Genomic DNA, 287154 nt, shown 5'->3' on the forward strand with positions numbered 1-287154 from the left:
TACCTTAAATGTAAAATTGAGTAAAACCTCATTTTTATCTTCCATTCTTGGCTTTCTCTTCCAGATTGTATTTTGTATCTGTCCCTTATTAAGAATCACATAAAAAACCCACAAAAAACCTCACCTAAGTAAAGAGCACTTTCCTAAGAAAGTAGCTGTTGGTACAATATTGCCTTTGTGTTAGTATTCAAGGACTTCCAGAATATGATTTAAATATTACAAGCCACTTTTATGAGAGCTGAATTTATGTAAGGAGATTTATATAGGCCATTGCAAACTTCCTATCAACTGTAACTTTGCTTGAGGCTACTGTTTATGCTTTCAGAAAATATTGGAGATATCTAAGGTCTAAGGCACCAGAAAAAAAGGAAAGAGAGACAAGCATCTGTCACAGTACCTAGAAAATGAATTCTTCTGGCAACTCCTGCCCAGCCCTAGATTAATATGGATTTATAATTAACATCATCAGTGAATCAAGCAGCATTGTAATTGTTTTTGCAGCTATTCCAAAACTTTCTTCTGCACAGACATAACCTAATTCTAACTTAGTGAGACAGAACAGCTTGACACATTTGTTATCTAAAGACCACTCCAGCCAAAGAACATAATGAAAAAGCATGGGAACTTGACTCAGGAGCAAAGGCTCTTCTTTAATATTTGTTCCAAAAATAAAAAAGCCTCTCCCCTCTACATCTCTCATTATTTCTTATTCTTGAAGCTCTAATTTTGCCCCAAGGACTGCTTCAAAAGTACATTCTCTTTGATAGGATTGCTTAATACTGCTCAGTCAAGTGGGATTAGAGCCTTCTGAGCGAAAGGACATATTTCTTACTCATTTTCTTGACTAATTAGTAAAAATTACTTTGGGAAACCTTAGTTGTAGAAGTATCACTCACCTCTTCCTCACAGCAGGGATTAAGAAGCGGGTGCGTGCTCTCACTGACGGCCGGGTGCTACAGCTGCAGTGACTCAGGTCTCATGCATGCCAGGAGCAGACCTGTTATTCCCTCCCACAGGCACACTCTTACTGACTTCATCACTATGGTATCCAAGGGCTGCTACAAAGGGGGACTAGCCAAGTGTAACAATGTTCTGGAGTCATTCCTCCAACTAGTCTTTAGGGAGAATTAAGTGAATGCTCTGCCTGTGTACCAGCTGAGAGTGGGCAATATACCTGTGTCCCAGCTTCTGGAAGTGACAGGAAGATGAGCTGAAAAAGACCAGATATGATGATGGAATCACTTTCATGTCCTTCCCTCTCCATTCTGTGGTCAGACATAGCCAGTATTTGAAGAGAATTAATTGGCTAAATATTCCTCCAAAAGCCTGTAAGATTCTTTCTTTAAACGCAATGAACTTGTAGAGACACAAATAGTAAATAAACACAATGTACCTGAATCAGGCAAACATCAAAAATTTACTTCCATAGCTTGTTCAGACATGAAGTTTAAGAAGACAAGACTCTGACCATGTGTGGTACTATGTTTTCACTGTGTATTACACTGTTAATACACTAAGGTATTGACATCTGAAACCCTTTTCAGTAAGGCTGGGACAAGACAAAATCAAATCCAATGATCTATATCTACAGATTGTAGATTCAAGATTGGTGTTGACATGTACACAAAGTAATGACTCAGATATTTAAAATACATGGTGTTGACTAATATTTCTGATTTTTATTTATTTTCTTTAACATACAAGACTGTATTTAGAGTTCTTTACACGGCCCAAGAATATGGCCTGGCCATTGCATTTTCTACAGTTGATTTACTGAAGTGGTTTTGTAGTCTGGTACCTAAAACTGTCAGTGTGATGCAGAAAAACAGGCTCTATGAAAGAGCACGAGACCAAATTGAAATGAACTTCCCAGCAAAGGGAGAAAGGGGTTTTTCTTGTTCCTCAGTACCACTGCTCATCAGCTGAGCTCAGCGGGAATGGCTGCACTACAAACAGCCACCTCAGATGTTTGGTTGAGCCATGAGGCCACAAAAGGTCTCCTGACTTCCTTGGAAAGCTGTAGCTCTAAGCATTTCTCTCTGGCTTTCTATACTAACTGTGGATGTCAGAGCAATGCTTAGAGTTAATAAGAGAACTGCAAGAGAAAAGTATTCTATAACAAAACCCCCATGCTTTGGCACACACCTTCCACTCTGCAGTTGCTAAAGAAAGAAGGATATCTTTCTTTGCCTAAGTGTCCAGCCATTAGTAACACACTGAAAAGCGGTCTTTTTTTTTGTGTATGTAGAACCATATGCACCATTCTAGGTGATGCCAGGGTAACATGGTGGAATTGTCAATTTCTCATGCCTAACCAGAATGTTTCACTTGCCATCACAAGTCAATAGATTAAAAAAGCCAAACCAAACCAAGAAAAAAAACAAGAACCCAATAACATAATTCTAAAAGTGCTGCCAGAGCCTCCACTGAGACAAGAGCAGCTGAGCCTATGACAGTAGGTAATGAAATCCACTTCTCTGGGACAAAATGGGACCTGATCTTATGCTTTTATTGCTTGCTTCTCTTTTCTGGAAAAGTTCTGTCCTCAAAAACGGTCTCTGAGCTTGACAATATTAATAATATCGATTTTACTTGACAACATTTCAGGACTTTTGCAAAGCCCCCTCAACTAGAGCTGAGCTTTTAAAAAATCCTACTTTTTTCAAAATGTAGCAGAATATGCTGTGTTGTCATGTCCACCAACTGTAAACAGGACTTTTCATCAGCTACAAGGATTGATCTAATACAGCTCTAATCATGAGGCTTCTGAAAAGCCAATAGGACCTCTGGGACTTGGCAAGCCTCCCTGACACTTTGAGAGACACATTCTATGTCCAGATTTCTCACTCAGGACTAAACCCATCATATCAGGCAAAAAGAAACCTGCAACAACTTCAGGGGAATTCTGTTTCTGAATAGAAGTGCTGGCTCAGGGAAGGTGAGAGTGGGAACCCCAGAGAAAAAGGGGCCAGGAGTTACTCCCTTTCTTTAACAGTGCACAGCAGTGACAACATCTGCAGAGCAAGCATAGGGTGGAGTGCTGAGCATAGGCACTATATATATCCCACATGCCCAACAGAAGAGTCACTTCACTTTCATCTTGTTTCACCAGTGCTTTGGAACAGCTATGAGGAGGGAAAGACTGAACCTAAGGGAGAGGTGGCTTTAGGGACATTTCTGGGCAGGCCTTCAAAGCTCGTTCCTTAGATATATTTCCACAGGTGACCATGAAGACTACAGCGAATAGTCATCTTGGTCCTTCCCCAAACACAGTAGATCCCAGGGAGAAGGGACTCAGTTCCAGATTCTTTTTAGAGCTAATGGTATCTCACAGTTTTATTCCTCATACCCTGGCAACATGTGTTTGGGAAACATATGGCATTGAGGGCCTCTCTTACTCTCCATATCATGACAAGCCTGAAGGGATCAAGAGTCAGTCTGGGGTGGGAGTCAGTAACAGTGATTCTAGGAGATGAGCTATCTGCCTCTCTGTGTAGGACACACCATAAAGCTGCCAATCAGGGAGTGACTCTTCTGTTTCTGTGGGTACAGCAGCTACTCACCTGTAGCTTGCTTAGCCCAGCAAACTAATTCTGAGCATGCTGGGGATGGAGGAACAAGGATCCTACAGGCTGCACAAGTCTGACAGATACAGGTATGGACACAGTTCACCATCTGTGCTACCTCCAAGTCTGAAAGATTCCAATGCAGCATTTTACCATCCTCCAAAATACCAGAGCTACTCTGAACAGGCTGCTACATAAATCATTTGCAAATACACAGCGCAAACTAACATCCATCAGGGCTCATATTAGAAATATCATACCACAGGGCCATCTCTGAAAGAGCCAGCACCAATGGAAATATGACATGTTTTACTCTGGTTGCACTCTCACTATGGATCATACAAATGCCTCTGAGTTTACTGCTGTGGGAGCACAACGGGCACCTTTGAAGCCTGCTGCTCAGCTCCTCTGTATTGAGGAAGAGGGAAGCTCTTTTTCTTGACAGATACCCTGTTGGCATGAAGCTGCTGTGGTACAGGCTAGTCATGCTATTTTGCAGGCTGTTGGCAGCCTCCAGCTCTCCATATGTGTATCAGCCAGGCTAACACTGATGCATCGATAAGAGTGATGAAAGGGCAAAGTTTTTCCTGAACATCTTATGAACTTATGAGAAGTCAAATCTTAGAATGTGCAGATATTCATAGAGTTTGACCTCCAAAGATGCTAAAGTGAAAACTTAGAGGGCTATGAAAGAAGAAAAACCTAATTCTTTACATCTAAATCCTGTCCTTTGAGGATGTAGGACAGTAGTTCAGATTGATTTAGATGTGCCCACCACAGTCCCAGTACTTCAAGCTCCTGGTTGACTAGGCCTTCCAGCAAGAGTAAAAAATGCTTGATGTGGGCAGCAAGGTGCACGTATATGACAAGTCCAAGTAAATTAGCCATGCTCATGGTGAAAACATAGTACCAGAATAAAGAAAGGAAATAATCTCATTGTCAGAGACATAGTTTACTTACTAAACTACTGTACTGTGCTTCATTTCAGAAGTCAGAAGGAGCCCTAACTGAAGAATTAAGCCAATCTAATTCTCAGAATATTTCACAGATAATAATGTAATTGGGTGGTTGGTTGCTACATCAAAATACATCTAAATAAGAATAATAACATGATGAATTGATGGGTACAAAATAAAGTTACAACAGTAATTAAACACAGAACTCCATTTAGTAATGCAGATTTGGCTATTCATCTTGCTGGGCTAACATTTTGACAAGGAGGTAGTGAAAAGTTTTGTATTTTGAATTTGATCTTGTTTCATCAAAGAATGAAATTCAAAGTTTGTTAGGTGGTATCTATAAAAAAACTTCCAGTCTGAACCACATGATTAGCACCGGACGTTCTACATTGATATGCATTTGAGATCACATCAAAGATTTTCCTTAAATCAAGACACTTCAGTACCCTCATGCTCTCTATCTAGCCACTGGGAAGCAAGTCCTCTGGGCTATTTCATAGCAAAACAGTTAATCTCATCACACCAGTCTCGCTTTAGGAAAAAGCCGTTCTACCACGGTGTAGAGTTCAGAATTACAGACGGGCCTCAAATGGGCTCCACAGATGTCAACTCACCAGCAGCCTGATTCACATATCCCATCTGTCCAAAAGTCTAATGCATTCCTTCAGATCTTTGGGTATATTAAAAAAAGTACTTTTTCCTGCTTCTCTTCTTCCTCTCACCCTCTTCCTCTTCCTGTGCTGACTCACCACAGAAAGAACAGTCCTCTCCCCTCCTCACACAACTGAGTGCACTCTTAATTCTGTAATGAAAAAGCCCTGAACCAAATCCATCCCTAACGTAACTCTACTGAAGTCAATGAAATGACTCCAAGAACTAGTTCGTCTCTTGGCTTTAACACCAGAAAAGTGCCTCATCCAGCATAAAAGTAGAAACTTAATAGACACTTTGGTGTGTCAGACAGCCTCATCACCACAGCACTGTGTTTGCTTTTGGATAGGCTTCTTATCCATATCTGAGTTCCTCCTAAATTCTAAATTGAGTTTTGTTACACAAAGAAAATTAGTTTTACTACTTGAGACTGAAACTGCTGAGACAGATGAGTTTCAGCATATGTTAATAGTACAACCGTCCTCATTTAAAGAGATATTCAAACCTCTAATAAAGGATTCGTTTTTAAAGATTTCCTCTACTAAAGTACATGTAACTACCATGTACCATTGCCATCTAGTGGAAAGGTAAGTAAGAACACAGGTTTCCTTCACTTCAATAGCTACCCATGATGATCATTGACGATTATTTTAGCCAATTTGGAAAGCCTCTAAAAAGCGTACTGTAAAGTCCATACATCTCTCAATGCCTGCTGTGCTCTCAGGGAAATCGACAGCTCCCCGTTTCACTTATCTTTTGGCATGATAAAAAGTGTTTGACTGCTGTTAGCAATCTTACTGATAAAGAGTTTTTCTTCTGAAACTGAGGAAACTAAACTTGTTTCCTTATCTTTGGTTAAATGTAACATCTACTAACTTAATTGAAATACAGCATGTAAGTGGATATGTATGGTCAATAAGGATGTATTTCAGAGACAAGAGCTGTGAAAGCGGAGGTGGCTGCACAGCAGAAATAGAAATAAAGCTACAGTAATGCAGCTTCTCATTGCCTTGTCTAAAAGAATGACATTAGCACAGCTTTTTGCAATTAAAAGCACATGCAAGTTTCAGACAGACTGGCAGATTAAGCATTAAGTCGAGGAGCTTCTACACAAAAACTCTGGTCAGGCTAAAAGACATTTCTCATAGCCATTTGTTTGAGAAGTTTACATCTGCTGTAATATTCAAAAAAGTCAGCAGAGCTCAAGTGGTTGACAGCTGCTTTTAAAAAACACCCAAAGAGGATGCATTTTGCTCATCTTCCTCACAGACTTTAGATAAGGATGAGAAATGTTACGTAGATCCACTGGAAAGCCTCAAAGGCAAAATACATTACATCTAGTTTTACTAGATTCTTGATCATTTACAGTTCCCCCTAAAACTCCCACACATTTGTTTCTTAATGTCCCTCATGCTCCGTTAAACCTCACTGCAGCAATGTTCCCATAGGAATGTGGCCACTTGCCAGACTCTCTCATGAACATTTCATTAATCTTCTTGGCTCTCATACAAACTACAAAACATTATTTGTTAGCAATTTAACTGTTTTGCTCCCAAATGTGCCAGAAATGTGATCTTTGCTATGCTTTCATTCAAGAATACATGAGGATAATTACATAGCGAACGAAATGAGGCTTTTTACACTTAGCAAGATACAATGCCAAGAAAGGTAAACTGATTATGCCTTGTTTCTGGAATTAATTCTCATGCTATCCTAAACCCCAAACCATTCTCAAATGTTCAGGTAGAACATATTTAGCAAAATACATCTTTAGGTACACTTTTATTTCACTATATTACACAATGATCTCTGACTTTTTTAATAATTCAGACCATACCATATAACCTATCCACTTCAGAGGATAACTTCACAGAAAACATTGACTATTTCTGTTTTCTGGATGTCTTTCCTGACCCATGTCCAATGATGGTACAAAAAGACTATCACTGGCTTTGCAATAAATCTGAAGAGTCTGTTAGCATGCAAAGCTTTAGAAGCACATGTGACTTGCTAGGGAGAAAGAAAATGATTTAGAGAAAAGAAACTTCATCCTCTGCACAGCAGGGAGGACTTAATTCTATACAGATACACAACATTTATTTAATAAAGTGGGAAGCTCCAGAGTGGTATCAGTGGATAAAGCTGTCCTCAGGTGCATATAACACTAATAATATAGAAGCAGGTTTACCACTTAATTTCATCTGGGCTTTAAAACCCAACAGTATCACATAGACTGGAACAGGCTGCCCAGGAAGGGTGTGGAATTTCCTTCCTTGGAGGTCTTCAAGACCCTCTGGACACGTTCCTATGTGACCTGATCTAGGTGGACCTGCTTCTTCAGGGGGGTTGGACTAGATGATCTCTAAAGGTCCCTTCCAACCTCTACCACTCTGTGATTCTATGACACATACGTAGATGCAACTCAGCCTCACATGAGAAGTGCAACCTCTCCAGCTTCTAACTTTGTACATTTCAAGTAATAACCTTATGTCTCAGCTTAACTAGCTTTTTTTTTGTAACTAGTCTGTAAGAAGTTCAATTAATTCTTCAAATCCTGTTTTCACTTTGCAACACGCTGTATGTACAGTGGTATGCATCTGCAACCTGGTATGCATCTGCAACCCAGAGATGAAGTGAAGAGTAAAGAGAGAATGAAGACTGTAGCCATTTAAAAGGACAGGATCAGAGAACTAAAGGGAGGGGAATGAACAATAGCACCTTTATAAGTCTTTTTTTCCTTCCGATTTCTCTAAGTGCACACAAGAAACTGTTTGGGATGTAACCAAACTCAGGCATTTTTGAGGTTTTCCCAGTACCTTTCTGGCTTAAGATTGTCCTGCAGTGTAATGGGCAGAGACATGCAGCCATACCCTCCATGTTGTGCAGACACTAAATTGCAGCCTGTGTGAATAGACATGTATTTGACCAGCTATGAATGAAGCAACAGTCACAGGTTGTTTTTGCTGGGTCAGAATTTGGCTTCTTTTCTTAGAATAATTCTTAAGGGAGAAGAAGAAGGTGTGGCAGAATGTGACTGATACATGCTCTTTCAGTCCTACCTTTTAAAATTCTAGCAGGGGGGTGAGTGGTGGGATGTGTTACACACAGCAAGATAAAGAAACCATGACTGTTTTAAGCTTTTTATGTTGCTTGGAGAAAAAGAACAGGAATGACACAATGCTTAAGCCCAGTTTGGGGGAAAAAAAGTTTTTGGTGAGACAATAGCATGATGAACTGTGTTATTTTGATTGACTGGATGCTTGCTTGACCACCTTAACCAGGGAAAAGGGACATCTAGAAGATGAGGTAAGCCTTACGATACGGTCAAATGAAGTGGGGTTTAGGAGCTGGGAATTTTTGAAGGGTTAAAGTAGGTTGAAAAAAAATGGTAGAAAGGTTCATATAAGATCAAGGAGAAAATAACCAATGAGGGGTGAAGACACCCAGGAAAGTATCTGTTGTGCTTAGATGATGATGATGAGAGAACTGATGTAGCTCTTTTAGTACTAGATGAGAACACTCACCTGCAGTGCTGCAAGGGTTAAAACCAGTCCAGAGACAAGCACATATATAATTTGCCATTTGGAAAGAGCATTCCCAATTTAGCTTTCAGCCAGTGGCAAAGCCTGGTCAGAGCAGTGACATGCCAAACAGTAATTTTGGCAAAGCTATGCTGCTACATACTCCTGGAGGCTGTATGGTCAGAAGTCAATAGAGTATAACTGACTCAATTTCTTATTTCATAACTAAAAGCAACTCAAGGGAACCCTGAGCACAGAAACTTGCTCAACCCACACCATAACTGGACTGGCTGATTGAACTAGCTGGTTGGCTAAAATTGTGTTCTCATTAAATTGTAAGACCTTTTTTTTTTTCCAAATGGCAAAGCTCTCCCTGTGATTCCTGAGAGCCTCATCCAAGAACTACAGCGTAAAGAGAGAGTGCACAGTGTCAGACAGCCTCTGTTGTTCCCCCAACAAGTTATAAATAAATACAGGATACTTACAGTGCTCTGTACTAGAGAAAGTCAAGATCAAGGGCCAAGTGTCACAGTCCTGAAAATAATTGCAGCATGCAATATAATCCTACATACTCTAGCAATATGCAGTCTAAATAGAAATGAATAGGATAGCACTGGATTGTGGGTGGTGGAATTGTACCAGACCCTGGGAATTTTATGTTAATTAAGAAATGCTGATTAATAGAGAATGGTAAGTTTTAATAAGCCAGTAATAAAAGAGAAATTGTGTTTAAATAACAGGCGTGTCTTGATTCTCTGGAACAAATCTTCTGATTTTTAATTGGGGGAATTCACCTAGTGGAAAATTTTGCCTGACTTAAGACAGCAGAATTTTTTTATTGGTGTTACTCACTGTGGTTTAACTCCCTATCCCAGAGGTCTGCCTGGGTAACTGAGCCATTGGGAAAGCAGAAGTTAGTCCCGATACCAAACTTACTGAGTGAGGCTGTGTCATACTAGTGGAAAGAACAGAGAGACTTAAGGGGTTGAAATATTAAGATACATGCAAAAGACCCAGCAACACAAGATAGTTCAGCTTATTTCCTGTAAGTGCTCAAAATGCAAGTTACAGGTCTGCTGAGAAAGAGATTAAGAAAGGTGCTGGAACTGTGCTACCCCAGCAAGATACATCCTCTATCTGACATCATGGTACAACTGCTTTTTGACCATCCTAGTAGTACAACTAAATATAACTTCCTTAACCACAAAGTGAGGGAGAGCCCTAGATCTTTTCTGTTCCTGAAAACACATGGGAACGGAGTCATCCTGAGGTTTGATGTAGGTTTCCTTGTATATGTATCCCAAAAGGAGGCAGAGCTGACTCAGAGAAACTTGCCCATTAGTATCCTACCTTCACGTCATGCTCTGCAGCCGAGTGGATCATACAGTACTTGCAAGATTAGATAAAGGGGCTCTGTTCAATGGAAGGACATTATTGTAGGCATAAAAGAGGAATACAGGCAGTTTTGGTAATCCAATCTCAAACAATGTGGACACAGAAAATCTACTGTGGCTGATGAAGAGTGAAAAGCAGAGACTCCTTGCATGGGAAGACAATATCCCTCCAAGACAGAAAAATCCCTGAAACTGGACATGGAACACTGGCTAAATGAAGCTGAGTCTGCTACGTGCCTCTAATTTCTTTGCTTTGATGAAAGTCTTAATGTCACCACTTAGGCGATGAGAAGGTGAGTTAGGGCTTTATCAGGACTAACTGGCAGCAGGCAGAGTTGAAGGCAGACCTTGATTAAGTGCTCTAAGCAACTGGAATTAAACTCTGGGACTGTAGAGTCTGGTAAGTAGTGGTCCACCAGCAAGTTTTCATTTCAGAGGCCTTCAAACTATGCCCTTTTTAAAACCTGACCTTTTTCTTCCAGGTCTCCTCTTCATACTACAAGTAAACTCATGGAACCTGCAAAAGTAGAAAACTAAGTTATTAGTCACAGGACAGTTGGTGGCACACACAGAATACTCCTGATTAATTTATTAGCCTAGGTTATTTTACAGCCAGCTGGCCCACCCTCATTGTGCTATATGAGCATGTTGCAAATAATAAGTGTTCACACACAGATACATTTCTTTCTCTCCTCCTCCCCCTCTGCTTTTATTCTGTGCTTGTTTCTTTAGGGATCACGGTGTTGTGGGAAGGCTCCACAAAGTATCTGTATGCCTGCTTCTCATTTGCATTAGAGTCCCTAAGGTGCCACAAAGAAAGTTTAGTGTTAAATACGATTCAGGCCTTGATTTTTGTGAGGGTAAGAAAAAGGTGGTTTTGCTTTCTTGGTTTCAAGTTTTTCACAACTGTGTAAATACAATTAGTATTGCTTCTGATTTGACAGGTTAAATTCAGTAGTGGCTCAGATTACCCTCTCTGCAATTTCTATTTGAGAAGTTTCTTTGATTTTGATATTACTTTACTAAGAGAAGGCACAGTGACCCAATCAGAAATACTGACAGGGAGGAGGGCAGGAAGGAGGGTGGGAAGGAGGGAGGGAGGGAGGGATGGAAGGAGAAAGGAAAAAGAAAAGTTCTCAGATAGTAAAGTTATAAAAAATACAAAGAGAAGTGTCACCTAAGACTGTACTATCAAAAAAGTAACCACCACACACTTGTGTTCTACTCATTTGAATCAAGACTGGAACTAATTTCCTAATGTGTCAGAATTGCACATTTCTTTTTTGGTTTTGTCCCTTTACAGTTTGCAAGACAAATAAACAAGATTAATTACAATACTTTAACAGTTTGTCAAATAAGGCAATCCTGTTGCTTACTTTTTAAGCTAGTGCATGCATGGGGACATTTTTTTTGTAGCATTATCCCATAAAAATACACATGCAATTTTAGTACAAACCATAAAAACGTATTGTAGACTTCAGCTGATCTAGTATCTTTCATTTGTAAGGAGGATTTGGGTGGAGGCCAAGTTAATTAAAACCAGAATAGAAATGTGTTCTATTCATGAGTCATACCTCTGACTCACAATAGAGGCCGTGCACCTAATGGGTTAATTTGTCCTGCTAACATAGAAAAAATGAAGCCAGAGGTTATGACACTGTTTGAACTGACTGCTGGTTTCAGATCGTAGGTGTACAAGGGTTTTATGCAATTAAGAATACAGATCTGCTCTAATGATGTCCTCTCTGTCTGTTCAAGTGCCATTACAAACAGTTCAGAAAGATCTGAACCAGTCCTGTAACCAGGACTGACACTTTCAGTACTCTGTTATTGTAGCAAGATGTACATGAAAGTGTTTAAGCTACTGTCACATACAGAAAAGTCTAAATCACATGATTAAAACTTGCAGTGCTGGCAATCTCCTCCTACCTGATGGTCTTGCTGCACTTCAATGGAAAAAAACTCCTTCCCAAGCAACTCCACACACTTACTTGTCTTTGTGGCCTGATGCTGAGCACCTACATCTTTACCACAAGATGGGTGGCAATCTTCAAACTAGCAGCCTTCCTTAACTCCCCTGGTCCCTTTTCCCCTAGGAACTGGCATTCCACACAAGTCTCACAGGTAACTTTCTAGCTCCTTGTTTTATACCACAACTTCAAGGCACAGACAGGATACAGAAAGGGGAACTTGGTTCCTAATCCATACATAACACAAGTTCACTTGCAGCTTTCCTCCTCTCACATTCCTGCAAGACTCTGAGTAGACTGAGGACTGTATCATATCATGCTTTCATGGAACTGCTAGTGCAAGCAGCCTTGTAGGCACAGATATAACACCAAACAGCAATAATAAGCACACCTGAGCTACATCTGCCTAAAACCTGGCACCAAAGTCAAAACCAGACAGCAGCATTCTGTTATTCTGTAGTTGATTTAGTTATCTGATCTCCAAAGCCCTCACTAAAGAAGACTTAAATTATCCTGTTTTTTCAACCTTCATACAGGTGAAACTCTCAATGAATACAGGAGTGGACAAGAAGTATGTATCTTTTACAATTTACACAGCAGCTATAAGGGATCCTTTGAAGAAAACAGGCCTTGAAAGTAATGGTTTTGTAGATCTAAGTACATAGGATTGTCCTAGGATGTAAAGACAATACAATACAGGCCTCAGTATAAATGTGACAGAAGCTCTCCATGGTGTATTTGTCCATTTCTAGGTAAAATAGACTCAAAGAAACCACAAGGACTTTTCTCACATATTTAAAGTTAATTCAGTATTTTGCTGAACTGAGGCTACAGTCCTCAGCACCTTATAGGTTTCAGACTGCACACAGGAATACAAGTACTGCTCCCTTACCTAAGTTATCCAACAACAAAAAAAACAGTTCTGGTCACAGTGAATTCTCCCCACCCCCTTGTATGTAATTTAATAACCCTCATCTGTTCATCTAATATAACAGTTATAAATTTGGCATGTGATCCAATGTTCTAATCATTCAAGAGATATGACTACAGTCAGCACCATTCCTTCCTACCAGCATCAAAAGCCCTAAGCAGTGGATGGTGCTGATTAGTCACAGCTGACAACTTTAGAGCCTCAACATGCTACTTCAGTATTAATTTTCACCTAACTGGAACAGTGAAAACATCCAGGAGAGGGACAAATAGTTAAAGCATGTTTTCAGGCTTATTCCCAATAAAATCAAACTGAGCCAAGAAGGAAACAGTCTGTGCTGACTGACACAACACTGAAATCTCAGAGGGGAAACAGAAGATGCTCTTCCTGTTTCCCCTCCCCAGCCCATGCGAGGGGCATAGCCCCAGGTAGATTCTCTGTTCTTCAGACAGAATATAGGAACCAAGGTTGCAATCCTAGAAAACCTACTTGAGCACCACCTCCCCCTGAAGTGGTCTACACCTCACCCTTGATTTTCAGTTGAAAAAATCCTTGGCATTTTATACCTGCACGTGTTTTATGCTGACCCTGTCTTAATGGGATTGAGTAGTTGTAGTTTTCATCTGTCTGGGATCCAAAATGAGATGTAGCACTCAGTCCGGTGCTTGGGCTCAGAGAGGGCCCAAGCAGCCTTAACTGGCTTTGCAGACAAAATGCAGTTGTGTCTCCCATTTTCCTAAAACACAGCTTGTAGATGATGTGGTGCTCACCTTCCCATGAGAGCTCACCTAATGGCTACAGAACAGGTAGGAAACAGGAGATGAAGCTATTATTTGCTTTGCCTAAGAAAATGCAAACCTAATCTGGGTGCAGGCTGTGTGGGTAAGAATACCTTCTTTTGGGGCTGTTTTGACAGAAAAGCCCTGGAAGAGAGGAGTGAGAGTGACCAAAGCTCAGTAAGAACTTTGCATTGAAACAGATGTGATGTTAGTTTTGGTTCCTCTTGAAAATGTGTTTTGATATTTTCTCGCTCTTTAGTCAACAGGAGTAGGCCTTATAGGAGGCCCAGAAGACAAGTTCTCCTAAATCTTTTTTCTCCTTTTCAATAACCTAACCACCAGTTATGCTCCCTCTTCTCCCCTCTTTCTCTGTCAGTTGATGTGGAATTTATATACAGAGTTGCAGCTTCAACTTATGAGTCAACAGTGCTCCTCCAGCAACACTAAAAAATATATTACTTTAAATTTGTGTCACTAGTTATGGCACTTTTCTAGGGAGGAGATATAACTCTATTAATAAACTCAGATCTTTTACTTTCTGGGTCAACAGCAAAGAAGAAATTGAGGTAGCCAGACTGGGACCATTTTGTTGTACTGCAATGTTTGAAGAACAGTAAGTCTACTTGCTCTTCAGGACAAAATCCATCAAATTCAGGACAAAAGCAATAAGTGCATATGGTGGGGCTTAGACAGTGGATGCTAAGCAAAGATACTTCTTTCAGACCCTGAATAAAGAGGAGCGAAGAATGGCATTAAAACTCACCCTGTCCTTAGTGTTCCCTGTTGATTAGGCAGCTCTGCTTGCTGGTTTCAGCTTTACCAGCAGACATAAAGATCAAACACCTGCTTCTGGATTCATTCCAGTAATTCAATGGCTAAAAATGGTGACCTGTAGCACTTTAGATGCCTATATTTTTTACTGGTTCCAAGCTCTGCATTGAAGCTCCTGCATTCAAGGGTCACAACAAAAACAAGTTTATAAAAAAATAGATATTACCTGCAGTAATTTTCTGAAATGGACAGTTTAATTTCAAGCATTTTAACATATCACTAACATTTTGTTAAATTTCAAATTAACAAAATTACTCTGCAGAAAATTGCATTACACCCAGTTGCAATATCACCACTAAAGTGTTCACCGCAATAATATTCAGGCAAAGGTATCCTTTGCTGTTTTGAGTCAAATATGGCATTTTCCTGACCTGCTACTGTTAATCATTTCAAGCATATGCTTACATGTCTGTTTGTGCCATCCTACTTTCAGCTGTCAGCAATCTCCACAGAAAATAGTAACAAACAACTAGTACTCCCACAAAGAGGTAACTGAAAATGGATTAGATGCATAGAGAGGTCTGAAAGCTCCAAGAACATAAAACCATACAGCCTTCCTATTTTTTTCCCATACATCCCATACGCTGACCCAACAACAACATACAGTGTTGATTTTCAGGTGGAAATTTTATTGTGGATCATAACAAAGGTTTCAGAAAAAGCACAGGAAAAAAATCAGCAACAGTGTCTCTTACTTACAAAATACATAAAATATATCTGTGAAAACTATCAACTCTGCAGTTTATGGCAGGGCAGCTTAAACAAAGTATTATTTTCAGATACACATGTTAAGAAGCAAATTTTGCAAAAATTATTTTTCTCAACTAGTCTGACATTGAAATTGGGAATGAAATATTTCTGTGACATGAACATCACAGGGTGTACAGGACCAAACTGTTGGGCAGAAAATAAAATCTCACTGCAAAAAAAACCAGTCACACAGAAAATACTGTCAAAATACATAAAATTAGCCCTAGTAAATGTTAAATTACTCAAAACCTCTTTGGAAAAATCTGCAGATGCTGAGGCACGCACAGTTTTGGAATTTTGGTGCTATCTCCATTTTTCATGGGATACATCAAAACAAAATATCTTACTTGAGTTATACCTTTCTACAAAGGCTTTCTTCAGCCTTTAATTGTACTTGAACTGTAAAGAGAAAACCCACACTAATTCTTTTAGTAAAATGACAAAAGCCTATTAGGTAACAGTGTAGAAAAATCTTGTAAGAGGTCTTCAAGGCACTGTTCTTTCTTTGGGTGCTGGCACAGGCCATTCACAAAGGCTGTTTTGACAGAAAGACAAGAATAAACTAGACCTAAAACTAATATCTACTATATTAAATATAATATATATATATCTTTATCTAATGAAATAAACCCCATTACTTTAAAAGCCATTCTCCTTTCAACACTGGCTTACAGTAAGGTGTCTGCTCAATTAATCTGAAACATTAATTTGAGAACATACTTTAAGAAAATAATTAAGAACAAAAGCCAATCAAGTATCATTTACCTCAAACAATATAGTCTGCCTGGACACAAACCATTCCCAAGTACTGTAACCCTCTGTTAAACAGAAAGGACTAAATGCTCCATTGCATTAATACCATTGGTTTACATGGAGATAGATATGCCAGTCAGCAAATTGGTCCACAGTCAAACAAAATGGATTAGAACCTTATCCAGCACTCAGTGGTCCATTTGAATTCCTGAACTATGGAGCTGCAAGGGCTGCTGCCCCCCTATAACAGGAAGACATCTACTAAGAAATGTAAAGGACTAGACATCCTGCAGTCAGCTCATTTAGTAAGAAACTCAGTGTGACTGTACTCCATCAGAAATAAAGAGCAATCCAATTCTGGACTTTATGTGTGTCTTAGGTAAAATTATGCTAAGATTCATTCAATACCTTTTTTTTTTTCGCCTGTTCTTTAAGGCAAGTAAATGCCAGTCAGGTGAGAAAGAAATCTGAAAGGAGGTAACCTCAAGATTTTAGATCATTATTTTGACAACACCTTTTTGATGTATTATTAAGAATTTGTAACTCTTCTTTGAAAAGAAAAGTTTTATGTGCTTGACAGAGCATGCCAAGATCAATCAATAGGGCAGGATGCCTATCTCCAACCACAAAACAAATCTGGATAACCATATTGCTGGATGAAATGGATGGATTACAAGTCAGAGAAGCCCAGAAAGCTCTGTTCTTTTGGCAGTTTCACAATGTCCCAGCAGCAGAAATGTTTACTACTTGTTTGTTACACAAGGCAGACTAATAATCTGCCAGTGTGTGGTGGACTCAGCTACTTCTGGGCCTTCAAGTAACAGAGCACAACAGACAAGCACATTGGTTTGGTGGAAGAGATACAAATACTGCCATGAGATCTTAAGGCAGCAGCCTTGATTCATATGGCCTGGCTTTATAAACCTAGACAAAGCACTGCGATAGCAGCCTCAAGGCTCCCTCTGGGACCAAGAGAGAAAAAGGGCTCTCCAGGTGACTGTGTTTTACATGGGCTAAATCCATTGATTGGAATATATTTAATCATCTAAAGTAATTATAAATAAAACCAGACTGACCTAAAACTTAAACAACTTCTATCTTAATATAAACAGTGAGGAAAACCCTGCACATCAGTATACACTACCGTGTATCACGAACAAAAGCATTGTGGGTGTCAGCAGAATTTGGTCCAGCTAATATTTCACTTTCCCGAAGAAGGTGCTGGCCTACACTCATGGCTGATGAGCAATCTTTCTACAGTAGTATTCTAAATTTCTATAATACTCTGTATCAAAGCAATAAATATTAGATATAATCTGTATATTAGATTTCATTTTTATCTGAGAGTTATTTAAATCTACACTGTCAAAAATACAAGCAGTGACCCACTTCTAAATGGCAGCATATGCTATTTGTGTGAATGTGTTAAAACTATCAATGAGTCTATACTTATATAGAACATTCTTGCTTATATAGCAGATTTTTATTTATATAAATTCTTACCATAGGATAGATAATTGTGTGAAGGTTGGATATTGTTTAAACATTTCAATGGTTCTGCAAAATTGTATTTCAGCATGAGGATTTCATCATTCTCTCTCAATTTTATGTTTTTAAGGATGGAAAATGGAGTCTGACAGACTTCAAAATCTCTAATAATGTTATACCAATATAGCATAGGAAATACTTATTTTCAAGTCCAGGCAAAAACCAGTTTCATTGTTCCTAACCTTTTTCCTTTACATATATAAATTTCTTCTTTAAAGAAAATGCACTCCTGAAAATAAGGACAAACAAACTGTTTTGGCATTGTTGAGAAGTAAAAGAGTGTTTCAGATGAGCACAACCTGCAGAAAAAATATCACATATATTTTTAATTAACTGTTACAACTACTACAAATCTAGGTGTGCAAATGAAAAACTTACATGTTAAACATTAACATAAATTGAAACTGCTACTGGTATATACATGAGAAGTTCTGTCTCAGTTTGCTCACGAAATGCTTGGTTAATTCCTATCTTTTGGCTTCAAAGATATTAAAAATACACACAAAAAAGTTCATTTTCACTGGGGTCAAAATGTCCAGTTATTTCCCTCTGTAAAAGGCAAATAATTGTTACGTTCTGTACCTCTAATTTCAGAAACTCGGTTAAAAATACAGAGGTAATAAAATGTTTTATAAAGATATTTGGAATGCTTATAACAATCAGATGACAATTTCTGAGTTCAGAGAGCATCCAGGTATTGTCCTTTGAATGAAATACTTTCTTTTGCAAAAGTTGATACTTCCTTCTCAGAAGAATAATTTCTGTAGCTCCCCCAGCAGAAGTTCGTATCGTCTTGTTAACGTTAGTGTTCAAAGTTAGTGTTCAAAGACAGAAAGTAATTGCTTGTGTTCCCTTTATGCCAATGTTGCACTGGTAAGCTCTACACTTTTTTAAAAAAAAGAGCCCTGGAAAATTGAAAAATATGTAATGCTTTACATAATAAGTAACAGCTAGATCTTATTGACTGTTCTTGCCAGCACTGCATTTCTTAAGATGAACAGACTCCAGAGCTGGCAGATTGCTTTCCCTTTTACCTATATCAATCAGTTCTGTCATAATCAGATGACTGTTAACAAGTCTCCTTCCTGCACTAAGCAGTCCAAGTATTTCTGAACAGTCACCCAGTAATTTCTGCCTAAAGATTTTTTTCCTTACTGTGTAATCCAGGATCACAAAAACCCGTGGGTGCATTGGAATGCTTCATTTAGAAAGGTATCTAATACTAACATTAAGACCTTCAGCAAATGATTAATTTACTCTTCAGCTTATGCCAGTGCAGCTTTTGACAATTCAGGCAGGGTCTATCAGTTTCTTTTTTTGCTATTGGTCAAAGGGAAAAAAATCAACTCCTATTTCTCTTTTGTGTCTTTGTTAAAGCTAAAAACAAACAGATCTAACAGCTTATACTTGGTGATGATTTGACAGCAGTATTATTTATAGCCATGGAAAATGACCAAAGAACCTTCTACTGTTACGGAGTCTTTGCAGTTGGGAGTAGTTTTGACCAAATGATAGTGCTTTTGTGTCTGAAAGGCTACAGGGATGTTTTTAGAAATTATTTGCTGCATCATAGATTCCACCAAAAGAACAAACTCTAAATCTTATTTAGCAATAAATCTAAATTTGCTACCTGGTAATCCCATGTTTAAGCTACTAAAAGAAAAACAAGCCATTATTTTACTTTCTAACACTATATAACAATACAAATATTATAAGGAAACTGTATTATACAGGTATGTTTTCCTGAAACAGGTACTTTGCAAAGAAGATCTCTTCCCTGAAGAAAACCAAGTGACAAGCTGCAAAGTGTGCTCATGTGGGATGCTCAATACACATATTTAAAAAGTAGAGTATCACATTATAGTAAGCCTGAAGGAATGAGTAGCCGCTTCAATCTGTACCCATAAAATTCAAGCCTAATAGCACTGGAAATATAAATTAATCAGGTTAAGTGCTTGAGAAAGTCTCTCCTTTTTAGCTGTGATGTGAACAAGAGTATTAGCTGTTTCTCATTTTTCATAATTAGAATGCAACCATCTTATTGTGGATAGAAAATATTCTTCCACTCCCATGTTAGAAAATATATACATAAAAAACATTAAAATATATAACTGGTACAGAATCTTCCTATGACTGGCCTCAAAGGCCAATTTGAATTAGTTACTAAATCTTTCTTCCATTGTTGCTCCACCTACTACAAAACAGTGTGAAGATAGTTACTACTGAGACATTAATTCTTCCAGAATATACCCAAATACCTTCCTCCAAACTTTTTTTTCTTCATAAATTATATTAATTTCAACTCTACTATGAATATAATAGTGCAAGAATAATTAAAAACTCTTCAGATAAAGGGTTAAGATCCTTTTAGGATGAAGATGCAGAGGAATACTCAAGAACAACATGTTAGTTATGATGCTTTCTTTGTTAACATTCCTTTATGACTCAAATCAATTCTTCATTCCACATTCCTGTATTTGGTAAACAAATTGTACAGTACTCTCAGTGTAGACTTCAAGTCACAATTTACAATATCTAGAAAAAAGACAAGGGAAAAACAATTAGTAACTTTATTAGCTTAAAACATTTTTCAGAATAACTGCCTCTTCTCTACTCCCTTTTCTTGCTCAGATCCATACTCGTGAACGTTAGAACCCCAAGGATAGTAAGAAAGCAGAAATGTAAATAAGGCACAATTTTTAAACAGGCATCTCAGAAATCAGCATTTCAACCACTTTCAGTTAGGGATACAAGTGGCTAATGGTGCTGATGTAGAAATGCAACCAAGGTTTAGATGCCCATGAGACAAATTGTGCCTAGGATTACATATATTTATATGACCAAATCTTCAGTCAGCTGTGGCTGAGAAGTCATTTTTTTTGAAAAATATCATTGTGCAGGAATCAATGGAACTCATCTCTAACATAAGAATTGCAGGACTTGACCCATTCTGGGCTGCAACAACTTTTATTAGGCCTAACTTCAGCAAGATGGCTAGAGGCAAGTCTAAATGTTCTAAAGAATCTAAAGAAGATGGGTATACAAGTGCCCCTTGAAGACACTTCTGCAAATGCTTTGGGTTAGCTGATGTACATGGGTGAATTAGACCTTAGAAACAACATCTGAAGTAAAGGATTTAGACGAAACAAAAAGCTAATGAATACCTTCTGTTTCTAAGAGAAGGTCTTGACAAAATCAATATAATTTCACAAGAAATCTATAGAACAAACTGACAAGTACTACTGCAGCAGACTCCACTAGCGCTTCAAGGAATATTCTATCTCAACTTAGAGTTGCCCTCAGAAAGAATAAAATCACAATTGTCCTATCTCTTCCTGCTGTCTGCATAGAAACTCAATCTCCTAACTCTGGTTCTTGGAATTGGCAATGACGGTGTAAAGCAGATGGTATGCATACTCACATTACCTTTAAAACCTCCAAATAAGCCTAGTGAATCATGTATGTAACATCAGATCGTTTTGCCACTACATTTATCTGCACTGAGGTTTGTCACAGATTGTGAAGGGGTTATATTTTGAAGAATGAATCCAATCAAACCTATGAATGGTGTCGCAAAGCATGCAAACTTTGAAGGGCTAATGAGATCAGCTACCTGGCAAGTTGACATCCACGGACAAAAAGTGAAAAGGCTCAAACCTGGATTGTATGCTGAACCTATGGATTTGTCATGAAGTCATGGCTACATAGTTTTGTAGCTCTTAATAAATCAGATAAAAAATGATTTGTATAAAATGAAGAGAAAATGCCAAAAAGCTCCAGGAAGGGCACATTGCTCCCACAATAGCATGTTATACTCTGCAATACTGTCAGTATTGCAAACTCAGGAAGTTTCCTCTTTCAGGCCAGCAGCAAGCTGTGTAACACCTTCCTTTCCTAATCCAAAAGTTCAAGTGAGCAGAGGTAACTTTGACAGGTTTTGCAAAGTTACCAGAAGACTCCACCACCACCACAGAAAGAGAAGCATGCTTGCAGAGAAAGAAGAGTTAGTTGCACTGCTACATGTGTTTGACTAACACGCATAAAATTTTACTGGTTGCAATTTTCAAAAAGAGAAATTTCAGTTTGGCTTTAATGGACACATTTCAAGAAGTAATCTGAAAAAGCTCAAACTGCAAATGAATTCGTTATAGACTCGGTAGATTAATGTTGTGGCTACTTTTACAACAAAAGGTCATGGAAAGCTTTTTAATGCCTTTTCAATTATAATGCAAATAACCCAAATAAACTGTTGACCCCATAAAAATCATTGCTTTTCATACTCATTTAACTGCATTCTTTTTTCCACTAAATATGTTTTTCATATTCTAAAGCACTTTTCAGCATATTTTTTCCTCGAGAACCTCAAAGAAACAGTGTAGGAATTTAGTATACACATTTAGGGTAAGATCCTTTTCAATATTCTTTTGCTCACTGGAAATTTTAAGTATGGGCATTGTGCCCAATGTAACAACACATAAAACAGATGTGTTTTTCCATTCACATTGGGCAGGAAGTTTCATATTAAGCATTTCAATAATTGCACAAGAAATGTCTTATATATGCTGAAATATCCTTATGGCTTGATTTATACTGGAAAAATTAGCTGTCCCCTAGAGCAATAAATACCTGAAAAATTAAATGCCATAAGAATTTTAAACCTCCATGGGGAGTAAGGGATCACAGATACTCTCTGTTTCACTTGGATTTCTAGATTTCACTATTTCCCCCTTCTCTCTTTGACTATTTCAAACATAAAAGCTTGTGATACAGTCACTGCTGGTTTAGTACTGTGGGTAAGAGTTCAAGCAATCAAAAGAAGTGAAAAAAAAAAAATAGCCTGGGTAAGTCCAGATTAAATGCATAGGCAGTATTAGTATGTCCCAAGATACAATTGTGTGTGTATGTGTGTGTGTGAACTTGGAGCCCTTACTATTAGAAGCATTAGCTTATATCAACTCCTCAGGGAATTACAATCCAACATTATTATCAGGAAAAGACTGTGTGAACCACAGAATATGAATTTGCAATAGGTCTTAAAAACTTGTATGTATTGATTATTATGGTAGGCAGAAAGCAGAAGTCCAGTTACCAGCCCTGTTGCAAAGAGTGGAGCAGTTGCTGCATATCCAGCTCCTACACCGTAAGAAGTGGCAGCTTCTCATGGCATGAACCATAAGAGTACTGTATAATATGGTGAACAGATTAACAGCTGGATTTAAGCCCTGTATTTATTGAGGAAAGAGGAGGGGAATCCTGGCCATATTAAAGTCAGCAGCAAAACCTTCATCTTCCCTGAAAATACATTTTCATCTCAGTCTCCAGCTCTAAATCTCAATACACATGATTAGGTCATGAATTCAAAGGCAGTTATGTGAACATATGAAATCCCTCCTCTACAACATCTACCTCTTTTGTTGAAAGTCTTGTAAATTACACTGGAGTACTTGAAGTCTACTATGAGGATGTGGGATGGGGGGATATGGAGCAACTGGAGCAATTCGTATCTGCCAGTGACACCATTCATGATTGCATTCTTTTTCACTCAGTGAATATTTTCACTCAGTGAATATCTGAGTATTACTGCAGATGTTTGGCCACACAAAGGCCAAACCTTCTTTGGCAAGGAAGCCTTGCAAGACTTGAAAAAAAGCATATCTATTAGCCATTTAAAAGACAGAGTTATCTGAGCACTTCAAAACATATCTTGCCTTCTGCTCTTGGATTAACATTTTAACCTTCATTTAGCTAGATGAGAATCCTATGAGAGAAGATCTCGATGCAATGCAAATTTTTAAGGAGATACAAAAAGAATAAAGGTAGATACCTTCTGGTCTTGGCTTTGGTTTTTCCAATCCACCATCTTGCATTAGCTCAAATGCAAAGGATACATTAAGGACCTAGTAATATAATGAAGGTAGTCACCATTGTGAACTATATACAGCAAAAAAAAAAAAAAAGTTCAAACTGAGGTGTATTTAAAGCTGTAGACTCAGATGCTTGGAAGGCAACAAAAAAACCCCCTCATGGCTCAATATATCAGTGGAAGATCTGTCCCATGGAATTCAGACAATCCATTGTTCTGGATTTTATTGTGTGGTGATGCTGGTTTCAGAAATATAAGAGTAACTGAAAAACAACATGTGAACTAATTTTACCCACAGAAAAATTACTTACAAGCAAGGACAGCTCATCTCCTGCAGTTTAAAATAGTTTAAAAAACTGGGTGGCCCATGAAGTGTTCTTGTCTTGAACAGATACATGAATTGCTTGGATAGCAAGAGACACTGAGGTAATGGTCTTAAAATGACAGATCATATGCATATGCCTTTATGCTTCAAAAAAAATTGAAACCTTTCAAACATCAAATCCCTGGATTTTGGATGCAAAAAAATCAGTTCCATCCTCAATTCATGCACATAATTCTTTACATGCTTAAAAAACAGTAAGTCTCGTTCAATGACAGCATCACACAGCTGCTGCCAAAATCAGTTAATATTTGTTAACCACCCCATCATTAATACAATTTTCCCCTTCATTCCAGATAATCATTAATACTGTGATCTTAAAAATGCTTGGAAATGGTTACCAGTACAAGCCTCTCCTGATTTCAGCTATTTACACCAAATTAATGCAGAAAAGATTGTGTCATCCTTGTACTACTAGACATGTTTACATGTTTGTTTTTAACAGGAAAATGAAATCTACTTACCTTTTGTTCAAAACTATCGGGAGTCAAGAAAAAGCTGTGCAGAGGAACAAAGTAGCCTTCTAGGAGACCCATTAGCAGGACTAAATACACACCATCTGCAAACTGTAAAGAAGACACCTCTGAGTACATTTTCTGAAGAATAACTCATTGCTTTGCTTAAGATGTATACTGTCTACGGCAAAACTGTCATATTAACGTCTTCTGCAAAACTGACCTAATGTTAAAACATACATGCAGAATAAAGTCCCTGGAAAAAGAAGTAATAAGTGGCTTTGATCTATGCCTTTTTCTATTCTACTAGTTGTGGGCAATCAGAACAGCCACCTTTCAGGCTCTCAAATGGCATGCATTCCCTGAGCAGTGAAAAGCAGAATAAAGGTGCAATCTCATGACTGCACTGAAATTCAATATCCTGGAGAAAATAAAGGAGCAAAGCATCATGTTCATCCACATTCTGCAAGTCTGTGTCAATCTAATCGTTAAGTGTATGTAATTACAGATGGAAGATATCTAATTGCCATGACATATGTCCACTTCTATCAAAACAAAATAGCAACATCCATAAGATTTTGTTAAAGGCCTCTCAGTCTTGCCCCTGTGGCATCAGGTCTATCAGTGCACTGAGATATCCTCACAACCAAACTGAGTTATCTGAAGTAACCCATTACCTTCCTGAGGTAGGTAATTTTCTTCCAACTGATAGAAATACAGTCTCTCATCTTAGGGAATACTGTTTCAGTTAAATACTTAAGGAGTTTCTAGGTACATTTGAATAATAATGTTTTTTTCCAAAAGTAAACAATGCAATAAGCAGGCATTTGGAACACCACTCTGAAAGCTCTTACACGTGATTTCCATCTAAATTTTAAAGATTCCTTTTAAAGATCTCTGTCAGGCTGATAGCTATTTAAATAAAGCCTGTCCTGAAGACAACTGGGATTTTTTGGTAGTGCAGATATCATCCTTCCTGCCAGACCTTGTAATTTTCTTATGATAACTGCTGCAATTGTTCACACGGGGTGTTATTAATACAGCAGATAAGCTCTTCTTTTAGCTTCTTTTCATCCAATTTAGCAGCTGAGAGCATGTATCACATTATTTTTGTGGTGCAATCAAGAAAGAAGACCATGTATCATATTATTTTGTGGTGCAATCAAGCCTGCAGCCCCACTGTACAGCTGCCTATACATTTGAGTAGGTTTACTATTCAGAATGTATCTCACTCAGTAGAGTCACTGTAATCCCATGCGACTGTGTGCTTGTGTGAAAGTAGACAGGAAGCAACTGCTCAGCTTGACGTTGGATCAAACCAAGTGCTCAGAGTTCTTTCCTGACCAAAACAAGTACAGGTTCTACTTACAGCACTTGGCAGCGACAAAGAGATAGTATCTGTTCATTACTTGTTATTCTGATGGAACTTCTACAGAAATTTATTGCCCTTGTGATTTCCTGGCTTAATTGGTGAGGGTCTTCTTCACACAAATAGATTTAGTAACATCTAAGAGCTTATCAATAATAATGCAATGAAATTTCTGGATCAAGTTGGGAGCATAGGACATAACATAGTGCCAACTACTCCTACCTTTTAAGAAAGACCATAAAATCTTTACCTGGGTCTCCAGTTCAGTGACTTCCAAATTCAGTTTATTAAGATGCTTGTTCACAAAGGTGATGAGGGTCTGAAACAAGAAAACAATGCAGTGAGTTAAGGCCTACGCAGCAGTGTGGCAGTTCAATGTATACAGTATGAACTCCACAGAGAAGAAAACCTACGTAAGTGTAGAGACTGTAACAGTTTTTAAGGTCTAAAACTGAAATGTGACATGAAAAAAAAAAACCTTTCTTTTTTTTTCAAGAGTGAAGAACAGAAGTAAAATGAATGTGATGTACAGTAATAAATACACCGTTAAAACACAACCATTCTTTTAAAAAAAAAAATCTTTGTAGCAGACTTTAGAGAAGTGGGTAATTGGGCTCCACCAAGATTGACTGCAGCCAGAATACTCTAGGTCAGGCCCCTGTCAGTTGTAAACTGGATACCTCTTTGGCATCAGTACACTCAACCTACTAGTTGAGTTCTACTCAACATAGGCTTTGTGAGAACTTCTTTTTGATGGCAACTTTGACAACTACATTTTGTTTTGTGTTCCAAAGGTAAGTTCATGTTGCTATATATTAATAAAAAGTAACATTAGAATCATGAATTTGTATATTTCAGCATAAAGCTTAGTTGTAATTAACACATGCAAACTATGCCAATTATATATTATACATATACACACTCTCTACAGATGTACAGACACACAGAAACATGCAAACACACACATCATGTCTTTTAAAAATAAAAGCCTTCCAACCTTTTTCACTACATTGAGCTTGTCTGGAGCATGGTCAAACAAAGTGTCAAAAGCATCTCTTTCTGAAAAACATTTAGAGATGTTAATATACTGAGCAGCAACTGTCCAAATGCAGAATAAACACTCACTTAGGTACACTCTTGTTTGAGACAACACTCAGCAAAAGGTTGCAATATAGTCTCTTTGTATTGTAAGTACCATGTATTTTGCATACTACTCTCCTCGTAGAAGCTGGTAGTAACTTATTCTCTATAATTTATAAAAACATCATTTTCAGGTAGGATTTGGATTACCTAATAACCCCGTTTCTAAAAAAATTTAAAAAGAATGGCATCCTCATGCATAAAACCTTAAACAGATAGATATAGGAAGCTGAGTAACTAAATAATTCCATGTAGAAGAATGTGAGTTTATATCTAGAGTCACTACGTCTACAGAGGAAAATTTTTCCCCACAGGCCACTGATTGCATTGTGGTGTACTATATTATTAACCACCTCGAGTAAGATTATGACTACATAGCTGCAATACAATCCTTTGTACTGATGTTTATTTAACCATTCTGCTACACAATTTAAGATAGCATTCACCTTCTGAAGAGAACAGGGGAAAAAAAATAAAAACACCAGAGCCTCTTCTGAGCAATTTCAACAAACATCTGAATGACTCCACAAAAAACTACACTCATATTTCTCAATCAAAAATGCTACAGTAGAGCCAAAGGCATTTGTAGAAGGCAGACTTTGTGTAAAGTAAAACTGCTCAGGGATATCATTGGGAAAGGAAGTCATACACGTAGCCTTTTAAATCAGCCATAAGGCAGCCACCGAAACAATAAAAGAAGCAAATGCTAAATTCTTGGTGGGACTCCATCTAAGCTCCTCAGATGAGTGTTTTCTGTTGGCCAGGCATTTGGCCAGTCTCAATATGCACAGTGGGACCTACTAGGCACAGAAACCTGTATGATGTTCAGGCCTGCTGAATAATTACTCAAAGTCATTACAGCATTAGGTAGGTAACGTCTGCAAGAATGCCAACAAGTTCACCATCTGGCTTCTGATAAGACATAATTTCATATTATGCTGGGAACTTAGGACCATTAATATTATTATAGCAATGTTCTAGAAGTTAAACCACAAAGCACCTGCAAATTAACACATGTTGAAAAGCAATGAAATGTATTTTAAAGATGGTCAGACTGATTTTAATGCTTTTTTCCTTTTGTTAACTGACAATAGCGTGTGCTGCCATCTAGTTATATGTTTACTTGGGCAACTTGAAATACTTTCCTTCCTTGCAGTTTGAGCAAAGTGACCACTCCATGCTGAACTACTGTATACTTTGACTGTCCCAAGAAAAAGATAATGAACAAATGAACTTACCATGCCTTCCTGATAATGCCCTGTGGAAAAAAAATTAAACACAAACAACAAAAAGAACAAAACACATATGTCATTCACCTGCATACATTGTGCTGCAAAAGAAAACAACATACATGGCCAGATCTTCAGCTTGGTGAATAATGGAGTAGATCCATGGAATTAAGGAAACCTTCACCAGGTTACTCCAACTGAGAATCTGATTAGTACGGAGTCCATCAGTATATCATCTCCTGGCTTCACTAAAGCCTCATGGGAGAATTTCTATTATTGAACCAAATCAGCACACTTTGCCTGAGTGGAGAAGACTTTTTCATGCTGATTTTGTGAAAATTTTTCCCTTTGCTTTGAAGATGCATTTACCACACCAACTACAATACAATTCCAGGCAAAACAATGCCTGGTCTGGGTTCTTAAGGACTGCAGCACTTTGGTCAAGTTGATCCCTCGTAGAATCATAGAATGGTAGGGGTTGGAAGGGACTTTTAGAGATCATCTAGTCCAATTCCCCTGCAGAAGCAGATTCACCTAGATCAGGTCACGTAGGAACACGTCCAGGTGGGTCTTGAAGACCTCCAAGGAAGGAGACTGCTGAAGAGCAGCTCTGCAGAGAGAGACCTGGGAATCCTGATTGATAATAAGCTAAATATGAGCCAGCAATGTGCCCTCGTGGCCAAGAAGGCCAATGGCATCCTGGGATGCATCAAGAAGAGTGTGGCTAGCAGGTCAAGGGAAGTTCTTCTCCCTCTCTACTCTGCCCTGGTGAGGCCTCATCTGGAGTCCTGTGTCCAGTTCTGGGCTCCTCAGCTCAAGAGGGACAGGGAAGTGCTGGAGAGAATCCAGCACAGGGCTACCAAGATGATCAGGGGAATGGAACATCTTTCATATGAGGGAAGGCTGCAGGAACTGGGACTGTTTAGTCTGGAGAAGAGGAGACTGAGGGGAGATCTTATTAACATTTATAGATATCTAAAAGGTGGGTGTCAGGAGGTTGGGACATCCCTTTTTTCTATAGTAGCTAGCAACAGGACAAGGGGTAATGGGATGAAGCTGGGACACAAAAAGTTCCACTTAAGAAAAAACTATTTCACTGTGAGGGTGATGATGTCATGGAACAGGCTGCCCAGGGTGTTGTGGAGTCTCCATATAGCTATTACACATTGACAAATCCATGATTAATAATAAGTCAATGATTTGTTTGCCTTCTCTCCATTCTGTCAGAAACAAGGATATTCAACTATTGTTTTCTGTTTGTTTGGAGTAACTTTTCTGTAATAAATTGTTTGGTGATATGACAAGTATAGGACATGCTACAATGTCCCACATCTCCAAAAGTCCAGATACCTACAAAGAGTCACATCACCTTCCTTTTTTAAAGAATCTAGTTCTCTATCAATTAAATACCAACATGAAAGAATGAGGCATAACTTTCTTGTTCAAATGACTTTTGAATAAAATAATTGGAAATGTAATAAATACAGGAAAAAATATTAGATAAATATAAAATAGAGATTTTGTATATTTTCACTCTGTCTTCTCTTTTATCCTCGTCTCCTGCTTTTAATTCCCTAGCTCTGTATTTCTTCATCCTTTTATATTTTTAGATGCATGTTTGCAGCTCCTGAAAAGGCTAAAATACAGTCACTGGCTGATGCATCATCTTCCCTGGAACCCCAATACCGAAATCTAAATATCAGCAAATGTTTGAATTTGAGACGCATCTGTGTTCAATTACTGAACTGCTGGCGAAAGTGGTGTTGACATACTCAGTGTTACCAGTTATTTCCTCTTGGATTTGTCGAGACTGGAGGATTCCTTCTCGTTTCTGGAAAAAAATTAAAAAGGTGACATTTTTCAAAGTAAAGTTTAATGCATAAAGTAAAAATGTATTTGTGATCCACAAACATAACAAGTAGCCTGCAAAATAAGAATTTTTTTAAAACAAACTTACAGTATTATTCACCTTGCAAGTATTTCAGAAAACTCTTTTGTACATTAACAAGAACCTTGGAACTCCACCTGTAAAAAAGTATTTCTTTTTCCTTTCTCCATTGTTCTTAATTCCCTTTTCTTTTAAAGGTCCCAATTCAGCCAGACATTTGAAACACCTAAACACATATGTAAGTATTTTAGTATATGTATGCCTAGGTGAATGGAATAAACATTGTGTTTCAATGAACAGCTTGGCAGATGGTGCCCATGTTTTTATTGTGCAAAAATCTTGCTCCCAAGGAATCTGTTTTTTCTGCCCCGTTCACACACACACTTTTGCTTCAGTGTTTTCCTTTTCTTACTGCACAAAAAGTTCTCTAAATCAAAGTGAAGGACAATCCATTTATGGCCTGCTCCAGACCCTAGTCATCTTGGTGTTGACTTCTTCAGATTCTAGAAACCCTTTGTACATGGTGGTGAGTAGCCTGTATCTAGAAGCTGTACATAAAATGGCAGAAGCCAACTCAAATGGTTGCTATTTGAGTCAGCTGGATAACGAAGGAGTTTAAAAATTTGACATTGTTTCCAGGATGCTGGAAACAGCCACAGTCATCTGGTAGTGGTGTAAATACTGCACATATGTTTTGCCTCTCTTTGTGTTCTCTGTTAATTCTATTCACTGGAATTAGTAAAATCTTGCAATACAGAAAGAAAAGTCAGGCAAATGCTGACGACTGCATGTAAAGTCTAGACATTAGGCAATTATTCATGATTCTTCACTCCCTGTCATACAAGGAAATGAGAAAAATAAATTTATGCTGGTCCTAGTCTTTCCTTCTATGTTGAAAAGAGAAAAGGAGAATAATCTTTTGGAAAAATCCTTCATGGCAAGAGAACTGGGACTGCTGCTCTTCATTGCCTTGGAGAAGACAGCACATCCTTACCCAAGACAGTCTTCAGGGTATGTAGAATGTGTTGAGGATTTGGCCAGGCTTGAGCCTATTATTTCTCTAGTGCATTACTAAAATACATGAGAATCAAACTTACTTTCTGCAAGAAAGTCATACATGGCACCCTCTGGGTCACTCCAAACTGGCACTTGGAGTAATCTGTACTGTCCTTTCAGACAGATTATAGTTTCAGGGGGGTCTGTTATTTTTTTTGAAGTCTGGTTACTAATTATTATGCACACAGTCAAAAACGTATCTTTGAATCTTTAAAAGACAGGATTAAGTCCAGTGCTTTACATACTGAAACAGAGGGCACAGAAAAGCTGCTGAGACATCTTCTGTCATATACCTTTAAAGTCTGAAGAATAACTAACTAATTTAGGGCTATCTTCATTTCCAGTTTGTGCAGATAGCAGTAAGTACTTGCACCTGAAATTTCAATCCAGTTCATTCTAGCTCAGGTTAGAATTAAACTCTGTTTGAGATTTTTGTTTATTTTACCCTTTGCTGCAGGGTGAAAAGGAAGCTTTTATTTCCTTCTGATGATGACTCTGACATGCCAATGATGCCTTCTGGAGCAGAAGCCCTATCACTCTTGCCTCTTGAGGAGCTGAGCATCACAGCAACGGCAACTGTACTTCTCAGTGCCCAGTCCAGTGACATGAGAAAAGATAAGGGCTCATCATACTCTACTCTCCCTCTTCAAAAAAGAGCCTAATACATACTACTCTGTCAATAAAAAACACAGTTTCCTTTTTGATAAACTGTAGTTAATATAAATAGTACTTTTGCACCTTAATCCCATAGTTGACCAAAACAACAAAAAAGACAAGATACTAAGCCCTAGTTCCCTAGCTTTGTGCTTGGCACTTGATCACTCCCGTTAATAGAATTTCCACACTGCCGAAGTAAGACATGCATCTGCTGGCCACTTTTTTGACCAGCACATATTAAGATAAACTTTCCTATGTTTTTGGTTTATAAGAAAGACTGGTGAAAAAATCCCAATGGCAACAATCGGAATGGACCTTAGAAACACTAGTCTAAGTACCTTCTCTGTGACAGTTGCTTCCCATACATATTTTGCACTTTACAAACTCCACCTCAAAACTGACCCTAACACTGATTACACCAGTTCTAAAATTTGTTTTATATTAGGCAGAAAATGAGACAATATTCCTAAAAATAAAAGAAGTGCTACCAAGGTCTGAAAGACTGTCCAGCATGTTCCTTAAAGACAACAGTGTCTCTAACTGAAACAACAGATGATATAAATTGACGTCTACTATTTGAAAGTCATGGAGAAATGAGGAATGAATTAAGATTCTCCATTAAAAAGAAAAAGCTGGAAGCACATTCAAGTAACCGCAGAAGATTTTATTTGGACAGGTTTGACATTTTCTTCCCTCACAGCTGAAAGACTCCACTAAAGGCCATGAAAAATCTTCCTAATCACTTGTCATTTTCAACTGGTGACTACCTTCAGAGAAAACAACAAAAAAATCTGAAATTTGTTTAATATGTCTGTAAATGGAAAGGGTTTCTTCTTCATTTTTCTTCATGTCAGCTATATGTCAACGGTTTAAGTAACTGAGGGCCAACTGCTTCATTTCCCACTTAATGTCCCACTCTGAAAATTTTCCCCCTATTTGAATGGGTTTTGCCTATGTATTATTGGCTGTCCATTTCACCTGGAGGACAGTGGTTTATAACTGTTCCAACAAAATGAAATGCAGAACTATTCTGGAGGTTGAAAGAACAAATGCATCTGTCATAGGTTCAAAAAAAAAGACCTCTTAGGAACCTGCAGGCAATGCTGCTCAGAAACATTTCAGACCTTCCCAGGCAGCGGGACCAATGATCTCAGATTAGGCTTCCAACATACATCTCCTTCTAATTTCATTTCCTAGCTTTGCATAACAGTAGTTTACATGCTGAAGAATTTTTGTCCCAGTGCTCAGAACATGCTGAAGCCACTCTGGCTGCTCTGCCAACACAATCGTATATCCTCTGATTTAACGTGTCTTGTACACAAACAATGTGTCATTTAACTATTTGTGGATGGCGGAAATAAATAATTTTTTAAAAGAGGAAAAATGATGGCAAGATCCAGCTCTTCACAAAAACTCTCCCTTGTTTCAGTAGAAATGATCAAATAAAGCCCGGTCTTTGTTCAAAGTTATTCAGTCTATTAGTATGGAAGGAAAAGAAAATACAAAAGCTACAGAAGATCCAACTATCACATTTTTTCCCAAATCAGCTAATAACCCACATTCATATTACTTTCATTGCTAATAGCTTTTGTACAAAACAGCCAAAGGAAACAAACTTTCATAAGAAATGTGCTGACTACCTGTTGGGCACAAGCACAATTTTTGTTTTGGGAGTATCTTTGTTTCTATTTCAATGAACTACATTCAGCCAACACAGCAACTCCCACATTTTCTGTGCATCTAAATCAATATCATGAAATTAATTAATTGTATAGGGTAAAATTTAAAACCAGCTACCACATAGTCTGTTAAGTTTCCCTAGGCATCACCTTACTTTATAGAATATATGAGGGTTTAGAATATGAGGCATGCTAGCTTGAATGCTAAATTAGGTGTTAGGATCTGCTAATTGTTGTTTAAAACTTTCATTGAGTTCAGAGGGTATGTGAAGAATTCTATAGAACCAATCCCACAGAACACAGATTTAAAAGATAAAAAGGAAAAGCCTACCCTCCATAAAATAAAAATGTCTCAAACACAAACTACACTAAGAATACTGGGCCCCACCCTCTATTAATACGAATCAGCATAGCCATGGAGTTCCACTGATGGGCTTTCACCGAGGACTCAGTCTGCAGGATGAAATCTTCTGCGATATTATTCAGATTTCATTCTGGTGCAACTGCTTTCTCTGCAATTCACTGGCGTCTGAGTTACAGCTGTGTAGCTAAGAGGCAAAGCAGTAAGCCAGATTCTTTTACTACTTATTGTTTTTAAATTGGTTTATCTGCACTGACTTCAGTGGATTTGCTGCTGAACTACATTAGCCTATTAAACAAGAGGACAATTACGTCCATCGATTTCAACAGGAATTTTGTCTGGACGTAGGGAGCAACAGCAGAATGCAAGATCCAGTTCTTTATTTTAGGAGTGTGCTCTTTTTCTGGTTTAGTTTCTCATCCCAAAGATGCCTTGACTGCCACACTCCTGATTTCTTCAGCTGGTTTTGGTAGAACTTTGAGATAAACCAACATAATTAATGTATTTATAATAGCCAAAGGAAATTGCTTGAAAATGATGCTGCTTCTGAAGCCTTAAGACACACAAATGCAGATTTGCTAGGGTTCTCTTTCACTGTCAGCAGAGAAACACATGACACAGAATCTGAGAGTCACTGAGTCATTATCAGGCATCATTGATACATTTACCAGAGACTCTCCTTCAGATTTCTCCCAAATTACAAAACTTGTCTGATTTGAATGCTGGAAAAAGGAGTGGTTACTTTCTCAGATCTGTCCCACAGACTTTTAGTTACACCAAACTCAAGCAACAGCACTTTGCGCCAGATTCTTCAGCATAACATGAGTTAAAACACATAAATAGAGTTACAGTGTGAAAAATAAAGGCTATGTTAATTGGAGTGAAAGAAAAGCAGATTAAATGGGAAGATGCCAAATAAGATAGGGCGAGCACAAGTCCAACAAAGAAAAATGATGAACAGAATAACATGAAGGGTTGGATGGATGAGGCTGTAATAAGGAGACTGACACAAAAGATTTAGTTGATGGGGTTTCTTTTGCATGCTTATGAGAAAGCCAACACTGTAATCAGACTAAATTAGCATGCACAAGGCTGAAAAAGAATATTTAGTCACCTAACATGAATCTGAATGTAATAAACAGTGACAATTCATCATTCTGTGCCAAGAATGACTTGAATCTCTACACAAGTAAGCAGACCATCAAAAATGGGAAAAATAATAATTCTACAGATCATATTGGGTGATAAACACATTCCAACAATAATAATACTTCATATATTTTTAATGTCAGAGTCTGGCCACTTCACAATCAAAATAAGATATTCTGAGCCATAGCTCAATCTGGGAAAGCACTTCTGCCTTTTTCTGGTTGAAGCTGTGTCAGCAGGGAAGAGGCACGTGTGTTTCTCTTCAGCCAGAGACACACACATGCTCGCCCAAATAGAAACTAGATGTATTTTTCAAGAAACCCCTCAGTCAACACTACCAAGAGCTGTTTAACACCTCTCTTACCTGTACGACAACCACCTGAATGGACACATGATCTGGGAGTCTGATTGGTGCTCTAAAATACTGTGACAATGCCACCAGAAGATGAAGTATTGCTACGAGACTTTTACCATGAACAGCTGAAATAAATATTAAAAGTAAAAGTTACAAACTGCAAAGTAAATAGGGTGCATATTTTTACTTTTTAGGATGTAGGGATTATGGGACTCTTTCCTCTTTGCACCTGGAGCCAAGGGGCATTTTTAAGGCACCTCGCTTTTACTGGTCTCATCCTGCTCAACAGGTCACCCAAAAGCAGCCCAATCAGTAATACGTGTCAACACCAAAGTGTTACTTTTTGCAACATGTCTGGATGCCATAGGCTTGTGCAGATGGAAATCTAAAACTAATCCGAACGCCAGATTTCATGTACAGCAGTTTAAGTGCTGTTTCTGCATTCTCCTTGTCCTTCCTTTATTCCCTTTATTTCAATAAGGATTTATGGACTATCAGAAAGATATTTTTGTACTCATAACATGCACTTATTCATTTTTAAGTGTCACAATGTCTGCAGGATGATAAACGAGCCTATTTTGGCAGAAGCCTTAAGCAATAACTTACTAAACTCAATGACTCAAACATTCCTCATGAACTCGTTACGGTTCTTGTTATTGAAAATTTTTCACAGCAGGTTTCATATGGGTAGTTAACACTAACATGACTTACAAGATATCAAAAGCCATACTATAGGAAATCCTTAATCAAGGATCAAGCCACTGGCACGAAAGTGAATAATTTCTAATTCTTATTATTGCCTTTCTTCTACTATTTTGTTTTTTCATTTATAGTCTTTCCCAGAGTACTGTTCCTAGATGATCTTTCACAACTACAGTGAAGTGCACTGACATTTTTTGTACTTGACTAATGAATAACTAGTACCCAACTCCATTGGTAAAGTGGGATCAGATTCACAAAAACATCCTTCACTATCTTCCAATGAGAGTCTCAACTATGCCGCGGAGATATTCCTTCATACAAAATGCAGTATTGTTTTCAGATTGTGCTGGGGTGCCAAAATCTTAAATGACCAGAAATATTATTCATATCATGTTGCAAATTTTACACAAAGTGTCCTAGGACCTAAGTCTCCTTCTGTCTGTCTACTACATTTGTGCAGGTACTTGTCCATTACAATAAGCCAATTTAGTAAACAGAGAACTTTAGCTGGAACGCATATGGGCTTAGAAGCTAAAATACCACACTTCAACAGACTTTGAAAGATAGTTTATTTAAACTGGAGGTTGAGCACCAGTAAAGAGGGCAGAGTGTATCACATCTGGAAGTGCCCTGCAGAGCAGCTCCTACCATAAATACCAGGTTTCAGCCTTCACTTATCATTAGATATTTCAGAACTCCAGATAGCAGCTATAAACTCTCGTCTGCCAACAAATGAGAACAGCATAGGAAACATACAACTTACAGTCAACGTTCCATTTAATGCTTCTTGGAGGGAGTTTAAGGGTTTCATTGATCTTTTCAAGCACTGTCTGTAGCTTCTGTTTCTGAGCAATTTCAGACTGAGTAACTTCAGCAACATTCAGTTTCTCACTTTCAAGTTTCTCTGAAGTGATAACAGAAGAAAAACACAAAGAAAAACCATTATCAACTCCATGAAGAACACAAAGATCTTCTATACACCCACATGTACATTCAAGAGACATGAGACTTCTTAGTCTTAAAATTGCCTGGTTTTCCTTCCAGATCCACTTTCCCCCACACTTCTGCTTAAGATTCACATTTTCCCTTTGTTTACCCATTCCCAAGGGGAAGGCCAAGTATTAATGAAAGCCACACTACGGGCTAAGAAATATTTGCTGCAACTCCCTTTAGGAAACATCAGACTCAGAGGTAGGGCTAGTTACTTCTATTGCTACTGGATAAAGGGTATTCTGCATGCTTGTGGCTTGTACAGCAGGCCGTCACACCTAAGAAACAGATATCAATTTTAAGATTTGTTTCATCGGTCTCAGCCTCCCAACTTTTCCCTCAGGCTCAGGAGATTTTAAAATTTTACTTGGACCATTTTTGATAAAAGTAAAGTGACACCATATTCACAGAGGTGGAGGATGCACCCAAGAAATACAAACAAGTATTTCTGGAGAAATCAAAACAATTAAAACCTTTAGCAATTTATTTCTATGAAAGCACAACCATTTTCCACACTCAAAATTGGCAACAGATTTTTAAATATTTTATGAATTGGTTTGTGTAATTGTTTACTGCAGACTGGTAGGTATATATGTACACAACTTAGTGTTTACCATAAACAAAGACAATTCTGCAGTACAAGCTCCTTGATAACAATAACAGAAACAAAATGCTTGGTTGCCTATCAATTTACTTCTCTGAAAGAATATCTTATTACTTACTTATTTGGTAACAGCTGATCCTGTTCTCATGAAAGCCAAGTGAATATTTTCCCAAAGAGCCTGAGCTACCAGTCTATGAATCTTGCTTATCAAGAAGGACAAGGAATTGCTGGAGAGAGTTCAGTTCAGGGCCACCAAGATGATGAATGGAGTGAAGCATCTCCCTTACGATGAAAGGCTGAGGGAGCTGGGGCTCTTCACCTTGGAGTAGACTGAGGGGTGACCTCATTAATATTTACAAATATGTAAAGGGTGGGTGGCAGGAGGATGGAGCCAGGCTGTTCTCAGTGACGTCCAATGATAGGACAAGGGGCAATGGGTACAAGCTGGAATATGAGAGGTTCCAAAGAAACACAAGGATAAACTTCTTCCCTGTGAGGGTGACAGAGCACTGGAACAGGCTGCCCAGATGGGTTGTGGAGACTCCTCTGGAGACATTCAAAACCCACTTGGACAAGTTCCTGTGTGACCTACTCTAGGTGATCCTGCTCTGGCAGGGGAGTTGGACTAGATGATCTTTTGAGGTCCCTTCCAACCCTTAAGATTCTGTGGTTCTGTAAGACTGCTATCTCCATGGGTTTCTTGTGCCTCCACAGAAACCAGTCTGTGCATAATCTCACAATGAGACCAAAGTCTTTAGTTAACATACATTTGATCCATGAAGAATTATGGCTAATGGAAAAGATTTCACTGAAATCAGTAAGTGCTGGATCAGTATATACATATTTAGGGTCAGGTTGTATCTGATAGGCATTTTTTGGCGTTTGCATGAAGTCACTGGAGATCTGCCCATAAGAATCAAATTGCTCAGTCTGAAGCATATCCAGTCCATCACAATATATTCAATAGCTTAACCATTCATAGAAGGGAATAGTCTGTGTAGTCTTTATTAGAAGTGCTCACATGATGTTTCAAGATTCATTTAAGATACTGAAAATAAATTTACTGGAGACTTTATGAGCTGTAATAACTAAGAAAATGGCTTCCAAGCCGACAGTTAAAAAAAGCACATGTCAGCCCTGCATGAGCAGTTTCTTTTCCCTGTTTCTCAGCTGAAGCTCAGTTTGCAGTCTACTGGGCACCATTACTTCAGTAATGCTAAAAGCCAAATATCAAATCAGAAAGAAATTCCAGCTTTCCAGAGGAACTTCACAATGTGAATACACTATGGTATGGAACCAGCAGAGATTAAAAACATCCACTGTTGTACTGAAAATACCCATGCCTTCAAACATACTTTCCACTTGTAACACAGTAAGGCTTGTACAGCACATATGCAGACAGTAAATTTAGTTGGAGTGTATACTGTTGCCAAGACAAGAACCCTCCCTCTCTAGCACCCCAGGTAGGCTTTATGCTGTTCTCATCAACTACAGAGCACCACACGTTGCACTGGAGGATTGTGCATACAGCCTATTGCTCAAAGGTCTCATAATATAATGCTATTTTTATATCAGTTAGTGGCATAAATGTAAGATGATACCAAGGCTCCTAAGTAGGAACAAGTGATCCACTTACTGACAAAGTGCCCCAACAGCATGCACATATATTATTTCTTACCAAATAATTTCTGCAGCACTTGTCCATCATACAGGTCTTCAGCCAAGTCTTTCACAATGATCCTTTCTCCTACCAGCACATCATTAATCCAGTCAATTAATACCTTTATGGGAAACACAAATTTGGCAGTATTGCACACTATTCATTTGCAATTTAAAACACATGTCATTTTGTACAATGATGAAAATATTTAGCAGAAAGAATACGAAAGCTGAAATGGCTCAAAACACAGTCAGTCTAAGACATCACCAGAAGAAAATAGGAAGGACTTAAAAAGGACTCTTCTGAGGTAGCTGTGTCAATACCCCACAAAGTCTAAACAAATATCAGATTAATGCAGTGCCATATGGAGTGAAATCTGTCCTTTGATTTCAGTAGGACTTCAAAATTTTACTGTGAAGTAAAAGGTGTTGAAGTTGATTCTAATGAAGCTTCCTGCTAAAGTTCTAGCTTCACAAAAACTATGAAGGAAGTCAGTACGATCTTAGATTGGGAGTGGAACAGGACTAAGAATCTAGATTTAGGATTTTAATCCAAATTTTTAAAGTCTCTCTGTGCCATATCTAGAGAAAGAAAGACCTGCCCATTTCACGGGGATGTATAGACCATATAGTTTCATTTAACTAACATTTAAACAGTATTTTGAAGTGTGGAGATGAAAGAGACATTAAAAAACAGTTTCACTTTCCTGAAAGTGTTTATATGCTTTTCATTACCTTCATTAGTTCTTGTAATTTTGGGTCATTTCTTGAATTTGGATCAACCATTGTTCGAACTTCATTTTCTTCTGCCAGGTTTAAAAGAAAGGTATTAGAAACTATTACAGGCATGACACTTTATTTTACATCAAGCTTTTATGTTGAGATGTAAAATTATTCTGAATTACCTAGCATAGTGTCCTCAGGGTCTAGTTCGAATGGAATCGGACTAAGAGGTAAGTTAATGGCATTTATTCCTTCTTCCTGTAATTCAGATACTAGGAAATAAAAAAAGAAGAGCTTGGTCAAATTTCAATTCAATTTTACTTACTATTTCAGTGTTGCTAAAAGTAGCATTAATTGTCTTAATTTCTTTATAAGAACACAAGTCCATTAGATAAGCCACTAGGTTTAATTACAGCAATAAGATAGAGCTAACAAAAATGGGAGACCTAGACAACAAATCTCATGGATAATGGTACTGGAATCAATGCAATTTCTTCAAAACTCTTCCAGGATAAGGCCCATTGTGCTCAAATTTGCATTTTAATGGTTCTGACATTTTAACATTAATGAATCATTCTAGCTGAGGGAAATGATTATTGCTCTCAGCTATGTCACCCTTGCTTTCGAGATGCTTCAAATTCTGCTACGTGAGAAGAGCCTATATATCCACATGGGAGCTGCCAGACTGATAAACTATTTAGGACTGAAGGTGCAGTCACAGCACACAGCTGCCTCTGTTGTTCAGGTCAGAGACCAGCTACGGCAGACTGTGGGATGCTTCTGGCCCATGTTCCTGGCCTCTCTTAGCAGAAACCACAGCAGGTGAATACAGATGTAAGATGATGAACTCCCAAAAATACTGCCTTAAGTGTGGAGTCCAGACGGAAGTTGAGAAAGAACTTGGACACGGTAGTGGGGAAGTAATCCAAGATCCCATAGTTTGGAGATGCCCACAGTTGTCAGGCAATACAGACAAGTTCTTACTCACACAATGTCTACTAATGCCACAAAAAAAACCATGTTCTTCTAACGCATGTTATGAGAACACAGGAACAGAAAGATCCAGAAGACTGTAAAAGCAGTTCTGCCATTAGTATTGTACTGTATAGGTTCTGTCCCTGGTACCATTCAGAGCAACTTCATTCATTCCTCTGGATGCCACAACTTTAACAGGTTACAAAGACAAAACCCTTTCTTCACTGCCCAATAAGAGAATCAATACAAACAAGTCAAGACAGTAATGCTACCGCCACAGAAGAACACACAGCACTGTGTGGGGAGGTTACCCACTTGGGTGAGCAGACAAGTTTGTACCTTGCTTTGTAGCCAAGAAATCGGTGCAAATCTGCTTTACCAAAGCAGGAAAGAGGCTCTCTATTTTACGAATGACAAGCAAGTAGTGTTGTTTTGACCAATATTTTCCAGTATATAGACCATTACTAGAAACAGTTGTTAGCACAACTGTTCCAAGTCAGAGTTTAAAGTTAAATAACTTAATTCAAGAATCAAATATGCATACTAAAGATTCAGGTAGCTGCATACATCTTCTGACATGAATTAAATACATGATCTATGTGTAGATATAGATTCACCACATAACATTTCAAATTTACTATTTGAAACTTTCCTTGGTTTACTTTGAAAATTACAGGAACAGTTTAGGTTTGGAGAAAACAGAAAAGTACAAAGTGAGAGTAGAGATCTTGTGTTTTGTTCCTGGCCTCATGACTGTCTTGTAAGTTAGTTTTTGGAAAACAGCTTTGCCTCTCTGCCTAAACTAAGTTTCACATAAACACTGTGACACGTAGTCACTTGGTGTGATAACTATACTTAAAGCTTTCCAGATCTCTTCGATGCTTTGTGAAATGTTTTGTGCTCTGCCAGATGAAATGTCTGTGCAAGTTTCAAGAGTCTGTGTAGGGGTATTCAGGCATCTATGTAAGAGTCATAGTATTAACAGCAGTTAGAAAGCTTATTACTTTTAATTGTACAAAAACAACTATGAAAAATCAGCTATCTTTAGTACAGAAACACTAACTTCACACACTCACCCTGCTTGTATATCTGTAAAATACAAATACTGAGCAACTTTAAAGAGTCATAAAACAATGTTGACAATAATAGTTCCCTCGATTGTTGTATATCCTCTCAAACTGATGGCTGAGAGCAATGGACCAAATTAATCCCTCATGTAACTCCATTGAGCTCCAAGGAGTTACAGCAAGAATAAATTTGCTCTGGTGTGTACAGTCTCAGGAACTGTTTACACTTAATGGCAGTTTTTTGAACTGTTAGCACTCCTCAGAGATAATCATTGTTGGTTTTATTAACTTCTTTATTTTTTTTTTCATTTTTGTTCAAAATGGTTATAGGCAAAAAATCATCAGCAGACGGAAAACTTCCATGTGCAAGTCGTTCTGTTCTGAAATGTTTAGTTCACAGAGGACTTCTGCACAAAGGTTCCTAAGCAGAAAATTTTCTTTTCCCATAAATCCCAACAAGGTGTATAGTAAACAAAATCTGTTCAAGACAAGCAGCTCCACTGAGATCTCCTGTCCCAAAGGACAGCACAAAAAGCTTGTTGCTCCTCTCTCCAGAGTGACCCACTGGCAGAGCTCACTGGCACTTCTCCAAGGAGACTGAGTGGACCTGCAGAGGCTGAATATTTAGTAAGGCATTCTTTTATAAGGTTCACTGAACCTCCCCGTATTTGTCCTCCAACCTGCACAACTATTACTTGTAATAACATGACCATCATTTTCTCAGAGTTTCTGAAAATAAGAGAAAGCAAACAAAAAAACCCAGCATATCTTTGCATGGAAAGAGAACATGGAATACAAATAATGATGACTATAGAGGAGAAACTGATGTAATGCCCTCTTCTAGAATCCCATTTCAAGTGTTACATTTATTGTATAGCAGGGGCTAATTCCTGCTCTGCTGTATGCAGGTAGACATGGGAGATGGTCTTGTTCCCCCCCCAAGCAGCGCACCAAAATCACATAGATTTTTCACACCTGCCTGAGCCACCTGCAGAACCTACCCAACACATCTCCAGATGATACAATACCCCAGATAGATCCAGCTTGCCAGAAAGGACAGCTGCTCCTCAGCCACTGCATTCTGCAGCACACAACCAATATGCAAGGTTAATAATACTACTACTAAAAGGTGCGGGTAAGAACACATGCAATGTATCAAGTCGTATGCAAAGTGAGAGAAGATGTATTGTTTAGTACAGCATCACTTTCTAAGAATTTCCATCAAAAAAGTTCCATGACAAACCACCATTGTACACTCAGGTGTTTATAAAGGAACCACAGAAATGTGACTGAGGTTAAAAGTTTGCATACTACAGTTCCAGCAGAGGAATCAATTTTTCATCTGCTTTTAATTAATTTCCATGAAAATCACCAATTCGGCATTTAATTAAAACACACAGGTTTTGGACAATATTTCAGCAGCTGAAACTAAAATAAAACCATCTAATTTCATTAAGTACTTTGAGGAAAGACTTGAAGCATCAGCAAGATCTCCACTCTGAGTCTTATGTGTAAAGACATGGGAAGTGAGTAGATGACATAGCTGTAGTAGTTCATCTACACCACACCAGTTGCCAGAGTAGTGTGCTGTGACTGGTGGCAGTTCCTCTGATGGACAGTATCCACAGAGTTGTCTGCTTGACATTTGGCATGTATGGCCACTGGGTGACTCCAGCAATTAGAGCTAAGAGCACCTTTCTGTTCCCAGCTGCTGCTGCGGTCCAGTGTGTCAGTTACCAGGGGCCTTGTTCTTGTGCTTATATTGGCATGATTAGGGACTTAATCCTTTTGGACGCAAGAGGAAAATTCAGGCCTTAATGTTCTTTTTAGAGTCACCATGCCAAATGGAACTGCGGGTTAAATGTACTTTTAAAGCAAGACCCTTAAAAACAACAGTTATACATCAGCCAGACAAATCTCTGTGGATTGGCAATGTAAAAATCCCAGATTTAACTCTGAATAAGGAATGGACACCCCTGCTCAGATTTCTGATTCAGCTCCACATGCTGAATTTATTATGATGTAATCAAGTGCAACTCCACTGCTATCAGCTGTCAACAGACTTCCTCCTATCATGCCAGCATCAAATTTGGCCCCAGAGCCTGAGAGCCCACAAGCTTGTATCAACAGCAACTACAGCAGCTATTTTAAGCTAGATAGAGTTCTTACTGGTTTAGATGCTCTAGGATTACAAGGTCATAAACCTACGCTATCAAACCCATGGGCACTCTGAGCCAGACTTTGCCCTTTGATGCGTGCATGCGACGGCCATTGAAAACGCTGGACGCCAAGCACATCTGAAAGTGGAGTACTGCCCATACGGTTTAAATTGGCTTAATTCCTCTAGTACATGCAGCCTGTTGCTCCACATTGTATTTATTAGACAGTTTCATTTGGGTTTTTTTACTTGTTTATTTTGTGTGCTGAAGGCTTTTTGCTGCCCTGTTTAGTATTCAGAGTTTACTGTTATTCTGATTTGAATAAAACACATCTTATTATTTAACTGAGCTCAGAAATGCCATATCATTCAATGCACTCTGTGCTTCAGATGTATTTTAGCATATCTATCCAAAGAATCATAAAATAAATACAGCAAGATGTAGTGTGAAATGGTCTCTCCTCTGAGTTCCACAGCCATAACTTTCCATATATTTGATTCCATAGTTAGAAAACTAAAATTACTCAAGGGCTACAACACTAACACATTAATTCCAAAAGTTTGTGATTAACTAGAACTGAACCCTAAATTGAGAGGAGCAGAGTGGCACAATGCTTCTAACCTCAATCTTTCAAAACCAGGAATTTTATGTAGGTGTATACGCATATATTTAAATACACACACACACACACACACACTTCTGCAGTTTCTTTAACTTCCATTCTTTAACGTAAGGTTTTTCCATTCCAGGTATTTGCCATTTTCAAGGTTGCATTTACCTGGGGGCAGGTGTGTTTGGGGGTGTGCGTATGTGTTTGGGTTTTAGGATGGGGCTTTTTTGTGAAAGCTGAGATTTGTTGACATTCACGTGACTTCAGGAGTTTTTTATTAAATGTGAAAAGTCAAACTACCTGATATCATGGATTATTATGGTAGATAGTAGATTTATGTGCTGCATCTCTATCTTAAGCTACTCTTTCCTGAAACAAGCACAACTCAGAAGGCTATTGTGTTGTATTGCCAGAATAATACTGGGTATTCATATATACCATTCAAACATGCATGCTATGCTTACGTATGTTTCTGTATGTAGCCAGAAATTACACAGTTTTTAGAAATGCTGATTTTCAGTAAGAAATGTTTTTACTGTTCTCATATAAGACAGACATATTAATTTAACTATAGCTGAGTCAAATTGAGATCAATAATTTTTGGTTTCATATTCTCTTTATTGGTTGCAAATTTCTGATAGATGCTCATGAACTTGCTGGCTTGATTTTGTAACCATGTAAGCACAAGAACAGCTTTACTTCTCCTTTTGACCTGATAGTCTGCAAGGCAGACTTGATTGTAAATTACTGTATCTGCACAGATTTCAGTGGATTTATACTGATGTATACCACCTCACCAGCTCAGTGTGATTCCTATTCCTCCTGACATACTCCAGTTTTACACCCCAATATAATTCCAGTGAATTAATTCTAAATTTGTACCAGCAAATGTGAATAAAGATCCAAATTGCCTAAGATGGTCAGAGAATGGGAGAAAAAACAGCAAGGGCATTTTCAAAAACTTCTAGTTTGAGCTTTTACAAAATGACACTGTTTAGTCAAGCAAACTTATGCAATCGCTTTCTGGGCCATCCATCAAAAATGTTATTTTCTAATGCTTGTGTGTGTGCATCTTATAAGTTCACAAAGGGAAAAGAAAATATTAATCTAAAATGGTACTGCCTAATTTTCTTGAATAGCTAATTCATCCAATATGATTCTGGCAGCTCAACTTTAACTCTGAAACAAAAGAAATCCACACAAAAGACAATAAATCTGCATTACACACGGTACTAAAATGATTCAATGGATTTATAGATGTTTACAAGTTTGCAGAATGTGACACAGCATCCACCAGAAATTTGATATTCACAGCACAAAACATCATAAACATATGTCTGCAACTACAAAGGGGACTTTTTATGTGGGGATCATTGTTAAAATTGTCTTCAGAACATAAACCTTAAGTTGTAAATGCTACTCCCCATTTATTCTCCAAGACATAACAAATGAGGAAAGAAAAGCAGAGATATGTTTGTAATTGAAAATGTTTCTCAGGAAATGATCTGTACAGGAACATCATTCTCATTCCATTAACTGCTGACTCCCAGCCAACCATTTGTAAAAGTAAATAAATATGCAAACTGGCTGACAACAATGTGCCTGCCTTTAATGTTACTGCATTAGAACCCAGCCTCCAAAAAAGAATCTATTTTCTTTTCTCATTTCTCTGTTAAACCAAACATGGCATACACACAAAAAGAACGGGTGAAATGCTATTCGTAAAATAGAATGGGAAAAACGCTCTAATTAAATTTCCCTGTATGCAATACAAATGAAATGCTTATTACCATGAACTTTCTTTAAAGTCCAAAGTCACTGCAAAGTACCTCAGTGACAAGCTTGCTGTTTGGTTCTTTTTATTTTTGCAATGAGCAGGGAAAAAATCCTCCATGGATCACCAGATCTCTTGTCTGAGTAGGTAAAAATCAAAAACAAAACACGGAGCAAGCAATCCTCTAAAGAGTAAATGTGATTTTCTTCACCATGTCACAAGTAGCTTCATTATACACTCTCACATTTCATATAGATGAAGGTCATTTCTCAGAATCTCCCTGTAGTTTCTAAGAGGTAACAAGCAGTGCAGTGTCAAGCTAACACAGATGCCAGTCATACCATTCATTCCTTCCACACATCCCCTCAACACGTCTTTTGAAATATATAAGCAGTATTTGCAGATGTTTTGAAAAAGCCTGTCACTCTATAGGTGTGCTTAAAATATCACTGAAAAAAAACCCCCAAAAGACAGTATTGGGAAAAAAAACACAGACAGGAGTTCAAATTATACTGATTTTTTTTTTCGTAACTGAAGAACAAATCATGTATATGAGAAATGCTATGACCATTCCAAGTCATTATCAAAATGTACTGCACTGTATCTGATCCCAGCTTGAAAACTCCTCAAATACCCTACCAACAAATCTGAGGGTATTTATGCAGATGACATCTACAAGTTGCTAGCTGGTCTGCACATGGTATCTTTAAATGCAAAAGTATTTTATTGAAACAAATCCTTAGACAGCTAAGATTCCAAATTTATTGAGATATTGAAATATCTCAGAACTATATGTACAGTGTTTGGGGCTATATGCAGGCAGAAGGAAGAGCATTTTTAATCTCCTCACCAATGCTTTGATATTTCTCAAGTTATAACAAATCTGCAGGTAGCAACATCCAGAAGAAAGTCGGAGGCCTCTTGGTATAGTCCTAAACCAAAGCAAGCAGAGGCAATTGTTCATCCTATATCTTCATGAGCTTACTGCAACATTTTTTTCCAAAGATTGTGTAGTGGAGAAGCTGATTTTATAGGATTGCCTTGCCTCATTTTCTGAATCACCAACCAGCTAACAGTAGTTATTTCAACATCAACAAGAGGCGCTCACGCAGAAGACAAAACCAAAGATCCGTTCCAAGAAGCCTTTCCCAGCTCAACAAGTTCTAGCTATTCCTAAGAGAAAGCCCAAAAATAGTTCTTAGGAATGTGAGGGCACACTAGTAGCAAGCTGAGGATTTCCTGAATTTCTTGTTCTTTTCTTCTTGTATATATAAGCCTTGTTTTTAAAGAAGAAAGAATTAAGTGTCAGGCCCACTGCATCTCAATAATCTAGGTGATTACTTCTTGGAAGAATTAGAAAAAATACTATGTGTACTAGAAAGTTACAAATTCCTTTTCAGGGACTGCAAGTTGTTTCATGTATCCCACATGGCCGCTATTTTCAAACTGTATTTCCTAGAGTTGCTTGTGTTTTAATATAAGCATCTGGTCATCTTCAATAAATGACTTTGTGATACAGGAAACAAAATCAAAACCACCTTACTATCTTTGAAGAGTTCCTCATGCTTCAAGATCTTTCTTTGCTATCAAAGTCAACCAAGATAAACTCTAGGGGCAACACCAAGGCCAGACGAGTGGCAAACACAAGAAGATGGTATAAGGGTGATATGAAGAAATTCAAATAATAGATACAAATATGCAGGTGCATTACTTATTTGCATGACTGTCAGTTTGCAGTCCATGCTTTGTTACCTTCTGCATCAATCCTGAGCATCTAACCATGGTTATCACATCCAGCACAACAAATGAGAACCAACTTGCAACATCTAATTCTTTTTTCTCTCCCTCCATTTTAAAGCTCTTCAGTGTCTTGCTACATTTAATATTGTACATATTGGTACATTTAACATTTGTACCTAACACAAAGATAGTTCCTAAAAGTGTCTGCAACATGTCCAATGGAACCAAAGTTTCTTGTCAAGGGCAGAATTAGGATCTAATTTGGGAATTGGGATCTAAAGACAGGCCTTCAAAATAGAAAAACTAGGCTGTGGCTTTGGCTGGATCAACAGAAACTCAGCGACATTGCTAAAGAAAATGAGCTGGATTTGGGCAAGGGCAGGAAAATGAAACAAAATGGTAGAACTGTATCTTCTAGCATACTGAAGAGTGAACCACTATTTGGGGTTCTCTTGACTGATGTGGATTTTGACAGCAGAAAAACTTCAGGCTTGGACTGTAACAGAAAGAACCATAGAAAAGGCAAATTTGTTTCCTCATCCTCATTTTGTATGAGTGTGGATCAAGAAGCACTCATGATGTGTGGAAGCTCTCCTGTCCTAACCCGGCCTTACAGCAAGAAAGGTCATTTCAGGGACAGGGAGGATATATTAGGGCTGTGGCAACCCCTGACTAGAGGCAAGACTTCAGTAAGCTGGCATAAATGATGGTGCGGTATGATCAATAGTATGGCTGTGGTACTCTCCTAAAACACATTTACATAAAAGTATAAGATATTACAAGACAAGACTTTGATAACATAAACTGGAAACTTAAAAATACAGCCTTAAAAACCTGTCTGTATTGTTGCACTTAGCCTGACACAGAATGGTCAGAAATACTCATACCTCTTGCTTTCCAAACCCATATCACAGCAAAGAGAACACTCTTCAGATAATGATTTTCATGCAGCCCTGTGCCTTGCCTTTAATGGGCACTGCCAGGTACCCTCCTGTGCATTCCTGATCTTGTTCATTTCTTTATCAAACTCAAACAGTTGCCTCAACTTTAAAATGCCATGTCTCAAAAAAATTATCTTATTGTTCATCTGATTATGGTGTTCACATGTTTCTTACAAGGACCAAGCTGCAAGCAACCTAAGCACCAGCACTGTATGGGTAAATCCACAGCTCTGAATGGCACATGCATTGCAACAACATTCATTGTCTTTTATGAGCAAGCTGTACCTACGGAGCAGCACCTGCTACCACCTGTCAGGAGCTGCCAGACAAGGGAAACATCTCTGTGTAAACTCCTACATGTTAAATGCATTTCATGGGTAGCTGTCATTACTAATATATTAATTTCAGCGTGGAAAATATTCATTCTAATGGTAGGTGTGGCTGTATTTCTTACTTCACAGGTGAACACACCAAAAACAGCAATATAATCACCCAAGTAAAGAGGCTTAAAAGGGTTTTGCTTCTTAACACTAACACCCTCAGTTTCCCAGAAATAATCTGCAGCCCTTAGTTGCTGATGTCAAAAATGAGTTTATGTTTATATTCCTATGAGAAAGTGTTCAGTACTACAGAATTTTTGTTTTAGTAAGAGTGAATATTAAAACTTACCTACTGCATGGCACATAGCAATTTTCTAACAAGCTATCTCAAGTATGCTTTTGACTACAAATACCAACTTTCCCTGAGTGAAAATTCAGCTGATAAAAATCACTATTTTCACATTGAATCCAGTATTATTTAAGGACTGAATGTGTATCAAACTGAAGATAGTAGAAAAACATACTCTTAGGAAATACCACTAGGATGAAACTGCTATTTCTACCTCAATCATATTGCAGAAACATTTTCATGGAATAGCATTCAAAATTAACAAACTACTGTATTTTCTTCCTCTTCTACCCAGGAAAAACAAAGTCTTACAAGGGCAAGCAGAAAATAAACTCCCATTCTAACCTTCAAAACCAAAAAACAAAGAAAACCTACTATTGCAAAAATAGGTTGTCAGAAAACAATATCCTTAAAGTATCACAGAAGATAAAAAACAACTGAGTTGGTCTGATCTCCTACCTTTAGGGCAAAATGCTCCACAGCCCATCGTAGGGTCTCTGGGCCACCCTCATAGTGCATCACAGGGAGAAGTGTAGTCTTTAAGGTGTATGAAGCCCCCTGCTCTGCAGGCCCCTTTCCTGCTGCTCTTCAGAGAAGCTGTATTAGCTTTAGAGCCTGTTTTCCAACAGAACAGTCCAAACACATCACAACTCTCAGCTCTGAGCACTGCTTCAGAACAAGTGACTGACTGCCTATATAATTTAATATGATGCCACATGAGACTCATAGACCATCTGCAAAAGAAACTAAATCTGCTTTTTGCAGCCTGGTAAGTTGCATTCTGAATGCAGTTTGACTGTGTGCTTTTGTTATCAGTCATATAACTGAACAAAATGCTCAAAAAGCAAGTGTAAAACACATGTCTTTACCAGCCACAGCTCCTTTCTGCTGTAGTAACTTGTACCTTTTTACCTTACCACTGAATGAAGTCACAATTCCCCTCAAAGTACAGGAAAGGTCTAGGCACAGACATGGCAATATTGGAAGTGAAATTTCCTTGTTTTTTTCGTTTGTGAACACATGTGATATCACCAATATTCACTGAAATAATCAGCAAAACTCACATGGAAGGAGGATTAAGCTCTAAAACAGTCAAAAGCACAGAAAAAGCTAAAAAGTAGAGGAAAAGAGAGGTATAATCATGAAAAGAGTAACAAACTACAGGTAAGAAATTAACTAGCTTTATGGGCTATGGGTACTTTCAGAGAGTGAAGGCAATGAAAAGATCATCTAAAGCAACTACCTACTTGGGCTAAAAATCAAAGTGCTATGAAGTTTTCTACAGACTAGAACTTTTCAGAAGCTGTAAAAAGTTTACGTATCTGTTTCAACTTGGAGCAGGACGAGGGAAGTGACACATCTCTGGCACATCCATAAGTCAGGGAAAGTGGTCACCTTTCTAGTTTCCAACTGAACTTCATTTAAAACACAAGTGCCTAAAGGCAAGTATGGAGAACTAAGAGGTATTTATTGTGTAGGGTTATTCAGCTGTGCTATGCAACATTCCTCCCCCAGGTTTCTTATCAGATATGACCCCTTGCAGAAAAAGACACAGAGCTCTCATCACTGTTCTAAAACCACACTCTGCCAGTTCTAAGGAGTTTCTGATACACATTGGTCTGTTGCTACTGGGTCCCTCCTAAAAGCATCTTTCCCCTGCGAACAATTCTACTTCATGCTGTCCTCATGCAATAGGGCTCCCCGTTCTGACTCCTGCAGTCCAGATTGCTGAACTGCTGAATAACAGCATTCAATGAAAAGATAATACTGAACTGGCAGTTCTTTACCAAGCTTTCCTTTTCTTAATTTCTGAATAGAACTATAAGTGTCTCAGATACTCTATTATGGCAATCCTGTTTGGAAGGTAAGTACAGCTAAAGGAAAACCATGCTCCATTTTGAAACATCAAGGAGGATGCTGAAGGTGATTATATGTTAAGAAAAGTCACAAAGTCTGAAGCCACAGAAAACTGCATGATCAGGTCAACCTATTCAATAGATGATTATTTATACCTATTTATAAACTGGCACACTTTTGCATGCACAAAACCAGTTATTTTACAAAAAAAAGTAAATGAAAGTTGTTTTATTTTTTTTTTTTTTACAGTGAGTCTTTGGACTACAGCAGTAGACAAAAGATCATGTTCTAATAGGTGTAATTCCAGTAGAGAAACAAAGCTGCAAATAAGCTAAAGCAGAGCTGCTTTCTCAGAGGGCATAAGAAGCTCATAATAGCAGGTCTGAAGTGCATAGCCTGGGGACCAAGTAGAGGAATTTCTAATCATATTCTCTGTAATCCATTTGCACTTGGCAGAAACATAAATTGAAGCGGGACCATTTTTAATTCTTGTAATCTAACAACAAGATCATCATTCAAAAAGCCTGTGCTTCTCTTCCTTTTCTCCCTTCTCTTAGCAGAGATCACTACAGGGAAAACCTGGCACATTGGTAAGGTGCTCTAGGCCTAGCACTTCCCAAACTGTTCCTTAGGGTTCACTTTCAACCTCACAATTTTCAGCTTTGTAAAAGTATAGCTTTTACAAAGTATATACAGAAGTATAGCCAGGGAGGACTAAAATCTTTTTCAAGTGGTTTTGGCCATCGATACAGGAAACAATTCGAAGGCAACATGACACTGATAGCTTAATTTGTGAAAATGGATAAATACCGTATCTGCCACATAGCACATTAACCCATGTAACACATAAATACAGAAATAGCACTGCAATACTTGCTTAAAAGGTTTTGGTTCACAGAGGAGGAAATTTAATTAAAGCATGTAATGTCAATTACTGTCATTTGTAATTTTATTTTGCTTCCCTAGAAACAATACAGATGCAGGATTCTAAAGTTACCTGCATGTTTGATGCAAATGGGATAAAAATTATCAAGGTTCTGACAAAATCCAGATAGTAGTAGGGAAAAAAATGCATTTTTACCTAACCTTGTCCATGGATCTTCTTCAAAGCGTTGATTACATGAGGACTGACATGCCTCCAATTTAAATATATAACCCAACAACCCAGACCTGAAACAAGGCTTTTATGTTTAAGAAATTGTGTTAAGTCAATAGAAAGCCACTGAAAATGGGCACAGACTTACTAAAGACAACAGAAGAGCATTGACTGATATCAGAAGAGAATTTGGCTTACTCTTTATACTGACAGATTTCAATTGGAAAATTACAGGTCAGGTCCTTAATGTTTATGTCTCCTTTACTCTGCTGTGTGTGAGAGACCTAGAAACCACGTAGAAGACTCCAAGTATCTCACCACTGCAGTAATAAACATTGCCAAATCTTGTCAGTTCTTCTTCTCCTTTGCCATATGCAATGCACTGCAGCATCACCACCCATTTCTGCTTTTAAACAAAATGCTTTTCAGCAGTGGAACTCAGTGCTGCACAGAAGTATCCTACCCATAGTATATTCTGTTGAAGTCAGGAAATAACAACAGAGACGGGTGAATTAAATTTACTGTTGGTGACATATGAGTCAGATATCTTGCAAACTATGATCTGAGCTACCACGAGAATCAGCAAGAGAAAATCTGCTGTAAAGACCTTTGAGCCATTTTCCTTTAAGTACCACTACTTCTAAATATGGCAAGCATGCTACCTTTGAAGAATCTTTCTTTCCTCAATAGTGTAATGCTACAGTAAAATGGGGATTAGAATTGTGAGAAAGAGCTAACAAAAGAAAGACAAACCCAATCAGATGCTTTCTTACGTCTCTAAATGATACACATAAATCATGCTTATCAGGTTCCCCCCAGCTACTTCAGGAGTATGCAGAACACAAACCAATGCAGATTCGTTACAAAAAGTCTAAATCCAATCTACTTGAATTTAAAATGCCAGGAATCACATAAATGGAAGATGAGAAAGCAGAACTCATACATAAGCAGAAACAAGAGTTATACAAACCACAGTTACCAAAAAATTGTAGGTCAGATTTCTGGCACTGCCAAAGTTGATTGGTATATAATTGCAGCAAGGAAAGAGGTGTCTCTAAACTGCCTTTGTGCCTTCCTTCGTTCTCAAGAGGAAAACATGAGGCTACTACCTGGGATTTCAATGGTGGTTTTGGGGGTATGAGCGACACTTAACCTCCCCTCCATATTCACGAGGGCTATAATACCAAAGTGAGGAATTCCAAAACAGAGTGTGTAATGAAAAGGAAGTAGATACAAGATTTATGGTTTTAGACATGCTAACTATCAAACTGTATCCTTCCCAAATAATGCAAGTAAATGTTGTGTTGACAAATGTAATTCAAAGTGGGCAATTCAAACTAGACCTGGGTAGCAAACGAGAAAAAATAGATGCTTAACAAATTGATACGACATAGCTCACCCTGACAAACGGCTAAAAATGATGTTGACAAAATCTTAAGGGATTACAGCTCCTTCAGCATGCTACTATTGTTTGTAGTGTACCTTGCAAGGTCCAAGTGTTACTAAACACGTGAAGGCCCAGTACTTTACTCCCTACAGGCAGAGGAGGAAAAGAATGATGTTATAGCCATAGATAAGACACACATTTTTATGTTTTACCTCATATGCAAGATCTTTAGTACAACAATACATGTACACAAAATCAGATCATTTGGAACATCCATACAGTCTCCCTCTTTACTAACAAAGCAAGTCTCATTCCCTGCCATTAAATTAAGACACACTGAGGTCTAAAATTTCACCTGGAGCCCAGCTTCTTGACTTGTTAGGTATTGACATTTTAAACTGAATGCAGGAATTACTCTCCTCTCATTTTGCAAGTTGTGCTGGAAGCAATGCTACTGAAAATATACAAACAACCTCAAAGTCACCAGAATCTCAGCAGCATAAAACTAGCACAGATCAGATCTAAAAGATAACTCCTGATGATTCTCTTGTGGCACAAAAATATTACTCAGCAAGAGTAAAGACAGCACAATTGGTTACCAAATAGCCTACTCAGTGTTATGATATTGTTTCTCAAGTGAAAAACTGTACTTACAAGGATAGTCAAAATAGGCTCAAAGTTTGTCCTGCAGTAAGGAGAAAAACCTCTTGATTTATAGACCTGTGCATTTAACAAGCCCCTCTTTCTTGTTACTCTCTCTGTCTCTGATTTCCATTTAGTTTTCACATTACAAGTAGAGTTGTATTTCCTTTGGACCTGGGTCTTATTCACTAAACTGCATTAATATACCAATTCCATCTTGAGATCTCCTTTCCAGAATACTGCCAAGCTGCCAATGCGGTTCCTGAGAGACTACTTTCTCTGACATGCAGTAAGCTATTTAGTGACACACCACTGCTCCCATGCAGTTTTGCACCTAAGCAGTGAACTGGATAGCGGTTCCATATGTTGGAGCTGTTACACTTTTCTGGAAAATTGTATTACTTTGGGTAAATAAAAAGCTAAGAGCAGCAGGAAAAATATCATAAAAATGTAGCCGAATTTGTCTCATCCAGCTTCCATCAGCAAATTTGGTCTATGACATCTGTGTATGAGTCATGCAAGTGCCTTAAAACTTGCAGTGATTTATACTTTTAGGATAGGAAGTTCAAGGCTTATATTTCTATTCCCCAACCATACATTACTTTTCTCCATACACAATTTCTTGATAATTATCTATGAACTAAAATATATGGGCATCTTTTTTTTCTACTTTGTGGTGCATATTAACCAAAACCATTCATCTCAATAACCAATCTCTGTGTTCTTGGCAGATTATAGCTGATGTGTAGGTTATTCCTGGAACCACACTAGGCTGATGCTCTCATCATAGTTTTAGTCATGGAAACAGGCTTCTCCTAAGACAGGCACTGTTTGCAAAAAAGAAAATTCCCAGCATATCTGTCAGGAATAAGAAGTAGTAGGGTACACTAAAAACAAAAGCATCCAATATTTACATAGTGATGTTCATCAGAAGACGTTAGTCTGTTCTACAAATCAAGAAATGCCTGTTGGAGCTTAGGGCTCAGGTCCCACTGAGAAAGCATTCTCTCTATTTATGGTCCCTCTACAACACAGCTTCACTCTGTGAATCCTATATTTATAAACAGATGAAAAGCAACCAGTCAAAATACCACACAGGCACTAGAAAAACAGAGAGATCTTTTTGTCCATCACATATACAACAGACTATTTCCAACTCCACATTCAGTAACCTAATTTTCAATTAGATTTTCAGATAAAGACACTAGTCTACATGCTACTGTGTTGCCGCCATTCTTCTGAGGCAATTCCAATTCCTAACTCCCACTGAGGCAATTTCAAACCAAACAGAATTATTCCTGGACTTTGGTAGGCTGCTACCGAATTGTACTAAAGTTTCAGTGAACTGGGCAGAGTTTACAGCACTTCTATTATGTGTGTGCACTCCAGAATGGTGAGATAAAAGATAACTCTATTAACTCACTCGGTAAAGCTGATACTCTACCTCTTTGAGATCTGGATTTAAATCCCCAAAATGGTAGTGCCATGATTCAAAGCACACGGACTGTTCAAGACACAATCTGATGGTCAGTATCTGGGTGACATAACCCTTCCTTGCTTGTCTTACAGGGCTCTACTCGATTTCACGGTCTGTTTTGAAGACAGCTAGCAGAAGAGGCTACTTTTCTGTTTTTATAAACATCACTGGTTAGGTTTTGGGGTCCACAAACTTGTGTTTTCTATGGTCTATTTTGACCTGTATCATAACACTTAAAAGATTACAGAGAAAGGTCTCACTGACTTGAAAGAGATCATGTTTCCTTTGTGATGCAGGCCTGTAAGAACCACAGTACAGAACTAGATAAGGATATGTCAACCCTACCCTCTAGGGACCAGGTCAGGAACTACTGTATTGGTTAGCTGTAACTGATTAAGCGCTCTTTGCTTTCTTCCTGTAACATTTTACAAGTAATACCTTCATTGACTAAAAGTGGAAAAATCTGTCACCACAGATAAATTCAATAGAGCCCTGTATCTTCAGCACATGCCCCTCTGATATTTTTTGACAGCAAAAGCAATGTTTCACAAGGAAGAGTCTTGACTGTGTTATGTGGCATTGCTGTTCTTCCTGAGTACTCCCTTGAACAGGTTCTGCTCAGATAGCAACACTTCTCCGTCTTGTTTCTCCAGAGTTCTAACAGCAATCAATAATTCTGCTTTATCTAATGGGCAATCTCTGGTGTCTTGTGAATCACGTATTGAAAGCTTAATCTCGATTGACATAGGTGTTTATTCTTAGAAAGGCTTGCCTTAAAACTATTTTCTGAAACATTCTGACTTTAATTGATCTTAGTATTTACTTCTAGTCTGAATGAGTTAAAACGCAGGTGAGGCTCTTAATTATCAGCTCAAGCATAAAACGTGATCTCTCCAAGAGATCTGGATCACTTTTAAACTCTCCTATGAAATGTTACATTTGTGAACAAGTTAATCCTAGTTTTTCTGTCAGGTCTCCAGATATAACCAGGGACCTCAAAGCTTCTGGTTTTCTTCAAATGTTTCCATTTTCATTAGCACTACAGGACACGTCAGGCAAATCCTGCCCTTTATTATTTGTGCAGCCCAATTGCAGTTAACAAGTCTGTCATAGCAGCTAGGATGGTGTTCAAACCCTTTTCATAGCCATGGTTGCTGCTCTGTTGTGTTAACAGGAAAAAGCAAAACCTTAATTTGTCAATGATGTAAGCATCTATCAATCGTGGACACAAACAAAGGTCAACACATCTCTGCTGTTTAAGAACTACAGAGGCACTTCAAACCTCAAGATATCAGTTTGATGCAGACAGTGATCATGATCACTGTTTTAAGACAGACAAAAAAAATGAGAATTTGTATGCAGCCTTAGAACAGAACCAGGATTAGCCAGTGCTCAAGGGCTGCTGGCTTGGTCCACTTCAGCAGCAGTCCCCTACCTTCTCTAAGCTTCACCAGCTCATCACAGCATCACTTTTCTCTCACTCATTTTATTCTGACTCAAACTGTTCACCTCCTGAACACTCCAACACTCCTGGCACCTTGTCCATCTCCTCTGCAAGGTGATTGTTTGTTGTCACCTTTCCACTCTTCCACTCTGGTGCTGCTGCTGCCATTTCCTCCCCATCTGTGCTTTCATGGCTTCCCCCGTCTCCACCCTACTACTGCAGGCACAGAGCCAAAGCTGGTATATGCAATAGATCTTGTTTTCCAGATCTTGCAGGGAGCAGAATCACAAGCTACTAAAAAGTGCTCCTTGCTGCTAATCCTATTTATTATATTTTGAATGCAGATATGAAAAATTTGAAAAAGACCATTAACACTCTCATCCCATTTATAGGCACCTTAAATTGACTGTTCGAACTTTGCCTTATAAGTCTGTTTCCAGTGTTAACTGCTGATTCTACATTACATGCTAGATTATGCTGAGAAGTACACTATCTCCAGCCTCCTGTGATTCCTGTATAACACTTTTTCCTGACAATTTTTTTAAAAGTCTGTAAAATATATCAGAAAGAGAATCTGACAGTCTATGCTTCTATAAACCAATGCTGTCCAAATGAAATTTAAAAGCACTGCATAGGCAAAGGAAAATGTTTCCTGGATCAATCAAGGCTCAGCATAATGAAGGGAAGATGTTGCCTTTAATAGTCAAACGAATCTACCACCCTATTAAAAGAGTACCAGGCAGCCAATCCACTTCAATGAACATACAGGAGATTTTCAGTTTCTGGACCCTCACATGGTAAACCTGTTGGTTTGCGATTTCAGCCCTCTTTGGTTTGCCAGGGCAGGCAAGAGGCTGTACTCCACCACAGTAGCACCTGCATGCAAATGCAGCAATATCAGCATAGGGGCTCCAAAGGGAACCACTTGCCATAAGCAGATGCAGTTTGACAGCAGCTTCTAATAAGAGGAAGGAAATGAGGGAAGAGACAGAAAAGTGATAGGAGACAAAAGGACTTTATAAAATGGTTTTATTGCTTTCATTTGTAGCATTTTCTTTTTGTTTTGTTTAAGCACCGAGCCTTCCAACTCCAGATACTGCACAAGAGATACTTGTCTAAAAAAAAGTTTATTTCAATCTGGAACCATCTTGCAAGATGCTTCACAAACTCAGCAGTCCATTATTAGCAGTAACAATGAGCTACCTCTTAATTAATCTGGCACAGCCTTTGCTTCTGATAGCAATCAAATCAATATTAATGGAGAGTCTGTGCTCTCTCATTACAGCACAAAATGGGTACCAATCTTCTCATGAAGATTTTTGGACTGTAAAGCGTGTTTGAGGCCAGTGTAGTTGGCTTCTTCCCACCTCTGTTTTTTCAACCAGGATGGAAAAAATATATAATGATGTGCTATTTAGTACCTGGATAAAAATCTACATTCATGCTGCCTACACTGAGAGACTGAAACTAATTCAATATGAAGAAATCTCAGTCTAAGAAAATAAAGATTTTAGTAGCTCACAGAGCTCAAATTAAACACTTAAATAGGTAACACTAGATATTTCTCATGCTGCTTCACATTTCTCTATTTATTTTTATCTGCAAGATCAGGCGTGTTAGAGAGGGAGGCCTGGTAAGAATTGCCTCAGCCATCATTCTTGGTTACTTACATCTGTGGTCAATTTTCCACACTTTCTTCCATAAAAGGTAAACGAGGCACTGTACTTGCAACAGGATAATCTAAACAATATGAACAATGTTACTGTTAAAGACCATCTGGCTCATCAAGTACAGCTCCAGACTTTTAACTCCTTGAATAAAGTGTGGAACCTTGCAGTATATTTTTTTAAATCCAAAATTCATTTTTAAAACAGTAAAAGTAGAGCTCCTGGAGACACAAGGGATTCAGAGTGCGAGGAAATGAATTTTCTGGTGTTATCCCTCTTGCATCTTACATATCCTGCAATCCAGGCTAGAGACAAATACTTAGATGTAACATTTTTCTACAAAAAAAAAAAAAAGTCCTCAAAAATTTTCTGCAAGAAGCTTCTGTGTGTAACTGGTATGTGTGGGGTTGGCATTGCAGAGGGGAACAACAGGGTTAACTATTTCATAATTCACTTCAACTTAATGGCCTGATTCTGCTACTTCTTAAAAGGTAATAAAAGTCAAAGAAGGGTCACCAGGAATAAGAAGAAAAAAAGGGGAGAAGAGGTAAGGGTGAGTGCAACCAAAGAAGGTTTTTGCTAATCCTACACACAAATTCTTATCTGTTAGATAAATTAACAAGTGGTCTTCAGGAGAAAAATATTAAAGCAGCACAGGAACAAAATAACCTGGAAGACAGCAAGTCAGCAGGGAACAAGCAGAGTGATCCAGAAAGTCTGAAGAGCAGAGGAAGCAAAGGAGCTGGCTGTACTCTGTGCACCATGCCTCAGTTTCCCCATCCATTCACGGGTGAATCGCAGCCCACAGAGGGCACTGCCAGGATCCACTTCACTTCTGTGAAACACTCTAAAATAAAAAGTGCAGCCAGCTCCATGCCTGGAAGCAAAATAGCTCCACAGACGTACAGAAGTTAAGTATTCTTATACATATTTCAGGCTGTGGACTTCAAAACATACTTGTTTCTGAACAACAGGCAGAATTAAATCCTGCAATCTGTCTTTGTTCAGTTTTCTCTCAGCTCTTACTCTGTGGTTACAGTGCAGAGCGAGTTAAACAGCTCTGCAGCCCTGTAAGTGCTGGTTCTAACACAGGGCAGGGTTTTGGTCCTCCAAAGTGTTTTGGTTTTCTTTTTTTTCTCCAAAGTTTTAATGGCATTATTAAAAAAAAAAAACAAAAAACAAAACACCAAACTCAAACCAACCTACTGGTTAGTTGAAATACTTTAATGTTTTTTATTTAATTTTTAGAAATATTTTTGGAAGGTAAAGCAAAGAAAATTAATTAGACCATAGCTGGAGCTTTTTGGGTAAGCACAAAAATTAATTTTCATATTAATTGGTTCTTTGCTTTACATTCTGCAACTTGCTTTAAGCAGAAACAGCACCCTGTTGGTTTCTAGGTACAGTGTGCACATGACTGAACCTTCCCCTACAGTAAGGTCTTCCAGCCACTCCCAGAAACATGTGCCCAACAACTCTATTTCAAATTTGGATCTAATTTTCATTCTAGCTATTATATCATAAGCCCACTGAAATATGTATTGACACACATGCTAAATTGTTAGCTTACAAAATCTTTTAAAGATGCAAGTAAAGCCTTTTTTATTTTTACAGTACATGTTACAGTAAGCAAGATAGGTCAGGTAGTTTTACAATTAATGGGGTCAAAAAGTTAGAATTAATTTTTAAAACTTTGGTTGCTCCCACTGAAACAATTAACCCTATCTCTGCTGAGCATCAACTATAGACCAGTCAAAAATAAAACAACAAAAAATTTCAGAAAGAAGCAATGTCATAACAGAAAAAAACTTCTTTTGGTGCTTGTGCCACCTCTTCAAGTAAGAAGCAAAACATTTCTCTGATTTATTATGAGATTTTCTGGGTATAATTTTTCCAAACCAAATCTAGCTTTTAAGTAGGAAATGTTAGAGTACAAAATAGAAACTAGACATGTCCTAGTAGCTATTTCACTGCAGAAGTGTCTTGTTTTCTAGTGTACTCACTTAAAAGTACCTTTCCTCATACTAAAACTAATACTAGGTTTTACAAAAGGAAAACAGAAATCACTTGATCAAAGAGTCTCTTGCTCAAACCTCCTGTATGTTAATGATAACATCCGTTACAAAAGCATCTGCCAATTATGTCATATCTCCAAGAAAAATAATTCTGATTTTAATTTTTTTTTTTCTGTTAACCTTACCAAGCACTCATGACAGTAAGCAACAAAAGCAAATAGTGGGTTTTAATTAAGAGCATTCCACAGGAATAATGCTAACACGTGCTGAGTGATAAGCGTAGATGCGTGAACACTGTTCTGTAAAGCCTTAAATTACACGCTTCAGTGTGTTAGATTTAAATCCTAGAAGACATTGGCACCAATTGCTGAGATTACAACTTTCAATTAAACCTAGAACTAAATTACTGGATTTCAAACATTTCTTTAAGCCACACCTGTCTGCTAAGCCTTTCACCACATTCACACTTAATAACGCTTAACATTTTTTGTCTAGAAAGTTCACATGGTCTTTCAAATTCAATCTTCATCACTGCTCCTCAATGGAAAGTGAGGCAATAATTAAATATCCAAACCTAAGGCAGGAACCTGTACCAAGGTCACTGCTTTCGAAAGAAGTGACTGCAACTTGTTCCCAAACTTGTTGCGCATTCTCAGTCCCACATGATCATCACCTCTTGGACAAGCATTCATATGGCCCTATTATAAATTACATCAGGAAAGAGCTTCAGATTAAAACTGGTCAACAAAAAAAAGTTAGTTTTACCCCTCCTCAGTTCCCTATCACAGCCATTCCACAGCCATACAAACACTTGAACTGGCTCCAGGAAGGCTATGCCCTAGGGGTTATGATCACAGTGAGACTCCATCTTTCAGCCAGCTTGTAAGACTAATGAAACCATAGCAGTAATGCTGGAATTTTCTAAAATCCTGTTGTGCACATGAAGTCATGCACGCTTGAGACCACATGATCATTCAGCAGAGAACGTGAAGAGGGAGAGAGCCCTCAAAAAACAATATTCCAGAAAATACAATCAATGTTAAAGTGTTTGGAAAGCTCATGGCAAAACTGAGAAACTGCAGTATACCAAAAGTACCAAAACCTCCACATGGTCAGAGGCCAAAGGGGAAATTTACCCAAGGAAGTATTTGGAGAGGGGTTTAGTAAATGTGCATAAAAAGAGTTGCCATTGACTAATTGTTGGAGGCTGGCAGAGCATTCTGAAAAGTCATCATATGCATCTCATCCTCATCTACAGCTGTACATGCCTGCCAGTAAATGCTGAGCTGGTCAGGTCTTTGCTTCTCTGTTTTTATGTTAACTGGCAGGTATGAGAGAAAGTTGCTCTTTAGCATGGAGGAGATTGAGGGGTGACCTCATTGATGTTTACGAACACATAAAGGGTGGGTGTTGGGAGGATGGAGCCAGGCTGTTCTCAATGATGGCCAATGATAGGACAAGGGGCAACGGGTACAAGCTGGAACGTAAGAGGTTCCAAAGAAACACAAGGAAAAACTTCACTGTGACGGTGAGGGAACACTGGAACGGGCTGCCCAGGTGGGTTGTGGAGTCTCCTTCTCTGGGGACATCCAAGACCCACCTGGATGAGTTCCTGTGTAACCTACTCTAGGTGGTCCTGCTCTGGCAAGGGGATTGGACTAGATGATCCCTCCCTTCCAACACTTAAGATTCTGTGACTCGTTGATTCTGTATGTTTTTTTTTTTTTAATTGCTTATTAAGTAAAACATTAAGATAAGGAATCCAAATCTATAATTCCTATTTAGAAACATTAGAAAAGTGACAGCTATTTATTACCCACTAGTGTAATTCAGCTTTTCCTTCAAGACCTGAAACGGTTTTCTCTGGACCTTCTAAATGGTCTCTCCAATGAAACACACAGAGGAAATGTTTATGTTTTGGGGACAAAGAAATAGAAATTGCACCCTTGTCCAGGCATGTAAATTAACACAGCAAGTCTGTAGCTCTTATTTCAGAGGTGTGCTCTAGGTGGCCACATTTCAGGTTGGGATTTTCAGAGCCAAATAGTAGATTTGACAACAGAATGTTATATTGAGTCAGCATGGCAAAGTTCTCTAGTTGGCTTTGAAAACTTCTGTCATGTTTCCATCTAACTGAAGAAAAAAAAATAACAGGAAAAAAAAGGAAATAAAAAATATCAATTCTTTCCTCCTGATCCAGGGCTATTCTCCATTTGAAAAAGTGGTTAATTGCTTTTCTAAATAATGTTATGTTTACATTTACTCAGACTAAATCTCACCAAGAAATACTTGGCCAACTTCATATGAATTTCATACGGCAACATCCTCAGATTTTCTTAAAACCTCATGCCCATACTCTTGGCTAAGCCACAGCTGAAGAGCTGCTGTGGACGGATGCTATGCATGGTGGAAAAGCAGTGGAGACACTGGGGAGAGCTCTGCACATGCACTTTCACACCTGGTGTACTGTGCCCATTTCTGGGCTATCCTGTGCAAGAGACATATGGAGTCAAGGGACACAAATAGTCGCCTGGAGCATCTCTCATGAGGAGAAGGCTGTAAATTCTCCACCCTTGAAGATACTTAAAAGCCATCTGGACATGCTGGCTCTAGGTGGCCCTGCTGAGGCAGGGGGGTTGGATCAGAAGACCTCCAGAGGTCCCTTCCAACCTCTACCATTCTGTAAATCTGTGACTCCAGGCATACCGTGATCTTTGTAGGTCAGCAGTGACATTGTCATGAGCAACTGCAAACAGAGAGATGCACATCATCTACCTGCTTGTATGAACCCAAAGTCCCAAGTCCTACTGGTACACAAAGTGATACTTCAACCCAGGAATGCTCACAAGGCTCCATTACTGATACAAATTGGAGAACAGGATTCTCACTGCAAGACGACAGGTATAAACAAAGAATTCACCAGGCCATACCCATTCTCAACCACCCTTTACATTCAGATATACCAAGTAAACAACTCACATAAGGAAATCTAAGCCATGTGCATATACAGCAACATCTCATTCTTTCACTGAATTCCTACAAAGAGTTAAGATTCATTTAGTACCCCGTTAAAAGGCTGTAGTGCATAAACATTCTCTGGGCATAAGATCTGTTATAAATTAAAACTATTAATAATTATTTATCTGATTTTTTTCAATATGGACATCAAAATCCTTGTACACCTCCAAAAGTAAATGATCTGTGTACATTAAGAAGAAAGTGTGAAGCTAACGTATGTCACTTCTTAATAAAGAAATGATCCTTCCCTCTTCTTGAGATTAACATTAGAAAAGTGGGTGATTGTTTTCTGCAGATGAAATCCCTGAAACTGCACATTCTAGCCCATACTCTGTAGTAGCTGCTCTGAAGCAAAAATAAAAACACTTGGGTTGCTGCTGCTTCTGCAAAGGTTTCAGTGACAGTAACAACAACATATGTTAACACTTTTAAAGCCTGATGAACGAGAAGGAGGACTTCATTAAACACAGAATCCTCTATAGTGCCTGGATGAAACAACTGAAGAAAACTGCTGCAGCTGATTTTACTGTCTCTAGGTCTTGGCACTCATTATTTAAGTTCAGTGGAAACTGTTCAGCCTTGAAGTAGACTGACTCACGCACTTTAACTTCCAATTTCCTGCAAACAATCCATTAGTTTTTGGCAAGTTTCGCGCTGCACAGTACTTCCATGAAAAGCACAGCTCCCAAACTCTTCCGATTTTAAAAGCGTATTTTGTAACAGTTTAGTGAAAGCAGAATTCCCACTCATGTTCTTAAAAAAGAGTGTGATCCCCAGCAGAAGATGTTTGTATCAAAATTAAAGCAATTACTTTGTTCTTAAGTGTTCTCTTCAAACATACCTGTTGGGACACATTCTACTGGGCTATACTATACTTTCCACATGAGGCAGTGGGCATTGATCAGAGAACAGAAGCTGGGTTCAGATATGCAGTGTTAAGTTTTATCTGATAAGGAAAGTAAAAAAAAGTATTTTCATACTAGCTATACTTCTAAAAATGCACTACTTACTCCTATACTTGCCTGGGTTTACAGTGGCTGAGGTGAGTCACTTGATAAGGAAATGCTAATTCCATCATCTGCAACTATAATTGTTTTTAAATTTACCATTCCCTTCAAATATTTTGTCACCAAGTGGTATCTGAAATATGTCAGTAACTCAAAATGGAAAATAACTGTGGTATCTCCAACGTCACTGTTTGGTAATTGTAGATAAATGTGGTCTAGTAAATGGTGACTAGCAAAATTCTTCTTCTATCCACAGGACACATTTTTTTTTAAATGAGAAAAGAGACAAAAGCATTAACATACATACACACGATTACAGCTTTCAAACTACTTGCTAGTCGAGATCCATGTGCTCCAGTTCAGCTGAGTAGAAAAGTAGAAAAGCTTTCCCCCCTAAAATTCATTAAAAAAGAAACATGCACCTTGGAGAATGTTGGGCTGGGGACCTGTGTTTATGAATGCTCTAAGAACGCTGCAGTAAATGGCAGAATGGGTGTCCTCACCTCAGCATATCAAATCACAATCTAAACAGGTTGCAAAGTTTTCATGTTCATTCAGTTCCCCAGCCTCCTTTCCTCCGACTGTTATCAAGTGTAGATTAACTGAGATTTGCAATATATTCTTAACTCTTCATAAGAATTGGCTCAATCTCATTCAAATCATTTTACTTCAGTGATAAAACCATCAAATGGTAGAGGATTTTTAGCCACTAAGGGAAAGTTTAGATACAACAAAGTAGACAAGGTGGTCTAGTAGTTAGAAAGTTTTGCTAAGTACAAGCAAGCTCCAGAATGCTTTGAAAGGCTTAGTTTTAAGTGTTTCAAAATAGATTGTGTTAGACTAACAGGGAATTAGACATTGTAGGAACTTAAATGGCCATTTAGGCACCTGATTCAATATGTATGTGAGTGTCCAAAAGACACCTATCAGCTCTACAGGTATCTGCATCTCAGCCAGTAAAGTCCACCAAAAATCTAATTCCCAATTGCTGGACATGAACATAGACAAAAATCAAAAAGCAGGTAATTTCCCAACCTCCTTTCCCAAGCTAGTCTTTGCACAAGTAAAGTAAATAACATATGCAAAGATGGCAGACCAAAGTAACAATAATTATTACCTACTGCAGAGGGTTACCTTACTTTCTGAAAAAGCAATGTGGCATTTGATGTTTCATGGCAACATTAAGTTTGCCCTATTTTCTTGGTACGTAAATTACTATTCTCCACTTCAGTAAAAAACTCTCTTTTGCCTTGCTGAAGCTGCTAGGAAGTATCCCCAAAGACCGGTTATATACTGGTTAAATAACCAGTATATAAAATGTGCACTTTCTTGCGGTTATGCATAAGGTTTAGTCTTAACAGATTCCCTTCACTCTCTACTAAATTTTCAAGCCTTAACATAAAACGTGCCTGATGTAGTCCTTAAGCTCTGCACACTGACTTGATCCATGTATGCACTTCTTTGAGCACATCAATGGTTTCTTGACTTGTCTACTTGACTTGTCTACTTGCATGCTTATTGTTAAGTGAGGAATTAAGTGGGGTTTGTCAGACTGATCCCAAGTGCTTAGCATCTGAACAGCATTATATTTTACTCAGTAGAGTAAGAAAACCTTTTACAGAGCTTCATCTCTCCATCCATGCTGGTCGTCTACATAGGACTACTTTCCTGACAAAAGAGTAAAATTTACAGCCATTCTTATCTCTCAGGGATTTACTACTGAAACTGAAGACCAATGGTTTGAACTAGGGAATTAAATGAAGCAGAGTTGGTATATACTAGTCATCACGGGGTTAAGCTAATTTCTTAATGCCCTTGCTGTTTCTTGCCATCAGCCACTATGCATCCACTCTAAATTCTGAAAAGAACACCGACCTTTAATCTGTGGTATTAGTTCCTTTGACAAAATGGAAGATTATGTCTTTTTCCCACAAGCCTTCATGCAAAGCTTAGCCAGCTTCCATCTGGTCTGGCTAATTAAATGTAAGTTAACATTAAGTTAAGAGCCAGCTCCAGCCCACAGACCTTCTATTCTGCAACTGCAGATTTATTAATTGGCCAAACTATTCAAGTATTTAATTCCAATTTATTATTCTATTTGCTTCACTCTCTCATGAAAACAAGGAAATGTTTTTGAAGATATATTTGCATAATTTCAGCTCAGAGACACAAAACAATAAGACATGCTAATAAGATTCTGAACTGCCATGAAATTGTCAGGTTTTTTTCTTCTGTATTTGACATGTTAATAAAGCACCGTCATAACAGTGTGAAGGATCTGCCTATTATGCACAAGATCTGGAATCACTGGAGCTCACTTTTAAGCTGGCCACGACCCACAATCTGCCCCTATATGTACTAAAACTACAGCCAGTTGTTGTACTCCTTATTCAGTCAAAACTTTCTTGGGCCTTAGTGGGCGTTCTGTATGAACAAAGAACAAAGGGATTAGATCTAATATGGGGAGTTACTGATTGTAATCATGCCATCAGTTAACTTTTGATAAAATTCATTTGTAAAACTGAAAATACAGAGAATTTACTAAGTCAAAAAGGTGCTTTACACTATTTTTAGTATTAAATCTATGTAGGTCTCAAATGTTTTCCCTGTATTTAACATTAGTCATTAACAGAGAAAAACTAAGCTTCAAGACTTTTAAAAGAAATAATGTGGTAAAATTAGATTTCTGAATTTAACACCTGACAGTACTTTGAAAAAAATTGCTATTAAGTAAAACAGCTTAAACCTCTTAACCAAATCCTCCTTCTTTGGGATAGAGGCAAAGGTCACACTAAGAAATGTTATTTCTTTATATATTTGGCTAATACAATCCCTGCTGCAACACTATGTAAAACAAATTTAAAAATACACAACTCAGAAAACTTCTGCCTAGTTCATACAAACAAAAAAATTACATACCAGATAAGCTTCTGTTAAAAAAAAAACAAAAAAAAACCCCTCCTCCAGTTAAAACCATACCAAGACATGCAACAGAGTTAAAAACTCAAAAAAAACTGTGAATGACACAGAGCACTATTTAATGAAGCAAGGCTAAACACTGAAATTAGGAGACCATTGCTTGTTTCTACTTCTTACTCTGCAGAAGATCACATGAGTAAATCAACTCAATTCACCTTTTTCTGCCTCAGTTGTCCCAAGTAGATGTTACTGACAGAACAAACACTTCTGTCGTCACTCAAAAATTCTCAGGTGGTTAGAAATAAACAGAACGTCTTCATCTGAACAAGAGCAGACTATTAGCAGCTCTTATTAGGTCGGAAATAGAAATGGACAAATAACTCTATGAGATTCTGAAAGTGTTACTGTTACAGACTGCAAGACCAACCACAGACACAAAGCATTTTTGACTGGTTATAAGATGGGATTTTCTTAACAATTTATTCTGTTCTCTCCTCTACCCATTACATTTTAGTGACTTGCTTGACTGAAATCTTTTCTTATGAACCTTTGAATCTCTTTTATCCCTTGCCTACCTTAGTTTAGATTTCTGCCCTTACTGTACACATCAGCTCTGTTTTCTCTGTATCTTACACTAGGAATGCTGTTCTGCACATAGAGTTGTTACCTTTTATTTGGACAAAAGCAACTTAGCTCAGAATGTCTGGTAAAATCCACTGAAGTAACTCCTTCAAAAATACAATAGAAGATGCAAAATGCAATCTGAATTTACTAGACTTACTCTAAGACTAGTCTTCTCCCAAAGACCTATTAAGATTCAATTCATACTCAAAATACCAGACTTGCAATACAGTGAAATGCTGAGCTCCATTCTGACACACTTCTAGCCGATTCCTGTGAACTCCTGGCGCTTCCTTCGCTGACACCAGCTTTCCTCGTGAACTGGAGCCACCTTGTGCCCTACAGAGCACCTGCACCCTGCTGTCCGTTCAGGGGAATGTTTGTTTACAAAGCATATTGGCATTGTTTGCATGAGACAACAACCTGCAAAAAAATGTTTCTTTGGATTCTGTACAAATTGTTTCATTTGTGTGTAACTGTTTCATGACAAACATGAACAAAATAACCAAGATGTAAATGAAGTGGATGCTGATTTTTTTCCAATCCAACCCACCACTGTAATGAGTTCGGGAAGTATGAAAGACAGCAAGTCACTTTTAACACTTGTGATATGAGCACCACTGAACAGCACCACTATTTTTCAGTTTATTATCTGTTCTTACCTAGAAACAAAGGGTTGACAAGAATCTGAGACCACAAGCTGCTTTGCTGCATGTTTTATTTTGTAGTGAAACAGTAAAGTGTCTTCCTCTACAGTAATGAATTTGAGTGTACAGTATATAGCCTTAAAATGTTTACAAATGTTTTAGTTCCAATTTGGCCTCTAGCCATAAAATTCAAATCCAGCTTTGAAACTTCCCCAAAACCTAGAGTTGAATTTATTTTGTTTCATTATAAAACAAGGATCACATGTATCAAGCATTCTGGACATATTTACAGAGGCTACTGGGGCAAATTCTGACTTAGGATCAAATCTATTATAACCATGTTCTCTTATTCTAACGGTCAATATCAAGTGTTTTGAGGGTAGGAGAGTACTGAGTCAATACATAGCTCCTTTCCTTCTCAAAGCAAGGGTGATTTTCTTTATTCCAAGTGGGGAGAACAGATGTCATCAGAACTTCTAGTAAAATTAATATAGGTCATTTAAGCACACGAGATCTAACACTTCTTAAACCTGAAAGTATAGGCCACAAAAAAAACCCCAAAACAACAAAACAAAACCAACAAAACAACCCCCTCCCAAACCCCTGAGCTACATACTTACAACAAAAACTGTTCTGGTCTTTTACTATTCTACTTCTTAATGTACTCTGACGACAAGTTAGGCATATCATCTTTTGAATCCAGTACTGCAATACATTATACTGCATTTACTCTGAGCACTCTGACATTATCATTATCTTCTTTTGTGCCCGACAGCAACTGCAGCTCCTGTAATGCCATTATTGTAATTAAGAACAATCTGAACCATTGACAGTATTGCCTCGTTTGCTCTAGAATCCCCTGTGCATTAGTGTTCTTCTAAACCAATATTTCACTATTAATAGTTTGCTGCTTTAGAACCGCCTACGGTTAAAAGAAAAAAGAAATTATTAGGCCTCAGCCAAAGAAGATGGCCAAAGAAGAAACTTGTTAAGAAAAAAAATAAATGAAAGGCTGTACACGGCCAAACTGTTACACTTCTCTTTACACACATTGAAAATGGATTCACACCCTGCCAACCTATTCAGGCTGTTACCCAGGTGAGGAAGCTTATTTTGGCTTGCTTCAAAAGGACCACCTGTACAGACACAAAAGAAAACATCTTTCTCTTCTCCTATTAAATGTACCCAAAGTACTTCTCTGTCTAAACTCTCCCTTTCATTAATCCAGCTCACAGTTGGATAAGTAGGGCACAGCAATTCAGACATTCTTGTCTGGGAAACTCTGACCTTAACACCCAGCCTTGCTGCACATGTGCTCTCTACGCTGCCTCTACCCCTGTCCATCTGTTTACAAAGTATGACCCCTGCTTGTTTGATGAGCCAGGAAGGTGATCCACCATAGCCCTCTGCTTTACACCCATATCTTTGATTGTAATTCCACGGAAACAATTAATCATGGCAGGATTAAATAACTGGCAGGACAGCACTTAGCACAACAACCTGCACCTCTTAGAAGCTACGGCCAGAAAGCGCATAGCCAGGCCATGAGAAGCAACTTACATTCTTCCTCTGCAATAACGAGAACTTCGAGGAGTATTGAGTACTAACATAAAGAAACCAGTACACAATCTGAAAAGGGCTATGTTGAAGTCTACCTCTTGAACATCCCTGGTAACATGGAGCTTTATATATTTGCAGTAGACATGAACATAAGAAAGCATTATATTAAAATACATATGTGTAAATAACAACCAAAATACAGCTAGTGGAAAAAGGTGGTACCTCCAAAGGATAATACCCCTTTCTCTATCTTGTTTCTAACACAGTTAACTTCACCTGAAGTGTTTGCTTGTGCACTGCCACAGTAATGAAAGCCAAGAGGGCAGCTCTAATTAGAGCACTTTAAAGTTGTCTCGCTTCATGCAAAGACAGGCAAAAGAGGTTCAAGTACTTCATGAGATTTCATTACAAATACCAAAGATGTGGTGACAGATCTTTCTTGTTGTGAACGTGCAGTCCATTAAAAACTGAATCCTATATTAAGTAAACATTAAAGAAATTGGAGTTTTTAGATTATATTGAGGATTTTTGATGCTTTCAAGGCTTTTGCAGTATGAGATCATATTTTCATGTCTGGGAAATTGCTGCTGCCCTGAATGAAAACTCTGGAGTTGCTCTTCACTCTACCATGCCCTTCAGCCTCTCCTCATAGACTTGGAAGAGCAGCAGCAATCATTAACAATTGTTGCACTTCCTCTCCAAACACCCTGACTGAAGTCCTTTTTTCTAAGTGGAATTTCATAGGTTTCACCATGAATAAACATTAATCTCACCCATCACTAGGTGACACGCTATGTGGCACTTACAAAATATCAGTAGGAAGTCAGGAAGACAAGTGCAAAGACTAAATGAAAAGCAGTACTGCTAACTCATGACCAATGTGATTTTAGTTTTGTATTAAATCCACATATATTACAAGAATATTTTATAGCACCACACGGAATTATTTCACAGGGACTACTAAAAAAACTAAAAGGAAAGCAGAACATTTGGGAGCTGGTAGAGCCCTGTAACTTCATCCCAGCAATTCATTAATATTTTGAGTAAGATCATCACTTGGTTGAACAGTAGCACAGTCTAGAGCCAGGTGCAGGACTTGGGAAGATTAGCCACCATCTGTTCAACCAATACAGCTCTGCCAATACAACTCACTCTTGACCAGTCACATTCCTCTTTTTCTGGGCTTTTTTCTGGCCCTTGGTTTTCTCTGTCCTGAGCACACAGTCTTAGAGTTAGCTGCATAGTGGCCTAAGGATTCAAATACGGCTGTTGATCTGATTTTGCTTTTGGTCCAAGATATCTTTTGTTTGGAGTCTGGTCACCAAAGTGAGTAACTCATTGGCACACTCATTCACGCACACCCAAACCCAAGAGAGACAAGGGTATTCAAACCAACTAATGTTAGCTGTTAGTAAGTATTAGCACACCAAACAGACAATATATGACGACACAAGGCTCCAAGTGCTTTGCTACTCAGTGCTGTGAGTACAGCTACACACTCAAAGAGGCACAGAAACTACTAGGATCTGGAGAAGGCACAAGGAGTAAACTAAGTTTTCAGCCCCACCCTTGCTGTGCATTTGGAAGAGCTGCAAGGCAAAATGTGAAGCACTGCAAATATCCTGTCTTCCAGCTCATTCTCTCACCCAAAATGGTGTCACTGCTTCCAGCACAGCACTGACTGCACCTAGTGTAGTATCAACTATCTTTTCAAGGGTTATCTCTTTTTACTTTTGCCTGTGGTTTAGCTAAGAAAATAGCCTATCATTAGGGATGCAAGTCAACAGCACCATATATTTTAATAGGCACTGATGTAGGGAGGAAAAGGAAGAGGACTGAAGCAGCAGATGGAAAAGCAACAGTATTTTAGGTACACCTCAACCACTGCTTTTCAAGTTCCATTCTGAAAACAACTATGCCCCTACAACTGCTGATAACACTTTCAGCAACATCAGTACTTTGCTGAAAACGACTGTAGAACTCTGGATTAAGTTAACAGGATACACTTGATCTCCGATACAAAAGAACTGGACTGACCTTACCTTAATCTCATTGAGAAAGGCAGAAAGACCAGTATTAAACTATCTGATCTGCAAGGGAGAAAAGTAAGCATATATCCCAGAAATCCTGTTCAAGGGAGATTCACAGAAGCACAGAGCTGTACTTAAAAGGAAGCTGCCTTTAACCTGAGAGGTTTCAAAAGATGTAGAATCCCATGAGTAACCAAACCCAGTGAGAACTTTTCTCTTGGTCTTCTCCTACCTTGAGGGCAGATTCTTTAACTGCTAAGGGATACTCTTAACAGCAAGCTCATTTTACTGAAAATGCAAACTTAATACTCCATGGCTTCACTTGGTTTACATCTGACTTCACACTGAAAACTGGATGCATGTTTTTTATGAGTCTGATATCAGGGATAGCATATTTTTAATCTGGAGAGGTAAAGAAAAAAATTAACATTGAAATAATGGTACAACAGCATGAGCTGGTCTCTAGCTGTTTATTTTTTCTTCTTCCATGGCTCTGTACTGTAATTTAGAAGCACTGGAGGATCTTCAACCACTTGTTTAATGCTGATTTTACTTTGCCACTTTAATCTTTTTTACCTTTCATCTAGATAATTGCTATGCATCTAGCTAACTGCAGCAGATTCTGAAAAGAACTGACAGGAGTATGCTGCCACTATGCCTTCATCACAGCTGGCCAGTCAGAGGTATTAGTTTTGTGGGCCAGATCAGTCTTCCTTCCCTCTGTTGAGATCCTGAATCACCAGACACCTGAATTTTCAGATGATCTCCAGAGTTCCCTTGCAACCCTAACTATTCAGTAATTCTGCTACCCAAGCTTATCATTCTCTACAACTTCACAGTCCAGCTGGCAGCTTGTGGCCACCACCCCTTCCCCACAGATGGGAACAGCTGCTGTAGCAACAAGCACTGCCAAAACACCAAGCACCCTCATCTGTGTCTGCTCACAGCACCTTAAAGAGCTCAACAGTGACCACTGCAGTTGAAACAGCACAAGCAGCAGGGAGCAGCTGCTGCTGAAGAGAAGACAGGGAGGGATGGACATAGCCTTACTGGCAGACATCCTCCCTCTCCCTGCCCTCCAGCCCTGTCCCTCCTCCCAGCCAAGAAGCACCTCAAGAGAGCAGCTGCTTTCTGCAGCCAGACCCCTTGATCTGCTTCTCTGCTCTTCTGCGCAATCCCCCATCCTTTAACCTGTTCCATGCATGTTTAGTTTTATCCTGTATGAAACCTATAGGCTCAGGCAATGAAGAAACTGCTCGAATGGGAAAAAACACAGGAAATAAAAGGCATACTTCTGTGGCAGCTGACTTGCCCACATTATCTAAGGCTGCTTTTGGAAGCCAAACGTAAAGACAGAGTTCAGCGACTCTATGCCCACATGCAGGTAGTCAGAGAACAGAATTAATGGCTGTACTGCGTCAGAACAGCAGATCAAAGCCCCGGCTCCTGGCCCCTGGCAGAAATGCATTCTTAATGACACAAATGGGGAAAGGCAAGCCAACAAAATTTTTTACCCTGCTATAAGTTTCCTAAGAGCTGTGGATTTCATGATAGGTATTTAATGATATCTGAAATGTCTACACGGGACTACACGAGTCACATGTGGGCCATTGCAGATCTCCTTTTTTTCCCCCATCTAGAATCCAACCTGACCCACTTTTAACACCCCCCTCCCTTGCCAACATTTCTGGCACCCATAACGTCCTATAGCAGTAAGTTTCAGAACTTATGCATGCATAAGATAAAAAAATAAAGAAATCTCTGTCACTTCAGTTAGCTGAGAAGCCATGGGATGTATTTAAGATTTGGGGTGCTCTTGTGGGAACAGGCAGGAGAGCCTGGCCCTGTATCCTCTGCATACACATCCCCTACTGCATGGTGGGTCCTGTTGCCTCCATTGTGACACCACCATGGGGTCTTTTGCCTCCGCTCTGGCAGAGGTTGGCAGTGCTGTGCTTTGTGCTCAACACTACCAGTGCATTTCACATATCCTATCTTTTACAATGCTGTATGATCTAATCCCTTCTGATATGTTTGCACATGCTACGAAACAGTCACATAAAGGAGGCAATGATACACTCAGCTCTGTCATGACAGGATACCTGTGGAAATAGACTGGCAAAAATGCAGGCATCTGGGACTCATCTATTCCTACACATTTGATTGCTGTAGATGGAACACATGGACGACGCAGAATTGATCTGGGCCCTACATGAGTATTTGTTAAAATAATTACTTTTTTTAGAGTAAATTTAGGGTTATCTGGGACTTCTGAGATTCAAAAACACAAGCAATTTTTTCCTATCTTCCTCTGAATCAAACAGAGCCAAAGCCTATCTACAAACAAAACAAAAAAAAGCCTCCTGAAACCAAAAAAAAGAGAGAAAATGCTTTAGATAAAATTCCCAGTGAGATCACAAGTCCTAGAAAAAAAATGAAATGCCATAAATAATGTTAAAGTGCAGACTACAGGAGGGAAAAAAGCTAAGAAAATAGGCAAGATACACAGATAAAGAGCTCTAGGTTGCAAATTATTGCACACAGAGGCTCTTAGCACTGTTTTGTGAAAGCATAGTGCCTAACACAAGTAGGATTTGGCCCTTGATTTAGCCCCGTATAAACAATACTAGATGCTTAACAGCATCTTACAGATAACACTGATTAACTCCTGCTTATTACAGAGAAATACTGCTTGTAGAAGGAGGAGGCAGAGGCAGGAAAGCAAGAAACACACAGACCCAAAGCAGTTACTCTTTGACCTGCACAAACCCAGGGTCTGGCTTGACAAATGACAAACAGCTTCAAGTGTGTCAGAGCTGTCATTTACATATATGCCTGAGAGGTGCATCTGGAGGGCTCTTGTCATCACAGCATAAGCAACAGTTGGGTGTGTTCTGTCTACGCTGACAGAACCTTTTCAGAGTTTATTATCTTTCTCCCAAGCAATCCTTCAATGGTCAGAACACAGAGGCCTCCTCAGATATCCCCTGACAATTTGGATTTCAAAGGATGGAAATAAAACCCAATGCTCTCCTTTTGAATATTTTCTCTTCCTTTCATGCACTGCAGATATGCTCAGAAGGCTTACAGCAATGAAATGACAACAAAACAAGTGAGCCTTCCCTCAGTTTTTCTTTTCACTTCACATGTTCCTTACACATAACAGAAGTATTTTCTTTACCTAACAGAACTTGCTCCAAGATAATAACTATTTCAACAGATTTTGCTCAGTTATCAGCTACGCAGCCATTTATGATGCACCTGTGGCAACATACCACAGACATGACAATATATAACACTATATAGGGGAAAGGTTATAAACACATTTCAGTTGTTATACACTAAGAGTGGAGCTAAAGCACAGGATGTCAGACATCAAAACCAACTGTTCAGCTATTCTGATGGCACGAGAAAGCCTAGGGTCAGAGAATCACAGGGTGGAGGCTACTGATATTCTGCAGAAGAAGACAGAATTCAAAAGCAGTGATATGAGTGACAATTAAGCCTTTCCATGCTATTTCCTTTTCACAGAACTGGTAACATGCCTTCCTCAAAGAACTAGTATGAAATAAGCATGTAGTGGGCCATTTTCATCATTTACACTACATACTAACAAATATGATGGTATGGTGTATGTAATTTTTTCTTTCAGCTTTGTCTGCATTTTAAATACAGCATCAGGTTCACAGCAGTGGAAAAGAAAAAGCCTGCAAAGCATTTAAGCTAATCTACAATCTCTCACATGGGAAACAGACAAGCAAAACAAAAAGCTACTGACATGAGAAAATAGTCCTTTGCCCCAGTAGTGCATTACTCAAAAAGAAGTTGCACAAACAGATCCAAAGAAAATAATTCAAATATGTCAATTAAAATTTAGCAGAATACTTCTTGTATACCAAGAAATAAGTGTCTTTCATAGTAAAATGCCCATTGCCAGACCAAGGCATGATCTTGCTGTCAGCCTTGTACAACAAGGCATTGTAGCCTGCATTCTGGAAAAACAAAAACTTAATTTAAAATACTTGAAAAGCTCTCATCACCCTACACTTATTCTTATTTTCTGTTTTTATTCGTTCTAATTTCACATTATTCCATGAAATGCATGATGGCAGCAAAAGACTAAGAAATTTAAGGTTAATACTAAGAAATAGCAGAATCTACAATATTTTACACTGTTAACATACTCTTCCCTTAGACATACAGAGAGAATACGGCCTACTGTGACCTTGCATACCAAAATGAAATCAAAACAAGGCATACAAAGGAAAAGAAGAAATATTGTTAAGTGGAAGCTAGAAGAAAATTCATTCTTTCTCCTGCCCATCAACACCAAATAAACTAGGCAGAAGAGCTGTCAAATTACTGAAATTGATGTCATATCAATTGGAAAACTGACTGAGCCTGTACAATGAGCAGTAATTGCTCTCCACCAAATTCATGGGTCCAAGCTGTCTGTTTTCCATCTGCTCCTGTGCAATTTAAGCAATTCTGAACTTCACTCTCGGTTCCTGAATGTCACACATTTATTAGCATGTCTGGGGCCAATTCTTAGGATTCTCCACTAAGGTAAGCTATTAGGAGGAGTGAAATTTCTGTGTCTCTAATTGCAGGGCCAGGAAAATTCAAGGAGGACAATCACACATGACCTTACTGAACCCACCATCAAAAATTCATAACATAACAGAACACATCCCCCTGCATCTAAAAAAATAGGTCACTCTATTCTCTCCATACACTTGAATGAGGATATGTTTAATGCACAATATGGAGTACTATAAGGAGCTTACAGGAAAATTTAATTTGGGATTTTTTTTGTGAGTGTGACGAACTCTACCATGCATCTTAACTCCTGCTAGATAAGGACTGGGATCCTCTAGTAGCATATATGGGATTGCTTAGTCTTTGAATGCTTTTCAAGAATGAAAGGAATGGAATCTTACTATAAAATACAAAGAATTCTTGCATATGACAGTTCAGATGTAAACAGGTCATGAAATACTCTAGCATTCTCCCATCATTTCCTCATTAGATAAAAAGGTAATTTTAATTAATTCCAATCATATGTAATCATTTGCAGTCTTTGTTAACAGAACTTGTACACCATTTAAAGATGCGGGTGTTCATGCTCTTGCAGGAAAGACTATAAAGTACAATGCATTCATCCTTGAACTGATACTGTGAACAAAAATCAGGCTAAGACCCTATATGACAGACGACAACATGAGTAGATTTGAACTCCACATTTCCAATTTTATTAAATATTATCTAATATTTAATGATAACATTTTCCAGACTAATGTCTGTCTTAAGGTATGGTTAATCCCTGTTTACACCATGTGTGACACCTCAAGTTAACAGTATCACTGGTTCTTCTCTTTGTTTTGGTCAACAGTTTGTACTGTTAGAAAATCCATTTCACCTGTCTAGAACATTCTCATCTCTAGCATGGGTGAAATACTTACCATTGCCAACACCTTCCAAGTCCATAAGGAAAGCCTTGCTACATATTTTTAACATATTTATACATATAAATTATTGTTACTACAGAAATTCTATTTTATAAGTTGCCTTTGCTACATCTAAAACTACATGGACTTTACTGTATTCATAAACAATCTGCACTATTCTTCACTGCAATGTCACTTCAGATCCTAATAGATTTTCACGTGGTGGAATATTTTGGCTCTAGTTCTATTGTTGCAACATAAAAATATACCATTTTGACAGCACTCAAAATACCTATTGATAGCATAAACGTAAAACCACATGATCATGTATCATCTATAACAGTTAATTACAGATAGAATTAAAATGTAACCAGTATACTTCTGCAAGAAATAATGCCATTTTTGACAGCATAAAACCACTACTTCTTAGCCTTTGTGGTGAAATTCTGAAATAAATCAGAAAAATTCTGACCTCTGTGTAACAGCAGAACTCATACTAACTGAAAGACAGTTCAGTTGCTGCTTATTTACCAAAAGCACCCCAAGTCCCACTGACTTTCCTGACCTATCAGTAAACGGTAAGATGTGGATATGCTCCTGAGTTTTTGATTCCAGGTGTGGACCCTGAGCATGGTCTGGCTTAACACAGAGGGGCAAGCAGCAGAGGAACAAACAGATGTGTATGTGCATCATCCTCTTGGTAGTCTCTGAGGCTGCACAGGTTGCAAAAAAAGACCATAGTAGCTCTAGCCAGGTCTGTAACCCAGCTGAACAGAAGACTGGGACAACAAAGGCATCTTCTGTATAGTCTATGTTCATCTTGTTCTACTGCCCATACAGTAAAGACAATAATAATTTGGAATAATCACAACTGTTGCCTCATGAAGAAATATTGACACAGGTGAAATCCGGAACAGGGATTTACTCTACTGGAGTATTAAAATCACAACACATAAGATGAAGTAGGTAGAAGGGGAAAATAATAACCTATACAGAAGAAAATACAGCATTATTTATAAAGGGTTACCAACAGTTTATTGTTCTTAGAGACCCTACATGATTAGAGATGCTTCCACTAATGAAATGTGACAAATACATGCAGTCATAAGAAAGATGTTAAGGTGAATTTAACAAAATACTTTTTCTTCCATCAACAAATAACAAACTTCTCACAAAGTTAAAAAAAAAAATCTCAGAACCACTTATTTTTAAGTAGACTTTACAAGACTGAGAAACATAAAAGATAACAACAATTACGTTGTTCAAAAATTTCAAAAGGTTAAAATATCAGCATGATGAGATAATTAAATGACAGGAGGAGGCTTTAGTAAAAAAATTTAATACAGACATAAAAGAGAAGAAATGCAATTTCACAGAAATACCTTTTCATAAGATTACAAGATTTTAATAATAAAAGTAACTTGCCTCTAAGGGCTTGCTGGAGATTTGTAACTTGATAGCATTTGTCACTGTGGAAAATAGCACTATTTAATAGCAATGATAGACATCCTAAATCTGCTACAAATAGGCTAAATTAAAGACATCTAAACAAACTTACAATACACAACTTATCACAGAAGATTGTTGTTAGTTCAATACTGATAATATTCATAAATACTTTGTCACAAATAATATAACAAAGTGGGTAAAGTTTTCCATTATTTGCTATTTCATCAACTTCTGGGCCATTTAAAATGACCAGAAAAAAAACAAATATTCTGAGCACAATCATACAACACAACAAAGCAAGACAATCCATCTTAGATGTTACAGAATAAGGGGTTGTACTCGCCAAAGTTCTATCATCCTTGTTTACAGCAATGGTGCTACTCTGAAACACTGTGCTGATTTATACTCACATACACACCAGAAACAAGGGTTTGCTTAGTTTTAATACCCTTCTTTGCACTTGCAAGCAATTAAAGTTGCTTGAAAAACTGTTTTGATGCAACTGTTACTTTGGCTCTATTTGCATAGTATTTAAATTAACACCAGCTGTGAAAATGATGGGTGAGTAAGGTTAAATTCCAATTTGCTGTCTCATGGGATTTTACACAGGCAAATTCAGTAGGGGGTGGATATTAATTCACATGTATGGACAAAGAATCAGACTGTTGTACATGCTTGGTGCTCTTGAAAAGGTCCACTGTCGTGAGGCAAAGATTTTTTGCTTAGTACGAGAATACTCAAGCATTAAGACTCTAAGGAATGACTACTATTATAAACATTAGATCAGTCACGTGCATTACACTGGTTTCTCAGAGCAATGTGTATTGACCATGCTATACACCCATAAAAAACAACTTACTAGTCACCAAAGAGGATTTAAGCATTAAGTTTTCAGGTTTTTGACCAAAACTCAAAAGGCGAGTACTGAAGGGCCGCAAGCAGCGGCCGAGACACACGGCGCCCGCAACGTGGACAAGCCCCAGGCCCTCCCCAGCTGCGTCGAGCTGCAAAGTGCTCAGGGCCGCAGGCCTGGCAGGCCCGCAGGCCGCCGCGGCGCTTCACCCACTGCAGGGAAACGCTCCCTTTCGCTGGCAGTCCGTCCTGTCCTGCTCCTCTCGGAACTCGGCCCGCGGTACGAATCTGCGCAGCCCCACACACGAGGTAACGCTCGCCCTGCCCGAGCTCCGCGGTTCTCCCCTCCGGCCACCGCCCGGTCCGCGGTGCGGCGGGCCCGCCTCGGCCGCAGCTCGCAGCCCGTCCCGGCGCGGGGGGCCGCTGCAGGCGACGGAGCAGGGGGTGGGCTGTCTGCAGCCGACGCCCGCCCGCCTGCGTCTCCTCGCCGCGGGGCGCGGGCAGCGGCAGCGCTGAGGAGCGCCGCAGCCCCCGCGCGATCCCGGCACAACCGCGCTGACGGGCGGCGCGCTCCTCCCTCGCCGCCCGCCTGCCCACCCCACCCGACACGTCCTTCCCCAGTCAGCCCCTTCCTCCCGCTCCCCAGAGCCTTTTCCTCTTCCCCTGTCTCCTCCTCCTGCCCCCCCCCCCCCCCCCCCATTTTAAGGTAACTCCCAGGAAACGTGCAAACCTGTAATTTTTACCTTCTTTGGCTTTTTTCCTCCTCGCCAGCGTGCCGCCGAGCTTGCCCAGGAAGGAGTCATCTTTCTTTCTGGACGGGGGAGATTTAGGGGACTTAGGGGAAGAAGGAGACTTCTGAGGGGAGGTTGCCATGATGGCCCAGCCGCCGCAGGCGCTAGGGGATGGAGCAGACGGGTCCGAGGTCCCGATGCCGTGGGAGGCTGCTCCCAGCTCTGAACGGAAGCGGAATTATTTCAAGCATTTGAGGCAGCTCCTGCTCTGCTCTCCCGGCTCTCCCGCTCCTTCCCTCCCTCTCTCCCGCCCGCCCTCCCGCCCGCTCGGCGCCCGCCGGGGAGGGCCCGCGCCCCTCACACAGCTCCTGGCGCCGGCCCCCTCACCTTCAACAGCCCCCTCAGCCCAGTGGTCGCCCAATGACACATTCATTAGCCCAACAGCCTGCCCCCACCCCACCGCACGCCTGAGCCCTCTCCTCAGCCCAACGGCCACTGTAATGCCTGCCACTTCTGGCCTGCCACCTCTGCCCTCTCCTCAAAACAGTGGTCACGCAATGGCCTTCCCCCTCAGCCCAACCTGGGCCACCTCTACCAGCTCCCTTCAGAAGCTTCAGCCATGAGCTGAGGGTCCTCCTTTTACCTGCCCACAGGGCTTAGTCCATCGGGCTCAGGAAAAGGATATTGCTTGGGGAAAGCTGCAGCCCTGAGGTGGCATGAAGGCCATGGTGCCCTCTCAGCTGGGAAACCCACAGTTTTTAGGGGCTGGCTGTACGCTGAGGCATAGGACAGTGCCCTGCCCCATGGGCTACCCACATTTTTACTGCCTTACAGTGGAGGCAGTCACTAACTCCGTCAAGTTGGTCAAACACGCTAATGTAGGTGACCACATGCACAAGAGTGCTGGTTGACTTGGATACCAGGCTCAGCCAGCTCAACTCATAGTTATTCATAAGCAAAGGCTCTGGAAGGATCATGGGTTGCACCTACAGACAGATGTTTCTAGACCCTGTGGTCAGCACTAATAGAAAAGAACTAATGAAGTGAGAAAGTGACGCTAAATAGTTTCCTGCAATTTAAAGTCCAAGCCTACTACATACATTTCAGTCTTGAGCACATTTTGCAAAGCGGATTTTCTGCCTGTAGGTTTCAGCTACACCAGTGGCCAGAAGTGGTGGGCATTGTATCCACTTCTACTGAAGAAGCCAACTGTTGTAGTCAGACCAGTATAAAATCTAGTGGGAAAGAAAGATGACTTAACATGGTAGGCTGGCTATAGCAACCCTGCTTTGTTTTGCAGATGAGTAGTTTAAGAGAAGTATCTTTAAAGCAGATAAATTGCTGTGACTGGTTCAGGAGGCACCTAGGACTAGAACAGCATTAATGTCATCTGGATGCACTACTTTCACTTACCACTTAATCACTCGATTAACAATTCAGGCAAAAAGCCACGCACACTTCATGCAAATATCTAGCTATCCATTAGGCATAATAAGAGAAATGAAATTACCATGAGAATATCTCTAAATCGGCTAATAATTATTCTGTTTTTACAAGCTGGTAACATTGGTTAGCTAATGAGGGATAGACATAAATGTGTATTTGTTGCATGCAGTTAGTATATGCCCTGGAGAAAAACTTGATTCATCCATACTGCCATCAGTTAAAGCAAGAACGAGTCCAAGCCATTGGTACAACTTCTCCTTTCCTAATGTTTGCTCTCTGGTTCATAGCACCAGTTGTCTGTCGGGTCTGTTGTCTACAGAGCAGTCCAAAATTTACACATTATTCTCTTTTTTCAGAAGTGCTGCTCACATTTAGTGATTAGGAGATGAATAGTTTTGAATATATTTTAAGAACATAGTGAAAAACCTACTTCAAAAGAAGGGCAAATACATCAAGCTCTTTTTAATATGCCTGTGAATCTATGGCTTTTACTAACAGAGCAAAGACCAAGCTAAATTTCCATTTGGACCCAATTACTATCCATAGATGTCAATACAGGATTTTGCAGGCAGGGCAGAAGAGAGCGTTTTTGCTAACAGAAGTGTGCTTGCCTTTGTACCACTACATTTGTGTTAAAGACAAAAAAACCCCAACAAGCCAGATACCTCACAAACAGCAACTGGTGCTGGGTTGTGCATTACAGGAAAGTCAGAATTCAACATGTGTTTGCCAAGTCTCACACAAAATAGCTGAAAAGACCCAGCATATTTCTTTCCTGTTTCACTGCACTCAGCATAGGTAAATCAATGACAAATGCAATAGTACTTACTTAATAGCCTCATCAGCTATGGGTGTTTCACATTACGAGGAGAAAATAAATTGAAGTTAAACTCTGTCTGTTTAAAATCAACTTTATCAGACCTGGAAACTAAAATACTGTGTGCCTTAAATAATAGTACTAAAGCAATAGACAGGCTTAAGGTTTTTTTGCTTTCTTGAATTTATTTGCCCTTCTTGAGGTGTAACTTTATTGCAGTGTTTTTCCACTTATGATGTTTCTCTCTGAGGATAGTTACAACACTTTTTTCTCTGTATCTTAAATTTAGAACTACATATGCTACTTTTTTTTTTCTTTTGATCTGGAAATATATATGGACATATGACCTTAAATTAATATTGCCTTATAGATATGCACAAGGTCTAAGTTATGGCAGATATAGTAATGTTAATTTTAAATGCCTAGTTCTTATTTACACAGTATTTTTATAAAAGCTGCAGCAATAGAAATTCAATGGGGATTAGTTTGGCTAGGGTTTTGCTGTGCTTTATGTTTGGTAATTTAATACTTTTGTGGTCATGCCCCACGATCCCACACAACAGGACACTGTAGTGCACAAGCTGCTGTTCAGGTTGACTCTGCTGCATCTGGCATATAGAAATCTAGAGTAGACCATGAGAGCTCTCACCATGCCCCCTGTCAGCACCTTGTTCTTACAGATGAGCCAACTAGTTGCTAAAAGTAATTATATCCCGATCACATATATATAATTTTACCAGGCAATAAAAGAAGGCTAAACCACATACTTCAAATAATTCTTATTCACCTGCATATCTGTCCATGAACACCTGGGTTTTATTTCTTTTACTACGGGACTCAGAATGATCACAAAGTCTTACTTTCCCAATGAGGCAGAAGAGGCAGGATAAGGATAGTAAGAAAGAGCACTGCAGCAGCCAAGCTGGTTAAGGCTGTGCAATAAATTATTCATTTGTCTGAGTTTTCTCCTAACATTTTTCTCCTAGCTGTACCTCTGCTCTAGCCTTTGACCATTTGGTCATTTAAAGAATGGAAGTGGAATTTTCAAAAAATGCTCTATCAACCTACTGCTATTGCTGCAATTGCCTACAGTAACACCCTTCACTGACTTCAGGAAGAACAGAATGAGACCAAAGTCTACCCTTTTTATTTCTCATCTGCTTGCAGTCAGCCTTCTCCTGACCTGCCAATTCTGTGTGGTCTGGCTTGTTAACCTGTCTACCCCACCCTGACTAATAGTTAACAGCACATTAAAAGCCCTTGCTTAGAAAAGAAGTCACTTCCATACCAGGTTACTTTGTGGATGTTTAACATCCATCTCTTGATGGTATGTCAAAATACTTGCAGGTAAGAGCTCTGGCAGGACCTGGCACTCTTGCATGCGTCTGCAAGCAAGACCCGCTCCCTCAGGTGAAGTAAGGCTGTGGCTGACACTGGCACCCCTGGAGACTGGGAAGCATGAGCTGCCTCAGCCCTATAGTTTTTAAGTTCTCGAGGAAGCCCCACTTCTTCACATGGTTGCAGGCAGTGGCCACCTCCACACAGTTCTGCAACCTCTAGGCTGTGCAAGGTCAGGCTCAGATACAGTCATACCTGACTGGCATTTGTACATCCATGTCTCTTATTCCATATCCCTGTAAGATCATCCCAAAAGACTTTGCTGCACATTATTTCAGGCCACTTAAGACAGGCCTAGAGCTGACTGATCATCCCAATGTGTCTGCATTATTACAGTAGAAAGCATCAGTATAAGGGTAGAAGGGCTCCAAATTTTCATCACCAATGTTACCTAAAACTCACATTTGAGGATAAATTTGTTTCCAGTGCACAAGGTGAATTTAAGATTGAGCACATGCTTATGCTTGAATTTAAAACAGAGCTATGCTTTCTACTCAACTTCTAACTTCTTTGGGATAAGAATCTTCTCTTAAACTAAATAACAAATAATAAATTAACATAGTTCCATGGAAGTATCAGAGTATTTCCAATGAGATTCTTAAAAAATACAATGTGTTTTTTGTTGTATATCAAGGAACATACAAGATTAAGATACAGTGAGTAAAAATGTACATGAAAGACAAAAGATAACATGTTGTATACAGACACAGAAATTAATTATTTAGAAAGTTTCAAAGGAATGAAAGCAAGTTTTAAACTCTTCAGTAAGTAATGCCATCCTGATATTTAATGCTTCCAATAACATGTCAGTACGTCACTTACTTTATAAAAATACTGGCCTAAGTTTATTTGCATTTACACCTGGCCTTATTGAAACAGTTTTTAGAAAAAATATTATTTTCTTTTCTTAATAAGCTTCATTTATGTCTGTAATTTCCTACCTCTGTGTTCCATGAATGTTCCAGCAAGTGCATTGCTGGCATACATGGCCACCAGGTCTCTTTTTGTAGTTCATTAGAGCCAATAGAAGAAACCACAATTTGTTCATATATATTTGGCAGAGATTTAGGTGAAATCCAGCAAACATTTCTATCCACATCCTGCTCCTGGGCCAATCAAGTCCTCCAGCTGTTGATTAGCTGGCTGAGAAATCAGAGTAGCTGCATGGTTTTGAACACAGATTAAAACTTGACACATTACTACCTATAAACCCAGCAGGCAGGTTAATTCCTGTGCAGTCCTTAGAACTTCACCTGTAATATTATCAGTGGAGTCACCATCCTGCCCATCTGCCTCGGAGGCACACAAGATGGAAAGGAAAGGACACCACAGGAAAAGATAAACCTCAATTCGAATATGACATAAATTACCTTGACCTCTGAAGAAAAGCAGTTGTCCATCTGGCCTCTGAAGAGAACTACCCATCAGTTCAGAGTCTTTGAGTGGGGTGCAACGGTGCAGGCACCACAAGCCCAAATCTTGCTTATCCACTTCTTTCATCTCAGGCAGCACATTGTAGTGCTCTGTAATGCACTCCTCCTGGTAAAAAGCAATAAAACAACATGACCTAACAGAAGTAAAGCTAGTGGAACTTGAAAATTGGCAATCAAGATTTTGATCATAGTTCTTAGTGATCCATGCAGTGATTTTTCCTTCAAGTCTTCAAGCAGCTGTAATAATTTGTATGTTATGCCTAAAGAAGAGGTGAATTCCTGTGTAAAAATGTGAGGTAGCTGTAGATCTCACAGAATTTGCAACCTCTTGTGTTAAAGGTAGAGTCAAATGGCCTCTAACTTCAGGTTGTCATTGTTCCTAATCCATAAAATGAATCTATGAACTGCAAGATGGTGTGATTTACTTACCAGTATATGACTTAAGAAACTGATATAATTTCCTACCTATAGATCCTTCCTTAGTTACACAATATTAGATTGCAGATATCAGTGGAGAGAAATTACTATGGAAATTATTCAGGGGCTTCAGAGAGAGATATATAATTTTATTTTCTCAAACAGAAAATTGCTCACATCTAGTCCATTTAGACATAATCAATACGTTCCAACACATCACATTATACCCAACAATGACAGTGCCAAGAACTTAAAAATGAACAAATCTATTTTAAGTTAGTGAGTCAATTTACAGAAAAGATTGAGCAACAAGAAGGCTCATAACAAAACCAAACTTTAAACACATTTCTAATACAATCCAACCATATTAAATTGACCTGTGAACAGTGTGCATAGCTTCTTTTTCTCCATCCTCCTTCTCTACTTTCACAATATATGAAGACTTGCTTTAAATGACATAAGAATTTATTATTTTTCTAAATTGTTTGCACAGTTCATTTTTAGATCTAATCTTATAAGGCACTTAACTTCAGGCAGGGTAACAGCCTGACGGGTTTTTCCACCCAAAAGCTGATACAGTTTTGTGTGGTGCATGTGTTCTGACTACATGGCATACAGAAAGGTATCTTTTTAGCAACTAATTTTTTTAAGGTCTATAAGATGCTGATGGCCCTCAGCTTCTGTTGACTCCAATACTCTCAACAACTCTCATCTTTGAGCTAAAATGACCATTTTGCATTTGTTTTTAAAGCCAAACATGTATCTACTGTAAACTGAAACAACAGAGACAATTCAGAGCAACCTGAACATGACTGATTGCAACATGCACACCTCCCCTGGGCAATCAGGATGGACTTTGGGAGAGGACAGCAATCTCCTCCTCAGGACTAGGGGCATTATGTTCCCCTGAAGCTCCCCTTCTTTGAATGACAGCAACACTAAAGCAAATGGACTTCTTAGACTGTAAAAGTGAAGTGAAAAAAACAATCTTTGACTGACATAACTGGAGGTTTCTGTTGAATTTCCCTCCTGTGCAAAGCATTGTTTGCTTTAAAACTTAAAGTGCCTTAAAAGCATTATAACTCTCTGCTTTCTGCAGAAAACCATGATAGATGTTTTAGACAGTCTTGCTCTATAGGGTTACATGAGGCTTCTGGGAACAGAAATTTTCTCCACTAAACTGTAAATACCAGCAGATCTCAACAGAGAAAATTAAAACATTTATTGCTGCCCTGCCTGCTCCTACTTTGTGTCAATCTTAAGTAATAGATTTAGTTTAAAAATCAATCACTGCAATTCATCTCAATAAAAATGTAATCTGAAGGTCAGGTATGCTTAGCCTATGAATGGCAGAAAAAACAAAGTCTGATGGTAATTTTAGAACACGGTTAAGGATTCTGCTATGTCTTTCCACTGCACTGAAAGACAAATTCTATTGTTCAAGTCTTACATGCCATGTTTTAAGGGTATCTCTTCAAATTATGGTAACTGAGAACGTTGTTTAAAAATCAAAATCAGAGACAACATCCAAGCTGTAAAATGTAACCACTCTTATCCTCTTTAAACAGTCTAATAAATAAATATAAATATATAAATATTGCAGGACAATAGTATATTCCTTGCACCAGTAGAGGTACATTATTTCTCTGTGGTCAACAGTAAAATCTTGCTTTTATCTTTAGAAAAGATGTTTTACATTTCTTACAATAGAGAAAAAGCTTGAGATAATTCATAGATTATTGTGACAGGAACCAGTGTGTCTGTTACTCTACAAGTACAAAGAGGTTTTTAGTTTAAAGCTTTTGTAACATAAATGTTTATAGCTTTGTCTGTACCATAGGCAACTGCTGAAAATTAGCACCATTCGTGAAATAACGAGAACATCAAATCTTTTCAGAGCATGAGGTAAAATGATGTTAAAAAAGAAACAGTTTTTAGTTTGATAATTTAGTGTATCATACATACAGTTGGGAATAGTACCAATCTTAAATTGCACAATTATCTCAGACTTAAGAACGTACTGAAATTTTACTGAATACTAAGGAGGCTTTCTGCACATCTGCTTTGCCAATATCTACAAATACATTGTACAAAAAAAGATAAGATATAGTTCCTTTAAGCAAAAAATATTAATGTATTTTTAAGCAACAAGATAAATGTAGTCTAAATACACTCACAAGGTTTTCTATCAAGTGTTGACATTACACACTCAACACTTTTTTGCAGGCCTTTTAAGGAATTATTCTCTTTAACTGCTACACCACTCATCACATCCTAGGTTACTATTTGTGATATATTTTATCAAACAATTGTATACCTTACTCTATAAATACTAATTGGGTCTGGATTACTATTTATAAATTACCGTTTAGCATATCTTAAAAGACCCTATTCTGTGACATACAAAAGCTTTTTTGACTATGTTACAGTTTTTAGAGCAGTCATCCCTTTATTATCAAAATTACCCTTACCATTTAAAAAAATGTAGGGATTCAATATTGCTTTAACTTCTTGTTCAAAAATATACAGTGCACTAAAACTTCCAAATACCTGGCAAATTAATTTCTGACATTGTATTTACAGTAGTTTTAATGAGAGCTAATACACAGTTATTAGTCAAATGACCCTTCCTCCAGCAGAAATAAAAATTAACCTTGTTTTTATGAGAGATGCTTGCTTTCTGACCTTTTTAATAGTTCACCGTGCCTTGACTGTGCCAAAATATTAACAAAACCACATACAGATTCAGACGAACAAATGGAAAGCAATGCCAGCTCAAAAATAGTAAATTACATCATCGTGTTTCTCAGAAATTCTCCTCTCAGCATTAAAATAAAATTCCAAGAAAACAACAGAGCTCTGATTTCCCTTTCACAGGCCCTGATGCCCATCAGACAGGTAAATTCAGTCCTATTCTGTATTCCAGTGATCCTTTCAGTTGGCAGTGTAACGACTCTCTCCAGTACTGCCTAGGAGCTTTTGGTAACAAAATGACACGCTTCCCAAATAAACTGATTTTAAATTTGAATTCCTTCATTTTTCAGAAGCCTGTATCTCCACAATTGGGAATATTGCAGAAATTGTGTTTATTTGCATGTGGCTGTTTAAATCCTGCTCTGCTGATAGCCTGTAGATAATATAATGCTTTCAAAGTGCTCATCTTCTGCTTTTTCTTTCACTCTCTGCTCCTCTAATATAGACACAAGCTTGTCCCGTTCTTCAACCACTTTCATCATCTCAGTGAAAATTTCATCCTCCTCGTTGAGATCCATCTCATTTTTAAGGCTGTCTAAAAGATCAAAAAACAAGAAGTTAAAAGGCTGTCTTCTCTAGAAGTTCATATCACTTTGTTGTTACACTTTGCATTTTTGCTAGTGGTGTACAGCTAGAAATAGCAGATATTATTTTTAATGCTACAGTTTAGGTAAAGTTTCTTCTGCATTTGGGCCATTTAAGGTTGGCCATTGGGACTCCTAATGTGTAGAGTAGATCTTTCAGCAAAAGTTATACTGTAAAGGGTAAAAAAAATCACTAATGGTTTATAAAACCACTTAGGCTGGAGTTTAAATTTACTTTATATGGTAAAAAGCCCAACCATGAAATATAGTACCTGTAATAAACTGGAAGTGTTTTTCAGAAAATGTATTGAAAATTGCTGTCACAATCCACATGCTTCGAACACAACAGGATATTTTTGGTTATTGAATGCTATGTAACCCCCACTTTCTCCCTGCATTGCTCATCCCCATACTCTTTTCTAATACCAAGTCAAAGGACAAAGCCAAACTGTAATCCCAAGTACCTGAAAGTAGTTCCAAAATGCTGCAGTAACCAGAAATGCTACAGTTAATAGAAAAACAGATTATCTCTTTTGTGTTTGGGCGGCTGAAGAAATTACTTTCTGTTGCTGCCCACCCTCATGTGTTAGCTGGATGCTACTGCCTGCACAGCACAAACAGCAGAATTATATGTGTGAGTGCTTCTGATCCAGTTCCACGTTTAACTGGGCAGGTTAGCTTAGCTGTCTTCTCTAGAAGTCAGATGAGAAGAATTCAAGTTACGTTTTGCTGGCTGAGCTGCACTTGAGGAAGAGCACAGAAGGAAGAGGCTCAGTTACTCTGGTCTGGTTTTGAGCCAACAGGAGAGGCATATAGGCATGGTCCATCATTGTGGGCTGGAGCATACTCTCTCCTTTCACTTACCATTAATGGCCATTTTCTCTCTTAGCTTTTGTTCCAACCTGCTTTGATGGTCCTCCAGTTCTAGCTCTTGGGCTCTAAGTATAATAAAAAGTATATTAAAGAGTAAGATTTTTTTTTCCTATCAGAAAAGGCATATATGTCAATTTTACTTAAACCAAGAGATTTTATGTTCTCTTTATCCAGTATTTTCTCCTTACAGGCAGTTGAAGCTAAAAGATTTGCCTGTGCATTGCCTGCAGCAATGTCAGAAGTACCACTGCCACCTTTTGTGGTATGTATCAGATGAAGTTCTTTCATACACCGCAACACTTAAGGCTGTAACCAGTTGTGCTCTGTTGGTGGCACCTACAACATAATTCTGGATAGGACTGCACACTCACATACCTGAGGGGCTCTGCCAGGGCCTCTGCACAGGAACAAGTCCTTTTAACAGGCTTTTAAAATTCTGCTTTGCAGACGGCATGAGCAGGAAGCATCGCTACTACAACATCCAATGACAATTGAAGGAGAAAGAAAATGTTTGGCCCCTGGCAGCATCAGCACATCTGGAGAGACATTGGGGTTCAGCCAGAGATAGCAGCTAGGCTGCAGCTCTGCACACAGCGCAGGGGACTGACAGTGATATGGAAAGGATAAATGGTAATGAGCAGCCTGCACCAGAGTGAAATCCAGGGGGGAGTAATGACTGTTGCAGCACTCATCACCTTCCCACATTGCCCAGGAATAGTGGAGAAAACAGCTGAAAGTCACCTCCACCTATCTGTGGTGTGTGTTTCCAAGGAAGTAAAGTGAGGGAGCTACAGACAATATTTTTTCCATCAACCACAAACAGTGGCATCTGAAGTGGTTTTTATTTGCTTGGTGTATCTGCTTGTTTCATCACTGTAGTGAAAACTGAGATAAATTTGTCACACTATTTTTCTTCCACAGAGAGAGTGCCCCTTTAGACCCACATTACGTAAAGGCAGAGCATCTGTATGCTATACTGGTTAAAAGTATAGTATAGGATTCAAATAATTTAATCACTGAGAGGGAAGGACAAGTAAGGCTCTGTGTTCAAAACGGATTGTAGCAACTCTGAGTAGATGTATTCCATGACAGTCTCAAACTGCAGCATGTAGGGAAGTGTTCACATGTATCGTGAGTATCGTTTTCTCCCCTCCTCATCTTTAGTACTAATACTTGTCCTTACTTACATAATCAGGAGCTCAGACTCGTAACGCATTAATTTATTCTTCTCCAGGACCAGCTCAAACCATTCATGTAGCATCTGAGTTTCATCCTTTGTGCCTGAATCTGTTTAAAATAGAAAACTTAGGTCAGTAATGTCTGGCTATAATAGGTGTAACATTCATGTCTACATTTGGTTGAATGCTGTAGTTTATTGCAGTTAAAAATGCATTAGATTTAAAAAACACCTTGGAAGTTATTTCTTTCAAATAATCATACAGACTTTCTTTTCTTTTTTTTTAAATGGGCACTTTTTCTTTCTCTTAGTTCTGCCTTTAATAACATCGTTCCTTTGGTGATACTAGACTCTGGCAGCTGAACTATGTCTAAATGGATACCTCATTAACACAATCAGACTTCACAATGTACATGCTGGCAAGTATCAACTTAGTTCCTGCTTCCAGTGGGCATCAGATACACAATCAAATCCCCTACAAATTTCCATTAATTTGTGAACTGGGCTCTAAATCTGAATCTGCTTTGAATGACAGGAAATGCTGTGGGACAGGACAAATCTATTATTACTGCGTGGTGTAACATTTTGCGCCAGGGTGTAACTGGTAGGCACTATACAGATGTAAAACACGAGACTGTCTCTCTCCCAAGGAGCTCACAGTTTGACTCTGCCTGGCTGAAGAGGAAGATGGATTTCTCTTTTACCTCATGAGGGCCTTTACTTCTCCTAAAATATCATCTGTACAAAAATCTTTGGCAATGAAGAATCCCTGGGTGTTTTCAAGTGGCAAATTAGAGCACATATGTATTTCTTTTCCTCACTATCCTTTTTAACATGTTCATCACTTCATATTTTCTTCACTAAACAGGACACCCCACCACCCTTTGATGCAGAATAACACCAGTAGTGGTGGCACTGCAAATACACCTCCCCACATCTGCTCTGCCCAGTGTGATATTCCAGGGCAGCAAGAGGTGATAAAAAACATCTCCTCAGAGTGACTGCTGGAGCAATTCTCTTGGACATGCCAGCAGTGGCCTTTCACATATCCAACACAGGGATGCAGCAGTACTATTCAGAACCTAACCACCATTAGGAGTTATCCAGCTCCCTTTTAGCTGTTTTCCTGAATAGTAAAAAAAAAAAAATTAAAGACATTTCCTCTTTACACCTTAAAATCTCTGTATCTCTAACAAAAGACTGTTTATGCAGGTTGATTGAGGTTAGCAAAGAGTAAGGCACTTGGCAAAAATGTCACTCATTTAAGCAAAATCTTCAGTGCAAGCTGAAATAAAAATAGCCCTTGTTTCTCCTCCTTCTCCGTCCCACAGAATGCCCCCTGGTCCTCCAGGGGCATTTTTTTTCCATGAGGTTTTCAAGTGTTTGTTAATAACAATGTTAATAGCTATTTAAATATGATGAAGTGCTTTATTCCTTCCAAGGGCAGAATAATCCAGTGAAGTCTTTTGTGTGTTGCGGTACAACAGATCTTTTAAAAGGTTAAGGGAAAACAATTTGTGAGTTTCTTTTGTGAGCCGCAACAGCTTTTTTCTTGTAGCATTGCTAAAGCAAAGCTTTCCTCCTGGTTTACCCAAGTCTCATTTAACCTAGATCCTGTTTGAAAGTCAGATCTCTTATAATTTGTAGCTACTTCTATTTTCATCAGTTTTGAGGGAATGACAGACTGCAGAGGAGTATTTACTGACCACTGCTCTCAAAACCTCCACCTTCTGTTCTCCAGAGTGATGATACACTGGACCAATATACACTGGACCCTCCATGCACCAATCACACAGTAAACAAGGATTGGCCAGTTTGCACCTTTTTAGGGAAAGCTAAACTTCATATTTCTCATTCCTACAGGTTTTCAACTGGAGTCTGTTGAAAGTTCTAAGAAACTTGGGATATGCTCCTGATGAAACAAAAAACTAGCTGCAACATATGCAGATATTTGTTCACCTTCAAAACCATGGAGAGGTTTCTTAATGTTCTCTCAATGCAGATTTTCTTCTTTACAATCATTCTTCATGATTTGTTTAGTCAACTGATCAGTTATGCTAATTTCAGTGGAAAATCTGGTTCGAGACTTTTATTTCCGTGTTTCTTGTAGGCAGAAGATCTCCATAAGCCTCCACAAATGTCAGTGGAAAACAAAGCAACGGTACATCAGTGATTGATTCTTTGGTATTTTGAATCAGAATAAAGGGAATAGCTGGCATAAAAAAAATATTAATAGGACTGATTTTTTTTTTTAAATACATGAATTGTTGTCACTACAATTAGAAGATCATCAAAGCCTCATTTTGCTCATCAGTCTTTATGGCAGTTGTTTCACACCCACGCTTGTTCTCTTCTAATTCAGTTGAGGAGCTAATGAATAACTCCCCCTAACAAAGGGGCCATTCATCCCAGGCTTACAGAATTATTGGAGGAGAGTTGCGTAAATGTCACCGAAGTGTTTGCACGCCTGTTTCTAAATTTGGTTATTCACAACCTTTGCAGCTCAATATTATTGCTGAACCGTGATCGTTTTCTAATTACCTTAATAATACCTATTAAATTACTTGAATTGCATAAGCGCAGACCTGCTTAAATACAACTTAACCCAATAAACACTGGTCATTCATTAAACAATAATGCTCAGTATTTTTAAGAAGATTGAACAGAATATTAAAATCACCGATCCCTGCATCGGTACATGTATGTTATTACAAGCAACAAAGCACTCACGTTTTGTTTGGGAAACTTATGGCTTCGTGCTTTTGCAGCGGAAGAGCTATTGAGAGACAGTAACACCCCACGTTTCTGTATCTGCCCTATTTGTAACTGGCCACCTACACACAAACAATCAACAAGGAGAAAAAATAGTACTTTCACCTTAATGAGGGCAATCCAATTACCAAGGATGGGAAGAGAATGAGAAGCATCAATCTCTTGGCAGACAACCTTCTTTAGGAAATGTGATTGTCAAAACAGCAAAAATGAGAGGTGGCTCTAGGCCATTTATCCCCGGTATTTGGTGTCTATCCCAAGAGCTAGAAGCCTCTTGTCTCTCTATATTTTTGTGGTTTCTAAATAACAACAAACCTTCTGCAAAGCAGCAGTAAAGGAAAAAGCTAACACTCCAAATCCTCTATGTCCTTTTAGCAGACTTCCTCACAGGCGATAAGGTGGGTGCCATTTGATAAAAGATTATGTTTTCTTTTAAGAAAAAAAAATATGCTAGCCTTTTAAATAACACTGGAAATAGGCTGGAACTGTCAATTATAGGAAATTAGTTAATAAATATAAAAGCCTGGGCAAATGCTTTCGCCAAAATGATTAGTTCAGTGTTAGGGGCAATAATTGCTAAGGAATATGTCATTAAAAAAGCCAGCATGTAGAGATTTTGCTGGGTTGCCTAGCTAAGGCAGCAAGATCAGGTGCCAAAGCACGTCTAGGTTTTCAGGGTTGTGCAACTGCCTGTCATGAAAGCACAAAGTTCAGCTTTCTAAACAGACATAAAGACACGTTTGCAATCAGGCTGTTGGCTTCCCAGAGTCCTTTCAGCACAGAACCCCAGCTCCACTCTGAAGTCCCTTACACACATGGTTCACACTGCCATCCTCATTTTGAGCCAAGCAGGAGTCCCTAGGTGCCCTGTCCCTCTGGGTCAGGTCTCCCCAGATGCACGCCATGTGCACTGGAGAGTGGTGGCAAGGCTGGGCTGGGGGAGGATGCTACAGTCCTGGGTGCCTGAGACTTTTGCTTCGGGAGAAGGGAAACCTTGCCTCAGAATGGGGCCAGGACAATGTCCCTGTTATCTTTTACCCACCTGGGGAAAGGCTGTGTTGTTCAGGTCTGTGTGACTCTGTGCTGCTGTTGCCATAGCATAGCCACCGTCCCTAATCGTATTAATGGCATTTCACACTCCAGAAAAAGTCATTAAGAACGCTGTTACTAGGCATGGGCTGCTGCTGGCTTGGTAACTGAGATACAGCTCCTGGAAACCTCACTGGTTCCCTCCAAAAGATGAAGTTAAGCTCAGGATGGGGTTTTAAGAAATGGAGGGGAAAAAAATGCAGATTCAGGTTCAAAAAAAAGGCAAAAAATTCCAGATCTGTGACAACCAAGAGAAAACTTACAGCATTCAGTGTAAAGGTGCTTAAGCTAGCAGTTTGAGGAAAAGGGTAAACAGTAACTTTTGTCCTCCAGTTATTGTTTCATTTCAGATTTTGTACTGAACTCTATGACATTAATGAAAATGCCTCTGCTGTGAAAAAAATTTTAAAAACCCACCACCAAACAAACACACAGTGCTTCAATTACCTGATTCTCCTCTTAGTTCTCTCTCTAGTTTGACACCAAAAATCTCCAGAGCTCTTTGTCTTTCCTCCAGTTCTTCTAGTTGGCGCTGGACTGCCTGCAAAACGATATTGCTATAAAAGCTACAGACATAGCTTAAAAATTCAGAGACAAAAGCCAGTCTCAGTGGTTAGAGAAACAGCTTGAAAAGGTCTCAGAGGAGTCATGGGATCTGCAAACTCATTGAGTGTGTTGAGTGCCTGAGCAATTTAGTAATTCCACTAGGTATCTCTCCACATTTTTATGTGAGTAAGTATCATAGGTACCTCAGTTTTTCTGAGCTTTAGGTACAGCACTGTAAAACAGAGACCATAACATTTGTGTGTCTCACAAGGTGTGAGAAGTCAACACCTTACACATTCAGAGGCATTTATTTTGAGATGCTACATGAATAAAGCTCATATCTATATTCAAAGGTTGCAGCTAGAATGCTTTGCTATGCTATTTTGTTGTCCATGGCTTCTTGTTATTTGTTTTGCTTTCATATTTCACAAACTTTTGACACAGGAAGGAATGGGTCTAATAGCAAAGAAGTGGTAATTCAGTGGCACTTCAGGAAGGACTTGTACATTCCATGGTCCATTCCTTTTAAAATAAAGACTTTCAGAGGTGCCATGTGGATAATAGGCATGAGACACTTTAAAAGGTTGAATCGTCAAAGATCGATGCAGCAGTTCCCATTTCAGGCTGCATTAGGACATACCAAGCCAAGCCCTCAGCAACGGCCTAACACACACAAAAGATGTTTCAAAAACTTTGGACTTGATTATTTCCACAAAGCAGTAAAATAAAAGAGAAGGTGCATATGCATCTAATTTTACCTTGAGATAATCTACAGTTCTTAGGTTAAAACTGTAACAGAGTTGCTCTTCCTTTGGATTAAATAATATGCCTTTTTTTTACCCTGGGTTTTATTCTGTCATGGATTTTACAGTAACAGCTAGATATTAGCATTTTCTACAATCCGCTGCCTAGTCCAAACACAACATTTCTCTCCTTTTCAGTGATACATTTTGCACAAGCAGTGATGTCTACAAAATCAGACATTTCAGATACATATCTGAAAAACATCTTATTAGTTTTCTTTTTTACTTTAATATTGGTACAGAAATAGCAAGTAGAAGCTCAACCCAAAACTATCCACCTGCTATAGGAATACAACAGAAGATGGTGGACGACTATGCCTCCAAAAGGCCTGCTCTCCTCACTGCCATATCTTGATTACCATTACAAATGAAATTAATGAGATGAAATCTAGCTCAGGATTCTCTGCCCTGTGCTACAGTACAGACACAAACAGAAGTGCTAGTGGCCACATAAGCCATTAAGATTTTTGTGTGCGTACATATATATAGGTATAGGGCTATGTACGTGTGGTAAGTGACATAGATAAAACTGAAAAGTTTGGCATCTAAGAGAACAGTCTGAGACTGAGTTGTGCAGAAGTGCACTCCCAAGTCTTTGATCTGTAATTGGAATTATTAAAACATGAGCAGACCCCAGAGCTTTTCCAGTATTTTCTGAAGAGTGGTGCCTGTGTAAAGTGAAGTGGTTTTGCATCACTAAGAAAGAAAATGGTTTACATTCCTTATTAAAGAAGAGAGAACAAAAAACATCACTGTTTTTGTACCCTCCTGTAGTACATAAGGGGTAATAGATGACTTTCTTACATTCTCAAGGGCTGATATTTCCCCTTTCTATCTCTTTCTCTCTTTAATATGTTCTTCTCTTATTGCCAGTCTTTATTCCCTCGTGTTCTTCATACACAATTACAAAATTATGATGATTTCCTAGGGCACACGTGGGTTTGTCACATATAGAGATGCAAGGCCCTGCCACACACATCTTCCTGGTCCTGATGGTTTGGGGGGATTTCAACACAGAAGGCAGTGAGCTGCAGCAAGGACAGGGGTAGAGCCCACATCACTTATCTCCTGTTCTCACTAGTCACTCTGAGGAGGCAAATGGGACATCTGTGAGCTACATTTTCACCTGTGCTTTATGAAGCCTCTTTAGCTCCTCTTGTTTAATCAATTGCTTTGTCTCCTTCTCCAGTTTTCTTCTCCGTCTCAGCGCCCTTTTTGCCTACAAAAGAGAGAAGAAAAAGGGCAATCAAAGCATAAGTATGCTATTACAGGTTTCTTCAGATCTTCCCCAGAATCACAGAACTGGGGAAGCTGGGAGACCTCTGAACTCCCTCTGGAGAGTCTAACTTGACTCCCCTGCTCAAAGCAAAGTGAACTACTGCAGGGTTCTTGGGGCAACCTGAAACAAAATATTAATTTAGGAATATTTTCTTGCATTTGCATACATGGATTTTAAATAGTTACAAGCTCTTATTGCAACTGTGATTGAACTGTGTCTATCAATAAAAAATGTCCAAATCATAAAGCCAACTTATATACAATATAACACTATACATGGCTTCTGCAGACATCAGCATGGTCAGGGAAGAAGGAAGGCACAGGCAGAGGGAAGGATCAGTTTAAGGAAACTCAACCCATTTCTATTGCTGTAGCTGCTAAGTAGTAAAATTCACTTTGGATTGCTTGCCACACAGTAAGAGGGATGTCTCTGAAGGAAACAGCCATTATAGGACACCACCCAAAGCCCTGTGAAACCTTCACCAGTGCCATTTCTCTACTGCATTACTGGGTTTTTTGCCTTTCCCTGGAGCACATGTTACTGCTGCTGGGAAAGTGGGGCAACGTGTGCCATGGGGCTGGCCAAGGGCATCACCTGTGCTTGCTCTGTCTTACCCAAGCTCTCGGGAAGTGCTTCAATGCTTTCCCATTTTGGAGATGACGGGATATATGAACACCATAGACAAGATGATTAAAGAACTAACGAGCTAGGAAGCCGCTAAAATTTTTCCCACCAAGTTTTTTCCAGAGACAGACAGTGATATTGGGAAAATAGCAGCCAGAACTGGCATGAGAAGAGTTGCTAGGAGGCAATCTGAGTGGGGAACATGCATCAAAACTGAATCTCTGCTAATGCCCATGTGCAACAGTTGCTTATTCACCCCATTCCTGGCAGCTGCCCCAGCAGCGCTGCCATCTCCGCTGCCACTGCCTACCTGGCCCTGTGGCTGCCTGAACTGTTGGGAGTTGCTCCTATCCAGTTTTTTTCTGGTGTCTTCCTTCTTTTCCCTTTTTTTTAAACTTGATTTAATTCACAATAATATTATATTACTATGGATTGTAGTTTCAACAGCAGGAAAGATGAATCGTGACGTCTCAACACCTTCTGACCCACAGCCACTGGCAGGACATGCCACCACATATTGCTGTGCTTCTGCCTTGTGGCACTTCGGTTCCTCTGGAGCCATGCAACTGGGTTTCCATTAAAAGCCCTGCTTAGCTTTCAGCTCAAGTGTTTTTTCAGTGTGGCAGGCAGCCTTTTGCTTTATTTTCCTTCCTGCCAACCCCCTCCCTCCAAAGGCAACAGATTAAAGGGCCACCTCATACTATTAATTCCACTTACTGATATTCTCTCTGCAGGAAAAAGGTAAGCACACTTCTGATGAGTTGTTCAGGAAATAAAAGCTATGTTTCTTCACATCAGAACTAGGTGTCAAGAGTTCATTGGTCCTTTAACCCCACCACTCCTTCTAGCCACAGGTGCAGTGTTGGGGCTCGGAGGCCCCAGGGTGCCGCCAGCCCCGTCGGTGTGTAGGGTCTGGGTGTGACTTGTGGCTCACACCACCGTGCTGATTAGGATAAACACATGCAACCTGCCTGTAGTGCCTCTCAAATGAAGTTGTATTTGCCCAAGGGAAATCTGCATCTGTTTGGTTTAATTTTTTCAATAGTTTGATTGTTGGGCTACATATTAAGGCCACTTAAGAATGCAGCTCCAAAGAGGTTTCGGTGAAACATGTCTGTTAGTCAAATTAAGACCTCCTCTCTCAATGCTGCTGTAACCTGGGGGAATTAAAGATCCAAAAGGAAAAAGAAATTTTGATGTTCATCTGTTTTAAAGGGTTTTAATGTATTTTCTCTCCGTGACACATAACCTCCACTGATAAAACTTTCCAGTCCCCACTTTGAGAAACAGCTGTGTGTTTTAGATCAAAATCCAAATCATAAGATGAACATCTTAAATACAGCCCAACTGAAGAAAGATCTTTCTGTGTCCAAGCCAAGGTTACCTTGTGTGTTAATGAAGGCTTTGATTCAAATTCATCATCGGAGGAAGAAGTAGAATATTCAATAACGTGTTTTCTGACAGATAGGTGTTCACATCCTAAAATGCAGGAACAAAATAGTCAGGGAAGCAAAAACATACTGTTCTTTAACTTACACAGACACTTTGCACTTGTCCTGAGTCCTGATCAGCAGCACCTAGAGCAATTTGGAAGTCTAGCTGATAGCATTAATTAAATTTTTGATCTCTATCAAAAACTTTGTCTGGGTATATTTGATTTTTTTCAGGTATTACATACAAATAAATTAATTCCTTGAGCTCTCTGCATGCAGCACGCTGTTCTGAACGCACTCAACGTTCATTAAAATGTATATCTGAAGTTAGCCATATCACCCAAATGATTGTATAAGGCTCACTATACAGTGTAATTGAATGCAAAAAGTCTGAGCCAGCTCTTAAACAAATTACCCTTATGTGGCTTGTAGCATCTGGCACCCATTTTTACTACATGACATCTGCTCAGTGTAAAATAGTTGGCGTCAGAATGTCTGGTCATATAAAAAAATCACAAATGTAATCAGAAGCAAATGGACTAAGAGAACAAGGCTTTATCACACAGCCTCATGCAACATAAATATTTCATTAATTATGTCTAAACAAACGTCACTTATTTTTCTGGTTTAGGAATATTATCACATCATTGAACTGTTGATTATAATGCCATAATAAGTCAAGAAAATCCATACATCACAACAATGCACTCCAGAAGGAAAATTCAAAGGCTACCTTTGGAAGAAGCATGCTTTCAGAATTATAAATTAAATTACATTTAATTGCAGCAATTTTATCATGCCTGTTTTTCCAGCATCTTGTTTCAACTGGGTATAAATATTTGAATTTCTTCTTAATTTGTCTAATTCATAGCTTCATTCTCTTTATTTCAGAAAATAAAACTGCTTTTGGAACATCTGTCTCTATGCTTCAACCTGCTACAGGGTTAATGATTAACAGCTGGGCAACATCATGGAAATGTACATTATTTAAAGCTAACAGTGCCATTTTTCTTTGTATCTCTGAGGTAACAGTTGGCTTTCTATGTGCAAGTTGTATTCAGATTAAAATCACTTCCCATTATCTCCATGTAAATGTTTCTTCCTTGCCTTCTCCTGGATCCCAGTCCCCTAGACTTGTCTCTCAAGCCCTAATTTAAAATCAGGATCCATGAAACATGTTCATTCCAAGTGGTAATGTAAGAAAAGCAAATTCAAGAAATTTGAGGCAGAAAGTCAGATTTTGGCAGTGGTCTCAGTTTTAGAAGCACCCAGTCTGTCAATGAAGCTGCACAGTCAGAGAATCCATGGAGCCCCTGTGCCCTCCTTTTTTGCAGGATGTTCCTTGAGCAGCAAGAGTTGTAATCACAGAATCTCAAGGGCTGGAAGGGACCTTGAAAGATCATCCAGTCCAATCTCCCTGCCAGAGCAGGACCACCTAGAGTAGGTTACACAACAACTCGTCCAGGTGGGTTTGGAATGTCTCCAGAGAAGGAGACTGCACAACCCATCTGGGCAGCCCATTCCAGGGCTTTATCCTCACAGGGAAGAAGTTTTTCCTTGTGTTTCTTTGGAACCTCTTATATTCCACCTTGTACCTGTTGCCCCTTGTCCTATCACTGGACATCACTGAGAACAGTCTGGCTCCATCTTCCTGCCACCCAACCTTTACATATTTGTAAACATTAATGAGATCACCCCTCAGTCTCCTCTTCTCCAAGGTGAAGAGCCCCAGCTCCCTCAGCCTTTCATCATAAGGGAGATGCTCCACTCCCTTTGTCATCTTGGTGGCCCTGGGCTGAGCTCTCTCCAGCAGCTCCCTGTCCTTCTTGAACTGAGGGCCCACAACTGGACACAATATTCCAGATGCTGGCTCACAAGGACAGAGTAGAGGGAGAACCACTCTTGACCTACTGCCCACAGCTCTTCTAATACACCCCAGGATGCCATTGGCCTTCTTGGCCATGAGGGCACATTGCTGGCTCATGCTCATCCTGCTGTCCACCAAGACATCCAGGTCTCTTTCCCCTAAGAGTTCATTCCCCAGCCTGTACTGGTACATGGGGTTATTCTTTCCCAGATGCAAGACTCTACACTTGCCCTTGTTGAACTTCATTAGATTTCTGTCTGCCCAACTCTCCAGCCTGCTGACAATACCTCTGTTCCCTCATCAAGATCATTAATGAATGCATTGAACAGTCCCAGTACTGATCCCTGAGGGACTCCACCAGATACAGTCCTCCAAATCTGCCCCATTCATCACCACTCTCTGCCTTCTTCCCTTCATCCAGTTCACAATCCACCTCACTACCTGACCATCCAGGCCACACTTACTCAGTTTTGCTATGAGGATGCTGTGGGAGATGATGTCAAATGCTTTACTGAAATCAAGATAAACCACATCCACTGCACTACCACCATCTACCCACCTGGTTACATCTTCATAAAAGGCTATCAGGTTGGTCAAACATGACTTCCCCTTGCTAAAGCCACGTTGACTGCTCCTAATGACCCCCTTGTCCTTTAAATGCCTGGAGACAGCGCCCAGGATAAGTCATTCCATCACCTTTCCAGGGATGGAGGTGAGGCTGACTGGTCTGTAGTTACCTGGGTCCTCCTTCTTACCCTTTTATAAGAATGGAGTGACATTTGCTTTCCTCCAGTCCTCAGGCATCTCTCCTGTTCTCCACAACTTACTGAAGATGATGCAGTGGTTTAGCAATGACTTCCACCAGCTCCCTCAGCACCTGCGGGTGCATCCCATCAGAGCCCATGGATTTATCCACATCCAGACTGCTCAACTGATCCTTAACCCAGTCCTCATCAACCAAACAAAACTCCTCCCTTAACCTGACTTCCTCTGGAGCTTCTGAGGGCAGTCTCCAGCAGTACAGACAGAGGCAAAGAAGGCATTCAGTAACTCTGCCTTCTCTGTATCCTCTGTCACCAGGGCATCCACCTCATTGGTGGGCCTACATTGCCTCTAGTGTTAGTTTTGTCCTCAATGTATTTGAAGAAGCCCTTTTTGTTGTCCTTGACCTCCCTTGCAAGGCACAACTCCCATGAGGCTTTAGCTTTCCTAGTTGCCTCCCTACATCCTCTGATGACAGTCTTATATTCATCCCAAGTGGCCATTCCTTCCTTCCATGACTTGCTTCTTCCACTTGAATTTGCCCAACAGTTCCCTATTTATCTACGCAAGTCTCCTGGCTCTCTTTCTTGATTTCCTAACCACTGGGATGCTCTGATCCTGAGCCTGGCAAAAGTGATCCCTGAATATAGACCAATTATCTTGGGCCCCTTTACTTTCTAGTACCCTGTCCCATGGGCTATCCCCTAGCAATTGCTTGAAAAGGCCAAAGTTGGTCCTGCTAAAGTCCAGGGTTGTGATCCTGCTCGGTATTCTGTACCTGCCACAAAAGATCCTGAACTCCACCAACTCATGGTTGCTGCAGCCAAGGCTGCCCTCAACCTTCACCACCTCAACTAGACCCTGCTTGTTCCAGTAATGCACCTTTCCTAGTTGGCACATCCTCAATTTGCATCAAGAAGGTAACATCGATGCACTGAAGGAACCTCCTGTGGGTCTCCAGTCCCCTCCACAGGCAATTCCCCTGCTCCAGAACTGCCCAGGCTACCACCCTGCACCTCCCCATACCTCACAGCACTTGGAGGAGGTCCTTGTTGACCTGCCAGGGACTCTCCAATGGCTCCTGGTTCTGGGGTCACGCTGGTGCCACCCACTGCCTCACACTCTGCAGACAAGAGTGCAAATCCATCCACAGCTCAGGTGTGTGATTCAGGAGCCCCTTTCCCTTCTGGGACGGAGAGAGAGGGTCAATGACTTCCCCAACAACTTCCAAGAGACATCTCATGAGTTCTAGGAAGCCAATGTCTGTGCATGGAATAGATTCACGACATCCCCAATGCCTGTCTGCTACAGTAACGTATTTGCACCTTGCTCTGCAGAGGAAAATCATTTAGATTGCTCCAACAAAGCTTCAGCCTTTCAAGAGGTGTATTACCCAAAGCTCTGGTAGACAACAGCCACCCGACTGCAATGAGCTCCACCCAAAGAGCCTACAGGATAAAGGACTACACAAAACCACTCAGTAATGAAGCATCTGATGGATCTACCCATGCACATTGACAGTTATGGTCTCTGTCATTTTTATTGCATATACACTTCACAGAATTGATGTTCTCTGCTAAAACAGCATGCATATTTGAAGCATGGAGGTGCCTAAAAACACACAGCAAAGTGTGACAAAATTGGGATGAGAACACAGGTTTTGGCTCTCAGATGTGTGGTCCTGCTACATTTCAGGGGTACAGAAACAGTGTGACAGTGCATTTCTTTCAATATTAAAAGGGCAGCCACTCGGTGTCCTGCTCAACTATTTTTCTTTGGCTATTTTCCTTGTGGGAGAGACCAGAAATATGCTCTAAAATGTCACCCAGATGCAAATTTCAACTTTAAGATAACTATAACAAGCATAATATGAAATTACCTCGTGGAATGAACTTGCTTTATGCAGACTTAGTAAAAAATACCACAAATGTTTGAATACTAACAAATCCACCCCAACAAACCATTTTTCTTTCACTAAGCTAAAGTGCAGGGAAAGATGAACAACATGACATAGAAATAGATGTACAGGATGAGACTGAAGGACTTTGCAGTCTGTCTCCAACAGTGGATATCTAAAGGAATGTTATAGGCATCAGACAGTCATATGTGATTCCTCCTCTTCATGCTTGCCCAGCCTCTGAGCATTTTCCAGTTCAGGAGCTTTCTAAATTGGAAATTGTTTCTAGACATTTGGTTACTCCTTGGTGGATTTCTCTTCAAGAACCTTGCCCAGTCTCATCTCAAGTCCATGGACATTTATCACTCAGCTCATTCCTTGGCTCCACATCTAAACAGCCCATTGAGGGAGAAAACATCAGTGTAATGCAAGACCAACCATACTTCCACAGAACAAGTCCATCTGGCCTCAAAAAGAGTACAAAAGCCCTACTGCAGAGAGCCTCATCAAATTGGTTTCCACAAGGTGCTGGGAGTGGGTTTTTTTCCCTTAAAAGGAAAGAAATTTTCTGAGATTCACAGTGAATTTCAAGAGAGAAAAATAATGACATATAATGTGGGCTAAAGCTCATCATCAGTTGATGACTGAAGTTTGTCAAGTCTGGGCCTCAAACACGTGCCAATATGAGACAGAAATGCCATTTTAGAGAGCCAAGCAGGACTGGGCTTTTTACCAGTTTGATTTACTCAAACATGAACGTTTCAAAAAGTTTAGGAAGCTGCAATGTTGAAATGTTGAAGATGACAGATTACAGGCCAAATGGCTGGTGCAAAGCTGTATTTTTCTTCTTCCAAACAGATTTTGTACTGTCCATGTTCCATAATTACAATAATTCAATAATGTCTGTCTTGGCTTGCAAAGCAGAGGAATGCAACACACATTAAATCAGCATGTTTTTCGAATGATCTAAAATACAGTATTATTCAAACCTAGCTAGAAACTTTCCCATTTTAGTAGGAACACAACATACTAGAATGTACTACGTATTATATCTCATCTAGTTAAGAGCAAGTCAGCTTGACTTAGTTGATGGAAGATGACAAGGTATAGACTTGCAGAAAGCCTCCCACTGGAGACCACAGCATGACAAATGGGAACACCAGCAGCTCCCTGTGGCTTCAGTGCAGTCCTGAACATCCTTCGTCTCAATGAAGATGCTTGGTTTTGCACATTGTTAGATAAAGGAAGCTCCAAAAATGCAATCCAACAGTCCAGGAATAAGAGAGGGAGTCATTCAATCCAATGAGCATTGGATCAAGTCTCAGATACACATATCTTCCTCACAGTATGCAGCACTTCCTAAGCAAAAAGGGTATGAAAAAGGACCTGGCAGCTCACAGGGAACATTGCACTGACTTTGGCTTTTACATGGAGATTGTTATTTTAATGCTACAGCACATCAGCAATTTTTGGGTTACAGTTTGGGTTGCAATTTAATAAGGTAAGAAACAAAGGGATATAATGATACAATTTAAAAGATTTTTGAGTTAAATAACCAAGTTTCTGCAGTGAGCTAGTGGAAAGATGGATCATGGAGAAAGACAGGTGGGTGCACCTCTTGTACTTTGTATTTCATACCTGAAACTGTGCTGTGCTTAATTCTTCCTGAGCTCATGCTCAGATTGCTCTTTGTCTGATATCAATATTTCTTAGACTTGCCTGCAAATTTAACACTAACCTCATTCTTGCAAGCAAACATGAAAATTGATGCCTTTTGATCACTACACAAATAGAGTCTCAAATAGGTCAGCATGGGTCAATAAGGCACTACCTCATCTCAAATCAAAGAAGGGAATATTAATGACCACAGAGCTCTCAAAAGTATTCCTTCAGTTCTTCCACTGCAGCAGGCAGAGCCGAAGAGACACCTGCTGAGGAAGCACATACACAAAGAAAAGCTTCTCATTCTTGCAGCTGTATTACTTCAGTCTCTGAGGTCCTCATGAAAAGAGATACTAAGTGCATTTCTAATCCTGCACTGGAGGGTTTTGGTGCTCATTCTTCTGCTCACCCACTGGACTCCCCTGTCCATGACACCCTCGGTGTCACAGCAGCGATCACTCTGCCCAGCATCCTACTCCTCTGTCAAGACATTTTCCTGGCCCAAACACATTTGAACAGCAGCGAGCCACAGACCAAACCTGGGTCCAGCAAGCTGTGCTCTGCTTGCAAATCCACTCTGCTCCTTTAAACTGGAAACAACTCCTAAACCTTAACAAAAAAAGGTATTAAGTCTTCCTAAGGAACGATAAATTAAACATAACATACAACAGATATGTGTCTGCACGATTACACACACATCTTATAAATTTTAAGTGCTTTATATAATAACAATAACAATATAATAAAAATAATTCCACTCAAGTCCTCACCTGCAGAAGGATGACATAGTCTGTCTTCTGGAGAATAGTCCTTCAAGAAAGGCACAGGTGAAACAGAAGAATTCCCTTCTCTGTCACAAACTTTACTTCTCAGACTACCAAAGAGTGACCCAAGACTACCCTTCTGTGCAGAGTCACCCAGACTGTCCTTGGAGGTGTTCTTGGGCTCTGGAGATGAAAGAAGGAGGTATTTCTCATTGGAGATAAATATGTCATCCATGGGAGCCCCTGGAGTAGTCTCTTTAAAGGTGAATTTTTCTAAGAGTCCTGGGACATCCTCCACCCTAGTGCAAGATGATTTCTGAGGTATACTGGTTGTCTTGGAAGGCCTGGTGTGAGGGCTGTAGACTGGGAAGGATACCTCCTCACTGTGATCCCTTGGAGATCTCTCTTCAGAGTCAAGAGAAAAATTAGATGGATTTGAGCAAAGTCTCCCATTTCCTAAATATTGCCCTATCCACTCCTCTGTTTTAAGCTCCTGTGGTTGGGTGTTATTTGTTCTATTATTGTTACTGTTCCTTTGGCCTAGGGAATAGTCAGGAGTACTGGGGAAGCTGAAGAAAGTTTGTTCTGAAGACACTTTGACTTTAGTGTCTGAGGACTGCTTTAGTTCTTCTGAAGATGAGGTTAGGGGCTCCAGAATGGACCTTTTGATTGCATTGGCTATAAGCCTCAGTGGGGATTTTGGCTGGCTAGCTGCATGCTCTCTGGCAACTGCACCTGGAATCCGCAGAACATCTTTGGTGTTGACCGGCAAAGCTGATGGAGAACCATCTGCAGAGGGCAGCACAGCACAACCAGATAGTCTGAACACATCTTTACTCCAGTCTGTATCTTTCTCCTCTGAAGTCCACTGTACTCCTTTGTTTCGATACCCTGGGCTGGATCCACCCAAGTCCATCCTGTTTGAATTGTACAAGGGTTGCTGTTGACTACAACACACCAACATTTTTTTGGTCTCCTTTAGTTCTTGCTCAAGGTTTTTTTCTGAGTGCCTTGGTTTTTTGCCATCTTTCTCTTTCAAATCCAGAGGTGACAGTACTTTTGTCTTCCTATTAAAATCTTCTGGCTCAGAGGTATATTTCTGGGTTTTTTTCTTCCAGCCCTGGACTGTGTATGTCCCAACATCACTATCTGTATCTTCAGGCTCAGAAAAATCAGCAGCTAGTACCCCATTCCCAGGAGGGTTCTGTGGAGAACCTCTGGTGCTGCTCTGAAAAGGACAATGGGGCACATAGAGGCAGATGTCTTCAGGCATCTCTCTGGCTTTTTCTTTTCTTTGAAATACTGGGCTGTAGAGTTTGAAATGTCCTCTTGTAACTTCTGGTGTTTTTTTGTAATAAGCTGACTGTAAAATGTATGAAAAAAATATTATTTTAGGGGTAGAAAAATACAGCCAATGTATCTTTTATTTCATGTAATATTTTAATCAATGCTGATCTTAACATAATACTAACAAACCTAACATTTAATAAAATTACACAAATATACAGACATACATATGTAGTTGATGACACAAGGAGAAAAGCTCTTCTCCCCAAAGGGCTAATACTTCTCTGGCAGTGGAGATTTAATACTTCTTTTCATAATTTTAATAATCTAAAATAATGTTATTCATGCTAAGAATCTATAGCATCTTTATGAATTGCCTTTAATCTTTTTCTTAGAAAGAAACGGTCTTGTCTACAGGAAAATAAAGAAGAGTAGATCTGTTCTATTCTCCTGTGTCCATTCCAGTTGCATCTCCTTAGACTTTCCAGCAAGCACAAGAAACCATCAGTCATCCTCTCCAACTGCTTTTATGATATCTCAAACTTATATAGTGAGGGTAGAAATGAATTAAGTGACCCAGAAAAGACCGTAAAATTCAAGACAGTAGTTTTAAACAATTCAATTAGTTCTCTCTTCTGCTTTAGTGAAGATTTAAATTCATTATTCTAGCCTCCAAAATCTTTTGCTGGAGATAGTAGCAAGGGTAAATGTTCACCTTATCTAGCCAGTAGACCAAAACTAGAGGGTTTTTCCTTCTTAAAAGGGAGGCATTTTATCCTCAATGCTACGTGATAATGGATGGTGCGAAGATTCAATTCCTGTTTCCACTTAATGTGCCAGATTGCCAAATTCAAATGGGTGAAGACATTAATCTGTCTGACTTCTCATTTCCCAGAAGCATGAGAAGTAAGGCAATAATGATTGTTCCTTGTTTCACAGTTGTATTTGATGACTAAAATTAATATTGGCCAGGATCTCAGAGAGAAAAACATGAGAAATATAAACAAATAAACACCCTCTTAATCCTCTCTTTAGAGAAGGAAAAAGGCTACTAAGCACTGCTTATAGAGTGGGAGCTGCGTGGAGTCACTTCTCCTCGTGTGTAGCATGGCGAGGCAGCATTGTGCAGCTCTGCTCCCCTGGGACCTTCCCTTCCTGGCCCTATTGTCCTGGACCGGATTTCAACCACCACCGTAGACGTGGAAGACTTGATTTTGTTCTAACGCAGACTCTGAGGTCAAGCAATTTTAAACGTGTTTAACCCAAAGGTGAGGACAATGGGTGAGGACAACGGGCTAGGACATGGAGGATGTGGGCTGGTCTCCACCCGGCTCAAAGTGCAGGGGACATGCTGCCCTTTGCTCAGGATGGTCAGTCACGACTGCTGCACTTACAGCAGGCCCACCCTTCCTCAGCCTTAAAAAAAAGAAACTAAAACCAGCAGAAGAGACAATGGAAATCCTGGGTCCTGGAGGAAGCTGAAGATGCTTCCGAGCTGTGGGAGGTGTGGAGGCAAGAGCCTACAACAAATTAAGAAGTCTTCTGCCCACCGAATGCAAGAGTGAAACATGAGACACAGGCACACCTACAGGCTGTAACAGCCTAAGATCCCCCAGTCTCCTTTGCCAGGTTTCCTATGGCTGCCACCAGCCAAGCTCTTACCTTGGCTCCCAGGTTTGCTCTTCAAGGCCAGTGTTGGCACTTGCCCTTCAGTCAGTGACGCACAGCAACTGATTGGCATTTAAGCCACTCAGGTGTGATACCCTCTCACCCCACTGCTGCTGGCGTGTGGTCTGGCCCAATATGTCACATGTTTCCATCCAGCCCTATTGAGTACACAGGCAGACCAACAGCCTGCTTGGGAGCACTGGGGGTCAGAGGTCTGGGTGACTTCCTCTCCTTTAGGCAGACACTGTGGCACTAATGATATCCCAGTGGCAGCAAAGTCCCATGCTGTGAGGGAAGGGCAGGTGATGGTGCCTACATGGTGGCTAATGTAACAAATTAGTGCTTAGCTCTCAATGCAATTGAGGTCTGAGTCCCACAGCAAACATGACTTAGCTGCATCATTTGGGAATGGTTATATCAATCAGAGCATCAAACTGTCTCTTTTCTCTGCACAGCACAGGCATAACTCCAACTTTAGAGGTTACTTTGAAAGAGAGGAGGATGCTCAGGCAGCCTGTCAAGAGCAGACATGCCTCTACAGTAGCTACATTTGTTTTGCCCTGCACAATGCTCCTTCATACCTGTGTTCGGGATTGATCCTCTCCAGGACCACTTTGACAGCTGGCTGAGGAGTCCTTCCAGTGTAGCCCAGGTTTCTTGCTGGACAATAGAGGGAAGCCTGCCAAAGACACAAATTTTACCATCACAAATGTATTGTTTTTATCTTAAATGAAGTTTGTAATTAAGAACAAAAGTAGAAAGTCAAATGGTCACCTGGATACAGTTGCACCTGAAGAGCTGACATACAGTAATGATGTTTATGGCATCACTCACATGTGTGTGCACACTGTTGAAAATACACATTGACATGTTCAGTGGTGGACCTGAACTGCTTCTACTTTTTGTCTGAACATGGTGAAGCAGCTTTTGAGTTCCCGGAAACTTTCTAGAAAACCATCTCCCTTTAGAGGTCTTTCAGGCCCTAAAGGCAGAGGCAGTCAAAAAAAACCCAACAAAACAGTACCCTTTGGAAGCTTTGGGTATTTCTGAGAAAGGAAGAAAAATTGATGACTTCTGAGAGGGATGTCTGTCAGAATGGGAAGGAAATGGGAAATGCAACCACCTGCAGGCAGTAAGGACAGAAATAATCCTGTAGTCTCCCAAGCCAATCTAACGGGCACTGGAGGCTCTCCTAGGACAGTCAGGTAACTAATCGGTAAAGGCCTTGAACCAAAACTAGCACAGATGGACTTAGACCTGCTGGAAGAAAAAGTAGGGAGATAAACTTGTGCCTGAAGGGAGTCAGGTGAACTCACTAATATTTGTGCCTGGGATAATTTTACATAATAAACTACCTTTGGACAGAAGAAAAGTATCCCTGAGCTAAGGTATTACCATGTCAAACTATAACATGACAAGTATATTTATAGCTGAATCATTAACTCTCAAACACAATTATTAGTTCTGAAAGCCACAAATGATCCCAAAGTAAATTTGGTTCTTCTACATAGGAATTAAAAGCTGCACAAAGACAAAAGCAGCCCACCAGAGAAAAGATAGTTCCTGCACATGGACTTCATAAAAGGCAAGCCAGGAAGAAAGCCTGACCTTTTTTTTCCCTCATAATCTCACCTATTTATTCCCAATCTTGATGTAATTTGTTACATTTGGTCAAGAACAGAGGGAAACAATGTGCTGGAGTTCCTTAAGGAACTCCCACAGAGACAAGCAGGCGGGGGCTGACCTTTATGTTCTGTGAAGTGAATTGAGTCATGGGAAAACATGAGAATCCAGAATTAGGATAAAAAAGGCCCACCATCACCTGTATAAATGAGCCAGGGGGTTAGCCTGATCCACTAAAACCCCAAGCCTCCCACCACAGGCACAAGCCACAACTCAGCACACTGAGGGGAAATGTCATAACATCCATGAGGATGTAAAACCCACAGCTCAGGGGTCTGAAGGGTAACAGTATATGCCCATGGGGAGAATTGCTTCCCACTGCAGGTCTCCTAGGCAGGATAAGGCCTGCACAGGCAAGAACATCCTTCTTTCGCAGGGCTATCTTTCACAGACATAATGAAGTTACTCCCACCAATATGCTGTATTTGCAGCTTCACATTCAAAACAGTCCCTAGGGCACAATCGTGATCTGCTTGGCCCAAAAGCTACTCCAAGTGACCAAGATAAATGACAAGCATGGTTTTCCCTGTGGCTGTGCGACGGGGATTAAAGGTTTTGAAAGGTAATATCCTGCTCTGAGCCTTTCATCTGATATAACCATGACACTGATTTCCTTTCCTTGGCTGCTTACCTCGTGCTGTTTATGAAACATATGTGTTTTGGGAAATAGGTCTGAAAAAGAGACAGATTACTGTTTCATATGAGTGATGATCATATGAATTCTTGTAACCAAATATTAAGTGGATCAAATATAGAAACCAAGACTTACAGTGTTCCTCCAGAGAGTAAAAAATGCTTTTATTCTGCTCCCAATATAGGCTGGATGTGCTTTACACCTAATTTAACAGCGTCCTTGAGGTTCAGACAAACTCTTGTGTCACATAGATTCGCTCTCAAAGGCTTTTAGCTCCCTCTAGAGCCCTTCGGAGGCACATGGATGGTTTTTATAAAATGATGGGAAATGAATTGACAATGGTTAAGCAATGTACTTGCGGGGAACAAACTGAAAATGAGTCAAAATTAAGAGTGAACCCCTCTCATGGTCTTTCTTCTGGTTTGTTTGTTTTTTCCCGGAATAAGCGTATTTTAGTTTGATCTTTTAAAAACAGATCAATCAAAGCAAGATTTTAAAACCAAGACGTTGGTAAAGCCAACCTCTAATGTATAAGCCAATCCCCAAATGCTGTAGGGTGTTCAGGGAGAGTCCCAAGACTTACAGAGATGCCATGGGACTTTGAGGGCACCCTGCTCTACCTCCCCATCCTGAACTTATGACAGCTTTCCCCTCAGTGGGACATCTTGTGCAGCTGCTCTGGAGAGGCCTCACAGAGCACAGTGAGTCCCCACACCTCTGGGATGCAGCAAATCCCTGGGAACACAGTCTGTCTGCCTGTCCATCTGCCCCAGCTGCCTCTCTGGGGATAGCCCATCACAGCATTTGCTGAAGCCGAGCTTGGTGGGAGCATCCTCTTGGGACTGTGAAATAGCCCTGGGCAGCCTGACTGAGATTTACTGAGCTACCTCAGACATGTGACACTGGGGACCTCCAAGGGACATCACTCACATGTACCCACAGGTATCTGACTTGGAGGCAAGCCTGGTGCCAAGACGGAGAGATGCTGTCTCCTCTTTTGAGATGTAAAAATTCATCCCACAGTGAGTACTTGGAAACAATCTTGAGACTTGCTCATGCATTCAAGCCAAGCAAGCCCAGGTGCCTCTGCTTGAGCATTGATCCCATAACAGACGCAGGGATCCTGCTTATTTTGGGAGCAGAGCCTTTAAGGTCTCTGAAGAGACTCTGAGTGGCTGCAGGAATCTGGCTTGTTGCAGAGGGCAGCTGAGGGCAGGGTTAAAGAGAGGCTGTCACCACCGTTCCCCAAAACCCGCTGTCTCCATGCCCAGAAACTGTGGCACTCAGTCACATGCACAAATCCCTTCTTTCTGCTGCTGTACTTTCATGTTTTATATTTAAGGCTGTCAACACCCCAGCCCAACAAACATGACTGCAATTCTACCCAAGCTCTGAGAGGATTTGGGCCACTGGTAAGTTCATTCAGCTCCCATACTGGTATGGCCATTCCTGGCCAGTCCCTGTGAGTCCTTAGTAGGGCCTGGGCAGACACTGTGTGCCCTTGCAGAGGGGCTGTACCACGGTGGGCAGGTAACCCTCTCTGAAGCAGCAGAGGTGGGACCAAGGCCGGCTGGGGACAGCTTGTTTTGAGATGATAGCCCAGGGAGAAGATTGCTTAGATGCAGCCTCAGCTCTGAGGGGAAACCACACTGTGTGTCAGAAGTGAACTGAGAACAGACTTCACCACTATCCAAATTACTGTATTCCCATGTGATTCCAATGGGCTGGGACTGTCAGTCAAAATGGAGTGAAGGTGCTGGAGAACAAGGACTTGTAGCTTGTATTTTCAGCAGCTCACTGTTTGGGATGCACTGCTTGCACTGTTTGTACTCTCTCCCATTCAGAAATATCACTCAGAAACATCATCTGTTTTTTTTCTGAGAAAAAAAGAGAGATGACAGAGTACCTGTAGATGGGTGTAAATAGGCACCTCTGGGAGCATTTCCAATAAGTGATACTTAAAACATTAGACCCAGCATCACCCCTTATCACAAGTAATCAGAGTAGGCAGGGCTAGAGGCAGGATATGCAGCTCTGAGACAGTGGTGTATTTTCATGGCTGCAAAATTACAGTGGACACCACTTGCTGGTGGGTATAATAATGTAGGGAACAGTCACACAGAAAGGGAAAATGAACTTGTAGGGCAAGAAATGAAATATTTGGTGCATTTTAGACTGCTGTTTTCCCATCTAATGACTCAAAACCACAAACTTGTTCAAGGAAAGGGGGAGAAATTTGAGAGACATTTGAGAGACAGGAAAAGAGAAGACAGCACAAATACAAGATACAATCAGTCCTCAGCCTTTACTTACTCGTTTGGAGTTTTCTCCTCCAATTCTGATACTTATTTAATGCTGTGGAGTGAAAACTGTTGGCTCTCTGGAGTACTGAAGAGAAACAGAAAAGAGATGTGGTCAGCTAATGCAGCAAAAGACAGAGAAGGGGGGGGGGGAGATAAAAGGGTGGGGGAGAGAGAAGGGAAGGGGGAAAAAAAAGGACAGAGAAGGGGGGAAAAATAGAAGAAAGGAAACCAATCATCCAGCAAACCCCAAACAAGAGGAAGGGATTTAGTGTTTTCAATCCCCGTCCTCTCCGTGCTGTCCGGTCCCCGCGGCAGCCGGGAGAGGGCACCAGGCACCCGCCGCCAGCGCAGCCCATGGAGCGCCAGGGAGTGCGGGCAGCGGCAGCTGCTGCGTCCTCACCTGTCCCCGAACCAGCGCCCGCTCCTTCCTCCGGGGAGCAGAAAGGCGCACAGACAGACAGAGAGGGGCGAGACTGAAGAGGTCAAAACCTAGGCATGCTGTCATGCAGGTGGGTGAGGATGCCGAGCTGAGGGAAGGGCTGCACATGGACATCTAGATAACACCACGGCACGGTGGAGAGGCAGGTGATGATGGGGAGGAAGGGGACATGAACAGCCAGGAGTTGGGGAGAGCGTGAAATCGAGGAGAAAACTTAAATTGTTGTATGAAATCCCCTATTTTCTGTTTGGATTAGGAATGCATGTTGATGGCTTTTTATGCTCTGCAAACTCATTTCTTTGACTATTGCAGGGGTGGGGGGGGTGGGGCGAGGAGAGGGCTCGAGCTGCACATCTTTTAATTTTGACATTCTCCAGCTCCAGAAAGGCGTTTCCATGTGTGGGCTGGCTGTTCCTAAAGCTCTCCCTACTTCCCTGCTAGCTATAGCCTTTCCTCCTTGTGCTTTCACTAGATAGAAACATTTTAAGCAGTTACTAATAGACATACTAATTGAACCAAGCAGAGCTCTCTAGCGCCTCCCGACGTCAGCCTTGCCCGAACCACACTGCAGGTATTGCACCAGCTGTTAATAACATTCAAACTTTTTATTGATGGGAGAAAATTAATCCCACCCCTGCAAGCATGAGGCACAATTACTCCAGGTTACCCTGCATCATGCTGTTTCAGCTACAGCACACAAAAGGTGGAAATTCCCCCTAAAACCAGACCCCATTAACAGGTACAGACCTGGCTATGTGGCAGGCAACAATCTGCTTTGAAACCTCTCCAGCCCTCAGGAGAGGCTGCTGGAGCATCCCCGAATCAGGACGCTGCTTACCATCTGCAACTGTGGATGTTTTGGGGCTCTCCTCCTGTGCCACAGGGCTCCTGGTGAGCGATGCCCACCTCCGGACAGGGCTCAGGCAGGCAGGGGGCTCTGGCAGCAACATCTGTCCTTCACTCACTTCAGAGTTCGGTGAGTCTCCGTTAAAGTCAGACTCCAGCTCAGAGCTATGAGGAAACAAAGGTGAGATGGAAAGGAAGTGGGACATGTCAGAAGACTCATGGAATGGAAGTATTCTCCTTCAGTGTCAGCACTGACAACCATGCGGACAGCGGAGAAATAGAATAGAGTCGACATCCTTATTTTGCTTGTTGTCATTACTATAGGACTGTGGTTTGCATAGGTGCTACAAAGCTATCCCTATTCCCATCAGGCTTTTGCTGCCTGGATTGGCACCCACAATTGCTACATTCAGCATCTGAAATCTCTCATTGAGAGAAACTTGGGGTGAAATACCACGCCGCTTGCTTGTCAAGGACTGGCTCTTCTTCCCCCAAGGCTGTACAAAGATGAAGGGAAATTGCAGCATTTGCCATGCCATAATCCACCTAGAAGCAAGACACAAGGGTCAAAACTCTGCACTTTTCAGCTTTTTCCCCACAGATTTTTTGGAAATAAGAAGCATGGCATAGGGAACTCGCAGGAGGCCAAGGCCAGGTCAGCCCAATCAGACCACAAAGCACTTGCAATTCAATAGGCTTATTGCTGGACCTTACCTCATCTCCCATCTGGGAACTGGAACCAACTTCCCTTTCTGGGTGGCAGTGACTGCCAAGTGCCCAGCACTTGGCAAGTGGCAGGGGACGCCCAGTCCCCTTTGCATGGGCACTGCCAGCAGAAGATAAAGCCAAGGTGGGTGAGGAAATACTGAGGGCAGGGAGGCTTTCCTAGCCCTCAGCAGTTCAGGGCAACCCATGCTGGAAATCATACAGCATCAACCATTTCCACCCTGAGGTAACAGACATCCTGCTGAAATCCACAGCTTGGGTGAGGCCTCTGTGAAACTCAGGTATTTTGTTATTGCAAAAGTTGGGTATTATTGTTATTGCAGCAGCAACTGTTACTTATTGTTACCTACCATGTGTCAGACACCTCAGAGCCCTTGGGAGGGGTTGGGAGCACATCGAGCTGCTGAGCTTGGTCCTGACCCCACTTCATGGTGCTGCCATACAGAAAAAGGAGGGAGCCTGGAGGAGAGGGGTGAGGACAGCCACAGGGCATAGGCAAGAAGCTGGAGGAGATTGTAAACATCAGTCTCAGAAGACTGAGTGAAGCTATGTGAACAGCCTTGCATGAACATGCACAAGGCACCTACGGGGAAGAGGCAAAGAGAGCCACCGGGACAGCCCATGGAACAGTAAGCACAGTGAGGCAACTGAGCTGATCACAGAGGTAGATTCAGCATCTCTTTCCTTAAAGGTAATTAAAAATATGCCACACAAACACATGAGAATAGCACACACACAGTGACCTTGCCTCTGGGTGGGAGAACAACTGTTTGAAGTGATTATTAGCCCTTTTCTTCAATAACCACGGGATTTCTTTCTTCTCCAAAGACCAGTCACAAAGACAGACACTTCCAGGCCTTCTGATGTGACCACATTCCCACTGACACAAATCATCGTGCCACCATCCCACTCAACTTATTTTTAATGCAAACAATACTGCTAACCCAATTCATAGATGTACTATGATGATTAATAGCTCTGGCTTAAAAAAAAAGAGGAGGTTATGCCATGAGTAGTGCTGTTGGCATGACAGAAGAAAGCTGGTTTGTGTTTATACAGCACTGCTTTGTAGAAAGTAAAGATTTATTGTAACAGCTCAAGGCACAGCACAGGAGGCAGGAGAAGGAAGAGCTAAAGGAAAGGCTGCAGATACTATCAAGACAGGGTAAATGCCATATGGGTAGTGTCTGCCAGTCCTGCACCTCGCTTGGCACGGATAGCAGTGCTGAGAGGCTGAGGCCAGTGAGGATGGGAGTGCAGCTCCAGGTATGCTGCTCGCCTGGTAGGCTCAATCAGAGTGATCTTAAATTTCATCACTAACACATACTTTTTAGGTGTCTTTCAAGCTGTGTCAAACATTCATATATATATATATATAAATATCTGAAGTCTTTGACAGCTGAGATGCTGCGTGGATGGGGAGATATCACACTGAGATTTGGCAGAGCGCCACACAGAGACCTGTCATTAACATTGATTGATATATTTCTGTTTTCAAAAGCAAAAGGTTTCTATTTTCCTTGGCTGGCAAAAATGTATGTGCTACAGTACAAAGCTTCTCCTCTGATCTCTGCTTGATAGGTGGTCATTATTCACAAGTATCTAAAGCCTGAACTGCAAGGCTGTGTCACTGAGCTGGTTGTTTTCCCCGTCCCACTGCATGCCCCACAGCCAGCTCAGCTGGGCCATTTGTCACTTGCTGCCTCTCTCATCCCCCTTTATAGGCAGAGGCTGGCCCGCCAAAGCAGCAGGAGGCCAAGAGAGGTGAGGGGCAGCCTCAGAGCTGCTGGCACCAGTCACAGTGGTGACAGACATGGCGTCACCCCTCCGCTGTGTCCTGCTGGCAGGGAATCAGGGGCCTTGCCCTCTGGCCACAGGGAAGGGAGCTGATCCCTCAGAGAAGAAGGATCAGCCAACTCCACTCACTGCCCAGGCACCCCGGGGGCTACACGAGCCGTAGGGTATTAGCAAGAGATATGAGCACATGCTCTGCAGTAGGGTCTGTCACACAGGTAGGAAGCTGTGCCCTGAGCTCTACATCCCCCTTGGGCAGAGGAATCTGAGGCAGGTTCATTTCTCCCTGGAAAAGCACTCAGAACACATTTTAAACCACCACAGGAAACAGGGAGACAGGGAACTTCTGGAGAGACCACAGTGGAGGGCCACAAAGATGATCAGTGGACTGAAACATCTTTCTTATGAAGAAAGGCTGTGAGACCTGGGGCTGTTCAGCCTGGAGAAGACTCAGGGGGGACCTCAACAATGCTTATAAATACCTGAAGGGCGGGTGTCAAGATGATGAGGCAACACTTTTTTTCTGTGGTACCCAGAGACAGAGCAAGGGGTAATGGGTATACAGTGGAACACAGAAAGTTCCACTTAAACACAATGAAAAACTTTTTTCCTGTGAGAGTGAGGGAGCCCTGGCACAGGCTGCCCAGGGAGGGTGTGGAGTCTCCTTCTCTGGAGGCTTTCAAAATGCACCTGGACATGTTCCTACCTGATTGAGGTGAACTTGCTTTAGCAAGGGAGTTGAACTAGATGATCTCGTGAGGTCTCTTCTAACCCCTACCATTCTGTAATTCTATGAATAGCAGAAAGTTGCATTTCTGAAAGCATTACTCTCCACAAGCTACACACAGCACCATGAATAGGTGTTTAAAGGATGTCAAGATTTGAATGAGCTTCCTTACAGAGCAATATCTCTCTGTTTGCAACAGTTGGCTTTGGGTTTGCCTTTTTGTTTTTTCTTTCTTCCTCCTACACTTCCTCTCTTAATTCTCAGAAAGGAAAACTGCTTTACTTGGGACATATCAATCTAATCTTTACACAGAATGAACTCCCACAGAATCCTGCTCAGAAAGCCAATTCATTCTAATTTATACACAGAAATCAAGCTTCCTCTGACAGATCTCCAAGGATCATCAAATTTCAGATTTCTTAAGGGTGGGTAGGTCTTCAAATGTGACAAGAGAGGCCCAGGGTGTGGAGCTGCAGGATGATACCCAAGGTGGGAGGTGGCCACGTGACAAGGATGCACCTTTTGCCACAACACATCCACTGCCCTAATCCCTTAACTGACATTTTTTGTTACATGAGGAGCTGAACCCAGACTGATTAGGGCAATGTTTTTCTCTCTGATTCTGGTCTGTGTGGGATGTAAATGTTTGAAGACTTCCTGCAAAGTGAGTCATGGGTCTGGGAAGTTTATGGTTGTGGTAAAGAACAATTGTTATTCTGAGTGGTTTGCCTTCCCCCCTCTCCCCGCCCCAGTTTTCAGTACTATGTTTTGTTATGTTTTTCTTCAGCATTCCAGATAAAACCAAGCTGCTGTTATGGGGTTTTTTTTATAGGTTTACTTATATTTTCAAGTACCTGCTTGCATCACTGGTGATCATGACTCGGATAGCAAGAAGGTTGTGCTCAGTCATCTCCTCCTCAGGGATGACCCTCACGGTGGCCCACTCAGGGGAAGGGGGTGAGAACCAACTCTCCAAGTCGAGATGCTCAGGGATGCTCTTCACCTTCTTCGGGGAGGTAGGCACATCAGCTGTGGGCAGGTAGTGGTCTGGGAACAAAGCAATAGAAGGATGTTAGAGGAGAGGAGTCCATGGGAGGGACTTCACCCCTGAATTTGGGTAGTCCTTGGCCATCACCAGCGGTTTCCACATGGGGCCTCATACTGTCCCCACAGGCACAGGAGAGGTGTGTGCACTGACAACCTGGCACAACAAGGACATCCCTTCAACTCAGCACAGCCCTGCCAGGGCTTGATGGCTCAGAGGAAGAGAGAACTCCTCCAGGGGCAGCCTCAGCTTTTCAGCTGATGGCCATCAGGCTGGTGCCTGGTGGCAGCAGTAAGATGTGTGCCAGCCACACAAGTAGAGATTTACAATCTCTTCTCAAGGCCCTGTTTTATATGTGTATGTGGCAGGAAGCAGATGGACCTACTTGCTCAGACACTTTTAGCCTGAGCCTAAACTTCAGCCCTGTTGCAAGTTCAGATCAACTTAGGACAGCAGGAGTGAGCAAAATAAAACCAACATGAAGAGCCTGTGTTTAAGTGTGTACTTCAAATATAGACACCTATTTGGGGAAAGAAGCAGCATCACAGCAGTTTAACAGCACCATCCTTGAACTTCACATTCAGGCAGGAGGAATGAGAAATAAAGCCAAGTTTCCCTTGCTCACCCCAGGTGAGGCAGAATGGAGCCAAAGACAGGAGATCATCTGTCCCTGTGAAATCCTGAATTTCTAAACAACCTCATCTGTCCACAAACTTCTGCAAAAGCAAATAGAAACATATCTGCAAAAGTTCCCCTGGGACCCAGAGCAGAAGGGAAAAATGACAAGCTCCAGGAGAGTGGTTTCACTGTGTTCATCTCCCACGTGTGGTGCTTTGGCCACATTTAATTCAACACTGTTCCTTCTAATTTAAAAAAAAAAAAGCAAACAACAAAACAAAACCAAAATCAGATCTGGGACATGACTTATTTTCTCATTTATTACAGCAAACTATCTAGTAAACATCAATAAAGCTCTTCTTTAACTTGCAGCTCCTCAATTTATTGCTGCAGTGCACTCATCCCGTCATCTACCTTGCAAGTTGTTTTTAGCTTGAATGACACATGTTTGCATGGCTTCAACACCGAAAACAAACCTGCCAGGAGCAAAAGCATTATGGGCAGATCTCAGATGCACCAAGGGGATTACACAGACCTAAGAAGCAGCAGTTCCCAGCCTGTGCCCTTGCGCCTGTCCCCAGGGGTTGCCTCTGGCTGTTCACTTGCACGCGAGTGGCAGTGGCGGTGGGCGCTGAAGTGCATGGGAACAGACACAGGAGATATACAATCCACATTATGCCAAGCTCCAGCCCTGTCTTGGATCCCTTAGTCCGTCTCTCTCTTTGTTACCATTTTTGTGGAGCTGTGAAACAAAGTCCTCAAAATAAGTGGTGACAGCAGAGCTATGCTTTTATTTTGCATGCTTTGTGCAGCTCCCAGCCTCCCCTAGGAAAACAAAACTGGTGTTCTGAGCTTCTGCACCTCCCAGTTATTATTTGTGCTCATCCTCTTTCTACGTTTGAAAACAAGCACCATGGAGGCAAGCCCAGATGCTGGTGGCAGGAATGACTGCTCTACGGGTACAGCTCTCGTGCTGCCCAGGTGAAGTTCCCTCACTTGCATTCACAGACTAATATTTACAGTCTTTTTTTTTAAATATATATATAGTTTTATGGTGACACTTTACCCAAGCAGTACAGAGCACTGTACTTTTCAAAAGGCTGCGGTGAGCTCTGAGTTTCCACCCTTCATAAAACTCAATGTCTTTTCCTGGCTTGAAAACTCCTCAGGACTTCACTGTCCACAAGAGCTTTCTGTGTTTTGTTTTGTTTTTAAATCCTTCTACTTCTATGTACAAGAAACCAAGGAGGAAGATGGTCCCCATGTGAAAACACCTGCTCAAGATCCACATCCAGCTCACTAGCACCACAGCAGCCATGTGTTTCTTAACCAGAGAGATTTTGTTCCCTTTGGGAGATGGAGCATATTCAGACATAAAAATTGGAGAGGGATGACTTCCACCTTGTCCCAGACAGGCCACCCACCTGAAAGCTGCTTGTGAGGGCTCACAGGTCAGCAAGGCACGGTGGCCCGCAGCAGGGCACAGCTGCCCTACCTCACGCTGAGGCACAAAACCCTCCTGAGAGCAGCCCCCTTTCCCTCAGAGCTGGGCTAGACCATGACATGCCATTTCTACTCTCCAGAAGCAAAGGACAAAGCAGTATTGTGAGTCAGTGTGTAAAATCTACATCCTTAACTCAACTTTCTCATTAAAAGATGCTGCATTTTATATGAAAATCAGAACAAGAAAAACCAAACAAAAGTTTGTTAGTTCCATCCATAAACTTTCCATCTATCTGGCAATAAGCACAGACCTAGGTCACTGCAAGTGGTTGTTAAAGATTTGCCATTTGCTTGCACAGTCAGTACATATTCCCTTTCCATCCCATGCAATGCTTTCCCCACCATGCTAACAGGAAAGATGAGAAAACATGTTTATGACTAACAGACACACAGCTGGAGAGCATTGAAATCCACAGACAGACAGACTACCTAAAATGATTCCCAGTGTGGTTCCTGAATGTGAACAGATTTTCAGTCAACAAGTTCCTCTGAAATAGCCCATGGCATGGTTTTCAGTCATTATAGGCATAATAGAGTTGGTGAAGGACCTCAGGATGTCATCCAGGCCACACAATGATGGTGAGGTATGACATTGCCACCTCTCTGAAGAGTTCTGCTTTCTTTTCTTTTCTTTTCTTTTCTTTTCTTTTCTTTTCTTTTCTTTTCTTTTCTTTTCTTTTCTTTTCTTTTCTTTTCTTTTCTTTTCTTTTCTTTTCTTTTCTTTTCTTTTCTTTTCTTTTCTTTTCTTTTCTTTTCTTTTCATCATGGTATCTCACCTTCACAGAATCACAGAATGGTAGGGGTTGGAAGGGACCTCTAGAGATCACCGAGTCCAACCCCCCTGCTCTAGCAGGTCTGCCTAGATCAGGTTGCACAGGAATGCCTCCAGGCAAGTTTTGAAAACTTCCAGAGAAGGAGACTTCCGCAGCTCTTGAATTCTGTACCCAGAAGCTGACTCTCTCAGGAATCTGCCAGCCAAGCCCTTTCTGACCAAGATAAGTTTGCATTCCCAGCAATCAGGTTTAAGATGATCACCCTGCATTAGCATCCACCTCTATCTAGTGAAAGATGTCCCTGCCGAGTTGGACTGAGGGCCCTTCCAACCCAAATCACTCCAGGATTAGAAAGCAAACCCACTCTTTACTACCATATGCAATCCATAGTCGTATTGTGACATATGAAGTTGAACAAACTATGCTGCACTGAACTCCATAAAAGAGGTGACTGGATGGCCTCAGTGTTCCAGCGTGTGGGACTCCCACATGTGCACAACTCACGCACTGAGTTATACCTTCTGCAGGACATTTGAAAAGATTCAAGTTAGCACTGCAGTTTCTCATTGCAGACCTGCACCTTGGGTAACATGCTCAAACAAAAGGCAAAGATCAAGGGTGGGTTTTTTTTTTTTTGTAGGCTCTGATGACATTACACAAGTGGACTGGTCTCTCCTAAACATCAAGCAGCCCTTCCTGCAGCAGTGGCCTGAAGCCCCAGGCCTGCAGGTGAAACAAACACAACCCTACAAAGCACTCCAGGCTCCCCCAGGAGACAGACCAGAATCCCCCAGAACAAGAGGGTTCAACAGGCAGGCTGAGTACAGAGAGCAGCAACAAGCTGCTGCTGGATTTGTGGAAACACCATGAAGGAAGAGCGTGGCCGATGGAAACAAAAGGCCGGAGGCTCTGCAGGCCTGGAGCCTGCTGGGCAATCATGACCTGTCTCTCCATAGCAACGCAAACTCCACCAGCCATCAGCTGCAACTCCACCACAGGCCATCGCTGCCCTTAATTTTAAATGAGTATCAAAAAGCACACACATGATCTGGTATAAACAAGGAATTTAAAAAGAAAGCAGAGACTTCTTTAAAACTCTTACTTTGCACAAAAAGATGGGAAGGGCTGTTAGAACTAATTTCTCCTGATTGAGCTCAAATGCTGAGTACTTTTTGTGGTACACATATATGCTCCTGGCCACATTGTAAGTCAGGTCCTCGGTAAGACATCAGCACAGTGATGCTGAGCTGGAGGACACTGGGTTTTTTGAAATCTGACTCCAGGGTGGAAACCAAGCTCTAGACCTCAGTGCCCTCCTTCCCATCACACTGCAGGCTGAGTTAAGCACCTCAGACCAGTACTTCTAATGACCATTGCAGTTAGCTGGTCATGTACTGAGCTGGCTGATAACCTGGCCCTTGTGGAGGAGGCAGACAGAGCCTTGCTGGAGGCTGAGCTGTGCTCAGGCAGGGCACATAATGCTAAGCCATTTGACACTTCTGGGCATGTGTAACAGCCCCCTTACTCTCTGGGGAAACTCAAGCTCTAAGGACTAAGGTGGACATTCATTTTGTAAGTCCAAGGTGATATCTAATTTCCTCCCCAGGGCATTTTTTTTACTAGAAGCTAAGTGACTGAGTCAGAGGAATTGAACTTTATAAGATAAACACATACAATGTAAAAGCTAAAGAGGCATCCGGTCTGCAGGACAGAAAAGGGTACAGCCTCATTTCCTGTCAAGGCAAACTGGTGCTGTGCCACTGACCTCTGTGGGGCAGCACCAGACGGTGTCAGACGAGACCGCGGTCCTCAGGAAACAGTTACCCAAAATAGCATTTGCGTAAGATCTTACTTCATTCCCATCACACTCATCACTTCAGATTTCCTACTATCTATGTCTCAGCATGCTAAAGACCTCCAGCAGTGAGTACGCCAGCTCTCCAACACAATTTGGACTTTAGTCCCTACTAATCCTTTGCCAAAATGTTCAAATAACATACCCGGGGCAGACAGACAAGCTGTGCATGGGAAGGCGTTAATCTTCGGCCGGACTCATCTGACCAGAACGGTCACACGAGCTGGGCTGCAGCGACAGGCAGCATGTGCTGTGAGCACCTCACAGCACGCTTCAGCCCAGCTCAAGTGGAAACACCCAAATGACAACTGACCTAGGGTTTTCAGTGCTGTAGATTCCCAAGTTAGTCAGTACAAGCAAGTCAAGGAGCTACTGTGCCAATTTCCAACCATTCCACATCCCTTGGCGCTTTCCTGCATGGGATGCAAGCAGCAGGACATCAGAACAACCCTTCTGGCTCCGCTCAGTAGGAGCAGCACGTCCTTCCCTCTTTGCACACCCTGGTGTTGCTGCTGGATGGTTTATAGACTACACTTACACAACTGTAATTTGCTGTCTGAAGGTCTGTTGGGATTAAGAAAATTCATTTTCCATTCCTTAAGTTGTTGTTAACCTCCTCCTTACTCTGCTGTCAGCCACATATGATGGTGCTTCCTCATCCATCATGCCACACTGGTGCTTTGTTTTGGTCACACCATTGTGTAACCATTCTCATTCTTTCTCATTCATCTCCTGATTCTTCTCTCTCCTCTCCTGTGCAAAGCACACTATGCCTTGCTTAACTGATCCCCTACCTCTTGGCTGCCTTTTCCCAGCAGTCCTTTTGCAGGGTGATGTCCTTACTACTACCTGCCAGGTAGGAAGCCTCTGGGTGCTCCCTGACCTCCTCTTCCAGCTCCAAACCGCAACAGCCTTCACCCAGCTGCAGGCTGGCTCTGGTACCCAGCTGGGTCGTTTCTGGGGTGGAGGACATCCTGCTCCAGAGCAGGTGGACCTGGCACAAGGTGTGAGCTTGGAGAGGCTCTGTTATTCAAAGCAACAAGAATAGCTCAGCAGCCTCCTGCTTCCTCTTCCTAAACCATGTGACAAAACCATAGGTTTTCAGTTAACAGCAGAGCTGGGCTGGGTTGCTGCACGTTGGGCAATGGCTGCCCTTTGGTGCTGGGCACAGTGCAGGCAGGAGGTGAGGCTGCTCTCACCCCTGCTTGCCCGAGGGCATCAACCAAGGGGCATGCTGCCCGGGGCGTGGGTGACTGGCCTTTGGAGAACACACTGCCTGCCTGGCCAAAGCCTGTGCTGAGCTGATTGATTTGCTTTAGTACTAGATTGGCAGCGGCACTTTCACACATGAGCTCTACCATCTGTCTCTTCAGTGCAAGTGTCTCTCCTCACTCAGAGGTCTCCTAATCGGAGTCCTTGACTGGCTTGTACTGGGAGCAGATAGCATGGCTTTGGGTTTTTTTTAGTTTGGTTGTTTTTTTTATGTAAGTGATGGAGCTTAGTTGCCTTCAGTTATTTAAACAACAGCAAGGCAGCCAGTGATTTCAACAGAACAATCCCTATATTCATCTGTCCCTCCCACTCAAACATGATGAAAAAATTGGATAAACAAATTCTCCTTTATATTTCAAAACCCACTCCATCCTCCTCACACAGGGAGAGGAACGATTGTTTTCCTTACAGGGCAAGGATTTGGCTAAACCATGTGGTAACCAAGAAGTATTCCTAAAGATTCATCCCCAGGGCTCACATGCAGCCGGTGCTAACCCTGACATCAGAGCTGTTCAAAACGTGCTCTAATGTACAGGCTTGGCCAAACAGCCCCTGCAGACCCCACAGGCAGATGCAAACCACTCTCCAGTAAAACATGCTTTTGTTCTCCATTGTCACGCCAAGTTTTCTCAATTCAGCATTGAGCTTTAGGGGAGGGCAGGCTGTAGGAAGATGTTCCCATCTCAGCACGGCCGCCAAGCAGGAGCCAGGCAGGGCTGGTACCTTGGCTGGGGCCTGGTTTGAGCTGGTTATAAAATCTGAGAAACAAACTGTAGTTTGCTTTTGGCTTGGCAAAGAAGCAGCAGCCTCTAATTAGGAATATAATGATGGTTTTTGGAGGTCCCTGTATATATAAAGTCCAGCAGCAGCACTCCTGCAGGAGTTTTTAAGAGATCTTTCCTTTTATCTCTCTGGAGAGACTTTCCTCATCTGAGCCCTGCAGAAAGCATGCAAGGCTCAAGGCAGCCTCATTCTAGCAAACAGCACGCAAATTCAGTATGTCTCTTTTGCTCTCTGAAAGGTCATTGCAGCTGTGATTCTCTCAGTGACAGGCTTGTAAAATTCACATGCTTAAAGAATAACACCTGGTGATAATCCACCATAACCTAAAAAGCATTTTTGCCTTCCCCTGCCTGCTTGTTCTAAAATAACTTTTTGTACCAGCATCCTCAGGGGCCTGGATGCATTTCAGCACGTAATCAGGCAAGGAGGGACACTGTCAGGGAGATGGTGCGTGCAGAGCCCACTCAGTTCTGCAGTGGGGACAGCCCCACAGGTCGGTGATGGGGGCAGGGAGGGGAGTGTCTCAAGTGCTTTTGTGAATATCTCAGTTCACTTTCCTCCCTGAGGTACAAGGACAAAGCTGACAGCCAAGCGCAGCAGTGGAGAGGTCTGTCTTGTCTGTGTTATGCTGCACGTTACAGACATGAACTACTTGAATGTTCTTAAAGCCCTGAAAGCTTCCAATTAGTTTTGTTAGTAATTTTCTCCTGAGTGACTTAAAAGCAGTTTTTACCCATGGAAATACTGGGCAGATCTCCTCCACAGCTACCAGGCACCTGTGTTAGCTTTGCTCAAGCTAAGCATGAGCAGCATGGCTGCATGCCTTGTGCTGGAAGAGGGCAAACCCTCCCTTTGTGTCAGAGAGCCCCTGCAGGGACTGGGACAGGGGTTTTAGGGTGCACTGAATCACACAGACACAAATCCAGGACCGATGCTGTCTCGTGGTCTCAGCACCACTGTGCTCTGCCCAGTGTATCTGGGCCACGCCAGCTGATAGACTGCTCTGCCAAAAAGCTCAAGCTCAGATTTTTGAAAGCTCAAATCTCAGAGCTATTTACTGCCTCTCTGTGACTAACAATCTGCTAAGTGCAGTCTACCAGCAGGAAAGCTCCCTCTGTTCCTGCAAAACAGATAAACGCATCATTACATCCCTCCTCCTGGTCCCAGAAGCTTTGCCAACACACCAGCCCAATTTAATGAGGGGAAGGTGCTGAGTTACAGGCCGGTGTTTCATGCACACCATGCCAAACCAGCGATGTGCAGAGAAGCTCTGACACCTATTTCCATATTATGCCATGCTGGGTGGTGCAATTGGTTTTGCTGAACTGGTGAAAACAACAGAGTCCCATGACAGTCGCTGGCAGGAGTGCCCCTCAGAAAGCTGCCACACAGGCCACAAAGGAGAGGCCCTTTCCACAGGGGCTCAGGTTCCAGCCCCCATCTCCTCCCCAACTTGGGGCTTCACAGGTGGCTCTAGGCACCTGCCATGAGTACCACTGATGAGCTGTTGATGGCTCCAGCATCTGAGAGCCTCCCCCCCTCCTCCCTCAATGGCCCAACAGAGCAGCTGTGATTCACAGCAGAGTCCCACTTGACAGGGCAGCCTGACTTGACTGTCTGCACGGGTTGCTGCTGCTCCCCAGTCACCTGCCAAACCAGTGCCAGGCAAATCACATTACTGTGACATGATAAGGAGAAGACAAGGGCTGCAGAAGCAGCCAAATTTGGGCAGAGCCAAGCCCCTGCTGAGGCATCTGGACTGGGTGGGCTGCTTCTCCCCCATCTACTGCAGAGCACATGCTGCCCACAGCAGCACAAAGCCTGAACTCTGCCAAGCATTCCCCTCCCTGCTAGGAGTACTGGGCCAAATGCCTCGGACACCAGCTGGCTCAGGACAGCTGTGTTTTATCAGCTTTGCTCAGGAGTGGCTGCTCTGTGCATGCCTCTGCCTGTCTTGGACAAAAACGGTCAAAGATGCTCCACTAAAATACCACCGAGTCAGCCACAGTAGCCTGCCCATCAAATCAATGCCACTGTGCCATAAGCAACCAGGGTCATTCATGTATAACCTCCCTCCTCCTCTTTAGCTGGTTTTAAGTCGCAAGAGGGGAATTAATTTTTAAGCAAGGTACACTGAGAGCTCCCACAGTATTTCTTGGCTAAAGTGAGTCAGACTGAACAGGAGCCTCACACAAGCAAAAAGGGGGAGTGAGCTTTACTGAGCTAACCAAGGCATGAAGACTTCAACTAATCCAAACCCAGAGAACATCCCTGAAGACAAATGAAAAACAGAAACAGAGGCAGGATACAATAAATTTAAAAATTATATTGGGCTTTCTGTTTTGGACCACAACACACTCAGCTTACTGGTGGTCAGGAAGCAAGCTTCTGCAGGGAGACTGGTCCAGAAAACACCCCCGAGAACACCCTGATCCATCTGGCATGTGAGGGCTCCTCACACCAGATACGAGGTCTGGTGGCTGATTAAGAGAAGACTCCCATCTGTGCCCTTAGGAAGGGAAAAAAAATTGTTCATTCCTACTGCTGGCAGTGTGAGGGTACCTAAGGGCAGGCAGCTTGGCACCTGCTTCACTGCTCAGGACAAACAGACCAGAAATGCCCCATTTCTTACAGCCCTGCCCATGCTGCAGATCTGTGGGACAGCCCCCTTGGGCAGGGGGAGAAAGAAGGAAACCTAATGAAATCAGGTGCTGCAACCCATATGCGGGATGTGATATTTTGGCACCTTGGACACATCATGTTCTTATGACTTCCTGACAGCTGTGAAGCAGCAGCACTACTTATCCCCAGCTGCCCCAGCCACTCAGGACTGGCCAATGGCTTCCAGGTCTTGGGGGGGGAGCACTCAAGTGCTGCTCTTATCAGCAGGAGGTGGGTGTCTGGGCACCCAGGGCTGGCAGACTGCTCATCTTCCCTGCTGTGCAACGGGCTCAATACAACCCAGTGCTCTTCTAGGAAGACTCCAACCTAACTTGTGTCCTGCTTTTCTGTCTGGTAATCCTGAGACTCTTAGCCTGTCATTAAACTCTGTCACCCCATAACTCATTCCCAGGACAAGTGGACTCTGCCTGGCCTTGTATGGAGCTGCTGACTAAGGCAATGACAGGAGTGAACAATTTTAAAATGGAGTTACTCATAAACGTAGGCAGCTCTGATGGTGAAAGCAGACACCAGCTGGCATAAAAAAATCACATTAAGAAATTCAGTCAGCACACCACAAATTGATTTGTAGCACACCCAGCACCTTCACTGCCTCTCTGTCTTTTTACTACTGTATAATAAACAAACAAAATTATGATTCCTGCTTATAATACAGCAATGCTTTAAGGAATCTGTGGGGCAGAAGGAAGGTGTCTTCATACCAGTGCTACGGAAACACAGCTGAAATGAACCCAGTGAGCTCAGGGATGAGACATAGAGCAGGAAGCACTCACCAGGGAAGCACAGACCATATAGGATTGTAAAAGGTGATGAGAGAACCACGGCACCTCCAGCTTGGTTAGACATTGGTCTTGCACCAGCCCACATTGGGATGAAACCCAAGCTCAAGCTTGTTCCAGCTTCAGCTGAGCCCTGCAGCCTGAGCTTCAAAACTTGCACAGCTGCATGGGAGGACTGCTGGTGTGTAAAAATCAAAGACATTCCATTAAGGTATTTCACAGATCTGCCTTAAGAGGCTATGGGGCTTCTAGCAGCATTCCCAAACACACGTCCTGTCCAAACTTTTGAGTTCTCACCACACCTGAGAAACTACCAGGCAGATTTCTGCCCTTGAAAAAGGTCTCCTGTAAAATATATGTTTGACATTTCACAGATTTCTGTTCTTTCCCCTCCTTTTTCTTCAGGCCTCCTTTATGCAGAAGTAATTTCCATGTTATGGTGGCTAAAAAATGCCATAAAGAAAACCACTGCTCCCATTTCCATGGGGTGTGCGACTGCTCCCCATGCACTGGCAGCTGATTGCCTGCCTGGCTCCCAACCACCAAGAGCAAACGCTTTTCTGCTGCCCCTTTCTCCATCCACAGCCCAGGAAGAGGCTCTTCCATGGCATCCTCCTCCTGTCTCCTTTCTTCTCCCACTCCCCTAGGAGCCCACGCCAGCACCTATGCAAATTCTCCAGCAGCAAAACACTCTTTCAAAGTATCCATTACTTACTCGATGAACAGACCCTTCTGAACTCAGGCACAAAATAGAACCAGGGAATTTGAAGTTGGCAAAGCAAGATAGAGCCCAAAGCACATGACTTTTGAATGCATATGAATGCTCTCACCTAAACTAAGCAAAAATGAATAAAGGAAAAGGCAACTCTGAAAATCTGCTAGCTACGCTGAATGTTTATGGAAAATCACTTCTCAAACAAACTCTGCTACGGTAACACACTAGTTTTATCATTTTAGAGTAAACACCTATTTTATCAGAGCAATCTGTGTTTGTCTGGTATATCAATGTCTGCAGTAACTGGGAATTCTGAGCACTGCAACAAGCATTTCAGTCATTGTTCAGTGATCAGTGTCTGTCAAAACAGTATTTTTTGCATTCAAACTCAGAGCACCAAAAACCTTAAGACAGAGATATCAATGAATATTCAGATTAAATGCTGAAAAGGGCAAAGACTACAGCAACATGCACATTTCTTTGTCATTTCACATTTCAAGAAAACACATCAGAAATTCCATTCATTTCACACAAGTCTGGAGCCCACCACCTGATGAGAAGAGATCAAAGCCTCTCTTCTTTTAACGTTAACACAGTTGATGAAGAAAAGGAAAGTCTCAAGGAAATATTTACATGAGTAGTATGTATACTTGGATCGAGTGTTAATACATAAACATCTTCTGATCTTCAGCAAGATGATCACAAAATCACAGAATGCTAAGTGTTGAAAGGGATCTCTAGAGATCATTTAGTCCAACACCCCTGCTAAAGCAGGTCCACCTACATGAAGTCGCACAGGAACACATCCAGGTGGGTTTTCAAAACATGACATTTGCATTAAAAACATCATATTTGCATGCAGAAAAAAAAGTCATCTGTGAACATGTCATGCCTTCAAAAACATAAATATGAATGCAGAATCCAGTGCATTTCAGAACTCATTGCTTTGGCTGGAATGCCAGGAATGAGTGAGCCAAAAGTGAGTTAAAGCCAATTATAATCGCTAATCGCCATAAGGCTGTGGGAAAACCAAGACCATAGCCCTTGCTTGAGGTTGGAATACACATAAAGGAACTTTCACTGGCATTTTATAGCTGTGGCAATCTAGAAGAAGCTGAGAGAATTAGAAATTACTCCTCTTAGTAGAGTTAATGAAAGGTTGCTGTCTGAATTTGAGCAATTTTAAGAAGTTTTGTCAGTACTCACTTGTTTTTAATCAAGTATGCTTAAAACCTCCCAGATCTTTTTCATTATAAAACATTATCATAATTATTGTCTAACCTTTACAGAATTCTGACACATTTGCTTTTCATTAAGAGACACCTAAGGCAGGTAGTGCTGCCTTGCTTTGAGAATGAAAGCTTAGCCTGTCTTTTCAAAAAAAGCACATCTAGGTACATATTTCCCATCCAAATGGCCCCAGTGGCAACAGGCAAGTTCAGAACCCATCTGAACCAGTATAATGGGGAAGACAGACACAGCACCTCCTGAGCCTGCCAGACAGAGCAAACCTCACCTCTGCACTTCTAGTGCTACAATGGCAACTAGAACATCAGGTAGCTTTCAAGTCTTAGAAAGCATTAACTGTGTAAAGAGGCATTAGTATCATCTGCTCTGCAACCATGATTTGTGGAAGGCACTGACTGGGTTCAGCAGCAGCCTATGAGTAGGATTACGGCCGGTTTGCCTTTCAAGCAGGCACCACTGCCGATTCCAGTTGGGGGCAGGGACAAGGCATCACTGCTTTGGGTATAACCTTAGCAGCACAGGCTTGCTGGAGACTGAGAGCACTGAAGCTCTTGGAGAGAGCCTAACATAAGAGTAGTAGGAGGATTCAGGCCTCATACTCACGGGGAGATCTGTTCCCATGGCCAGAAGAAGAGTGGAGTGTTAAATTTGCAGAGAACTTAACCCACTAGTTTCTTCCTTTAGCAGCATTGCTGTGAGCAAAACAAGGAATATTTAGTTTCATTGTGTAAAGATTTGAACTGTGAGGAAAGTCACACAAACTTGCCCCCCTCATGTTGCTCATTGCTTCTACTTTCTTTTCTGTACATTGTATTCTGTCTTGTGAGCCAGTGTTCCAGGGCATGGACTGTGTACTACCAGGTGTATCCCTCTAGTGATAGTATTTGATAGTGATTTGACTTTTGAGGCCTTCTGCACCGCCATGAGCAACACAATTGCAACAAATCTAGTCTCTAACATGACCCCGATTCCAAGTTATTGCACTGCTATTTTAGCAGGAATAAGTGAAACTTTGCGAATAGAGTGAACATTTGATGGCTCTCTAAGCTTCAGTCCCAAACAAATCATCACCTTCCGCAGACACAAAAACCTGTTCTGATGTTACCAATGCCTCTGCCTAAAACCATCAAGTAAAGATGGCAGAAAGGAGCCTGCTCTGTGCAAGGAGTAAATTTAGTTTTACCTGAACTGCTTTGTTCATTACAATTAAGGAAGTGCCAAGCAATGTCTCAAATGGCATTTGTTGCCTTATGTTTTCATTATGCAAATCATCTCCTGCTCTGACAGCAAACTTTCTACTTAAATAAATCGTTTCTGTCACTCAATCCTAGTGAGGTTTGGTTTGAATTAACTTAAAAAAAATATACTACAATCATTTGATTAAATTATTGGGATTATTCTTTCTGGGATTTAGCTTTTTTTTTTTCCTTGAAATACAGTGGAAGAGATTCTACCTTAAGAATTACAGAGCTAGCAAAAGGAAGAAGGTGAAGGGGAGGAAGACTTAGGAAAGCTCTTTTGAAGGACCTGCTGTTACAAACAACCACAACAGCATCTTAAAAAAAAGGAATTACAAAAGCCATGACAGAGCAAAGGCAAAATAAATAATGCCACTGTTAAAAGATAACAGGTCATCAATAGTAGCTGCAGTTTCCAGAGGTCCAGAAGATACAGGGAGCTTGCAAACAGTACTCCAGAGCCAGCAGCAAAGGTAAAACTTTACCCACAGTTATCACCTGCTTTTCCTGTACACAATATAAGATCCCAAACAAGTGTAATTTTACAAGACCTTTATAGCATTTGTTAACATGTAAAATAAACCCAAAGGTAACAGAAGTCAAAGAGAAGAGGACAAGCACCATTTGTGTATGCAACCCAAGCAGCCCCCATGCTCACCAACACCAATGGATCTTTCCCAGAAAGGATACATCCCAACACCAGGCACCTCCTGATCCACAGTGGAGGCATAACTTGTCAAGGATCCCAACCTGTATCCCTTTCAAAAGGGACACACATGCAATTATACCACCACAGGGAAACTCTTTGGCCTTTGGGTCAGGCCACAGCAAAGATAACACAACAGCATCCACCAGAAGAGGAATTTGAGAAATGCGCTTAAAGTCACTATTAAGTGTCTGCCCTCAGGAAATATTTTTAAAAGGAAAAGATGAAACAAGGAGACTTATAAAGAACTACATTTATTAATTTTTTTTTTACAGCAAGTATCATAAATAAGGCTAAAACAATTTTCACTGTGTGCAAAATACAGAACTTCCATGTGAAAATTTAAATACAGCGCTTAGAACTATTTAATAAAAATATTCAGTTAAGATTGTAATGTAAAATGAAGACAGAAGAATTAGGAGTAGAAGGACAGAATCCTCACTGGCCAGGAAGAGCTAGGAAGACTCTGCAACAGAGGGTAAAAACCACAGCAGTGGGAAGTGGTTTGAAATAGCAGACCTTTACGTCACAACCTTCATCTCAAAGCACGCTGAGCTTTGTAACAAAACGTCACAGCCCTGAAATACATAGGAAGTCATGTCCTAACCAATTGTGCAGTAAGTGATGCTTGAAATAGAGAGAAGCTTCTGTGTGGGCACAGTGTGGAGACTTTCAGAGCCATCAAGATATTTTAGGTTACCCATATAAATAAATACTATTGCTTTAGTCATGCAAACATACAGGTCAGGTAGATAAAGTGTGGGGCTCTGACCCTGCAGTCCTTCTGCATTCCTGGCTGAGGCGTGTGAAATGGGGCAAGTGGCAGAGGATGTTTGGCCCCTCCTGAAAATTGCTGCTTAGATCAATTCCCCAAGGCTCTTCCCTTTCAAAGGGAACCTCAGCAGGGAAGGGTGGGTCATGCCCATATCAACCCAAGCTTTAGCACACTTGCTTATAACAGTGAGCTCTTGCTTCTTGTTTGGATTGGTTTTCCCTTCCAGATTATCAATGTGTGATGACACATACTGGACCTTATTTGAAATACATGCAAAATAATCACTCCATTTTTTTCCAGGAGTGTAGCAGCAGTGTCTCATGCAGCAAGACAAATCCACTCATCAAGACAAATCCACTCATCACAGTGTCAAATAGGGCCTAGGTAATTAGTTAACAAAACAACTCAAACCAAACCATATATAAACTTGGTGTTTTGATATTAGAGACTAGAAATAGCATGCACATCTATTGCTGTTAGGCCTGCCTATTGTGCTGCTTGGGGTGGAAGACTGGAATTTGCATCTCCTTGGCTACTTTTTCCCAACAGAATCCTTTTGCATCATAATTTTCCAGTATGAAACCCAAGAAGTGCCTAGAAAGCACCCCAGTGCTCAAGCATTGCATACTTGTGCCCAATGGAAATAGGTTTTCAGGCTAACTAGAAGAATCAGCTGGCTAATCTTATCTTAACCTTATTTTAATTCTTTCCTTCAATACTTTGAGAGAAATAAGGCTTTAATGAGTTCTTTCGGAAAAACAATGTACTTGCCTAAGTTACCTTGAAGGCACAAGGAATTGCACATGCACAGGCACAGAGGAAAACATTCTCTACAGAGAGCACAGATGTTACCTTCTCTAGAACCATGAACTCAGAAACAGGTTAGATGATCATGCCAAAGCTTGCATCCATTAATATACCAGACACACACAGTTTGCTTCAAAAGTCTTAAAAAAACCCACGCAATGAAATGCTGTCAAACAACAGTGTTAGTCACACAATTTTGGAACTGGCAAGCGGAAAAAAAAAATCACCTGAGAGCAGAAAGGCTTCAGCCAGTGAGTGGGTGCAGCACTGGAATGATGAATTGGACTAAAGGCAACGAGGGAGGTTGACAGAGAAGACAGTAGGAAGAAAAACACAGAACTCAATACAGTTGTATAGGAAAGCATCAGAAAGATTACACAGGCACAAAGCAGAACTGGTGAAACTGAAACTGCCTTTTTTCATGGAGTCATAAATGAGGACAAATAGGTATGAACCTTACTAGCAGAATATTAAGATGAAGAGATTAAAAAAAAATCTGTCAATTAGATTTGATGCCAATAGAAAAATCCTTTCCAACAGAATTATCTGCAAAATTCCAGTGGAACGTGCAGTGTAAGTAAATGTGTCAGGAAAATATTCTCATTATACAAGATCTTGAGTTCTGTTGTGGAAATGTTGGGATTTTATTCACCATTACATAAATCTATATAAAGAAAACACCACATTTAATTTTCTTTTTAAGTTTTCTTTTCAAACTTTCTACTAGTACGACTCACAGAATCACAGAATCTTAAGGGTTGGAAGGGACTCCTTTGCTTTAAGTTCATTAGACATCAGAGATTTCCAAGTTTCTTTCTAAATCATCATTTTCTCTAAGTTTACCATTACATTTCTGCTGAAAAGCAGAAAATTTCCTGTAGTAAACAGCAGGAGAAAATTTCAGGAAAAAGCATTCCTAAAGACTGTGCTGTTGACAAACTGACATAAAACTTGATGGCAAGATGAATTTAAAAACTTGACCAGTTAGCAGTTTGCTGTGCTGCAGGAGTAACACGGTAAATCGTGCTGCAGATTTTTTCCTTTTCAGTGTGAAACAATTACTGTCATTAGCAAATAATTAAAAAGTACAGTCTTCCAAAGTTGTGGGTTTTCTTTTTTTAAATGCTATAAAACCATTACAGATACATTTCTTCACATATATACAGATGCCTACCATGTTACTATAAATTGTCACTATGACCAGTCAATTTTCAAGCAAAGTTTTGCTGAATACATGTTTGAGCATTAATGGCAATTTATTTCAGATGAATGCTACCTTAAACATTTTTCTTCAAGCACATACTTCACATGGTTTTCCCAAAATACAAAATCACTCTAAAATATGAAAACCTTTATCCTTGCAGTTTAAAGAAAAACAAATTACCTAGAAGAAAAATCCAGTTTGTTATTTATTTTTAAACAGAAGACACATGTCCTTTTAAAGAAATAAAACAATTCAAATAATGTTTTCCCCATTATTTTAAAAAAATAAATAGAAAATACCTGCCAGCCCATAGGCATCACAGTCATTGAATTCAACTGGAAGGTGATCCTCAACTTCACTACTGAATGGGACATTATTTCCTACTCTTTAAGCCATATACTTTTGGCTACAAATAAATGCTACAGATACTTTGAATTGTAGGCTATACATATCACCACGTTTATGTATTTACCTATTTCCTAGTTAACTTCTGAATTAAAATATTTCAGTGTTTGAGAGGCAGTGTTTGAGGCAGGGAGTATGCTTACCTCACTGGCTAACTAGGCCAAAAAATTAATCAGAATTTGGGATGTTGCTATCTCTCTGCTGTTAAATAGATTGTTTAACTTATCCCAAAGCCTTCTGATTAAGGTAGACCTTGTTGAGAGACATGTGAAATTTAATGATCATCTGCTACAGAGTATAGAACTTCATTTTTCTCTCATCAGCTTTACACATTGAAATGAATGAAACTCTCAACTAAGAAGTAATCTCCTTAGATTTTTACTGCTTGTTCTAAACTTATATTTTTATGAAATTCCAAAAGAGAACAGGAGCAGTGTCTACCCAAAGGCACAACAGCAGTGACTTCAGTTACAGATGAGTGTTTCATAAGTTGATATTCCTCAAATCAGTCACCTACTGAGGAAGCCTTGACTTGAGGAATAACTCAGGTCTAATGACACTACCACAGTTCCTTTTACTTACAGTTTCAATCAAGCCTTCACTCAACTAAGAGTTGCTCCTCAAATTTATTAAAACACTTTAAATAAATTCGTGGTACAGATTATATCCCACTACCAACAAAGGGTATCTAGCCCATGTAAGAAATGTAAAAGGCATGACTAGGAGTAATATGAATTAAGTACTTTTTTTTTTAACATATTCATGCAAGTTATAAACCTCCTAACCCAGAGCAAAGATGGAAGCAAGAAAAAACATAGGTATGCGCCATACTCAGGTTTCAAAACCTAGTCATTTGTCATAAATATTCCCCAAACACCTGAAAGAACACATTCTTTCTTGGTCTAATAAAAAAAAACTCCCCCCTAAAAACCCCAAAAAGGCCGTGGGGAAGCAGGGGAGTGACAACAGAGAGGAGAATGCTTTTCAAATGGACTACCTCCCTCAATGGCCTGATCACAAGATGAAACAGGGCGGGGAAAAAAAACAACCTACAAAATATCCTTCATCTGTGTCCGAGTTCTGGAAATGTGTCTGGACATCACCCTTCATGCTCTAACATACAGTACATGTCATAGTGAAAAAATCCGATTGCACCTCATTTCTGTCAGAAGGAATCCACTGTTCTTTTAAGTCACACATCAAATTGCATGAAAAGTAAAAAAACCGAAAGAATAACCCCACAAGAAAATAGTGAGGTTGTTAATTTTGAAAATCTGAAAGGCACAACTGAGCAAGACACGTAGAAGAATTTAAACCCTATAGAATTTTTTCACCCATTCAAGCACGTTTTCAAGTGATAGCTCTGCTTCCCGGTACATATGAGTAAGTACCTCTAGAAGAGCACAGAGGAATGGCACACCAAGGCTCAAGAGTTCGTACAAGTAGGTATAGTTATATGCATTGTCCCTGAAATGAAGATTGGTAGCGTGCAGAAAACCATGCATCCAGTTAGACAGGCGTCTGGGAATGTCAAGCAGATCCCTTGTCACCCGCAGGGGCCAGCTTAGTGTGCCCCTAAAGAAGGAAGTCAGGATACCTGGGGACCTGTCCTCTGGACTGCTAGCAGAAGACAAAGTGCTTTCTGTGGTGGTCTCTGTGGCTTTGGACTCCTCTCTCTTCCATGCTTCTGTTGCCCCCTTATATAAAGCATTAAAAAAATGTTAAATACATTTCTAAAAACAAGAAGTTCAGTTTCTGTTACTGTTGTCAAGATTTTACCTATATTATCATTTCCAATTGCTTTAAGTTCAACTTTACAGAGGAAAAGCTAACGTCCATTGAGAAGCAGACTACAAATACAACAAACTCTCAGAAGCAGGAGCCTGTATTTTAGCACTATTTTCACTGCTTCTAGACATCAGGTAGAAAACATCTTACATATACACACACACAGAGTGTTGCACTCACACCCACAGTATTGCACCCTGCTCCAGGTAAAGCTGCCTGAGCATTTCTTGCATTAGCAATACAATGATACTTACCGTTCCCTGGATCTGTAATGTTGCTCTTCTCTTCCTGTGTTTAGTATTGATTTTGCAGTGTGTAAAATGAGGTTTACAGTAAAATTTACCTACAAAAGTAAAAAAATCACATATATGACACTTGTCTATATGTCTACGGACTGAAACCCATACAAAGATGAAATCAAGAGTAATTAATGCTTGGTCAGCAAGAAGAATGGGAATCTTGCTGCCAACTCTGGATGGGTTTCTTTTACAGTACACAGATTTTCACATTTGTTAAATAAAGCAAAGTCATTTATCTACCATATAGCTTGAAGATTAATAAATAGTAGAAAATTAAGGCTCTATAAATACCAAGTCACAAACACAGGACATCATACATCAAGAAGACAAGTAATAGGTTTTTAAAAAGTCTTTGCAGAAGATCCTTTTGTAGACGGAATCAGGTTAACTCTTCCATCTACTCAAATCACTTGGAAGTGGCAAGAGAATTTCAACTCAGTTTAATAACTTCCCTCTAAAAAAAAAAAGAAAAAAAAAAAAAAGGAAAAAAATAATAGCCCATGTCCCAAACCCCAGGCTGTAGGTGGGATTGAGCGTGCAAAATCTGAACCTCCCATTCTATAGCAGACTGGAATAAATTCCACTGCTGCCTGGCTGGTACTACTGCTTTCAACTCCTGAGCCATAACAACTTGAAAGATATGTTATAGTACACCCATCCATGTAAATCTGCCACTATCCTGGCTTATCTTTATAGATCATGTTGTTTAATGGCCAGTTATAAATGAAATGTAAGAATAATTCTGTACTGTTGGGAGAAAAATCATCTTTTCTCCCCTCTGCTTTGACATGTGATTGGACAAACTGCATTTTGGCCACTCGCAATATTTTCCACTGATTTCTTCATTTAAAGCTCAGGTCTGTCATAATTGGATTCTTTTGAAAGACTAGAACTGCAAGTACAAGGACTCAAAGATCAGCATGGACACAAACAACATACTTGGCAGACCTCCTCCTGACCGAGCTACTCGGCCAGGTCTTTTTCCCTAGTTCCACTAAAAGCATCAATACTTAGACATTTTAAAATATATTCTTAAATAGCTCCTATATTACCTTCTTCAACATCAAAAGCATAAATTCCTAAACGAAGTGTTGTTGAACACATTTCACACTTGAAGCACTCCCTATGAAAGAAGTGGCCTTCTGCACTCAGGCGCTCCATTACATAGACTCTTTTTTTGCAGAAATAACAAATGTCGCTCCCCCCGACAGACTGAGGAAATTCTTTTCGCAGAGATCCCTGTTAAAAGATAAAAACAGAAAGGCACATAAAGCCATTGCACTACACAGATATAAATTCTTATTAAATAGGCTGCTGCTTCAGCTGCTTGAAGTTTTACACAGTACTCTCCATGCAATTAAAATAAGCACCAGTCAGCTTTTTTATGGCTCATTTGCTCTAAGTCTATAGATTCATGCCGCAATTCGTAACTTAGACATCACGAGGACTTTAAGGGGTAAGTTTTCAGTTGGACTTGCATCCAGCTTGCCTCTGGGAGTTCACCCACAGGAGCAGTCATCAGCCCCGCACCATCACTCATCAGCCCACGCCGTGCTGCCTCAGGCACTCAAGTCTCACAGCTGTGGGCACTGGTGTTTCTCAGAAGAGGGCAAAGGCTGACTTTGCCAGCCTTGGACAACAGATGTGTTTGAAGCTAAGAAAACAGCCACAAAATTCAGTTTGTACATGCTCTGGAGGAACATGTAGGTCAGTCCACGAAGAAAAAATGAGTGTTCAATGCTGGTGTCTGAACTACCAATCACACTGCTGCAGATGTGCTTCTCCTCTTAGCCGTGTTCCTCCTGAGAATACACACCAAGCTAGGCCTTGGTTTATTTAAAAATCAGTTTAATTCCTAACACAGACATTCAGAATATTTTTAACTCTTTGGATTTGATGATCCATATTAACAACTTGAAACTTCTGAAAGCTTTTGTTAATTTGGGATGACAATTAGCATTCTTTTATTGCCACAAATCTCATCTGTTCTGGATACACATGCAAAAAGGCACAGAAAAATACATAATAAATGGATTAGATGCCACTGGACCTCCTTTCTTGTTAGAGGCAAGTATGAGGATGTTACTTTGCGTCACTGTGTTATGTTTAGTTAAAGGCTGGTACAGACATGCATCCTGTCTCTACCACAGTCATTACCCTCCTACTCCACCATCCCCATTGACACAGGAGAGGTACCATACATGTGAGAGAGGAGGTGCAGGCTTGGCTGAGTCCAGGCACCTCCTGACTTCAGCACACAGTCCACACAACGCATCTTTAATTTGACAGCAGAAGGCATCCTTGGAACGATCTTTTAAGTGCAAGTCACAATTGTCATTGTGATATTGTCTTGTGCTTAGAAGTTGAGAATCCTGTTCCAACTCTGCCATTAGTAATCCATTTGGCTGTAATGGATCACTTCAGAGCATGAAACTTACCAAATGAACAACCATGCAACTGCAAAAATATACAAATGCATTTTTAAAAATATGATGTTAATGGAAGAGGATTGTTAAAATGAAGCAGAAGCAACTGAGTTTAGTGCTGGCTAATAAGTAAGTGTCATCATCACAGCACACCACTTTGTTTTGCTTCCCAATACCTGACAGCTCTGAGCAGTGGAGGCGGGAGATGAAGAATGAGGAACGGGGCAAGAACCTGCAGCTCTGTCCAGAGACTGCTTCTGGATTCAACACAGAACAGCGTCAGAGTTTAAAAACAGCTCACTTCAAAATCAGGCATGGTGATTCAGCATTGGTGTGTCAAAAATAACTGCATAGACATGTACTGTACAAAACTTTCCTTAGAAGTTACCCTGATTAATAATTGTGTCCTGTTACTAATTGTACAAGTAATTACATTTAATAAAAGCCTTCTGAAGTTTTAATTCATACAGGCAAGTAATATAAATATAAATAGAAGACATGAGCAACCTTTCCAGCACATCCACACATCAGCATATTTTGCCAGTATGCAGTTGGTTCCTTAAAAAGTGTTAGACCTTCCAAATTGCTTAAAGTGCTCCATAACCAGGGCCTGAAGTCAGGATGACATTTTAGAAACACCACTCAAGATACTGTTTCTTTGTGACTTTGGTCTTACCAGTTCAAGGGGGGGAAGCTGTGGCTTGGGTCTGTGATCATTCACATACAGATTGACAAGAACTTCAGCCACAGCTCCAATTGCACTTGAGACTTTTCCTACAGTCATCTAACCAGAAAAGGGGAGAAGATGAAGAACAGGAGGAAGAGCTTTAGTTATTCTCGAAAAAGAACTTCATGAGAAAAGGATAAGAATAATTTGCAAACATGCAAACAATAAAAGCAAGCTAGGAGAAAGGGCAGAGACAAAGCCTAGCAGAGCATGTTCATGCATGATCAGAGTGGTCCAGATGGTGGCCACAGAAGACTTCCATGCACTCCACATACTTCTCCCTGAGCTAATGGAGAAATAGCTGCTGAACCAAATGTTGCCCAACAGCACAAGGCATCCTGCTGTGTCCATCAAAGGCTAAGCTGGGAGCTACTGCCTGGCTATCATGGTTGGACCATTCTGATGGATCAAAAAATCCCCTATTACTCACTTTGGCATCTTAGGACTTTGTTCTTACATTTCAGATCAGGAGGTGGGGACTAAATTTCACATGAATGGACCACAAAGTGTAGCATTTCAGGAAACATTCTGTGAAAATGTTATAGAAGTCCGACATGGAAATGTTTTGTTGATGCTCACAGGGCAACCATTCTCCCTTTCCCCAGTGACCCATCTTAACATCAGGGAAAACTGGAGAAACTATGCCCATGAAAGGAAGACATCTCCTTTAATCTGCTTCATCATGCTATTGCAGCTACTAATGTTAGGCTGCTTCTAACCAAATTTTAGGCAGGCCTGCAAGGAGACTGCAGTTCCTTAGGCTGTGTCTTCAAATGCACTGTAGCCAGACCACTGACTACATAGCCCAGGCTTCCCTGCCAAGCACATGCCTGGGGACTGGAAAAGAAGACAAAAAAGGTAGATATGTGGCAGTGTGCATGTGTGAGAGCAGACAAGCAGTTACTCTAGGCCTCTGTTCCTGGAAAAAAGTAGCTTTTGTAGACTTACAGTAGTATTTTCCAACCTAAACCAAATGTCCTGTAGTGATTTTGATTTTAGTTTTAGCGTCAATATAAGATCCCACAACCTCTCTTTGCTGGTGGCAAAGGCAGAGAAGGCCATCCTGGTATGGCCAGGGATGTGATTGCTTCTCACAGAATGGAATGGTAGGTAGGGGTTGGAAGGGACCTTTAGAGATCATCTAGTCCAAGCCCCCTGCAGAAGCAGGGTCACCCAGATCAGGTTGCATAGGAACATGTCCAGGTGGGTCTTGAAGACCTCCAAGGAAGGAGACTCCACAACCCCTCTGGGCAGCCTGTGCCAGGGCTCCCTCACCTGAACAGTCAAATAGTTTTTTCTTATCTTTAAGTGGAACTTTTTGTGTTCCAGCTTCATCCCATTACCCCTTGTCCTGTTGCTAGCTACTATAGAAAAAAGGGATGACCCAACCTCCTGACACCCACCCTTTGGATATTTATAAATGTTAATAAGATCACCCCTCAATCTCCTCTTCTCCAGACTAAACAGCCCCAGTTCCCACAGCCTTTCCTCGTATGAAAGATGTTCCCATCCCCTGATCATCCTGGTAGCCCTGCGCTGGACTCTCTCCAGAAGTTCTCTGTCCCTCTTGAGCTGAGGAGCCCATAACTGGACACAGGACTCCAGATGAGGCCTCACCAGGGCAGAGTAGAGGGGGAGAAGAACCTCCCTTGACCTGCTGGCCGCACTCTTCTTGATGCATCCCAGGATGCCATTTTTTTCCCCTAGAAGATCCATGAACTCTCATCTTTTGCTCCACCTGCTTCTCACAAAATCCAAATTCTAAGTCTCACACTTCTCAGTGAAATAATTCTTCTACTGCCACCAAGTCTTGCAAATAGAAAGGTTTTAAAATATCAGACAGTTACCATGAAAAAAGAGAAAATAATGAAAGTAATGGTATTCATGATACTTTAAAGCATTTCCTATCAAGCTCAAAAGCAACTCTAATGCATTGTGGGTGTGTTTTCAAAAATTATCATGGATAATAATATTCTTGCTATTAAAAAAATTAATCAAGTTTAGGAACTTGGGAACACGTCCAGCTCTTCACAACTCTTCTTGAAAGTTATCTTGTAATTAACTTCATACTGAGGCAGATGAAAAACATACATGTTAACATGACAAAGGCTATTCAAAGGCCAAATTTCTGTATGACTTGGTTTTGCTTAAAATAAAAGGCTTTCAAATACTTAGTATTTGCACAACTTGTGGGTTAACAACAGCAAAGTTAACTATTAAGGACAGTGTTGCAGTATGTAATAAGTGGTACATTAAATTATAAACCAGAACTAGAACCGAGATTACTTGTTGCCACAGGAAAACTACATTCCTTCATATCGTTTAAGATCACAGAAGACACAAGTTTCCTCCCCAAATTTCCAAATCCAAATATGCTGGAAACTTTTAGGCATCATACAATTTACAACTTATAAGCTCCTAAGTAAAAGCACTCAAAGTCAGCTGAAGCACAAACTTTACCTTGAACTAGTTACATGCTGGAGTGATCAGTTAAACAACAAGGCTACATTTGAAGTGAAAGTAGTTAATTTCAGGTAAAGTGTTCCTGAGCCTGAACTAAACCTTGCAATTACATCAGGTTGGTTGATTTCTCTTCTCCACCCATTGGAGCAATCTGTGTCAACATTAAAGCAGTCAAAACAAAAAAACCTGCATGTTTATACATACTTTAAAAATGTTATTAAAAGGAAATGCTTTTGTAATGAATGTGAATTCACATTCCGCCTAAAAGCAAATGGGATTTCAATCTAATCTAACTACCAAAAGATTGATGAATGCTCTGTCTCCTAATCAACAACCACCAACAAAAACGTTGTTACTTACAAGCAGGGAGGGCAGGAAGCAAGTGGATTTGAGGACTGATTAGATCTCATTTTACAGAAACTGTTTAATAAGGATATTACTGGGAGGAGATCTCTACTGGTTCTCCTTACTGAATCAGGTATATGAGTACCAATATAGGAGATAACAGCCTCAGTACTGCACCTTTCAGGCATCTGGCAGAGGGATTTAGATATGCTGGAGCATTGGACAGTGACTAATGGGATGAAATCTAACAAGTCCAAATGTCAGATCTTGAACCTAGGTTGGAGTAAGCATGAGCACAAGTACAAACTAGAAGTGTAGCTGGAGAGCAGCCCTGCAGAAAGGGGTCTGAGGGTGCTGGTCAGCAGCAGGCTCAGTGTGAGTCAGCAGTGTGAGCCCTGGCAGCCAAGAGGGCAACCCATGGCATGGGGTACATCAAACACAAACACAGGGCAACCAGACAGGCAAAAGAGGGGTCACCCGCTGTGCTCAACACTGGTGCAGCCTCACCTCCAGCACTGTGTGCACTTCTGGGCCACACAAATTACGGAGATGAAGGTCCTTGAATGTGTCCAGGGGAGAGTAACAAAGCTGGTGGAAGGGCAGGAAGGGATGTCCTATGTGAGGAGTAGCTGAGGACTTTGGATTTGTCTAGTTTGGAGAAAAGGAGGCTGAGAGGTGACCTCATTGCTCTCTACAGCTTCCTGAGGAGGGGATGTGGAAGCAGGGTGCTGGTCTCTCTTCCCTGTGTCCAGTGATAGGACATGCAGGAATGGTTCAAAGCTGCAACAGGGAAAGATCAGATTGGACAGTAGGAAGCATTTATTGAGATAGGGTCAGACATTGGGACGGGCTTCCTAGAGAGTTAGTCAGTGCTCCAGGCCTGTCAGTGTTTAATGCCCTTAATATCGTGCACTAGCCTTTGGTCAGCCCTGAAGTGGTCAGGCAGTTGGACTAGATAATTGCTGTAAGTCCTTTCCAACTGCAGATATTCTATTCTGCTGAAGTGCTGTTCAGTCACAAAAAGAGAAATATCAGAGCCGGACAAGGACTCACTGGGGCAGCCTCATGAGCACCTGCCACCATCAGAAACCCACAGAGAATGGGAAGGATGGGGCATGCAAGGGCAGTGCTATCCTGAAAGGCTCATGACTTCTGCCCTCAAACAACAACAGCACAACTGTTGAGCAATCCCCTGTGTCTTCTCTAAACCTCACCTTGTTTATGAACAAGGACTTTGATTTCATTCTCAGCCACATAATCCTGTAAGGGTAGTGAACTTGAGTTGCAGGAGACAGGGTCTGACCCCAAATCTACATACGCTCCTTCAGGGAAACTGCCTGCTCTTATACAGCTTAGCTTTGGTCAATTGCACATAGACCTCTGCCTGCCTGATGCTGCTCAGGTACCCTAGAAACTCAGTGTACATATAAAAGGCTTTATAATTTGCTGATGCACTTACTACCCTTGAGGCTACTGGTGTACGTGAAGACACACACACACGCCATTTTGTGGTGCTTGAGCCACTATCAATATGTAACAGACAACTGCTCACAATTCAGGCAGCTCTAAAACCTTAGTTGGAAAGGAATCTCAAAGAGTTACCTTACATGGTGAATTTCAGGAAATAACCAAGAAAACACTTAAAAATCCCTCAAGTGTTTCTGATTTACTAAGACTGTTGACCAGCTAATGACATGTTGCCAGAGCTTTTCAGCAGGTAGATCAGGGTAGTTATGACTGCAGGAAGAGAAAGCTGCATTCTGTATTTCCCTTGTACTATTATTTATAGCACCACAGCCAACCAGCAAGTAAGCCTCAGCGGGATTTTCATAAAACAAAGGAAACATGCTCTGCATCTCCAAAACCATATAATGCCTCCCCTCTGTTGTTTCATATCCTTAATGATTTTCCTGATCTTATTTTGCTTTGAAGGCGATTGATTTACTTTTGGTACCACCTGCTACATATATTTTACCTCTGAGATCAACAACATTTGAGTAATAAGTTACTGTGTGTAGGAAACACCCAAGCCCTGCTTACTTATGTTAATTAGAGTCACATCACTGAAGGGAAATAGTTGGTCCAAACTTTGCAGGCAGCAAAGCCTATTGATTGCAACATCTCCTAGTTCTTATGACACATTGTGTGGATTAGCTCATACAAAGCTCAGACAAACAGTTTTCTGAAGGTCAATCCAACTTTAAACAGAAAACAAGACTAATCAAAGTACAGCTTGTAATGTAATATGTGCTAATTCTACCTGTGCAAATTTTGACAGCTGATTAAAGCTAGGAGGCATTTTTGATTATTACTGGTAACCAGTGTATAGTGTCATATAGAAGTTAGTTCATAATAAGTTGTAATGACTAAAAGAAAAAATATACTTCCTTTCAAGTGTGCCTTTCAGGACTGAGGCATAACAACAGCTTTCTGTAATAAGACAGTATGATTCCTAAGCCACCATTTTCAGTAAATATGCCACCATTACTAGTACTCTTGCAATGAGAATTCAACAGATGTAAGTGATTGTCGTGTCTGATAACAACCCAAGTACTCACTTGAAATGAAAATGACTGTACTATTTAAAAGAGAGGGTGCTGATAGTTACAAGTCCTATCTCCTGAAGTTTTACAAAACTCAAAAAGGCTTCTATTATCTTCTTTTGGGAAAAAGTCGAAGCTCTGAGAGACATATGATGGAGCTCTTTCTGTTGGCTTCCTGAAGTCCTTTATCATACTGCAGTCTAGACCTATCTGGTGATGTCTCCCAGAACAGAGATCACAAATACAAATTCTGAGTCCTATAACCACACCCTCAAGATAGCACAAATACAGGCAATTATTGGTATATATACACAGCAGAGAGGTCCAAACATGTTGTTAAATGATCATGCACAGTACTTGAAAATGTGCACTGTGTACCTGAAATGTTACCACATTCTAATCACAACATTTAATAATTTTGCTCCCCCTTTTTTAAAAAAATAAAATCTATTTACTGCCTTTCCCACTGAAGTACCTACAGTAATCCTTCATAACTTGAGGCTCATTTGGATCAGCCTTCTATTACCACAGCTGCCTCAAAGGAAAGGAAAATGAAAGATTGCCTGTTCATTATCAGACCTGCTATTGACAAATATTCAAATACACTGTGCCAAATGCACCACGTTTAGCTAAATATAATGCATTCAGTATAGAAAAGGATCTGAGCATGTACAAGCTGATGTCTGTACTAGGCATTGAAATTTTCATGCACACAGATGTGCCAAAGAATACATTTAGTCCTACTTAACCAGCCAAATATTTACCAAATGAGATGAACGCATATTTATTGTACTAGTGACAGAACAGCATTTGCTTGCCTCAACTGTGCTGTGTTCTGCCTTTACCTCTGGAGAGAGCATTTTTCAACTGAAGTAACTTTGCCTGAGTGAAATCAAGTCACAACAAACTACTGTTGCACTATATAATTACAATGGCAAAATAATAAAAGGCTAATAGTGCACTTTAAACAAAATGCAGTTGAATTAAAACACCCGAAAATGATTGCTTAGGCCAAATATTCTTTAAGAAAAAGCTAAAATCCTAGTAAAATTATCCTGCACAGAGTTTCCATACAATTAAGAGCCTGGTTCTCATATTCTAAAGGATTGTTCACATAGTTTGGGTTTTCTTTAAGTTCTCCTAGCAGTGTCACAATAGCTCTTAAATCAAATGAGCAATAGGCCCCAGTTTTTGGAAGCCATTACTTAGCTTAAACCCATCACATGCTATACCTCCCAGGTCACAGAAAGTAAAGGGTAAATCTAGGCAAAGGAATTATTTTGAAGTTGAAGGGAATTAGGGGATTATCACAATAAGGCACCTGCTGGGTTTGAGTGTCCTTGAAGGATCTATATACATGTGTAGCCTGCATTTTCCCAAGGAATGGGAAGAAGGGAGTCTTTTCAACACAGCTCTATCTTAGTTGAGGAATATGCATTTGCAAACTGCAAGTCAGCTCAGTATCTACTTGCTCAGTGCCTGCTGAGGCCATGAACCCGATTTCAAACCATCATTAACAATACTGTGCAAAACAACTTAAGATCTAGACCAATTCCACTAACTGATCCTGCTGAATGTCCACCAGACGGGAAATGATCTTCAGCTAGCTTACCTGGAATTGGGCAATACTCATGAGTATCTCATAAAACTACTGTTATTTAAATACAACACAAAAGCAGGCAGAAGGTTTTGCTCCTCTTCACAGTAAACAGAGACAGCACCTACTTTTCTGAATATCACTTTTTCCACGTGCCATGCAGCAGAGCTAGAAGCTCCAGCAGCACCTGCATGAGTCACAGCAGTTGCCTTCAATACTTAGAGAAAACTTGACATTTACACCTTTATTTCCACATCAATCTTACTCAATACTGCAGTGTTCCCAGACTGCTGCTACATAATCTATGAGTGAAGAAAAAGGAACCCGGGCCTTTCAGCCTGGAAAAGCTGAAAAACTTTCTTCAATTAAATTCTTTCTAAAACAAGGGAAGTTATATTATCTTAACTTCCACAGATTAAAAACAACGGTCCATGAACACATCAGCATAAGTAGTAAGAGCTGAGCATCTCCAATTCAAGTGTTATCTAATTGCTTTCACATAGACTATGCTTTCTCTCTGTAAAGTTTGCTATTCCAAAGAACTGTACTGTAACAATTCATGTGCAGAGGCAAGTTTAAATAAAATTTGTCTGTATTGCCAAATACTTATACAATTCTAAGACATGTCCTCGGGTTAAAATAAGCATTATTGTGCAGGTGCTTCCTTGCAGTCCATATGGATATTCTTATGAAGAGAAGCACAAATGTCACCAAGAATGACTAACCAATCCCATAACATCCAGTTAGCTGTGCAATGTGAAGCTCTTTTTCTGCAAGGCATGCCTGTTGTATTATCCAACAACAGAAAACTTCTAATAAGTAGCAATGCAAAGTTTTCAGAATCAAAATAAGGATTTTGTTAACTATTTGTTTTGTTCTTCAGCACTTTATCTGGACTATTTTTAATAATGACTTTCCTCTTACAAACATGCAGAACTACAAACAGTAAACAAAGTAAAGTTTGGTGCAAACGTGAAATACAACCCATACAACAGATCTGCTGGCAGTGCCTTTCATCCAAGCCATTTCTCAAATACCTTTAGATCTGGATATTTACAGAAAAAAAAAATCTGTTAATAGAGTACCTGTCTAGAAGGAACAGCAGGGGAAGCTGAACTGACAGATGATGGAGAAGAGGCAGCAGCTGAGTCATGAGGTGCAGGGCAAGAGGGAGTTGGGGGCTGAGAATGGGATAAGCCTTTAGTAGGTAGCTTATTCTGTGTAGAGCAGAAACAAGAGACAGTGACATTAGCAGAGGTTAAGAGAGTAATTTCGGTCATGCATTAAAAAAACTCCAGAAAGATAACAACTACAGCTATGCTCTTCTCTCTGTTTCTTCATCATGAGGAACCAAGGCAAAACCTACATGGAAAATTATAAGAAAACTGACTGCAATAACATAAAAAATGTTTATAGTGGGCAGTGCCAGACTGCACTAAGAGCTACTGCTCACCAGCTCATTAGAAATGCAGCTACCAGTGCATACTTAAGCACAAGATGTGGTTTAACACGTTGCTGTCATGTTGAAGTATTCTGAGTAGCTTCATGATCTAGACTGTGTTTTACCTCAATTAAATGATGTAATAATATTTCAACAAAGCCTTTTACCAGTTTCAGTAGAATCCACATGACTTTTCTTATTCACTCAGGATGAAAAAAAGCTAAAAACAAAACCATTGTAATATCCCCCCTCCATGAATTCTTACACATCTTCTAACTCAGTACTTATTCAGATGCAAAACCTAATATTCACCTTTGGAAATTCCATGTATCCAAACATTGAGGCAAGATGTGCTGCTTTCTCTTTAATGTTCTTTTTATGGAATTCCCTATTTGCTATGGTCTGAGCTCTTTTCTGCAATAAGAGCCAGGGAAGGAAAGTCAAGAAAAGAGAGAAAGAGAGATTTGAGTTAGTGTCACACATAGATCAACAGAATACAGTAAGCTTGTAGAAAGACTTTTTATTGTCTTAGTATAACCTAAAGTCAACAGAGAAAAAGCCATATCCATGGAAAATACTGTACACAGATTAGCATATGCAGTTAAGAGACAGAAAGGAAAAGAAATTGCTTGTCACCTGTTTCATTTTTTCCTCCAGGTGCTGAAGACGCTCAAGCACTCCAGAAAGTACAAATGCAGCAGAACAGGCAGATGCGAGATTTTCAGAGGTTTCTGACAGACTGGGCTGGGTATCTGGTTTTTGTACAGTCTTTGCTCTCCTGGCCATATGATCAGAATCATTTAAAGACTGTTTGGGTTCCCTGACCTCGTGTTCACTCCTAGCTACCACCTGAAACTGGGAAACACTTGAAGTGAAAAAAATCTGCTTTCTGCACTACCATGCAGTATATGCAGCTTTTAAGGATGCTTCCGAAAGCACAGCACAGTCATGCACATAACTAGAAACAAAATGTTCTCACATCACTCTTTGCACACTATCTACTGCATCTCTGATGCTTGTGCCCATGCACTAAAATAAATTAGTCCTACATAATTGGTGCAGGTCTTGACATCCTTCTCTAGGTTTGTGTCAGTTTTTAGGAATAACCCAGAGAGCATCAGTGCAGAAGAACGTGACATTGCATCTCCTTCTAGAGTGTTTAGTGAAGGTTTGGGTTTTGTTGTTTTGGGGTTTTTTTAGCATCACATCTGCCTGAAACTAAAGTTATGATCAGATTGTAAGAATAGCAACAGTAGTTCCTGGCGTAACCTAGTCCAACCCAAGTCAAGCTGTAATGTATTTCAGATTGAAAGCATTTTATGAGTATTTCAGAATAGGTGCCTGAATTTAAATCTTCATATCAAATAGCTTTTGAAGTAAATGAAACATTTGAACCAGTTTAGCTTCATAAAATTCAGTCTTAAAAATTACCTTCTAGTTGGTCTTTTAATGAGAGTTTTCTACTTTAACCATCTGTCCAATTAAAAAGAATATACAAATCTTCCAAATTTCTCAGAATAAAAAAACCACAATGCCAATCAACTTACAGTGTCCTCCTCATACTTCAGAGTTGCACACTGACCTTTAAAATAACAGTTCTCAACTGAATCCATGTTGTTTCTGAGGCTGATCTGCAGATTCCCATACACAACACAATCTCATTCCACTGCACACTACTCTTCAAATGTCACTAAATGGTATTTACTTTCATTTAAAACTCTAAAGTAAAGTGAAAGTCAATACTATTTGGTATGAGATTGCTTTCACTGTAAGTACTAAAAGAAAAAAGTAGACCATGTATTAAAAAATCCCCTTGCCCTACACACATAATGCTGCAAAAGAGCTTTTACAAGAAATTCTTGTAACAAGTCCTACTTAAAGAAACAAATAAACCTGGGCATGGATATCAGACTTTCAATGCACAAGCTTTTATCTTAGACAATTCTGCCAGGTTTTTAGGGTTGGAAAACTCCTTTTACCTTATTACAACAACCCAAACCTTACAGCACATGCACAGGCAAATTCTCAGGTAGTGCTCTGGTTTTCTCTTGTATTAAATGTAGCTATGTAATTATATTTATACAATTTGGAGTCTAGATGTAATAACAAAGAAATCAACACCTATTTTTTCGGGGTTTTTTTCTACACAGTTACTAATTCTTTCAAATAGTTTTCTCATCTGGTCAAACAGGTGTAAAATAGATTTAAACTTCAATGTGGTTTTCTCAGTTCTCAGCTAAATATATCTGTTAATTCTGTGGATTACACTCAAATATTGTTTTGTACATTTTGTAGTTACACAATAACATTGAGCTCTCAGCAGTAAGAGACATGGTGTGCTTGTCAGGTGTTACCTATGTGTGTTCCTACCTGTCTTTTTGGTTGAGGAGGAAGAAGACTTGGATCTTTAGGTTTAGCAAAGCGAGGATTAACAGGAGGGTCAGAAGAGAGTAGAGCTGGTCTATCTATTAGCTCCTTGTAAAGCATTTTTTAAATTATAAAGATGGAGTGAAAGAAAGAAAACAAAAAAAAGAAGATGGTGAATAGGATTCAAAGATCTTGAGATAGAAAGAAATATAAGCTGCTCTTCAAGACAGGCTACTACTGGTATTAACACCACCCACACATTTTAATCAACCATCATAGATACACTTAAAATTCAGCACATTCAGTATTCTTTAAGAGAGGTTATGATCAAAAGGTAACACACTGATCACAAGCAGAAAGTTCAGGACACTGACAAATATCCAAGGTAGAGCGTAAATAACAGTGGTTTAAAGACTGAGAAAGTCACTTGACATCTATAAACCCTACACTGCTGCAGGACTTAAATATGTAAATAAACAAATAGATACAAGTACAAATATTTCAGAAAGTCACCATCCTGGACAGAAGCTCAACCCTTTGCTTATCCTCCTCTTGTACATTTTAGGTGACAGAGCCAAACTCAGTTGACTCAAACTATCTCACTGGCAAAAGCGATTGAGTTTATCATCCAACCTTGGCAGCACAGCATTATTTCAAAACACCACTAGTCACACCAACAACAAACCATGAAAATGTTGTGGAATGTATAAATGTATTCCATTATGAGTACTTTAGGAATGGAAATGGAGGCCAGATACATTCAGCAAAAGATTAGGTTCCCTTCTTACACTTCCTGAATTTTCTGCAAAGAAAGATTCTACTAGATACATAGTGTCCTTTTTTAATAGGAAAAAAAAGTCCTTCTGCAATATGATATCCAGCAACCTTAGACTTCCACACAAAGCAAAAAGTCTAGATTGGCTTGCAAGAGGTTTTTAGACATTGCAATTCAACGGCATTTTATAATGTAATAGATATGAATACATTAATGTGCATTAGTCAATCTTTATCAGCCATTTGTTCAATGGGTGTTCAGAGGAATACCTTTAATTTGCATAAAGTTTTTGAAAAAGATAAGCCACTTGAAATATATAACAGATCCCTTTTTTTCCCCCTATGAAAATCTGCATGACATTCCCAGGAGAGACAGTTTAATTTTTGAGATTACTTTCATGTTCATCTATAACCTACCTGCCTCCGAAAAATTGTACTCGGGGCATTCTCTTCAAACTTTGCCAATAGTTGAGTTGCCATTGATTTCACTTTATTCTGGTTCACTCCTCTGCCATCGCTCTGTTCTTTCCCAGCATTTGTCCCTTGGCTTGAAAAGCCTGAAGCCTGCAAGGAAATAACAAACTATGTTTTTTCTCAATTTTACCTACAACACTCCTAGAAAGAGAGAGACAGAGACAGATAACATCCTGATCAGCAAAGGGTGAAACAAAATGCAGCCTACAGTATATTAAAAACGACACTGTTCAGCATGGAAACAAATCACAAGCAAAAAAAAAAAATCTTTATTTTGGTCCCAGAGTACAGTGAAAAGGGAACATTATTGATGTTGATAATGATGAAGCAGAGTCACAAAGCTAAGTAATCAGAGAGGGGCTGGGTAACAAGCTGCAATATAAACTTTCCAACCAAAAATTTGTTTAAATAATCAAGTTGGGAAAAGGAAAAATGCCAATTACCTTCAATGTTCTTGAATCAGAAAGAGAACTAGTACCATTTAGGTAAATGTTCTCCTCCCTTCCAAATGATTTAAATAAATTTAGCTCTATTTAGAGCACACACAGTAAATTCAAGGTTTTAAGGGGAGAGGTTTTTCTTCCCACCAGCACATGAGGCCAAGCCCTCACTCCCCGAGTCCCACTGCTTCCTCAGCTCATCAAGAATCTCATCAAGAAGTACACGTGTAGACACCACTGAACACCAACCTCCTCGAAGACACCAAAAAGACCTTTACGACGTCTTTTGTTAGTCTCATTTTCTTCTGATTTCCCTTCAACCTGAAATGGTAAAGGCAAAACAAATTCTATGGATTACTGCAGCAGTTACCATATTTAACCCAGCAGTTCCTCCTAGGATATCAACTTTAATAACCAGACAATTGTGGCCTGGCCTGTGTTAAACAAGGCACACAGGTGACCAGTGCCAGCACACGGGATCCTCATTGCGTTGGCCTGTACCTTACTCCCCCTCAGCTTAGCAGGATCATTCCTAACATGAGAAACCTGGTGGCCCTCATGACAGTTACCATATATGTAAAAGTTGCCTTATAACCTCTGACTGGGAGCTCTCATTGAACTCTGATGAGTGAAAGTACATGCTCATACTTTGTTGAACACAGGCCTTACAATATTGGTGTTTATCTTTTTCAGTATTGAAGAGTTCATAATTCATAAATCACTAGCACATCCTTGACGAAAAAAAGGCATTACAGCATCAGTTGTTCCATTAATTTTAGTCTACACTATGGTGGTTTCCAGATAAGGAACAAAGGTCTGGTTGGATGTGGCTTTGAGCAACCTGGTCTAGTGGAAGATGACCCTGCCCACAGCAGGGATTGGAATTGGATGATTTTGAAGATCCCTTCCAATCCAAACCACTCTGACTCTGAAAAATCCAGAAGCCTCTCACTTTCACTATAATCTCTACATCTCTTTTAACCTAGGTATCTGCGTGCAGATCACATGTTCACAGTGTAGACATGTCTCCTTTATTGGAGTAATTATTGCTTGCCTTAAAGATCTGTCTCCCTTGGAAGGTTCATCTCCCTGACTATGGCTTTACAATACAGTACCTAAAGCAACCACACTGCTCATTTTGTGCACAAGCTATGCACGTATTTAATTAGTTTACTGAAACAGAGATTATACAAATAACAGATAATACTTCTTAGTCTGCACAAACTTGCAAAATAGTCAATGCTTAAAACATTTGTAATAGTTCTCACTAAATTCAATCTTGAAGAAGTGATACAAAGGACATTTTTTTTTTGTCTGATAAATTTCATGTTAGGTTATACTTAATGAACAATAAACTACATTCCACTTATTTGCACTTGCCCATGCTGTAACTCAGTGATTGCTAAGCCAACTTAAGAAAACAGAATAAAGAGAGAAAAATCAAAGAATACAGGATTCCTTTGTACATATACATTGTTTGCAATAAATTATAATGTAGTGAATAGAAGTTATCCCAAACAACTTCTGGGCAAATGCCAAAAGAATAACATGACAATAAATTTATTACTTCACATGTTTTGGTACATTGCCTTTCGAGCATCAGCTCTCAGTGACCTAGCTTCACACTACCTATAGCCATCAGTCTACCCAGGAAGAATGAACAACATAACAGCACAATGTATTGTGCATAATAACCTGTACCACATAAAAGCAGAATTTGCCTAAGTGAATGGAGATGCTGCCTTTTAAAAATCTTACACAAAAGACTTTCATTAATATACTTACAAAAAAACCCCAATTTCCTATCAAAACTCCAAGAAAAAGAACTGTCTTTTATTGTGTAAACACCTCCATTCACTTACTAGTCTGGAGCACAGGAAATCTCAGTTCCTCTCCAGCCCTGCTGACACTCATGGGAGAGTGGAAAACATTATCCAGCCCAGCAGATGCTGCCAGAACAGCTATTGCCTCAGCAGCTCCAGGCTCCTGCTTCCTGGTCTCACAACTGTGTCCTGATAATGATCCCTCTTCCAGCCAAATAAAAGGACAAGTCAGATGGCATAGAGAGTTTAGGAAGCAACACTATTACCTGACTTGGTCTCTGACTCTGTAATACGCTAGTGCTGTCCCGCTGCCATACCTGCGTAATGCTCAGCACTGCTTTTTGCAGGGGAAAGAAGCATAAAATTGAAGGCACAGTCAAATTCTTATCTCAAGCAGTTGCTTGCTAAGGAATTTAATTTCCCAGCTAATTTCAGACTGTATGGCACTTGCAGGTCTCTGGCCTAACCTAAGTAGTGTTTCTTGCCTAATTTCACTCCCCATCCATGACAGAGTTGCAAAGTCTTATACCAAATACAGCCTTGACAGTCCTACTCCTCAAGCTGATTTGGAAAACATTGCTTCCACTTCTCGTTCCAAAAGAGCCCCTGCAGTGTGAAACCAAAGGGGCCTGTCTCATGCTTTCATTTAGTGCCAAGAACTATACCTCCTGTTATGACAGAAGGCTTATTTCATGACGGGAGGTTAGTCAGAGAGCTATACAGCTTAGTAATGGAAAGCTCTCCCCACTAATAAAAGTTCATTTATTTCTGCAAAGAACTCATGGAAAAACACCACCATTGTGGTCATAAAAAAGGTTTTTCCTCGAAAGATGTCACCCACAAGAAAAAGTAATGTTGATTTTGTCTATTTGTTTTCTCATTGCTTGGTTAGCTGGGAAATATGTCACTTGGTTTTGTGTACATGTGGGCAGCAGGTATCCTTCCTAACAAGGACATCTGAAGTTACTGTCCACAGTTTTTGAAAATGTGTTTGTGGATAGAGAACAAGATAGATAAGATTTAGATTTAAAGAAAAAAAACCCCACTTTTTTATTTTAAAAACAATATATTAAATACTGAGACATGCAGTACATACACACACACCTGAACTTTTATTAGGGACACTGAACTGCAAAATAAGTAAGAAATCTGTACTTTTGCAGGCAAAACTTAAAGAGTCTCGGCATAGGTATAAATGAAGCAATATAGTTAAGCATTAAGGAAGTCTGAAGGAGAGGGAAGAGGGAAGAGGGAAGAGGGAAGAGGGAAGAGGGAAGAGGGAAGAGGGAAGAGGGAAGAGGGAAGAGGGAAGAGGGAAGAGGGAAGAGGGAAGAGGGAAAAAACCTTAATCATCATTGTCAATATATGGTTTCTGGCTTAGCTCAGGAAACTCAAAACTTGAAATAGTTTTGCATTAAGCTGTGTTACAGAAAATATAGAAGTTAAATTCCTTTTGGTGGAGCAGTACATGCTGCTGTCTAAATTTGCTGGTTAATCTGCAAGAGCTATACTTGAAACACTGCTGCCTCTGAGCCAGGTTGAGCAGACACTCCCCATTTAAATTGAAGTTAAAATGAAAGTAGGCTTGGCTGTGAAAGCAAAGCCCTTCCTCAAGGTCTCCTTCCAGAAGAGGACCAAGTTAATGAATAGGCTAAAAGTGAAACAGTTTATTACTGCATAATTTCATTAGAGTAACTTTCAAATGGAATCATATAAAACTTTTGATGTTATAATCCATTCAGAAAAATACAGACAATACTCTCACTGAACACAGTCCTATGCCACACAGTATTAACTCAGGTCTCCATAAACCTTCAAGGCCTTGGAGTCTTTAATCACAACATGTATGGGCATAGATGTGTTTCATATAGTGACATAAACAAGGCATGTCAATAAGTTTTCATTAATAAATTACCAAGAGAGAAAAATATACGGGCATGACTAAGAGATCATTATCTCAGAGTCATGCGAGTCAACCTGCCCACTGTTTGTCACCATTGCAGGTTTTACACAAACCCTTTTATAAGGGTTTGAAAGCCTTGCTCCAGAACCTTGACAACACCCACAAACTGTTTGAATCGGTGTTTTCATTAAAAACCATCATGCACTCCCAATCAGTAAACATTCTAGCATACCAGTGATTATTTGAACAGATACATAATATTATGGCTGTTTATTTCACTCTAGGATAATAGAACTACAGTACTCTTTCTTTAAAGGTAGAAATAGTCCAGAAAAATTCTAGACTTTCTTGTCTTAACCAAACCCAAATCCCCCCAAAATAAAAAACTTAGCATCTAGCATTGCACAAAATCTCCTACACATACGTTTGGCAAAATTTTTAAAAATAAAGCATAAAAGACAATACATGTAATGGAGCAAAGATCTCAAATACTTCAAATGGAAAATGGCAACTTATCCCTAAATAAAACATCCTCCTCCACTCACTTTTACCTAAGCTGAAGAAGATTAACACAGAAATTTGATACAAATTCTCCTCCGGTACACCTAAATTCTCACTGTAATTGGAGGTTTTGTATTTACAGACAATGCTTAACTGAGACGACTATTAATGCTTTAGGAAATTGACACTGACCCTTACAAACATCGTAATGATTGAGAGTGTGTGTGGGTTAGCTTTGTCTACTATGAAATTTTATTTTACTTTTTTAATATGCTCAAAAACATCCTTCTACAGGTCTTTTAATAGTAGGAGATATATATATATACACACACACCCTGTTTCTGAGTCTAACAATTTCCTTTAATCTTTTTAAAAGAGAAAGATTTATAGGGCAAGTCTTCCTTCAGAACTTACCTTTGGTACCCGCTTTCTTGGTAAAGTTAAATTGATATAATTATTAAAGATGAAGTTTGATGGTTTTGCTGAACAAAGATCATTATTTTCTCCATTTTGCTTGTCACCAGCATCTGTGAAAAAAAAAAACTGTTTAGGACATTTATTCTTTTTTTCTTTCAATTTCTTTTTTTTATATACTTTGACTAACCCAGAACTTTCCACTTGCATGTTGGTAGCAATTATACATAAGAAATCCAGGCAAGTAAAAGTAAATGCATACAATGAGGGGTGATTTTTCGAAAAAGGAAGAGAAACACCCAGGAATGCATATGCTGTATGCAGTCATCCTTACCAGAGAATCACCCTAAAGACCTGCTACATGAACTTCATGATGTCAAACAGCAGTTATCCAGCTGCTCCTGTTCTCTGAAACCACCAAGGACCCACAAACCTCTGGTCTTCAATCAAGTTTTTCCCCCTTTCCTTTTTTAAGCACAAAGTAACTATTGCAGACAGAAGCAGACAAGCTCACATGCCAGAATGGCTCAGCTGGGAAAGGTCTCTTGGCTCAAGAACAGTGTTCATAAGCAGCCTGGATGAAGTGCTTCCACGCCTTGAACTTTCCAGACTTAGGAGCAGTCTAGTTTTCACTTACCTACTGCCTGTAGAGGTGTGCCCCTGAACAGTTCATAGAATTTGGAGAGGTACATGACCATGCTGAGCTTGTCAGGCTCGCCAGCTGACTCCACCTCCTTCCCCGTCGTCACAGGGGGGATCCCAAACTCCCGCTCAGCAACATCGAATGCTAGTTGGTTGTTTTTGACAATATCCTCTTCATTCAGAGCATCAAAGTCGCTGCAGGGACAACACACCAGCATCAGTGGCCATTTGCTCTCTGTCCTCCTCAGAAACACACAGTGCTCCCTTGCCCATCGAAGAGGTGCACAACAGCACCATGAGTGAGGGCATGAGCATTTCACAGGGTCAGGACTACAGAGTCTCTACCACACCAAAGGTAAGAGTCTCATATAAATCCCTTTAATACAAACCCTGGCTTTGCCAGAAATGCAATTTAAAAACTATTTCACAGAACTGGATTTTGATGATGTTCCATGAGAAAGAACTCCCTTAATAATGAAGACATTTAATTCCTCCTTGGAAGTGCTAGAAAACCTTTTTCCTCTCCAAATTCAGCTATGGTACTACACATTTCACCTGTTAGCAATTGTCTTTTCAGTTTTCATTAGTTCTATAAATCATCAAAGCCAGGAGTAAATTTAGGCTCACATTTTATGAAACAAACATGTTATATGCGTGTGCCCATACATGCAAAGGCATTATATTTCTTTGTGTGATATGCATATTTTGAATGAGGACCTCCTGTCCATGTCATAACCTGATTTAGCAGTGCATTAAATAAGTATATTACACATCTGGAACTGCACTATCTGTTCTCTAATCCATTTTCTCTGGGACCTATTCTAAGACTCCGATCCCTTGAACAGCTTCCAAAATTCAAGATTAAAATAAACATGTGAATAAATTACAAAGCTCCAGGCAGGGCAGTTTCTGTCTCCTCATAAGGAATGTGAGTTTTTGAACCCTCAAACAAGTTCTCTCTCTTTTCCCCCACCTACATCCTCTACCTATTTCTGGAGCCAGGGGGCTGGAGGCAGCCCTCTGCCCCAGCCCTGCCTGCAAATCATGGGCAGTCATCGCTCTTGCCTGCCTGGCTTTCATCTATCCAAGTCCTTCAGCAGCTTCATTCAATACAAAAAGCCAACGAGATGCAAACACAATGTTAATTAAACAGCAGGAGGTCTCTTAGCTCAGGAAGATAAATCTATCAACTTTCTAGAGAGAGTACCACTTAAGAGACACACTTTAAGAGACACAGCCAGCAAAGATTGCTTTGCTTTCTACACTCTCTCTGTCCCTCCTGGTATACATAATTCCAATTTTATTTAAAAACTAACCTGAGGCAGAAAAAACATAATATTCTTACAACCTTAGCTCTTACTCTGGCAAAGCTGTACAAAAAAACACCCTGGGTATCTCTCCTTTTTTTCCAATTTATCACATCTCATAAACACGCTCAATCATTTCTTTCTTTTACCCACAATAATGAAAGGCTGACAGTAAGTCATTTGTGACTCTCAACGCTATGTAGGAAACCAAGAGAATGCAACTGCTGCATTTGGAGACTGGTGAGGGGACAGGAGAGTTGTCTTACCACAGGCTGCATCAAGCAGGCCCAGTATCAGCAACTGCCACCTCCTGACACCCGTTACACATTGATCCTCTCACATCTAATTGAGGAACCTCAGAAATTATTCATATGTAAGAAGTCAGGTCTTGTAGAGCTAGGACCCCAGAAATGCTGTCAAAAGGGGAACGTTGGCTTATACTCAATCCCTAAAACAGTAAATTTTCAAGGGCCAGCCCTTACTGCATAGCCCACATGCAAGATGCACTTTGCTTTTCTGGATGAAGTGTTGTGCAAAATCAACATGTCTTGCTCACCTCCTTGGCCCATTGTTTCCCTACATGACTATCATAGTAACCATTACAACACACTGACAATGACTCATTTAAGGCTGATCCAGGTATTTCTGTAACTCATGACAGTGCAATTATGGCTGTAGTTTTAAGCATACACTAAAACCCCATCTCCAGGGACCTGGGAATGCAACTCAACATTCTCCAAGCACTGCAATTTTTGGTTTAAACAGCCACATGATTCCCACAAACACAGTCTTAAGTCATAAGGTTCAAAGCCTTCCTAGGTCCTTGCAAGAAGATATATATTTCCTTTTAAATGGCATGCAGGAGCATACAGAAACAACAAAGAAAAATCAACTTCATCCTCCCCATCCCCCAAACCTGGCAATGGTGTGAACCTCTCTGCAAAAACCAGCAATAGAAGGCGAGTGTAGAGTACCAGTGTTGTTCTGGGTGGTTTGACACCATACTTCATAAATCTTACAGTCAACAAGATCTACAGATGTCACATACATGAGGTCAGGTCTGAAGCGATGGATAATCGCGCACAGTGCGAGGCCACTTCGCCAGGATGTGGTGAGGTCGGTGACGCTGACGTTGCGGTACCCTTCCGTCTGCTTCTGACACCAGGTCAAAAGCTTGTTCGGTCGAATATCTGACTCTGCAGTTACAGTAGAGAGCAAAAATGTAGATCAATTTTCGTATGCCCAGAAGGCTCCAAGTATTAAGCCACAGTAAACATGAGATGTCACATACCACGTCTTGAGAGATTCACTGATCTTCTAATGGAGCTTACTCTTTCAAGAGGGCACTGTTGTAACTCGTTGGTAACATATAATTGTCTCACCTACAAGTAAAAGAGATTGGTAGCATAATATTAGAATTGCTTGGAGAGAAAAAAAATGAGTTCTCTTTCTAAGTTAACTTTATCAACAGCTGGATCTACATTAAGAAGTCTCCTGAAGACTTTGTTTGTGAACCACTTGTGGCGACAGTTCTCCTGGACAAAAAATGAATTATGATTTCACAAGCAAGCCTCTTAAGTACTGACCTGGTGAGGTCGAACACAGCTCGAGTTCAAATTTGGGTATCTTGTTCCTGGGTCAATGGTATACTGGTCAAAGTTCTTATTAATATTTTCAGGGGTAGTCTGAGGCAAGAGTCGATAAATGCTCTCTCTTATAGGAAAAAAAGATGCAAGAGATATTAAAATAAATGTTTATTCTATAAAGAATATTTTATTTCTTTTTTTTTTTTTTTGCAGCTATCTGCACCTTATTTTGATTCTGCCAAGACAAGTGTTATGCACTAAAAGCACAATGCACCCATCCCATTTCTTATCTTTGCTCAACAGAAGGATGCCAGACAAAAAAAGGAACAACAAAAAAGACAGACTCTTAGAACTTATGCCCATATTTTCCTGAGGCAGGAAGCAAGTAAGAAGGGAAAAAAAAAAAAAAAGGTGACATCATTCAATCATCTGGTTTTGCTTTAACCTCCACCCAAGGAGTAACGTCTTCACCACATAACAGCACTAAATCCCATCATTCTGCAATTCTTATAACCACCACAGCCTTTTTTATTATGCTGTTCAATTTTCCATTTGGGACTGTGCTGTGTTTGAGTCATCCCACAGGCTTCTATCTTAAAACTGTACTTAGTAATGCTTTTACTTGCTTTACCACAACCATGACTATTTCTACTGTATATGTGCCCTGAAACAGCCCCGGCAGCTGCAGCAGAGCAGGGCAGTTACCATCAGGACCAAAGTCAGCAACTTCAACCATCAGACCATGGCGACACCAGGATTGTTGGTGTACCTAACAGGTACTTTGCTCTGGTTAAAAAGACATTACACAGAGAAGCTTATGATGCAACATGATAGCAATTCTCTATTGTCACACATTTATCAGTCTAAATAAAGAGGGCATGAGGACTACTAAACTAAAATGCAGAGTTCAAATCACAGACATCAGCTTGGAAAGCTGTAAAAGGTATTTCTTTAGACTTGTATCAGGAAAGTTGTAGGGTTTTTTAATTTAAAAAACAGGTGCTCAGATGGTTGGAGGATTAGTCTTTTGACACAGGGTATCTTTGGTTTATTTCCTTAAGGATCACACTTAATTCCAGTCATTAGTGACAAGTTAGTGATTTAAACCCATGTCATTCACATTGCTAGATCTCTGTATTAGTGTGCAGAAGCTTACAGAGCTTACTGGTATTGTATATTGTTCAATAACCTGAAGGAATGGATAATTTCAACCAATACCATTGTAGCGAAGAAAAATATTCCTCTTGTTGGCATTCTGAATTCCACTGCCTTCTACCAATACCACAACTCTTTAAGAGACTGGAAGTGATGGAAAAGGCAAAAGCAGCACTCACCGTTCAGCAAGGATTTCCAAGGGGGGTTTTCCTTGAGCCCAGCTCCGCACCATCCATGCAGTATCAAAAGCTGCTAGGAAGCCTCTTGCACAGCCAGTACCCATTGGCCAGAAGGGCTGTAAGAAGCATTTACATCTTAATTCCTTGTATTTCTTAAGGTCTTATTACAAATAAGTAATTTGCAATATGCATTTGGAGTCTAGGGCTTCACACTGTCTTAGGAAAACAACCCAGAAAGTAAGTAACAACATAGTAAGTAACAACATAGCCAACTCTTGCAATTTTTAGACATTTCTCTCTTCCAAGTCTTAGGTAATGAAAAAGATTGCTTTCACTTTTTCCTTTTTCAATTTCTATATTTAAAAACAAATTTCTTAACCTCAGAAGGTAAATGCTGAGGAAAAGAAAAAAGAGACTCAGTATCCAAGAATTAGTCAAGGGAAAAGAATGAGAAAGAAGATACATTTCTTCCCATCTCCTAATTTTCCTTCAGACTAATTTTCTCAAACACATCAGGCTGTCAGCATGAGTTAAAAAAAAAATATTAGTTACAAACTTTTCACTTCAGAAAGAGAAAAAGAGACATATTAAGGCAAAGAGACTGTAATAAAAATTTGGACCGAGTCTCCTCAGTGATGGAAGTGAGGAAAATTACACCATGCACCCAAGCTGAGGATACACAGCTTACAGTTTTCAGACAGCTTGCATAAAGCAAAACAGGAGCTCAGCCAGAGACTGCCAACCAAACATTAGTTATGACATAAACTATAGCATAAAATAGGAAAAAAAAAATCTGTTCCAAAGAAGGTACAGTTGTTTCAGGAGGTGTAAGAGAAGACAGTTTATTTTGGGGAGGTAGATTGATGCTAGATTAAAGAGGGGGAAAAAAACCCACAAGACTACTTGGAAGACATTCCAAGCTGTACCTCAAGCAAACTATCTCCAACTAGAGCCACTAGGAGCTGATGTCTGTGCCTCTCTCTCACTAGTGCAGCATTTTCAGATGCATACATGCAAGTGAAATCAAACATTGCTACATCTGGTTGTCCATAGTGATTAATTGCAAAATCCAAGGAAGGCAGCTGGTAATTGGTTGCAAAGTCAGCAGCTTCTCTGGCGTATGATAGCAAATTGCTCTGGTTCACATTTTCCCCACAGAGCAGCAACTCAGTATCAATGTAGTCCTGCAAAGAGAGAAGTACAGCATTAGATATTCCAGCTATCCTCTATGGATCGTAACACGGCAGTCTCATCGCATCAGTGTGGTAGCTACACATCTTGCAGCCAAAAGAACCAGGTGAGATTTGGCATCTCCAAAAAGTTCATACACAAACATAGGTTACTGAACTGCCCCAAACAGGAACTCTCTATGCAGCTTCATTTGTAACAGATTACAGTGCCTCCCAGTTCCTGGGCTACGTGTTCTTTTCACAGCATTACTCCCCCCATCAAGAGATCTTATCATCATTTCTGCAATGCTTTTCTGCATGTCTGTACCCCACAGGAAACCACACGAGAGCAGAAATATCAATGTACTTATGATTTCACACATGGGCCCAATGTGAAAGTTTGACTTGGCCTCTCAGTAATGACACATTCAAATTGGATCATAGAAGCGTTTCTGTTGTTTTGCTTTGGGCTAGGCTTTTTTGGCCTCTGTGGTGAAGGACCCTGCCTTTACAGGTCATCTTCCTTAAAGCCAGCTATTATTAACATGGCAGTTTCTACTTACAACCTAACTGGGGATGAGACCCCTAATCACAGGGATGATACCACAGAACCACTATTAGTCCAGTTGTTCTAGACAGCCTGGGGTTTCCCCCCTCCCCCCAACACTTGGACATGAGTAGGTCAGGAAAACAGTAGTGATGGGCCACAGCTGCTGTTCCCCTTCTCCAGGCTCCTCACAGATTTCCTGGGGCTGCCCCAAATACAAACACCAGCAATGCCAGCCACTGTCCCCTAAAAGGGCAGGAAGCCATGGCACTAAGTTTAGTGGGCCCATAAGAAAGCCAAGAAGCCTTCTGACAGCTCCCCACAAGTACTTCCTTTGGGAAATGATACTGGAGTGTTTTGGCACTGTCTTGCTTTGCAAGAAAAATTGACCTCTCTTGGGTTTCCAGGAAGAGAAATTTAAATGGTGCCAAAACACTTTCTAGAAACAAAAGAAAACAAACCTTCACATCCTACAGAAAAAGGAGGGGAAAAAAAGAAAAAAAAAAGAAAGAATAATAAAAAAGAGAAGGCCTCAAAGTCCCAAGTACCTCTGAAAGCTCAGGCCATTGTGTTTATAGCCTCCTTCTATCATGTTTCATCTACTTTAGAGAATTTTGCAGTTTAGCCTGGGGTAGGTTTTAACACTTCTTTATTTGCCTAATAAAACTGGACATAGCTGTGCTAAGTTGTCCTCTAAATAAATGAAGTTTTCCTTTTCTGGTGTGGTGGTCACACCATGTATTTCCAAGGTGAGTCAAGATCCCATTTCAGCTAGTTTCAGAAGGGACAAATTTAGGAAGTATTGTTTTCAGTTCCCTACAGAAACTTCATGCTGACTGGAGGGAAAAATAAACAAAAAAGTCAGAGTAAGATCTAAATGATCCGAGCTTTAATGAAGTGACCTAGTAAGTCTATAAACACCCTCTATAATATGTAACAATGTTTATGCAGATGTTTATGCACTTATTCTGTGCCAAGCAAATAAAATAGGATTTTAGTCAGCATTTTTACATACATCAATAATCACTCCTTTGTCCAGAAGGCTCTGCTTTTTTGCTGTCATCACAAAGTAATGAGTGCTATCTTTGTAGTAAACAATATTCTCCAAGTCAATTCCTGAAAAAGGAGAATATATTTGTTATGAAGTACAATGCACTGTCTGTCATTTATTAATGACTTGTGATTGAGCCCCACAGGTGCATTTCCTTAATGGGATGCATTCATTTTCCTAGCTGGAATAAAGCATTAGTGGACAAAATGCTCTAAAACAAGATAAAAAAAAAAAGAGAGGAGATCTTTTTTACTCTTACAAAATTTTGTCCAATATAATTTAAAGTTACTTAGCAACCCTTTAAGGAATAGCCAGTTAACTACAGCCTTAATCTTCTGAGGTAGAAAAGGGGAGCCAACAGAACAAAATGGTTTTTAGGTTAGTGCCCTGTCACTGGGCCTAACCAAGAGGTTTGGCAATAGAATCATAGAATGGTAGGGGTTGGAAGGGACCCTTAGAGATCATCTAGTCCAATCCCCTGCAGAAGCAGGTCAACCTAGATCAGGTCACACAGGAACGTGTCGAGGCGGGTCTTGAAGATCTCCAAGGAAGGAGACTCCACAACCTCTCTGGGCAGCCTGTGCCAGTGCTGTGACACCCTCACAGTAAAAAATAACAACAACATCTGTAAATCAAGAATGGAATTGCTTGTACTAACCGTGAATGCAACCGTTCTGAAACCCCTTGCCACACAGACATATTCCACAGTTTACACTTTAAGTATTTATGTCAGATTCCTGTCTAGTTGCTCTCAGCTTATCAGATCTACACACCAAAAAGCAAGAACAAACTCCTCCCAGAAGGGCAGAGCCTTTTCCATGGGATTTAAGCTGTCCAACTATGTGAATGCATACAAACAAAACACGTCTTAAGGGAAATCTCTGGGCACTAAAAATGCTCTTCTATATTTGTTCAACATAGCAGACATTTTTACAGTTGAGACAAATTTAAACATTAAAAAAGCTATGATGTGGCAACGCCCAAGCTAAAAAAACCTAAAAAATCCCACTGTACCATATATGGCCACCTCCATCTGCAAGAGTCTGACCTCAGCAGCATTTTATAACTTTTTTTTTTAATATACAATGTATTTAAACTGATGTTAATAGGAGGATGGCCTAACAGGTAAAGAGTTCCTCTACTGTCTCTTCTACTTGGTTGTGGGGAAAAACATGAGGATGTACCTACCCGTTTCCTCCTTAAGGTCCTGGAAGAACTTCTGATTGAAGATGAAAGCAACACCACTGATTTCTTCTACCTTGGCTTCTGCAGTTGTATTTCTGTTTATAAAATTGGCAGTAATGGCTATAGCCAGCTTTCCACGAAATTCCTTCCTCCTGAAACCTGGTAAGCAAAGAAAATAATTAAAACCACTGGAAACTTCACATTGGACTTTCAGGGAGGGTCATCTCAAGGTAGCTAGGTCTCTTTCCTACACTTCATGAAAGAGTATATCGTCAGATTCTGTCATTCCTCCAAAATTCCCTTGAACACAAAGAGTCTTTTCTCAACACTCCAAATGCAAAACTGATACTGCATTCAAGATAAAGTCTTACTAAAAAAAAAAAATTAAGTCTGAAGAGAAACTATTGCAAGAAGTCGAACATGGGAAGAAGTTAAGGACCAATGTGAAATGATGACTAAATAAAAACACACCGTTACTAGAGAGGGTTTTTTTAATTTAGCATTTTGAACATGCTAAATATCAAGTAAGATTTTTGTTATGAAAAAACATGTAAGAGAGATAGTCATCAAAAGCAGCAGAGAGAGATCCGAAAAACAGAAACCTCTATAACAGTGTTTAGGTGCACACACTACCAGCTAAAGAGATTTTCCAAAGATAACAGGGACTGAAAAAATTTCAGTGGCTTTACTTTGAGATATCCAAGGTGAGACTAACTGTGAAGTTACTTGCTCTCTCGCTGTATCCCAGCTTCCTCTTTTCACAAAAAAAAACCCCACTAAGCACCAATCTTGCAATCACACATTTAAGCTTTGCCTGCTGTATGTACCTCTTACCTGTAAATAAATTCTGAAGTAGAACAGAATCCTTAGAACATTTTTAGCCAATTGCAGGTGTCTTTTCAGAGAACACATGCATTTTCTAAGAAAAAAAAAATCAATCTGCTATGAATTTTTTTCTCTGCTTCTTTATGTGCTCTCATTCATCTCATCGGAATAAATTTAATACCTAATCACTCTTTAGTGCATCAAATATTCCCTTAGATCTTGGTACTAAGATAACCATCAACTTCTCAATAGAGTCTGCAGCTGAGGTAAGAATAATTTCATTTTGCTGACACTTGGCTATTTAAACAGTCTTTTATGGGAGACAGCTGGACAATAGGGTGGGGAAATTTCTAATAGAGCATTATAAAGAATTAGCTCTAAGCATATTGTGGGTAGCAGATTTAAGAATAAACAGACAATCTATGAAACTAATAAAAAAAAGGGGAATAGTGTACTTTGTAAAGTGAAACTAATGTGGATATTAAAGTTACAAGGTGTATATATATTTAACTAACAGGTGTCTTTATGGGGCACAGGAGAGCATAGCTAGTGTCCCAAGAAAGTCAGCTAAGTTGGTCTGAATTCTCAGTTTATGAAGCATAGCCCACATTTGTATTATCCTTTCTTATCTAAAGTAATTGTTTCTGAAGTTAAACCACCTCTATAAAACAGTGATACTTCTGATGCTTTCATTAAATACCTGGTAGTCACATTTTGGTCATTAATTTCAATGTGTACTACAAATTTACAGCACTGAAGCAAAGACTATGCAATCCCTTACGTGTATCTTGTCAGCTTCCTTAAAGTCAAATCATCATCTAATTACTTAACCTTGAAGCAAGCCCCATGGCATTGTAATGTATTTTGCAGGTGATGCAGATACACAGTGATGAGACTCACTAATGACATGAAATATCTTTATTTTGAGATACAACTTAACAACAAATGCAGCACCACATAAAAGTACTGCAGTGGCACATAAACAGCAGTTTCCACACAGACTTAAGTGGCCCATTGTTCCATGTTCTCCTCCATCTTTCAGGCTTTCCCAGATATACTAAAGACCATTAATAAGGCTAAAAGCACACATTCACCTACCTTCTAATGTGTTCCTGCGGCCATCTGCACCAATAATAACATCGAATTCATACTCTGACAAAGGGTGATCCATAGGGAGAAATTCAGCCCTCCAACCTATTTCTAAAAACACAAAGGATAGTAGTTATTCATTCTTCAGTAGTAGAACGGAGAAGTGCTTTCAGAGTCTGAAGAAAGGACATTTCAAGAAACGGTCCATTTCTCATTCAAACAGCTGAATTCTGCCTCAGTTTGAGGCAAGGAAGTTCTGCTGCAGTCCAAGATACATTCAGGCTTTATTATCAAGTTATCAAGCTTGTAAACTGACAATAAAAACCAGAAGCCCTCATTTCTATTACTTAATGCACTAAACTTTCTCTCAGACCTGTATCACAAGAATATGCTTAGGTAATTAATTCTCACAGAAACAGCCCCACAAAGACTTTATCAGGACAGCACATGTATATGGAAACAGCAAGAAAGGACTGGATTTTAAAAGAAGAAAAATAGTACTCCATCACCAATATTTTTAATTGTCTTCTAAATGGAAATTAAATGAAAGCATACTTACAAAACTAAATATAAGCTTTGCATTAACACAAAGCTGATTACTAAAAATCTTGCTTAAGATGCCTCATACGACTATTTCCCAGTGGGAGTTATATCAAATGTGAAAGCAAAATGAGGCCCAGGGAGCTTAATCCATCCTCAATATTTATATTATATTATCAAAATTTGTTTTTGCAAGAAGATACCAAAAAGCCACACCAGACTCCCTACAAAGACTCAAATGCATGCCAGAAGGCATAGTGCAAAACCTCAATCTCTCAGATCAGGTCATATTTTAAGAATTATCAGTTTTCCGTCACAATGATACCTATTATCATGGCTGTGACTGCACACAGAAAACCTAGCTGAATAAGAAGAGTAAGTACATCCCCTTTCTTAAAACAGAACTCAACTACCTTGAATGATTTCACGTAATGTATGACATAGAGAGGTTATTGTGAGCAGAACTACATTACGATAAACAGTACTTTGGTTTTCTTGATCTTCAGGAGGTTCCAGGACTTTCACAAATTCTACATTCACATGGACTTCAACTCCTAGAATAAGTGCAACTTTGAAGAGGATAAGCTGAAGTTGTCGAATACCTGTAGACAGTGAGTAACAAAGATACATTTAATATGCAAGTAATGACAGCTGCTACCAGCATGCCAGCCAGCTGATATTCATTGTTAACACAAGCATGCAGCATTATTATTTCCCATGCTGTGATGAATGCTGATGTAGCAATCATCACAGAATATTCTCTTCAGTCTCCTCTTCTTGCAGCCCAACCTTGTAGGTAATAAAACTCATTTTGGTGAGGTGCTTAGAGCACTTTTTTAGGGTTTTCCTTCTAAATGATATTTAAAAGCTCTGCTAACAATATGTTGGCCACTAAGAAAATTTGACAGCATATTTCCTTGTAAAAGATCCCACTTTTGCCTATTTTCTCACTAGATTAAGGGTTGTGTCTACCTTCAACATATTGCAATATCAATGTTTTTCATACTTCATAATAAAAACCTACTGTTTAACAAATCTAGACTAACAAAAAGCTGCTCCATAAGACTGTCATTCATTCAATTGCCATTTTGCTTCTATGAGATTCTTTCTTTCCTGTATATGTGCATACACGTACTCGTGCATATTTAAAGCAGATGACCTTTACAATGAACTAAGAAATCAAGAATTTCTGTTAATCTTCTGATCTTGGTACATCTCTTACCTGAATAGTGCCCATGCCCTCGGATACTTACTGATGTGATCAATAGATCCCGCACAGAATTTTCCATAAAACTTCTTTGCTCCCAGTCCCCGGAGGTCATGGATTGTAAACGGCCAGAGATGCAGCACATTGTTTCTGGAGAAAGTGTCCCGCTTCTCCACAACAACAACTTTGGCTCCCAGGAAGGCAAGTTCTATGGCAGTCCGCAAGCCACAGGGGCCACCTCCAATAATTAAACACTAGCAGAGAAAAGGAGGAGTCTTACATGAGGTTTTGTACTGACTTCCACACTATTTCTAACTTAATCTGTCCACACAATTAGATACTCAACTGGACTTAAGTGACAGAGAGTTCAAGTTACCTGTTTAAATTAAAAAAACACTCAATTTTTGTTCATATGTGATGTTTAGTCAATTTACACAAGACAATACACTGTGTTTCATGCAGATATAAAAGCATCTGATAAAAAACACAGAAGAAAAAGCAAAAAGCCAAACACTTTTGAACATCTGCTCATACATTTCTTACATTTAGTGTTTCAAAAATGCTTGCAGTATTCTTGGTGTAAGTTTGTTTTAAAGAAGAAATTTGTGTACGTTTGGTAGATTTATTAGATAAATCTATGATAAGCTACAGTCTTACAGTATTAGTGACTCTCTCTTCCAAGCAAGAGCATATCCTGAATCTAACAGCCTAGTTCACCTGCTTCACCAGAGTCATGGCACTCAGCCTGTCCTATTCTATTTCACCCACCGGTCAGCATCTTTACCTTCAGGACAATCACATTTTAGGAGCTTAAATATAATTTTCAGCATCCTCAGAAGAAGTGCTTCAGAAATTATAACAGAGAATTCTCACCCAAATTTTAGTTGATAGTTGTAAGTACTCACACACTAACAAGCAAAGGATTTCCAGAAAGCAAACTAACTAAAACCCTATCTAATGCTTATATTTTCTTGACTAACTATTAAAAACTGATAAGAAACAGTCTTATAGCCAGGCACCGGTGTTGTTCCACATACTCCTACAATCCTGCCCAAAACTCAACCACACTTCACAAAAACCTATGCCAGCAGTTCAGGCTCTGGGCTCAGGCAGAGAGAGATGAGGTAGGCCTGAGTGAAGGGGAGAGCTCTGGCTGTAAGGCCAAGCTGTGCCGCCTTGCAAATCCAACGCCATTATGTCACACACCAGACATGCTCCTGTGTGTCCCGCACACATAGCCAGACAGTGATTACGGTTTCAAAGCAAGCACCGACTGTATCTAGAGGCTCGTAGGATACGAGTCTGGTTCCCATTACATTTCAATTTCACAGAATAGAGTCATTTATTTATTTTGGTTTGTTCATCATTTGTTTTCAAATTTAACAACTTTAGCAAAAATGATCTGGTGATGACTTTTGTCCGTGACTTTTGTTCAACCCAATCGTAAGAGTGCAAAAATTCTTTTACAAAATTGAATAAATAATTCAAATAAATATCCACTGAAAGAAGAGCTCCTGTGAGGTGCTTTTGCTTTGCTTCAGGCAACTGTTTTTTAACTAGAGATATTAAATAAGTTCAAGCTAGGTTGGTGTATTAGGCACTTGGCTTCCTCCTAAAAGACCATATTTAACTCATAATTTCACAAAACCATTCCTCATTGCATGTTAAATATTAAGAAAATATCAACAGATGTAACTATATAAAGGAAGAAAACGGAGTGCAGATGTTATTCTGACTGAAGAGGATCGCTGGTGGAGTCTGGGTCAGCTCTTTGCTGCACATGCTTTGCTATGATTAACATGCGAACTCTGAGCTCTGACAAACAAGTGGCTGCCTTCACAGCTACACAGTTTTCCAGCAATGTTTAGTAAGTAGTTATAAAACATTTCACAAATAAAGACCATACATGGTTCGATAAGGTAGGGTTGTTTTTTTGGCTAACTGTATTATATATAAATAAATGCAACTTTTTTTAAAAAGCAGTCTTTTGAGATTTAGTCATAGTGGATCCTGCCAAGTAATAAAATCCACACAGAAAACAGTTCCTCCCAATGCTCTGCAATATAGTATGTCAACATTTTAAGGAGTAATCTGCCCTTTCCCTTCCTCCAATCACCATGGACAAAACATCTTCCTAATTGCCTAGAGACACTGTGAAAAATGGTTTTATGTTTGATATCATCCATGGTTACCTTCCATAGACATATTTATCTATGCCTCAGAACTACTTGTTTGATTTATTAAGGATGTCTTGCTGGTGTAGAGCTTTCTCTTGGCTCTTTGTCATCTTTTTTGAAACTTCTCAGGTCAAAACCAGCACAAAACCCTTTCAAAGGTAATTCTTACTGCATTGGCATTCTTATATTTATTAAGTAAGGAAAGAGACTATACCACTGTCCCATCCCTGCCCTCCCTCCCTAGCTCTCTGTTTGCAAAGTCACAAGAGAAATCTCACAGTCAGTGTAGAACAAATCTTGAATGGATTCCTATTTTCACCTCCTGTTAAGGCCAGTCTCCTGCCTCATCAGAGCCTGTTTCTGAAATTCGCTTCTTGCAATTTAACATAAACCGTGACAACTGACATCACATAAGGAAGCCTTGAACAATCAATTCTGAAACAAAAAGGGCTGGACAAATGACAACAGTTTCTTGAAATCCACACGGCCATTCACAAATGCCTTTTAACAATGTCACAGCATGTCCTAAAAAGGTAAAGGATAACTTGACTTTCCAAAGCATATTCCACAAATTAATCTAAGTAACAGTTGCTGAAGAGGATTGATGATGACTGTGCATATTTCTTGTTCAGGCTGCAGACAAACAGAGAAAGACTCATATAGGTTACAGGGCAGCTTATCCAAGAATAAGATCACAATTAGACCTCTGTGGTCTGTCTGAAGAATCAGTATCGTGTCAGACGTTATATCTTGTTTTGCTACCATGAACATAACCTGTTAGCACAAGATAGCAATATTGAGAGAAAGTTTTTTTCTCAATGAAATTCTCATAGCATAAAGGCCTAGTCTTCTGCCTGCAAATGTATGTAAATAGTTTCTGTTAAATGAGAAGCTTCATTAAATTTAATACGCTGCCCAAGAACAGCACCTACAGTTACAAGAAGATGGAAGCAGGCAAAAGTACACAAAGAATAAACAAGGAGAGAAAAAAAACCACAATTACACATTCACGTGGCAGAATAAAGCACCTGAATTTAAAATGCCAAGTTTCTCCCTTTAGGAAAATAATTTATCTTTGTATATATTCACAGAATTCACAGAATGGCAGGAGTTGAAAGGGACCTTTAGAGATCATCTAGTCCAAGCCCTCTGTTGAAGCAGATTTGCCTAGATCATGTCGCACAGGAACGTGTCCAGGTGGGTCTTGAAGACCTGCAGAGAAGGAGCCTCCACATCCTCCCTGGGCAGCCTGTGCCAGGGCTCCCTCACCTGAACAGTAAAATAGTTTTTTCTTACATTTAAATGGAACTTTTTGTGTTCCAGCTTCATCCCATTACCCCTTGTCCTGTTGCTAGCTACTATAGAAAAAAGGGATGTCCCAACCTCCTGACACCCACCATTTATAAATAGTAATGAGATTCCCCCCTCAGTCTCCTCTTCTCCAGACTAAACAGCCTCAGTTCCCACAGCTTTTCCTCGTAAGGAAGATGCTCCAGTCCCCTGATCATCTTGGTGGCATACAAAGATCTTATAAATGCTTGAAATACTGAGAAAACATCCTCTAGAAGATGACATGCACACACTGAGAAAGGGAGCCAAGACAAGTACTCTTGATCTGGCCATTCCCTGGCTCTGGTCTTCACAGCTCACTGCTGCACCCACAAGTTCCCCAGCCAAGCGGAGAAAAGTCAAGTGCCACAAAGTCCCTGCACAGGCACCCCTTCAGTCCATCACTTCATCAGCAACAAGACCACGTGAGGTTACGTACATCGAATTTCCTGCTCCAAACTCGAGCAAAGTAGTAACTGTAATAAAAAATTTACAGTTATGACATAAATTATGATAAGTAAATAGGCCTGTTGTTTTGAGTTGAGCTTCTGTGAGAGAATTTCTAGAATACTAGTCATAAAATTGACATTGAAGAAGACTAATGCAAATTTACAGGTCCGTAATAGTTACCTAGTGACAAACTCGGGACCACTTCAGACTAAAATGTTAAACGTTAAGTAAAGCATGGAAATTTTTGTATTTCAAAATAAACCAATAAGTCTATGCACATTTTGTAAAAGTTCTCTACTTAAGCTGCTGATAAAATTGTATGTATCTACAAATACTGTTAAAAAGTGCTATACTTTCACCTGAAAGATACTTAAATGTTTCTGTATAAATCTTGTCCCACACTATAACCAAGCATACCACTTACTGCCTTATTTATCTTCAGATTGAAATGGAGTAGAAACTTCATCTATTTTTTCCCCTTGGTAGAACTAAAAGATCTCAGAAAGTTTCATTTGTAGTAATACCAACATATGCAGCATTTGGAAAGTCTCATAAGCTTGATTCTACTCAAAGATCAACCTGACTGTAAAAGATGCTACTTTATCTCTATTAGTATGTTTAGGGAAGGCAGTGCCTTGAAAACCTCCAGAAAGTGTTTCTACGCTGAAAAAAAACACTTAGTGCCAAGTTAAATGGCAGCACAAGTTACCTTTCCAAAAGCAGAATTACTTTTGTGCCAGGTGCAGTATATAACGTGCAAATATAAGACTTCCAAAACAAGAGAAGAGGAAAGGAAGAGAGGGATGAGAAGTTGAGTCCTCTTGCAACCCCTCCCATGCCCCAGTATTAAATCAATAGCCTGTGAATCCAGCCACCTATATTCCATTCTGGAAAAACCAGATGCAGTTCAACAGCTGAGAATTTGCAGAACAACAACCAGGTATACAGAGACACACTCCACTGTCCTAAGGCACACCAAGCAGAAGCATCACTTCAACTCTTCCGTGAAAATTCACACATACAACTAGAATTAATTTGAGTGACTCCACAGGCTTACATCCCACATGGATTTGTGCAAGAGTGTATTCGTGGCAAAGCTAAATGTGATGCAATACAAGATAGGCACAAAATGAAACAACACATTTTCTGGATCAGCAATGACTGTTTCCCTGGAAAGTCTACAAAGAGAAACAGCTGCATAAGCAGCTAAGGCAGATGGCTACCAGAAACTGCAGCGGGAAACTCTTTCCACTTTTCACTTCATCCCCTTTACTAGACATGAAAATGCTTCTGGCAAAAATAGGACTGCTCAGTAGGACATTCCTGACTTACTGACTTACAGTTCACCTCGCATTTGTAGTCTCAGATTTTATCACATCAATCCATTGACATTCGCTGGATACAACAGTGCAGTCAAATACACCCCGAATCCATTGAACAGACAATATAGTTTTTATAGTTTAAAACATTATAACTGAAGTCACTGAAAAATAAAATCCTATATGCCACTTCAGACAATAGTAAAAATGTCAGTAGCTAAAGCTTTATTTAATAAAAACCAAATGAATGATGCATTCTGTCAACCCAAGATGTGAGTCTAATCTTGCCACAGCCCTGGTCTAACCAAAGCGCTTCAATATATGGTGTTCCTCTAAACTCAACAACCCTGTTCAGGTACTCACTGCTTCTCTAGATGAAGACCCCTGTACAACCAGCCTAGTCACTGGCAACAATGAAGGATGTGTCACTAGAAGGTAGCTTTTGTTACCAGACACATTAGAACTACACATGGATAGCACTCTCTCAATAGTAATATGTCCCGCACTGCCTGAGATGCCTGTAACTCGTTGCCTGACTTGCAGAATGCTGCCATACCTATACAACTGGTTTTACTAAAAGGCAACAAAACATGACCCTCTCAAGAACAGTGATGCTAACTGTAACTAAATCTGACAGTGATTTGGAAAGTGTCCATTTGATTACATATATGTATAGAAAAAGAACAGTGCTGGACTAAAACAATAATTCTTGTCCCATTTTTAGAAAGAGGCCAGTTAAGGAAACATATACCCAAAATTTCTACGGTTAACAGACCTATACTACATGCAAATATTAAAAGAAAAGAAAAGAAGTAATTCTTCCATCAATGAGGAGGAGAAGGTACAGGAGCTAATTAAAGTCATCCTACAAAAAGTAAGTAATCTTCAAATACGTATTTTCCTCTAGTATACTGTGCTTAGGAGCTACTCATAAAATTAGTAAGCTAAAAAATGCTTCATTTGACAAAAAGAATATTCAGTTAAATGGATTTTTATGAGAAGTCCTAACTCTCCAAAGGGTTGTGAGAACACTGCTTAAATGCACTACAGATTATTTCAAAGTCTACCTTAGAATTTTACTCAGAATAGATGGATCTTGCTGTACAAACATGTTTGGAGAGTGAGCACAACGGAAATACCACTGTTGCAGAAGTTCAAAGACAGCTGGAACAGTGAGGCTCATGCACCCCTAATTGCCACCAACCACAGCAAAAAACCTCTGTACCACTGCAGGAAGCGCAACATGACAAGTCCATTTCTGCTTTCGATTCCACCAGTATTCTACCCCTTTGCACCCAGAAATATGCAGTTTTGTCATCTCCTGCCAAAAGAATTCATATTAGTAACTGTCAGAAATGGAGACACCATCTTTCTTTCTAAAAGACTGTAACACAGACTTAAGGCTGTTTAACCTAGGCTGGTTTTGGACAGAGCTCATTTCTCAGCACTGCATCCTGTAGTTGCTGCACTTGCAGCTGGATGTGGCACAATCCAGGGACCAGAGGATCTGTCTTTATTGTCCTCCTATTTTATTGGGTCAAAATACTAGAAGTGAAATGTTAGTACATTTATTGCATTCATTTGCCTCATCTCTACTGGGATTTTTTTTCCTCTTTTTTGGAAGATAAGCTTCTGCATGGAAAAAAACATGTGCCTTCATTTTTCCTGGATGTATTTGGACACGCTTGTCCATCTGTCCTCTCTGTCTCTTGGATATATCTACTAATATTAGATTTGCATATAAACATGTTTCCATAGTTTGAAAAAAAAAAAAGCAATGGCATGAAAGACATCTAAACCTTATAGTCTGCTATGCAACACATTAAAGAAAGGCTGTACACATCCAGTGCACTAGAAGGTCAAGAATTCCTTTGTTGATGCACCAAAGTTATGAGGACTTTGTTATTTGGAGCTTTTCTAAAGAGCTCTCTCAGGCAGCATTGGTCATATTTAAATACGTCGACTTGATCTCAGAGTTTCTGTAACTATTTGCAAAAACTTTTTTTTTTAAATGGCAATTGGTAGACACAATACAAAAAAAGCATCTCCAGAAAGTTTCAGTTCCCCTGCACTGCAGTTACCATTATTGAAGAAAACTCCACACCATTTGACAAAAAAATCTTGCACTCCTTTTAAATAAACAATATTTCCACCAGGAACCAGGCAAGTGCTTTTATCCAAAAATCTACTCAAATAAAGCCCAAAATAAACTATCTAACATCCTTTGGAACTAATAGCGTAATTTTTAATAGCATATCTTCTTACTTGTCTTTCATTATAATCAAAACAGAAGAGGAAAAAACCCACACCCAAGACCCAGAAGAGATTGCTTTCTTCTTTTTTTTTCTTTTTTTTTTTTTTTTTTTTTGCTGGCCAGTTGCTTAAACAGTCAAAATGAAAACAAGATAAACCTTGCAGAAAGAATGCTGCCTGACTCTCTTGGTCGTGAATATGGCTGCCAGCATTTAAGTACCTTTCTTTTTTTTGGAGGCTTACATCTGTCATACTGAGATAATGTTTTAAGGCTATCCTTAAAAACTCAGCAAAAAATTCCAAAAACAAACCCATGAAACAAAACATTTCATCCAACTCCATAACTAGTGAACTGAGATGAAGAAACCAAGGCACCAAAAGCCTCATATCTCAGAGCATGGCAAAGACCAAGCCTTCAATCTTGGAGACCTGGTGAGTAGTGAAACTCGGGAGATTGTGACTGCAAGAAAACAATTAATCCTCTATATGGTTTCAGGGTCATGGGCTGACCAGCCAGTTCTACTTGTGTACAGACTAAGAGGAAGGGACTCTCATGTTTAATGCCATCCAAAGCATGCAAGGAAGTTGGTCAACAACCACGGCTTTGCTACAAGAAGCAGCTGGTAATATGCTTAAAAAAACCTCAGCTAATTAATTAAAGAAAAAAAAAATCACTGTTGCTCTAACCTGATCTGTTCATAGAATGAGATGAAATAGTATGCTGAGCCTGACATCCTTAACTAAATAACAACAATCTAATAAACCAGATAAAGCTTCTACTTAGCAACTGGCTTTTCAAAGTAAGTGGTGAATGAAGTTACTTCAAGGTCATTTCACAGTTTTTAAAATAAGAGTATTTTAAAATAAGTTCTAAAATACATTTTTATATTAAGCGACTTATTAACCAAAACCCAATTAAGACTTGGCTTTTAGAAGGCAGTACTGGGTAGATGACCTCATACAGAACTAGCTATCGGATCTGAGCCTGAATCCAGATTTTAAAAACCCCCATCCGTTCTAACTTTCCTAAGCAGAATGATGGTACAGTAGTGTATGGCAGCTATAGCTGTGCTCAACATGCAGTGCTGCACAACAAAGCAGCAATCCTAGGCTCGCAGAGTCTATTTTCTTCCAGCTCATCATGCTCATGCAGTCTTCAAAGCCACTACATTTTCCAGTGCTAGCATTCACAGCCACTTGACTAGTAAAGCCAAATACAACTCCAAAGAGCAATAACCACATTTTTTCCAGTTTATTTCACTGGTCTCTTGCACATACCAGTTGACATGGGTAGATCATACTTTTACTTTTTACATCTTAATTTGCAATTTGAAAACACTAGGAACTGATCAGCCAGCATCTCTTAGCTGTGTCAACAAGCAAGATGGACTTGAACAGTTCAAACACCTAGAACCAGAAAAATCTATCTTTAGTGGCATTTTTCAGGAACATTTCTGATGGTAGGGAAAGTTAACAGCTCTCATACAGAACCAACAAACCAAGTTGCTAGCAGCATATCATACAGAAAAAATTAAATGTCAGCACCTCTAGTTCTTATTACCAAACCTTTTTCAGTTGGAAACAAAGAAGGTATCTAACAGCCCTTAATTACTGAAGGGAAGAATCTTGAAAAATAAAAGTAAGTATTAATACTTTTTTCACCATTTTTAAAAGGAGCATGCTTCAAAGACAAGCAAAGAGTTCACAGCAAATTTCACATCAGGAGGTGTAATTGCCTCTTTTACATCAACATCCAACACAATAGAAGGTAGATAAACATACACAGAAGATCAGTGTTTATTTACATGCCACGTGTTAATGACTCTGTTTTTACATTCCAGCCAGGGTGAAATTCAGAAAGACAACTGCCTCAACACCACTGGCCATGCTTGTTCTGCCACTATCAGGGCTGCATCTGAACTTCCCACCCCGGATGCCTAGAGCCAAGAAGAAGAGCAAGCAGCCCAGCCCCTGCAGCCCCTTTGCCAGCCAGGCAGGCAGTGAGCAGCATCACCACTCACAATAGCCCTCGCCTCTCAAGAAACGCTCCTACCCTAGGCAAGTTATCTCCTACCTCACTAAAAACAAACAAAGAAGTCAAGGAAAAAAAAAAAATCTGAGAGAAATGCCTTTACCTTCCACTGAGCATTTGCTGATCAGCATAACTTGTTACTAAAGATCTGGGTGTGTAGTCCTTGGCAGGAAGCTCACTACCATCTCTTGCAATGTTTTCTTAGCCAAGTTGCAATTTACCCTGGGGGAGTTGTTTTATCTGAATTGTAAATCCAGTGAGGATGGCACAGTACAGGCAGGATGAGGAGGTGAGTGGCAGAGTACAGGCTGGATGGGGAGGTGAGTGGCAGAGTACAGGCTGGATGGCGAGGTGAGTGGCAGAGTACAGGCTGGATGGGGAGGTGGGTGGCAAAGTACAGGCTAGATGGGGAGTTGGGTGGCAAAGTACAGGCTAGATGGGGACGTGGACACCAGTCATGAGTATTTGCTGTTGCACAGGTTCTTTTAAAGCTGCTCTTGTAACTCATTGAAAGAGGCAGTGGAAGTAAACAACACAAGACTAATTCAAAGTGTGGCATAACCACATGCTTCCTTTTAAGTTAGCATCTTAGTCAAACGAACAAATTTAGACAGTGATGCAAGATGAGCAAGGCAGTATCTCTTGGTTGGTTTCTTGAGCAGAAACAGGCATAAACTTAAGAAACAAGATGTTCTTCAGGGCTAAAACAGGAGCAGCAAATGTCCAAGGCAAAAAGCAAACTTCGAAAAACTAGTTTGAATTTGATCTAGCTGACTATTAAAGAGAGAAGGTGAAATAAACAACAGTTCTAGTTGTGTTCCAAGTAATTGTAGTGTTCCTCTTAGGATCTTCTCTAACATGGATTAGGAGAAGGGATTTAAGCCTCTCTTACAAGTCATGTTCTCTAAAGCTCTGACTATTCTTGCTGCTCTGGACTTGCTTTAGCATATCTGTCACTTGCCTATAACACATGCTTCAAACTGGGCAAAATTTTTAGCTGGGTTTTAGCACCAACAAGATGGAAAGGAAACCACCCCAGTCCCTGACAAACCACATACCTCCTTAGTCAGGCTCCCAGGATCAGCTCTGCTTGGGTAAGCACTACATACACTCTACGGACTCAGGCTTGGTGTTTGTGGTCTGTTATGACTACCAGATCATTTTCTGCAGCATATTTCTAATTTTCTCTGGGTATTGCACTCCTTTTTTAGAAGAGTCATAATCTTCTAATAGCTTTTAGAAATTTTATCCTCTTGATCTCAGAGCACTTCTTCAACTTTTCAAGGTTTTAAAAAATTCTGAGTTTCAAAGCACTTGCAGCTTATTCCAGTTTGATTACATCTGCATCTCCTCAATCCAGCACCTGCATTCTTAATAAGAATGACAAGTACCAGTCTACATCAGGAATCACTGAAATCACAATGTGTTTCCCCAGTCTGGCAGCCAAGTATTGCTAGCATCACTTTAAGTATAGCTCTTTAGCCACCCATGTGACACAACTTAATGTAAATCATATTCATCACCAGTTTGCTCCTTAAAGCAAGGGTTCTATGAGGATTAGGTCAGAATTGCAACTTCTGCCTCTCTCACAGGCTGGGCCAATTTCCTTGTAAAAGAGGAAGATACCTGTATCTGGTTGTAGCCATACTATAGTTTAGAATCAATGCAAGCTGTCACCATTACCCACCACATCCCTCATCTCCCCGATGGTTAGTACTACAGGCCCACAGCTCTCGTATTTCTAACTCCAAACTTTTGTAGATGTGAAGTACAGCTCTTCTGTATGCTGAAATGACATAACACCCAGGACCTACAATGAAATCAAGGCCCATTTGAGTGCCTGCCTGACTCACAGTTATGAAGACTTGAAGCGAAACATGATCAGCTGTCAGGACAACAGCTCTCCCTGCAAAGGCTTTTCACCACAGAAATATTTAGTTCTCCTCCCCTGCCAGGTTTATTTCAAAATACAGCTTAAACTCACAAAAACATTTCTGACCTGAGGAAAAGGTTAAATGACTAAAGAATTAGAAAATTGTAATAACATCACCTTATGGTATAAACTCAGATTATTTTTCCACAAGCACTGTTCATCAGACATACAGGTTAAGACACAAATATTCTAGAGATATGAAATGGCAAACATATGTTTAGGTTAGTTTGCAGAAACCTGTCTGTTTGCAGGTACAAACAAATTCTGTGTATAAGTATGGACACGTTGGAGAATGTAGGAATTTTGAGAGCTGACACAAAAAATATCCACCTTTAAACACTGTAGCAGAGAAAGGAAAGCAAATTAACCCAATTTCAAGCGCATTAAAAGGACATTTCAACTTTGTTTTTACAGTAGATCCCAGTTAAACTTTTTTTTTTTTTCACCTCAAACTCCATCACTAAGGCTTTTTGGAGGGCAAATGCCAATAGAACTTCTGTTGTTTGTGTAAGAAAATCAGCTCCTACTAAAATACTTCACATTTCACTTCCTTTACAGCATCTTTTTGAACTGTGCTATTTTACATTCTACCAAAAATGTATTAAAAGCCCAGATGCCTAAAGTAACATAGAGTTAGATTTGTCATCAGAAAGAGGAAAGTGAGCAACCACATCCCCAAAACACCAGTTCTCAGGACAGACATGGGAACCACGGGAAGGACCTGAACTGTAGGAGACAGGAAATTGTCTTATTGTCTGAAATCTGGTTTTTAGCAGCCAAGTGTTTAATCACCTCTTGGTAGCAAAAGTCATGTATTTCCTCACTTATCAGTACACAAACATTACCAGAGTGAAGTTGGAAACGTAGCTAACAACAAAGCCCTAATGACCACATTTGGCACCGTCAGGGCCTTTCTGGGGCCAGGAGAAAGGCCTGACCTGAGCAAAGCCTGGGCCGGGGCTGAGTGGGGCCATGAAGGAGCACCCCTGGCCCCACACACCCCACCCAGCCCACAGGATGGGCACACAGCTGGGGGCTTCACACAGCCAAACCCAAAAGCACTACAAAGCCACAGGTACAGGAACACACCCTGTCATAACCTTTTGTTTCATTCAGACTTAATTAAGCCACTTGTGCTGACAACAGTAGTGTTTTGTGTGAAAGTAGCAGGGTGTCACTCCCTGTGGGAGTCTGTATGAAGTTATCTAGGAAATAAGGTGAGGGTGGGACAGTTCCCTTCTGTCAATTACTTGCAAAGCCATTAGGCAAGGATCAGAGAAACAGCACAGTGCTGCTAAAGTACAGACATAAAGCTACTGTTATCTGGCAAGCCAAAAATTTTTAAATTCCCAAATGCCTGAAAAAGTCTTATTTAGACTGTCTGATTATTTTACTCTGGCCAGGCTTCATCGCTTTTTCACTGATAAATTTGAAAAATCATCTGTTTGTGGAAATGTCTGTAGGATAATAAAAATAAAGTGATTTCATTACCAAATCACATGCCAAACATTTGCCTTTGCTGATGTAATTTGGCCCAACTTCAGTTTAAAAGACTGCTCAGAGAGTCAAATACTTTGCTTTGTTTTCAAAGAACCCTGTCTGCTGTGTGTCCTGTCATCATCCAAGCTTCTCCTCATTTCCTCTCTAAAAATGCTTAGAGAAATTAATGCACAGACAATGTTGAACAACCATGGTTTCATTGCATGTTCAGCGGTGATCCACTGCTTCTCCTTTTGTCTCCAACAAATCGTCCTTGTCACTCATTCCCATGAGTTCCATTCTTCTGTGACTTGAAATTTCAACTCTGTAAACGTAACTTCTCAAAATTCTTATAAATATATATCTAGTGGAAATCCACTGCAAGGCTTTAAGTATCAGGGTACTTAAAAGGCAAGAGCAAAGCATAGATACCAAAACAAACACTATATGTACCAAACACACCTAGATGCCACTTAAAAAGTCAATAGAATACATGATCCTTAATACTTTCAAAACCTTAATAGGTTCAGGATTCTGCTGTAGATGCACTGCATGTGTGAATTTTAAAAAAGGCACTACCTTTCATTCACTAAAATTCCCATAAATAGAGTAGTCAACTTCTAGTTTAAATGACCTTCACAGGAATGCATTTTTATTCTAATTAGAGAGGTAGCAATGCTATCTAACACATCTAAGATTAGTGTGTTCATTAAACCTTGATTATCAGGTTTGGAAATCTTCCTGTTTCCATTATTATTTTGAAGATCTAAGTACATCTAGCAAGAGGGATGTACCATCTGGATATTTGTTCTCTATGGAATAAACAGGTTAAAGTTTTCATTATAATAAGGATATTTTTGAATTTGAGTAAAACTGGCATTCTCATCTTTCATCTTACAATTCAATTACTTTCTTCCAAAAAAAGTTTAAGAGACACAATCAATCACCACACTTGAACACATGAACTCACTATATACAGCACAAGAGAAACCTGGCTGAAAATCCAAGTTGCCTCTGAGCCATCAACAAATGCCAGTGCTTTAGGAGGAAATCTAGTCACAGTACTAGCATGTCTATACATGCTGGATGACTTGAGGAATTAAGAGACAAGTATTTGTTTAGCACTATAGATGAAGGTGGAGAGAGGGGAGAGGAAGTCATCTAGAAGTCAACATGCCTCATTTACTATGAGGGGCAAGACCACAGATTAGGATGTTTGTAAACAACTGAGGAGTGGTAGGAAGCCAATTTCTACCTAATAACAAGAACAGAGACCTAGTATCCATCCATTCATCCTGCTGATTACCCTATGGCTATGTTACATGGAAGCACCCAGCACAGCCTGGGAGTACCTCTCCCTTTCTCTGCTCTGTGGGAAGGAAAGCACTAGGCAAAGCAGGTTTTATTAACTCCCAAAGCATTCATTTCAGTCTTTGGAAATGGAGACAATATGAAAAAGAGCAGAAGGAGTTTGGCAGATAAAAGTCATCCCATTTTATCATCCATGGGTACACCAGTGTGGTTAGTACAGGACCGCAATGCTCAGACTGTGCTGAGTCAGTCACAAAGCCTCCAGTCTCCATTCCCATTTCTGACCCAGGGCTCCTCAGTTGAAACACACCCAGGCCTCCGACTCCCCTCAAGCCACATGCTCTCTGTAATACTGCCTCAGCTGAAGCATCATCCCTCCTGAGGAGCCCAGAGAGCCCTTCCTAGAGCAGAGACGCCTGTGTCACTAAGTCCAGGTAAGACTGATGGCATATAACACTACTGAAAGGAGATATCGTGTTTTTACTTAAGACCTGGAAACACCGTCAGAAATAATTTTAGAGTCATTCTCTTGCAGCAAGTTTCCCAACAGGAGTTTTTGGAAAGGAATCTAAACTAACATAAAACAAGCTTGGAAAAGCCAAGTTCAGGAACGAGTAAAACTAGAGAGGCTAACAGGGACTGAGTTCAATAGAATTTGTTTTTCAGGAATTTAAATGATTCTATATACACACATACCTATGAATGCACATACATATGTATTTATATACACAGCACTCAAAACTTTGTAGCTCAATTGTATTTACTTGCTTTCTGCTAATGTTGTCCAGCTAGGCCTTGAAATTACAGCTGAGAATGTACAAGTCCTCTGCCCAGGAACTGTGCTCAAGGTGGGCTGTACAAAGGAGACAACGCTCAGAATACCGATGCTGTGCACAGGAATTTGTCACTGCCCTCCCCACAATGTGCAACACCACCATCTGAAACTTGGTACATCCAGAGACAAATGCTAGAGTCTATCAAAGCTGCTGATAATTACACATCAGCACTTTAAACAAAGTTTCCTTAGTTCTCCTCCAGTGTATACATGTGTTTTGAAAGAACAGCATACACATTTGAGAGGGAAGACAACACAACATTTGCATGCTTTGGAGAATCAACATCTTCCTTCAGAGCAAGTCTGGGATGTTTTCCTGTGCAGTGATCTCTGCTCTCCTCAAGCATGAAACTAGTCATAGGAGAGCCAGAATTTCAGGTGCATAACATGAGCCAGGCCTTATCCTTTGATGCATATACATACAGATATCTCCAACATCCACAGAGCCTTGTTTACATGTGCAGGCACATGTTTGTATCATTTACACAGGTAAACTGTCAATAAACCAAGTGCAAGTGAAGAATCTACTCCAAACAGAGACGTTCAAATAAATGCTTAGAGAACATCCACATGTCTTAAAAAGGCTGACAAATAAACTCTGCAACTAGCTGGATGAATTCTTGTTTATCGTTGTATTATGTTTTGCATGTTCAAAAATTTAGAGAAATATTCAAATTGCTAGCATGGTGAACAACATATGTTAAACCTTTAATCTTCTGCAATTGTCTAGCTATGCTTCATTCCATGAAGAAGCAATCATTACAGAGTCCAAGAACAGTCCAAGAACTTCACATCGATTAGTTCAAGTTGAAAATGACAGAGAAACTTTGCCAGAGCAATTCATTTGTGCTTTTTTTTAATCGCTTTTGCAAAAATCACAGTGTGATTTCTAGTGTTTTGCTTACTTCAGTCAGAACTTCTGTTTCTCTCCAATACTGATGAATTGTGCAAATGCCAGCTTCAGAAACAGCAATTCTGAACAGTAAAATAGGAATTAGTCCAAGTTTGTGATGGAAGGAAGTATTTGTTTCATATAGATTTAGCATACATACAAGGTGGACTCTGATGGCTTCAAAAGAAGTTCATTTCTGCCCCAATTTCGTGCATGTGTTTGTACAACACTGGTTTTATCTTGAGGGGTTTTTTTCTTCTACAAAGAATTAAAAGGTAAAAATAACGTCCACAGTAAGGCAACTCTGAAATAGCAGCGGGTTTCAACTTCTTGACAATTGTTCAGCCAGTTTTCAAAACCATATCATTACAAAAACCTGGAAAGCCATATTTGGCAATCTTCTTCCAGGGCAGTTAAGACACGGGATTATTGTTATTTGGTTGGAGTGGAACTTTCTGTATGTATAAAACTTCTGTATATTGTAATGAGTAGCTTAAGTGTGGCTGAAGAGTTTATAAGCACAGAAATCAACAAGTACAGCATACAGCTCTGAAATCCTGTGCAAAAAAAAAAAAAGCAGAGTTTTTGTAACAGAGAATCTGCTGCCTCATCCAAAAAAAAAAAAAAAGGAGAAGCAAAAAGCCCATGAAAATTTAGATTCTGATTAATTTCTTCTTTATCTCCTCCAAAGATTGGGAAGATTGCAAGAAGCCAGATAGACTGCAAAGCTGTATCTGAGAAGAACTGTGAGATGCAGGCTCATGGCCATGACCTCACTGAAAGCCTTCAAGTCTTTTTATTTTTTTTATTCTTTTTTTTTTAATGATGTCTACTAGCAACCTTGGCTCTGTTTACAGAACTGCAATTGTAAAAAACCACTCATTTTATGACCCTGCTTTAACAAGTAAGATTTTTACTCCAGGGTGATCTACCTCAAGCAGTCTGCAGGCAACCCTACAGAGCCGGGCAGCACTGTCAGGATTTAGCCTGCTAACTCCCATTTGCCTGCTTCAATAACAAAAATGACAGCTGGCAGGAAAGACTGAAATCTTCAAGTCACCAGTATCAGCAAAGGAAAATCATGGTATATACATTGCAGCCTAATCTCTCTGCAATGGCATTTTGGTTGGAAGGTCAGCATTTCTGGGAATTGCTTATCTGTCAGTGGGGCTGCCGGAGCAAGGAACGGGGAGCACACAGCCTTCTCCTAACAAGTCCCCTCTCATTCCTGTTGCATAGATAGGCTCTTGCAGTAGCCTGTGATTCACGTGTGAGGAATGTTTGGTAGATATCCCCACAGAGCCTGCAGACTGCCATTACTGCTTTCATTTGCAGCAGTCTGGAGATTTATGTTTCTCTTCTTAAAGCAGCGATGACACAGTGAAGTGCAGGTCTGGGCATGGTCTAGGTTCATAACAAACATTGACAAGTATATCACAGAATCCATACACACATACAGACTTTCTATATTCATTTGCAATTAGATCATATGTGCATCATAGATACGTTCATGAATTTCTGCAAATACATACACCATGCCACTAAAAATCAATCTTTATTCCCAAAGATCAGCAATACCATACTCTCAGCACTGCAGAAGATGTTAGTTAGCCTCCTGCTTGGCAACCTTACACTTTGCACGTTGTATTTTATATATCAACCAATTTCCACGAGTCTTCTCACCATATATAAAGATTAATCACTTAAGAGCTTTGCAGGAACATGTCTTGGCCTTGCAATGTCACACTTGGGTCTTAAAACCACTTTTTTTGTGTTGCAAATACTTCCTCAAACTAATCATGGAAATTTGGACCTGGGGCTGCACATGTAGGTGAGGTGCATGTGGAATATCTCCCATAATTTTTTACTCATCAACCACTTTCTCATTCCTTCCATTTCCTGTCTGTTTTCCTCACAAAGATGCTCAGGTGACACATGTTCCAGGCCTTTCCAAAAGAACAAAAGGGAGGAAGGAAGCACAGGTCAAAAGGAAAACAAAAGGAAAGGGGAAAAACAGAGGCTGTCAGGAAAACGGTGAAAACAGCTGTAATGGCACTCAGTTTTCTAAAAAAAACCGTAGTAAGTACACTTATTATCTTAGAAAAACTTAATAATTATATAGGAGCTTATTAAAAATGAATAAAGAAAACCAGAGGTCTCTATATGTACCAAACGTAATATGGTATCCTTCTTCCTGGTGCTTTTGGGAAGCTTCAATGCAATGATGCAAATGTGAAGAAACAGTCTTTCAGTACTGTCCCTCTACTAAGCCCATAAAATAACACTCAGTGATAGGTTTTAATTAAAAAGTCCTCCACAGTTTGGTGTGAAGTTACTCTCAAGTGTGGCCTTCCTCTCTGTTCTACCTCTATACAGACAAGTATCTTTTTAAAAGTTACCCTTCTTTGTGTCATTGGCCAAGTGACAGCTAAAAGTGTTCTGAGACAAAGTTATTTGAAAAATTCTGTGAGAGTTACATTTAAAAAATGCCTGAACTAGAGTATTTTGTACAATTTTATCAACAAGATTTATAGCAATACTCAGTGATTCTCACTATCAAGATATGGTATCACATGCTCTACTGAAGAAAAGATATTTCCTGTCATTTCCACAACCAAACAAATCAACTCCACATAGCAATCAAACAGATAACTATCACATAGCAATTATCCACATTCTGCTTGGGAAAAAGCACTTAAAGTATTTAAATCCATAAATAATGCAGAATTTCCTTTTGCTGTTATCAACTAGAGTCAATGCCAGATGACAAAAACAGATCCTCAAACCTCCAAGCAGCATTTTCTAGGGAACAGTTTAGGAAAGGCTGTTGAGACACATTTGGGTCTCTTACAGCATGCACCAAGCAACCGAGAAGCCTGCTGAATATGCTATGATTTGCACCTAGCAAAGCCCTGTTTAACAAAGTAGTTCTTGTGAGTCTGGAAGGAATGAAGTCTATTGACTCATGAGTTTACATCTTATGTCTCTGACATAAGAGGGCAGAAAACTTGTCTGTCATGATTGAAGCAGACTGTAAAGCAGGGTGCTGTTAGAATCACTCTGACATGCTGTGTGTTTCCACAAAAATTGCAGAACAAAAATACCTGAAAAATTTGTCAAAATCAGTTGATATCAGCTACAGTCTCAAAAATTATATTAATGGGAGAGTTACATGAATGGACAAATTGCATGTGGTGGTAGAAACCTTGCTTCTGCAGAAAAACAAGTTTAAAAGATTCAAGCTGTGAAATCCCAAACCGAGCTCCACTTACCTTAGTGTTCATACAACATTTTCCACGTTTATACTCTTTGTGACTTGCTCTTTTATCAAGCTTGTTCCACAAAGCTTTGGCCTTCCATGAGGTCACTCTTGACTTCAGTTTGGTGTAGAAGTTTCTATTGTCCAAAGGATCTAATTCAAGTTGGCGAGTGAGAATATTAAAGGCCTGAATGGTACCTTTGCATGTTGATGCTTGTACAAAGTTTTCAAATATCTGGCCAGCTTGACCATATTTCTCTTCATCATTTTCCCCCATGTTCTGAGAGAAGTGTGTGAAAATTATTAAGCTGGAGCTCTCGTGCTGAGGTACAGGTGATCAACACTACCGAGTACTTTCAAGCATATTATTCCTAGAAAAGACAAACACAGGTCATGTTAAAGCAGGCTCTACCTAAGAAAATGAAACCCACAAACTCCATATCCAATAAGAACATAAAAACCCAGCATATGGTGACTGGACAAACAAGTATAAAAAGTTAGTACTGGCATCCAAGATGTGTGTTACAAACACAACATACTTGTGCTGTCACAGCATGTACTTCACAAAAATTGTTGTTAAACCCCTACAAACTCAAGTCTACTGCTTCAAAAACAACCAACTTCACTGAGAACCTGAAGATTTATTTAATTTTTATTATGTGATAAGTGCTACATAACAGATGAAGTAAAACCAAGTGTACAGATGCTTTTCCCAAGCAGAGTTTATGTCACGGCAAATAGATCTCAGGTAACATTTTGATCTTAACTCTCAGAAATCTGCAGCACTATTTGATGAAACTGTCTCCAGTTGCACAAGCTAGGGCCAAGTACACAGCTTAGACAGAGCAGTTTAGAATTGTCGCAATCATTTGCCAAAAGAAAATGCACAAAGCAGAAACATTCTCACAGGTTACATTAGAACTGAAGAAACAGAAAACAAGTAACCACAGAGAGCTCTCCTTTTCCTAACTCTCTTGCCAAAATAAGAAACGGTTTGGTGCTCTAGTGCATAGAAAGGAATTTTATCTAAAAGTCTCCACATGTTGAATGTTAAAGTTATGTGTTTGGAGTTTTACCTTGTCATGGGCTAATGACACAAAGTAATGATGTTTGGCCCACTAAAACCCACTGGCTTTTCCTAGTAACATGATCACTGTCAAACTGTGCCTGATATTCCAGATAAATATCCTTAACATTCTGCAAGAGCAATGCTACTCTAAATTAACCTAAGTTTGAAAGAACTAAAATGCTTTCATTGCGGCACTCCCTTATCCTTCTTTAACCTTCCTCTTAATCTCTAATGGGGAGTGTCTTAGAGTCAGCCAAGGTCCACAGAAAACATCCAAGTGGCTTTCACATTTTCCAAGAAAGTTGTTACAAGTTATATATAAACTCATCCTCAGAAGAGGGTGTACCTGGACTAAACACCAGAGATTTCAGTCATGTCTTCTTTTTCTTGCTATTAAAAATTTTATTTACCAGTCCAAGAAACAAAAAACTAAACTACTGGTTGCCTAACCTCCCACATAATTAGTTATTTTGCTTGGAACATCATCTGTTGGCTGATAGTTTTAGAATAAATTGTTAGAAAGGCCTTTGAAGTTACTGCTTTTAATTTAACACTGTTCACAAACTATTATTTCTCTGCTTGCATTTCCTTCAAAGCAGAAAAGAGAAAACATAACCAGGGTATTAAGAAGAGACCTACCATGTCTATCTTACAATCCTCTAATACAGAAAAATATTACGCAACTTATTAAAGACATCCCATTGGGAGATTTAAGGAAGCATTGGGAATACTCACATTCCCTGGCTGCACTCAAAATAAATAACCTTTGTATGCATATCATCAGTCTGTTGTTGGTTTGTGGGTAAAATAAATTGGCAATGTGGGTTCGTACATTTTCTTAGCCCAAATGTCATGATTAAATATTTGGTGCCAAGAATAAGTCAGGAAATTTTTGTTTTCCCCTCTGAATACTTCATTTATAGTACGCTCCATGCCCTTTTCTGAAGAGCTCTGTGTCTTTGTGAGGTAAAAGCAGAAACATTTTGTATGCCCTGACTTCTAGAAGGTCTAATTTTTCAACAAAACTGAATGCCATGAACTCTCATTGACTCAAAAGGAGTTCAGGACATCCAGGACCTTTTGAGGTTCAACTCCTCAGTGATTAACGAGGAAACCCTTCCAACAATTTCATGCAGGCAGGAGGGAGCCCAGCCACCTTTGCTAATCCAGTCCTGGAGTGAGGGGGGCCCAATATTTCCCTCACAAGCCCCAGCTTTGGGAACACAGAGCTACAAGTGGTTTTTCAGTCAATCCAAAACCAGTCTATAGATCCAGAAGTTTCTAGGGGAACAGGAAGGGACTGCCATGAGATGCTGATGCATGACTGAGCTTAAGCTTTAAGTGCAAGTGCTGTTACAAGTAGAAGGCAACACAAGGCAAGTAAAGAGAGTAACTGCACGGTGCAAGATGCCACAATGCAGCTTAAATAGCTTGACATATAGGCACTCCAGGATCTGAGACCCATTGAAAAAAAGAATTAAAATCAAGGATAACACTTGCTTTATCCATCCTCCATACCTGCCTGAGATTTTTTTTTTTTAATACTAGAAATGCCAAAGTGTTTTGATTTTCTCTCAAACGAATTATGAATAGCTCCTTGGGGAGTGGGGAAGTGTCAGTGAAACATTCCACTTTGTACATTTCAGCTAAGGGAGTGGCAGTCAGATTAGGTTCTCTTAATCACTATAAACTCACATCACTACTGCCTCGATGCTACCAAAGACTTTGAATGACTTAACAGCTATAAAACAATTCTTCCTTTCCATGGGTTTTATTAGCTCACCACAAGACTGTTATGTTCATATAACACAAATATATTTAAAAGTTAACTCTAGGTAACTGACCACAGAATCACAGACTCTCAAGGGTTGGAAGGGACCTTCACAAATTCTTTAATTCAACATCTTTTCTGCTCAAAGAGAGGAGATTTTTATAGCCTCAGCTGCTTCCATCCAGCAAGGAACTGGGAAAAGATAATAGCTACAATAGCAGAGCATATCTGAAGCAACCACAGATGAAAAGCAGCATGCGCCAGGGCTGATAATGGTGAGGAGAAGACAAAAGAAATTGTCATCAGGAACCACTGCAGGTAAAGAGAAGGGGAGGAAACAAACACAAACCAGTGAAAGTATATGTGGCGCACACACAAACGTGTGCAGCAGGCCTGAGCTTCCTCTGCCTTTCCAATGGGCAAGAAAGCAGCTGGGAAGTAAAGTAAGGACACTTTCCCTAGCTTTAAAACCTCCCTCTTCCAACATAACCAGGACTGAGGCTGTTCTTTCTGGGTACAAAAATCATCTACTCATGAACTTCCATCTTTTGTCCACGCTGAACATCTGTGGAGTGGCATCTCGGCAGAGACATTTGCTCACCAGCAAAGCATTTCTCTTTGCTGTGTCAGAGGTCATGTCCTCCAAAAGAGCCACACTTTGTGGCCAGAAAGGCAGGATAAGACAGAAAACTCTGGTTACTGGGGTTTCTGGCTTGTTGGAAACACTACTTTTTTTTTTCCCTCTTTTTTTTGGCATGAACACTGTGTTGACAGATGACAGAGAGGATGATGGTCCTCTAAGTATATGTAGCTCATGGAAAAGAATGTGGTTTTTCTGAGGACTCACCCATATTTCACTTCAGTACTGTACATAACTCACTAGAAACAGTGCAACAAGAACAAGAAGTTTAATAGTTAAGATTTGCTTAATTCAAGTTTCCTGTTCTCTAATTGCCTCAAAGATTTAAGAAGCAATGCATAAACTGCTCACCTGTAGTGAAAAAATAACCCAACAGTGGGGAAATATTTGAATTCTTAAGAGTATTATCATTTACCTTTTCTCTTCGTCATATAGCTCACTCTAGGAATGAAATACAGATCCTAAGTCTCATCGAGGTGAGTACTGATACTGAAACAGCAAACTATGCTTTTCATTGAGCTTCCTCTGGAAATACAATCTAAATATATAACAAAAGTTTTAAATAAACTTTACTTTGCTATAGAGCCCAATAAAAGTCTGGGGGACAGACAGGAAGAGCCTTAGAAGGAAATAACTGAGAAAACAGTTCTTTTAAGTCACAAATAAAAAAATCCAGGGGTCACATTCACAGCTAACAAGAACCATCATTTTAGGTCCCATGTATGATGCATTGAGCACATAGAGAAGTCTGGCTTTCCATGCAGCTTCCTGTAGTGTTACAGTAGTCTCTGGAGGGCTCCTAGATACAAACTGAGGACACTGGAAATAAGAAGGGTTGCATTTTTATGATCCCTTCTACTGTAATAAGTTAGCCCAACCTCCTTTCTGCCTCCAGTCAGAGGCAAACAGGAATGCTAGATAAGAAAAGCTGAGAAGTGCTGTTCATGCCTGGTGGCTACCCAAGGAGAAAGTGAAGATCTTATCATAACTTAAGGAAAGAAATGCAAAAGGGACAGAGAGAAAGCAGAAAGCAATGGTGCATGCACAGACTTAAGACATTTGAGAGCAAACGCCTCCAGTTTTGGCTGGTATTTCCTGTCAGTGAAGCAAGTTCTGTTACTGCAGATGATTTTGAGAAGAGTGAAAAAATGCCTCCACTGTCAGGGTAATTCTGTCAATTACCACTAGTTAAATGGATGTAAGGATCTGGCTCACAGCTGCACGTGAAGCTTTCCAGCATAAAAAAGCAAGTAATCAAGTTGACATATAGAGGTTGTTAAGGGAAAACAAATTTTTGACAGCAGTACCATGTGAATTGCTTGTCAGCAGTGTTTTGAAGTGTATGCTCAAAAATTATAAGTTAAAAACCTTTCTTTGTCTTAATTGTCCCAATGGAGAGAGAATAACCCTAATTTTAATTAAAAATTGGAGGACTTAATACTTTCCTTTGTCCCTTAATGCTCTGTTTCTAATATTTGAGAACATGTTCCTAAGGGAGACTGGAAAATAATTAAATTCCTTGTATTTCAATACCACTAATCCTGATTTCCATTTTCAATACAGCCCTAATTCTGTCATGTTTACCGAGAATAAATTCTTTTATTAAGACTTCAGTTTGGCATGCAGGATACAATACATTTATTGTTTGCTTAAGGTTAGAAACATCAACAGAAAAGAAAGACTGGATTCTGCAGCATTTGTAGCAATCATTTACTTAGGCCTTTCCTCATCATCAGTAAATACTACAGTATTTCTGTTGTCTTTCTCCTGTCACAATCTTCTCAAATCTCAATACCACTATAATAAAGTAAAATTTGCAAGTAAGACAGACTGTGTTACAGCACCTTCTAGGTTTTTCAACTTAGTTTCCACTCATAGTAGGCACTTTGTTTTCATGGTGACCATTTTAAATACAAATATTTCTATCTGGAGGAAACAGTTTTTTGGTGGTTTGGTTTCTTTGTGTGTTTTCCCAGAACTGACATAAAAGGAAAAATATTAAACGTGATTCTGGTAACAACTGAAGCTCTCACTTGCTTTGCTCATACAAGTAGTTAAAAACCACAGAGGTACATTTGCCTAAGAGAACTCATTTCCATTGGTGCCAAACAGAAACCAAATTTCTGAAGCTGTACCATCCTACAGAAACATCAATGAACAGAAACTGCTTCTGAACAAACCCTTGCCAACAGTCTCTCTTTGTAAACAGTCAGATTACTTTTCTGTAGTTTTATAAAAAGCTGACTTCCACAGAATTTCTGCAAAATAACTTTTCAGGCCAAGTATGGAATTCAAAACAGTTCCTACTGAGACAGTCTGTGCCTATGAACTTACAAGGTTAGCCTACACGCTATCAGCTTGTTTTGCTGAGGTTATATGAGACATTTCAAACACAAGCCTTCCAACAAGTGCTGCTGGGCAGATTTAACCTGCCACATCTGGAATCATCCCACAATAAAATACAGCTGGAAGCATATGCACAAGTACACTCTTTCCAGTGAGTATTTCAGATACGTTTGCAGGAAACATAACATGAAATGACCTATCTGTAGCACATGGACCAAGTCACATTCCACACATTTTGAAGCCAAAAGCTTTAAAAATAGTCCAGCTTGTTTCTTGATGTTATTGGTCTGAGCTTTCCAGTTTTACTGTGGGAATACACTAAGACACCGACAAGTAAAATGAGATCAGTCACAAAAGTCAGTAGCTTGTGTATGTCTACATTCATGCAAACATACAGCATTGGTATGGGTTAAGCATGGGATGCTGCCTATCCCAAAGATGCAGGCTCAAATGCATGCCCCTGCCACAGCTGCTGCATTGGCTTTGCCATCCAGCCATGCTTGCAATCCAGATTTCAGAAAACAGAACAGAAAGACAACAATCACAAAGTTTCACCATTCTGACACCTGCACAGGCACTCCTCTCCTGCCCTGGGAGCATCACTAAAACCCTTGGATGCTCATTTGGCAAAGTACAGGTACAATATATCATTTATCTGTATGCAACCTGTATTCAAACTACTCATCAGAAATACTGAGGAGCAAGTTAGAAAATAAATAAACTTTCTTTTTTTTTCTTTTTAAGGTAATGCTGGTGTACCTACATCACTGGAAATTTTAACTCTAAACTTTTAAGTCCAGCTGTTTTGAGGAAAAATGTCTCTAGCCTAATTATTATTCCATGCAGGTTACAGTGGGTATTTAAAAATTATTCTTTCTAATAGGGGTACTAAAAGCTCTATTACAAGGTCTCAAGTTGCCATGTGGTCTACATCTTCAAAGCTAACTGTAGATGATTAAGCCACAGTCATTACAGGTTAATGTTACGTATAAACAAGGTATTAAAATCTGACTCTTATTTAGACTGGTTACAAGAAAGAACATTTTTCAATTCTGTTGTAGTAGACTAGAAACTCTCAAACTGGAAAAGCAGAGGTATAAAAGTTAATCATAGCACAGGCAGTGGGCTGGTTGTTTTTTGTTCAGAACAAGATATTCTACAGGATGTTAGGCCATGGGGCCAGACTAATTGACAGAACAAGTAATACTCCACACGCTGAGTGGGAGCAGAAGACACAGAGGACCACTGATGGACAGGGAGCTCCAGCAGCACCCCTGCCTGGCTGCCAGTGGGAGCTTTGACATACCACCTTCTCTTACAGTCCAGTGTCGTCCTCTCTGCTCCTCACCCCTAGAGACACAGGGAAAACTTAGATGGCACAACTGTGTCTGTCAGGAGCATGGAAAAATGCTTACTTACTAGCTGACACAGTTATGTCAGCAAAATCCCTAGTAGAGATGCAACTATACCAACAAAATTAAGCCACATTTGGCAGCAGCAGTTCTTCTAGTACAGCTTTCTCTTTGTATGCATGAGGACATAATTATGGAGGTAAATCCACCATGAAAAAATAACATATACATGAACCAGGAAAAAGCAGACTGTCTTAGTCAGCAATCATGGAAATAACGTTGGTTTGTAGCACTTTTAGAACAGGGATAATCCAGAAGGATGTGGCAGTGAGACAAGTTATGAACTGACATAGCACCATGAGACTACCAAGGCCTCTGGCAGTGCCCAAGGAGGCCATTACATTTCTAGGTGGCTTCTAGCAGGGAGCACGGGACAAAGAGTTTCACCAGTCTTGGTGCCTTCTTGCTCTCTCCAACTAGGAGTCATTCTATGACCAGATCCATCCTGTCCCTTCATTGTGGCCACTCTTGACCCAGAGGGGCTACAGAGCAGAGAAAGGTGACCAGCTGTGCTGCTACTCAAACAGAGAACTGCTGAAAGACATCACCTGGAGAGCACCGCAAGACACTTTCTGTTAGGGACCAAAGAACAGGGCAAACCAAAATAAGACCTCAGGACTTCTGTGAGAAAGGAAATTAATGTTTGTTTGAGTCTTTTAAAGCAAAAATATTAAATTATACCCGTGCTGAAGCAAACTGCTCAGGATACGTCTTGGGGAAAGAAAAAGAACAGCACGAATGTTAGCTTCCACAGAACATATGCCAAAAGCTCTCCAGAGTTTGCTTCAGATTGTCTTTCCAAGTGTGGATATCTGGTTATGTGTCTTCTCTCCAGTGTGTTTCACTCGTGTTATTGGGGCTGCAGTAGTTACCCAAGAGCTGAGTGGTAGGAATAAACAGTACAAGGGCTGTAAGACCCCGAGGGCTCCAGGCTGTAATAATTCATTTGGCAGAGCTGCCCTCAGCTGTAGACATCAGACTTCCAGATCAGTAACCGGGATTAATCCACTGAAAACACAGACAGTACCGCATTGCCAATCATCAAAGAAATAAAACATTCTGGGCAATATTTCATCTGCATACACACATGCTCTTAAGAATCAACACATTCCATTGCTGTAATTTTTTTAATGCAAGCTAGTGCACAATATTTCCTGCAGCTTACTGGGGTATTAATGTTATCAGTCACATTGAAATCCATATGAACCACAAATACATTGAAGAAAAAGAGAAAGAATTTTTAAAAAAAACACCCAAAAGTAGTTTTGAGATGTGAATGATAGGTTCCTTGGTTACAGTAATGTCAATTCACCACCAAAAACCAGTTACTGAACGACAGTGAAGCCACACCCAGATAAGTCAGCCAGAGGGTGGTGGAAAGCCAGAAAATTTAAATTAAACGCCAAATTCTGGTCCAGGAAACATTTGCATGAGAAGACAAATAAGAATGCAAGCTACTGGCATTGCTTTATGTCTGTTTTCTTGGGATTTTGTTGGGGTTTTTGTTGTTGTTGTTTTGTGGTGGGTTTTTGTCCTTATAAACTGGACCCACAGTTACTAGAAGAGACTAGAGAAGACATCACTTCTGAAAATAGAAGCAGTATTTTTGGAAGAAAATGTGCAGGACAATTTCTACCCTCTCTCAGCCTTGTGTTCCCAAAAAAATGAAGAAAAACAAAGTATAAAAAAACCCCAAAAAATCCAAGAGAGTTACAAAAACGTCATCCATTTCTGCTGCAGAAAAAGTTTCTCAGACAACAAAATACATCTTGAAACATTTTGTTGGGAAATTCATCAGGTAAAAACCCAAAACAATCCATCAGTGGGAATGTGAGGATGATGTCTCTTCAAAAAAAAACCAAAAAACCTCTGAGGGCAGAACACATCACTAACCCATAATAGAAGAGATGGCAAATGCATCACTGTTTTCATAAGGAAGATGAGATATAATCAGAATTAAATTATGATTCATCTTCTCCAGTACACACAAGTTTACTAAAAAATATGAAACAACAAAGAAGCACCTCTTAATAGCAGTTGTTCACCACACAGCCTGTTTCCAGAAGCCTCTGTATTAGTCCTGTCAACAATATTGAAGTTGAGATGTGGATTCACCTCCTCATATTGAAGTCTTTATGCAACAGTGGCCACTTGCTTCCAATCACCTACCAAGCAGAATGACTTACACTTAACTAGAGTTGTTATCATCAGGCTCTTCTCATTCTTTCTTTATTACTTACTACTCATTCCTTCTTCAAATATCTGCACTTCACTGCATCTAAGTGAGCACACTGTAGGAGCACAGGCACTTCTAAAGTGTCAAGGCAATGAACAATGCCAATTTTTTCTAAAAAGTTTCTTTTCTCACTTTTATTTAGTTCTAACGTTCTCTTTACTGTATAGAAGTCTCAACATTTCTTAATGAAAGAATGCACCTTTAGGAAGCTACATCCAACATCATCACATACACATCTGAAAGTCAACGTTAACTGTACTTTGAAGGAGTTGAGCATGTCTAAGTGTAAAAACATTGAGAGTTTTAAGACACTGTTATACCATTTCATTCCCATGTATTAACATGAGGTTACATGTAACACCTACAGCAGTTTGGGGATCCTGAAATGATTTTGTGTGGTGATTGTATGTTATTTACTTGAACACACTCCTTGCAGCACAAGAATAGATTAAGGGCATCACATTTCTTCCCCTTCTTACAGCTACAGAGAGACAGAACTAAAGCTGTTTTAGTGCCCCAACTCACAAATAGTCTGTAATTTCAGAGAGAAAGGATTAACTGGTTCTGGGTTTGCAGAGTGGCTGGTACACAAGGTGCTGATTAGAGCTGATTTTGTCACAGAAAACAACTTTAGGAAGGAAAGTGGTCCACAGAAACATTGCAGCTTAATTTGGTTTTGCTTCAGCCCAGCCCAGTCTTGCTAGCCAGCTGGATGCCCACTGGTCGTGCCTGAGTGCTGCTGGCACCCGCCAGGGCCATACTAGGGAGGGTATGAGGTGGCTGTGCCCTGGCCACAGTTGCATGGGCTACCAAAGGTGAACCCTGTGTGGTTCCCAAGGTTGAGACCACTCAATCTGACCCCTGAATACTGTGCCCCTCACTGTGCCTGCTCTGTGAGAAGCAGGAACTTGGGAACAGGAACAGTCATAGAATGGTAGGGGTTGGAAGGGACATTTAGAGATTATCTAGTCCAACTCCCCTGCAGAAGCAGGTTCACCTAGATCAGGTCGCATACTCAGAACACTGAAAGTTTTAACTCATCTTCTTATTGGAAGAAACATCAAATTCTAGTCATCCAATGTGCTTACATAAAGCAGACCAACTGAAGACATGAAGATGTATTTCATTTTACAGTTCCCTCATATATAGTTCAAACAATTTTAATATCACCCAACTTATAGGGAACAAGAAGGAAAATGGAGAACTGACCATTAGAAAAAGGACAGAATGCAAAATTTCTGGATGTAAGCTATTCACAAAGGAAATATTGTTAAGTTCTCCACTTTAGAAATATGATTTTAAAAAGAAGCTTGGTTATTGAGCCTGACACCTTACATTGGCTTGGATTTCTCTCTAGTTTTACATTAGCAAAGATTTCTCTCTCTCTTCTGCATACAAGTAAATAATATTGCTTTTATTTCATTGAAATGTGCAACCAGATCTTTATCTACACTCCAAGCTTTAGTTTACCGGGAATAAAGAGTCAGCAAATGCCCTCATACAGTGGCTGTCTTATCACTGTGATTAAATACCAATGCAACCAGTGCCCCAAGAGCTATACACACAAAACCAGGTCAGCTTTGTTGCAGCATCTTTCAAAAGCAGGACATCATCAGAGCTCACTACACTGTGTTCATAAACTGACAAAAACAGTTCAGAACTAGCAGCCTTTATTTGTGCTGCACTTTCTTAGCTATTTCATTTCAGACTGTAGCAATCTGCATTTGGTATCTTGCTCTGCCACTGCTATCCAGAGTCTGACTTTTGTCCTGGGAATCAGCACAGAAGTGGCTGGTGATGGACAGGTGCAGAGAAGGGAGCATGGATCTGTGTTCCATTGTCTCCATCACAGCACAATGATAGATGCTGGTTTGGGATGAGCAACTGAAGGGCACCTCAAGCAACACCATTCACTATTCTGATGCAAAGAAAACCTAAACTAGTACAAATATCCCTGAAGATCATATAGTACCTTTCAGCCTTGTAAAGCATTAGGGTAGGGGGAGAGAAAAGAAAAAAATCTTCAGAGATATTGATGGACAGTTTTGCTCCTGAGCTTTTCCTTCCAGCTGGGATTGTTAGGTTGTTGTAGTTTAATTAATATTACTTTTTAATTAATATGTTTTTTCTGCTCCCAAACAGTTGCTTGGAACTGCTACTTGGATTATCAAAGATAAGTAAGCGATATAGTGCATAAAGAAAAACAATGATATTTTCTGAAGTAAAAGCTAAAGTGTGATACATGTAAAATTGCAGTATTTCCCATTTCAATTTTGAACTGAAGTTCAAAACAGGTTCTTCAGTGCATGCTGCACCCACAGGCATGTAATCTCAATTGAGTTTCAGGTATTGTACATTTATTGTGTGGAGAGAAGAAAAAAAAAGGCGCATACACCCTAAATTCTGGGCAGCTGGCATATTCCTCCCCCCTCCTCCAAAAAAGTAGAGTCAACATACAAACTTAGCACTTCACTGAAAATAATTCATAAAGAAAGAAGTATGGAACAAGTTTAAAGTGTATTTATATCAGCTCTGGAAGCAAGACTTTCAAGGAACAGTGTTTCATTTGCAGGCAAGTCACACTACAGCCAGTAGTCAAAGGAAAAAAGAGGGGGAAAGGCACAGCAGCATGGAAAAAGCTCATATGCCACTCAAGGTATTTTTCATAATGTATTTCTAAATCAGAAATTCATATGAAAAGAAGGGAAATTACTGCAACAGTCATAGAATCAGTTCATTTCTTTAAGGCACAACATGAAAGTTTTTAGATCACCCTCATGCCTGTCAAGCACAGATCACTGTGAAATATGTTCAAGTACTTCAGAACCTCCTTCTGTGTGCAGCACAGATTTTCATAGCAAAGGCTTTGAGCATCAGCACTTCTTTGGTGGTGCCTCTGGTATGTAGTGCAAGTAGGCAGGATAAGAAGGCTGTCAGAACTCATGTTTGTCTCAAAGTTAGACGGAGTATGACTTCTTCATTGACGCCATCAACTTCAGGGAGTTTCTTTCAGACGAGGTCCATCAGACATACCACCATCTGCATCTAGGGAAAATGAGCTCCTTTTCTAGACAGATTTACCTGCTACCTTAAACTGACGCATTTAAAACCACACACAAGCACATCCAAGGATATATTCCAGTGATTTGGCTGTAACCAGGGCTCCTGCTACAACTAATGATGTGAAGCCTTTCATGAGAAACTCTTTTGTTGTATTTTGTACAAGGGTTTATCTATGTTCCACGATCCAAGGTCTTCCTTGCCCCACCACACACAGCTAGGGCTCTTCCACCTCTGCCCATTGCTGACCACCAGTCCTGCCAGCAAATGCCACCAGCGCTGTCTCTGGGGCAGCAGCACCAGCACACAAAGAAGAATCCAAAAGCCTTAGTAATGAAGTATTTGCTTGACAGATGTCCTAATGTTACATGTCAACAACTTTCAGAACAGTTTATTCCTAGCTTTCTATGACTGACATGATTGGATTCTTCAATTATTAATCTTTTTTATCCCACTGCAACAAAAGATGCCATGTGTTTGCATAAAAGGAGGAGAGGAAAAAAAAATAGAGACGTAAATTACAGATATTGAATTATGTGAGTGGCCACTACAGTCTCTCCTGTTGCTGCCCGTAAGGTGTGCACATGAAACATCACTTTGAATATACAAAATGGGTCTAAGGGAGATTGCTAGAAAAAAAGTGCAGAAGGCAGCACTTCACTGGATTCCCAATATCCAGTGTATCAACTAACCACAAATCAACTTTTGCAGAGTATACTTCCCCAAGGCATCTTGGCAGGCAGTGGATGGCAGTGTGTGATCAGTTGACCTCGGTGTTTTCAGGTCAGACTATATCCTAAATGGGTCAATGCAACACCAGACAGAAAACATCCATCCCCTTCCAAAAGAAGAAGCTGACAAGTTTGTACAGGCCCCTTACAGTCCACCTTCTTGCAGTTGGGGCAGCTGCACTTATATTTTACCTTTTACCTCATGGCAGACCTTTACCACAGGGTCACTCCAGAGCAACCCTGTCTCACGGTGCCCTGGCAGAGGTATATTAATCATCAGTGGGTTAAAAGGTCAGATTAGTAAATCTGCTCAAGGCATGCATCTGACAGGCACAGGGACATTCAGTACAGCCACTGCTGATTTGGCTCCACTTCTGTGAATCTACAGGAAGCCTGGGCAGGCAGAGGAAGTGCCCAGTGCTCTCACACTGAGCCCAGTGCCTGGTGCTCATCACAGAGTGAAGAGTCTGCCCAGGCTCTGACAGGCTGCTGTAACCTTACAGGCATGGACACTTCATGTGTTATGTAGTAAAATAAATCCAACATGCTTGTATTTCCCAAACAGGAAACCCAGATTATTAGCAACAGTTACCAACATGACTACCACGAGTTCTCAAATGGATTTCCCTACCTCCATGCCTATATCCTATTTTTCTGATCCCTGTGAGGTTGCACACCAAAACATCTCACACCTTAAAGCTGGAAATTTTACTGGTGGAATTTAAATCAAAAGGAATAGAACATAATGCAGAACATAGGCTTAAAGGAGAGAAAAACCCAAGTAAATGCAAAAAGAAGACAATAACTAAAATACTGTTTTGGTGGAAGAAAGAACCTTTGGCCTGAGTCTCACTGCCACTTGGACACTTTCTTACAGCAGGTCAAGACAGTTTTGCAAGTGACACTGACCAAAACCTTCAAGTCACAGCATCTTGAGTGAAGCTTTTAAATATGTTACAGAAGCAAAAAGTTCAACTGTTTCTACCTTCCTTTAGCATTGGTAAAGTTATCATTACAATGTGTCACTGCTGTAAAACAGTCACCTACAATTGCACCAGAGAAGATGGCTCTGCTGAAAACAGGGGAGGGAGGGACTGCATCTGCTGGGGTGTGCCAAGCGAAACTCATCAGCATCACAGCACATGATTAAGCATGTATTCGGGTATGCCAATACCCAACACCAATTTGAAAATTAAGGTAATTTCTTTTTTTATCTCCCCTCTCTCACTAATCTGTAAAATACAGGAAAAGACAGAATGTTGCAAATTAAGTTTAAAAAGCCTTAACAAGAGAAAAAAATAACATAACACAGGGTATGAAACAACTAAATGCACAGGACAGTGACTGTTAATATTCTATTTAAGATTAAAATGCATCAGGTAAGAAATATTAAAAATTAGAAGCCTACATCTAAAACCAGAAAGGTGACTGGAAATATACTTGACAAAGACTATTCATGTGAACACAGGCCTATAAGGTGAATGAATAATTAAGGCAAGTGTTGCCTTTTTTGCTTAATTCTAATTGTGAGGGGTAATACTTATGTTGTCAAAACTAGTTTCTAACGACTAGGTGCAGGACAATCAGTTAGTTTTCATTTTTAATCCCCCAGACCTGGTAGAAAAGAGAAAAGCTCTCTCTCTTCTGGGTATCTTCCCCTAAGACAGCAAAATAATCATTAAAATTGCAACTGAACCATCAGCCAAAAGGGAAAAAAATTCGCTGTTTGGCTTCATTTCCTCAAAAAAAAAGGAAACCAAATCAACTCCCCCCTCATTAACTTCTGCCCTGCATCTGACTTAATATCCCAGCAAAATATTAGACAACAGACAAAATTCACAAGGAAAGTAGAAAATTTGTATTGAAAACATGAACTGCTTCTAACAAAAATTTATTTTTCTCTTTACAGAAACAGCCATTAAAAATAAAAGTAATGACATCTGTCTGACTTTCCAAAGTACTGAAATAGGTTTGCTTCCTGCCTTGTAGAAGTACCAGTGATTCTCTCACACACATTTTCAATAAGCTTTGCACCAGGGCTGGTATTTTGGCTGCACGACAGCCAATTAAGCAGACAGACAGGAAAGTCTTGCCATTCTCTGCTTGTATGTTACTTCAGTAGAGTGTCTAAAACTGAAGAGTAGTGCTTCATAGACTCTTTGTGCACTAGAACTTGTAAAGTAAAAAACCTGTGCTAGACCTGCACCGACATTTACTTCCAAATTAATACTTGTATGCAAATGCAGAACTGCTATGATATAGATATATGTATATCTTTGCTTTGTTTATCTTAGAAATTGTTGAACTAAAAGAGACACTTAAATAATTACACAGCTATTTTCCAGAAGCCAGTGTTTGTAGTTACGTTGGCTTGAGATTTCAGATGAGCTAGATCACCCTACTAACATATATTCTATTAAGTTCTGGGTCAGTTATGTCCTGTTGAATGTTTCATTTGTCAAAGAACCCACAGAGCTTTATCTCAATGGGCAAAAGATTTTCATATTGATGCTGCTTTGTAGAACTACCTGTTTTACCTGACCATCTGAAGGATGCATACAAATGCCCCATTAGAAAAACCTGAGACAAGAAACTCCATCAAACAGTGTTATTTGTGTATTTTACTGAATGTCAGGTTGAACCTTGGACTTACCTCTGTAAGGGGAAAGCATTGTGAACCACATACAAAAATATCTCACCTTGTTTGTTTTGAAAGACAAGAAATCCTTTTGTTCTCTATTAACACATGATAAACATAGAATCAATGAGACACAAATATTTTCACTCCATAGCCGAGCATGAAGATGCTTCTACACTCAAGTTACTAATAACATTAATCATTCATTAGGGCAGGTAGTAGCTAAAAAAGTAGCTATATACAGGTTTGCTGGTATATATTTAAACACATGCATAAAGAAGATCTTCAGCTATTAACAAGCTTCTGCATTTGTCACGAAATAGCAGTAGATACATGTCTGAAGCCCTCTATGTGCATGCACTTTGAAGGCAATCACAAATCCTTCCTCAATAAAACAAAATATGGGAGAAAGAAAATAACCCTGTCCTTTGCATTTTTGCATAAGCAAGTGTAAGGTAAAGAACTTGTGGATCTCGTTCCCCACAAATACCCAGAGAAAAATCCCTGCTGTGAAGTATCACTGCAAGACCAGAAGAAAACCCAGACAGAAGCCCTCTCCTGTAAATAAGGGGCCAACATCACCTCTACCACCCAATCCAGGTCCCTGGTGCACAACCCAGCTCTTTCTTCCCCTGCCAGCACCTACTGCTTCCCATCTCCCAAAACCACCTCTCAAAGGGCTGCCATCAGCCCCAGTATACCTGTTGAAGCACAAAATGTGCTGAACTGCCCGAGGTAAGTGCCCTGCTGAGTCCACCTCCAGGGGAGAAGTGGTGCTTTCAAAGGAATAAAGTCCTTCCCCTCTGTATGCTATTCTATATTTAATCTGAAAATTGAGATGTGAATTATGGATTAAAATTACGCCGCACAGGTTCCCTCCAGCAGGCACAAAGCAGTTTGGCCTAGTGCACATTAACTTACTTTCCTGTCCACTTATCCAAGCATCAAAGTTACAAATAAGATGTGGTTGACCTGGAGTGCTGGTTGTGTCTTACTGTACCATACAGAATAACCCTGCACTATGTGCTGAGCAGTATTATATTACTTATCACTTCTCTGCTGCAGTTTCAGCTCAGATACCTATCCCAAATATATACCAGGTACCCAGGACAAGATTCAGTGCTTCATTAAATATTTGGCACATTGTCTCGAATTCCCTTTGACACACAGGGTTATTTATACATCATGGCACATTGCATGCCTCTGCGACAAGATAGCATCACACAATACTGTACGTCAGGAATGCAGGCAACAGATTTAAACCAATCCCTGCTTCAAGACACTTTTACTAGGAAGCAGGTCACAAACTGAGTAATATCCGTTTTATGCACTGAAAAAAATGTATGCTATTCATTTCCAGGAAATAAAGTCAACCACCCTAATCTTTCTTCCCTCTCACATACAACCCCCATCAGACAACAGAATCGTGACTTCTTTTGTCTTAACAGGTTCACTGTTGGGATGTATTTAGACAAGCTTTACTCATCCTAATGCATTTGTTAGGACACCTAATGTTGACTTGGTGCAAAGGCAGTATTGCAGAGAGTAATTACAGCTAGAGGTATTTGGTTACATCCACCGAATTCAGTTTTGAGTGTGCACCAAGAGTTTATATTTACGGAGCCTGTTTGCAAGCCTTAAGCACGTGCACATTTCTGATCTTCACTCAACCACCTTAACATTCTGAGTACAAATACTACACAGAGGAGTATCAGCTGTAACTTTTAAAAATCTGTAGATAGAAACAGGAAGAACCTACGTTCTGCATTTATATTATGAAGCTGAACTCAAACCTGGAAAATGGCTCCACACTTCAATATTCTTCTGTCCCTCCAGCCATGCAATCACTTAAACAATTTTCTCAACTGACAGAAACCATTGGCTGCATAGGTGGCAATCATAGGAATTTGTAGCACTTGGTGAAAGGGGAAAATCAAATCCTGAGCAGAGGGCTTGCAGATTTGATCTGCAAGAGAACTTATTGATACAAATTATCCAAACCCAAACAATTCCTTCAGTCCAGCTAGGATAGAAATGAGACCTGGAGAAATAAGTTCTCAGGATCTTCACTCCTTTACAACATTTACAAGGAGAAAAGCAATGGCAATTCAAGTGTGCAAGTATATACTGTGCTGCATCAACAGCTGCAGTGAAATGATAACAGGAATTTTAATAAACAAATAAAAATCAGAACTGACTACCCATTTACTACCATGAAACCAACACAAGCCTTGAATTTTCTCCTAATCAGCTCAGGTTTCTACTTAAAATTATTCCCCAGCTCAGCACAAGGTGACATAGCATCAAGAAAATCCATAATAAATAGCCTGATAACAAGAATATACAATGGATGATTCTGTACAAAAGGAAGTTGATCTCACAAGTAAGGAGAAACCAAAAACTACTCAGTACTTTGTAAAGTTCATTAAGGCTAATGTTTAACCAGAGGGTTTTTTCAGCTGGAAAGGATGTCACCAGAGAACACTGCATTGCATTATGAATTTCCCTCTTGCTCTTAGTAACTGACTTCAGAGACTGCATTTTGTTTCTGTAAATCCCGCTGTGCTGCTCCCTGTGTGCACAAGTTCAGAGGCCATGACTATTGCACATCCCTAACACCACTAACAGATGGGATTCACCTCAGCCAGTAACACAGATTATTGTCATTGTGATACCCTCTCACCCAATTACATGTAAAAAAGAATTCCACTATCTGTCAAACCCAAATCTTGTCATAGCAAGGTGAAAATTGGTCTTCTCCTCCTGCTTCACATTCTGCTTTGCTTTTTACAAAACTTCATAATTTTTGCTGGATTCTATCATATATTATTTATGTGTGTATATAAATATATGTGTGTGTATGTGAAATAATGCCTTGGAAGATCTAAAAGCCTTCCAATTGGCTGCAGGAGTTGTCTAGTCAGGTAAGAAAAGATAAGAAAAGAGTAACATTATGTTACTCGTATTTTAGTATTTCAAAAGTAACACTACACAAAAAAAACCATCATAAAATACACAGAAGAGTTACGATAAGCAACTAAAGTACCATAAGACTACTTGAAGTTAGTTACAAAACATCCCTGCATACTCCCAACAAAAATTTCACAAGGCTTTGGAAATTATATTTCGATGCTTGGCTATGCCAGTTACACAGAAGGATGAACTCTAACATCCCCTTGGGCATTAGTGCATTCTACACAGGCAATAAGCTGCAAGCTTAAAAGGTCTGAGAAGGATTTATCAGGGACTAACAGATCCAAAGAACCTGATTTTTAGGAAACCAAAACTCCACAACACACACTTACGATGCCAAGCACAGACATTTTAAAAACTGAATGGGTAATATCCACTTGACTGAATGCAGAAAGTAGAGAAACTACTGGCATTTTTTGTCCAAACAAACATAGATTAAATGCCAGTGAAAAGAATAAAAGTCTAAATCTAATCCACATATTCCCATCGCACCATTCAATAAACCATCTGCCCAAAGGAGTCAGGATACAAATAGGATGCTTTGGAGACCAGTTAACAAAATGTAGCAAAGGGTTCAGGACCAGACAGACAGATAATCTCTGAATTATTCTCTTGCCTCACCAAGTCTTACCATTATAGTTCTAAGAGGAAAAAGCAAGAAGAAATGAACCCAAGTTTCCTCCTAGTTACACCAGTGTTACTGGAACACTGAAACAAAAATAATCATAACACGAACTAAATATAAGCTAGGACAGAAGTGTCTATTATTATATATGTTATGGTAAGGTCTACCTTTCCCAGTACGGAAGGGGCTTCTCTTACCCCCCCCTTCCTGCATAGTAAATTGACACAAAAATTTGGAGGAGAAGATAAAACAAAACCACCTAAAACATAACCCCTCACTGAATGGGGTGTTACAAGCTCAGAACAGGAAGAGGGTTTGATAGCCCACAAAGCTCAGATTTAAGCACAAGGCTGAATTTTTTTCCTTTCATGGAGCTAAGAGTTCCAGGACTAAAGATCATTTTGGTGAAGTTTTTACTTGCTTGTAAATGTAACTATGCATAGATGAAAGAGTTATTCTTAGTCATCCTCTCCATGTCAGAAATAAACCCAACAATTTCCAGAATGTGTCACAATACAATATTAACTATGTATCTGCTCGGTCACTGAATCAGCGGACACTTAATAGCCTTAATTTAGAGCACCTGTATTTTCTGGGAACAGTCTAATGTATTGTGCTGGAATACTCTGAACTATTAATACCACTTCTGAAAGAGCCAATTTGCAGTATAAACACCTCTAAAACTGGTCCTAGTGATGAGCAAAGCAAGGAGTGTGCCATCCCTCAGCAGCCAGGCTGCCAGACACAGAGCTGCACTTTTCAAATTAATGGACTCCTCACACAGAAAGACCTTGAAAAGAAAAGGTGCATCAAAGAAACAATTTGTTCACATACACAGCACACAGATGCTAAATATATATTATGCAGGTACACATGTATTATAGACACAGTCATGCCAAGTTGCCTGTAGAGACATACAAACAATCCCTCAGCCTTCCTAGAGCTCGTTGGCTCCAGATACAACAAGAGAGCAAGCTGAGAAAACAGAAGGTCTGTATGGGGAGGCAGACCTGAATTTCAGTCATCTGAAATTGTCATTGTTTTAAGGGAAGTAAAACACATAATGCCTCTCAAAAGCAAAACCTCTTCCACTAGGAAACAGGTTTTCTGCTGATGCCAGGGGAATCAAAATGAGGCGAAGGACTCCTAAGGAACAGATACAGGTTACCAAGGACTCATAACAAATGTTACAGCTACGAGAAAAAGTCCCTGTGGGAAATATACAGTATTTGAAAGTTTTCCCTTGAGTTTTCAAGATACTAATTATAAAATACCAGAGCAGTGAGACAGCTGGAGCAGATACAAGGTACGTGCTAGAAGAGGTGAAAGACTTAAAGCACACTGGATAGCAATCACCTCTCGTTTTATGGTTTCTTACACTTAAATAACATCTCCAACCAAAAAATAGGCACTCTCATCTCCACAAGGTAATGGGTGATGGACACCAGACAAGGAAACTCTGCTTCAGAATGTCTTAGAAAAAAAAAACCCACAGATCTTTTCAGATCATACTTTCTTCTAGATTCTAAACAAAAACAATGAAAATCTGAACTCTTCTAAAAAGCAACACAACCACTACCCTGATATTGGGAATATTTTGTTGCTGTACGTGTTCAGAGCAACATAAGGGTAAATAAGGAGGAAAAAAAAAAAGAATTAATTCAGAGGTTCAGAGACAACTTCTTTCTGTATACTGATACACTAAAGAATGCATCCAGTTTTACAGACAGGGCATGAAAAGTCATGTCCCTTGCTGCAAACCACATGGCAAGGGGAAATTCAGTGTCCCATCAGAACTGCATTTCTCCACCACACAGTATAATCTGCATCTCCGATATATTTTTCTAGTACTATGAAGAGAACAGCACTAATCAACATCAAGCAACATTTTAAAAGCTTCATCTGTCAGCTATAAACTTGATAGGTTTGTTTAGCATGAGGGATAATATCTACTTTCCAGCAACATTCCTGAAAAGGAGAAGTGAATAAAATTCTGCGTACCTGGCTAGTCAGCCTGGTCACAGAGCAGCCCCCCAGCACACAGCCTGGAGGTATGGAGGAACCAAGGTGAAGAAAAGGACTGAAACTTTCTCAACCCGGGGCCTTAGCTGAAAAAGATCATTATGTCTGTGCTACAAGTACGTGTATCCACTCACACAGGCTGATCTATGGAATATAGATGTCTTCTGAGGTGCGGTCCCAGTGATCCCATCACCCCAGCCCTGCAGTACTGCTACTTACCGGTGCTGCTCTCTGCCCGAAGAGGAGACAGCAGCGATAAGGAGGAGGTGGAGCAACATTCAAGTCAAGTGGCTAATTACTACTTTGGGCAGCAAGTAAAATGGTTACAAAGATAAATACAGCACTTGTATTTTAAAGATAGCTTGTGTTTTCAAGCAGAGAACTGTAAGATTGTTGTACATTTTTCCAGTTTCTGAAGAAGCGAAACATGTCAAAAAGTGAGACCGGACACAAGCTTAAGTCTGAGTAAGACTAAGATGAAAGACGTGTTGGGTGTAAAGTGAGGCAACATAATTCTAAGTCTTAAAACTTTTACTGACCTCATAATATACAGAGAAAAATGGTACAAAATCTCCAGAGTTAGGAGCAAAAGTTTGCCGATGCTTCAGTGCAGTATTTCAGAAGTGCATCGTCCAAAAAGGATAAAACCCACTGTATTTAGAGAAGCACCCAGATAGTTCAAACTAAGCATATATGGTCATACACTCATTCAGAGCCATTATGTAAATGATAACAGATATGATTTCCAGTTTGGTTGCTGAATACTATGTTTTCCACCCGTGTAATATAATTAGCGACCAATATACAGCAGCAAAATGAGGGAAGCAAGATGCCTTCTTTTCTCCCAGATCAAGGAACTTCACAAACATCACTTAGATGTTAATATCCCTGGGAGGCAAGCATGACAAGTCTTATTAAGCCATTTTAAAGATTAGGACAGTGAGTCACAGAGAGATTAAGAACTTCCTCAAAACCAACATCAGAGTCAGAGAGGGGGCAGCTACACCCTAGCTGGGCCTGGCAGCACGAGACTGAACTGCTCCATCTTATTTATGATTCAGTCTCTAAGGAAAAAAAAAAAAAAAAGAAAAGAAAAACGGGCTCACGGCTCATATGAAGTTCCCTGGCAGTGCCAACCAACGTGCCTCAGTTTTGACCTGCAGGAACCATCTTTAGAGACAAGAATGCAGTTTGATTTCCACGCTCAGATCGCATTCTGGCTTAAAGCACCAGCAAGGTTGCCAATTATAAACCGTTTTTAAAGTCAACAGAGACCTCCAGATCTTTGCCGATAAGCTTGAGAGAGAACTTAAAACTTCTTGACACAACTTCAACCCTAGAAGCCTGGGGCAAACAAATCTGGAGTCATCAGACTTTGAGCCAACCACAGCCAACTATCCGAATTGAAATCACATGCTGAATTTACACATTAAAACGTAGCGAACATGACAAGACAATTACTATCACAGGTTAACACATACTTCAAAGCACAAAAAAACCCCCAAGAGATGCCATGTTCAATTATCCCAAAAGATGAGCAGAGGATGTTAACGCCGATTAACACGCTTATTAAGACGCGTCCAAACTAATAGCCCACTCCAGTGATGTAACACACTTGGAAAGCATTTCGCTGTCTTAATCGCAGGGTACTTACGAAGATTATTTTTGCTTTTCCCGAGTCGCCCTCCGGCAGGGCACCGGAGCGAGCTCACGGCCCTACCCCACGCTACGGCGAACACGCCGGGGCAGCAGCCGCCCTCAGCCCCGAAACCTCCGCGGCCGGCAAAACCTCGGCAAGGCAAAGCGCAGCAAAGCTCAGCCCGTCGGGCACAGCGACTGCCCCACGCCCCGCCGGGCACCGGCCGCCCGGCACCCCGCGCCCTGCGAAGAGGCGGCGCGGCCCCGAGCTCCGCCAGCCGCGGCGGGAGAGAGCCGGGCTCTGGGCTGCCCTCACCCGCGAAGAGACCCGCCGGCTCCGCGCCCCGCGGGACCCTCGCTCCCGCCGCACCTGCTCCTCCTTCGCCCCCCCGTCCCGCGGACCTACCGGCAGCAGGGGCGCTCCGCATGCTGCCTGCGGCTCGGCTCGGCGCGGCTCGGGGCGGGGCCGGCGGGCCGGGGCGGGCCGAGACGGGCGAGCCGGCCGCCCCGTGCGAGCCGCCGCCGGGCGCCCTCGTGCCTCGGCAAGGTGCGCTCCTGCCGCCCCTCAGCCGCCGAGGGGGGTTCCTTTCCCCACGCCCCCTCGCGCTTTTTGGGACCCGCCGCGCCCGGTGCCCACAGCCCCGGCCAGAGGCAGGGACTCACCTGCTGCCCGGCTCCAGTCCCGCTGGCGGCACTAAGGGGCGGTGGAGGAGAAGCCACCTGTGAATTGGGGAAGTGTGTGTGGGTGTACGGGCACATCCGGCACAGCGGCAAACAGGGAACTCAGAAACGGTTTCTTTTGTCTGTTTCCGTCCTGTCTTTGAGGAAGCCTTAAACGTTGTCATATATTCAGGGAGTTTAAGAAGACTTAGGTCAGCGAGCAAATAGCAAACTATGGAAAAGAAAGTTGAAGATTGACAGGTAATGTAACTGATGGTACTAACACTAAAACTTCTCGACTTCTATCGAGAATAACATCTTCCTCGGGGTAGAAGTGAAGCTTTATGGAGAAAGAATGAGCAAAGAAAAACAATTAGGATTTCCCTGAACTACTGAAACAGGGATGGTAAAATGCTGTGGCTAAAGCTCATATCTACTAACCTAAAGGTCTGATAAAAATCCTAGGTACTTTTAAGTACCTTAAAACACTGATCAATACCTTGGCATGTGTCACTCAGACCTTAAATGCCCTTGAAGAAGGCTGTGCCAGAACAAGGTCAGGACATAGTCTGCCACGACATGAGCTACCTGATCTTTCTCACATTTGTCTGCTCTGAGACAAATTTAAAGCTGCTTTGGATAACATGGAGAGAAGACAAGTGTGAATGTGACCCTATTTATCCATGCACAGCTGAATATAACACAACCCCTAATGAGCCAAGTATTTAACCAACTCTCAAAAATCATATGCTGAGCTCGAGGTAAGCATTTTCTTGTGGAAAATACCTCTCACTTGGGTTGAAGTTTGTTTTCTAGGTTCTTGCATCATGCTTGGCTGAACCCAAGTATGTTTATCTGCTTATTTAAATTTGTGAGATTAAACATACTTTTTCCTCCAAATGATAAAAGCTAGAATATAGAAATCATGCTGCATATCATCTCCCTGTTATCTCAAAGACTATCTTTAGTGGCCTAGGAAGGCAAAAACAAGGAATGAGAAAATGCTCTTGGCAAACTTCCAGCAAAAGTGTTCTGTAGTTAGCCAAGGAGTGTGTGTGTGTGTATGAAAGAAATAATATCTGTATGATTTGTACAAAGTCTTCCTCCTTTCAGTCTTGCACTGAGAGCTACATGAAAGCAAGATTCTTCCACAGAGAACCCAGGAAGTGCAAAAAGAATTTAACCCCTCCTGGGAAATATTCCAAAATTTCCCTCTTTAGGAAAGATGCTCTTTCTCGGTTAGGAAAGACACTCGCAGCACTGGCCTCCCAAACATCTCTTCATGTTTGCCAGTTCTTTCCACTCCTTTCAGAAAACGTTAATAAATCCCTAAAAAGGTAACCTATTTCTGCCAAGTTCTCAAAAAAATTAATGTACTCCCTAGGGAGACCTATCAGGGGTTGCATGAAGCCCCTCAAGGACCTTGCTAGTCTAGTAACTATCATTAGTATATTTATTAATTATCCCTCAATATTTGAGCTTTGAAAATTGCCAAAAGATGAACATACTGTTCATGCTCACTAATCTTAACTATTATCATAACCATCTTTTAAAATTACATTTCATTAGATGTTACTTAACCAGAATTAAGAAATTCTTTATTCACAGTCACACCTACCTCTCTCCAAAGGAAAACATAACTAAGATAGAGTCTAATCACTCTGAGCTCAGATGAACATGCTTCATTAAAAATTAGAGTAATAAACACTAATCAAGAAGCACAAATTTGGCATTACCCATGCCTCTGTGGGCTACCCTAGCCCACCCTCCCTTATGTGAAGCGTGAGACACAAATGTGCCTTCCCTGGGTGCTGTGCAGCCTCCCCTTCCAGTGACACCAAGTTCCTAACCCATTATTTTTAACAGCGCAGCTGCTTTGTAATTTTTTTCTGTTCACTCCCAGCCTGTTCTCCCCCGTTGAAAGGATAGGAAAAAGGAACAAGAATAGCCCTTCTGAAAACCAATCCAGCCCTATCAACCAGTCTAAAGCCATGCCTGTTAACTCTGCTGTAGGATGTTCATTCCCTCACTGTGACTGATTATGTAAAGCACTCCCTTTCCTCACATATGCGAGCCTATCTATTAAAATTCTTGCAAATGTAATACTATCTACATATCCAACACAATAAAAGCCTTTATTGTGGTATTTAAACAACCTGTCTGATCTTTTCTGATTAATTGGGGGTTTCTTTGAAGTTAACTGAACTTTTTGATACCAAAGAGATGGTCTGGTGGTTGTGTCTCAGCCTGAGTCTCAGGAGACCATGCTGAACTCCCTCCTTCACCACTCATCTCCTTTATGGCTCTGAGACATACGAGGTGTGTCTCAGATATTGATCTATAGGGTGAAGGTAATAAGGCTTCCCTACTGTATGGGGGCTTACAAGGGTGAAGCCTTCATATGAGGGTAAAACCTTGGCATTCTACCACATCACGTGAAAGGCCATTATGGGTACGACAGGTACTTTCCTGCTTTTAGTTTAAAGTTTGTCATCATATGCACCTCCAGTGAGAATCACTAGTTACATAGAAATTTTCATATTCCCTTCCTTCAGTTATATCCTTTGTTTTAAATAAACATATCAAGCCATTAGAGTGCTTCTGTGGAAGGAATTTTGCTTTATACATTGAGGAAAAGAAAACAGATCTAAGGAAAGGAAGCTGATTTCTTTATGTGGGAGCATATAATTTTCTCAGAGCCTGGAATAGCTGGATTTTCTTACCACATGTACAGGAAACAGCCCTTCCTACCCAACGCTGAGTATGTCAGATAATACTCTTAGCGTGGAATGGAACTATCCTAGTGTGAGACGCCTTCTAAGCAACATTTAGGTTCAAGTTTCTAAACACATTTACAGATTTGTACATTTCTATTGAGGAACACTTCAAAACACTTTGGTGAGCTATTCCACAGGATCCTTGTTTCTTAATTAAAAAACCCAGAAGCACCAACAAAACACACCTAGCTAATTTTCTAGGCCTTTTCCCACAGACGACTACAAGTTCATTTGTTAGGGAAGTTTGGGGATGGGTCCTTCATTGCTAAAATTGTCATTTTAGCAATTTCTTATGCTCTTACTGCTTTTTCTGCAGGAACAGTAGTAGAGCTCTCACATTGGCACAGAACTGCTAGGATTTCTATTTGCCCGGTGTTGCTACTTTCCTTTAAGAGGGAAAGCTCTAACTATCGCATTGCACACATGGCTGGTAACACATCCCCAGGTTGGTAACATTACACCTCTTTTCTTCAACACAAATATTCTGTGTTTGAGGTTTGGAGCATGTGGGGTCGGGTTTTTTTTTTTGTGGTTGGTTGGGCTTTTTTTCCCCATATGTGAAAATTTTCTCTGATATTTTGACAAAACCAAAAAAGAGCTTGTCTAATGCAAGTTACTGACACAAATCTAGGAAACGTCACTCTTCGATCATATGTCTCTTCTGGCTAAATCTCCCTAAACCTAAAAAGTATTTCACTGAGGTGAAATTTATAATATACCAAATCTGAGCACAGGATGACCTCCTTCTCCCAGTATCATTCAATATTAACAGATTCATTTCCTAAGACACTTTGGTAATGGCAATCTCATATAGAGAGCACCCAGCTAGTCATCAACAGCCTCTTCAAAATCTTCAGTTCAAAACTTTGCTCCTTTGAAGGCAGAAGAAATGAGCCTCACACTCTCTAGGATAACTCTCATTTTACTGAAGACATGAAATTATAATCACCAAAATATCACACATAAAATCAAAGTCTTGATTTTATTGATGCTGAGTCCTCAGTGCCCTAGGGGCTTTATTCCACACTTATTTTGTATTTTCATTTCTGCCATTTGAGTGTGTATTCAGATACAGTTTTGGTTCTGCTTTGATTTGCGTAAGTCGCCACCTCTGAGGAATACATGTGAGAGAATATCAAAGGCATTGAGCTGCTTCTCCTGTTGAAATAAATGTCAACATCTCACTGACTGGAAAGAGAAAAGGAACAAGTAATTAAACATTGTTTTGCATGGATTCCAAAAGGCTTTGGGTCAGACTTCACTTTCCTAGTTCATACTCGTAGCTTTGCTGCTTTGGATTCTGCTGACAAATGACTCTATAAAACTAACCGACCAAGCTCAACAAAGCTGATAAGATTTCCTTCCTGCACTGCTGTGCTAACACCTTCCCTGAAAATGTACTCTGAGTTTGGTCATACTTGATTTCAGATTAAGACTTTGCAAAGTGAAACTTCAACGTCAGGTGAAATTATGAAAAAAAATAAGTTAATGCACAGCTGGTAAATAGATGCTACTTTGTTAGCATGCAAAAACATCTGCATGAGCAGCTGTCAGCTGTTTAAAGGATGTCACATTGCAAAACGGCTGGACACATTGCTTCAGATTATGTCAGGAGAAAAATACAATGAACTGTGATAGAGAAGCTGGGAAAATTCTGGGGTGGGGGGAAGAAACAAACCAAAAGAAACACAGAAGAACTGTGCATTTAGCACACATGTGCATGAAAATAGTTCCTAGATGTGACTATCAGTGAATAAAGGGAATCTTCTGTAAATACATGCTTAATACAAATTAACCACTCTCTATGTGTTGTCAGCAAGAACCTGAGATTATTTCTTGTCTGTGGGAAACCTTCTTTGTCAGAGACAAAGATTACTTTCCAGATGCTTTGATGTTAGCATAATACATCTTAACAGAGACTTTATTTAATTAAATGTTATTTATGTTTTGTGGGTGTTACTGAACAAAGTCTTCTCTGAGTGTCATTAATGGTAGAATGACAGTTCAAACCAGTGAGGACCATCATGATAAGTCTGATGCAGAGATAAACTCTGGTGATATTTTAGAGCAATTACTGTTTCTCAGACAGCTGAACACTAAGACATACTTGCCTAGCTCAGGATGAAACCACAGTACTTCTCATTGCCATGCTTCCAGTTCCACAGATTTTTAAGTTAAACACTTCTAGTTAGTCTGTGCTATTATAATTGTTTCTTTAATGAATATGACTCCATGTGCAAACCCATGTTTAATGGGTTAAATGCTAAATCTTCTTTATCTTTTCTTTTTCATTCTAGGCTAAGGAGGTACTTTCTTTGGCAATTCGAGAGTTTACTTTGGGAGATTCTGGTGACTGATCATTTACTGTGCTGCATTATGCTGTATTAGAGAAGAGATGACTCAGCTTCTTATGCTTAGCCAGGAAGGAATGGCAAGGAAGAAGATGTAGTCTTTTTTCCAAATAATCTAACACAAATGTTTCTAACTTGCTCTATGGAGATAATAGGAAACAACCAACAACTGCTGGGTATCTGTTTTGTCTGTTACACATTATTTTCTGTCTTGACAGCATAAAATAACTAAATTATTTGTATTCAACATCCTTTTGTTTTTAAAAAATAAGGTTGCTAAGAAACAAGAGTTATGTGTATTTAGTGCCATTTCCAATCAGCATTTGAAAAATAGCCATGATACCCTTGTATTACAGTGCAACTAAAATGCAAACTCATGGTCTGGGCAAAAAAGAAGCAATGTGAGTTTTACTGTCATGTCATAATTAGGACTGTAGCCAATGCACAACTACAACTTCTAAAGTTCCTTCCCATGTTCTAAAATCTGTAGGAAATGTCAATTAACTTCTCTGACATTTTTACTCTCATATTTACTCTCTACTCAATATAGTATTGACATAGATTTCCAAAGGATACTGTCAATAAGTGTGGAATAACTAAGGACCTATGTGTTCCACAGAAATTGTGTACATTATGTTTATATATAGCAAGATGCATACAAAAAATTGTTTTACTTGTAGGTTTGCATTTCAGTAAACTTTGTTCAAAACTACTCAGTTATAAGTGGTTATGCTCAATGAATTGACATATTGACATTTTTTCACTACCATGCTTATTGGTAAGAAAGAAAAATTCATCCAGCCTCCTACCTTTCCCTGGAGTCAATCTGATGCTCTTTTAAACCAATAACTTCTCTTCTGACTTCACTCAAATGCCAAAAAAAAAAAAAAGGAAGACTAAGACACGTGCTAAAAGCAATGATTCCACAGTCCTCACCAGAGGCCAAATAGCAGCACAGCTGCTAAAGCTAAAGATATTCACAGCATTGATAGGCTACAGGCAGTACAGACACAAAAGAGACTTTTTCCTAAACCTGGTGTTAGAAACTTGTGAGTCATAGGTCTCCACTCACTACCTTAACCTTAGGAAAAATATCCTAATCTCAGGACTTCTTCCTGGGTAAAGATTCCAACAGTGTTCTCAAACTGTTCTTGAAAGTTTAATTGCTTTTTAACTACCCACTGCAACTTCAGGGGTTTTTTTTATATCCAGCTGCAGCAGCACTGAAGATTTCTCCTTCTTATCTGATCATAGAAAAAAAACCCAACAGCTTATTCCTGTTTCCACCCTTTCATCCCTGGTTTCTTAAATGGGGCCTAAAGCAATTTTCCTCTTTAACCTTATGTGATAATTAAGTTTTTCAAGCTTAACAACTTTCAGTTTTCCCAGCTAAATTGGTCCCCTTCCAGCATTGTCAGTTTTCCATCAGCCTATAAGGAAGAACTCAGCCTTATATAATGCCTCTGCTCCTAGAAGGGCTCAGTACAGACATGGGCCACGTGCAGATATCAGTGCTACCAAAAACCCATCTTCTAAACTGAGAGTGGCTCAGGAGAACATAATTCTCTTCTGCACTGCTTGTGAGGGGGATTGCAAGTGCTACAGCCTACCTGGCAGTGCAGAAGAAGTGTTATAGCAAGCATTTTATATGCTGAGACCACATGTGGAATAAGGCCATAGTCATTGTCCTCCCTTGCCATAAGGTTTGCAGATTTCAAAGAAGTTCCAGGTGACTCAGCCCCTACTTTTGTCTCCTACCAAGACAGCAAGCTTTGCAGCACCACACTTCCTACCACCACTTGGCTATCAGCCCAGCACTTGACAGAGGTGCCACCTCATGAGTTGCCACCAGCTTCCCAGGTAACACTGAGGCTTGTTGAACAGCCTCCTTTCTGTTGCTTGGGTTTTCTTAGCCCACGTGATCTCACTAGATCACAGTGCAAGCAATATTGTTCTTGACAAACTGTAAAGTATTTTTATGGAATCCATAATTTAGTATTTAAACCTTTCACGTTAGCAACTTCAAAGAAACAAGTGTAGCTTAAAGAAAGACTTTCAGAGTTGCACCATCTGCCAATAGTTTTCCAGTCTCAGTGCCAGCATTTAAAAAAGGGTATTCTTCAATTTAAAAAAAAAAAAAAAAGCCTTGTACATCTGCAAATTTGTCAACAGGGCAGCTGGCATCCCTCCACACTTCCTGCTCCTGCATATCCAGAGTCTGAAATATCAGATTTCAGCTGGCGAAGGAGGAGCCTGAACACACCAAGAGCAAAACCACTTTGAACTCTCTGGAATGGTAACAGCAGCACTTGAGGAGAAAACAAAGCCTGGGCACAAGTGTGTTTTCACAACAGCTGAAATGAAGACATCTAACAACTGCCACATTCCCAGGGGAAATCCTGATGAGCAAAAACTTAGTTCATCGGCGTGTTGTATGATTGCTCCATGCTGTTCACAGAACTGGTATTTCTTTCAAGTGCCCTTCATAGGTTAATCAAAATTCATACACGAGACTGATCTGTGAAACTCTGCATAACTGAAAAGTCTTCTTTTGCCATTCAACCTTCCTGATTTGAAAGCACTTCTATCTGCATACAAAGTGCCTCTGTTAGCAATATTGCACCTGTGCAATTTCTTCATGAGCAGCAATTATGCTGCTCCTTCAAGATACACATCATATGCATCAAGGTATGCACTCATTCACCAACATACTGTTTAACAATGTATAAGCTAAAGACTAAAAAGCATTTTCAGTATTAAAAAAGTAAACTTTAAATAAACCATGTGAATCCTGTGAAGTAATTTTGAGTAATACTTCCTGATGATCTAAGGATCACTGTTTGGCCTTTCACTGTCACCCACACAGACAAATTGTTATCAAACACTAAACAAAAGTTTAGATACACATGAATAATTTATACTAAATGTCAATAAACATGCAGTCACTAACAGACTCTTTCAGAGTATGTTTCACTGTGAAACTTTACAGATGAAACTTCCTTGTTGTAAGAAAAAGTTCTATGTTGGAAGCAGGTTTCAGTCTTTAATTAATTTAATGAAATGGCTGCTCTCCTTCATGAGGCCAGTTCCTTTTCTTATCAACTACTCCAGGCAGCGATAGAGTAGGATTTTGTTTAGTGTATAGAAGTAGGAATTTTAGCCAACACATACATTTCACTGTGCACTCATGGAGAAAAAGCTTATAAGTACTTTTTTACTTCACAGTATACCCACATTTTGGAAAATTGCCCACTCTTGCCCTCTGTTTTGTTTCAAACGTTCGTCTACAAAGCATCAATAAGCATCTTAAACCAAACTAATGTCTGCATGTCATTATAAAAGTGTAGGCATTTGCCTGGAGGCAAAAGACGCCAAAATATTGCTAGCATTTACTGTTAGTTATATTTCACATTTTCCTTTTTAGTGAGGGTTTTCTTACAGCCCTTTGTTTCAGGTTTTTGTTCTCCCTGCCCTTGGTACTGTAGATAGCACCATTTTCACCCTCGCAGCTCTAGCCAAAGAAAGTCAGCTGAGAAGAAAGCATCTCCCAAGGCCTGGCTGGGCTGTATACTAGCACTTTTGTGGACAAATATGCAAAGTTTAATGGAGTCAGTGGAAAGATTCCCACTGGCTTTGGATAGCTTTGGATCCAGCTATAAATTAGGAAAGTTTAATTTCAGCTGCATTACTTGTCTGCAATATTTTTTTTCCAGTGCTAACGGCATGGCTCTTCTTTAAACAATGACACAACTGCTCTTTTCAGTCAAATGATCAGTTTGTTAGTAAGTTACACTGTGATATGACCAGATAGGGATCCTAAGATTGCTGCTAATTGGAGAGGGGAAAAAATGACACTACAAATCATTGACTTCAAGGTAATTTTACAGCACCCTATTATGCTTTATATTCAGCATGTGGCAAAATACCATTCTGAAATGGGAGAGTAGCTGTTATCCCACCTTTCCAGAAGAATAAAGTGAAGACAAATCACAGACCTGGGAAAAACTAGCAAAATTACTGGAAAACATGTCTAAGTTGACCTAATTTAACAGTGACAGAAGCAGTTTTAGTGCAGGAATTCCTAGCTCCCGTGTCTATTTCCTTGCCCTCTCTGTATGTATGACCGATGACATATACATACTGTCTCACAGAAAGAAGCACATAGGAAACACAGTAAATCAGGATTTTGCCAGTTTAACAAGGATAAATTTAAAGAAATATTTGGTCTTGGAATCAAAAACATAGGCCTTGAAAACAAAAGGAGAGCTACCAAGGCAGTTTATTTTGAAGTTTAGAAGTGATTACTGTGTCTACACACTTATCTGAGTAAGATAAAGATATAAAAGAAATATTGTTAAGTCCTTAAAGTTGTTTTGTTGGTTTTTTTTTTTCCATTAGGAAATGTTGGTCTCATAAACTGACAACATCTATACAGTGATGTCTCAATAGACTTTGCTTTCTGAGAAACGATTTTCCCTCAGAACGTTTTCTATTTATAAACCCCTTTAAGCCTTTTGCAGTATGTTTCCTTTTCAGACATACCACTCAATCACCAGAAAATGACTCAGCCAATCAGTCCAGGCCCTTCCCAAACACAGGACTCAGAACTAGTGAGAAAGTTATGAGCATGCTCAAAACTTGACTGGTGACTCAAAATACTGTTTAAACTGATTCTTTTTTTTTTTTTCCCAGATCAGGAATGTATCAGAAATTGTTCACTTTCATTGGAAGCATTTAGGTACTTGCTCAGCAAGAATAAGACTTTTGCTCATTTGTTCACTCTGAAATGCTTTCAATTTCTGTAATTACTCTACCACAATATTATAGCTCAGAAGCAAACAGGCTTATGGCTGAGATTTCTAATATGGATAATTCTCCTGCTGCTCTACTTTGGTCTGAGGTAACTATTGTTATGAAGAAATGCTTGATCTTTTCAGCTTGCATAAGAAACTATCTTGGAAACAGACATAACTGGCTAAAATTGTCCTTTTCAACTTACTTATTTACTAACTCATTGCAAACTTTTCAGCTCTAGAATACAGGATACGTTATTATGTTTTCTATGCACAAAAAGGAATGTTGCTTAAATATTCATCCATTAACATCTGGTATATTGATCTGAAAAAAACCCAGAGGTGGGATTGGAATACTGGAACCAACCTCAATTCTCCTTTCAAGAGCAGAAGCATTATCAAAAACTAAGGACAGAGTTTCATCCTGAAACATTTACTTGTGCTTAACTACTCTCTGCATGATTCATAATGAAAGCAATGACAGAATTTCTTCTATGCTCCACAGTAAAAGAAGAGCAGGAGTATTTCCTTTTGTTCAGATGTAAAAGCATCAGCTTTCTGGCACTTCAACCTTTTAGCTTAAAGACAGTCCCACCAGCATGTGTTCTGCTAATCCATATGCACCAAACTCCCAAAATATTCCTGACACTTTGAAATCCCCTTAGGGACACAATCGAGAAATAAATCTCAGATCTGTAACACCTTAGAAGTAGTACCATAGAAATAACAGAATTTGCATTACAAAGGACACGGTTTTGTTTCAAGGACTCCAAGTCTCACCCTGTTTTGCAGCTGTGGATGTTGTGGCTCAAGGAAATAACTTGCTCAAGGTGCAAGTGAACTGTCAGGCTGAGAACAGAACTGGCATATGGTTTCAGCTTTCACCCTCACAGTCTATCCACCAAACACTCGCCTTCATCATTTTCAGTGGTGGTCAGGGAGAAGCAAGCTACAGAGATTATGACCAAGTAACATCATTTACTCAAAATCCATCTTTTAGATAACAGCTTCATTTCTGCCATTGTTTCAGGCACTTAGCAAACATGAGGCAGAAGGAATAATCACAGTTTGAGACTTTGGGCTATTGAGCAGAAGAATACCCATGATCTACATCAAGAATATTTTGCTCATTTGATGTCTATTTCAATTATTTTCTGAGAGAAAAAACAGTCTTTCTTAATCCCAGTGGTTTCTTTCAGGCAGAGTTTTAAAATGGGTTTTAAGCGACAGTGGAATGTGTTAAACATCTACACACAACAGAGGACTTTTGAAATGAAACCTATTTCATATTAACAAAGCTAGCTTCATATTGAGAGTCGATATGTCATTTATGAGTATATGACAATATATGCCCCCATCCTGAACTGACCTGATTCCATGCCAAAAGTGGTCGGAAAAATAAGAATGTCGTACCGCCTGACAGACAATGTCATTCTGATAAAAGTCCGAGGTCACATTCCAATGCTATCATTGCTGGCTTTTCATCTGCAGAAGCTGCTCTCTCACTTTCACAGCCAGCAGTACAGCAAAGTGGCTCAAAAGCAGATGAAAAACATACTAAAGACTAACTACCATGGAAACACTAGGAGAAAATGAAAATACTAGCACGTTTTCACCTACAAATGCAGGTTCAAATCTGTTAACATTTCTTTCTGCTCTAAGAAGTTCTGTTCAAAGTATCTACCTTTCTACAGCACTACAGGTTTACCGTGGGTGCAGCACTTAAAAAAACCTTTGTATCTTCAAAATACCATGCTTCTCCTGTCTCTGAATGGCATTTCAGGTTCCATATTTCTCTGCCTCTGATATCAACTGATATTATTATGGTAATAATGAAGCTATTTGTCAACACTGTAAAATCTATACATGCTTTGCTAACTCTTAACTGTTAATCAGGGTAAAAAATAAGTTTCTTAGGTAAGGTATGCCTATTTTCCCTCTTTCTTTCTGAGCCAAAGTTCTTTCAATCGGTCCTATATGGGACAAGGTAACCTCGACTTCTGAAATACTAACATTTTTATAGCTCTACATTATGCCTATATTTACCGGGAGAGGAAAGAGAGATGGGTCTGCAATGTCATCAGAAGTGTTCCTGCTGACCCAGGGAAAGTACATCTGACCTGTAGCTGCAAGAAGTTTTGATTTAAAATTTTGTTTTAAAATAGATTTGGACAAGTGCCTAAGTCTGAATGCCTGGGGCAGTGTTCTGCAACAGAGAGGAAAGAGAGAAAGAAGAGGGAAAGAAGAGGGAAGGAGGGAGAAAATCAGATTAAAAAGAAAACTCTCCAAGTAAACATAGGTGAAATAATTAAACAGAGACCCTGGCAAACTCCTGTTCCTTTAAAGCTATTAGGAAACAAGGATTTGAAAACACATGCAAGTCAGCCAAAGTACAATTAAACAGTTCAACAATGTACCTTTTATTTAAGAAAAAGTTATTATGCAAATGCATTTTTTTAGATTAGATGGAGTGAAATCAGACGTACACGGTACAGAACAAAAAGCAAACTAATACCAGGCACCAGTATTACTGCCAAGGCCCCTGTTTGTACTGTGTTCTTAAACAACTCCTTCACTATCGTCTGTGGGGGGTAACTTGCTTAGTTTCTGTTTTCCACTGTTCCCCCTGCAAGACGGAGCAAATTAAGAAACACAAAAAACTGCTATTGATATATATCCTGTCAGATAGAACAATAAAACCAGACACCCACCAAAGAGTCATAGATCAGTTGGCCTGTGGTTAATAAATGCTCAACAAGCAACAATCTATCAATTACACCAGATATTGTTCCAAAAGCAGCACCAGTGCCACAGGCTCAGAGGCTTTTACTTAGGTAGTAAACTGGGAAACTTGTCACCATAGGCTGCTGTTTTACTCAGGAGGGAGAGAAGACTTCCCAAAGTGACAAGTCAGATTGAAGCTTCTTCCCTAACTTGGCCTTGAAAAGCCTCACTAACCCCAGAACTCTGTCTCCTAACCTGAAGGGATGCAGCACATGAGCGCATTTTGGCACATAAAGTCCACAAGACTAACAGCCATTTAGCTTCATCCCACTTCCACTGACTTCAGTGATGCAGGATCAAATATGCATCTGACTGATGAGAAAATAACAATTTCACACAACAAATTATAACTATCTTCTTCAAGCTTTTTCAGGAAGTGCTCACATGACAAAAAGGTAAGGCTGTAGATAGCATAGATTAAGCGATTTCTAAAGTCGGTTACGTCTCAGTGGTAGGAGTTACTACTCCCCGAGATGCAGCACCTCATCTGACAATAATGCCACTGTCCTGCAAAGTAAATGGATAATCTTGACTCTCACTTTTTACTGAAACTGAGCATTAAAGCACTCAAAGTATTGGCCTACTGTAAAAGCATTTACTACTTCACTGCTTCTGATAAACTTGTTTGTGAATGATGTGCATGTGGAATAAAAAATAACAGGACTGGAGCCATGTCTTCTACTGTTTCAACATATACCTTTGATAGCAGAGGTTATTAAAGATTAGAAGGGAAACAGGATTCAAAGGGAGGAATTTTACCATCATTTCCCTTGACGTCCTGCCTATCACAGACTGTTGATTTTCAGCTATATTCTTTCAGCTTGCATTATAGTACCCATTTTAGAAATATGTCAGTCTTTTTATTAAAGAGTCTCAAGTATTACAGAAGCTTCTGCATGCCATAGAAGATCATACCAAGAACTAGCTTGCCTCAGAATAAAAAACCTGTTGCTGCAGGTTATTTGTGGCTTGAATGTATCTAGTTTCTGCTTCCAAATTTAGAGTGTTTCTTCTACTTGATTATGGAACTGACAGTCACCTTTCCTTTACTTGTGGGCTGTGATAAACACTATCTCTTGGATTAAACAAATAAATTAGCCTTTGTTAGACTCTTCCTCTTATAAGCGCTGGTTGTTAATATTCAAACACATATTACTCAAGTGATCAATGCCTAATCAAGCTTTGCATCACTCAATGCCAAGAGTCAATAACAGAATAACATGACTTGAAAGTTTAAAATTTTTATAAAGTTCCACTCTCAAGATACTGACTTTAATAAAACCTTTTCTTAGCAGTGTCTGAGCAGGAAGTTTGGCAGGAATCACAGCAACCCAGTCTGCAGTAAATAAAGGTGTGGGTAAGTTTCAAAACACCTTGGATGGTGAGGGGGTCAAAGTCTAGCACTCTTCTGCAAATGGTAAAAAGAAAATGTTCAAATGCTTGAAATACTGTTCCCAAATGGGAAGATTCAAAAATAACATGACAGTCTGGATCCAAAAGGTTACAGTAGCTGAAAAGTAATTCCATATAAAGAAAAAAAATGAAATTGGTAAATTCAGTAAGTGGTTATATTTAGAAGGCCTTAGTGCCAATTTTTGATTGGTAATGAATTTTTGCCAGCCTTCCTCCTTCTAAAGAAAAATAATATCAAACAGGCAGCTTTTTAGTCATGAGAAACAAGCACAAAGGTGGCTAAGACTTAACAGAAAAAAATAGTGGACGGCTGGCTGCACTGGGTCATACATAGTAGCTATGCAAGGGATCAAACCCTGATATTGTGGGTTTCTATGGCAGAGTTAGAGCGACTGGAAGAAAATTTCACTCCCAGAGCTGACCCCTTTGATTCTCAGACAGCAAGTCCATTGCAGTTTATATTCTGAAAGCTTTTTCTGAGCTAAGTGGCGTTCTTGACCCACTTGTTCTTGTTGGTGTTCTTGACAGGTTTTGCTTCTATACTTTCTCTGTACAGAGTGATTGAAAGGATTAGAAGTCACTACAGTTGTTCAGATGGAAGAAGACTCCTCATCTTGGGACAAGTATTCTTCTTGTCGCAGACACTGCTGAGCAATCTGCCAGAATTAGTAATGCATATTGAACAAAATCCATTGTGAAGAAAGCCATTTGTAAAACAAACAAATAAAACAGCTGTGATTACACACAGGACATGACAGATTTTTTTTCTCCACAAACCAACGTAACAGACCTGTGTTAGCTGGAGATCCTAAATTTAAACCAAGTAGCATCAGGTTTTAGATATGCACCAAAACCACCTATATCTCAATATTTATTTGGACTTTTGGATCTGTAGATGCATTTGAAAGGAAGAAAGATGCTTATGGAGAGCAGATGTACTGAGTTTTAATCCCAGTTCCTGTCTGGGTAAACTTGGCTTCTTCTCTCATCTTTCAACAGGATGTGAAACTAGTTAGAAATGTTTCCTTTCTGTGAGGAAGATCTTACTCATGTGATTACTGAGTTAAGAGGCACAGATTAATGACTGTAAAGTGCTTTGAAATCTGGAGATGAAAGGTATTATGCAAGGATGATGATTTTATACTATTTAATATCAGTTTGTCACATAATGAGAAAGGAAGTACCTTAAGCTAGACACTCAGATCTGGAAAGGGAGCTTGTACTATGGCTGCAAAAAATTTCCCATATCCATGTGGCATAGCTACATCACCTTCTTTACCACGAAAGAGAAGTGAAAACTCTTTTACCCTCGCATTCTAAGGCAAAAGTAACTTGTGCTTGTGATGGATGCAAAACTGCTTGGATGGAACAGCCATGTAACACATAACAGGACTATCACCGTATCAAACAAGACCATATAATTTCTATATTCCTAGGATAAACTGCAAACCATGTGAGGAAAAAGCCATACTTTTTTATTTTTTACATAAAGTCTTCCAGTCTAGCACGTTCCCTGCTTTTACCAGGCCTCTGGTAAAAAGGACACAAAAAAAGGACTCACCACTGAATTTACTGTTTTCTTTTCCTACTGTTCAATCACGTGATTCACATTTCAGCAATACTCCACAGACATTCAGGGCACCCCTCTCCCATTGTAGGTCACTATATATCTCCTGCCAGCTGGTAAAAGAAAAAAGCCAAATTTCTTCCTGTATCATTTCCCCAGTTCTGCTTGCCAGAACTGGGAAAAAAAGAGGAAATTTCTCCTGACACAGGCAGAAGGCAGAGAAATAAAATGAAAGGATACAAAGGAATGTTGTAAAAGGACAGGTTATTTCTGTACCAGCAGTGGGAGGAAGTTTGTAATGTTTTTGTCCTTCATTATTTACAAAAGCCTGATATATACAAGCTGCTGAAATGCTATGAAGTGTATTTCTACTCTGGTAATGCTGCTCTCTCTAAAGAAAGGCTTAGTCCCCTGTAGAGCTCTAGGCATGGCAGAGTCACTGGGACAGGGCCATGGCAGGCTGCCTAATACGCCTATGTCACTGCAGCAGGTAACCCATTCATCTCAGACAGAGGCTAGCAAAAAATATGTTTCTCCATGACAGAGCCTTGCACACTGTATAAGTAAATACATCTCTTTGTGTATGGCCACATACAGGAAATATTTATGCTGCTAAGCATTTGGATTATGAAAGCATAAATAAAGAGAAGGCTACTGGAGCCACTGTTAACTATCAGAATCATACAAGCCTAAGCATGGTGAGATACACTACAGAGTGTGCACTGCTTTATCACATGCTGCAGATGTGTCAATACGCGAATACTGAGCTGTGCTTTTAGGAAAACTGCATCTTCAGTAAGCACTGGCAGCATCTTAATCCCTTTAGTATGGCTCTGACACACTGATCACCAAAATCTAGGGCAGGCCTCTGAAGTAGTTGGATCAGGCTCTAATACTCCTTTAGATCATAATCCCACAAAGATTTAACATTTACAAATAACTTTATCATGTGAGTAGTTAAATGGGATGTTGGAGGATCAGGGTCAGAACTGGAACATTCAACAAATTCCAGCTTTGGTTGTGTCTGTCAAGGATACACGAGAAATAAGGAAAAGGTTAGAGTAGCTTCTGATAGAACCTCATGCTTAACATTTGAGGCTTTATATATCAGCTTAAATTCACACACAGCAAGCTCTATCAGCTTCAAAAGATTTTAATCAGCATGCAAAGCTAAATACATGTGCAAAAGATAAGGACCTAGGCTGTAGCAGTCTTTTTTCCAACACATATATTCCACAGTCTGCTGTGACCCAATGCCTATTTTAGAGTTCTTCTCCATCTGTTCCTAAGCCATCTGGGTTTTTTTAACCTTCATCCTTGAAATCATCAGAGAGGACACCTACCTAGATACCTCAGAGTACAAGTGCTGTGAGACTTACCCGTAATGACAACCACCACCAAGATAAGGTTAGAAATAGGAGAGCTGAAAGAGAGAAGCTACTCTTTAATTTAAAAGTTAAGCAATGAGTGTTTACAGCCCTCAGCTGAGCTAGGCTACCCTGCCTTTGCTACCTCAAAAATTTTGGCTGTGGATTTGGCCTTTAACCTTCTGTGTAAAGGACTGGAACTGTGATTTGAGGGAAAACAGTTGCATTTCTTCAACAAGTTTTGTATGGTGTTGCAGGGAGGAGCAGAATCTGAGCAGAAAATGATGTGTCAATCAAAATACATTCTAAAACATCAGGCAGACTATAGTTGTGTCAGGTGAGAAGTATTTTCTCAGTCACTGCTAGGGTTGACATTGGATAATTTTAAAAGACTATCTAATTTACATGAGCATTTGTACCCGAGGATCTGCTACAGCCTGCTGTGTTTGGTGTTTGTCATTTAGAAAGCCTATGCCCTGTTGCTTACATATCTTCTCTCCCAGAGACAAAACCATATAATATTTTAGGTATAAACACCTCAGAAAAATGAAAAGTGATGTGAAAACAAAAAAGGAGGAAAACAACTATTTAGACCTGGCATCTGGTTTACTCAATTCATACATAGTGTGCCAGTTATTACTTGTATATTTTACTTTTACATGATGAATAAAATAAGACCAGAAAAAAACTAACAATGATTACAGTTCAGCATATAGTTAAGATTCAGATAATATTGGAAGAAAACCTGAGCAAGACCAGAGTGCAAATGGTAAATTCAGAAATCCCAGCCTATTTGAAAATTATGTGTAAGTACTGGAATACTGAACAGTGCAAGTACTCCAACCCCTACCACTCTATGATTCGATGATAAAGGAACAATCATTAGTGTTGGCAAGAATCCAGTTCTGTGCAGAATCTGACTTTTATTTCTAAACTTTTATTTCTATTTTATAAATCACACATAAAACCGCTTTCATTGGTAACAAAAACCTTTGGTATGAATGTTTCTCTGGAATTATCACTTCCTATTGCCCTCTACAGCTAATTTCTAAAAGTTGCATAATGGGTCAACTCTTTTTTTAAAAGCTGCAGTGATATGATGCCTGTAAAACTGAGGTTATGAAATGCATGCTGTTTTACAACAGCATGTCTCTGCTATCAGAAAGTAGCTTCCACAGCAAATTCACAGCTAAATATGTCTTCTCTACTCCTATATTGATTTCACTCCTGATAAACAAATAAAAGTCTCCCTCTATCATTACAGGATGTCTGCTGCAAAATTAAAGGTTTTGAACAAACTTTTACTTGAAATTAATTTATTAAAAGCATTAATCTCAAGGTCTTGAAAAGCTACACAAGTCAGAAATACAGTAGCAGTCTCTAAAAATGTCATAACATAATAAAAGAATTGCATTTTTACATAACACTGTTAGAGTTCATCAAGATCCCAAATGTGCTTAACTCCTTGCAGACTGAAGGCTTTTTCTAACATTTTAAACTGGTTTCTAAAATTTAGTTTAGATTAAAAAAAAAAAATCAATGTACTAATTAAAGGACCTTTCTATACTTTCTGACTCAAGAATGGTAGCAAAGGAGATGCTACCATTATTTACTACAAAAAACACTGTGTTCATCGGGTTAGGACAGGAAATTTGAAAGCTAATGCACTTGCTTAAAACAAAGGTGAGAGGGTACAAAAATAGGTGCCTGTTTTGAAGCCATATGAGAGATTGATAAGAAAAAATATCCCTCCAAACAAAACTATGAAATGTGGAGTGGGTTTTTTTTCCAATTCTACATCTAATAACAATTTTTACCTTACAAAGGTTCTTTCAATCCTATTTTTTCTAGTTATTTCCCAGAACTAAAGACCACTAAGTAGTCCAGATAATCCTGGTTTAGAAAGACCAGAGATCATCTGGCCACTCCATAAAAATAGATTTCATTTTATAGTAATTGGCTAAATTATTAGTCACATTTGTAGATGTGTTGAAAACTACCCTGTGCCTAAGATAGCTCAGTCAGTAACTGTGACTAAATAGTCAATAAATTCCAGATCTGAAATTCTCCAGTAAAGAAATCCCATCCTGCTGCTTATCTGCGAGTAAACAACAAACAACCCTGTATGAAACATCACTCACCTCAAGCATTCTCTAAAGTCATGGCTCAGAAGGTTTTTTAAAAAAATATATGCTTTTAATTTACTTTTCACATACAACTGAGCATGTTATTATGTGCTTTTCTGCAGCCACAAGAGTGATACGTAAGCTATTTTTACGTTTATTTTAAGGGAAGAAAAAACCAGGAGCTGAAGCTCAACAAAAACCACAAAAAATCACGACATCCATGATATTGTGAAATCTAGTGGTGAGACAGACGGAAAAATGAAGTGATACGTGGCATTGAGAATCTGCAGTTAAACAGACCTATCTACCAATTTGAATATGCATGATAAAAGGGCTCAGAAGGAATTAAGGTAAGACAGGCAGGCAGTCCTGACAGATCAAAAGGAAAAAGAAAACAATTTACTTGCTAGAAGGAAAAGTCAAACCTCATTTAATCAAACACCCAGGAGAAAAGGCAGCATGTACATAGCTTGAGAAATTCCATCAACGGAATGATCTATCCTCTTGATTTCATCAAATGGTAAATGACTATACATACAAATAAGAACAATCAGCTGCATTCTGTTCTTAGTTGTAGTCATGCAACCCAGGTGTGAGCAACAAGAGCTTCACCAGTAGTTGCTTTTTTACCTGTCTGCATTCAAACATGCTCATTGTCTATATGGATGTAAAACATGGTAGGATTTGTCCTGTACTTCTTTCCTTGCTGCATCTGGAGTACTGTGTCCAGTTCTGGGCTCTTCAGCTCAAGAGGGACAAAGAACTTCTGGAGAGAGTCCAGCGCAGGGCCACCAAGATGATCAGGGGACTGGAGCATCTTATGAGGAAAGGCTGCAGGAACTAGTGCTGTTTAGTCTGGAGGAGACTGAGGGGAGATCTTATTAACATTTATGAATATCTAAAGGGTGGGTGTCAGGAGGTTGGGACATCCCTTTTTTCTGTAGTAGCTAGCAACAGGACAAGGGGTAATGGGATGAAGCTGGAACACAAAAAGAACACATAAGAAAAAACTATTTCACCGTGAGGGTGAGGGAGCAGTGGCACAGGCTGCCCAGAGGGGTTGTGGAGTCTCCTTCCTTGGAGGTCTTCAAGACCCACCTGGACATGTTCCTACGTGACTTGATATAGGTGACCCTGCTTCTGCAGGGGGGTTGGACTAGATGATCTCTAAAGGTTGTTTCCAACCCCTACCATTCTATGATTCTATGATCTCGGGCCATTCTAATAAGATAGATTCAAGGTACTGTGGAGGCAAGAACCACTGATCCCTTGAGGATTTTAAATGCACTGCCCACTCTCCTGAAGAAATGCTGTAAAATTAAGCTGTAATTGCCCAGCCAGTACGAACAGGGTGTAGTCCAGCTCCCTCCTCACATGTAGCCTCCATCCACTACAGAGAGATTTCACAAGAGCAAGTAGGGGCAGAGTGCAGCCACTGTTTTTCAAAACATTTGCAGAGTGGTTGGATATAATGCTTTGAAGAGGACTTAATTTTCTTAATCAGTCTGAGTAAATCATTAGCCTCCACAGTTGCATAGGGAATACTGCAGGAGATTTCATGAGGTATACTTTAGCAGAGCAAAACAACACAAAGTCATACTTGCTGGATACCTGATCTCAGAACAGAGCAAGCTGTTCCTCTAATATTTCTGCTACACAGTGTATTGTTAAATACCACAGACTATACAGAAATTTTTTCTTGACAATATAATTAATATCCTTTCTCATATAATAATTTTACTATAAATCAGCATATTGAACTACCTTCATCCCTGAAGCCAAATTAAGGAATCATTTTGACAAGTGAAAATGTGGAAAAGTGGAAATGTTAAGCAGATGCCTTTGGAGCGAGGTTCTTCTCAGTGTTCACTCAGCACTTCACATTTCCTCGCTCTCTTTTAGTGACCAAAGATCTGAATATTATGGTCTGGAATATTATGGTCTGGAAAACAATTCTCACGATGCCAGGATGAATTGCATTGGCCACCAGTTCAGCAGTTCTAGAGTCCAAGTCAAAGAAGCATGATTCAGTTGTGCCATTCTCCATGCGCCTCTCTCTGCCTGACTCACCTTTCTGATACTTTCCCCACCCCAACTGGTCATACTCGCACTCTGCCATCTGCTCAGCCTATCTCAGCAAAACCCACGTCTTGTGCAAGCAGCAGTGTGTTGCAATCTCTCAGTGGAAAGCAGGAGGCCCACAGGAACAGCAGGCCCCCTCCAGAACAGGGCAAAACACTTCTCAAAATGACCATATCTATGATTTTGTTGTAAAAACTGGCTTTCCAGGGGTTTATTCCTCATTGCCTCCTTCATGTAAGCAATGAATCTGACCCATTCAGATCAGCACTGACTTAGGTGGCAGGAAGCCATAGGAATGCTAGCACTTCAGGTTAGCATTCCCTTTCCCCTGCTTTAACCTTTATAATCAAATATCAAAAAGAATGAAAACAAACCGTGGCTGCAGTCATTGGCGCATTACATTTTCTGTTCTCACCAGCACATTTATAGGTCACTGTTTGGCCAATGAAACATGACACGGTGTTCCTTTACCACTTCCCCCCTGTCCCCCTTTTTAAATTTGAAAACAGGTATCTTCTTCCAAGCTAAATGCTTTTAACTACTGAACTTCGGAGGAAAAGAAGGTCACAAGCTGACTTTTCAACAGCCATAATAAACACGTTAAAGATCCTGGACAGGACATCAGATCATGTAAGTTATATAACTGCCAGGTACAGAGATACTCGCTTCCCAAGAAAACAGGTGTATGTGTTCTTAAGGTTTACTATGATTTATGAAGTAATAAACATATTACTCCAGGCCAAAATGTCCTGGGCCTGATTTTCCACTGCTTATCATCCACGTACATCTACATACATCTACACTCCATGCACAGAACGAGCTTTCAAACAAATCAGAGTGGAAGGGCGTTATATCCCCTTGTGTGAGACATAAACACACAACGGTTGTCTTTCAGAAGCTGAGCTGCTAAGTTCACTAACAGAGAGAGAGAGAGAAGGAGACGGTTGTTAAAAAGAGCCTAAGAAACAACTGTAAAGATGCCTTTAGCCAATTTATACTCCAAGCATTCAAAATACAGCAAAATTGTCCTTTGCAGTTACTATTTGGCACCACCAGCTGGATGCTCTAAGGAACTATGATATTTTTACTGCTTAAAACTGGAAATACCAGCAACATGATCTTGTGGCTTATGGTCCTGTACACTGTTTTGTCTTGCTGGTAAAGTATCAGTTGTAAATATCTGGTATCTTGGTGCATTTTCTTGGTGCACAAGAAAATGGCCCTGACGAATTGTATTTGTTGTGTTGAGCAGCAGTCAAGTGAAATGTTGGAAATACCAAAGGATGCCCTGTACTGTACATTGTGTGACTCTGGTGAGATGTCATGCCAGTGGACACAATACCAGGGTTGCACATGGAAAGGGATTATCCATCTCACCTGCCTCCTCATCCCTATGGATGCAAGTGTTAGTGCAGAAGGAGCTTGGTCTCATTGCTCCCATTCATACCAGCAGTACATTCTGGGCAAGAGAATGACCATCATATGCCAGGGCAGATGCTCCAGTGCTGAGAATGTTTCACTTGGGTTAAACTGCTGTGGCACCTTATTGTTTCCTGCAGGTCTGTCTCTTGCATCTGGTCTAGTAGAGGGTGCTTACACTGACATCAGGCAAGCTAAGGGAAAAAGTTTTAGAAATCCAGATACCACTTCACAGGATTTTTTGCAAAGCCCATCCTAGTCCAGTTGGAGTCCATGACAAACTTGCACTTTGTTACCATCCTAAGTACTTGGCATATATCACTCCTTAGGAGAAATACACAATGTAAACTAAGTAGGAACAAAACGTATCATTCCATTTTGCCTGCTGGCAGAAAAGTCCTGACAGGATTAAGTTGTGGGTAACAGAATATATTAGAAGTGTGTAACCTAAGTGATGCAAAAACATTACTTCTTAATACAGAGCAGCACAAACATATCAATTGCTCAGCAGGGTTCTGCTGTCCTTATCCCTTCACCCAGGGATGATGAATGGAATGAAAGGAAATAAAAATGACCTCCTGTAGATTCAGAATAGGTGTGGTGGTGGCAGGAGATTGTATCTCACACTGCCAGTCCTGGAGGCAAAACCCTTGCACACCAAAGTCCATTTTTTCTGAAACTAGATAGTCCTCTCTGCTTAAGAGACCAAGTAACTCTGTTGCTAGCACAAGAAAGGATGGGTGAGTAACTGCCTGAGATATGAAAGGATGGGTGAGTAACTGCCTGAGATATGAAATATTATGTCTAGCAAGCTCAAAGACATCATCCCTTCCCCAAATTACTTTTGGTCTGAGCAGAGTTGGCCCTTAAAGCTTTGCAAGAGTTGTTTCCCTTTTCCAGCCGGGGTTCCTGTGCAACGCATCGTGGAGGTGCATAGTCCAGCCCTGAGGAAGCAGGTCAAATGGCACAGTGACAAGGACTGGGGATGGAAAAGGATTAGAGAAGCTGAGTCAGTCATAGTAAGCAATGATTAACTTCGGTGTTCTTTGCTTTTGACATTCAGATCATGTCAAATCATGGGATTACTTCAGTGCCAGTCTGGGCCCTTCCCTTCATAACAGGCACCATGGACAAGACAGATCATCCCAGCAGAGTAAAAACCAAATGTTGAAAATAAGTAAAAAGTATTCATAAGATCTTCTGCTTCACTGAAAACATTGCTATACCTATAAACAAATAAATTATAAAATTTGGCACAAGAGGGGCCCAGGACAGGAATAGCAGGAATGCTGCAGATCAAGATTAATGTGTATTGGCAGAGCTAGGCAGAGAAACATGCATGGCACCTGTCTCTGCGGTGCCTGACTTGAGCTAATGACGTTAATCTCCTGCTTTCATAACCACAGTATTCAAACCTACATTTCAAAATGATACCTTGGAGATTGCAGTGTAAACTATTGTGAGGGAAATTTTGCTGAGAAGACATGCATATATGTGATAAGGCAGCTGAATAAGTAAGATGTATCTATAAATGTGTTCACAGAGAAAGGATCTTACCTATTCTTAGGAATATATATACATGTGTGTGTGTTTGTAAAACTATGTATGTTCTATGCATGTTGAGAATAGGATAAGCATTAAAAAGTATGAGGAGAGGGATGAGGGCAGTTTACAATCCCAGTCACCTGAGGTGCTGGGTGGTTCCTCTCAGAAACCCTTCTTGTCTTCTACCTAAAATCCAGGCTGCAGCCTGGATTTAAGACAGAAATTCCTAGCCTAGATGTGATGCTGGAGAATCTGAAGCCTTCCTTGCTTACAAATATCAGCAACAGGCACCAGATTAGTTAGATGCCATTACGTTATTCAACTATCCTTAAATAACTAGCACGCTATTTCAGCCACTAATCCTTTCTGAGAAAGACAAGAAAGCATTAATTGGGTCACCATTACACGTGTACTATACTTTCTTTAGGACTGAATGTACTGCAGATTTTGCTATGCTGTTCCTGAAATTTTGCTGTGCTATTCCTGAAATATTCCTCACTCTGTTAATGTCAAAACTGTTACTAATTTTAGTCTAGGAGTAAACTTTCTTTTTTTTCACCAGCTAGGAACAACTTCCTCATAAAGAGAGGGGGGAAAGCAGACACAGGATTTTGTAGTCATGTCTCACAATAATAATACAGGATAATAGTGTATTTCTAGCATGTTTTGTCTTTAAGACAATAATAAATATTTACAACCACAGCAGCTCTCAAATCCCAATTAACTCCTTTTTCTTACGTATATTCTGAGAAAGGCAGCACCTTTAACTGTGGGAAGGGTAAGTCAAGCCTGAAAGCTTTTCAGAGGTTTTCATTTCTTTTAAAACTAATTCATAAAATTTCTGTACAAACCATCAGAGGTACTTTAGCTTATTTAGGCACAATGGGCTCAGTATACCCAGTAGTGAAAAGAACTAACAGTCTGTCATTGAAAAACCATAGAATATGCTTTTAGAATACCCATGTAAAATCTGAAATACTTTGACGGGTTTTGCTGTCTTCTCTCAGGAAAGCAACAGATGTGCAAGTGCTCTAAGAGCAGTGGGCAGGCAGCGTCCTGGCAGGCCAGAGAAGCGTCCTCATCTCAGTGACACCCGCTAGATGGGGATGTTGCCATAGGACGTTCCCGGACGGCGCTGCCTCCCACCCCGCAGTGCTCGGTGCGCCAGGACTGCACCAGCACCGGCTCAGTCACACTTCATATTCTCCAGTTTTGGAAAGGATCAGAGTTAACTTCTTATAAATACTAATTCAGGACAATAACGTTCAGTTTGGGACAACCTGGGAAAATGTTGTCTTTAAAAAGGAGCGGATCAAAATAATCTCTTTTTACACTAGAAAGGACAGATGGGCACGTGTCTGTGCACACACACAAACACACCTACTTGCACACACAGACGTATTCAAGAGTCTAAACGGAGCACACATCCTACTGCTTCTCAATTGGAGTAAGCACTTCTATAGCCTTTAACAGTTAAGCAAACCCAGACACGCAACACTTTGTGCACAGACTAATCTTCCAATGGCCAATTTGTGTTTGGAACTAAATTAAGTTAAAAGTAAAAAAAAACCACCCAACTTCTGGTTTGCTTGTTTCGTTTATATGTGTGCTCATGTGTATGTGGTGTAAAAAACCCTGCACAATGACATACACCTAGTGCATAAAGCAGTCATTACTTACAGTGAAAAAGGCACTGGAATGCATTAATGCCATTTGCTTTTTCTCATTGCAACAGTCTGATTCTCCAGAATTCCACAGTATGAGCTACAGAGATCAACTAACTGTGGTGATTAACCAGCTGCTGCTTTCCTGCTTGGTACTCCTAGTTCAGTAAAAAGCAACATTCACCCCCAGTTTAATTCTTTGATGGCTCAGTTTCTTCTGTATGTGTTCAGCCAATGCTGATTTAACAAGGGGGAAGATCCTTTTCCACAGCCCAGTATGATTTTTCAGTCTAAGAATCTAGTCAGTACTTCCTATGCAATGGGGTCCACAAAGAATAACAAGTTAGAGAAATGCTGAGCTTTTTGAAGTCCTATTTCCTGTATAGATGCTACCCTCAGAACTGTAAATATCCCTTATTTTCAGCCTCTATTGCACAGGTGTGGGGAGCTTTGGGAGATCTGCTAGATCCACTCACTTTCTGTTTGCACGAATCATATAACCATTCAGGTTGGAAAAGTCCTTAAAGATCATTGAGTCCAACTGTTAATCCAGCACTGCTACATCCACCACTAAACCATGTCCCTCAGTGCCACAGCTCCAGGGATGGTGACTACCACTTCCCCGGGCAGCTTCTTCCAATGCTTGATAGTGCTTCCAATGCTTCAGTGAAGAAATTGTTCCTAGTATCCAATCTAAACCTACCCTGGCACAACCTGGGCCATTTCCTCTTGTCATTTGATACTTGGGAAAAGAAACTGACAGCCACTTCACCACAACCTCCTTTCAGGTAGTTATTGGGAGCAATAAGGTCTCCCCTAATCATCCTTTTCTCCAGACAGTCACGACTTTGAAAGATTTATACTGTTTTACTACTATTTCATCTATGCTCTGATCTCCCAACCTCTCAGTGTTCCTGATGTGTCATATTCAAACTAACTGAAGAATTAGTTGCTTGGTACTTTCTGAAATCACTTAGAACTTCAACTGTCTTTCTGTGAACCTCAGGGAAACCTGGTCATGTATGAACTCCACAGGTCCTGTATGAACTTCATACACTCCACTGCACAAAACAGATTCCAGAGGCATAGGAAATCATCACACATACCACTGAGCTGAATCACTGTATAAATGTTATCTTGGTTAACTATTTATTCTCTTACCCCTACAAGCTGGATAAGAATACAGGAACCCACACCTCACTATCAACAGGACCACACTGCTCTTTTTTTCTTGTCTCACCCCTTTTCCATTACACTGATAACTGTGGATTTACGCCAGCTGCAAGTAGTTCTTGGCTGGCATTTGAGAAATAACTCAGCTGGTGGCTGGGAAAAGTATGTAGGGATGATCCACCAGAACAAATTAACTCCTTGGTCTCTGCTACATTTCTTTGACACAGATATATTTCCTTTAAGTATTAGGTGCTATTCAGATTTTCAGAAGTGCCTTTCTTTGTCCCTCCCTTGATTTGTTTATTCAGAAGTATTTCAAATGGTGAATTAGAGGCACACAGAGTATATGATACATGGAAAAAACAACTTACTGCCCCACCTCATTACTTGTATACATCATGAGTAAGGAAACTGACAATGTCCACAGCTTACAGTTTTCCTGATGTAAGCTTCATTCTAGACAACCTTTCATCATCACACAACCCAGTGGCAGTGTCAGAAAAAAAGTTTTCCATGACAAGCTAAATCCAATTTTTATTATAAGATGCTCCCTGTAAAATCTTGTTTTCAGAGAAATGTTTGCCCAGTCTCTTTGTCTATCAGCTACAGGATACATCTTCAAACTATAACATCTCATTAACTTTAAAGCACACTAGTGCATTCAAAGTGATGTGGGGAACATCTTATATCAGCGTGAGTACACATTGTTGCAAGAAAACAAGGAGAAACTCCATTAAAAAAAGTTATTCTTGATACTTATTATGGTGTTACTTGTTCTTAAAAAAAAGCCTAAATTAACTTCATGTATGTGCAATATTAAGATCCATACCAAAGACCAAAATATCACTGATGAAAGCTTGCTATGAAGTAGGTAGGCATTATTAGATATAAACTACAAATCAGAACATTATCATGACAGTCCAGCAGTTGTGATGTAAGGGAAAAAAGCTTAGCACCATGGGAGAGGCAGGATGGTAGCACCAGGGACACAGTTCAGTAGTCTTTATATTAAAGCAATGATGAGCTTGTGCATGGTGCAGACTGCCAGGTGCCATGCAGCCCTCTGAGGCGTGCTCAGTCATCAGAGAGCTCAGCTTCACAGTCTGATGGAGGTCACAGAATCCCATAGATTACAAATCACTTTTGTTTTCCAGTCCTATAGTGCTGAAAAAAGAGTGATGTACAGGCAATTGAGAATCTAGCCCGAACCAGCATATGAATTATAAAGAGACAACAATAAAGGCAGTAGTTTTTAATTATTCATTTTTTAACTCTCACTGACATTTAAAACAAAATATTAGTCACTGGAAAATGTTTTTATTACAGCTTTGCTGTGTTCCACACTGCAACTATGACCCTCTGTTACCTTGTTATAAATACACTAGCAGTATCATGGTTTATGTTGTTCAACAGCAAGCCTCATTTTCACAGTTCCTTATCACACAAACACATCTTTATGCTTCCACATCATTCCCACCATGGGGTGGGGGAAACAGTTTTAATCAAACAAACACAGAGCCTACAATAACTGTTTTGACTGTCACTTAAAAGCCAGCCTCACCAACTGAATAGCTATAGAGATTTCAGTCCCATCAGATCAATCAGACCCAGTTCTGACTCAAGCTTAGGGCCAGGAATGAGCTCAGTGTGCTCCACTGATTAGTCTTCAGCTCAACTCTCCTACCCTAATTTCAGAGCCAAGAGGAAGACTGTAATTGAAATCAGCACCAAGAGTTTGATGTTTCTTAGTTTTCATGTCAATTTCAGAATAACTCAAGTAACAAACTAGATGACACATCAGTGAAAATTATTTAATTAGAGGAGTACTGTAGCTGTGCTACACTAATGTTATGGCTTCTAGTTTAATGGTATGCTTTTTGTGTCTAATCACAGGCTTCAAATGGAACAGCAAAGAGAAAGAAAGGAGAGCTTATTCAACACAAACACATACAGGATGACAGACTAGTCCATGGAAACATCTCTGTGCAGGAGCTGGCAAAGAAAGTGTAGAGTGGCCATTGCTGAAAAAAAAGAGAGACTGGATTAAATATAACATATCTGGAAAAGCTATGCATGAAATCCTTTTCCTTCAAAGGTGGACTCAGATGCATGTGCATTCAGTAAATACATTCAGATCCATTCACTGGTGGGGATTATGCTGGAAAGAAACATTTGCATGTTAAAAGTAATTGGAAAACTTGTGCTTTGCATAGTGTACAATTTTTCTAAAGTCTATTAAAACCTTGAGATAAATGGCTTTTTAACCTTTCTTTTGCCCTAAACAATGGCAATACTGTAATATATTTAGCATACTAAAATCAGTTGAAAAATATATCCTACAGATTAATTAGTTGAAAAAAATTACACTTAAGTACTTTAAAATACATTCAAACTTTGGAAGTGAATGTCATTTCCATTATGAAATGGTATTAGAACTGAAGAGAATTATATTACCTGAACAAAACAGAAGCAGGAATAGTAAAAGTTATTAAAATACAGCTGGAAATTATGTCTACAAGGTCTGATCTCAGATATTCAGGGAACAAGGAGGGAAACTGCAAGCTGATGCTTAGCTATCTGAATGAGAAGGCCAACGCTGGACCTGCTGACTAATGTCAGCAGAAATCTTCTTTTGGGGCAGCTGTAAAAGGTAACAGAAGCACAGAGGTATTGGGGTGAGCACAATGAAGAAAGCTTTGAAAGAAGATGATAGTCTGCCCCTTACCCAAGCTGGCTCCTAGGTGCCACGCAGGCCATTTGACCACAGGGAGAAGTGTGTGACCCAGAGGAATTCAGAAATCATGTGAAATCTGGCCTCTACCAGATTGCGTGGCATTGCCCTAAAAGGACTTTCAACAAGGCTGTTAGTTCAAGGTTTGTCTCCCAGTCCCGAAGCAGGGCACACAAATCAAAGATCCTCAGCAACTGATATTGTCCATAGGGACAAGGATATAACTTGTGACCTATTTGCAGAAAGATGTGCAAAGGTAATAAAAAGTGTTCTCTTGGGAGATGAACACACTTCCAAAAGACAGAGAAGTCACCTTATTAAAAAATTGAAGGGCTTCATAGGTGAAAAGAATGTGATTTGAGTCACTGGCCCAGTGAATGATTCACACATCCTGGGCAAACCCACAACGCAGATGAGCCCTTCATCGAACTCTCTTGTGTAGTTGTCACACATCCACTCTGCACCCATTATCTCACTTCATTAGACTGTGATTAGAAAGTTACCATGACTTACTGTGCTGCAGGCTGACAACCATGCTGATTCATTAGTTTATTTTAAAATATGACTGATGATTGTACATCTATGTTTGGATCAGACATTGATTGCCTGGCTCTGTAGGACATGATTAATGTTTCCTCACATCTCCCAGATACTGGTTTTGTTACTTTGCACAAGTGATAATTTCTTTTATCTATTCATTCATTTTGGGCAAACTACAGGTGTTTCTTCCTCTCTTGCATAAGACCATGTTAAAGTGGCCATGGTAAGGCTTTTGAGAAGTTCTTGATCAATCACGGTTGAAATCAGTATATCTTCTTATCTTCTTTCAATAATTGATCTTTTTCATCAGTTTTTACTTTTAATTCTAGTTGCTTCCTATAGTTAATGAACAGGTTGCTCTTCTGCAGGCATTGTGATTTTTTTGGTTTCTTTGTTTAAAGCTTAGTCATGTCATCTGTCTTTTTTATTATTCTTTCCAACAGCCCATTTCTAAACAATAAATTTGATGATAAGATGTAAACTTTTTCCAACTATATTTCCATCTGCTCTTGGTAAAGCATCTCCTTTTAGTGCTTATTTCTAGTTTCTGATGATCAGTTTTAACAGCATTTTATGGACAATGACAATCTTCCTGTTCTGGGAGATCTTGTGCTGATTGGAACTGTTTATTTTCACAGCACTTGCAGCAATGTTGACATTACTATCCATATGCCACTCTTCTAGCCCATTTTACCTCTACTTTGAGTCATTTGTGACGTTAACGGCACCTACAGTTTTTGTACATGGCTGACAGCTCGTGTCTAAAATGTGACCACAAAAATTTATTAACACTCTACAGTACCACTCTGGCACATTTGCATTTAAGTACTTGAAAATAATTTGCAATACAAAGCACTTGCTGTAATTTTTGTAGTTTGGTGATTTCCTCTGCTTCCAAATCCTTTCTGATTCTTAAATAACAGGGCTCAGGCCTCCATCAAAGGTAGAATCCTCCCTTGCATTAATATGCACAGAAGTATCTGACTTTTTAAAAATCAAGATGCTTTTTAAAATCTTTCCAAGTAGATGACCCAGTCCCAATTCTGCTATTTTAGGTTTATGCTTTGCTTTGTAAACATTAAAAACTTAGTTTCAAAATCTGCAAGAAATATCACAGTCCATTCCTTTAAATTTTAAAATATCCTGAATTGCGTTGTTTAAAAACTTTCTGTGTGCATAATAGGCTTTTATTAAAGCTAAATAGTAATAACAGCCCAAAGAGATTGCAGACAATGTGAATTTGCAGAGGGATATACAGTAATCTTTGTTTTCCAAATTATATTATATGGATTATGAACTTTGCCCTTCATATTTCAAAAGGAATTTAAGTAAATATCTTGCCAGAATATTGGGAAAAAAGACAGAAAATAGCAGCTGAATACACACTGAATATAGCATACTCTTTTGAGTTCTTTTACCTTATCTCAGAATGTTTATGAGAGTGTTGCCAGCTCCGCCAATTATTTGTTGCTGTTTTTGCAAGAAGGCTAGAGCCAGTGATGCCAGAATGTATGTGTAGTGGTTTGGCCTGGGTCAGGCTTTTGGTAGCAGGGGGATCTACAGGGATGGCCTCTTTAAACAAAGATCTGCCAGAAGCTTTCCCTGTAGCTGATATAGGGCTAATGCCAGTCAATTGTAAGATGGACCCCACAGCTGACCCAGGCCTGGCCAATTAGTGACTGAGGTAATGACTCTGTGAGTAATGCATTTGAGAAGGGGTTGCTGTGCTGTTGCTAAATGGCAGCAGCAGGGAGTAAGAATGTGAGAACAGCATGTCTGCAGACACCCAGGTCAGTGGAGAAGGAGGGGGAGGAGGGTGCTTAGGCCCTGAAAGAAAGACTCCCTTGTGACCTGTGGTGAGGGCTGTGGTGAGGCAGCTGTGCCCCTGCACTCCATGGAGGCCACCGGGGAGCAGAGACCCACTCACAGCCCATGGAGGAGCCCACACTGGAGGGGGTGGATGCCTGTAGGAGGCTGTGACTCTATGGGAAGCCCACACTGGAGCAAGTTCCTGGCAGGACCTGGGAGCCCGCGGGGAGAGAGGAGCGCAAGCCAGAGCAGGTTTGCTGTCAGGACTTGTGATCCTGTGAGGGACTCAGGCTGGAGCAGTTGGCACGTAAAGGACCGTTCTCCTCATGAACGACCCACGTTGGGACAGTGTGTGAGGAGCCGCTCCTGTGGGAGGCCCCATGCTGGAGCAGTTTGTGAGGAACTGTAGCTCATGGGAAGGACCCATGTTGGAGAAGTTCGTGAAGGACTGTCTCCCATGGGAGGGACCTCACACTGCAGCCGTGGGAAGTGTGAAGAGGCCTCCTCCTAAGAAGCAGCAGCAGCAGCAAAGTCCATCTGTAATGAACTATTGCAACCTCCATCCCCTGTGCTGCTGGGAGGAGGGAAGGATAGTCACAGGGAGGGGTTGAGGGAGGTGTTTTAAGATTTGGTTTTATTTCTCATCTCCCTGTTCTTATAGGTTATTAATAAATCAAACCTTTCTCTCCCCAAGTTGAGTCTGTTTTGCCAGTTACACTAATGGCTGAGTGATCTCCCTGTCCTTATCTCGATACATAAACCTCTTGTTGTATTTCTCTCTCCCCTGTCCAGTTTAAGAGGGGGGAATGATATTAAGACTTGGTGGGCATGCAGCACCCAGCCAGGGCTAAACCACCACAGTATGGATTCTTCTAAATGCCACTTTTTAGTGGAATCTCACTCAAATGTCTTGCATGCTCAGGGATGATCAGCACCTGAAATGCCACAGGGGAGAGGCAGATCTCTCTAGGGCAGTAGGCAAGTGGAGGGTGTAGTAGGAGACACAAAGAGGGTGTCTCCCAAATCTTAATGGTCTGTAAGGGGTCCACCATCTTTTCCTTTCCCTATGCCCTTCTTGTGTCCTCAAAGGTGAGAACTTGACTCACTGGGGATCATTTCTCACCAGAAAAGGAAAACTGCAAGAGAAATTGAGTGAACTGGTCTCCACAGAGGAATCCTTGTTCTGTTGGCTTCAACAACAACCTTCACAAGGAGATGATGTAAAGAAATAGTGCAGTAAAGTAAAAAATCATACCCATGCAAAATTGTATTATATAAAGATTCACAAATTCACATAAGAAAAGAATGGAGAGAACGTTTTTTTTTTTCTTAATGACATAAATTTCTTTGCTCTGAATAATTCCATGGATTTTCTTGCGTACTTTAACAAGGACCACATGCCAAGTTAAAATATCAGTGTAGCACTGACTTTGTACTGCACTAGCAACTTTGAAGATACACAGTCAGCTGAGAACACTGGCTAGTCCTAGTTTGAGCAAATGGATTATAGCATCTTTAATTTATGAATTTTAAAAGTCAGATCTTTCCAAATGAAGGATTCACATGTAGCCTCAGGGAAGCAGCCATCTGTGAATGGATAACCTTTATTGTGGGACTTCTGTTCTCTTCTATTCAAGACACAAACTTATTCACCATAACAACCACCAAAATCTGTGTGGCATGGAACAGTAAAAAAAAAAAAAGGCAGCAATACCCATCCTTAAAGGAATATTCATACTCATTCAAGCAAACTTCAACTTCATAACAGAAACATGTACAAAATAGCAGGCAATTGTAAATCTGTAAATATTGGAGCTGCTTCTCTTACACAAATATAAATAATGATAAATCTGCTAAAATCTGTGAAAGTTAAGTACAATGCCCAGTTTTATCTTAAATTTTATTCGGTCTTTTGTGACATAAATGAATCACAATGCCCTGTGATGTTAAATGCACAGGCACAGCAGAAATACATTCTTAAGATATATTTGATAATATATCACAGAATCATAGAATGGTAGGGGTCAGAAGGGACCTTTAGAGATCATCTAGTCCTACTGCACTGCCAAAGCAGGTCCACCTAGATCAGGTCACACAGAAATGCATCCAGGCAGGTTTTCAAAACCCCCAAGGAAGGAGCCTCCACATCCTCCCTGGGCAGCCTGTGCCAGAGGCTCCCTCACCTGAACAGTGAAGCTTTTCCTTATGTTTAAACGGAACTTCTCGTGTTCCAGCTTTTTTCCACTATCCCTTGTCCTGTCACTAGATACAACAGAAAAAAGTGATGCCCCAACCTCCTGACACCCACCCTTTAGATGTTTGTAAATATTGATGAGTTCACCCCTTAGTCTCCTCCTCTCCAGACTAAACAGCCCCAGTTCCCGCAGCCTTTCCTCATATGAAAGATGTTCCAGTCCCCTGATCATCTTGGTGGCCCTGCGCTGGACTCTCTCCAGAAGTTCTCTGTCCCTATTGAGCTGGGGAGCCCAGAACTGGACACAGGACTCCAGATGAAGCCTCACCAGGGCAGAGTAGAGGGGGAGCAGAAGCTCCCTTGACCTGCTGGCCACACTTTTCTTGATGCATCCCAGGATGCCATTGGCCTTCTTGGCCACGAGGGCACATTGCTGGCTCATGGTTAGTTTATTATCAACCAGGACTCTCAGGTCTCTCTCTGCAGAGCTGCTCTTCAGCAGTTCTACCCCCAGCCTGTACTGGTTCATGGGGTTGTTCCTTCCCAGATGCAGGACTCTGCACTTGTCCTTGTTGAACCTCATGAGGTTCCTCTCTGCCTAACTCACAAGCCAGTCAAGATCTCATTTATTGAAATCATTGCTGTCGAGCTGCAAACTTCATATGCATTTGGTCATTACTTCCCTGCTTACCATTTTGGGCAAGACTTGAGGAATACATGATTGTGTGACCTTTGGGGGATTGGTTAAATACCTAGATTATGCAAAGATTGAAGTGGATGACTGATACGTGACCTACAATATTTTCCTTACACAGCTATTATCCGTGAGGTTTTTGGTAGCAGCAAATGCAATTTAGAGAAAAGAAGAGGAAAACTAGCCAATGTTTGACATAGATTTTTGGCCAAGGGATGAAAAAGTTTCTATCCTCATACACAACCAAAGCACTAAAACACATTTATGTTTTGCTAAACAAAGAGATAAGCAAAAATTTTTTCCTCAAATTGACTGTCTCTTTTTGTGTATTACATGTATGATAAAAGTTCCCCATTCCTCATTGTGCATTTGGTTCTTTCTTCTCCTATGTCCTTTATTCCATAAAAGCACACTTTCTGTTTTAATTCTTTGGGCTTCCCTTCCCCCAGTCATTTGCTTTCCCAAACTAGCTCTTTTGTTTCCCTGCTACAGCTTCACTTTTTTGTCCATTTGGCTTTCTTTCACACAATCACTCCCAAGACCTTTTTCTCTGCAGCTCTTCTTTCTCACGACTTCTCTCTTCCTGTGTCCCAAAAACCCTCCTTACTGCTCTAAGGGTTATCTTTCCAGTTCTCCTTGTATGAGTTCCTGTTTACTTCACTCCAACCTATTTAAACTCTTACTATAGTTAGTTCCTTCTCTTGCAGGTACCTACTTCACAAGTTACTGTTGGCCTGATTTCACAGCTGCTCTACACCCTTTTCTTGATTCTTTTGTCCCAACTCTCACATATAAATGTTATGTTTGCCTATTTGAATTTCAAGAAGCGGAATAGGGGAACTGGACCTAGGAGATGAGATCTATATCACGTCTTAGGTCATACCTAACTTCATGTTACAAAATGCTGAAGCTAACAGGACTGGTCATCAAGTAACATCATGGAATAGACTAAAATATTTGACTCTAGGATGTCTTCTCTCTACACATATCACCTCTAAGCAAAAAGGGACCTGCTTTTCTATACTGTCCAGGCAATATGATTCAACAGTGGCCTGGAATGATCCCCTCTGATAATGAGAAAATGGTTTAACATTTGTTGATACCCAACCCTCTTGCTTTTTGGAACTGCTATCAACAAAGCTATCAACTACCTATGACAACCAGAGTAGAAATCCTGATTCTTTTCATATATGAATCACTAAAAACTTTCAACCATTACTTACTGATCTGAAACACACTCTAAAAAGGATCAGCAGATAGAGGTTCTGTATTTCACTCCCCAGTTTTCTTAACCATCAAGTCCTAAAACCACTAAATACTACGATAGCCCTCATGAGAGTGTTTGTAGCTATGAGCTGCCAGTTTACGTTCTCCCCTCTCTCCAACCAAAACAAATGTGCATGCTTCTGTAAAAAGAATTTGCATTTTCATTTATCAGACAATATTACACTTCCTGGATAGTTAGAATAACTTGGCATCCAGAAGTTTTAAAGTGTAATTTCATGGTATAGAATCAAAGAATCGTTTAGGTTGGAAAAGGCCTTTAGGATTATCAAGTCCAACTGTAACCCTAACACTTCCAAGTCCACGACTAAGCCATGTCCTTAAGTGCTACATCTACATGTCTGAATGTACATGAACAATACATATGAGCAGCAAAAAGATTTCCATTCACTGCCATGGACTTATGCATTACAGATAGAAATACTTTCAGAACCTTATAGACACGGGTTATTCTTTTTAAATGAAGTCAATGGCTTGGAGTGGCATTTAAAGTGTCTAGGACATGTACTAGAATACAGCCAATTGCCTAGGCACATAGTTTGCACTTGTGATTGTAGAAAAGAGTCCTTACCAGGCTTTGCCGTTTGCACAAGTCAAAGCAAATTCAATACGCTGCACTTCTGTGGTCTGGAAAGCAGATACTGTCTGGCAGTTTCATCTGGTTTCTTGTTGTCACAGCTCTAATAATGTCTGGTAGGTGACTCACCGCTTCATCCGCTCTGGTCATGAGTAACTGAGGCAATACAAGGCACACTAAATAAAATAGGCATGGTTGATTAGTTAGGTCTTCACCAGTTAAAATGTGGAGTACCTTAAAAGGAAAATACAATCCACAAAGCAATAAAAATAAGATCAAAGTTCGTTCACATTTCAAATGCCTGGCTTCTACCTTGCTAAATAAAGTGCCATTAAAATTGAACAATATTGTATTTGAATGATTCTCTTTTTGCTGTGTAAAGTACAGCTCCCACATGATGACTGTGTTTGAAAAGCCTGTCAAGGATTTACTGTGTGCTGATAGGCAAATATTTTGTAAGTACTTGTCATATGATAACCTGATTTCTAGAAAATTTTACAGTCATCCACAAGAAGGCCAAAAGGAGATAATAGAGTTCCACTCTAATCTCTGAAGCTATGAAGATAAAACTAATACATTTAAGCAAATCATGTATCTCTACTTCAATCTGTTTATTAAATAAAGGTTCACAAGGTGTTCACCTACACCTGAATGTTCCTCTGGTTCTGACAAGATGCAAAGTTAAATACAACAACTGTTAAAAGTCGAATCTGTGTGTGATAATCTTGCATTTTTAAAATAGAGTCTTATTACTTTTTTGCTTTAATCAGTTTACAACTGAAGTTAAACTAGAATGAGACACAATTATTCCCAAAAAGTATTACACTAGGAATTTTTCAGGACCGTAATTTCATGAAAACTTTGTCTCATTGCACTCAGGTTTCTCCCAAACATATGTGAGCATTTCAGTGTCCTTAACACCTATTTACTTGAGAAAGATCTGACCAAACTATGATGATTAACTGATTCTGCTCTAATTGTTTTAAAATCCCTAATTCTTTCCCGAATCTCTCCTAAAGCTTCTAGATCTCAGATTCCACTTAAAAATTTTATATATGTTTAACATATGAAAGTGGTCAGAAAGTTAAACACTGAGCTGACCCAGCAAAATAACTCTGTGGTTTTTTAATATTTGTAGTTATTCAATCCTGACATTTACAAGTTTCCATACTGTAAAACCTCATGTGAGTAGAAAAATATTTCTACTACAACTCAGAGCTTTGTACATGCAAGCAATCCGATAAAACAAATGACCAGTAAAACAAGTAGAGAATCAATACTGTTACCACATCTTGATCTGTCTGGACAGTGTCCGTCCCACAGAAAACACCTAACTGATAATGTACTAATAAATCAACCAGTTTCACCAGGGAATTGAACTTACTGCTGACATGCTAAGCAATGCTTTTCAAGGCTGTAGTAGAGACATACATTTGCTGTGGATGACAAGCATTTAGTTTGCCACCTGCTGTAATTCCACTTTGTCAGCTAGCTGCACTGACTATGATTTGCCCTTGGCTACTGTCACACCTGGCCTTTCAAGCTGCTGTTAGCAATGGCTCATTGGCACAGCAGTCTCCCACAGGATGTCAACCATGATCCTCCCCTGACCACCCAGCACTGCACTGGCCAGCTTTCCCATGCGACTCGTACCTAAGCTACAAATGGGTGTAGGTGTCCTGCATGCTTGGGAAGTAAGGGAAAGGAGCACTGCAGGGAGTAAGGGGAAGTTCTCTCTGCAGGTGACAGGGTCAGCTTGGCAGCAGGGAGATCCCTTAGCAGCATCAGACTCTGCAGCCCTCCTGCCTGGACTGCAGCCAGATGGTACAGATTCTGCAGGGAAGTTCACATGAACAGCTGAAGCACAGCTTAAAATGGTACAAAGTGCAGACTTCAAAGTGCAGACTGCTGCTACTTCCCTCTCCTAACTCTGCTCTCCCTCTCTCATGCTCTCCTTTCCTCTTCAGCAGGGAATTTAGGCTTTTGGGTTCCGGAATTTTTGCCTGTTGGTGATAGACTTTGTCTTTGTTGTACAGATGTTTGATGTCTATACTTACATGCTTCAGAAGGCTGTCTTTTCTTTTCATGTTATAGGTTGTACATTAGTCAGACATCTTGCTATTTTTTTTCTGCAGCTAATTGATTGTTCACAGTACAATTGTTGGAAAGGGAAAAAGAACCTTATTAATTAATTGGTAGACGAACATGCAAAATACCAGATGTTTGAAACAAAGAAAACAGAACACAATATACTGCCTTTAAATGGATAAACAATGCATGGGAAGAAATCAATCAAACATGCACAACTCCCTACCCTGCTGCTTTAAGAAAAATGGTCTTTTGTCTCAAAACTCATCCAACCAGAAGCTGGTTTCTATTCTCCAGAATCACTGATTCAGATGATGTCTGCCTTTTGCAAGAGTGTATTCACCACGACAGGGGGCCATTTGTGCCTCAAATCCACCTTAAGGGTCTTATATTAAGGCTGACCTAAGTCTTTGCAATTGTATATAATATCTCTGGGATATGCTTTTCCTAACTATGTTTCCAGCTAAGATCTCATTATATCCTTTCTAAATTAAGAAATTCTTAGAATAAATTATCTCTCGGCAAAAGATCATATGTGTTTGTGTGTAATGTAGGGATTTTTGTGTAATACATGTGTTCAGGGACAGATGCTCTTTAGCTGTGGTAGTTTGTCTGAGGAAAACAGCAGATCTCTGGGCTGCACCTTAGCTATAAACACTTGTTATAGTCCAAAAACATATTCTCTGACATCTTTTATCTACAGTAATTTTCAATAAGACTTTATACCAGTCCAACACAAGAACATACTATTCACAGTTAATCTAATGTCCTCAGAAGCACACTTTTAAACAGAGCAGTATTTTCAATACAGGCATGGCTTGCTTCCTGCTGTAAAAATGCAGCAGGGATAACTTGGCTACAGGGTCCTGTTACATTAAATACAGATCAATTTATATCTTTTTCATTTTTGTTTTGTGGCTGTCACTGTTGCTTTAATGATACAAGATAAAAGTGGTAGAATAAACGTCCAGAAGAAGGGAGATCAATATTACCAACTCCTTTCCCTCAGTCATTCTGTTTAAAGACAGAGTCGAAGTCTGACTGAAATTTATTGGTATATTTCCCCTAACCTCGAGGGGACATGATCTAGGTTTAACATTTTCAGTGTAAGTAATTAAAGTACCCAAGGCTGTAATCTAGGTTGTATGTCAGTATAATTATACAAGTGTAGCTATTTTCTGTAGTATTGTACACAGAATTATAAAGGTGTAATTTTCTACATAGGCATTCAAATTCTGCTGAAAGAAAAATAGAGTAACAGCATGTTCTGCTATGGCTTAACAGTATCAACCTAAAAAAGCACACAGGTATTGGGAATACAGACTTGAGGCTTTATAGTAATGCAATAGTTTATAGTATTAGAACAAATGTGCACCCCAAAAATTTTCCAGACAGATAAATCCTTTTGCCCAGGCACTCAGGACTGGGCCCATGAGGGAAGATAAAGATTAATCATTACAAATCCTAAGGTTTAGGTGTGCTACCATCTACAACATTTTTTCCCTCTTGGTTTACAATGTCCTTATACCCAGCAGACTAAATGAGGCTGAGGGGAATAGCACTGAGCTCTAAATTCAGGGAATCAGTGTGCTGGCATAGCACCGTGCCCTAACGTACATACCTGCCTTTCAGTAAAGCTAATGAGCTCAGGCATAACATGGGGTCACTGTGAACTAGACCTGATTCCTGTCTCTCTAGCTCAACATATGAGCAAACTACACTACCCCAATGCTCCTGGTTGTCCTTGCAGACACAGTTATGGGCGGAAGGGATGTCAACAGCTCCAGGGTGATGTGCAAATCTAAGCAGGTGCTCTAGGGTGGTGCAGGTTTTGATTAGAAGATATCATCTGTCTCACCTGGCTACAATCACTGAAGCCTTGTATGCACAAGGAAGTTAGTAAGAAGTAAACCAAGGTGACAGCAGAAAACCAGAAGAGCTGTTCTGCACTGACTTCAGGTGCAGGTCTTCCATTCTGGGATATAAGTGCACCCTCCCCACTCAGCTCAGTCTCTGTCCAAAGAAAGCTCACCTGAAGGAGCTAGGGAAACTGAGTCCAAACTCATGAAAACAGTCTGTGGTCAAACTGTAGGTTTATTCCATGGTACTTCTCCACGTTGAAAGACGAATGTAGTCTTAATTCACTGCAACTATACTGAATCAAGCATATGGTACTGCATCCTGTCAGCTGGTCAAACGATGCCTGAGTCTATATCCTGTCAGCCCTGTCAATGTCAGGGCTGGTTTTTTCAAACCACATCTATCAAAGACAGCATGGGAGAGTCTTGCCAAGCCACGGTTTGGGGCTGTGGCCCTCACCTCATTGTGAGAGAGGGAGACTTAAGCTCTTCTATAGTATTTAGGCAATTAACACATGTGTTTAGATTGTTTGATAAATTGGTTTGAGGCACAAATTTAAGAAGATATTAAAGAAGTATCTAGTTTCTAGACCAGTTCCTTGGGAGTCTGATGACTACATACCTTTGGGAATCTGGGTCTCAGTTTTTTTCAAAGAATGTGTTCATTGTGTCTGATCTAACCTTCAGTTACTCTTCAAAGCTAAGAAAATAAAAATTCTAACTATTACTTGTCAGTATTATTAAGCTGATTTGAGGCAGTGGATGAACTGGAAACTTAACCATAAAGACAGAGATGGAAAATAGAGGAGTATGTTTCCAATCATTTCTCTGCCAGTACAGGATTTTTCATATGCCATACTTCCTGCAGTGTGATGGAACATATTTAAACTATTAATTCATTCCAGATAATTCCTTACATTCTTTATTACTTAAATTGTGTAGTCCAAGAAGTTTAAATTTAAAAACTCCCAAAGTTCTGTACCAACAGAGTAAGATTTACAGTGTGTCCAGAATTAAACCTTCTGCAGCACTGAACAGACGTATGATGTACTGCAGCTGTGAGACTGAGGGAAGGGTTTCCCTCTGGGGACACATGCGCCTTCCCACCCACTGCTCTCTACTGGATTTCTGCTAGAATTCAGAGCTGACTGAAGCTGCCTTAGGCTGCCAGTTACACTGGATCTTATGCTAGTGATTGTAATAATGCACTAGCAGGAATCTTTCAGGACATAAACAGTTTCTGCAGAAATACTTTACTCATTGTTACCTTTCACCCAGGGTCCAAAATAAAATGAGACTTATAGGTCAGTTCTCTCTTGACATGACAACGTTGTCCCAGAGCAGTTTGCTGGCTGCAGAAAAAACTGTCCATGAAATTCTTGAGACACATCACGAAGAGGAAAAATAATGTGGTAACTGTAGAAGACACACACAAGTAGAATACTGTGACACTGTCTGAACTCTTTTAGAAACACGTTTGAAAGGCAACAATGGGAGGGAGTGGGGTGCTGGCCAGCCAGACACAGGACGTGTCACATCTCAGAGGCCGAGCAGATCCTCAGAGATGAAAGCCTTTGCTGAAGACTGGAGAGAAAAATACGTAACAGAGGTGTCAAGCAGCTGCCACCATCCCCTTCAAACTAAATCTGTTCCTAAAATCAACAGATGAAAGGTCTCAGGTCTGAACGGGAAACTCATGCTGCTCCATCCCTCTGCATCACTCCCCTCATCCCCCTCTGCCTCCCTCCCCGCTCGGCCCTGGGGCGAGGCTTTCCGCGGGGGGCTGCGAGGGCCGGGCCAGGCCCATGTGGGCCGGCGGGAGGCTGCGGGGCCGGGCCGGCGCATCGGAGCCGCCCGTCCCGCCCCGCCCCGCGCCGGCAGCCCGCACCGTTGAGGGGCAGCGGCAGGAGCGGCGGCGGCGGGATGCGGCGGGCAGCGGGAGCGGGGCCGCGGCGGCGATGGCCGCTGCTGCTGCTGGCCTTGCTGGGGGTTCTGTGCTGCGCCGCGGCCGGCGGCCGGCGGCGGGCGGCCAGCCTGGGCGAGATGCTGCGGGAGGTGGAGGCGCTTATGGAGGACACGCAGCACAAACTGCGCAACGCGGTGGAAGAGGTGAGGGGGCGGCGGGGCCCGGGGGGGTGTCCCCGCGGGGTGGGGGCCCGTTCCTCCCTCGCTCTCCCCAGCCCGCCCCGGGCCGCAGCGCGTCGCACCTGCGGGCAGCGCCGCGCCAGCCTCTCACCCGCGCGGGCGGACTCCCGCCGGCGGCCGCCTCTCCGCGTCCCCCGCTGGCGACAACGCAAGCCGGGGCTGCGCTGCTCCGTGCGGAGCTGCTCCATACGGCGGTGACCCGCGCCTTTCCTTTCCCTTCCCGCCCGCTGCCGCCGCCCCCTCGGCGGGAGGCGTGCTGGGGTACCGGCGCGACACTGCCGCGGCGGAGGGGCTGCAGCCGCTGCGCCTGCTCACCCGCAGGCTTTCGCGCTCACGCCGCTTCCGCTCCCTTCGGCTGCCGGGCGTGCGTGTCGCGGCGCTTGGGGCTGCGCTGGGAAGCCCCTCTCCTCAGCCGTGAGGGCAAACAGAGAGGTAAAAATGCGGGCAAATTGTCTGCCTGGATCCTAAAGTGAGAAAATAACAGTACGTGGCACGGGGAGGAGTGAAGAGTTATTTTCATTGTCTTTGTACAGCAGGAACTAAGACACCAGACGTTATCCCACACCAGGATGCAAAGATCCTGAAACACACGTGTGAAGAAGTGACTTACACGGATGTAATTCCTTGTCTTCATCTCAAAACAGAATCACAGAGGACCTGTTTCAAAGCCAGGAACAGAGTTTAGACCCTGAACCGTTGTCTTTTTTCCCTTCACGTTAAGAATCTTCCAAGATCTTTTTTTCCTCTCATTCAAAAATATGTAGCCTGAAAAAAATTGCCCACTTTTACTGTCAACCAACTGAGGAAACAGACCTTTTTTACTATAGTTAGGTAATTTCTGAACTGTTACCGTCATCTGCACAGTTGCTGAAATCTACCTCTGTCATCCACTTAATTTAGCCTGCACATACATTGAGATAAACTATTTAAAAAAAAATGTTCTTTACAATGCCAAAAATGTACTTAGTTATTAATAAGGATGTGGTCAGAATTTCAGCCTGTTTTTACTCTTCCTACAACCAGTTCTGGATTGAGGAATGCTCTGTATATGGCACAAAATGGGAATTGCCTGAGCTACGTCTTAACAGATAAATGCTTTCCACTTAAAAAAGGTTTGCAGCTGTTGTTTAAAACAAACAGGCACACTAGAAAGAGAGATTTTGTTTTAGGAACCATTCTGTTCTTCCAGGCTGAACCTGTGGCTTCCTAGCTCAGTTACAGTTATGTCCCTCAGTAACAGAGGGACATAACTTATTTAGAGTTCATGTTGTTTACAAGACTCACGTCCTTTTGCTGAGCTTACTCTGTTTTGTGATTCAGAGAGCACTCCTTTTCTGTGTTGAGCCTTAATTTAGCAAGCAAAGACAGTGGAAACTGAAATAGAGAATGAAATTCTAGGTGCATGTGCCCTGATCTGCAGGGCTGCTTCTGTTGACTTCAAGGGGCTTTGGCTGCATCTCTCTGTCCTGACAAAATATTTTCTCTTCGTCAGATGGCAAGTGTTTAGTGGTTTTCTGGGAAAAATATAAAGCTGAGCTCTTGATCGGCATCAGCCTGTGCAGGTACCAAGTTCTCACTAGCCTTTAAACACTTTTTCCTCACAGGAACTGACTTTGGCCTAAACATTCCAGAGCTCAAGGGTTTAGCTCGCCACTGTTTTTGTAGACCATTAATAAAACTGCTGTGGTTACTGTCTGAAACAGCTGAGTAAGTGTTCTCATGCAGGGGGATCTGTACTAACAGCATCACATAATTAAGCAGGCTTACTGCAGAAGGATACACAAGAAGTATTGCTTGTTCTCTTTTGTGTGATTGTTGCTAATTTTCAGTTGGTTTATTTAAATTTGGCAGATGGAAGCTGAAGAAGAAGGAGCAAAAAAACTGTCAGATGTAAACTTTGAAAACTTACCTCCCAACTACCATAATGAGTCCAACACAGAAACTAGAATTGGTAATAAAACTGTTCAGACTCATCAAGAGATTGATAAGGTATGACAAAACATGCAGCAAGACTGCTGGTTCTTACACACCTTTTCTTCAGAAATAAAACAAGTTTTGTATGTTTTGGGGAGAAATAAGAAAATCTGGAGAAAAACGTGCCTGAGGATGATTACTTTGGGGTTTTATTGTGTCTTATTTGCTTGCTTAGTCATTGTGTAGAGGCACATGTCATAAAAGGTTAATGTGAAATAATTTATTGTGAAAGAAGTGTCTGCTAAAAGCAGGACACGGATGTAGCTATTATATGGGTCATAAAAGAATGACCATCTCCTGCTCAGTTAGCTTCATTACAGTGACATCTTACATAGATAAGGAGGTAGCCTTGTCATCTAGTTTTTTCACCCAGATCACGATTTTATACCAGAGACAGCAAAACGGGAAGAAAAGGAAGAGATGGGAGTAGGTTGATTATTGCAGAACGTAGGACTGAGAGTATCAAAGGACTAATAAAGAAATGTAGTTAGTGATTTTGTTCTTCTTTTGTTGTATCAGGTTACAGATAACAAAACTGGATCAACAGTTTTTTCTGAGACAGTTATTACATCTATAAAAGATGGAGAAAACAAAAGAAATCATGTAAGTGAAACATTTTTTTATTTTGAAAATGAAACAAATGTGTTGGAGTTCCTCATTTACGAGAAGATGTTTTAGTTCACCTAGAAAAATTTCTGGATGCTTCAAAACACACAAAACCGTTAGGAGTAAGCAGTCAAAAATGTTTGTGCTTTTTAATTAATTTAATTTAGGAATGTTATTAGTTGGAAGACAAGTTTCAATGTTTTAATTGAGCTGTTTCATCTGAATATTCAATTAGTCTGTCAAAATGTTTGTACTCAAATAGAAAAGATAATTACACGGCCCTTTCCAGTGAGTGTTGGTAAACCTTTAGTGTAACAGTGCTTCATATATATCCACTGTGTGCTCTTATAGAATCATAGAATCATAGAATGGTAGGGGTTGGAAGGGACCTTTAGAGATCATCTAGTCCAACTCCCCTGCAGAAGCAGGTCATCTAGATCCGGTCGCATAAGAACATGCCCAGGTGGGTCTTGGAGACCTCCAAAGAAGGAGACTCCACAATCCCTCTGGGCAGCCTGTGCCAGGGCTCCATCACCTGAACAGTGAAATAGTTTTTTCTTATGTTTATGTGGAACTTTTTGTGTTCCAGCTTCATCCCATCACCCCTTATCCTGTTACTATCTACTATAGAAAAAAGGGATGTCACAACCTCCTGACACCCACCCTTTAGATATTTATAAATGTTCATAAGATTCCCCCACAGTCTCCAGACTAAACAGCCCCAGTTCCCGCAGCCTTTCCTCGTATGAAAGATGTTCCCATCCCCTGATCATCTTGGTGGCCCTGTGCTGGACTTCCTCCAGAAATTCTTTGTCCCTCTTGAGCTGAGGAGCCCAGAACCGGACACAGTACTCCAGATGAGGCCTCACCAGGGCAGAGTAGAGAGGGAGAAGAATCTCCCTTGACCTGCTGGCCACACTCTTCTTGATGCATCCCAGGATGCCATTGGCCTTCTTGGCCACGAGGGCACATTGCTGGCTCATATTTAGTTTATTATCAACCAGGACTCCCAGGTCTCTTTGCAGAGCTGCTCTTCAGCAGTTCTACCCCCAGCCTGTACTGGTTCATGGGGTTGTTCCTTCCCAGATGCAGGACTCTGCACTTGTCCTTGTTGAACCTCATGAGGTTCCTCTCTGCCCAACTCTCAAGCTGGTTGAGATCCCGCTGAATGGCAGCACAGCCTTCTGGGGAATCAGCCAGTCCTCCCAGTTTGGTGCCATCAGGGAACTTGCTGAGGGTACACTCTGTCCCCTCATCCAGGTCGTTGATGAAGATGTTGAACAAGACTGGCCCCAGAATCAATCCCTGTGGAACTCCACTGGCCACAGGCCTCTAACTTGATTCTGTGCCATTGATCACCACCCTCTGGGCTCTGTCATTCAGCTCTCGATCCACCTCACTGTCCACTCACCCAAGCCACACTGGTTGAGCTTTCTGATGAGGATGTTATGGGAGATAGTGTCAGAAGCCTTGCTGAAGTCAAGGTAGATGACATCTGCTGCTCTCCGCTCATCTAGCCAGCGGGTTATGCACTCATAGAAAGCATCAGGTTAGTCAAACAGGATTTCCTCTTGGTGAAGCCATGTTAACTCCCCCAATAACCATCTTATCCTTCATATGTTCAGTGATACCATTCAGGATGAGTTGTTCCATCACTTTTCCAGGGATGGAGGTGAGGCTGACCGGCCTGTAGTTTCCTGGGTCGTCCTTCTTGCCCTTTTTGAAGACTGGTGTGACATTGGCCCTTCTCCAGTCCTCAGACACCTTACCTGTCCTCCATGGTTGTTCAAAAATGATGCAGAGAGACTTAGCAATCACATCAGCCAGCTCCCTCAGCACTCTAGGATGCATCCCATCAGGACCCATTGACTTATGAGCCTTAAGCTTGGCCAACAAGTCTTTAACCTCTTCCTCTTCCACCCAGGGCAAGTCCTCTGCTGTCCTGGCCATCCTGTTATCCTTGCCGGACTTGCTTTTCATAAATCATTACTTTACAGACTTTTAACACTAGAAAATAAACCCCAAATTGTCTGTTGTGAGGAGTCTGTGGAACAACATATGGTTCTATTTTCAGCCTAAAGTAGTGGTGGATACTGATTGTGAAATGTCACTTTGGGGAAGGAGGGAAGGGCAGGACAATAAATTCCTCTCTGCTCTGAAAATTGATTGTTTAAGGATTCTCAAAGTTTAAAAGATCAAGAATATTTTTACCTGAGACTTGTAAACACAGGGACAGTTGTTAAACAGCAGTATTCCCATGAGAAATTCAGCACTTACCAATACCTGGAAGAACTGTTATGTTTTCTTCAGTTATAATCTCACCAAAGTGGACTTTTTTGTGTTGTCATAAAGACAAGAATTGCCAGTGTTTCCTCTGATGAAGCTGACTTCATCTAACTGACAGTTTGTGGTTTAATTTACTTTAACATGCCCTGGCTTTTTCTAGAGTAACTTTCTCCCAGTTCTTTCCCAGAAGCAGCTCTTCAGCTATTTTATAAAACATTAAACAAAACAATTAATGACCGTAGTTCCCATTTTTAGTGTGCATAAAACCTGAAATTGGTGCATCTTTTCTGCTGTCATCCTCTAAGTTTTCCCTCTTTCAGCTCATGTTTTTATACTCCTATGAAAGTTTGAGAATGGCAAGTAGCAAAATAAAGTTGCTTATGTCTGCTGTACTTTTTTTTTACTGTTTTGCAAAGCTCATAGATGAAGTGCAAAGTGAAGGTACAAAATAAATTGCAACAGCTCTTAGCTATGGCTTGGTTTTATACAAAGTGTTAACATACTCCAAAATGCCTTTTAATAGTATGTGTAACGAAGGTAATCTTAAATGCTTTTTTCAAGCAAATATGGTCATCATCTTTGTGCACTACAAAGGCAAACTTCAGCCTTCTTAGCGCTGGGACACAACACTAGTTTTGTTTCATAATTGGCTTGCTTGTGGCATCTGATTATTTTTCACACCTCTAAAATATCTTTCTAAGCTATCTTTCTCCAATGATTATGCAAAGTTCCTTATAAGCTTCATATATCAAGTAACATCTGTGTTTTCCTTATGGGAAGGTTGCCTCACTTAGCAAGCCCTTGCTGTGTCCAGAACCAATACCATGATTAGTCTTCCAGCTCAGGAATTTGAGAGCTGAATACAAATTTCTCTCCAACTTCATGGTAGCGGTCTTTATGCAGTTACAAAATGAGCATAATCAGGACTGATCACGTTAATTCCTAATCATTTAAGTCTTGGGGCACTTTATTCATCAACATCCTTTCTGCAGCAGCTGCTGAAACGAAACTGCGTTTGTTAATGTTTATTTCCCTTCTCACACTCATTTTGAACTTTCAGCATGCCCATGGTACAAACACCTTATTTAGAGCTTGCCAAGTTAGAGAAAAAACTAAATGGGAAAAGCAACCAACAGATGTATTTGGTTGTTATTTAAGGAGAGTGGACAAACATGCAAAGATTAACTTGACTAAGAGATGCCTAAACAGAAGTGAATCTGAAAATACTTGAAAACTTAAAATATTAAGGAGGAATGTGAATTGGTTAGGGTAATACAAGAGTGAAGAACTGTTGTAGGAGTAATGGCACGAGACTGAGAATTGGATAATCTGGGTTATAGTAGGAAAAAAATGATGCTAAAGAGAGATCTAAATTTTGTCCAAAATAAAGAGCTTAGATCTGTAAACTTAAGGCAAAAGTATTGCTAAGGTGAGTTGCACAAAACTTTGCATTGGCCCCTTAGGTCATTTTTATATACATAAATTTTCCTATTTGAGGAGTTGTGTGACATTGTGGGATGTCCCAGTCACTTCCCAGGCCGCAGGTTTCGCAGACCACTACATAGTGGAAGAATAATTCTGCTTCTTTGGTGCTCATTTTAAATTTTAGCAATAAAATAGTACATGTATAGGTTTTGTATTCTCCAGGTATTTATATATGGAAGCCCTTTGAAAGCTGTTTGGAGATTATCTCAGTGGATCTCTAAATACAGCTAGTATATGCTGTTCTCTAACACACATCCTCAGTACTCATGAGTGATTCATTCTGCTGTTTAGTATAAGCAACAAGAGGTTTGAGTAATTGTAGCTATAAGTATTGACAGCCGTTTGAAAAGGGCAATGCTAATATTTGGTTCTGTGGATGGAGAGTTTGGTTGCAGAGGCTGTAGGGAGCCAGCCACTGGGAACAGGACCTCTATTCTGATGCTATTCCCACAGCCTTCAGATAGGTGCCCCTTTAGAATGGCACCTTTGATTTTATTTCCAATCTGCCAAGTAAAAGAAATAGGTACATGTTATTACTCAAGCTCAATTTCTGTGCTTGCAGGGAAACTGATTGCTGAAAACTAGACCTCTTTTATAGATTTGGTTTATAGGCTTAACTTTTAAATGTTAAGAATTCCCACAGCTCCTGCACTTCAGGCACAAAATTGGGTGGTAAATACAAGAATTCATAAAACACCTTAGCAAACCACCTGCTCTGAAATGTAAACTCTGTATGGTATACTACTGCACTAATTAGTAATAACTGGAACCCAGCAACCCTCAGCTCACCTTTACTCTCTGAACCAAGTAAAAAGCCACTCAAATCACTGAAAGTTTTTTCTGGTGACATTTCTGGGCTTTGAGATGTGATGCAAAAGCCTCTCGGGTACACAAAGATCTATGTTGTGACGGTTCAATAATGAATTCACATACTGTCTGGAAGGAAACTCGGCACTGGAGAAGCAGCTTCACAGAAAATGGGTTGTGTCTGCTTTTTAAATCCCACTCTTGTGCCACCCCCATGTCCCCCCAAAACAGACACAAATACACATAGATATAGTGCATACCAATAAGTATATACACAGACATAGGGTGCAGATACACTGTTATATATACTTGAGCTTACTATTGGAAATGAAATCTGCAAGATAACCAATGTTCCATAGATAAGTATTTGAGCCTTAAACTGAGGATAAGGCATAATCTTCCCCCTCACACACACTTTTCCCTCTCAGTATTTCTTCTTGGCTTTGCATCGCAAAAGTATTCTCTGTAGACTGCGTTCCTGACGGTGTTTTAATGGCCAGAAGACTATCAGTATTTTAAGGCTCCAGAAGAGGAATTGGGCTGCTTGCTGTTTCTGGCAACACAATCCAGTTCTTTGGAGGTGCTGCATTATTTGGAGGCGCCGTTTACATTCCCAGACTAACATTCACTTTCTCAGATGTCAGTGAGGACTGACAGTCACCAGCATAGACGTCAGGCTTTGATCCAACAGCCGTGGATCTTTAAAGAGTCCGAATACAGGCAAGAGGTAGCTTGATACGTGTGTTTGTGTGTCTCTGCAGGGTTTTACATCCACTTCTTGGTTTTACAGCTCAAATACTTACCTGGGGAACACTGGTTAGCTTGCAAATTTCATTTCCAATTGTTAGCTCAAGTACAGGCCACAGGTAAAATAACGACCTTCTTTAATATCATTTAAAAATCAAAGCATCCAGGCTTCTCGACTAGTCCTGTTTCAGTTGTGAACTGGAAGAGTGCTGTGCATTTCTCATTTGGCTTTGGCACTTCTGCCTGTCTTTGATGGTAGAGGCTTTTGAGGGCTTGACTGTGCCTTCTCATTAGTGACACAGTACAGGTCAAAGTTTCTTTGTGGGAGAGTAAAGAGAGGTGTCTCCAGTGTGATTCTGTGCAAGGTGCTTGTTTTCTCTGCAAAAGTGTGTGTGTGTGTCTGTATGCACACATGTCTTTGGCACCCACCTTCTGCAAATACAGCAGGTGGTTAGTAAGTGATTTCAAACACTCTCAGGTCTCTAGGAGACAGGCCCTGTGATACCAGACCTTTATTTCTGTGGTTAGAGGCCGCTGTTTGGATCTCTGCAGCTCTGAACAGGGAGGAAGGACTGTATCACTGTGGAACTGCTTTTGCCAGCTGATCTGACAGATTCTGGAAGTGACCGTCAGTCACATCACTAGTTTATTGGTAGAGACAGAACAGATAGCATCCCTATTAGAATGGCTTTTTTAAAAGCATTTGCGAGCTTTTATCTTCAGTGTCACAGTAAAACAGTAAAAAGAAGGAAAATAGCAGAAGAAAGAACATTAATCTCTGGGGTTTTCTTTCCCCCTTTTGTAGCGAACAATCTGTTTTAAGTGACCAAGCTGTCGCACTTCATAACCAAGCTTCCACTTCTCCACAGATATCCAGGACTGCTAAAGTAACTGCTTGATTCTTATTTGGGCAACTTCTCTATGATTTCACTAAGAATGTTCTCGAGCACATATACTGGAGTTGCTGTCTTTTATGATTCATACTCTTCCAGGGAGAGGAGTTCCTACCAGTGTTGAAGAGAAAAGGAGCTTTCAAAATAGAGGACAGTTTTTCCATCGGCAGCACTGCAGGAGGGGAGCTGATGGCAGAAACTCAAACCTGCAGCATCTTGGACTTGACTTCTGCTCCCTTTGCTATGCTAGTGTCCCAAAACAAGTGCTTTGGGAATCTCAGTCCTACCTTTGGGTCCAATTTTTTTGTTTCATTTTTCACAAAACTTTTGGTCCCTCATGACTTGCACAACAACAGCCTTAAACTATCAGTAGACACACTAAGTGCATTCCTGGGTTGAAATGCTGGTCTGTGTCTGGCCAAAACCCCCATAATATCTAAATCTGGTAGTTTTTGTATGCTTAATAATTTAGTTGGTTAACACTCTTAGTTTTGCTTTTCAGTTAACTGTCCAGCCTGCTCTTTTGATGTAACTTGCTACATGAATCATGTTGTGACTAGTACAGTTCTTTTCAAAACATCCCACCCTTTAGGTAGTTCTTAGTGTAGGAGCAGATAAGGCAAACTGTACTTCCTAGTTAATGTTCCAGGAGAGAATTAAGAGATCTGAATGAACTGTGTCAGTGTTTTTCAAGTTTATATACTACACAGTAACCTGAATAGATTATTACAATTATAATATAGGCTAAAGCTTTCTGAACAAATGAAGCATTAATAGCTTACAATGGTAATCAGTTAAAAAAGTGATCCATAGTTTCACTAGCCTTTTATAAGCAGAATACCTGAATGCTGTTTCACTTTCTTTTGTCACATTCAGTTGACACTTTTTAAGTCATAGCTTACATTTTAAAACAAAACATATCTTGTAGCTTAGGTTCCCATCCAGTCCCAATCCACCTAAATTCCTGCAGAAAAACTAAGTATTTTGTGGTTTTTTTAATATTACCATGCAAACTTACCCTCAGTTCTTTCTCTCGCACAACCTCTCCAAGGCAGTGTGGTGCTCTGAGTTTACCAACCTGTTTGATGCTAGCAATCTGCTCAAAGTCTGCACTTATTCCACTAGAAAAGGTATTAAGTAGCTATGCAAACAGAAGCTAGGTGTTGAGCCTTTGAGGAAAGAGCATTGTGACTGCAGTCCTGAGAGGCCCAAATACCCATGTTTTGTTTCAAAACAAGCAAATCTATCCCCTGGCTTGTTTCAGAGAGCCAGGGCTCTTCAGCCAGGCAGAATTCAGACATTCTGAACATTTTACCGAAACCCCTTTTTTCTCTAATCTTTTCAGTTTAGTCTTGGCAAGGTAGAATATGAAGCTGGGGAAAGGTGCAAATAGCCAATGAAGACAAGTAGCTTATGTTTGTTATTATGTTGTTATATTGTCAAAAATAGTGTGGAGAATGGTGCAAAGGGAAAGAGATTGCAGCCAAAGATGAGAGAAGTGTACACTAGTGTTTGAATTGCTCTTATTAATCTGGAATACTTTTAGGTTATGAATCTTGTAGAGCAAGGGACATGTCTTTCTTGTATGAAAGGTGTGGTGGAATGTGCATGTACCTCTGAGTATTCATATGGAACTCTATAAGCAGCAAATGCTTCTTAGTGATGCAAAAGCTATTAAGCGTTTTAATTTAGCTCATGGAAGACAGGAGGGGTTTATTGTCAGTGTGTCTCTAAAGGCAGCATTTTTGCTAATCATCTGATGTACACGGAACTGTAACCAAAAAAGTTTGCATGTTAGCCTCAGTGAATGATCTGTCATAAGGAGTTTGAAAAGCATGTGTCAACTCTGATCCTGCCTGATCTTTGAGGAAGAAGGCAGGAAACCTCTGTGATTGTCAGGTGAGGTATGTCTCATACAGCTTAGTGTTCACATCTTTATTTATTAGTCCATCCTGAGTTGGCTTGTTTTATCAGAGCTACAGAGCTGTGTAGAAAGTTATGGATCCACACAGAGAATCAGGAGTGGATCCCATGTACAAACATAAGATGGTTTTGTAATACTATAATGCTGCAATGACCATGATGTGCAGAAAAGTGAGACTGCAGTTTCCATGGACTCAGATATCATGCTTGCTGACGCTGAAGAAACAAGCAGGTGTAAACAGCTGCTAGACCTTATCAAAGTGAAGAGAAGCAAGGTGCCTTTTGCTGAGAGGTGAGGCAAACCAGACAGGTGTTTCAGCTGAGAACACAACAACCAAAGGTCAGAGAACACAGATAATTATCCCTTTTTTTGGTCTTAAATAGTAGCTTGGATTTATGGGCAAATAACTAATGCAACAGTAAAGGAGTTACTTCTGATTAAAGGTATCAAGGCTTTAGTTTGTGTCGCTGGGAGTCTGAAATTGTTCAGAAAACTTCAGTAAATTTACTTTGCTAGAAACATAAAAAATATATTAAAAAGTGACCAGGATTTCTTTTCTGTTATTTACTGGCTCAGCTTAGTGTCAGAGTTTTTGTCCGTCAAGTTAGGCAAACAAAGTGATGTAGTACTAATACATATTCTGAAAGTAACATTCTTCATTGGTAATCCAGGTCTATGCCTGTGTTTAGGGCTGTTTTAAAATTTGCCAGACCCTCATGTGCTCTGATGTATTCCCGTTCCAGGTAAACTCCAAAGGAAAAGAATATTTTTACATAAAATCAAACTGGCAGAAGAATCGCCTCACCATTTTTACCTACCTGGACTGTTACCCTTTAAACAGCTAAATATTGAGAACAGAAAGATTTTCTTGGAGTAAATTTCCCCTCACCACAATTAAACTATTCCTGTAACACTGCAGCAGTGCCTGGAATTGATTCTGTGTTCTAGGTAGTGGTTAGTAAAAGCACAACAGTAAACCAGTAAGTGTTCTCCAGAAGGCTACAAAACAGACTTTCTCTTAGAGATTCAGTACCCACTCACTGCTTCATCAGTGTCCAACAGAGTCATGCACCACTTCTAAAGCTTACAGCATTATTGTTAGTTGTGGAAATAAATTCTGTGCTGTCTGAAACTTTTCATCTCTGGGGAGGCAGCCATCATGTTCAGTCATCTGCCTCTTCCTTGTTCTGCAAACGAGCCGTAGTAAGAGAGTAGCGTATATCAAAGAGTGGTTGTTTACCTTTCCCCTGGTTTTAGTTCAGTCTTCTCACCCGTGACATGCTGAGTTTGTGGAATCAAGGCTGTCCAAATGTCTTTTGCAGATTGTGTCCAAGCTGTAGGGAGATATAAAACACCATGAATGCTTTAACTTTCTGACTCTACTAGATCTACATATTTATCCTAGGAGACACTAAAAGAATTTTTGTCTTCTGTGTAAGGTAACAGTCACTGTCAGGAGAGTGAATCTTTTATGTGAGGTGGTGACAATTCTGTGATCTACTGACATGTGTTAGGAGACTGTGGTATGGGTTGTCTTTGGACAGTAGTGAAAGTTCATCAGCAATATTCCTTTCCTCTGGACAGACCCATGTTGCAAAAGTAATCACACGAAAGGAAGAGCTTTAAGGCAAAAGAGAAGTTTTTTCCACGTCTTGATGATGTGGTTTAATCCATTGGCTCCAGCAGATGCTTATCTGGGATTTTAGCTGAAACCATGTTATCAAATTAAGCAGCAAGCTTTAGCTGGTAGGGTAACAACAGTAGCAAAGACTTTAGGAAATACAGGCTACAGTTCCAGATGTAAAGAATAAATGTTATGTCTTTTCATTTTCTGTTTACATCTGTTACAATCTCGGAATGACCAAGATGCACAGGTTACAGCTGAATGGATTAAACCTGCTGTTGGTTTACATCTGTATTGTCATAGGTAAGGTGGCACAATGGTACCAATTCACCATGGCTAGAAGGTTGGCCCAGTAACACCTCCTTTCACATGCGTTGAGTCTGACTCATCTCTTACCTTTTCCTGGGCTGTAGGAGGGAAATATTTATCAAGATCAGTAGAATGACACAGGTTTTGTGCAGAATAAATGGAGTCTATGACCGCTTGGCCTTTTGTGCAGTTTTTTATGGTCGGGCAGAGGTGTGAGATGCTCCTAGTTCAGCTTGATGGTGTTTTGTGCTATGACTTACTAAGGTAAAGCATGGAAGCTGAAGGAAAGTAGTAAAATTTGTTTCATCAAAGATTTGGCAGATGTGAGAAAAAGCCCACTCTAGAATGGCAGCTTCAATGTATTCCATTGAGAAATGCATTTCACTGTTAGCTGAGTAAGACTTGCTTTGTCCTTCCTCCCATCTGATTCAAACCCTGCATTTTGTCATTTTTTGAGGAGTGTCTCGCTGGTCTTCTGAGGGACTCTATCACTGATAGTTAACACTGAAGAATACCACACCATTAGCTGACAAATCGTGGTTATTCACCACTACATCTTACAGAGAGAATTCCCCTCCAACTTTTCTACTTGTCCCAATTTTTACAAGTCCACTTCTCCCTTTCAAATAGTAATGTATCGTAATTGGTAAAAAGATACACAGGGTGGGGTGGGAGTTTTGGATTTGTTGACTTATTTGTCTGGAAATGAATCATAGCCTATTCTGTGACTTCACATGAGGAATTCCTCAAACTCCTTCCCTTAGAAAGTCCAGTCCTTCCAGAGTGAGGAATAGAGAGGCTGACATCATGGTGTCAGGTGAAGGGGAACCTTACTGATCTTACCGTGTCCAAGGTATTTTGTAGCCATCAGCAAGGGAGAGTTTTGGTCTCCTAGTAGGTGTTTGTCTTGGACTTTATACATGGTAAAAATCTGTAGTACATTCACATTCTGGTGTGCTTTTTGCAAAGACATAACGAGAATGCTGAAGACCTTTTTCCATTTCTTCTTCATTAGTTTGTTTAGGAAATGGAATGAATATTCATGAATAGCCATCATCTCATGTGGTTGACATCCTCTAGACACATGATTTCAGGCAGTGAATCAAATGAATTAAAAAAAAAAGGTCTCCACTGTAATCCCAACAAATGCCTTAAAGAGGAGGTCTGGAAGAAGCCTCAAAAAGTAAAAATACCAGTGTATCATATAAGAGCAAAGCACACAATATTCAGGGTTTGAAATAGGTTCTGTGAGGGAATGGGCACCAGTTGGTGTCTTACTCTCAAGTGTGCTAGTCTTAATTCAGTGGTAAAGACTAGCAAGTAGCTATTAAATACAGAAAACATGTTTTCAGCTGGTTTTGCACAGCTGTTTCACATCCTTGCTGTGTACAGCCACTCTGTGTTGTTTTGCTCTTATGAATTTTCAAAGTTTACATAGTTCGTTAGTGAATCACAGAAACTTTGTAGCTGCCAATTGTAGAGAGAAGAGACGCCTGCATTTAAACCTCAGCCCCTGGGCACACCATTACATGAAAGCTCTATCTTTATATCATTACTGACTGTTTAGAAATAATGGCCCTTTAGAGCTCTGTTGCACAGTTTTACACTGTTTCCATAACTGTTATTCTATCTCAACACATTTAGAATAAAAACCAAAATCTTTTAGACACAGCTGCTGGTTATCGAAGGTCAAAGATTTGTTCTCCAGTTAATAGATCCATTTCTCTATTAAGACAATTAATTGCAAAATCATTACGAAAACTTTGTTTATAAACATACATTAGTATTTTGACCTCATTTCAAAATCTCATACTATGTGAAAAAGCCTTTCTTAACATGGGGCATTTAAACATGGAACATATGGCTATTGGTTTTGGGTCTCACATTGTCCAACTTCTTTAATTATGAATATAGGGGATTATTATAGAGTGTTTAAAAAATTGTGTATTGAAAAAAAACCCAGTGGACTGACCATATAACATGGTGGCACCAAGGTTCCAGAAGGCCTAAAGGAAGATTTTGTTATCAGAATTCTTTCATCTTGCTCTATAGTACACCTGACAAACAGGAGAAGTGAAATTTCTTGTTATAACCTGTCCTGCCTTCTCTAGGGCAAATTTGTGGGATGAGATAAGACTTCTGCTATTACAGACAGCCACTGCTATATGAAGCCCTATATACATATATGTATATAGCTATATACATGTATACACCACACACACACACACACATGTAAACAGACCTTTGCTCCTTTCTCAGTTGGATAGCTCTTAGTTTCCAGAGTAAGTTAATTACCTGTCAGGTAACTAATTTGTGGGGATTTTCTACCAAGTTTGAACAGTTCTTATAGTGTCTGAGACCACTGTACAATAGATTGAAATAAGTACTTGACACAGTGTTTCCTATTCAGGGGCATTTGCAAAGGCTGTAGTCTTGCCAGGACTAGATTATTACATTGCTTACTGAGAAAGAGAGTATGGGAAGAAGACAAAGTGACTGCTTTTGCAGAGTGACCTGCCATGAAATTATTGCGTGACATACAGAGATTTTGACTATGTGTGAGCAGAACACAATCTGATAGTCCATCTAGGCAACATTTTTCTCATTATCCCGAGGCATTTGTCAGGAATCTTTTGATTTTTGCTTTTATGTCTAGTTTGTTCATTCATTGAAGTCTCAGTTCCTTGAAGCTGTGGATAAAATAACATTTTATTTCTTTCTTTTTTGACCTGGAACATGAACTGCATAAGAGTTAAGAGGAGATAAGAGGATGACCTAGCTCTGCAGACTGAAACAGATGTGCTATACCAGTATAGCTCTATAGCTCAATATACAGAATCAGAAGTTTATTTTATGCTTATCTCCTGCCTGACCATTGACAGGATCACTGTATTTCTGGTGAGAATAAGCAGACGGTGTAGAAAGGGGTGGACTTTTTACGCTAGCTTAGGTGGTGAGCAGTTTATTGGGTGACTACAACCTGCCTCAATTCATTCTCTAAGCTTTCTGACAGCATGTCAAGACTACTGTAGCCACGTTGCTGTCTTCAGTTATGTCATGTAGACATATTTTGCATTCATTTTGCATCACGTGGAGAGCCAGAAACAATTTTTTTTCTAATTAAAATGTTTCTATCTTTCTGACAGGCGAAAAGGAAGTGGGGGAGATTAGTTCTGTGTTGAAGTTCAAGAAAAAAACTAAGGGAGTCAGTTTTATTTCCTTCTTAGTTTTGATCTCAGAAGTCACATTGCTGTTGAACAGCCACACAAATAGCTGGCTTTCCCACATAGCACTGGGATGTGACTAATACCATAGTTTGCAATTCACATGTCTGCTCTTTTTAGTGTGTCTTTTTTTAATGGTAGTCCTTATTTTTAGGAGTGCTATGTACTTGGCAGGATAGCAGCAAGAGGTTTGGTCTGCTGGAAAGTATTACAGAGGTTTTGAGGTATTTTGAGGCAAATTAATTTGTATCTCATTAAAGTCAAATGCATTATGCACTCTGTCTAGACAACTGAGAGATTAGCAACTAGATCACTACTGCAAATCAAGCTGTGGTAGTAGTTTCCATAAAACAATATTCCATTCTATGTAGTTCTGCCATTTTTCTAATACCTGTAGTACATATAAGACATAAAACAGTTTCTATGCTTTTTTTTTTCTTACTACTCAGCTGTTTTTGCCATCTGCTGCAGTAATGGAGAGCAGCCCTAAGGGAAATGACTTGTAGAAATTAAAACAAAACCTAGAAGAGCGTATGTAAACAGGGAGGTAAATATTAACTCTTAGAAGTGCTTATTGCTCGGAAATGTCAGTTTCAACATGAACAAGTGGCTTTGCCACAGCAGCTGCAGCTGAAATGGTCGTTGTCTCAAAGAAACAGTTGGGTGAGCTCTGCAACTGTTTGTGAAGGCTCTGTAGCTACCATTTATGGAAGTTAACATTGGCTTTTACTTGAGTTACAGGTTTTTGAAAGGAAACTTACTTATATGAGGAGCTTTTAAGAAACATGTAAAGGAGCTTTTTGTTCAGAAAAGCGTTTGAAGCATAGTTGTCTCATTAGAGCATGAAAGGTGCCCCCATACATTTCCAAGGTTGTTATTAAAAAATCATTTCTAATTGTTGCATCAACTGCTTTTGTAGTATTGCTTCTTAGATGTAGTTCTGCATCTGCTGGCAAAATTCTGTACCTCTCTGAAATCAGTGAATTTTGTCTCTCTATGCCCATTATGGCTTACAGCTGTCTAGACAGTGCCAAGGCAAAGAAAAAGCTTGTCTCTCCTTTAGCTGTTAGGCAGTTTGGAAAGGTTTGCAGTCACAAAACTGCAACTGGATCAGAATAAGCCAGCAAACTGGGCCATATAGCTTACACAAGGAGGGGAAAAGTGGTTCTCCTATTTGAATCCCACTTTCTGTTCCCATGTCAGAACAGTCAGTGACCTTGGCAACCAACTGCTACTGAGTTTCTCCACTACAGCTGCCTGTTACCCACAGGAGCATTTTCTGTTCCATATTCATCCCCCCCTAGGGTGTTTATTGTCTGGCTTTGATAGATATTTAATTCGCCATTGAAAAAGTGTATACAAAGTCATCAACAGCACCTTCCTCTGCTTTCATTGGTTCTAAGCTAAAGTGTGAAGAGCCCAGAAGGAAAAGAAAGCCCATTCCAGACAATCGTTTGCCTGTCCCTGACAGATACTGGCTGAAGATATGAACAGCAAAGAGAGAGTTTTGTTTAGTTTTCTTTGAAGAAGGACTTTTTGAGAATGTGGGAGGTAGGGTGAGTGTGAATGGGGAAAGGGAAAAGACAAATCAAATACCAATTTTTAATTTAAAATCACTGACTCCATTTTGAAAGTCAGACAGTATCAGAACAGACTTGAACACTCTAGTCTATACTTAGAGTGTTAATTAGGAATTAAGGGGAAAAAGAGCAAAGCAAAATGAGCATGATTTCAGTACATACTAGATCACCAATGAAACAGTGTAATAAAAATATTACCATAGTGATGTACAGAAACCAGATGAACACTGCAAAAAAATGTACGTTTCTATGTGAAAGTAGGTTAACTTTGGTCTTGTAGTTCTGCTTTCATAACTTGAACTGAGCAATTCTTTGCTTCTCCCTCTTTATCATTAGTGTGTTATATGGGCAGAGGATAATGCAGTCCACAGCACAGTTGGCTTCACTCCACCAGTCAAGTACAGTCTGCCAAAATAGCTCCTTGTGCCTTCTAGGTCAAAAAGGCTAGTGTGAAGAATGTCATACCACACTGAAAGAAAACTTCGTGTGTGCCCTTCCATGTGCTTGTACTTCCATCCTGAAGGAAAGCACTCTGGTCAAAACCTCAGACGCTCCTTTTGATCTCTGCACTCCGGCGCCAGCTCACGCTCAGATGCCCGTTCAGTTTTCTGGTAGCTGTGGTCCCACCATACTTGATCACTAACATCATCACTTTTTTATTCTCAAGTGTGGAGACCAACCAGTCTTGAGGAAAGGAAATGATAGCTTGGCATAATCTGCCAAAGGCAAGAAAACTGAAGTTTCTTAGCAGTCTTATAATATGGGGAACCTTTTCCACAAGTTTCAGTGTTTTGTTGGGGTTTTTTTCCCTGTTGGTTTTGGAGCAGATCCTAACCCTCAGATTGCTTTCAGGTGTTGCAGGATATTCACTGCAGAATACTATATTATAATAAGAGCCCACAGGATGCTGAGTATGTACTTAGAATTACATAGCATGCTCTTCTCCATTCTGGCTTCTGTTGTTTGTGGGTCCTAATATACCCATTATTAAACAGCCAGTCCTGCTGTCGTTCTGTATTAATCTTTAGCAATTCTCAAACAGTGTATTCCTTTGCTGCTATTTAACTGGTATAACATTGGAATGGACTTCAAAGAGATGTACACCATTTTAAGTGTAGCTAATTCTCTCTTTAAGCTATCTGCTCAACTTGTCTGCACTGCTGCACGTCTGAAGGTAGCATCCCTTCTCCTCAGTTTACACTTTCCTGCAAAGACAAAATATTCTGAGAAATAACTTTATTTTTCAGAATTCCAGGAAAAAAAAAAAAAAAGGATTCTTCAGAATCTGTTGCAGCTGATGGAAGATGCTTAGGTTTGTTCCTTGCCCAGCAACCTTGTGTCTCAAGGTAGCCTCATTAGAAAAGGACTGTAGCTTAACAAAATAAATTAAAAAAGAAAGAAACAAAAGGTAAAGTTACACATCTGCATGTGTAAGCATTACTGAGTTCTGCATTGGCCAGGGATTACAATACTTAGGTGAAGGAAGTTGGTTGGGATTGTGGCATAAAATTTCAGTGAAAGCATATGAAAGCAAGCTTTTTCCATGCCAGGAAAGAAAACTGTGAAGGGATTTTTTTTTTCCCCCTGCTGAAAACCCTCATAAAACAGGAAATCTGAACTGGTGGGGCACAATTCAGTAAGGAGGGGGCGGAAACCATCTTTTGGTGGAGGACTCAGTGCAGGAGAAATCAGTGACTGGAGAACTGCAACTTTGGTGTTAGATGGTTTTAGAGTTGTTCTATGAACTTAAAAACGGTTATGGCAAGATTTCTCCTTTGCAGAGGGACAATTGGAAAAACTGACTACACTGAGACCTGGCTGTTTGCCTGAAAGTGGATGGAACAGGAGTGAAACAGTATAGTTTAGCCTGAGTATGGTTTATACAGAGAGATTTATAAGAAGCTGACAAAGTTACAGACAGAAAATTGGCCAGGAAGAGCATGGCTGCTGAAGAGAAGTGGCTAACTGCTAACTTGGAGCCACAAAACCTCAAACATGCTATATAGCATTTGGATTTTGACCCACCTGATTATGTAACAACACAAAAGCAAACAAGCAGAACACACACTGTACGGGAATAATGAAGCTGTAAAACCATTATGATATAGCAGCCTAGACTTGGTGATACTGTCTTAAAATAGCTGAAATGGCAACTTCTTAATTATAAACATATAATGTGAACATCAGGTCACTGACTTGAAAATAATCAGGCTGTAGACTGTATTTGGCTCCTGTTCTATGTTCTGGGTAATCAAACCGTGAAAAGATTGCAGATGGCCAAAACAGGTAACTTGGAGAAGGAACTGTTCTTCATGCAGAGCAGCTGTGTCTCACACAAGGCAAGAAGCTTCCCTATGGTTTAATCTGGAGAAGGTCTGGAGACAGTACAGCTGTTTCACAGTGCAATTTTTTTCCTCTTTCAAGGAGTATAGTAATTTAGGAGCTTGACTTCAACTTCTTGCTGAGCTAATTTTCACCCCAGCTGAAATGCAAAACTCAACTGGGATGAGGTGGAAGAAGTCATCAGTTTGGGGAGAAATGTTCTAAAAAAGTAGAAATTGAAAATTAAAAGCTTAGTGGAAACTTTCAATAAAGGTTGCACAGATGACAGTTGATCTGCTCCAGCAAGTGAGATCTGCCAAAGAGCAATCAAGTGGTTTCTTCAGAGAAGCCAGGGATTTTTGTCTAATTTCTTTTTCTTTTTAAATTGACTAATAGCAAATAGACAGCACCAACTTTATAATGGTACAAACTAGTGATGGAGTACAAATGACTCAGAATAGTGCTACGATTTATTCGTCTGTTGGCTAGATTGTTTCCAGCCTGCAGAAAATACATTGTTGTGAACAGGGCTAATCACACAATTTTTAAGAGATAACCATCAGATGGAAAGAGAAAACACCCCCTCCTTGTGAGCCAGACACTTCGGGGTATACAAACATACACACTTACCCTCACTGCTATATCTGCAGAGTTGTGTTCTGGGAAGGATTTCTGACCAGTTTGTACATTCACCCTGTGCAGCGTCAATGCCAGGTGAGCCATCTCTGCCATGGGGACCTCTTGAAGGACCTCTGGGTGAAGAAACATTAGGCCAAGTTTGTGATTAAGATGGGATCTCAGGTGCCTCTCTGACATGAACATTTTTGTTAAGACCATGAAAAGAAGCACCTTACTAGCTTGAGACCTACTTTTGTTGTCTTAGCTGGGTAGCAAAGGCTGATGCATTAGGAAACCGTTGGGGTTTTTTTTCCTAGGATGTGTGTGGCTCCTCAGTATGTATCAATCTTAAACTAGTGTTCAGATCTGTCTGTTGAATGCTCGTGTGTACCAAACCACAGGAGGAAACACTGAGTTTGTTGTGTGCACTTCAAAAGCACGTGATGTGTAAATCAGTTCTTCGACAGGCTAGAATATTACTGAATGGAAATTAACTCCATGGACAGCAGGGAGGTGCCAGAGGAATGATGTCAGCTGAGAATCTGCTCCTGCATGTTTTGCAATACTCAAATTAAAGTAAGGATATTAAATTTACATGTGTAGGTATTGAGACATTTGCATGTGATGGGCTATGGTGCATGAGACATGCCATCAACCAAGAAAAGGAAATCAACTGGTGTGTTATCCCTGTTGCTTCCCAGAAGTACCGGCTGTAAGGTAGTGCTGCTGTTTCCATAAAGTCCCAGGAACATTTAACGTTACCAGTCCCGTGGAAGCAGCACTGTGTTTTTCAGCATAGAAGTTGTTGCTGACAAAAATGCTTAGGCACTGCAAAAATTGCCAGAGAGTAATTTGTCTGTGCCTTGCAAAGGGCAACAGAGGAGCAGTTAGAAGGAAAAGGAAACATGTATCCTTTCTCCCATAGGGCTGTCCTTGCTGGCTTAGGGAAGCTAACCATGCTGCGGAGCTTCCGAGGTCAGCACTGATGTTGCTGGGGAAGAGGAGGGAGAGCGGCATAAAGCTACCTGGACTGGGATCAAGAAAGCTGTTGCAAAGTAGTCTCCCACAGAGCACTGTTGGCTGCTGCAGCTGCTGCAGTGTAGCCTCTTTCCTTTGGTCTTGCCCCTCATCTGAAAAAACAGACAAGTAATGAATTGTAACTGTACTCTCATATAAGTAAAATAGATTTAACACAAGTGTCTTCAGCACCCCTTGCTCCCTCAAAAACCTAAAACCCATGTATGGGTTTCTGTCACACTGACAAATTACACTTTTGTCCTTTTCTTCAGGAATGTATCATTGATGAAGACTGTGAAACAGGGAAGTATTGCCAGTTCTCCACTTTTGAATACAAATGTCAGCTCTGTAAAACCCAGCATACAGTAAGTCCTGGATGAGATGTGATTTGATGTGGTCTTTAGAAACTTGATATGTAAGTTACTGTAGCTAATGTCAGCAAGTCAGAATTGATAGAAAAGAAGTTGCAAAGCTTTCTGCATGGGGTGAAAAAGTGGGTGCTATAGTGTTTTGGGTTGTTTTTTTTTTTTTCTTAAGTGGATCCTTTACATTGTTTGAATCTGTGAACCTCAGGAAGCATTACATTCCTGTCTTGGTAATAGCTGTGGTTAGATTACCTTCTGTGGGTGACAGGTGCCTGAGAAGTTCAGGCTGTTTTGGTGGTGAAATCCAGTTTAAGAGCAATCTGTTGAAAAAGACTTTTACCCAACTGTCTCTTTTCATCTAAGTTCTGCTGATAGTCTCTTGTGAAACAAATTCCCTCCTCCGTGCATTTGCAGACAGTTGAGTCTACAAGCAAGCAAACCTTGGTGTATAGTCATGCAATCAACAGGATTATTATAATCTACAAGCACCAAGCTGTTGCTGAAATGATTTAAATACTTATCTTGATGACTTCAGGGAGCTCTCTTGACTTCAGTAGACCGAATGCTTGCTTAAACACAAGTCCTGAGTATGTGCTCAGGTGTCATTAAGTTTATTCTTCATATTTTAGAAAATGTTAAACTGATCATTTGGCAACATGGAATAATTAAAAATGATGATTGGGATGACTTCTTTGCAGTCCCAATTTAAAAGATAAAGAAAACATTTATAGGATAAATAAAAATTGGTTCCTAGCTACACTCCTGTTGCAAAGTGAGCTCAGACTGAAGGTAGTGGGATCAATTCCTTGACCTAGAACCCCCACATTTAGACAACATTTTTCTTTTTAATTAGCAGGTCTTAACAGTGCTAACATAGTCCTACTTCTTGCCCTGTGTTAAGCACTTCCTGGGGGATCCATTGGAAAAGCAAGTCTGATTTTGTATGGCTGCCCAGACAGGGCTTTACACGGGTGGAAAAAAGCTGTTAAAATGCTGACCTACTAGGAATCTTGAAGATGTTAATCAAACTACCTAAAAAAGGAAACAAAGTGGCACACTGTTTTTATTTGGTTGATTTATTAAGTGTGTGTAGTTGAAACACTGGGCCAATCATCAAACAAAGCTCTCCTTAGGTAGAGATTTCAGTTTCTGATTTTGAAAGAGAATTGTTTTTCAGAGACATATTTTTCAAAGATTGTTGGTTACAAATCTTGGTTTTCATTACAACTACAAATTGGATTTTAGTAAGAATTTTTTGCTTTACTCTTTCAAAGCAATCCTTCTGAACAAATATGAGTTCCTGGCTGCATTTAGCAATGGAAAACCAAAATCAGTAATGCTTTCCATTGATAATGTTTCATTTATTAATTTCTGTTTCCCTTGATTACAAAAGGCTGTCCTGAAACCCACGTTACATTGTAGGATGTCTGGCTGCTGATGAATTTTCATGTAAATAGTAAATGAGAATTGAGGTTTTGACAGATTGAACATATAGCAGCATGGGAGGAATGCTGTAACTCTGCTGCGGAGGTGCCTGTCTGGCAAATAGCCCTACGACGCTTGAAGCTGAGAGCCTCAACAGTGGGAATGCGGCACACGTATTTAAAATACATACATGCATTTGTCTTCAGGACCAGGGTCTAATTCTATGTTTTGGCATCTGTTGATATGTGCAATTAGTGCTGGAGTGACAGTTTGGTCATGTGCTTTTCCCCATTTGCAAGCACTGCTCCCGGGATGTTGAGTGCTGCGGAGAGCAGCTTTGCGTTTGGGGCGAGTGCAGGAAATCCACTTCAAAAGGAGAGAACGGCACCATTTGTGAGAACCAACATGACTGCAACCCTGGAATGTGCTGTGCTTTTCACAAGGGTAAAAGTTTTCTTTTTTTACTCTATTAATTTTATAATATGGGAGTGCTTATGTTTAGCTCTTTTGACTAGGTGTGGAGAGATTTAACCTTTTCAATTAACAGGTTGTTCTGACTTGTAACCTCATTATTTAGTCTCTGAAAAATTGCTCTGTATTTGTAACCTCTGAATAGGAAAAATAACAGTTCTAAAACACAGATATTTCACTATTCAGAATTTAACCTGCTAAAACTATGCATTGCAAAAGATTCACTGCAATGTTAGTTCTCTTGGGTTTAGAATAGTCTTTCCAAGGCATGGAGTTGTGCAATACTACTGTATGGACAGTAGCCTCTTCCTGAAGAAGCAGGAGCTGATCTTGCTCATTAAGCATAAACTTGAAATGTCTTACCCCCACCTAGTGGAAAGAACATTAAGTTCCTAATAGGTAAGGGAACTTAAATACCTTGCTTATAGGCTTAAAGTTAGGTGACCTCAGTTTAGCAGACAGCTGATGACTTCTCATACAATTAATTTACTCTGGTATGCAGAACTACTGTTTCCTGTGTGCACTCCATTACCTGAAGAAGGTGAATTCTGCCATGATCCTTCAAACAGACTTCTCAATCTCATCACTTGGGACCTAGAACCTGATGGAGTACTGGAGCGATGCCCATGCGCAAGTGGCTTGATCTGCCAACCTCAGAGGTAAAGATCAAAACTGGGCAAGCAATATGCTTGAAATGAGGGCTCCATTTCTGGGATAAACAGATAGAGGGCTCACAGGTTCTTCTTCAGTAGAAGGTGCTTTAACAGATTTCCTCAGCAAGAGCATTAGAACTTTCTCAGACTTACTGCTTTGTCCCACATGAATGTGCCTAACTGAACACCTTATTCCAAGCGTGCATTCAGGTTGTGAACTGATCATTCTGGTACTGCTTCTTAACCAATGAGAATGTACTAACAGCTGTGGTGATGGATCATTCCAATTAAATTCTCTCCACACAGCTCTTGTCCACCAGCTTTCTAAGTTAGGTTTGGCTTCTGTGAGATACTGTTCTTGCTTTCATGCATAAAACATACTAAAGACATGTTAATACATGCAGTAAGTGTAAAGAGGCATTTTCCTGTACTCCTGGTACACTTTATGGAAGGTCACACAGAATCACAAAACAGGAAGGAGGCCAACTCCCTGTTTTCTGCTAAAACTCTCTTAATTGTTCTTTAAAAGGACAACTATTTGCATTACTACCAATTTTATTGGGAGCACATGAGATATTTCAGTTTTGCATTAAAAGTATTCTTAGAAAACCTACATGTTATCTGTGAAATAAGCTCTCCCAGTTTGTCTGTACCATTTGCATTAAATAAACTTTTAACAAGACAGCACAGCTGTGACAGATCTGTAAATTCTTATTTCTGTCTTCTGTGTCTAACTCTGTTTCTACATTTTTTCACGCATGAGAAGTAATCAGGTAACATTTTGTTTCATAAATGTCATCTAAGGAAGCAAGCAGAGTTGATCCCATCCTTCCAGCACCAAAATTTAGTTTGTGTGCAAGTACCATTAACCTCAGGGAAGATATGTCAGCAAATGTCATGTCTAGTAAGAAGGAAAACATTTCAGATGAGGATATAGAAACACAGAAAGGAATGAGGGTGTGAGTATAACTGAAGTGTCCAGCTATCATCACAAGAATTCTTTCTCTGATTAGGGTTATCACAACTACAGTAATACTGTGCATAGCACCTGCCTATAGACAGTAAGGTAAAGCCACTTTTGTGCATTTATCTGGTAAATCTGAAGATTCAGATAACTTTTTTTTTTAATAATTAAAAGAAACAGTCCATTTTTGCTTGCAATGGCACTTAGCTAAAGACTACTCCTGAGTGGTAAACACTGAAGCAATCAGATTATATCCTGGTGGATATCCGGGGATAGTCTGCCCACAAATGGAGCCTTAAAACTCCTAGAAAGCAAAACACAACTCAGACATACACAAAATAAGCTTCAGGAACATCTTTAGTTCATTGCCCCTTTGTTCCCAGTGAAAGAAGATGCAAGGTTTAAGGAGTTGCTGAGAAATCCCAGGCACAAGCAAGCATTGGTCAGCTTGCACTGTCACAGGGACCTACAGCCGCGTTGTCCCATGCAATGCAGATAACAGATGCATCGTGATCAAAGTTCTATTTCCCTGCTTACTGTCAACAAATATAAATAATCTTTTTCCGTGTTAGAAGTTTCTCAAACAAATGTGGGATGCTTGCAGGCAACTGAAGCCACTTTTCAAAACAAAGACAGCAGCAAATACAGCTATTACAGTCTTCTGCTTAGAACCAAATCTATAATTGCTCAGTTTGCTGAACTCTGCCGCTTGACGGCAAGCAACAATATTTTTTTCTGCATTCCTCTTAAGCTGGAGTATCATGTTTCTTCACTTGGTATTACTACAGGAATAGAAAGGACTTGCAGGTAGAATGGCCAGGTTGTGCTGAGGTCCACTGCCATCTTGTGTCCCACTGTTAAATGTTTTTGCTTCTAGGATCTTCTAGCTCTGTATGTGGAAATCTCACCTTTAACTTGCCAGCTGTCAAACATGTAACAATCACACGTTTAGGAAGTCAGCTACAGCAGATCTGACAGTATTAATGGTTTAACACACTTTGACGTGGAGAGGGAATGAAGAATTTTATTAAGGAAATAGCAGAAGAACACAAAAAGCTGTACTATGTGACCAGATGTGTCTTTTTCCAACAGCCACAGCACAACATCTGTGTGTGAACTGCCTGCCAATGAAACCAGGAATAATGGAAAAGAAGATCCCTTAATCATGGATGAGATGCCACTTCTCAGCTTGATACCCAGGGATGTGCTTTCTGATTACGAAGAGAGCAGCGTCATTCAGGAAGTGCGCAAAGAGTTAGAAAGTCTGGAGCACCAAGCAGGTTTGAAGCCTGAGCCTGACTCAGCTGATGACCTGCTTTTGGGAGAAGAAATTTGAAGTCCAAATACCAGACAGTTTAGTTTGCTATTTCTAGAAAATTTTGTCTAGTGTCTTGCTTATATAAACCCTAAACACCAACTGCTGGATAGAAGTGCAATAAACAAGGACTTCAGTGAGCATCCTTATCTGTGCACCAAACCTGCATGTCCCAAGTTTTGTTGAATGTGTTGAGTCTTTGGACCAAATCTTCTGTGAAAGTCAAATGAGAAATTTATCAGTGTTTCTTCTGGATTAGTACTTTCCCCTGCGCATTAGCAACAAACTTATCAGTACTTGTACTCATTAAAAAATACACATAAGCATAAATAATCTGAAGTTTTTAGTAGAAGTGACTTTTGAGTACCTGTGTTTAGAATGGATCCTTTTCCTAGGGTAAGAACCATCTACTTTGAACTGGTTTAGTCATTGATTTTTAACATTTTTTTCTCTTCAGAAAATATAATTGGTGAAGCTGCAACATAAAGATTGTGGGCCGTGTGCCCCCTCCCCCCCTTCTCCATTGTAGAAGGGCAGAAAAGATAAAGATGCTTACCCTTCTGAAGAAACAGACCCAGTCTCTTCTCAGCTGTGGACAGTGGATGCCCATATCTGTCCTGCTGCAGCCACCAGTGTCACTGAAGTTACCATTGTTCCATAGCTACAAGCTCCCTTCAGATTGATACTTACCCATACAATGGTCATTGGCCTTCCCCACTGTGTAAGGGGCCTACTAGCAAAAAAAAGCCATTTTCCATATAAAAACAGTTTGTACATACTTAGATCCCTGTAACACATTGGTTTCTATACAGAAACTTTTAACTTGACTGCTCAGGACTCTGTCTCTCAAGGGCAAAACTTACTATTCCACATCGCAGAACAAACAGCTGACTGGGCTGAATACAAAGAACGTCGATTCTATTTTGTACACTGAACAGGTAAAGTGTCAATATATAGGAGAATAGTGCCACTGCAGTTACAAGGCTATCCCTAAGCTAGAGCTTAGGCCACATGTAAGGTGGCATTCTACACCACATGA

The 287154-nt window shown here is 40.2% G+C and overlaps 3 protein-coding genes across 8 annotated transcripts; 1 reads left to right on the plus strand and 2 right to left on the minus strand.

The window, feature by feature from the left end:
- Positions 1 to 15210: 15210 nt before the first annotated feature.
- On the minus strand, positions 15211 to 82002 carry PARVA (parvin alpha). Of its 2 annotated transcripts, none has more exons than XM_061999743.1 (13): positions 81728 to 82002; positions 40097 to 40186; positions 39927 to 39997; positions 39211 to 39313; positions 36702 to 36842; positions 35246 to 35361; positions 29864 to 29922; positions 28101 to 28120; positions 26720 to 26781; positions 25973 to 26041; positions 24363 to 24464; positions 23478 to 23550; positions 15211 to 20188 (listed from the first exon to the last, which is right to left on the minus strand). In XM_061999743.1, exons 1-13 carry the CDS (start codon positions 81855 to 81857, stop codon positions 20112 to 20114), a joined length of 1113 nt encoding a protein of 370 aa, XP_061855727.1. In that variant the 5' UTR covers positions 81858 to 82002; the 3' UTR covers positions 15211 to 20111. The 2 variants fall into 2 exon arrangements, with proteins under 2 accessions (XP_061855727.1, XP_061855728.1); XM_061999744.1 differs by lacking the exon at positions 81728 to 82002 and adding an exon at positions 50309 to 50384.
- Positions 82003 to 87404: 5402 nt separating this feature from the next.
- On the minus strand, positions 87405 to 216597 carry MICAL2 (microtubule associated monooxygenase, calponin and LIM domain containing 2). 5 transcript variants are annotated; one of them, XM_061999489.1, is made up of 30 exons: positions 216528 to 216597; positions 192717 to 193074; positions 173481 to 173688; positions 172713 to 172829; positions 171697 to 171798; positions 169777 to 169932; positions 168553 to 168653; positions 166748 to 167005; positions 165822 to 165937; positions 164488 to 164614; positions 164193 to 164283; positions 163950 to 164097; positions 161590 to 161789; positions 160953 to 161065; positions 156561 to 156632; positions 155815 to 155961; positions 141767 to 141953; positions 140670 to 140758; positions 140225 to 140324; positions 121074 to 121266; positions 116965 to 117137; positions 115698 to 115772; positions 111649 to 111746; positions 108119 to 109475; positions 101112 to 101206; positions 98951 to 99043; positions 96923 to 97016; positions 92625 to 92724; positions 91429 to 91502; positions 87405 to 90515 (listed from the first exon to the last, which is right to left on the minus strand). In XM_061999489.1, the coding sequence occupies exons 2-30, from the start codon at positions 192978 to 192980 to the stop codon at positions 90331 to 90333; spliced, it is 5133 nt and encodes a 1710-aa protein (XP_061855473.1). In that variant the 5' UTR covers positions 192981 to 193074; positions 216528 to 216597; the 3' UTR covers positions 87405 to 90330. The 5 variants fall into 5 exon arrangements, with proteins under 5 accessions (XP_061855473.1, XP_061855470.1, XP_061855471.1 ...); XM_061999486.1 differs by lacking the exon at positions 216528 to 216597 and adding an exon at positions 216271 to 216338; XM_061999487.1 differs by lacking the exon at positions 216528 to 216597 and adding an exon at positions 216235 to 216255.
- Positions 216598 to 259247: 42650 nt separating this feature from the next.
- On the plus strand, positions 259248 to 286277 carry DKK3 (dickkopf WNT signaling pathway inhibitor 3). The gene is made up of 7 exons (XM_061999891.1): positions 259248 to 259470; positions 261358 to 261495; positions 262000 to 262083; positions 281195 to 281287; positions 283012 to 283156; positions 283686 to 283842; positions 285893 to 286277. Exons 1-7 carry the CDS (start codon positions 259285 to 259287, stop codon positions 286134 to 286136), a joined length of 1047 nt encoding a protein of 348 aa, XP_061855875.1. The 5' UTR covers positions 259248 to 259284; the 3' UTR covers positions 286137 to 286277.
- The last annotated feature ends 877 nt before the right edge of the window (positions 286278 to 287154 follow it).

This window comes from Colius striatus, chromosome 7 (assembly GCF_028858725.1).
Source record: "Colius striatus isolate bColStr4 chromosome 7, bColStr4.1.hap1, whole genome shotgun sequence".
Classification (NCBI taxonomy): domain Eukaryota; kingdom Metazoa; phylum Chordata; class Aves; order Coliiformes; family Coliidae; genus Colius; species Colius striatus.

Coding starts and splice junctions, on each gene's coding strand:
- PARVA (XM_061999743.1), bottom strand. CDS start 81,857: ATGGCAACCTCCCCTCAGAAGTCTCCTTCTTCCCCTAAGTCCCCTAAA. Junction 35,362..36,701: donor CATTAAATGGAACGTTGACT/GTAAGTTGTATG, acceptor TATTTATTTCAG/CTGTTCATGGTAAAAGTCTC. Junction 24,465..25,972: donor TCACTGAACTGGAGACCCAG/GTAAAGATTTTA, acceptor TCTTCTTTACAG/TTTGCAGATGGTGTGTATTT.
- MICAL2 (XM_061999489.1), bottom strand. CDS start 192,980: ATGGGGGAAAATGATGAAGAGAAATATGGTCAAGCTGGCCAGATATTT. Junction 165,938..166,747: donor TTGGAGATAGTTTGCTTGAG/GTACAGCTTGGA, acceptor TGCTTCTTACAG/CCCTTCTGGCCAATGGGTAC. Junction 90,516..91,428: donor AGAGAAAATGGCCATTAATG/GTAAGTGAAAGG, acceptor TTGATCTTTTAG/ACAGCCTTAAAAATGAGATG.
- DKK3 (XM_061999891.1), top strand. CDS start 259,285: ATGCGGCGGGCAGCGGGAGCGGGGCCGCGGCGGCGATGGCCGCTGCTG. Junction 261,496..261,999: donor CTCATCAAGAGATTGATAAG/GTATGACAAAAC, acceptor TTGTTGTATCAG/GTTACAGATAACAAAACTGG. Junction 283,843..285,892: donor TTGATCTGCCAACCTCAGAG/GTAAAGATCAAA, acceptor TTTTTCCAACAG/CCACAGCACAACATCTGTGT.